This window comes from Phyllostomus hastatus, unplaced genomic scaffold (assembly GCF_019186645.2).
Source record: "Phyllostomus hastatus isolate PE091 unplaced genomic scaffold, TTU_PhHast_1.1 phas_contig_283, whole genome shotgun sequence".
NCBI classification, from domain to species: Eukaryota; Metazoa; Chordata; class Mammalia; order Chiroptera; family Phyllostomidae; genus Phyllostomus; species Phyllostomus hastatus.
This window is the reverse complement of record NW_025333833.1, coordinates 14,112,514-14,400,871: the sequence shown is the minus strand read 5'-3', so window position 1 is coordinate 14,400,871 and position 288,358 is coordinate 14,112,514. Positions and strand designations below refer to the sequence as shown.

At 40.6% G+C, this 288,358-nt stretch overlaps 1 protein-coding gene and 1 pseudogene across 3 annotated transcripts; both read left to right on the top strand.

Moving 5' to 3' along the window:
- The first annotated feature begins 67,185 nt into the window (after window positions 1-67,185).
- Window positions 67,186-216,934, top strand: KCNK2 (potassium two pore domain channel subfamily K member 2). 3 transcript variants are annotated; one of them, XM_045838554.1, is made up of 8 exons: window positions 126,746-126,847; window positions 129,791-130,101; window positions 144,474-144,591; window positions 168,589-168,749; window positions 171,093-171,279; window positions 183,064-183,203; window positions 214,748-215,099; window positions 215,614-216,934. In XM_045838554.1, coding segments are annotated over exons 1-7 (1,236 nt in total). In that variant the 5' UTR covers window positions 126,746-126,846; the 3' UTR covers window positions 215,066-215,099; window positions 215,614-216,934. The 3 variants fall into 3 exon arrangements, with proteins under 3 accessions (XP_045694511.1, XP_045694510.1, XP_045694509.1); XM_045838555.1 differs by lacking the exon at window positions 126,746-126,847 and adding an exon at window positions 67,186-67,446 and having other exon boundaries at window positions 214,748-216,934; XM_045838553.1 differs by having other exon boundaries at window positions 214,748-216,934.
- Window positions 216,935-232,016: 15,082 nt separating this feature from the next.
- Window positions 232,017-239,102, top strand: LOC123818310 (annotated as a pseudogene).
- Window positions 239,103-288,358: the final 49,256 nt, after the last annotated feature.

The following is a 288,358-nucleotide window of genomic DNA, read 5'->3' as shown; positions in this document are numbered from 1 at the left end:
ATTTTTACTTAAAAGAAGCATCTATCAGCTTTCTTTGGCATACCTGAGTTGCCAGCATCACTACTCTTGTGCTTTGGGGCCATTATTAAGTAAAATGAGGGGGACTTGAACACAAGCAGTGTGAAACCATGACCATCAGTCTGATGACCCAGGCAGCTACTAAGTGACGGGCAGGCAGGGAGGGCCTACAGGTCCGCGGGACAAAAGGATGATTCACAGCCTGGACAGGGCTGTGTGAGATTTCATCACGCTACTCAGAACGGGGCACAACTTAACACTTATGAGTTGTTTATTTCTGGAATTTTCCACTTAATATTTTCAGACTGCGGTTGCCCACCGGAAATGAAACCATGGATAAGGAGGGGCTGCTGTAGGTTCCTCTCTTCCTTCTCCAGGATGAACGTGTCCGGGGTTTGCAGTCAGTTCAAGGGCAGGATTTTTACCTTCCCTATGAGAACGTGGTAGCTACTGATTTTCTCACCAAGCATGTTTTCCTTTCCTCACTTGTGATCAGTGAACTCTTCTTTTCCGTGGAGACCTCCTTCATATGGCTGGGCTGAGTCTGACCACACTCTCTCACCACAGAGGTGGGCACGAGACCCAGGTCTGGCCGGGGTGCTCTGTGTAAGTAATTGGTGCGGGTGTGGGGATACATTCCAAGCCAGAACGCCACAGTCTTCCTCGGGCCTCTTTTGCTCGAGTTGTTAGGAAAGAGGCTTTTTATCCCCACTGGACTGCTAGCTCTAAGGGTGACGCGGGCTCGGAACTTCGTGGTCGTTCTTCACGCGCGTGAACGGAGCCTCTGGCAGCATAAAGCCAGCACCGACGGCAGCAGAGCCGAGAAATGAAGTGTCGGAAACACGATGGTCAACTTGAAACCTGTGGGCTCGGCCAGGCCCGAAGGCAACACTGTAGACATTCCAGTTGTTTGAGCCAACTGCATTTTCTTTTACTTAAAAGAGTTAGAGTTGGATTTCTGGCAGTTTCACACCCCCCATCCCGCCCCCACCAATTTTTATTCATCGTCTCCCTAAGCCTTGGTTTTTCTAATTTGTAAAATGGTGATGAGATTCACTGCACCGGAGAGTAAGATTTAAATGAAAACGATGTATTGTCAACTCCGCAGCCCATGTTCCATCCTCAGTACATGAGCTCAGCAGCAGAGGAGCGCTCAGATTCCCTCCACAACGAGGCCACTCACGGCGGTCCCTCTCTGCCTGGCTCCCCGCTGAGCGCCGTTGTTCTCGCCTTCTCCCGTCTTCATTTGATCCCGGAGCTGCCCGCTCCCTAGCGGATTGGCCAGGGAGCCTCCTCCTGCTCTTGGCGGGCAGCTGTTCTCAAGAAGTAAAGGTCTCTGTCCTGCTGTGCACTGGGATTGTGAAAGATCTCACCTAGAGAAGAGATCACACCCGCAAGAATTCCCAAGAAGACTGCACTGAAGGCACAGATGAGCTGACTTTGGTCCCGGTTCAGGAACATCTGGAGGAACAGCTGTGGACGACAGGAGCGTGTTTATCTCCTTTGTAAAGAGAAGGAGGGGAAAGGCAGCCGGACAAAATAGAGATCTGTTCCCATCGTCCAAACTTGGGATGGAAAATAATTGAGCAAAAACACAGCTTGTTTTTAAATCAAATAGCTTAAAGGGTAATGAGTTGAGAGGGAAGAAAGAGAACTGAAGTTTTTAAACCATTAGCCTTGCGCCTCCCACCTGCTGCTAATATTAGTTTCAGGGATCTATAAAATGTGTCTGCATCTGATCTTGAAGTGTCCTTCACCAGCAAAAGCTAAACCTCTTCCTTATTATTGGAAGGTTAACTCCCTTGGGATTTTATTTGGGAGATAGTATTGTTGATGTCATGAAAAAGTTCTTAAGATTTACTATACTTTCACAAGTCAGTATTTTTTTCTTTCTTTTGGTGAGATTGTAAAGACTGTACTATAAGGGTTTTTTTTTTTTAATTTCACGAATGAATTCAGTAGTTTGGGCTTCAACTGTACAAATTTATGATCATGGCTTTGAAAATAATTTTTTTTTAAAAAGTGCCTGGCTCATACTTCTCAAAACTAGGAAAAATAAAACTTAAGCATTTATGATACTTGGAAAAGAGCAGACTAGTTGCAATTTTATGGCCGAAACTGTAACTATAATAACCATGTATTTTTTTTCTTTGTAGCCAAGTTACTGAAGATATTGTTTCTTTCCTCATAGGCAGATGAAAACTTCAAGAAATTGAAGAATTAGAGCCTCATAATAAACTAGCCATGGAGGCACATTAGACTGGTTATCAAAACACAATTTCTAAACCTTTTTGAGGGAAACTCTAAAAAATCAATTCTAAAATGCTCATCAATGGTAGTAGAAGAGAGAAATTCAGGTTTATTTTTAAGAGGAAAAAAGAACCTTGCAAAAATATGGGTTCAGCTTTATAAGAAACAGTTTCTAGACAAACATAGATGAATGATGCAACAGCCACAGGGCACCCCTTTATGTAAATACTGAACTGTGGGACTCAAGAAAACAAATTCAAAGGAAAACATTATTAATCAGCTTGAGTTTTTTCCCCCTCTCAACATTCTAGAGAACAAACAGACCAACATCAAGGAGTGCTTTCAACAAGATCAACAAGCAGAGCATGGTTCAGAGTTGCCCTTGATAAAACTTTTCAGTTACTTAGAAACTTTCTCTTAGCTGGTCTTAATTTTGATGCATCACATGCATATGTGAAAACGGTCAAACATCAAAATACGATAACTTCCTAATTGTTTTCCCTTTACAATATGCCTTGCTGAACTTCTGGTTGACCCAGCATGTATTCTGTACTGTCTTATTAGCTAAAAGTTGGTACTAACCACATACCTGACCTGGAGAATACTTTAAATACCAACATTCTGAGTCCCTTACTGGAAGGTGTCCTTTGTAGAAAGCCACAATAAAGAGTCTTAGCTTGGGATCTTACACAAACTAAACATGCAAACTGAAGTGGAGATTTAAGATGTTCTTCTGAGTAATCTTGGTCTAAAACATTTTCACCTAAAATAGTCAGGAAATGAGCAAGAGGATGATTTTTGTTTCTTGATTTACAACTGTAATTTTCTCCACCGAATGCCAAAATCTGGGCAAATGTAGCTATTCTGAGTCATAGGACAGACTCCAGACACGTGTTAGATAAATGTTCAGTCACCCACATCTTACCCAGCAGAAGACAGGGCCATTGGCTCAGTTACTTTGTGGCCAATCATTTTCATATTCTTCTCTTTGGGTAGTTTTGCTTACACATGAGGAAGCTCATTGCAGGGTTAGGTAGGGACAACTTCTAGATGTGACAATAAAACATCTACATATTCCTAAGGAGCCGTATTAACCATGAGGTGAATGCATTCAGGTTATTGGATGGCTGATGGTGATTTGCAACTGTGTTTAAATGTCTCTGAATATGTGTCTTTGTTAGGGCTAAATGTTGTATTGGACTGTAATTGCCATGCCAATGATGCTCTTAACTTTATTCTTATCAATAAATAGTTTTAAGTGCATATAAGAAATTCACTGTATTGTAATATTGAAGTAAATAACTTCCCAAATATATTTAATGTGCATTTATGAAAGCCTAATCTGTATTGGAGAATATTTATCAGTAAAGATAGTTACATAAAGCCCTGGCTGGTGTAGCTCAGTGGATTGAGCGCGGGCTGGGAACCAAAGTGTCCCAGGTTCGATTCCCAGTCAGGGCACATGCCTGGGTTGCAGGCCATGACCCCCAGCAACAGCACAGTGATGTTTCTCTCTCTCTCTTTCTCTCTCCCTTCCCCTCTAAAAAATAAATAAATAAAATCTTTAAAAAAAAGAAGAAAAGAAAAATCTTAAAAAAAAAGATAGTTACATAAAATAATTTCTCAGTAAAACTATTACTTTTAGTAGATTAAAGATCGAACTAATAGGAAGATAAACAGATCAATCTAATTTGTAGATTAAAGAATTATATAACTTGATATTACTAAAAACTGATCATCTTAAATGTATGTGTATGTAGTCCCAACTTTAGAAAAAATAAGCATTCTAATTGCTTTAGTTTTATATTACTTTCATATTAAATCTGTACAACATTTAATAAGCAATCATTTATCTGCTATTAGGAATACCAATAATAAGCATTTTAAGCTATTTGAGAATTCATTACAAATAGGATTTTGTACACTGTTACAGAGTAATCTTTTGGCAAATGAGATTAGTTATTCATTTTTTACTTGTATCACAAACTAATAATTAGTGATTTTCCACAAATAGCCAGTTTTTCTAAAGTATGTTAGTAGATATGGTTCTGTGTATAGTTTAAAATATTGTGTAAATATTATAATAATAAAAAAGTTTAACCACTTTATTTACCTGAAATCTCTCTTCAACAAATCAAGCTATTTTCATATGAACTGCTTTCTTTTCCTTATCTATATGCTTACATTTTAAATAGTTTAATACATAACATGCATTTGCAAGGTATACACACGTGCTATCTGTACTTAAAGTGCACTGTTGTTATCTGAACATTGGCTGTTGTGTTTCAGCTTTGGTTTCGATGTAGGGCTTCCGATGATGCTTTCTGGGCATTTACATTCATAACCTTGGAAGTCAATGTGGGGGGTGGGGGTATTTAAAAAATTGAAAAATGCTGAAACCATATTCATTTTCATTACTTAACCCTAAATGTTAGGTTTTCTGACCATGAAGATGAAGTGTATGTGGTATGGGAAACAGAAAGTTGGATGGCAAAAAGGATTGTGATTCCTGATCTTACGAAAGAACGATAAATGAGTCTCACCCAGCCATGAAATTGTACCAATATTCCCCTTGCCCCGGCTGCTGTGAGACACACTGAAGGATGTTGTCATGCCAGTCGGCTGCTTCTTGACTTTTCTTTCTATGGGGAATCAAACAAAGAAAACCCTCAGTAGAGACATGCTCTGCTGTTAACTGTCCATGGGGCCTGAACATAAGCAATTATTAACACTTTCTTTCATCTCTATTAATAACATTTTTGAATATAGTAAGCACTGTACCAAATACTTTACTGATATTTTCACTTTAAGTTCTCCTAATGTGCCTACAAGTTAAATCCCACTTTGCTGATGAGGAAACTAAGATTCCCAGAGCTTTGAGAACTTGACCAAAGTCACCTTTTTATGGAGCAATGTTGTAGAGACGGGATTTGAACCCAGACAGACTGACTCCACAGCAGGCACATAAACCAGTAAAATGCCCTCCACCTAAGAATAAAAATTTTGGGAACGTTACGAATATTAAAAAATATCGCTGCCATTGTCCACGGATTTAAATGTCAATATCAAGACCATTAGTCTGGTGAGAGCATTTCTGAGCCCGTTCAGAGGTATCTCCTTGCTCTTAATATTATGATTTTGTGGATTTGATATACAATATATTGTGGAACTGCCTTGCATATAGGTTCTTGACATGGTCTTTCACCTTTTGCTCAAGGGATCGAGTTCCTCTGTCCTGGAGGGCCTTGGATATACTTGGGGGGAAAATACATAAGAAACATGGTTTACTTTTCTTTATGTACATGATCTAAAGATTTGTGAGATGGAAAAGGAGGTAGTACAGGTGCTCCTTTCTGTATGTGACTGCCCAGCCCCTATCGCCACATACTTAGCCTTTGCTACAAATGATGGAGATTGTATACTGGAGATTTCAGAGCCCATGTTATAGTGTATGAGGTGTCTAGAACCAGGAGTCTGGAGTGGCAGGGAGGGACATGTAGATCATTCCTCCCAGGGACAATTGATAACACTGAAATCATTGTATGTAGCTACTCTAGAGTCTAGAGCCATTTAAGGAAACATTTTAGCTGAGTCTGTTTTGGAGTCAGGAAAGAAGAAAACAGCAATTCACCTCTAATCACGGAGAATGCTGGAATTTGACTACAACCATTACTTTGCAGAGGCACAGTACAAAGTTTCCTCTCCATGAACAAGTTCTCTTTAACCAGGGACTAGATTTGGCAAGGTATGTTGGTATAGGCTGTGCCAATTGGGCTTCAAATGTTGTTATCTATATTGTGTTCCTTCCTTGCGATATTATTCCGGTAGTTTGTCTTTTGTGGTTATAAGACAGGTGCCATCCAGTTCCGTTAAGGTTATTGAACTCTCTGTAGACAACATAATCAACTGGAAAAGCTATCGGAATTATGAGTCAGCTGTCTTTCCCAAAGTGGAAGCCTTTTTTAGTGAAAGCGTGTTCAAGATGTGTTCATTAGACAGAAATGCAATAAAGTCAGCTAGAAATAAAACTCCAAATTTCTTCAAAACATCTCCATGATATTCTGCATTTATGCCTGGTTAATTTCCACTGCGATTAATCACTCTACTTGGTTCTGTTTACATAACTTTAAAATGTGTCTAACTAAAGGGATAATAATAATGACTCCAGAACCATCTGCCCATTTGTATCTCCAGCAGCAGAGAATGGCATGCCTTAGCATTTTAAGTTCTTTAATTACTGACTAATGAGAAAATCGCAGAACTAATATAGATTTTGCGGTGCAATTTATAGTCCCAAGAACACTGTACATAATCGTGGAGGATATCTTTAAGAAACTTCTTAAGAATGTGCACCCTGGGTGAAAGGAAAGCAGATAAAGGCATTAACCTCTTGTAGAGAGACTTCATTAGAAAAAAAACTCTAAGAATTTATGATTCATTAAAGATTTATTCAATATTTACAATGAACTGTCAATTTAATTTACTGTCTGGAGGAAATGGGACACTAGATTACATGATGAAAGATTAGAACCCAGTAAAAATTGTGATTAAAATAAATATTGTATTTGTTCTTAAGTAGTTATTACTTTAGATCAGTGATGGCAATATCAGTAAAACACAGTGATCAGCTCTTTCATGTAAAGAGCTGATATCACAAACTATCAGTGTGTCTAGTGTTTCGCAATAGTCTTGCATTAACTTGTCAACAATCTCTTCTTCATCGTGCGTAATGACCGGTAGCAGGCATGTGTGAAAGTACAGACAGGGAAGATAGTAAGTTCTCTTGCTGAAGTCTTCATCTTTAGATGGTTCTGGACCTGGGTTAGGTGGAGTTGGAAGCAAACAAAAAGGTAAACAAATTGTTTAATTTACCAGATATTCTAACTGAAAGAAAAAGTATATTTCTTTCTCTTTGTCTCTGTCTGTCTCTCTCTTTCCTTCCAATCATTGTCACTGAATAATTCATGTTTTGTTATAAGGAAAGATATGTAGTTATATCTTTGTGGATCGAATACTTATGTGTTCACTGTCAATATTGTATTTCTTTCTATATTCCTTTTAATTGGAACCTGAAGTGTTTGTTGGTTTAGCTATAGGAACCATGCTTTTACCTATAAGAAAGAAAAGGTTTGGTTGGGAGACTAGATGAAAGAAGGTGAAGGAATTAAACAAAACACATACATATATAAACACAAAAACACAGACAACAGAGTGGTGAGAACCAGAGGGACAGGGGTTAGAGGTAGGTGGGGGTGAGCGAAGGGGAAGATGCAGACGGAGGGAAACTTTGCTTGGGGCGATGGGCATGTGATGCAGTGTGCAGAGGGTGTTTTAGTGAGTTGTACACTGGACACCTGCATGGTTTTATGAACCAGTGTCATGCCAACAAATTCAATCAAAACAAGAAAAAGAAGAAAAGATGTTTCTCTTTCCTTAAGTATATATTTGAAAATTAAAATAAGTCTATTATATGCTGTAGGAAAAAATACATTGGATTGGAAATGGATGGTATGAACTTTAGTTTCAGGTCTCCTTGTAAGCAGCCGAAAATTAACAGAATGACAATGGGCAAATCGTTCACCCACTCTTGGTCCGTGTTCCCTTATTTGTAGAATCGAGGTGATTGGATCAGGTAACTGGTGGCTATTTCCCCTGCACTCATAGTTCCCCTAGTCTTCTTTTCATTCTGTGGACAACCTGAGTTCTTTTCCTGCCTCAGAGCCTTTGCATTTTTTATTCCTTCTGCCTGGATCCTTATTCCTTTCATCAGTTCTAAGACTGCCTCCTTCTCATCCTTCCCATCACACTTGGTTGCCTCTTTAAGAGGCCTTCCTGGAGCATCCTGTCTAATTTAGTTCCATCCCCTATAGTCTTTTTTTTAAGATTTTATTTATTTATTTTTAGAGAGGGAAGGGAGGGAGATAGAGAAAGAGAGAGAAACATCAATGTGCGGTTGCTGGGGGTCCTGGCCTGCAACCCAGGAATGTACCCTGACTGGGAATTGAACCTGCGACACTTAGGTTTGCAGCCCGCACTCAATCCACTGAGCTACGCCAGCCAGGGGCCCTATAGTCTTTATAGCAGCATTCATTACGCTTTTATAACACTAATTTCAACTTATAATTAATTATCTTTATAGACAGACTTCCTGAGGCTGATGCTGTTAGATGCCACCTAAGATCCATAACTACTCCTTCCTTATGGAGAAACTCTCGATGTTATTCAGAGTACCACTGTGTCAGGGGAGATCAAAGTACTCACTTCCCTAAGTTCTCTTGGCACTGAGAGCAGTGCCCTGATACAGGTCCAATACATCCTGGGCTGATGGTTTCTGGGGAAACGCTTCCTCACCAGGTATACCTATCCTACAGAGGAGGTTCTAGACCTCCTCTGTAGTTCCTACATGAAACGTAGATGTTATGTCTGGAGACAGCAATTTTGTAATCATGAATATGAGATCGATGAACTGAGGTTGATGGAACAGAAAAAGTCTGGGTCCTCAACAACAGCAATGCCAGAGCTATAGGCTGCACCAGGCTTGGATTAGCCAACTTGGAATCTTTCATTAAGCTTAAACCTCATAGGCATAAGCCCCTGATTTCTAGTTTTCTGTTATTTCACTGCGGCATTCTTCACACATTTCTCTCTTGAATGCAGCTGTATGAAAACAACAGACATGTCGGTCTTGTAGTCTCAGCATCTTATAAAATGCTTGATGTAGAGTAAGCCCTTAATAATTGTTAATTTAAGTCTAGAACTTGAAGCACAAAAACAAGTATAAAAAAAGTGCCCAGCACACCTTAGGGAAAAAATAATGTAAGCCTTAATGTCAATGCCTTTAAAAGATGAAGATTTATGTAAAGCAATAGGAAGGCCATTATGATTCCAACAGATAAATGGGCAAAATATACAAAGCATCATTCATTCGAGGCAATAAGATGAATAAATCATCTGTTGTCTTTAGCAAAAGCATTCTGGGATCAAATAAAGAAGAACTATGTTCTAATTAAGCATTTGAGTAAGTGTATTGGCATTGACTTAGGTAGAGACAGTAAGCAGGCAATCTGGATAATTCAGAATTCAGTCCTGACTTCAAACCGTCCTGACTCAAAATCACTTAACGTTGCATCAGAAAATGTTTCCTACAGTGGTGATTGGCTTTGATGTAAACATACCTATGAAATTGGAAAGTATAGAAAAAGTTGGAAGAAGGAGAGTGGCTAAGCAGAACAGCTGAATTGCTAACTCTGTGATGTATGAATGAAACAAATAATTATCTGAATGACTCTCTGTGGGATTCAATTTGGAAAGTAATCAGCGCAACTCTATTTCCTTCCTCTGAGTAGTCCTTTCCTGTTTTGTGTGAGATCTGGTTTAGCCTGAGACTGAAGTTACTGTGTTTCGTATTCTGTCACTTGAGCTCCTGTTTTTGTCTACACCAGTCCAATCAAAAGGCCTTGGTGGAACTGATAAATTCTGTCCATGACACAATTTCATAAAAGCCGCTGCCACTTGTTCCATGTCTGTGAGATACCCATCTTCTAGCATGGATCAGCTCGGATCATGGATTGGTTAATCTCACAGGAGTTCTGGAAGCTAGACATTGTTATTTCATATTATTTTTCACGTTTTGTCAGTAAGGAGTCGGAGGCTCAAAGAGTTAAGCTATGACTTGTGACAAGGCACTCCAGCCTCTCTGGTTCTAAAGACTATGATGTTAGCAACACACATCAAAATTTTTTTCCCTCCGTTTGAGACTTGGCTTGCCTGTGCAGATGTGGTTTCCACTTTTTATTGAAAACAAGCGTGAAGAAGAGTTATTACACATGTATGGCATTTGCAGATCTTAGTATCTGATTTAGGAAAGAATTGTAACAAAGCCACTCAATATTCCACCTACCTCTGGTAAAAGGAAGATTAGAAGATTGGAAAATTTGACGTGACTTTGATGTCTTAAATGCTAAACAGCGCTGCACAGGATGAAAATTCCTTGGAAGAAGACTGGGAGTATAACTACTTTTGCAGGTGTTTTAGAGCAAGAATCTGTTCACTTATTGGTTCCACATTTTTGAGGCGGACGTAAATAGGAAAATTTTTAATGTTTTCTTTTCCACGGAAGGAACATGAAAATGCCAGAGAGATAGAGGCAATTATTTTGATCGAGCATTATGTTACTCATTATGATGGCAAAATCAATTTATATTCACAGGATCATTTGTCAAAATCTTGGAAATATAGCACATTGATAATTGCATCAGAAGCAATTACATTTGGTTTCTTGATTAAAAAGAAAGAAAATGAGTATTACCCATTAATTAATAAAATTATGAATAGTCTCAATTCAAATATGCATTTATTTTCTTGATGAATACAAGGTGATTTGACGTTTGTAAAATTCTGTTGCAGTTTGGGTATGGAAGTGTAAACTTTCTCCGTGTTATGGGAAGATAAATTTAAAATTTATTTGTAACTCATTCAGCGAAAATGCATAGGTAAAAAATTTAGCTTTTTCAAGAGGGAAAATGCTGCTGTATCAGGACACATGAAATAGTGGGGAGAAGGGACCCAAGATAAAAATCCTTAATATAGTTTTGGAGTATAGCCTTGTATTTGGCTATAATCCAAATTATAAATGTGTTTACCACGTTGACAACTAAGGTCAAGATCTGAATGGTCCAACAGCTTGATCCAGACGTTTTGCGCAGTCTGCTGCTCGTTGAGACTTTTCCTCCGCATCTGAGTTGACACAGGGAAGCACTGACTATCCCGGGACTGCGTGGGGAGTCTGCTTCAAAATAAGGGTCGTTTCTTGTAAAACCATGGGTTGCTTTCCATTAAGCATGCGGGAGTTCTTTTAGAAACTTTTTGTGTGGGATGTAGTTCATTTTCATGACTGTATTTTTCCTCCACCACTTAGGACAACTCATTAGAAAATTCCATCAGATTTACTTGAAGTAACCAATGAAGCCTTTGAGACACAATAATTAAGATGCAAATTATACCACATTAAGAGTCACAGGAGAAATGAATTAAATTGCAAATATACAGCCTTTCAGAAATTAAAAAATATATTGTTTTACTGTCACAGATACTCAAAATCCATATGATTTTTCTTTTGTGCTTCATTTTAATTTTCTCCTTGCCTAGAAGCACCAAGACAGATGACCCTGCCTATCTTAAATGCATTACATAAGGATACTAATAGGATATTACACATAATAGTCACATTGACAAAAGACTTGATGAGGCAAATAACAATATACAAAAAAATGTGAATCCAGAGCAGAATAATTACATCAAAAAGTAAATAATTATCATTGCTATTTCCTTCTCAGACATGCCGACAGGGAAATAAAGGTCTGAGGGGTCATTCTGAGAACATTCCCAAACCGCCAGCATCTTGACTCAAGCCTGCAAATTCTGTGGTACGGTTAGGTTTTAAATGTTTTTTCCTGATGACTGGATAATGTTAGGGAGATATGAATATTGCCGATAAGATACCTGTAAAATAGTACTCAGTGCTCTCTGGGGGTTTTCTGTGTATAGTTGACTGCTCTCGGTGCCTAGCATGTCACCAAACCTCCCAGCAGCTCTGTGAGTGGACATGGTCATGTCTGTTGTACAGGAGAGGCACCAGCGAGCACGGTGACAGACCCAAGGCAGGGCCAGCGTCCAAGGGCAAAGATTTCACACTGGAGACCGTGTGTTCATCACTGGCCCGCTCTGAAGAGAGGTGACAGAAACATCATTGGCATTTTCTTGAGATGAAATATTAAAGTGTTAGAAAATTAGAGAGATAAATATAACTGTTTAGAAGTTGTTATCATGTTTACTTGTTGCTATTATTTTTTGAAATATGCAATATAAAATATGCAATAAAAATTTATGCCCTGGTGCCTTGTTTTCACACTGAGCTCAGGAAGCTTATTTTTCTTCCTTTTTTTTTTATTGTTGTTCAACTACAGTTGTCCCCATTTCCGCCCCACTGCTCCCCCTACCCCACCCACGTCCACCTCCCACACTCAATCCCCCCCCACTCATTGGCTTTGTCCATGGGTCCTTTAAATGTATCAAATGTATCATCTTATTATTTTAACCTCAGTTTTCTCAGTAAGAGACTGGAAGAAGCCACATGTGTCATCATAGTGTAAATGAAAACTATTGGGGTGGTTACACAGATACTGGTAGTAGATATTTGTGAGATAATTGAATTGGTTATCAAAATTATTTTGGAAAACAGTTACCTTCTACTGAACTATTCAGTATTAGATTTATTCCCTCCCTTCCATCCTTCCTTCCTTCCTTCCCTTTCCTTCCTTCTTTCCCTCTCTCCTTTCAGCTCTCATTATTTCATCATTAGCATTATCATCAGACCCACTGTCATCCTCCCTACCTTTCCCCAAAAGATCTGAGCCAATTGCTTGAGCATTATACTTCAGGATGAAGTCAGTTTTTCCCTTAAATAGTAATTAATAAAATTAACAAGTGATTATGAAGCATGTAGTTCATGCAAAACATTGTTTTAGATGCTTTGTCCTAGTACTTTGAAAATGTTCTAACTTTCAAGAGCCTGTGGTTTCTTGGGCTAATAAATCACACGCACAATTATAATCCAGGGACTACTGAGATAAGTCCTCTTAAAAATACAGAATTATATAGGAGTTCATAGTTATTGCCAGGTGGGAATTAAGGATAGAGAGGAGGGAAATCAAACGATGCTGATCAAAATGGGGGCTTTGGAATTGAGTTTTGGGGGAAGAATTAGTTTTCTGTGTTCATGGAACTCTATTATATAACAGCTTTGCCAAATCTTCTCCTAAGGATGGAATTTTTTTCCTGTGAAAACTACCATGCTAGACGATCTGTAGCACACAGCTGGAACCACAGCGCCACTGCTTAGTTGTCACCGTGTCATCCTGGCCAGGTGGCTATGCCTCTGTTTCTTCACCTGTGAAATGGGGACGGTGGTGATATGTGCCTCCTGGGGTCATTCTGATGATGAAGTGAATTAATATGGGCCAAGCAGTCTCAGCAATGCTGGCACTATGTAGAGGTTAGCTCCTAGGATTGTTATTTGAGCAGAGGCAGCAAATTCCAATCAGTGGCGTGCCTTAGGATGCATAGGTAGTAAGGCAAAGATCATTTGTATTTTTCACATTTCCATTGTGCTTTGTTTGTAGGGAAGTGTGTTTTCAGCTTGGACGTTCAATAATTGTTAGGCCTTATTGAATCATAAAGCGTATTTACGGGCCAGATAAAGAAAGATAATGTTTCTGAGGACTCGTGGGCATTAAATGTTCATTCCACTTTGCCTTAGACATCTTACATTTTGACAGGACTCTAAGAGCAAATACATTATCCCACAATGTTGCCCGTACAAAGTGGGTAAAGTACTAGAGATGAAACAGAAGAGAACCCGTTGAAAATTAATTGGCTCTTCAAGAGGATTAAAAAGTAATCATTTCCTTCCTCCTCGCACGTTCGCGTAGCAAGGAGACATTTCAGCTTGGTCTTTTTGGAGAACACAAACTCTTATCAACACTGTGCAACAATATGACTGATTTCTGTAGGAAACTTCTCATTAGCAGTTCGTTATTCATCACTGGGATCACTTAGCCCATACAATATCGTTGACCTGGTGAAAGAGAAAGTCCTTCATTCCCAGTCTCCTATTTCCACAGCTTGTTGATTTATTTTTATAAGGCTCCTCAGATTTTTATAGCAAAAAGCCACTTGAAAATAAATCTTGCCTAAATGCATTCAGGTGCATGCTAATTGATTTTCCTCCTTCTATGAAAATTTGCACAACAAGAGGAACAGCTGGAGACAGTTTATTAACTAATTGGAAATCTTGGGTTTGGGAGCTACTTGGAAAAGAACAGAAGGGAAAACTTGCATGATATGAAAGAAGATGCGTGTTCTTCCTGACAATGAGATAAAATATTATTCCATTTGCCCATTGACTACTTCCTCTACAAAGCTTCTGGCTCAGAAATAGACTGGAAATCAAATTAAATCTTGCACGACGCTCCAGCATGGTAAATGTATGTATCTTTTTGGTATTTGATATTTGCTGGCTGATACTGCCATATTATATATTTCAGAACTCTCTGTTTCGATGACAATCACTCACCTCAAAATAGTTTAAGCAAAAAAAAAAAGGTGGGGGAGGGGATTTATTTAACTGGTCCTGACTTCAGGCAGGGCAGGAACTCCAGTAATGTCGTTTGGGTTCTATCTTCCTCTGTCTTGTAATCCTCCTTCCTTTTGCAGCCCTGGTGCACTTTCTGCCTTGTTTTCTACATGGTAGGAAAGATTGCCCTCACTGCCCTCAGCTTAAAATCCTTGTGGCTTAATGTCTAAAAGGAAAAGGAAGCCCCTCTCACTTCAACACGTATCCGTTCTAAGAGAAGACCCTGCTTGACTGAGCTTGCTTATGGCAAAGGTCCTCCCTCTTGTGTCCGATACAAATCTTCCCAAACTCTAGCATATAAACCTCTCATACTTATCACTTGATGACCCGTTCAACTGCAGGTCCTAATTAAGCCCACTTTTACATTTGTTGTATGGATAACGTACTAACTCCCAAGGCCAAGATTTAATAAAACGTGATTTGTACCGAGAAAGGAGAGCGGTAATAATCAGTGGCATAAACAGAAATCAAGAAACTGCAGGAGGCTCTTATTTTAAAAAAATGCACAAAAAAATCAGATAATCAAGATACCTGGATGATAAATTCAAAGCTCATAGAAAACAGCAATGATTTTCTTTTTCATTTGGAATGAACTGAGAGGAAAATGGGGCATCTGAGATTCTTTACTCAGTTTGACTCAAATAATAATGATGGTAATTTTCATGATTAGAGTACATGCAATCCCATCACATTTTCAGAACAGTTTTGAGAGGGACCTTATTTGTAGTCCCCTCCCCTCAAACGCACCCAGGCTGCCTCGCTCCGGGCGAAGATCCTCCTGGTGCTGGGCTCCGGTCTGAGGACCAGCAAGCAGTGTGGCAGGTACAGGTCCTTAACTGACTCCTGTCTAGTGCGAGAAGCCAGGGAACTTCCGCTGGTTTAATATTGTGTTAAAAGTGGCTCTTCTTTTTTGGTTCCCAGGATCTGACCCAGCTCCACCTTTGACTTTGTTTTATTGGCTTTCAACGTCCGAGACGAGATATCCTGACTCTGGCACTGGGCATAAATGTGGGCCTGCGTGCTATGCTATTGGCTCTACTTGATACCATTTGCGTCTCCGGAGTTAGTGTCTGACAGTATCCAGAAAATAACTACTTGAGTCAGTTTCTTCTCAGCTGCTTCTTCTGGCTCCTTTTATTTAATTTTTTTTCACTAAAACATAAAATCTGTTTGTCCTGATATGGTCCCCCTTTGTGGGATTCAATATATCCTTGACTCATAATAATATTAGTGATTGTAGTAATAATGGTGAAAATGACCATGAAAGCTAAATTTTATTGAGTACTCTATTCCAGGCACTGTAATAAGTAATTTATATACATGAACATAATAATAAATTAATTTTCTTAATATCCTTAACTGTGTACTCTGATTCTCTTCATTTTACAGATGGGAAAATCAAGTCACAAAGAAATGAATTAATTTGCCCAAGTTCGCAGTGGCAGAAAATAATAGAGCCGGGACTTGAAGCCAGGTAGTTGGCTCTGGAGCTCCCTCATGCCAAGGAGAAAACTATGCTATGTGGTATTTCAATACAATGACAACAATGCTATTGCTTATTATGTATCCTACTGCCTTTCCATAACAGTGATGATGGTGATGGGGATGATGATGATGATAAACATAATACAGAACTTCCTGGTTTACGAAGTAACTGGTTCACTTTCAGGACAATGGCTCTCACTTAGAGCGTGGGCAAAGTTGGGAGGTTGGTGTGCTAGGCAGCAGAATCCACAGGCACGGGTAGATTCCACACGAACTAACGATCAGGGGTAATTATTTAGAGGACACATCGAGTGCTTTGTGGGAGAAAACTAGAGAAGAGGGCATAAGTTTGGTCTCTTCATTGGCAGACCATGCTCAACAAAAGAGTCGTTGGGTAAATCCACTCTTTTCCAGCAAACATTTGTTGTCATTCAAGTAGTTTATCAACATTTTTCCTTTGAGTCGTATAGAATATCTCCCCCGAGGGAAATTGTGATGTGCGCAATTTCCTAATTTTTTTTGCATGCCCGGTGCTCTGTGTTGATTACCATCTAGGGCCACTGTCCTGCTGGATCACCTCGTCATCCAGTTCCGTGCAGGCCCTTTCCCAGAACTGTTTAATCAGAATTTCCAGAGGTGGCTCCAGGCACAGCTGTATCCCAGAGCTGCCCAAATCAGGCAGATGTGCAGCCCTGGACTAAGAACCACCCAGTAGAATGTTAGAACTGGAAGGACTTTGGCAAAGTAAATGAGCTGCAACTTAGAGGTAAGTGACTTGCCATCCACAGTCACCTGCAGAGCTGGTGACAGGGTTCACTTCTTTTTTTTTCGGTGCTCTGTCTCTTGTTTGATGTGAATGGTATTTCTCAGAACAAGTCAGAGTAGATTCCTCTCATTACTTCTCCCTCTTTGCCTTGCTAAGTGGCCTGAGGATAGCAGTGCTGGCAACTGAACTGGCATCCATGTGGTTGTGAACAGCATGCCCCTCCCACCTGACTTCAGAAAAGATTCAGGCTCCCGTCCGAGGGCCGCTCAAGTACTGCTCATCCCGTGACTGTCCCGTTGCCCCTCTGCCCGTCCTTCCTCTATTCCAGTTTACCTCCTTCCAACGTGATTCCTCTTCCCCCATCATTTTTTGTTACATATCTCACCTTTTCAACATAAATTTAGACCCCAAGGTAGGAGAAAGTCTATCCTGAATTGTTTTCTCTAGTTCCGATAACCCCACGGCCTACTCGGAATCTCTATTGCTTGCACCGCCTTGCACACAGTAGTTCTCCTCAGAGATGGATCTTGCCAGTGAGTCTTTCTTTTCTTTTCCATCTGAATATAAATTAAAAAGAAAGTGAAGACATGACCTCTTAGATACTTTTTACTTCCACATACTAGGCACTGATAGAACACATTTGATAAAGACCTACCATGAGAGAGAAAGAGAGAACATGAGACTTGGGATGCATGATGCCTTTTAGCTATAAAATGAAGGGACCTGGTCTCTGACTTAACCCAAGGGACATTAAAAGCCCAAACCTTCCAAGACATGGTTGGCCCCAGATGTTAAGGGGCAGGTCATCCCTAGCATTTGTTAGTATCAGATGTATAAAGTTATATCCGTTAGTTATGTTTACTCTGGTATATAAGTACCATAAATCCTTGAAAGTAGTTTATCAAGATCCCAACGTTTAAGCAAGAAGGAAAAGAACCTCCTTCTGTGATTCAATATCACATTGGAAGAGAGTGAAGATGAGGTGGAAATGGATAAAAATTGATCACTTTACCCACGATTCCATATGAAGACATACATTAGCATGTAAGTCACTGAAGATATCCTTAAAGTCATATTATAAAAAAACAGTAAAAATAGACAGAGTAATTGTCCAATTGGAACCCACCAAAACATCCTTTGAAGAATGAAAACAAAACACAGTTTTAGTTAAATAAAAACTGGCAGAGTGTGTGTCCAGCAGACCGTCATTAAAAAGTACTTCGGGCAAAAGAAAAACATCTGACTTGCAACGGAGAGCAAAGAAGTTGGTGAGCGAATGGGTCACTCCAAAAGTACAGAACAACAGAATAATGTTCAATTTCCTGGGTTAAAAAGGATAGTATTAAAGTTGGGAACAATGTGGAAATAATTCAAGGATTCCTAGAGTCTATATTTTGATAAAATAAGTACGTGTTTTTAAGTTGTGGGAGTAATGCTGGAACAATAGAAAGATAGTGCATTACCCCTAAGCCACAGAAGGAAGAAAAAAAGTATTAAAAATTTGTTCAATTGAAAGAAGATGGAGAAGGGGGAGAGCGAAAAAACCAAATAGTTCAAATGTAAGCACAAAATAAAATTGTAGAACAAACTGCATATATCAGTCATCAGTATAAAGGTAAATGGAGTAACCTCCATTTAAGAGGGAAAAACTGTCAGGCTCTCTAAAAACATACAATTCACCTATTTGTAAGAGATACACCTAAACCTAAGGATACAGAAAAGTTGAAAGATCAGAAAAAGATCCACAGGCACATGTTATGACTTTCTCCTTAAAGCTACAGCAGGGACAAATGGGCATGTCACCCAGGCTCTGCCCCTCAGTGGCACCCAGGCCAGACTTGAACTCTGAAGCGAGTGACACAAGGCAGAAGGGCAATCAGTGTGTTGGTACTGGTGGTGGAAATGTTTGCAGTAACACCAAGTTCAGGAGCAGCAAGTTCACTGCGCGCCAGCACCAATCATTTCCTCCTCAGACCGGTTCTGCAAGTGTAACTTTGGATGTTTTTCCTGGAAGATTACCTGCAGCTAGGAATTCTGTGAGCTGCTCTCTATCCTTAAGCAAACAGACTCCCTCCCGCTGTTTCTTTTCACTCAAAGCCAGCTTCTATTACTTGCAGCTAAGCACCCTGACTGGTACAAAATGGGGACCCCTGTCGTTCTGATCTTTCCTGCAAGGCCAGGTCGGTTTCTGAATTCTCTCACTTTGCAATGATTTCTGCTCTCTCTCTCTTATGTTTCAGCAAAATGCACACGATCAGGACCTATGTCCAGAAATCTGTCAAATTTAGAAAGAAATGGAGGCCAGAAATACTTGTTTAATCTAAGGCAAACTTCCCTTTTCAGAAGTTCATGAAGATGATTTAAACAGATACTGCAGCTGAGGGGAGTTGGTAAATAAGATGAATTACTGTTGTATTTTAAAAGGAACATTCAATTTGTTTGGAGATTTTTTTTTTCTGAAATTGAGTCCTATTTTGTATCTCATCCCAGTATTAGTTTTTGTAAATAATTATTCATGGAACTTGAATGCTTGCCTCCCTGGGAGGTTGTAAGCATCTGAGAAGCAATGAAAACGCTTGTCTTGTTCACTCCAGTATTCCTGTGCTCAGCACGTATTATATGATCATAAAAACAGTCTAAGTTAAATGAATAAAAGTGAATGAATGGAATATAGTAAATGCAATTTTTTTTGAGTTTTCAAATAGATTTTTTAAAATTTTCTTTTCTTTTTTAAAAAATATTTATTTATTTTTAGAGGGGAAGGGAGGGAGAATGAGAGGGAGAGAAACATCAATGTTTGGTTGCCTCTCATATGCCCCACACTGGGGAACCTGGCCCGCAACCCAGGCATGTGCCCTGAATGGGTATCGAACCAGCGACCCTTGGGTTCCTAGGCCAGTGCTCAATCCACTAAGCCACACGAGCTGGAACTAAGTTTTATTTTTCAATTGCAGTTTATGTTCAGCGTTATTTTGTATGTTTCAGTTGCACAGCCTAGTGTTCCCCCCAGTATTTCCAGTCCCCACCTGGCAGCATATGTAGTCATTACAATATTATTGACTATATTCCCTGTGCTGTACTTTACACCCCTGGGACTATTTTGTAACTACGAAAGAATATCTTTCACTATATTATGGACAACCTCTCAATTTGTTTCCTTTTTTTTTCCCCCATGAAATGGCAAAGTTGAAGAACTGCTCACTCATTTAACATGTAGACACTTGTAGTACTAGTTATGATCAATACAAAAATATCTGAGAAATCAGTTAGTAAAATGATCATTTTAGTCTGAATGATTTTTAAATGTAAAAAACACTTTAAAGTATACCATATCTGACATGATTGATCGGGAGTGAAAAAGTACAAATTCTTTTTTCATATCTCCCAGCCAACAAAATGACTTTTGATTTACAGATGGGTTTAAAGGTCTCATTCAATGAGTAAAAAGGAAAAAAAAAAAGAAAAAGCTCACAGACATGGACAAGTGTGGTGATTGTGGGGAAGGGGGAGGGGAGTGGGAGGGGGTGGATGATGTGGTGTGGAATTGTGTGCCTGAAACCTGTATAATTTGTGAACCAGTGCCACCCCAGTAAATTCAATAAAAAGGAATAAAAAAGGTCTCATTCAAAATTCAATTGTTTCACATTTAAAAAAACAATTGCAAGCCCTTAAAATGTCTAGAGATTTCACATCTCAAATAGACCATCGCCCAGGAGTTTCTTTCAGAAAGTCCATTAAATCGTCCACATTGGATTAATCTCCAGAGCTTTCTTCTAGACATCTATCCAGTGGTATCTGCTCTAATAAACTTGCCTTTCCCTGAAAATCTTTCTTTTTCAGTCTTTAAATAAAATTACCACTTCTTCCCAGGACCTTTTTAATTAAACAGTTCATCTGCCTAGACAGTCCTTATTTCTTCCTCTTTTGGTGACTAGTTATTTAAAGTCTTTTACTCTGAATCTGCAATGGACTTCCACGATTGCCCTTGCCCTTTGCTGGCATTGAGCGAAGTGTAGGTGGGGTGGGGGTGATGGTGCGAGTAAGCGAGGTGGGACAACTTTGTTGAGCATCACTGTACAGGAGCTGCCTTATGTGTGGCCCCGAGAGATCTGGTTCCCACATTCTGCACTCCTTCTCCATCCCAATCCTCCTCTTTTATACTCCAGCCTCTACCTGAATAAATGGCCTTCAGCCCTTCATTCCCAGGGAGCCAAAGGCATCTGGGGCTTTCTCCATTTTTCCTGGTCTGTTATCATGGCATAAATTCTCTGTAGTAGCTTGCTAGGGCTGCTATAACAAACTACTAGGTGACTTAACCAACAGAAATCAATTTTCTCACAAGTTTGGAGGCTGATCCTAGAGCAAGGGGTTCACGAGGTTGACGGTATCTGAGGCTTTTCTCCCTGGGTTGTAGGTAGCATCTTCTCCCTGTTTCTTCCTGTAGTCTTCCCTCTGTGTTTGTCCACGTGCCAATCTCTCCTTATATGGACACCAGTCACATTGGATTAAGGCTCACCCTAATGGTTTTATTTAACCCGAATTACCTTTGTAAAGACCCTATCTCCAAATACTGTCACTTTCTGACATTCTGGGGGTTAGGGCTTCAACATATGAATTTTGGGGTAACACAGCTCAGCCCATCACCCTCTATATCTTTGGGCTTCAAGAGCCTGTTTGTGAGTTGTTAGAAAAATAAGAGCATTTCTTGTTTCTATTTCTTTGTCTTCATCCTGGAATAACCCTACTTTTCCTCGAGGAAATGATTGAGCAAAAGATTATGTATGAAGGAAAGGACACGGACTGCTATTTTAAGACAGCATTTCACTGCTTCTACACTTTGCCAGGAACAGTGCCGAGCAGTTGCCGGAGTTGCCGTCATAGGCGCTGACGGTGTCAGCTCGTGCAAGCAGATGCACACCTGCAGAGAGTTGAGGTCACGTGCGGGCTCTTCCTCCGCCATCCGTAGTTAACGATGGCACTGGGAGGCAGGGATGTCTGTCAAACCCAAGATCTAATTGTTAAGATGACTTTTAACTTAAATTGGGCAAAACTGTTGCAATGCATGTATATGCTATTAATAATTCATACTGCTTATAAGTTCATGGAAGAAGAATGTTGAAAGAGTAAACTGGTGGACTGCTCTGAAATTGGTGTAGTAACAACTACTGGAGGCCAAGGTGGGTTCCTCTCATTGCCGGAGAGTACTCAGTGAAGAATTAGTGAACTCAGGGTTCTGCCCTGTGGCTCTAAGACCTTCTATAGGGCTGCATGGGAGAGAAAGTCTCTCTCCTCCACTAATTGCAACAGAGCCCTGGCTTCTCAGGTCTCTAGGTTTTAGTCCCCTCTTGGGAGAGGATGATCAGTCACTCTGTACCCCAAAGTCACTTTGTGCCACTTGTTTATTGTATCCTTTGCAAAACAATAGCAAGAAATGACAGAACCAGTAGGTATATTAAGCTCCTGGGATTTCAGTGGATGCAGAAGCTTCTTTTTCCACAAAGGAATTTAAGGATTATTTTTCCACAAAGTAGCTTAAGGAATATTTTTCGACATTTAAGGGATATTTTTTTCCTCTTCAGAAAGGAAAATAACCAGTCTAATAATTCTGATGATTATAATCATAATGACAATGAAATGGTGGAAATTATTGCCATTGCTATGTTTGGGGCAGTGCATGTAATTCTATTAGTGAGCAAAAAAAAATGAACTTGACAAACCCATTGAAATGGAGTAAATCACAAAATTAATTAAATCTATTTGTCATTATCCTGACATATTTTATTTTTAGAGTTTATTTACATGAAAATACAAAGTAAGTTTATTTATAACACAGTAAGTTAGTGATGTGAACTCCAAGTCATATAATTTATATCTTTAGGCATAATTAAGAAAATGTCAGTGGCTGCTTCATTATCTTCTTAACAATTAAATTTTAACCGAGAGGTTGGAAAGAACACGTTAATGCAGTGATTATTTTCTAGACCAAAGGCTCCAGGGGGAGGACCATACAATGAGGGTGTGGAGAATCACGTGGGGCGAGGCGGGAAGAACACGGGAGGGACCTGAGCCGGGGAGTTCGGAACACAGTGTTCGAGACTATCAAGGAGAAGCCGAAGGTGTTGACTTCTGTAACAACACCAAATGGGAGGGGTTATAAGAAGAGTTTTATTCAGGAGTAACACATGTTCCCATCTCTAATATAGGTGAATTAGAGATGGATTTAACTGACATGTTTTGATTAGCTTTAAAGAATTTCTCCACATTTAGAGTTGTAAAATGCAGAGAGAGAGATCAATAAAGGAAGATCATTCTTTAATTCATTTACCCAATGTTGGTTGAGCGTCTTTACATAGAAGCTAGAGTATGGGCACTGGACGTGCCTCGGTGGATAAGAGAGAGAACCATTGGCCTTATTTATCTTCGAGTCTAGTAGACACTGTATCATTTTCCTGGGTACCCTAATGGAGAGCACAGAGGTCTTCGATTAGATGATTCCTTTTGAATTCTGAGAACGTATCTGGTTACGTCGAGGAGGGAATTTTCCCTGTTTTCTGAGGGCTGCTGCTAGTTTTGAAGTGGAGAAGAGAACGATTTTCTCTAATCCCACCAGGGCTGTGAGTAACGTTCCCATTCACCCTGCCTCAACATTTCAGAATGTTTTTAGCAAGAGCTTACGTCAGGCACAGAACATCAGACATAGGACAGATAGCTTGCTTTCTGTAGTGGTTGGGTAGAATGTTTTTTTCTTATGCACCTGAGGGGGCTGAAGACAAGGGGCAGAAGGCTGAGAAAGGGAAGAACGGAGAGGAAGAGGTGCCGAAGTCAAGAGACAGAGGTCAAGATCGATGGGAGAGAGACTATGTTGAGGCATGGGGGGCAGTGGGGGTGGATTGATGGGTGGGTGCACTTTGCGAAAAGCTGGGTGTTTGTTCTGAGTTTGCCTGTGATGTTTGACCCATGGTAAGATGCTGATGCTCTTTTTGAGTGACTGTCCAAATTCTCAGTCTCGAGAAGATGTCAAGTTGTCCATCCAATGTTTCTCCACTTGTCTTCACATGACCACTAATGTCCACTGCTGGGTCTCCTTGACACCCCCCCCCCCCGCTGCAGACTGGATGCAACTCGGGTCCTACAACCAAGGCTTCCACCTAGGGAGAATGAGTCTGCGTTCACCTTGTTTTTTTCTATTAAATGAAAATGTTCCTTTTCTCTTGTGACCAAACCTTGATTTGTAGTGGGCACCCCTTTTCTGTCTTCTCTCCCACGCATGTTCAGGAACAATTTGCTGGCATTCTGGGGCTTTCCAGCACTTAGAGTCTAAATGTGCACAGACATAAAGGAGGCAGGCACACAGTTACGAGTTGAGAGCTGATAGCATCTTTAAATATCTGCTTCCTTCTGTTTTGTCTTTTCCTGGATTCCACAAATCAGTGACATCATATGACATTTGTCTTTCTTGCTCTGACTTATTTTACTCAGCACCATACCTCTAGCTTCATCCACATTGTTGCAGATGGCAAGGTTTTATTCTTTTTTTATGGCTGAGTCATATTCCATGGTGTACAAGCAGAACAGAAACAGACTCATAGATACAGAGAACATTTTGACAGTTGTCAGATGGGAGTGGGGTTAAGGGACTGAGTGAGGAAGGGGAAGGGATTAAGAAGTATAAATTGGTAGTTACAGAATGATTACAGGATGTAAAGTACAGCACAGGGAATATCGTTAATAACATTGTAAGGGTATGTATGGCGTCAGATGGGTGTAAGATTTATCAAGGTGATCATTTTGTTATAAATGTCTAATAACTGGGTGGTACACCTGAAACTAATACAATGTTTTATGTCAACTGTAATAGAAAAGCAGCAATTATTTTAAAAATAATTAAATAAATTGGGGAAAAAATCTGCTTCCTCTGAGCCTGAAAAGTAGACAGACCTGAGCGTTCCACAGAGCATCGTGGGTTTGTCTGTGCTTTGAGGTGTGGCCAGAGCCATTTGTAGGGCTCATCACGCAGAGCAGCCTTTGCTCGTCAAGGGCGGCTTCCCAGTGACTCCTGCCACCTGCTCAGTGTGGTTAGTGCTGTCTCCCCGGGTTCTAGACAGCCCTGTCGCAGCAGCGCACCTTTAAGTCATTCCTTCGCCTGCCACGGTTTTGCTCAGACTGTTCAATCTTCCTGACATTCTCTTGTCAGAGCTGTTCTGTTGGGGAAGGAGGTTCTTTATCTCCTGCCTAGAATTCTAATAAAGGCAAAAGCGGTTAAAGAGCATCAGGGGAAGTCTTGTCACAGAATCTGGCACGGGTCTTGAGGTCTATAGTTAGTACCTTGGGTGGAAGTGTCGCAAGCGGTGTTTACCATTGAGTGTGTCCCATTTCAGCAGGCGTGGGGACTTGCCTGTGGAGGTGGCTTCTCTGCGAGGCTCTCACCAACCCTGGGTGCCTTCAGAAGGGCTTCTGCGTCTCAGTCCCCTGCTGGTTTGGTTCAGATGCTTCTCTCTGGATGTTCAGTTGGGACCAAGGCAGCTACTTGGCTTATTCAAGGAGGAGAGAGACTCCATTTCTATGGCTTCGACATCAAACTGTTTGGCCCCTCTTTTTCTGTCCCTTCTGGACAGCTCGTATTTCTTCCTTGTCAATCAGATTCCCTCGTCTGATCAGCAGATCTGCGTCCTACAGGGTTATACATTTTAACTGGGCACTTGAAAACTTTTTACAGGCAGGTATTGATTCTAATTTAGCTGCAAATAAGGCCTTCTTTGTTTCTTCTTCAAATTATTTTGATACTCGGTTGGTTAGAGAGTCATCCCTGTATGCCAAGTTTGCAGGTTTGACCCTCAGTCGGGGTCGGGACACACACAAGAATCAACCAATGGGAGCATAAATTAGTGGAACAACAAATTAATGTTTCTCTTTCTCTTAGAACAATCAATTTTTTTTAAAACAAAAGACAACTTGAAGAAAGGGGACGACTCCAGGTTTGGAATCTCACAGGACTGGAGATTCCAAGCAATGTAGACTTAGGATTAATTAATTTTCCAAAGACTCAGTTTCCTCATCTCAAAAATGGAGACTATTTTCTATCTCACAGGATTACTTTGAGGACTGAAAACACAATGGTTAGAAATCACTTGACGTGTCACAGGCATTAAGTTTCTTTCTTTGCACGTTTATAATGATTGCCACAATCCATCGTCCTTGAGCTGATCCTGCCATCTGGTTTCTGTGTACGTTGTGCCAAAGAAAATGGTGCTGAACTATATATAGAACAACTATGCCTCAACAGCGCTGTCTAGTCAAAAAGCGGTGAGACCTGTAAAGCAACCAGAATTTTCCCGTTCCTGTGCTTTTGCAGAACAAAGTGACAGAAATTGTCACAGCAGCTGAAATGAAAAGGGGGAATTTCACGGCATGCATGGAGGACTGATGTGCAGAGTGATCGCAATGACATGTATATTACTGTGCTGAGGTCACCAGTGAAATGTTTTCATATTGACGCTCAACACACCTAGACCTGTAATTACCAAAGAGATACGGTATGTATTGTTAGTTGTCATGTCTGAGTGATCCAGAAGATTGTGATGATCAGAAGATTCCAAATTCTTGAACTTCCAGTTGGTCAAAATTTGTTAAATAAATATCCAGTAAGCAACAGTCACCATTGCTTCATTTTAGCACCTGGAGATTGGTTGCCAGAGGTATATGCTGACCCTTTGATAATTCATATCAACATCATAATAGAAAACATGTAAAAGCTTCTAATTAGAGATTAATAGTTAATTACACCCAAGACCCCGTAAGAATTTTAGCCTCATTATACTTCAAACTATATAGTTTTCAATTTAAATATCAAAGATTTGCTTATAATTTATAGTAATCTACAGTTAACATATAAAGAACAGGGAGGTAATTGACGACAAGATGCATTGGTACATTATCATTTGTGATTCAGAAGAGAGTCAACTTATAATCACAAGTCTTACATTTTCTTAGATGGCAAGATGCTGTTGGGATAGGTGTATGCAGCTTCCCAAGGGATTGCCAACTTCATCAACAAGTGACCAAAGTTCTGACTCAAGAGCTGGCATATTTGGTAGTAATTAGGCTTGTATATGGAGTCTCACTGGAAAACATCCATTCCTGATACACTGTGATTTTTTATTAGACTGGTTCTAAGAGATAATACTTAATTATCTATGCTGCCACTGATTGATCTCAGTAAGTGTGATTCACTTATACATCTTATTCTTAATTGTCTACAGTCAAACACTGTGATATTAACTTTAGTAAATAAAATTGTCAGGTGACCTCGAAGTATATTTTGGCTGCCTGTTACTTGTGGAGTTTTTGTGTGTGTGAGTGTGTGTGCTTTTTGAAGTGCCTTGTGCTGTGTCTAGAAACAACGAAAGCTGGCTCCAATATTTGAAGACAGAGCTGGTCATGAGAAGTACTGATTTTCTGGCATAGGACTCAGACTTAGTAGAAATTCGACGAAGAGTAATTTCATTTCCTGCTTTTCTGCTTTTCCTGTTTTACCTCCATCGTTTGGTAGAGCTAAGAATGTCTGTGTATCAGGCCAAGGGAAAAAGAGGAAGGAGAAAATGACAAGGACTCTGTGTTCATTGAACAATCAATGTAAATAGTGCAATACCATCCAGCAATTACATATATTCCCAAAGCCAAATTTTGCCATGGAGATTCTACCAGCCTTTCACGTAAAAATACTTCTGCCATTTACCTTCAAATACTATGAACGCCATTTGGACCTAGCATGCCTTGGAAATGATTGGAGACAGAAAACATGGCAGTACCCAGATGTCTGAATTTATGGAGCCTGAACACAATTTATGACTTGTTTTCATGTCAAGATTAATGTAAAGGCAGGGATGTGGAAGTCACAGGCTCACTGTTCTTGGTATTAAAATGAGCTCTAGGGAAGTAGTCTAACCAAAGGTTTCAGACCTCTCACACTCTGTGGTTCTTAAACACCAGCTAGAGTCTTGTTTTTATTAGGGTCTCGTCTCCAATTCAGGTAGGCAATGAACCATCGGAAAAAGGTTCTTAATGAAAAAGCCAAATCTGAAAAGTCGCCATCTTGAAAAGTAACAAATTAAATCTGAGTTGAGCAACAGATAGCAAAAAATGTTCATGTTGATTTAACTTTAATTAGAGAATCATAATGTCATGATTTGGAAGTGAAATATATTTCTGTGGGATTTATAACAATGGGACGTTTTGAGCATTTCAGATAAATTGAAAAGAGCTTGGACATGAGTAATGAAAGTGATGAAGGAGCTGGAAGAACTGACTTACGGGAGAAGATGAGAAGAATTTAACATGGACAGCTTGGCTGAATGAAGAACGAATCCTTTGATTAATAACTATGCATTCTTGAAGTGCATAAGCACCAAGAAAAAAATCAGTACATGTTGGGCGTGGAAAACATGAATAATGGAATCAATTAAGCACAGTAAAATCAGCTGAATGCAAAATGTAAGATATCTATTTTTGGGTTTTTTTGGATATGCTCTTGAGGTACTTTCAATGTTAAATATTTCCTAGTAAAATGGATGAGTTCTTAATATTTTCAATCTTTTTTTAAACAAAAGAAGCAAAAGCTCCCAAGAGTTTTGAAAGGATATATTTTGTTTGTAGGGGCATAGTGGTTAGATTTTAACCAGAGTAGGCAGCCAAAGCCAACTACCATCTTCCACGCCGTCTCTTAAATCAAGTGTAATTGGTCCTAGAGCCATGGAAGGGGTTCCAGTTTTCCTCTGGGAAGTTTGTCTCAGACCTCTGAGGGGGGCAGAGGGAAACAATGGGCAAGACCTTGACACCCATTGGTTCAGGACAGCCTGAATGCACACTGTCACCTCTTCTAAGGTGTCTGGTTCTGTCCAGAAGTTGGGAATATCTGAGCGAAGTCAAGTTGAGTTAAAAAAACTTGAATGAAATGTGTCAACATGGCTATGCTAGGGGTTTGATTGCTGAGACAGAAGCTACAAATGCAGCTAAGGTGGGGGAAGAGTGAATTCAAGATTTTAGGCAGGCTGGCATGGTGGTTTAACATACCTACATAGATACCAGTCAACCCAACAAATCTTAAAATCTAGGTTGGCTACTTACTAAGTATCTCATCTCAGGTAGATGCTTTACCTTTACAAGTCTGTTTCCTCTTATGTGAAGCAGGGTGTCTCTAAGAGTTGTTGTGAGAATTATATCAAAGATTACATTTATATAGCTCAGCAGAGTGTCTGATTCATAATGTGTTCTGTAAGTCTTAGTACTTATTCTTGTTACTAGCCCTGCCATCTACCCTGACTATATCCTTCATTACTATGCCCACACCTCTCTTTCCAAAGATGGAAAGGATGTGTGATGGGCCATTCTAGGGGTAAATTGGGGACAGAAGAGACATCACCATTCTATTAGAAAGCATGGGGTATTTCACATCAATGTATTTTACGGTAAACCCTTTAGGGTTTAAACTAAAATCTGAATAGCTGGATATCTAAATTAGAATCAAAATTCAGTTTTATTATATTTCATTACAAATAATAATCACTTCACTTACTTCTCTTCTTTTCCCAAGTCTTAATTTGCTAGTTTGATTTGTATTCTGTTATGTTACTAATTTTTAAAATCCTAATTTATATTTTATTATGCTTTTGTGGGTTTCTGGTTTCATTGTAAGCTACCCGAATACTTTGTGTAAGATGAAAGAATATAAACAAATAAATGAAATGTACATTGTTGAAATACTTATAAAACAAAATTATATATCTATAGGTTAGGGATGATATACTCATGGCATTAAAGAATAGAGAAATTCATGTCAATGGAAAACAGCAAATTAATGATGTTGGTTCACCCTACGGGGAAGGAAGAGGAATTCAGGGAGGAGAGAGAATGCGGAGGGCTCTAGCTATCCTGGCAATGCTTGGAATGGGTAGGGAGAAATCAGTAGGATGTCGGCTTCTGTTCAATGACAAAATTTCCATTCTGAGTGATCCTGGGATAGCTGGCGTGAAGAATGACTACTAAGACGAGTGTGGCAGATCCAAAGGTGGTGAGAACTCTGAGGCACAGTTGGCTTCTGCATGTGTTGCTTGTGCTTCGATTCCCTGGGCTTCAGCCTGTACCTTCTGATGGTGCTAATGTTCTCACGCATGTGAATATTTTCTATGCTTATTATTTAATTTTCTGGGAACTCGTTGTACATACACGGGTTCTATTAACAGCTTTACCATCGAGGGTTTTTCACACCAAATGCTTTACAAGCACCATCTAATCCAATCACTGGTTAAATTTCTTTATTCCATCTCCCTAAAATCTTTGTGATTCTACAGTCACAATCAGAGCAGAATCAACTACATTGAAAGTCCACCTCCTCCGGGAAGGTTACTCCAACCAGGACGTCAGAAGCTGGGTTTGCAGGTTTGGGTTGAACTTTGCTGCCTGGGTCAGTTGCTGGGAGGGCGGGGCTCTGGGTTAGGAGAGCCTAGAAAAGGAGTACTCAGAAATGAGAGCCTGAAGTTGGAATGAAGGATCTTGGGTGGAGCAGATCTAGAAGAGGAAAAGGGACCACGAACACAGATGGGATCTCTTTGCCAGGCCTAGTTGGATACATGGGGGAGGAATTAAGTTTAGTAAGCAAGTAAACTTTAGAAGTCTGAGTCAGATAAGGATGTCCAATGAGGATAGAGAGCATCAGTTAAATGTTCATGGCCACAGATCTCGCTTCAAATGTAGGTCTCTCTTACATGAGAGCTTCTGTCCGTGACCTATATGTTATAAACTTACGCACGAATTTCAAAGCTACTTTTCAGGAGAGCAAATGTGTAAATTCCTTCACTTTTCTACTTTAACTTACTTTCTGCCTCTAGCCCCCACTGTTTCTGATGCGAACATTTTAATTTAGTCATTACCTGGAAAACAGTCATGTTCAAGTCTGTTGTCTGTCATTTCAGATTTGAGGTTATTCAAGCACAGCCTTCTTTTCCCTGGAGTTAATGCTATGCTCAGGAGGCTGTTATGCAAATGGTAAAGAGATATTTATTTATTTTAAAGATTGTATTTATTTATTTTTAGAGAGAGGAGAAGGGAGATAGAGAGGAAGAGAAACATCTGTGTGTGGTTGTCTCTTGTGTGCTCCCTACTGGGGACCTGGCCCAAAACCCAGGTATGTGCCCTTACCAGGAATTGAACTGGTGACCCTTTGGTTCATAGGCAGGTGCTCAATCTACTGAGCCACACCAACCAGAGCAAGAGATATTTATTTAATGATTTGGATCACAAGTGGCAAACACAAGACCCACAGGCCAAATCTGGCCTTCCACCTTGTTTCTACCCTTTGGTAGTGCTGAACTCTTGCTTAACTGTTAAGGGTAGTAACATTTATACAGTCCTAAAATGACATTTGGCCCTTCGAAGGCAACCTCGAGGCTGATGTGGCCCCTGGTGAAAATGAGTTTGACTCTCCTGTCTTGGATTCACCCTGGTAGCCTGCTGATGTCCATTCTTCTGACTCTCTGGCTTGTCTCTACCATAATAGTACCTGTCACATTTTAACAACATTCTTAGCTGAACCCCTACTGTGCAGGCTACTTGGTCATTTCTGCCTTAGCCCGCACTGCTGTAATTTCTCTGCAACCCACAGCTCTTTGTCGGCAACTGCTACCTCCAGCCTGGGGGACCACAAAAACCTTTGGGCCGAAGGCCTCCTGGGTTGCCCCTAGCCTTCTCTCTGTATTATCTGGGGTAGCCACACCAGACTGGCACAGCCAACTGCTCACCAAGGACATTACCTGAAAATTGAGGCCCGTGTTCTCCCATCTTTGCCTCCTATGGCTTCATTGGAGGGCTAAGGCATTCTGGCTCCCCATGGAGGCTGAAGAAAGGGGTTAAGACCCAGCCTCCCCACCTGCCCCATTAATGATGAACTCTCACGGTTTGTATCTGTTCTGTCTCTAATATCTTTTCTTCCCCAGCCCACGGCATTCTCTCTCTAGACTGATGCGTGGGTGGAGATCTGAATCAGGCTGACAACATCTACTTCCTAACCCTTCAGTCTGATTCGTGGCTCCGGAGTGTTTGCATTTGCTTGTGCAGTGGTTCCTTTTGAAACTTACTCTTAGAGCAAATTGGCCGCTGAACGCCCAGCCTAAGCCGGGGAGGGTCTGTTCTGTGTGGGGCAGGGGGCGGGGGCTGAGATGGAGCTGCACTCCAGTTCTTGCTCGCATATTGTCATCCAACTTCTGTAAAATAGTTACATCTTGTTAGAAGCATCCTTTTGAAGGGTGATTCCAAGGATTAATAATACTTTTATTTTTGTAGAACTTGCAGACATTGAAAAGTTGCCTAAATACTTGGGGCTTTTTCAGTTCAGTAAAAGTTACTCAATTTGCGATTCTGCTATTCCTTCAAGAACCTTGACATTTAAGACACATAAAAGGGAATAATTATGTAAGTTATAAAATTAACAAGTACTGCGACAGTTCCTTACCCCAGCCAAGTCTATCTTAGTGCAGGTGTTGGGAATTCAAGGGTAAAAAAAAATTGGCATTGACAAGGGATGCTGATTACGTGGGCTGGTGCAACCCTCACCGTCAATCATGCCTGCGTGCGCAAGGAAAAGACCTGTTAAAGCAATCTTTAAGCAATTGCCCAGACTCTTGTTCACATCAAAACGGTTTGCTCCTGGGTTCTTCTTTCCCGTCCACATCCAAGAAGAATGCAAATTCTACCTCACAAATACTATCCTAGCTTCTTCATCCCTATGATTACTTTCCTTACCATCTCTTGTCTAAAATATTGTGACAGCCTCTTGGCTTTTTCTGCTTTACCTAGCCCGTCCGTGCTCTGCTTACACACAGGTATTGATGATGTACAAACTTGATCTTTTCTCCCTCGTTTGGAAGCTAGGATGCCCATCACTGTTTACAGAAAAAAATACCAACCTTCGAGCAAGGTGTCCAATGCACTTGATGGTCTGCATGCACACATGCATTTTCTCACTCATTCAATAGAGTTTTGTTGACCGCATTATGGAAATGCAGGGGTACCTCCACACGCACTGGTAATTTGTTGTGGAACTTATGATGAGTGCCGAAGCCGACCAGTACTGAATGACGAAACAGGTTTTTTTTTGCTGGGTGGCAATGTGACTCATACCAATTCCAAACAAGTGCTGAGGGCTGATACAGTTTTTTCTCGACAACATGCAATGAGAACAGGGTTTGACGAGTTCTGAAGCCGAGCAGTACTGAGGTATGACTGTACATACAAACAAAATTTTCTACCAGGTAAGAGCGGAAGTGTGCGTGAGGAACAGGTAAAAAGAAGAAAAGCAAGGAGAGAAACCACTGCACAGGCTGTGATGGGCACAGGAAAGCTGGGGAAGGCTCATCTTCCACCACTGCTTACGTTCCTTCTCCAGCACACCTTTAGTTCAGCTGCTGCACGAGCGTGGTCTTCCACCTCCGCTCAGCTGAGTTTCTTGATAAGCAGATTCCTCTTCCTTACCTTTGACTTTCCAGAGTTGCCCGAAGCAGTACTTGGCGCTCTGCGGCACGCGGCGGCGCCCAGTGGCGCGTGGTGGAGTTAGGGCGTTGTTCTGAGGTTTGCCTGAAGTAAGCTCAGGTTTGGAACTTTATTTGCTGTTGAAGGGTGTTCATTTAAAGGACGATTATTTATGAAAAAGAATATATTTATTATTTCTCCTTGGTACACCCTTAGAGTTTTGCCTTGGTATTTTTTTCTGTTTGAACCATAGATAAAAGCCATGGATAATTTACTGTTTCTTACTGAACACCTAGATCTATACTCAGCATTTTCAAGAGTGGGATCCTGTTATTCACAGAAGGGAAAGCTTTCTGATAATAAGGACAGACTTGTGTTAATAGAGCAAACGCTGTGACAAAAGCACCGAGCAGCTGAGTGAGGAAGTCAGGCTGGGCATGGAAAACCTCACGGAGGAGGTGTGCATCTAGCCTGATTCTGAAAGAAGGGACAGGTGAAGATGGGTAGGAGCAAGGGGAAGGAACATTCCAGAGAAAGCAGTCTGTAGGTAAAGATGACCATAACGCATAGGGCATAAGATGTGGATTCACTAGACTATAGTGAAGAGAACATTTAGCATTTAAAAAGTGTTTGATGGGCTTGCTTATTTATTCATTTTTAGAAGATTTTACTTTGTGTTTATAAGGCACTTAGCAATTTCTTTATGGCTAAATGTTAAAGGGGCTAAAAAAGGCAAGAAGATTGAATCCAGATAGAACCCACTAGATAGAACATTACATTAATATTACATGCATAATATTCCTGTTTTTGAAACAGTTTTAGAATACAATGGTACAGTAGACCATGAATAAAATCTGCCCTAGTGCCCTCCCTACTTCTGGAATAATATTCCCTTTATTTTGGAAACATCTCCAATCTTCCCTTGTATTATGTGATCCTGGTGGAAGTTTTACATCATAGTACCCCACCTATCTGGGCATGCGGGTGGGCATGGGATGCAAGTGGAGCTAGTCCGTTCTGGGGCCTTTTCAGATCTGACCAAAGGCAGAAGAGTACTCCCTTTCAGCAATGAGTGAAGCTGAGCTATGATGTGAAGACCGGTATGCGGTCATGCTCTGGACCTCTAAACAAAGCCAGTCTGAACGAAGGAAGTTGCAACTCAAGAGAAGCTGACTTGAGACGTTGGTCAGCATCCTGGCAATGTTCTTGGCCCCACCCCATTTTCCTCAAAGTCCAGCCTTACCCTAGAGCAGTTGGCAGCTGATTCCTTGACCTCCAAACTCCCCTTTTGCCATGCAGGGTTAAGTTATGTCTCTAGAACTTGTACCAGAAGCTGATCTGGTGAGTTTAATGACTTTAGATCCACAGAATCATCAAAGGGGCTTTATGTTATTGTGAGGAGGTTCTTAGGAAGGCTCACCAATTTTTACTTTCCACTATCATCAATACTGTGATTTTTTTTAAAAGCCAAACTATTTTTATGGTAGTCTAGATTAGAACACCGCTACCTCAACTTCTAGGAAAAGAAGGTCATTAAGAGTCCTCTTCTCCCGTGAGGGCTAATGTCATGATCCCAGTTTTCTCAGTGCGGTGAGAAGGCATTAGAGTGTAGGAAGGAGAGTCTGTTTCCTGGCAACTGACAGTCCAATAGGCTCTTGTTGCTTTAGGTGCATCTGACGTTGTACTGAGAGATAAATGGGCCCCCGCAGTGGCCAGATTGTTTTCATGTTTTATCTGTTTTCTTTTGGAGAAGGTTGAGCTCTCTGCTTTGTTTTGTGATGTCTAGGGGGACTGTGTTCCTGTGGATTTTGGCAAGTTTGCTTGACCCTGGATTCCTCAAAGTGCACTGAAGACTCTTAAAAATACAAGAAACTTTTTTTTTGGAGGGGGGTGGTCCTTGATTGACTAAGGGTCCTCCATGGATTGTCAGAATGAACATATCATTACTTGAACATTTGGGAGCACAAACCAAACATTTAAAAAATCAGAAATAACCGCGTAAAAAATGAAAAGTGTCTTCTGACGATCTCTTTAAGACTCTTATTGCCATTGTCATCTTTGCATCAAGTGTTTATTTAGTAGAATCTAATGGAGAACATCTCGCCAGCACTAGGAGACACCAAGAAGAATATCATGTATTTCTCATCCTCAAGGAGGTTCTCCCTTGTAAAGAAGCGAGGGCACGTACTTCTATAACTAGAACATGCCCAGGCTATACCAAAAGAAAGAAGTTCACAGCAATAGTAAAAACAAATACCCAAACCAGCAATATTTCTCTGGCTCATCTATTGTGTATATCTTGGCCTACCGTTCCCTTCTGAAATTGTTCCCAGCTAGTTCAGGCCGCTCTGAGGGAGTGACTCAGTTTTGCTAACACACACAGAATTCTCGTCTGTTCGGCAGAGTCCATGAGTTCTCCATTGTGCGTCTCTGGGCGCGTGTCTTGGCCACCCCATGAGGCTGCCATAGTTCTCTCTCCTGTTTTTGGTTCTTCGGGATGTCCCTTGCCAGCACCGATCTGTGATGCTGTCTGCTCACCTGTCCACATGTAGGTCAGTCCAGCCTCCTAGTCGGGCTTCTAGGGCCTTCTTCCTTGTTCATCTCATGGATCTCTGCCTCCTCAAAAGGGAGACATACCCTCTGTCACTTGCTCCCTGGGCTAAAAAAGATACAGCATTTTGTGTGTTGGTGCCTTACAGAGATTTTAATAAAGCAGCGCTATTATTTGTTTACTTTATAAACTCTGTAAGTCTCAGGTATTTTGGTTAAGTTCTGCTTGAGTTAGTGGGCAGGGTAGCGATTGATGGGCTGGGGAGCTTTGGGAAAAGCATACTGCAGGTGGCACTCAAAACTACTTCTTCTCTCCCACATTGGCCTAATGGGCCTGGGTTACCTTGCTGACAAGAAATCACTTTCACAAGATGCTTCTTTGCTTTTTAGACATACAGCTTTCATGTTTTCTCATCCTCACTGTCCTTCTACATATGTATTTATTTATTTGATAAAAATATACTTGTACCTATAATGCGTCAGTCACTCTGCTGGGCCTTGGGGATATAATGGTTGATGAAACATTTCTGTTTCTGTCATCGTGCGTCTTGGCAGGAAGTATTACAGCTTAAAACTGTCTCAATATTCAGGAGTTAAACAGCTTATATTGGCTTCTAACCTCTGCTGCAGAGCAGATGAACAACAGAAGGTTGCATTTATTAAATGCCAAGGAGAGAAGCCCCAGAGGAGGTAAGAAGAGCAATGGATTATCAGAAAGGCTGGACTAAGCTTGTGAAAGAAATGGCAGTTGGGTTGAGGGAATGCGGGGACTAAATGAATGGAAATGAACAGGAATGGTGTTCCAGAAGGAATGCATACGGCGGGTCTAAGAAGAGGGGAGCAGCAGGGATTTGCACAGATGCATGCCAGGAGGAAGGCTCAGGACATGATGGAGTTACATTGGCCCGGATTCACGTGACAGTTGGCACACTTAGTATGGATGCTTGCGACCTTGGGTTAGTTCATTAGATTCTCTGAGCCTCAGTTTCTTAATCTGTAAAATGAGGATAGTAAGCCCTGCCTCATGGGTTTTCATAGGGGTTATAGGAACACAAAGTATATAAATGTAGGTAAAGCCCTAAGAATTATGTCTGGTAAGTGCTCAAAAACGGATGGGTCTGGCCAGTGTGGTTGAAGCAGGTGACGTGTGTAGCGGAAGAAAGGACTTGTTCTGATATTTGTTTTTTGGAGTTAACCCTGCTGTCGAGTGTGTGAAAACGACTGAGGGGCACTCTGCTTCATTACCCATAAGGGTTGAGAAAACATCAGATGGAAAACAAATAAAAGAAATGGCTTGTTTTCTCGTTCTTTTTCCAAACTCTTATCAGATGTGTCGAGCACTTGAATTACTCGGCCCGGTTCTGTCTGAGCGCAGGACACGTGCTGGACCCGCTGGGGCTTAGGGAAGGACGCCTATTCCCTCATTGCTTCTGCCTTGCCCTGAAAAGCTGGGAGAGACCCATAGATGCTCTGATCACATCGCTGTTATCTCAGAGGAACATCAAGTCGGGTTATTTACATTTAAAAAGCTATTTAATAAACAAGGCTCTTATGTTTCTCCATCCCTGCAGAAAAACACCAGCTTCTGAACACTTGGCTGTATTCGCTCCAATTTTGTCTTGCCCTTTATCTGTGGCAAAATAAACTCCACTGACTGATTTGACTTTTTAGTCCTACTGTTGGCTTCTAATCTGTTTCCTTTATAATTAGCTTAAACTCAGAATCAATTGCGGTGCCCTATGCACTGCGGCTTCAAAGCAAAGTTGCCATTTTACATGGAAAGGGCAACACAGATCAACGCTTGCAATTTTCTTTAATTTAGATTCCTGGCACATGAGGCTTGAAACAAGTCCTCGTGGAAACCTCATCTGAGTGGGTATGGTAGCCACAGTTAGGTAAAATTGACAGAAAAAATATGTCTGGCTCTGTTTAGTTCCCAGTGTTTCCTTGCTAGAAGAATGCAAATCCATCCCAGAAGATCTAAGAGAGAAAAGCAGTGAGTTTTCAGCGGGAGCGGGACATTGGATAATTACAGTGAAAACAACTAAAACCGGGAAGTGAGGGCATTTGGTAAACATGAAAGAATAAAAGCAGGAAGTAGGAAAACAGTTTGCAAAGAAGACAAGTGGTGAAGAATTAGTGAAAGAACAGCCAGCCCATATTGGGTGGTGATTTAAACAATTGTCTGGATTGAACAACGTGGAGGCAATGGAAACCAAAGGGCTGATTGCAGAGGGAAAAGCACATGGGATTATAATTTCATTCTGGGGGTTGCTTTTATTCTGAATTACTAGCAGATTGAGTAGCTCAGATCATGATTTAACTAAGCAAGGCATCCCTGAATTTGTATTCCCTGTTCTTTTTGTCCCTGACGTGGCTTCTTAGACTTTCTTCTCATCTGAAAGACCCGACACCATCGTATTGTAGTTAATACGTGTGGCGTGTCACTGTGAGAACCGGGAGGGCGTGGAGTGTGCTGTCTGTGACCTGACCGCGTGTCCCATGCCCAGCCAAGACTCGCACACTGTCGGTGCTCCCTGAAAGCTGTGACAGGAATGAACACAGGATTGCCCCTCTTGCTTGGCCAGACAGGTTTATCTGCCCATTTCTTTGAGCGTTCTTTAGACAGATAGTTTATTTTTTTAACTCCCTCTAAAGCGATGAATTACCTCTGACATGGAAGAAACGTTCAATAACAGAAACTACGAAGCCACAGGGCTGTGATTCCTAAAAGGGTTTCCCTGCTAACACCAAGCATCTCACGATGAAAGAACCCAAATCAGCCTGGCACCATCCCGACAGTGACTGACAGGCTGACAGGCTGTGGTTTGCCTGATAAATCGCAGAGGGCTGGGCGTGTTTGCCATACCTTGACAGTTTTAAGCTTCTCCTGACAGATGTCTGTCGAGCTGCAGCAAGAAGAAGGAGCCTCGGGGACGCCCGGTGCTGCTGCTTGCGCGCGTGGGTAGATGGGAAATTGGCCTCACTTTCCCCGCTCCGTGATCTCTGCTCCTGGCCGGAACCTGAGATACCAGTTCAATACCCCGATTCTGGACGTGTGACTGTCTGTCAGTTACAGAAATTTGATTGTCTTCATATACTAGTACACGGGGACAGCCTACTGAAAAGGGTATAGATCTGAGAATCAGAGAGACGCATTTGAGATGTGTGAAAGTCAGCAAGTATCAGTGAGTCCGTGATTCTGAATCAGTTGAGAAGTGGGCATGACCCTTGTCCCACAGACCTGTTGTGAGGATGGAAATAATGGGCCTGGGATTTATGAAATGGGGCCAGCTCTGGGCTGGATGTTTATGTCTCACCAAGTTCACGTGCTGAAACCTAACCCCCGGGGTGATGGCACTAGGGGGTGAAGCTTGTGGGCGGGGATGAGATCACGAGGCTGGAGCCCTCATGAATGGGATTAGTGCCATTATGGGGCTCAGAGAGCTCCCTCACCCCTTCTACCGCGTGAGGACTCAGCGGAAAGATGAGTCGTCTGTGACCAGGAAGCGGACCCTCCCCAGGGCACTGAATCTGGTGGCACCCGGATCTGGGACTTCCCAGCTTCTGAGACTGAGAAATAACGTTTGTTACTGAAACCACCCAGCCCTTGGTAGTTTTTGCTACAGCAGCCCAAATTAAGCAGTTCTTACCCGGGACAATTTTGTATTCTGCTCCCTCAGGGGACGTTTAGCAATGTCTGTCTGGAGACATTTTGGGTTGTCACAGCTGGGGGCAGGTGCTGCTGGCATCTAGAGGCTCGAGGCAAAGGGTGCTGCTTGATGTCTTAAAACGCACAGCACAGCCCTTTCCCTCCCCCGCTCGCATGTGCACCCAGGAATTCGTCTGCTCAACGTATCCACAGTGCTGAGGCTGAGAAACCCTGCTTGCTCAGCAGGAATGCCTCGCCCTGTGCAGAAGCTTACCAGCTCAGTTTCTAGAGGGGCTGCTGACTCACTCTACTTACATAACCCCTCACTCAGAAACCCACTAGCTGACTCTTGCTCCCCATTTCAAAAGCATTTAGGCTTTCACCTATTCAAGGTAGGTTCAGCTAATATGTCCTGCAAACAAATATGTTTTAGTGACTTAAGGAACCACCGTGTCCTTCAGATCTGAAGCCTGTGCCTCCTCCCACAGTCACACAAAGTCCCCCAGAATATTTCCCCGTGCCACCTCGCATCCTCGGTCATACTCGAGGTAACGACGTGTAGGGGGTCTGCTCTGGTGTGGGATCTGCTCCTGGCTTGCTGCGTTGGCAGAGTTGGCTCATCACTCTCAGTGTTCTGGCCATTAGGGCTAACCCGTGTCCCTTCCCAACACCCAGCGTCATTGTGTTGGAGTCCTAATCCCCAGCACCCCAGATTGTGACTGTGTTTGGAGCCAGGGTCTTAAAGGGGTAATTTAATTAAAGTAAGGTCACAAGGGTGAGCCCTACCCCTGTAGGACCATTGTCCTTACGAGAGGATATTAGGACACAGACAAGTAGACAGGGAAAACCAGCAGCATCAGGATCAGGAGGGCATTCATTAGAAATGCAGATTCTCAGGCCTCACCCAGACCTGCTGAATCAGAAACTCTAGGGGTGGGATATAGCAATTGATGTTCGTAGTTAGCAAGCCCTCCAGGGGCTTGTTAAATACTCAAGTGCGAGACTCCAGTTGCAATGTCTTCCATTCTCTGAGATTCCCTTTTCTGTCCTCTGCACGGTCACTTCTGCCCAGTCCCTTCCCAGAGTGTCACACGGCCCTTCATTAAAACACCCTTCACCTGCTTACTATGAGGAAGTCAACAGGACGTGTGCAGGTTCGATGGTGGAAAATTTAACTCTCCAATAGTCCTGCCGTCAAAATGAGAGCATTGACTACTTACTCCCTGGGGAATTATTCCACCTTCCCCCCTCCCCCGCCCCCCGAACAGGGCTGCGACATCCTTACCCCCAGCTGCAATGTTAAATGTCTTTTGGTTACCACCGGTTCTAAGTTGCTAATGTACAGAGTTGAAGAGCGAAGGGAGAAGGGAAGAGACCTTCTCAGTACTTCTAGATAAATAATAACATGAGTAACAAATTTGTAAAGTACTTTTCAGCGCACAAAGCTCTCTTTTATATACTGAGATGTTAGTTTCCTTATCTGTGGAGTGGGGATAATTGTATTTAATGAAGAGGACTTTTAATACAAGCCCTCGAGTTTGGGTTCCCAATTCCCAGGTGGGAAACTGATGTAGAGAAATCACATGATGCAAGTGGTCCATCCTGCAAAGAGATAACTGGGCCTGGTCCTTTCTGGTCCCATCCATGGAAAACTAAGACGCCATTTGCCATAGCGTGGATGGATCTAGGGGGCATTATGATAAGTAGAACAAGTCAGACAGAGAAAGATAAACACTGTATAATTTCACTTATATGTAGCTTCTGCAGAACAGTATGAATGAATACAGAAATACACTCATAAACACAGAGAACAGACTGATGATTGCCAGGGAGGAGGAAGTTAGGGGACTGGAAAAGAGAGGTGAAGAAATACAGATCAGCAGCTACAAAATAGTCTTGGGGATATAGATTACAGCATTGGGAATATAGTTAATAATATCGTAATAACTGTGCCTGGTGCCTGGTGGGTGCTGGAAATATCAGGGGGAACATTCTGTAAAGTATATGGTTATTTAACCACTATGCTATACACCTGAAACTCATACAAAACAATATTGAATGCAAACTGTAATTGAAAAATAACTTAAACATTTTGAAAAACCTAAGAGGAAATTCATTTGTTCCCACACATAGTTTTTCGCACTGAGCAGGCGTGGTCCAGCCATGCAGGCCTCAGCACATGCACTGATGGGTGCTTAGGAGACAAACGATGCTCCTTTCCCCTTCCGCTCTGGTCCATCGCCTCACTATAAGTGCCTGAAAGGTGCTGTCCAGAGAGCCCTGCTTTGAATCCCCTTCTGTAAATGTACAGAGGGGAGAAGGCAGGCTAATCAGGGCTAGAGCTGTTGAACAAAAATGCGTTGTGATGAAAGCAAACCACCAGTGGCACGGTGGTACTGCCAGCAGAGGGAGGGCATCAGAAGGCTGCTGATGCTTGCTGGAGGGCCCCTGCAGGTGAAGGGGGCGTCTCCTGTGACCGCTGGATGCCTGCACAGAGGAGCCTGAGGATCACCATGGAAAGACAAGCTCTGTCTGGAAGTTGCACAGTCCTTCTGTGTTTGCATGTTGAACATCATCTGACTCAAAAACTCTGGCTGGTGCTACAGCTCATTCACTGACAAATAATTATCAAAAAAGGACCAAGGTAGATTCATAGAAGAGACTACAGGAATCTGGAACACTCTGTTTAAGTCTTGATGTGGCAGCAGAATGAGAAAGAGTGTGCTTGCATGTGTGTGTATGTGTGTGTGCATGTGAGTGTCTGAGCATGTGTAACTGTGCATGTACGCATATGTGTTTTAACATGTCTTTTTTGCACTCTTTCAAATCCCCACTCATGTTTGGGGGAGACAATTATGAATGATGTGGAGGCATGTCAGGTTGTCTTTGAGAATACACGAATTTCTGGGAGCCGTGGAATTGACATGGGATTTTCTTAGGCTCTTTTAAGGAGAAATGAGTGCCAAGACTTAGGGTATAATTAGAATTTGTTAAAGTGTATTTTTGGCAACCACCTGCTTAAGCCCCCCACCCCGACCCCATCAAGGTGAGAGTTCGTTGTTTGCCATCCCTTCCTCTGCTGGTGTGACCGGGACATGCAGCCTCGTTCTGACCTCTGAAAACCGCCGCCCGGCCCTGTCGTGTTTGGTTCTGAAAGCAGGTTGTTGCCCTTTGCAGTCTGATGATCTAAGTAAGTCTCCATACAAACCACAATAATCATTTAAGAGTTAGCATTTACCGTTTCCTATGCAGTGGGCATTGTTCTACGTTTTTATAGATAGTATCTAATTGAAGCCCTACATTTGGAGGCAGACTGAACACCTGTATTTGTTTCTGTCCTTTTCTGTGAGTTCATTATGATGAGAGCAGAGAAATACGTTTTCTTAAAATGGGTAAAAATCAGAGATTGAAAACTGGCAAACCCAGGGCTGGATCTTGCTGGTGGACCTATTTTGATTAGCCTGAAGAGTGTTTAGAAAAACATTATTTTCCAAAATTGAAAAACTGGTTATTTTTTAAATAAATGTGTACCTATCTGGCCACTCTTTGAAAAATCAAAGTTTGTCAACTCTTGTACTTCCTGCTCACAGGTTGACAGTTGTCTGCGGATAAACAATGCTTGTCATTTTAGATGAATGAGTCTTCGACATCCTGCGACACGAAGTTGTCCTATTCCCCTTGCCCTGGTTGTCATTTGATTTGTAATTCCTTATAAAAAGATTGATAACAGCGAAGGAAGCAGGTCAATGAACGTGCAATTTGAACACATTTCTAGAAGACTAAAAATGACTAGGTGGTTTTGATTTGGAAGTCACAGCCTAAAATACTCACAGACTGAGCCGGCAGAACCCTGGGGAGGCTACGGAGCCTGAGTTCATGGGCAAACCTGGGGCCGGAAACCAAGGATGCACTTGATGGTCTGTGCTGGGGCAGCCACCCCTCCCCCATGCCATCACACCGTGTAGATGTCTTCACTCGGGTGAAAATGTGACCATGTTTTACGTTCGATCCTCAGGCTTTCTCCATCTTAGAGCTGGAAGTCTGCACACTTTTCCCAGCCTCTCTCTACGTCCCGCACCCCCGCAGTCCCCGGCAGCCACTTCTCCACTCTCTGTTTCTGTGAGTTTGACTCTTGTTTTCAGAGTCCATGTGTAAGTGATACCCGTGTGGACTTGTCTTTCTCCACCTGGCGTATTTCACTTGGCCTGAGAGCCTCCAGGTGCGTTCGTGTTGTCACAAATGGCAGGGCCACCTTCTTTCTCAGGGATGGATAGTATTTCATTATATAATGTATATGCACTGTGTATGTGTACTTATCTTACATCTTTACTTAACTTGTTTACCGATGGACGTTTCGGTTGTTTCTATGCCTTGGCTAGGAAGCTAACTCTGAAATGAATATGGGAGTGCAGCTATCGCTTCAATACCCTGCTTTTTATTCCCTTTGGATATGTACCCAGATGTGGAACTGCTGGGTCATACACTGAATCTATTTTTAATTCTTTGAGAAACTTCTACACTGTTTTCCACAGTGGCTGCACAAATTTACATTCCCACCAACAGTGCACACGGGTTTCCTTTCTTCCACATCCTCCCCAACACTTGTTATCTCTCATCTTTTTAATGATAGCCATTCCAGCAGGTGTGATATCTCACTGTGGTTTTTGTTTGCATTTCCCTGATGATCAGCGATGCACCTCTTCATGTACCTTTTGGCCATTTCTGTGTCTTTGAATAAATGTCTAGTCAGTTCCTCTGCCCATTTTTTAATTGAATTTTTTTTGTTATTGAGTTGAGGCAGTTCTTTATATATTGTGGCTTCAACCTGTTATTAGACATATTATGTGTAAATATTCTCTCCCATTCACTAGGTTGCCTTTTCATTTTGTTGGTGGTTTCCTTTGCTGCACAGAGGTTTGTAGTTCAATCTAGTCCCACTTGTTTATGTTTGCTTTTGTTGCCTTTGGTGTCAAATTCAAAAAATCATTGCCAAGACCAATGTCAAAGAGATCATCCTCTATTTTTTAAAGGAATTTTATGGTTTTTTTCCTTAGAAAATAAGTAAATGAACTATTTTAGGGAGGATTGCAGCACTGAGTGTGTGTATTGTGCTCCGGAGCAAAGTTCTCCTTGTTCGGGAACATGGGGCCAGAGCATCCAGGCCTGAGAACCGGCTCTGCCACCCCCACGCACCGTCACAGAACGTCAGGCCAGCTGTCTTCCTCCATTGAAAATATGAATCAACATCCAAAAATCACCACTCACTTTGAAAAGCTTGCAAAATGAAGAAAGGAATACCAAGATACACATGTATAAAACCTAGTCTGACAGTAAATAGATAATGCATGGCACACAAAAAAAGAAAGTAAAACAAAACAAAATGAAACCGATATGTATCGCCGGCAAGATCTAAGAATAGTGCATCATGAAATAAAAATGCAATGCCCTGTAAAAGGAAAATCTGAGACCAAGAAGGTTAACTTAAACATTAAATGTGTGACTCATAAAACATTTAAAATCAGTGTTAGTAGATAGATTTTTTAAAATTCACCCAGAAAGTAAAAGGTATTCGAGATATAGAAAACATAGTAAAAAGAAAAAAGATAAGAAGTATAGAGGATCAATATTGAACTTCAATATCTAATTCATAGGAATTCTGGAAAAATGGGACAAAAAAAAGTAAAGGGACAAAATGTTCAAAGAAATAGAAGACAGTTTCTCAGGACTCGGGATCCCGTGCATTTTTAGATTGAAAGGGGAAGAGGAAGGCCGTGTAGGAAGAAGACGCCTAAACGCATCAGGAAGGATAAGAGAAATGACAAAAAAGCTTTCAGAGAGGAACATGAAACATACATTAAAACAAATCTTTTTCACCAAGTCTCCGGGTTCTGAAGAATGATTTGAAATCTAGGATTTGATCACCTATACAAATGAGAAATCCAGTATGACAAATTAATAATCAGGTGTCCTTGGAAACATGTGAGAAGGTACTCGGAAAGTTTCTCTTCTCTCAAGTTCTCCACAAAAGGCAACCAGATAAATTAACTGAAAAAAAAACCTGAAAGTAGGAATGTAATTTAGTGGAACTAAACCAGGGGTCCAATGGAAATAACGTGTAATCCCATGATAGCAAGATTGGAGATTCTGACTCTCCAACCATCACCCAAAATACTAGCAGGCTATATTTTTTCTCTTTTGTGTGGGCAAGAGGAGGAGCTCGGAAGTGAGTGCCTCTTGATCTTTAGGAGTTCCTTAGTGCTGTGTTCACTGGGTTTTATACCATACACATTGTACCATCCTAACTCGTGCTCGTTTTGTGAATGTGTATACTAATTTATATTGCTTATTTTATATTTATCACGCAGTAATGTGGCTCTCTGTGTTATGTGATTGCAAGTTTTGGGTCTTTGTCATTGTGTTACTGTGTGCTTTACTGTGTATACCAGAAAGAAAAACATGCGGCATACCCAGAAAGCTAATAGCCCAATAGTCCAGGCAATCTATTCCGCCCTCCTCCTTAAAGATTTTTTACTTTGCTTAGTTCTCCCCCTCCAAGCCCGTGGCCACTCCTTACTCTCCTTTGCTTGTTCCGTCTTCCCACTGCATGCTTGGAACGGCTGGAGCACAGGGTCATTGGATAGCTGCTTTTTGTGATCTTTGCTCCCTGAGCAATTTCACTTAGTGAAATCATTTAAGGCTTTTAACATCATCCTAATACAGATCAATCCAAAATTAATATTTTCATCCCAGAATACTTCACTTTTCAGAAACTGGTAGCTCCGTTCAGCAAGGCTTTAAAACTTGCAGTCACCCTTTGACTCTTTTCTTCCACACCTCGCATCTAAGCCCCGGGCAAATTTTGTTGGCCTCACCGTCAAAAGAGCTGCAGGATCTGTTTATGAGCATCTCCACTGCAAGTCGGCCTCCAAGCCGCTATCACCTCCCGCCTGAATGATCAGAACTGCCTCCTCCTCAGGGTCATCCTGTTCCTGCCCTTGCTCCTGGTAGGCTTTTCACAAGACAGCTGCCAGAGGGATGGGTCCTTTTAAAATGCAAGCCAGAACATGCCTTCTTCTGCTAAAAACCCATCCCTGGCTTCCTAGTTCACATCGAAAAAAAGCCTAAACTATTTCAGCGGTCTAAAGACTGTATCCTCCTGAGCCCCAGCCTTCCACATTGCCTCTCTGATCTGCTCCTCTGTCTACGCATCCCAGCGGACTCCTGGCTTTTCTTTAAACATGCCAGGTCTGCTCCTGTGTTGGAGACCTTTTATTTCCTGTCTAGAATACTCTGTCCCTGGGAATCTCGCTTCCCTTTCTCCTCATGTTCTTGCTGAAATATCACCTTTTTGGTGAGTACTTGCAAGGTGCTCAATACATATCGATTGAATAAATGAATGAGTAAATAAATAGGCTCCAAGTGTAATGTTTGCAAGATAAATGGAATAGAGTCAAAGAAATAGATAAAACAAATAAGGGGATAAAAATACCAGAACTATGATTTAGAAGGCATCAGTTCCTCCACTCAACAACTAAATAACAATTATATATACACTCTTTGAAATGAACATTCTTATAAACAGTGTCACGTAACATGAAAAATTAGAATTGTGTTTAGTGATGAATTTTTAAACATTATTTTAAAAAACAGTGAAAATTGGAGTTAATTTTATACGGGTCAGGCTTTACTTGATTTCAAATTTTAAAAGCCACGCACGAGCTTTTAAGAGCCTCTTTTATGAACACTACTTTCACTTTCTGACACCGAGGGGGTGGAGTCTCCGGGGAAGAGCAGAGCCAGCACCACCTGGAACCTGGGAGAAATGCAAATTCTCAGGCCCCGCGCCCACCTCATCCACTGAGTTGGAAAGTCCTGGGGTGGGGCTCAGACCTTTGTGCTTTAATCGGTCCTCCAGGTGAGTCTGACGCCAGCTGAGGTTCGAGAGCGAGGACTCGAACCAAACCTGGCCCTCGCGAGGACGCCGCTTTCCCGCCCAGTGTGGAGGCCCTTTTCCAGTCCCATTTCTCGGATCACTGGCGTGGTGTGAGTGTGGGGTGTTGTTCTCCTTAGTCCTCCTTGGCTCCCGTAGGCCAGTTTTTCTCCCTCCTCTCACAACACACTCATGTACACATGAAAACACGCATGTGCACACGTGCACACATGAACATATGCATAAACACACACATCATCAGATCAGGCTTACTTCCCATTGCACCTTCTTATAGGTCATTATCCATTGGCTTCTGTCCCACACACGAATAAAAGGTACAATTTCCCCCATTTTAAAACAAAACAAATTTTAAAACTCTCTCTTGAGCTCCCTGTCCCTGTAAGTCATTGTCCCATTTCTCACCTTCCTTTTACAGCAGAACTCAAAATAATTCTCTGAAAAGTGTCCCTTTTTTATCCTTTGAACTCGATAAATTACGCTTTCACTGACACTGTTCTTACCAAGGTCACTTCCTTCGGCGAAATCCAAACAGCGATGTTCCGTTCTCACCTGACGTCACCCATCAGCAGCGTCGGACAATTTCTCCCCCTTGCCTCCTCGAAATACTTTCTTCCCTTGACTTCAGGTCACCACACTCTCCTGATTTTCTCCAACTCGGTCTTCTCATTCAGTATCTTCCCAGGTACCCGAGTGCTAAACTCTTTCCTGTCTATCGACACCCACTTCTGCATAATTTTATCCAGTGTCATGGCTTTCAATATCATTATATGCTGACGACTGACTCCCAAATTTCTGTCTCCAGACCCAACTGGGACCCCGAATTCTGGAGTTGAAACCTACAAATATTCCAATATCTCCTCATCATATCCATTTGGTTGATTAAATGAACACGTCCCAAACTGAGCTCCTATATATTTCCTCCCAGACCTACTTCCTTAGTCTTTGCTATTTCAGCTGATGGTAACCCCATTCTTCCAGTTGCTTAGGCCACACACCTTGAGTTGCCCTTGGCTTCTCCTTCTCTCTTATGCCCCATTCAAGATGACAGTGAACGCTCTCGGCTCTACTCTCAAAACATGTCCAGAATCTGACTGGCTACTGTCCCCTCCTCTGTTACCACCCTGGTTGAAGGCACCATCACATGGTGCAGTAACTGGTTCTACTCTTCTTTTGTTCCCGAGGGGTCCATCCTCAGCACAGCACAGGACTGGTCCTCTAACTGTAAGTCAGATCTCATCACTCATCTACTCAAATCCTTTTGGTGAAACTTTCTCTGACTCAGAGGGCAGAACAAAGCTCTTCCAGTGACGTAAGAGGTCCTGCATGAACAAGTCTCCATTGCCATTTTGATCTTAAATACCTGTTTGGTCTCTTCTTGCCACTATGTCCTCTGTTATTTTCTTAAACATTTCAGGGTCTCTCCAGCACTAGCTCCTTTCTTTGCCTGTTCTCCTCCAAATCTTTATCTCTCTCCCCCTCTTACTTTCTCCAAGTCACTAATCAAAGGTCATAATTCCAATGGTCCTTATTTTATTTTTTTCCTAACAGTTTCTCTTTCCTTTCCATTTTTCTCTCCTTATAACTTTGCACTATGTAGCACATGGTCTATCTTATTAGTGTTTGTGTTGTTCATTGTCTCTCTCCTATGCTAGAATGTAAAGGCTGTGAAAGGAGAAACTTGTGTCTGTTGCTCTACCTGGAACCCAGAGCAGTGCCCAGCACATGGTAGGCACATCATACGTATTTACAGAAAAATGAATGAATATAAACTTGAGCTCTTAATTTCAAAAAGTATTCATACTAACCCATAGGCCCAAGAGATAATACAATACTCTTGCATTTTTAATGGGAGAGAATGCACACATTTTGGGACACCTCAGTTGAGGACTAGAGCTGGGTCCTCTGTATAACCTACAATTGTCCCGGACCAGGACTTGGCGAGGCAAGTGGGGCACCGACTTCGAGGCCAGAAAAATGTAACTGGGGGTGTGCGCATCTAGTAATCAAGATAAATAATACTTCATCGGTATTCCAGATATATAATATTTTGACGTAATATTTTTAAAGCAAAGGATCTGTGATAAATCGCATATCAAGATTTTAATAAAGATAGGATTCGTCTTCTTGAGTTCCATCAGCCTGGGTCTCCACGGTGGCTGCCCTCCGTGCAGATTTTACCTTTTGGTGCCTAGTGACCGTTTGTTGAGTGAGTGAATGAAAGAAGGCCGGAAAATCTGTGCTGGAGGAAGAAAAACCTAGGTCTTCTGGGTCTTTCCTTGTTCCCTGGCCTTAACAACGAAAGCAACCAGCACGTACTCTGTGCCAGGTTCTGATCAAAGTGCTTCATGTATACTATATAATAACTTGCTGAAGGCTTTTCCAAACCCTATGACTGGTTGTTATTACCATCACCCCCATTTTACAGATGTGGAAATTAAGTTCCGGAAAAAAACAGGAAGACATGTGTGAATTTGTACACTAGTAAGTGGCAGAGTCAGGCTTGATAGTGGCTGTGTCGGATCTTCTGTGGAGGGGAATTCTCAGGACTCTGCAAGGCACCAGGAGACAGTCCAGGAAAAGGGAATCTAAGCAAATTCCTTGTACTATTATAGAGCAAGTTCACACGGACACCAAAATAAATCATGAAAACAGGAAAAAACAGATGTCACGATCCAAACACTAGGCTGGGGAAACTAATGTGGAATTGTTTTACAAAGCATGTCAAACATATGGAACAAGTTACAAAGCAGGGCCGTTATAGATTTACAAAAAAATACCATTGGCCTCAGGAACCAGGGTGTAGTATAAAAGGAAGAAAAATGAAGGCAAGAGAGACATTTTCTTATTATCTGCAGCAGGAAGGAGAGGCTGCTCTGATAGTTTTCTTATCATTATAAACCTTTTTGAAATGATCTTCCCCAGTGAGAAATTATTTATGGTACCCTTTTGAGTATGCAAGCAAGGCACTAAGCTCTAATGGTGTTGTGTAGAAAGGAGGGAATCACAGGTGGGGATCACTTGCTAGAGATTATTTGCAAGTCTATACATAGCGAAGGCCATTGACCTTTGCCTCACTAATTTGGAGTTCATATTATAAGGGCTCTGTTGAGGTTTATCACTGGAAAGTAGACTAGTCAGTTAATATGTGTAAACAAGTTTTCAGAAAATAACATGAGCACATTTCATCGAATATAATCTCTCCACCCTGTATAGAAGCATGCTTTCCCCTTGCATTGTGTGGAATAGCGGAGCTTTATTGCATGTTTCGAATGCCAGTCATCGCATACATAAAAGTCTTTAGGAAATACATTAAGGTGAACAAATGTGAGAGGGATTTCCTATTTGCAGTCTCTGTTTAATTTTTTTTAATTGCATAAGATGCGGGTAGTGACACAGGTTTGAACTGCAGGCCCTCAGATGAGAGTTTAGGTTTTCCCTCTGCTCTTCCCAGCCTTGGTCGGCAGAAGCAGATTTTACGTGGACGCTGGAGCCCTGGGCCTTCCCTTCTGAGCTCCTAAGCCGGCACCCTGGCAGCCCCGCCTATGTACTTAGGCTCAAGAAAGAAGGAAGGAAGGAAGGAAGGAAGGAAGGAAGGAAGGAAGGAAGAAAGAAGGAAAGAAAGAAGGAAGGAAGGAAGGAAGGAAGGAAGGAAGGAAGGAAAGAAGGAAGGAAGGAAGGGAGAGAGAGAGAGAAAGAAAGAAAGAAAGAAAGAAAGAAAGAAAGAAAGAAAGAAAGAAAAGAAAGAAAGAAAGAAAGGAAGGAAGGAAGAAAGAAAGAAAAAGAAAGAAAGGTATCCATTCTCAGGCTGCAAGTGGAAATTTATATTCTAATCTGTCTTCTTTTAAGATGTGTTGAAATAAAGTCAGATTTCCTTTCCCTGCCTTTCACTTTTATGTAAATTTCTGGGGCTCTTTGAAGTCCCAGAGGGGACTGACACCTGCTCCTTGTTTTTACAAGACCGTGTGAGCACTTGTCCATCTGCGCCGTCTCCCCCACGTGCTCCTGGGAAGTGGAAACTCAGTCTCGGTGCGTGTGAGGAATGAACCCTGTTCTAAATCACTAAAACCCCCAGTGGAAATAAATGAGGCATTTCAATGTAGCAATTTCAGACAAGGGACATAGGCCCAAAGTGGTATTTTTTTTTCACGTAAAGTGTAAACTAATGTTCTCGCTCTCGACAAGAAAATGGGGCCAGGGAATGCTGAGACCGGATCTCTCCGATGCGTCCTAAGTGAAGCGTAAGGCTGCGAGAGGAACGCCGGGGTTGATAACAGCGCTTCTGGTAGTCGCAAGCCGGCTGGGGGAATGGATGTGCACGGCGAACCTGCTAAAATCACTTCGTTATCCATTGGCTGTGTGACCTTGCACAAGACACTTCACTTTAATGGACTTTGGGTTTTGTTTCTGGTTTTCGCTGTAATTCATTTCCTCCCTATATGCAATTAATAAGTTCACATGTTCCATTTCATTCATTCATTTGTTCACTGGACAAATGTATTGATTGCTCACTTCTGTGCCAAGCTAATTACTTGGTGCCCATGATTCAGTGTCAGACGAGACCCGACTTAATTGCTAAACCTGTGGAATTTACAGTCGAGTAGGAAGAGGTATACGTTAATAACAAATTAGGAGAATACGAGGAAAATATATAAATGTAGTTACTTTAAAGAGGAGAAATGCTGTGAGCTATACAAACACTAAAAAGGGGGAATTGAACTAGTCCATCATGGGTATTAGATTTTGTGCAAGTTGAGGACAACTAAAATGTTTATAATCATCTTTTTGAAAAACTCAGAAATAGTTTTATTGAATCTCATAGAAAAAGACTTACATCCTGTTTCATAATATGAAGAAAAAAATTTAGTAGTTTCTATGAGATCTTGTAGGTAGAAACCTAACTTTGTTAGAAAAAGCTGAGCCTTTAAGACCTAAGTATGAATGGACCTCCTGTGTGTGAGAGGAAATGCAATGCGTTTGTGAGCAGGCTTGAAGGCATCAGATAAAGAGAGGCAGTGTGTGTGGTGTGGTGGGCAAGGCGGCACGCTGGGAGGCAGTGTGAGAAGTGCCCTTGTGGCGATTCCTTAAGCCTTAAAGATACTCAGCTCGCACAGTGCTTCAGTGGAAATCGGTGTACAGGTTGGACTTTGCAACGCCAGGCAGCAGGCCAAGAAACAGCTGCTTAAAGATGTAAACTATTAGGAATCTGCAGAAAGCAAGGCTGGGGGTCTTTGGACTCTCATAAATGACATTGGATTTTATGGCATTGGATTTAAAGTTAAGCTCAGTAAGATTATTGTGTTGTCCGGCAAACATGAACGTTATACCACACTTTAATTTATGTGCTGTATTACATAGAAGAGTACCAAAGAGAACATCGGCTCTGCTTCTTCGCTACTCAAATGGTATCTGATGTCTCTGGTGCCTGTATCTGAATCCTCTCAGCCTCACCTGCATGTGGGAGCTTCAACTCACCTTCTGACAATAACGTCTTCCTTCAGGTGGCACATTTCTTTCCGCAGCCACTGGTGGAAGCCTGCTCTCTTGTTGAGCATTTGTTTGTGCCTGGAAGTGAGGTGATTAACATCTCTGGAGGTGTCCTTTTTGAGTTGTGGGAACAGAGGAATAAATTCATCCCCAGCCGATCCTCAGGTAGACAGTTCTAAGACACATATATGTATACGTTTTGTAAGTTCTCCTATAAGAGCAAGCCCCAGTTGCCCATAGAAATGACCTTGAGTGTTAGCTTCTCCCTCTGCCTTGACTTTTCCCATTCCCTCTCCCCAGCTCCTTGGAATTACTCCTCAAGTGGGATACTTACATGCAACTCCTTGATGCAGGACCTGCTTTTCGGGAAACCCGAAAAGATGACGGATGGTAGAATCTGTGCATATTTGAAAAGAAGGAATATAGATGCAGCTATCTTTCCACTCCTAATTTGTCCAGCACTTTAGAATGATTATAGGATGATTAATTTTCATCCTTGAAATTATTCTGAGAGTAAAACTGATTACTATCCTCACTGTACAGATGGAGAAACTGAGGCTCGAAGTGAAGATGTGAAAAGTGACTTGTTCAATGTCATGCGCAAGTTGCCCACGTGGAACTGAAATTAGTCGTTCCAATCCATACGGCCTTCATGGAATACTTACTGTGTGTCAGGCCATGGGCTAGGCATGGAAACACGTGCTTGTCTTTCCCCTGGGCCCTCTCCATGTTGCAGGATCTCCTCCGTGGGGCTCTCCAGGCCTGACCCAGAAGGGAGGGGCACACAGAGCTCCGATGGCTCCGGCCTTAGGGAGGGCCGGTGGTTGGGACGTTCGGGCTGCTTTCTTCTTGCAGTTGCTTTTGCCCCAAGCGGCAGAGACCCAATCCCTCACCCCCCTCTTCAGGGTGGCTTGTCTCAGCCTTTGTCTCACTCTTCACCCTTGAGACACTCTCAGCAGCACGGCCCAGGACCGACAGTTCTAGACAGACTTCTCTCAAACAGATGGTCTTGGTGGCTTTTCTTCCCTAGTCTCTCTGCTTGGTCAGTACTGAAAGGTTGTGACTTAGGCTACGGGGTTTATCTGAAGGCTGCGTAGGCCATAGGTTGTTGCTCACTGCTCTGAAGTATGATGACACTTCGGCTGTAAGTGGGTATTAAATTGTTCTTCAGCCACAAATACTGATCAATCAAATACAAACGGTTTGATTGCTGAAAATGATCCATTCATCTGATGTAAAATTTAATGATACTGATCTGGATCAATAATGCTGAACTACCAGCCCACAAATTAATAGGCATGCCTTTATTTATACATGAGTGATCAATGTAAAAACAAAATCATTGAAAAACCATACATTGTTTTGCTGTCTGTGCGGTACAAGTATATTACAAATAGCATGAGAAGTTAACCTTATCGCCTCCCCGATATGACATACAATAGCACACATATGAAGAACTGCCAAGTGGACATTGTATTTGAAAACAAACCTCTGTTATTGGCAAAGACATTGAAGCAGAGCTTGGGTTTCAGGCCCCACAAAACTTAATCAAAAAATTATGTGAAGCTAAAAAATATTTGCAAATAAAAATCTTCAAGGTATTGATCTCATTTATATATAATTTGAAGAGTCTAAAACCTTACTTTCCTAAAGGATCAGTGTTCTTACTGATCATTTTTCAAAGTTTATGGCTGTTTTACAAAGTTCATATTTATTACTTCCTGTAAAGATTTTTTTCACTAGCAAAGAACAAAACAAAACCATAAAAATAAAACAAAAACTCTGGGGTTTATAAATTTTTTATATTGATATTTTATTTCATAATGTCACCATACAGTGCTTAAGGCTGGAGGATTTTATGTGGTATGGCATTTCATATGGAGTACTAAAGGGAAATAAAAGATAAATGATTATAGATGAATATATATTATATATTAAACTATATATAGAAATATTTATCTCTATATAAAACTACATATGTATAAATGTATATATGTACACACGTGTGTGTATATATATACAGTACAATATGCAAATAAAGTTATACAAACACATATACATAAACAGGTGTCTCACCTGGATTTCCTTGAAAATTGAGCTTGACACAAGGCTTAAGTGCTAATGCTTTACTGGGAAGAGAATCCCAGGGTAACTAGAGAATAGCAAGAAGCAGATGCAAGATGGCGTGTTACCATGCAGACCACAGCTTCACCAAGAGCCACAGAGACGCAGACGCTCCATCAGCCGTGCACCTGCTTGACCCTGTGTGCCATTGTTGGATGTCAGTGTGGCCAAACTCTGCATGTACACAGTGCGTTTAAGGAAAGAAGTGAGATGGCATTTATCCGCCAGTTCTCTTCCATTTTCTGCTTTATGTTGGTCGAACTTTGTCTTGTGGAAGTTGGCTGCACCCACACTTAAGAAGTTCTATCATCCAGTCCCCTTGATAGCTTTGGGGGAGCTGTGCCCCATGTGATGTGTGTTTCTGGAACTGAAGTCTGGGGACAGTGGGAGTAAACAGAGACTGTAGCTATGTTGCTTGTTTACCTTCTGATTTGAAGTCATGCCCCTGTGATAGACAGAGTGCATGAATGGCCCCAATTCCCCATGCTTCTCCATATCCACTTCCTTTGGCAGTAGATGCCCTATTAATACTAACCCTGGGCTTGCCTTGTATAATATCTTGCTTTGGCCAAAATGACCTTAACAATTTGACCTAAACAGAGGCTTTAAAATACACTTATACATTTCTACTTCCTCTCTTGCCTCTGATTACCCTGAAAATGTATTCAAGGTGGCCGAAGACCACACCTGGGCTAGCCTGTTGAGGGGATGTGAAAGTCATGTATAAGTGAGAACTCAAGGAGGAGAGCTCAGTTGTCCCAGCTAGGCTATCCTATACCAGTCTGCAGGCCGCTGACCCCAAAACTGTCAAAGAGCCCAGCCAAGATCAGCAGTCAACTACCCAACATGCAGCTGATACATGAATGAGCTCAGAAAAGACTCCAATCATCTGTTAACCTCTAAAATAGTTGCCACTAATAAATGCCTATTGTTTTAAGCCATTGAGTTTGGAGTAGGTGTGTTACATAGCAATGGCTGACATAAATGTCCCAGTTAGTGAGATTTTGGGTGAATTTATGATCTAGTCTTTTCATAGCAAGTCTACAGGAGAAATGAGCCAATAAGAAGAGCTTGAGCTATTAAACACTTAATAATATACCAAGAACATATTTTTATTATATTTTGAAGTTGCTCAGAAGAGAAAGAATAAAATATAACTGGAGGGTAGCTTTGGGGTAGGCTGTTTTTATTTGGGAGAATGTAAACACGTCTCATCTGCAAGTTGAACATATTCTGGGTACATTCGAACCCAGTGTTTGTTTTATACTGGCATTCCAGAGCCATTTCCACATAGGTAGGGCGATCTTGGGCTGGCAGACAATAACTATTTCCCAACAAACCATTGTGTCCACTGTTCCTTTGAGGTCGCTGTGCAGAAACATGAGTGGAAATAAGTGCATTGGGGACCTCAGAAGGTTTGGCAGTACGTTTGAGATGCTTATATGAGCCACACGAGTTAGGAATCTGGAATGGAAATCTCCTAAGAATAACCATTCTCATGAAATTTCCAATCCCTCTTGTTTTTGGCAGAATTTAAAATTCCGTGGAAGTGGCTCATGTCGCAAGACTTGTGTGTGGTGCTGGCCAGCACCAGGAAGACGAGCGGCCCGGGAAAGGAAAACCAAACCAATGTGGCTGCATGTTTTCACGCCTTTCAAAAGGTTTGGGTTTGGCTCGAACCAAGAAAGAGCACTTGGGGTTTTTATTTTTGTGCCAGCTCCTTCAAATACCATTCACCTGACTCATGCAGCTTTGAACAGCAGGAGGAAACAAGAAAGTGAATAATTTTTCAATATTGCTGATGTTCAAACGTGCTTTGAACTAAGCAGAATACAGAATATCGAATATACTCATACGATTTTTTCCTGGAAGGTGGAGTGGCAATGCGATTTATTCATCAGCCAATTTATGATGAGCCAGGCATATAGGTGACCCTAAGGTATACAAGACTCAGTTTCCCCCCTTAGATAGTTCACATGGTTGAGTAAGGTGGGCAAACCTAGACCAAATTATCTTGCTCTTCCTAAAAGTTCACTAGAATTTTAAAACCCTAGGATGCATACATAGTATCTGTTTTTGAGGATGATTTTGCCATCGCCCTCATCTTACTATTGCATGAGCTGACTCTACTGCTTGGGACTTCCTACCATCTGTTGTCTGCTTGGCGAATTCTAATTTCTACCCCAAATCTAGCTTAGGCATCAATTTTAATCTTGCCAGACATAATTAACTACTTCCTCATCTTTGCTACCTTTCTACTTTGTACATGTTGGTATTACTGCATTTAACATACAAAATTGTGTTCTTAACACGGTGCCTGGGGCGTCGTAGAAGTCTGATAAATGGGAATGGTTTGCACAATATACCACTGTATAAAGCTCCCTCTCTGAAACACACGAGCACTCCATCAACATTATCTCTGAACTCCACACTAATTAACCATTTGTCATTCCCAACGAGATTTTTGTCTCAGCAGTTTCCACCACTTCCATCTTCCAGGTCACTCTGTCAGCCTTCTCATAAACAAATATGAAAGGTCAGCAAATGCTCATGGTTAGTTCTTTTTTTTTTTTTTTAAGAATCAAGTGGCCTAATTCTATGTCACCATGTTCAAGGGATCGTAACTTCTGGACTCTAGCAGCCCTTACAGCACTGAATTACTCGACATGAAATACTATGGACTTGAAATACAGAAACTCTAATTTTCCACAAAGTTAAACCAGGATGGGAATAATCCGATTTAGCTATTTTTCAAGTCGCCAGTGGCTGGGTACTTCATCAGATTACAGCATGAGATAGTTCTAATGAAGCAAAGGTCGGGGGTTCACATTCTCTGCCTGGTCCAATTACTGTCATTATTTTTCACTTTCCCCTTCCACTTCCTCCAGTCTCAGGTCTTCCACCGTTGTGCGAAGGGATGTCCAGAAAAGGGAGCATGGGAAGGGTTCAGGGAAAACCCACCTTATTTCTGGAAAGACAACGGACAGTTTTTATGCAGTTGCCATGCGTGTTTGTGCCGGGGAGGGTCATTCTGGTATATGCACACATGCAAGTGTCTGTTCATCGACTCTCTTTTCCTTATGTGATTTGAAAAGCATGCGTTGTCTTAGTCAGACGGAGGGATTATGTTACTTGAATACGGGTATTTAATGTACATTATCACATTTATTATCATATCAAAACCAGATGTTTAAGATTTGGGCTAGAAATTCTATAACTCGGATTGGATTACCTCAGGGTCACCGTCCCAACTAATGCTCACTGCTCAATGGTATTTTGTTATGGCTTTAATAGAGCAATAATGTGTTTCCATAAGTCTTAGTCTGGTATTAGATGACATGTGGACTAATTTTGGTGGGTTGAGCAGACCCGTAGGGGGTTATACAAACCCGAGCAATTTGCTTCCCCAGCAATAAGAAAATATGAGAAGAATTATTGTTAATAGTCAAAGCATCTTTCTTGCTCTCTCTTCTTCCCTCCTCTCTTCTCTCTTTCATCCTTTGTCTTTATCTCTTTTATTTAAAATTAGTGTCATTTGTCCTCTCTCCAAATATCCCTCAAACTTCCTCCAGGAACAGCATCAACCTCTAATTGCTAACTTTCTTATCTCAGCAAAAGCTAATTGAAAACTTCCTCTCATGTGCCTTTCTTACGTTGCTTCTGTACTGATAAAATTAAAACAAGCAAGCTTAGAAAAACTGATAGCATTCTTGATTTAAGAAAATGATAATCAATGCAATCTAGATAAGGTTTTAAAAAAAGGAAATAAAAGCCTAGGTGGAAGCAAGCCAGCGATTCATCTGTTTGCATTAATAGGTTCCAGCAATGGTACCACAGGCACGGAAAGCCTGCTCGCCACTGCACTTAGCAGGCACATGAGCTTAAAAATAAACTTTGACAATGTAGATCTCTTTGTCCTTTCAGGAATGGAAAACATTATGTACTTCAAAGCATACTAAGCCCGATTTTAAAATGTAGTTGGGATCTCGTTCCTCTGGCAACTGGGAGGGTCTTCAGGCTCCACGCAGGACATGGATGCTTCATGTGTGATAGTACTTGACCCACAAACCAGGGAGAGTACATGACGCTGGCAGTTTGGATCTGCTCACTCGTAAGGAAGGAACTTTGTCTTTTAAGTTCTCGGGAATCACTGGGATATAGTTCATCCCTTCAGTCAGGGGAATTTCTTTCTGCACCCAACTGCTAGAGCAGTATTTGAGTAGCTTATTTCACTGGCATACAGCAGCGTTTGTTCCTTTTTTGAGTGCTTTTGGACAGGAAATCGATCTATAGGATAACATTCGCACAAAAAAGAAAACAGTATGGGACGATGGCTTGTTAGTACAAGTGACTCTGTTTTGGAAATTACAAACAAGAAGCCTTGGAGGAAGAACGGCTTTAAGGATCAAAAGCATGATGACTCCTGATGAAAATATCCCCAAATGATGAACCCACGAGCAAAAAGGAACTTCTACTGTGAGTATCTTAGCAATAATCCAGTATCTGATATGTTTTCACAGTTTCTGGAGTATGTGGAGTAGATTTCCAAACAAGTACTTGATGCAGGGAGCCTTCATTATAGACACGTCTATAATGAAACGCATGAGTCATTCCAACAGTGGGTTAGTTACTGAAATTTTTTGTATGACCTCACAACCCTGAAATGAACTGCATGAAAATGTAGGCACCTTTTATGCAATAGGCATGTTATATCAGGCTTTAATTGTGTGCTGCATTGCTCTAGCAGCGTGAAATGATCAACACGAGTATCTATAAATTCCATTACATTGGAATTCTGGTCATTTAAACTATGCTTACTTTGGTTTCATGTTATAGCTAATCCTGTGATTTTTTCCTACATAGATCGACACATATTATTTGTAATTTACTTAAAATATTTCCTCAGTGAATTGTATTTGTGTAGTAGAGAAGAGATGGTTTCGAACCTTGGAAGTGGGGAAAAATTGTGTGATAGTTTAAACTAAAACTTGGGAACTAAGATCTCTCTTTTTTACATTTCCATATTTATTCAGTGAGTCGTTTTGCTTAGATGGCTCTATATAAGACTTCTCAGTCCATGGGAATATTGTTGTGGTCTTAGAATGTAAATCAAGCTCATCAATAGCATAACCGTATGTAAATATTAAATATAGCCAAGTCCATCTTTAGTCCCTGGCATAAAGTATATACTAAATAGACAGTTTTTGAATGTTGAATATATGCTCGTGTTGGGTAATAGGACAAAGGTCCTGTTTGTATAGTGATCATTTCATTTCAGGACTTTACTTTGTAAACTTATCCATGAGTATGATTTAGTTCTGTCTTATAAAGTGCTGTATAATAATGAGGTAACGTTGTATTGCTGTTTTCAATAAGGAATTTTTTAAAAATTAAATTCTAATTGATTTCTATTCTTGGTTGTTTTGATTTTGCAATAGAAAGGAGGTTATCAAACATTGTTTATCAGAAGAGATATCAAAAAGTTTTTGGAACAATTCAGTATATAAAATGTCAGCTTATTTACAATTAGCACGTAAGTTCCAGGTGCTAGTTTGTGGTATTGGGACTTGGAATTCACAATTTTGGAGCCCCCTCTGCTGAGGATTGCTGGGTAAGCCAGGACACTGGCTAAGCCCTGAAATGTCAGGGGCATGAAAATAAGCTAAGAGGCGAGTGTATTAAGAGACTTGGAGTCAAACCAAGTATTTCTGGAGGAGAGAAGCAGAAAATATGGAGAAAGGCACGGAGTTGGAGAGAGCTGGAGAGGTAAGGTAAATTCATTAGAGATGTCATCTCTGTCTCCTACAGTATCGGATAGCACTGCTTTGATACTCTAAGGTTTTTTTTAGATCACTTGCTATAGATACTTGTTCAGCTGAACACATGTCTTTTTGCCACTACAAGTATGAAACACGAATGCTGTGCACGTGGTTTTATTGCATCTTCTTAGAAGAGTGGTGGGATCCTATGGATAGGAATAGACAGACGCTGTAACTAAGCAACAATTATCGCCAAGGTCAAATACTTTTGGATAATCATACATAACATTTGGATAAGCTTCAATTACCCTTTAACAGTTCAGTTCAGTCTCCTACTGAGAAGTATATTTTATATATCATTTATCTAGATAAATTATCTAGTTAGAATAACAACCATGTAATTAGAATAAAATATTCTACAGGAATCACTTGGAGGTTCTTTTCAAAATTAGATGGTTGGTTGATATTGTCTGCATGAACACTTTTTCTGGCTAAAATCATCTCGATTCATTATGCAGGATTCTGGGACCTCAATCAAGGAATGATGCAACATTAGTGAAGTCCTAAGGCTTTCTCTTTTTAAGGAAAGGGAAGGCATGTGATTATAATATAGAAGCCAAGAAAGTGATGTATGATAGAATGATTAATATTTTGAGGATTATCTTCAAAAGGAAAATGTGGGCTGAGACACCCCCCCAGCAGGATGTGGTTTCTGATGACAAATAATAACATGGATTTTTATGGCACGTTATAAATTTTTTCCTGGTTAGTTGTTTGACATCAGAGAAGTCTGTCAGAACTGTCCAAAGATCTGTCGTATCAAGAGGAATGAGCTTCCTACCACTGGTAGATGAGGAGGTTCATCACAGAGTGAAAAGCAAATATTTTGAATCAGACAAATGTATATTGGAATTACAGATCCCCCCCACTTATAATATGTGTGACCTTGAGCAAATTATTTAAACTCTAAGTGTCTGGCTCCCCACATATAAAATGAGGTTAAGAATTCTTCTGTTTTAGGATTATTATAGATTAAATGAGATCATTTATATCAATACCCTGGCCTGTAGCAAGCATGCTATGACTAGATAGCTAAACTACATGACCTTTCTAACCTTGTGGTTTTAGAATTCTAGCTATTTAAAATAAGCTCTGTCTTAGATTGTGCTAACAACTATCCAAAGATGTAACTCAATGGAAATATCTATTCTCACTGAGTGGGCTTCTAATATCAGAAAATCATAAAACAAAGCTACTACATGTGCAATAGAAGAATGAGTAAGGCAATAAAAATATATGAATCAGAAATAATGTATTTTTTAAAAGATTTTATTTATTTATTTTTAGAGAGAGGGGAAGGGAGCCAGAAAGAGAGAGAGAGAGAGAGAATCATCAATGTGTGGTTGCTTCTCACATGCCCCCTACTGGGAACCTGGCTTACAACCCAGGCATGTGCCCTGACTGGGAATCGAACCAGCCACCCTTCAGTTCGCAGGCCAGCACTCAATCTACAGAGCCACACCAGCCAGGGTGGAAATAATGAGTTCTTTAAAAAGATGCTTTAGATGTGTTAGGTGATGATATGAATTTGATGGACTATTCTACAGTCCTTGATGATTTAGGCAGTGGAAACACTGGAGTAGCTATTACTAATTAATTTTCCCTTTCATCCTGTGTCTGACCATCTTAAGAAACCCTCTGTAATCAGCAAAGACATTCTCAGCAGAAATGAATGGCTTTTTCAGAGTTTAATGACTGAAAATGTTCATCTTTAAGATATTTCCTGTGGCATCTTTCTATGGTGCCTGCAAAAGCTAAAATTTATGTGGGTGGAGTTTTTGATGATTTAATTTATTGTGTCCATTTGGTACAAGTACAAAGCACTTGGCAGAAGCACTGTTCTCAACTACTGCTTAAACTGGCTTAAGCACTGTTTATCCACCACAGACGGGAAATAACAGTCTAGCTATTAGACTTACTATATGGGGAGTTACCATGTATTTGGGGGGAATGTCAGCGGTGGCTATTAAAGAAAGTATTACCTCGTACATCTATAGTGGCATTTTCTTTTCAAACCATTTCCTCATCTATTATTTTATTTTTCTCACCCTTGAAGTAGAGATGGATACCACATTTCTTCATTTGCTGCATTCTATGGATAAGAAACCTCGAGTTTAAGCAGAATTGTGTAAGGAGGAAGTTGGATGTGAAGGGATGAGACTGTGGGTCTGCTGTGATTTGTCTGATTGCTTTATGGCCATCTCTGGTTTTTATCCAGAAATATATGGTTCACTGAGAAATACATGATTCTTCCAGTTCTTTCATGCTTTAGTAGGAGCCTCAGACTCCTACTTTGTATTGTACCATCATCCACAGTAGTCCAACCAATCAGGCAAAAAATAATATAGTATAATGAGCTTCAAGCTCAGTCAGGTGTGTGGAAAATCCTGAGTGCCTGGCATTTTCTGTCTTCTCTGCCGTCAGTATCTCCCAGGCACTTCAAGAGAGTAAAGGGGTTCGTATTTACTCAGTTAAATTGTTGTGTTTTACAAAAGAATCAAGGCTGCAGTTTGCTCTTGACCTCCTTCCTTGGTTGAATTTCCATGGATCTGTACAATTGTATTTTACGTATTTTATATTATTTATACAGTTCATGTAGACATACTATACCGCTGTATTGTATCATGTTATATTATCTGACAAACGAACCAAGGGACAACATCAGGGGAAACTCGGCCCCATGCGTCTTCAGAGGGCTGATAAACCAGGTCTTGTCAGCACAGATTTTTAGACTCAGGGCCTGGTTACACTTGTTGGTTTCGGTGGACCGGTCGGAAGTCTTCCTTCCGGTTTAGCGTGACTGAGGATTTAGGCCAGCAGGGGCCACGCTTTCCAGATCCAAGAGGAAAACGGAAAACTACCTAGTAGCAGGGCCCAACATCTCACACAAGTCATCCCTCGGTGATTTTGAAATCAAATATGTTATTTTCATATCAATAACTTTATTTATGACATTTTTAGCTTCTTTCCTAATTTTCTCTTCATTGAAAAGCTTATCATTGCTGCATGTTCTGTATAATGCTTCTGGTTGGCGGCATTTCATGCAAATGTAGGCTTACAGAGGGAGTGGAGGAATAGAGGGCTGGGTGCCTATTCCTTTGAATAGAATAAAACTCAGAGAAGGTCTTACTGTGCATGAGCGTTGCTCAGGCTGTCTTGGCCTTAGTCTTTCTTTCTCCTGTGAAAGAAACAGCCTCTAAGGTTACATTAAGTGCAGCCCAGCTACTAGAGATGTGATCGCGGGTCATTAAATAGTATAATGCAAAAGTCTTTGGTTTTCATTCTGCTGTTTTCGTTCTCTGGAGACCCGAGGTCAGAGGTTACGATGAACCAAACGGTCACGTGGAAAAGCAACCAGAAACTTGTAACAACTTCAGGTTTTAGAGTTCTGAGTAGTGTGGTCCTGACAAAGTGCTTACTTTTTTTGCCTTTATATTTTAAAGGTTCATTTTATGTTTGAAGAAAGGTATACAGGATTCCTACTTTTTCAGGGTGAGATGGTCCGCTAAAAGAACACAAATTTTTGTCATATATGCTTATTGAAAATATGTATATTAAGTAAAATTCACTAACTTTTGTGTCTTCAGTTTTGTGAACTTCCATCATGTATGGAGTCTTGTAACCACTACCACAGTCAACATACAGGACAGGTCCTTCAGCCCCAGATGGTCTCTCATGCTGCCCCTCTGTGGTCAAAACCTCCCCCATTCTGAACTGCGGGGACCACTTACCTGTTTTCCGTCTCTACAGTTTTGCCTCTTCTAAAACGCCACATAAGTGACACTTAGCAGGATGTGTTTGTGATTCATCCATGATGTCATGTCTATCAGTTGTGTGTTTCTTTTTATTGCTGGGCAGACTTTTATTTTACCAGAGTTCGTTGATTTATTCAGCAGTGAAGAACATTCAGGCTGCTTTCAGTTTGGAGTGATGAAGAACAATGAGGATGAAGTGCTCCAAACAGAGGTTTTTGTGTAGATGTAAGTTTTCATTTTTGTAGGGTGAGTGAATGCCTACCTACAAGTGGGATTCCAGGTCATGTGGTCAATGTACATCTAACTTTGTAAGAAGCAGCCATGCCGTTTTCCAGAGTGACTTAACCATTTTGTATCCCCACCAGCAATGTATGAGAGTTCTAGTTACTCTGTGTCCTTGTCAGCACTTGGTATTGTCAAATTTTAAAAAAAAATCTGAGCCATTCTAACATGTGTGTGAGGATATCTCACTGTGGTTTTAAATGCCACCTCTTCATGTACTAATTTTCTATATAAATATCTCATTTGGAGAAATGTCTGTTCAACTCATTTGTCTACTTTTTATTGGATATTTGTTTTCTTATTATTGCTTTTGAGAGTTCTTTTTCAATTATGGGTAAAAGTCCTTTGTTGGATTTGTTATTTAAAGGTATTTTACTGTAGTTTTCTTTCATTTTCTTAGCCATCTTTTATAGAGAGAGGGGTTTTAGTTATTATGAGGTACAATTGATTTATTTTTTCTCATAAGGGTCAAGTTCTTAGTGTTGTATCTAAAAATCCTCTTCCTCACCCAAACTCATGAGAATTTTCTTTTTTTTCAGAATATTTATAATTCTGTGTGCTATGTTTAGGTTTACTGTGTTAAATGGTTTTCATAAGGTATGAGGTGTGGGTTCAAGTATATGTATTTTTTGCATATGAATGCCTGATTGTTTCAGCACCATTTGTGGAAAAGACTATATTTTATTAATAAAATTGCCTTTGCACTTGCACTAAAAATCAGTTGACTATATTTTTTCAGATCCATTTCTAAATTCTCTGTGTTGTCTCATTAATTTATGTGTGTATAGTTTTACTAAAACTATGTTATCTTGATTAGTATAGCTAAAGAGTAAGTCATGACATCAGGTAGTGTGAGTCCTCTAAATTTGTTCTTCTCTCTCAAAGTTGTTTTCTGTGTCCTTTCCCTTTTCATATAAATTTGTGATCAGCTTGGTAGTATCTGCAAAAATCCTGCTGGGATTTTTATTGGAATAAGTGTTAAATCTCTAGAGCAATTTCAGGAGACCTGACATCATAATGATATTTGAGCTGTCCAGTCCACCTATTTAGCTCTTCTTTGATTTTTTTCAACACTGTTCCATAGTTTTTATCATATAGACTCTATACATTATTTGTTAGATTTATACCTAATCTTTAATTTTTGGAACTATTATCAACAATACTTGAAAAAGTTTGTTTCCAATTTTCGTTGCTTATATACAGATACATGTTAAATTGTTTGGTATACTACCATGTGTCTTGCAAATTTGCTAACCTCATTTCTTAGTTCTAGGAGCTTTTTCTGGAAATTATTTAGGTTTTTTATGTAGATCATGCAGTCTCTGAACAGAAACAGTTTGATGTCTTCCTTTCCAACATATGCGCTTTTTTTTTTTTTTTACATGTCTCATTGTGCTGACCAGGGCTTTCAGTACTATGTGAAATAGGAGTGGTAAGAGCAAACATTTTTTATTTGTTCCTGATTTTAGGGAGGAAAGATTTAATCTTCAGCATTAAATACGGTGTTAGCTACAGAGATTTTTGTAAATACGCGTTATCAGGTTAAGGAAGTTTCCTTCTAGTGTAAGTATTATAATTATATGATGTAGTTTTATGAGGGTTTTTATTATGAGTAGATTTTAATTTTTAAAACATCCCTTTTCTGCATCTGTTTATATAATCATGTGGCTTTTCTCCTATTGTATGTTAGTATGGTGGATCATACTGATTAAATTTTGAGTGTTAAACTAGCCTTACAGTTCTAGGATTAACCCCCTTGATTGTGAGGTATATTTTTAAAACGCACACCTCATTTCGTTAGATTACTGCTAACATTTGTTGCAGATTTTCACATATATGTACGCAAGTGGTATTGGGCTATAGTTTTCTTTTCTTGTACTGCCTTTCTGTTGCTTTGGTATTGAGTAAAACTGACCTCATAAAATGCCAAAAATTCTCCTTTCTGACTCAGAATGTACAGATGTTAACAAAATGTTATTTGAACAGAGAGGGATTCGTGATCAGGTTTGCCATAATGCTGTTCCATCTAGAGGGTGCTAATCTGAAGAACACATAGTTAATAAAAGCAAGTGGGACACCTAATTCACAAAATTCAGTGAGACTGTGTCAGAAAACTGTTTAACGTGATAATCCACGTGTGATGTAAGTTACGAAATCACACCCAGCCCGGATCACCTCTCACTCCCACCTTGCTGTCATGAGGTCATGTTTGTACACGGAGTCCATCTGGTCGTTTTCCCATAAGCCGATGAGACTCTGCTAGTGTTTCCATGCCTATCCTGAACAGTGTAATAGTTTTATTCCACAGAGAGATGAATTTTCCAGAGTGAGTGGAAACCTATATTTATCTCCCTGTTTTCTCGATGGGACAAATGTAGGCTGCTTTGATGGTATGATGATGCCAAATATAAGAACATCAGCTTAAGAAAGAGAGTTCTGAGCTCTGAAATGAGAGCGAGGAAGACTGGTATGGCAGACGTCAAACCTTTCAGTTCAGGAGCAGGGTGAGAAGTGTGAGAACAGCATAATGTGGTGCTTGTGGAAGTGAACTCTGCAGTTCGACTGCCTGGTTTTGAACTTGCCAGCTGGGTGACCTTCGGTGAGTTACTAAACTTCTCATTGGTCATTTTGAACAGAATTAGTTTAAAGTTCCTTTTCAATTTTCCTCTTATTTCTGGTTTCCCAAGTGTGAATTCTCTGTTTTGTTGGGCTCTAAGTCTTTGGTTTGTCTTCTGTAACATTCGACTCCTGAATGTTACATTCTTAGATTATTTGCTTTTCAAGGATGAACTTTCTGCAGTAGTCCTCTGTGTGAACCGGGCTGTGGTCGCCTCTCTGTGGAGTGATTTTCCACGCCTTCAGATCCTGTGCTGCAAAATTCAAGCTTTTCAGCTTGAGATTTTGAGCCGCATAAAATTCAGACCTACACACAAACCATAAGGCTCTGGACTCTTCGGCACGTAACTCGCATTCATTCATGACCAGGTGTGGGTGGTTTATTTCGGGGTGAGCCCATGGACAGTAGGCAGATATTTTCTCCTCTTCTTGAAAATCCCAGTGATGGGGGTTTGGGCTCCCAGCACCATTTGCCCTTGGGTGTTTGATTCTTTTTATTGATTCTTCTACATGAAATGATTAAAACTATTAACCCCCTTAATTTGTAGCATTTGCAGGTTTACTTTGGTTGGGGTAGGGTTGAATAAATTAAAACAAAGATATTTAATGCACTATGGCATCATCAGAAACTAGGTGAGATCTAAGGGGTAAAAAAGAAGAAAAAGAAGCGAAGAGAGATAAGCACTCTGGGTGGAAACGGGAATGCTGAGCAAACACGAAGGGGAGGGCTGCCCGGAGGCAGCTGCCAGCCCAGTGCTGGGGTCTCCAGACCGGTGTCCCTCGCAGCCGGAAGCTCCTCCATTAAGCCAAAGCCTGGGAAGGGAGCTACAGAGGCTTCAGGTCAGCAGTGCCCCTGGCCTCTCTGGAGAAGAGCTTCCCCAGGTCAGGGGCCTGGATCAAGTGTCGCCAAATGTGAGCATGCAATCCAAACTTAGCAAGTACCCAAGGAAATAGGCCACTTGACTCTGAGTCAATAGAAACAATAAACAGTGAATTAGACACTAAAGAACTGCAGGCATTGGAATGATATAATGCAGGATCTAAAATTCTACATGAAATGATTAAAACTATAAAACGAAATAAAATGAGTAAGGGTTAAAAATCTATTAAAGATGAATAGGCATATTTGTAAAAGAACCAGTACATTTTGGCAATGAAAAATATAATAATTGAAACACAGAAGTCAACTAACAGGTTTAAAATGGAAGAGGGGAATTAGAAGGTAAGTCTAAAACATTATTCTGAGCATGGAACACAGGAAGACTGTGGAAAATATGTGAAAAATATATGAAAAATACAAAGTTGTTAAGAGGCATGGTGGATACAGTAAAAACAAATGAACAAGTATTCAACTGAAGTTTAATTCTGAAAGAATGAAGGAAAGGCACCATCCAAATAAATACAGGTGAGACTTTTTAAAAATAGTAAGTGTCATACAACTGCAGACACATAACACATCAAGCAGGGTAACAAGAGGAAACCACAGCTGTATAGAGTACAGTAAACTGTAAAGTATCAAAGGCAAGTGGACCGTAAAAGCAGAGGAGGAGGACAGACTGCTTACAAAGGAATGATAATTAGATTAATAGCTAATCTCTATGTAAATACACTTGACAGCTTCAATGAAATGGTTGTCACAGTTCTAAAACTACACAAAGGAAATAAAATCTAAATATTGTAATTGCTATCAGATAATAGAAACTATTATACTTTGGTTCTGTGTACACATGCTACCAAAATCTTAAGGAAGGTAAACTATTCCGATAAAGTATAAAATTTTCCAAGTAATTTTATGAAATAAGATTACATTGATACCACAGCCGGCTGCACAGATTAAAAACAAAAATTCTGAATAATCCTTGCATTCTGGGAATAACCTGCTTATTCCCCTTTTTTGCTGGTGTAGACTCTTTGTTCATATTATCAAGAATTTTTAAGTTCTTTAATATAATTTACCATAGTTACATATCAAAAGAGAAATAAGTCATTATCCCAATAGGTTGAAAAGGCATTTCATAACAATTACATCCATTCTTAATTTATAAAACATAAACCCTTAATTAAATAAAAGGGGATCAATACTTCCTGAGTATTTAAAAATGTATCTCAAATGAAATGTTAATCTCCTGTGTGATCGGAAACACTAGATGCATCACCGCCATAGTTAGGAGTAAGACTGAGATGTCACAGTTATCTCTACAATTTGAGATTGATCTGCATGCATGTATTAGTATATTTAACATTGGTCTGGCTGTCACAGATAATGTAACTGGACAGAGGAAAGCAAGTAAACACATAAAATGGGAAGTAGGAAATAAAATTATTGTTATTTGAGTATGATATTTTGAGAGAACAAATTTACTCTAGCAAATTAAAAACCTCAATAAGTTAACTGTATCAAATTACTATATGATATCTGGCTTTCAAATTATACAGGGTGGGGCAAAAGTAGGTTTAACAATGTGAGCATGTGAAACAGAGAGTTTATTCTTATATTATTATTTATGGTATTATTTTTCATACAAACTACCGTTAAATCTAAATTTGTCCAATTATAACCTCAGTTAGAAGATATAATGAGAAAAATCTTTTGTAACACCAACATAAGGGGTAAAATCTTTAGAAAAAATGTTTAACAATGAACATGTACAATCTATGTAAAGAAAAATAGTGCTGAATAAGCAGGTAACATAAAAGAATAATTGATAAAATGAAAAAGAAAGTCATTTTGGGGGGTAAATATCAGGTCTTTCTAAATTAATTTATACATGTAATGCGCTCTCAATAGAAAGTAGTAACAAGATGTTTTAAAATATATTTTATTGATTATGTTATTACAGTTGTCCCATTACCCCCCCTTCATTCCCCTCCACCCTGCACACCCTCTCCCACCCACATTCCCCCCTTTAGTTCATGTCCATGTGTCATAAGTTCTTTAGCTTCTACATTTCCCATACTATTCTTGCCCTCCCCCTGTCTATTTTCTCCCTACCATCTATGCTACTTATTCTCTGTACCTTTTCCCCCTCTCTCCTCCTCCCACTCCCCTGTTGCTAACCCTCCATGCAATCTCCATTTCTGTGGTTCTCTTCCTGTTCTAGTTGTTTGCTTAGTTTCTTTTTGTTTTTGTTTTAGGTGTGGTTGTTAATTATGGCGACTTTGCTGTCGTTTTACTATACACGTTTTTCATCTTCTTTTTCTTAGATAAGTCCCTTTAACATTTCATATAATAAGGGCTTGGTGATGATGAACTCCTTTCACTTGACCTTATCTGAGAAGCACTTTATCTGCCCTTCCATTCTAAATGAAAGCTTTGCTGGATAGAGCAATCTGGGATGTAGGTCCTTGCCTTTCATGACTTGGAATACTTCTTTCCAGTCCCTTCTTGCCTATAAGGTCTCTTTTGAGAAATCAGCTGACAGTCTGATGGGAATTCCTTTGTAGGTTACTGTCTCCTTACCTGTTGATGCATCTAGGATTCTCTCCTTCATTTTTACCTTGGCTAATGTAATTATGATGTGCCTTGGTGTGTTTCTTCTTGGGTCCAACTTCTTTGGGACTCTCTGGGCTTCCTGCAGTTCCTGGAAGTCTACTCCCTTTGCCAGATTGGGGAAGTTCTCCTTTATTATTTGTTCAAATAAGTTTTCCACTGGTTGCTCTTCCTCTTCTCCTTCTGGTACCCCTATAATTCAGATGTTGGGACGTTCAAAGATGTCCTGGAGGTTCCTAAGCCTCTCCTCATTTTTTTGAATTCTTGTTTCTTCATTCTTTTCTGATTGTATTTTTTTTCCTTCCTTCTGGTCTACTCCATTGATGTGAGACCCAGCTTTCATTCCATCACTGTGCATTTTTCTTAATTTCACTTATTGTAGCCTTCACTTTTTCATTTAATTTGCGACCAAAATCAACCAATTCTGTGAGCATCCTGATCACTAGTGCTTTGAACTGTGCATCTGATAGGTTGGCTATCTCTCGGTTGCTTAAAAGCACTGATGGTGGGGCTTTCAAGTTTGTTTGAGCCATCTTTTTTTTTTTCTTTCACTCTGGTTGCACCTGTTACATATGAGGGGCGGAGCCTTAGGTGTTCACCAGGGAGGGGCACCCCAGTCACTGGGTTGTGACGTTGTATGTGGGGGCGGGGTCTGAGAGGGAACAATGGTGCTTGCTCTGCTCTCTGTCGGACCTCAGTTCCTTCCACTGATTTTCACAAGCCAACTGAGTCCCTCTGGTGCCAGTTCCCATGTGGGTGGGCTTGTGCACACTGTGGGACTCTCCAAGGAACTCTCCTGTGAGGCTGGGAGTCTCTCCCTGCACCTCAACCCCCACAGGTGTTTTCACTCAGTGTCCCGAGGTTCTATTTCCCAGTGCTGTGATCCTGGGTTGTGTACAGTGCCTTGCTTCACAATTCCCGCCTCGCTGGGTCTGCCGGTTGCCACTCCTCGGCTGGGGTCTGCCAGATGCTGCTTGAGCACTCAGGGTCCACCCGCTGCGGTCTTGCGCACCCCTGATGCCTATGCACCTGGTCCCAACACTCTCTGCTCTCTGTGTCCTGACCTGCGCCCAGCTGCCCGACTCTGCCCCTCCTACCAGTCTGGATGAACGGGTCTATTTTAACTTCTTGGTTCTCTGACTTCCATACAGTTCAATTTTCTGTCAGTTCTGGTTGTTATTCTGTTTCTAAATTGTTGTTGTCCCTATCTTGGTTGTGGGAGGAGGCACAGTGTGTCTACCTATACCTCCATCTTGGCTGAAAGTCCAGTAGAAACACGATTTTTTACAGCAAGAACACTTATTCTAAAATTCTTATGAAAAATCAAATGAGCCAGAGAAATTGTTTTTTAAATGTCAAAAAGTCATATAGAAACATATTTGAAAGCTATAATAATTAAAAGAGGAATAAATGTCTGAGTGGCCAGATAGGTGGTACAAACTATAAGGCTCAGAAATAGATCTAAACATATGTGAGAATCTAAATATATGATAGAAATGTTATTTCAAATCAGTGAGAAGAAAAGGAGAATTATAAATGTATTGTGTTGGCTGAGAAGCCACTTAAAAAAAGATTTATCACATCATCCCTTGTACCACATAAATTAAATTTAATTCACTACTAAATATTTAAACTAAAGAAATAAAATCCATGTTGGGAAGTTTTTCTAAGATAAATTAAAAGCCACACACCAAAAGAAAAGAATGGATAAATTTGATTACCTGAAAGAAAGTAGACAAGATAATTAACACTATCAAAATTCAAAAGAGCCCTGACTGGTGTGGCTCAGTTTGTTGGGCATCACCCTGCAAAGTGAGAAAGGTCACTAGTTTGATTCCCAGTCAGGACACATGCCTAGGTTGCAGGTTTGGTCCCAGGCTGGGGTGTATATGGATCAATGTTTCTCTGCCTCGCTTCTTCCCTTTCCCTCTCTCTAAATATAAGTAAATACAATCTTTTTAAAAAGTCAAAAGATATTTTCAAGTTATATCATGGACAAAGAGATTTTACATATGTCAAAAGCCTACAAACCATCATGAACCCACCTAACAACCAAGTAGAAAAAAGGCAAACACACACACACACACACACACACACACACACAGAAAAAAAGTAAGTGTAAAGTAACTATGAATGATTTGTAAACATAAGATGAAGTTTAATTTTACATGCAGTAAGATACAGGAAAAACATTTGGGAAATCATAAAGGAAAATACTTTGATATCTATGTTATCAAAGGTATGGGAGGAAAGACTCTCAAATTGCTGGTGGCAGTTAAAATTGATGCAAACCTGATGAAAAACACTTTGGAATGTATGTGAATATTGAAGATGTACATGATCTAGACCCAGCGGTTCTACTTCTAGCCCATTCTGAGATGTGCGGATGGATCACGTCCAATTCTAAGGGGATTCATTTAAAAGCAGTGCTTTTAAATAACACAACATTGGCAACAACATGAATGTCTATTATCACAGGTGTGCTGAAATCAGTTCTTGCGCATGCATTGCTGTGTATTTGTGGCGAAAAGAACAAAGCAATTCAATATATATTCCTGTGAATGTCTAGATCGGGGGTGTCCAAACTTTTGGCACCTCTGGGCCACACTGGAAGAAGAAGAGTTGTCTTGGGCCACACATTAAATACACTGTGACACATATTCACAAAAAAATCTCATAATGTTTAAGTAAGTTTATGATTTTGTGTCGGGCCGCATTCATAGCCATCCTGGGCCGCATGCGGCCTGTGGGGCGCAGGTTGGACACCCTCAGAGACAATACCACAATATAAGTTCCTCATTGAAGTACGATTGTCATAACTAAACCAAGTGGTGCATGGGTGCAGGAATTTTTTCCTATTTAATTCACTGTTGTACCTGTAACAATCTTGGTACATAGTAGAGCTTAAAATGCTCACTAAATGAATTAAATGGTTATATGGAGAGGAAAGCAAGATATGGAATGTATTGAGTTTGAGATACCAAAAAGGGAGTTGTCTGAAGGTGTTTATTAGATCATTGGAAATATGACTCTAGAGTTGGAGGTAAAAATTCAGAAGCATCAGTTAAATCCACAGATGTGCATGTAGAAGGGACAGGGGACTTATTCCTGGGTGGCGTCAGTTTGTAATGGGCAGACAGAGAAGGAGGGGCCAATAAGGGAGCAGAGCCATGGATGGTGATCTAGGTACAAACGGTATTTGGAGCCAGAAGAGGGGCTTTTGAGAGAATCAGCAGCTGTATCAAATGCCATAGTGATATAAAAATGAGAACAGCAAACAAGGCCAAAACGTGTCCTTTGGATTGGTAGTTAGGACCACAGGTTCGGCCCAGTGTTGGTAGCAGAAGGCTGACTGGTGAGGAATAGAGGTGATGAAGGAAAGACAAGTGAAAACTAAGAGTTATGCTAGTATTTTTGATGTTTGACCATGGCAGGAGGGTGGAGAGAGAGGATTTAATAGGAAAGTATATATGTTAGTCACAAGAAGATTGAGCTCAATTTGGTCTGGACCCAATGGTAAACTCTCACAATCAATGATTCAGGGATCCCTTCCAGAACAAAATGACCCCTAAGTTCACACTTTGGTGCACTTCTTTAAAAAATAAAGCACTTCAGTGCCTTTTGATATTTCTCAAAATCGCTTTGAAAAATGCATGGGTCTCAGTGTGGATCAAGAGATGTAGAAGATGAACATGGACCATCTTGTCATATCATAGTGAAGAAGCTCTCCAAACTTAATAGGGCCATGCCATTTGTTCAAGAAAATGGAACACATTTAAAAGGGTACTATTAACTAAAATTGGGACAATTTGAGTAAGATAATAACTGCAGTGGACTGAAATTCTTCAAGTGTTTCAATCCCTGAATTCATAATGATAAGAAAATAGTTACCTGGAGATTCAGGGAAGACCTCTGATAGCCACGGGTAAGCTGAAATTGAGGGCTAAGTAGGAAAGAGCTAGTGAAGACAATGGGGAGAGTATAACAGGTGCACAGCCGGAGGGTGGAACTCAGTCTTTTGTGGCTGCAAGACAGTGGGCGGGAGGGAGACAGGTTAAAATGAGGCTGGAGAAATACACAGGGCCAATCATTCAGGGCCATGTGGTCATGCTAAGGCCTTGATCTTTTATTCCAAATGCAATAGAAACTTCTTGAAAAGTTTTGTGCAGGCAAAGAATGTGATCATATTTGCCGTTTTAAAATATCACCCTGGCTGCTGCATGGCCAATGGATTGGAGGAGTCAAGAGCAAAATCAGAGAGAGAGAGAGAGAGAGAGTGAGTTAGGGGCTACTGCAAGTGAGAGATGAAACTGGTAGGTTCGAGAAGCACTTGTGGAATTCCATTCTCTGTCAACATGAAATAGACAACTAGAACAGGAACAGAATCACAGAAATGGAGACCACATGGAGCGTTATCAGTGGGTAGGGGGAGTGGGGGAATGGAGGGAAAGGTACAGGGAATAAGAAGCAGAAATGGTAGGTACAGAATAGACAGGGGGAGGTTAAGAATACTATAAGAAATGTAGAAGCCAAAGAATTTATATGTATGAACCATGGACATGAACTAACAGCAGGAGTGGGAGATGCGGCTGGGAGGGGGTGTACAGGGCAGAGGGGAATAAGGAGGGGGGAATGGGACAACTGTAATAGCATAATCAATAAAATATATATATATATAAAAGCAATCCAAGAAAAGCCTGTTGCTCTCTGGAGTATATATGTATAATCTTCTATGTCCTAGGTATCCGATAAAACAAGCCCTTTTGTCCTGTTCTACTATTATCAATAACTGGATGCAGCACAGTTGTCTCTGATGGAGGACAGACACCATGCAATTTTTATATTTATAATAAAAATTTAAGGGGCTCTTTTCTGTCTAGTAGAGCGCTATCACCTTGCTTTTAAACTCTTCTGAACAGATAAAATCACTTAGTGTTATAGTTTGTTTTTGCCTTTCCTGAAGTAATGTACAAACCTTTCAAAAAGTGGTTTGGAATCAGAGACTCTGTGTTTCTTACTAAATTCATATAAAGCAAAATAACTATTTCTATGTAAAAAGGAGCTGTTCTCTCCTCGAGAGACACATGTGAGCAGGCTATTCCTCAGCGGAGATGCCCAGTGGGCATCTCAGTGGTTAATGGCCAGTGCCCATTACTTGTTGCCTCTGTTCTGATGGGCCACTGCCGATGCACTCGTTTGTCAAACATTGAAAACTCACTCTGTGTATGTACATTACCATAACATTTCCAGTTGTCATTTGGAACACATTTTAATTAATTCACTCTTTGTATGGCTGGGCTTAAAGGTTGAGGGTAGGCAACACTCACACACTGCATACCATCCTTACCATCCATACCATCTGGGGGACAGGGAAGGAAGATTGTTAAAGAATAGGTTGTAGGTTGTCTTTCTTGAAGTCTCTGTTTTCCAATATGCTTGGTTATTCTCCATGGAAAACAAGACTTCAATGGATTTGCTTTTCATGCTTTTCTTCATTTTTTGACACAATATTATTGTTTTCTTTTTTAACGGAGACCCCAATTTCTTGCCCTATTGTAACTGGGAAAAAAAGAAGTCAGGAGGATTTTTTTTTCAACAGGAGCCGCTATAGATCTATGGGTCAACGGTCATGGTATCAGCTGTCCTTGGCTCTTTTGTTGCATGAGTTTGCATTTTCTGCCATTTCCATCAATTCTTTGGTAGTTTGTGGGGTACCCTGCAGAAGTGTGATGTTTGGTATATTTTCAATGAGGACATTCTTTAAGGATGGTTTTGGGTTGTGAACACCATTAATAATGTTTGAGACCAAATTTGTTGAAGAAGTGTATCAAGCTTTGAAATATTATTAATAATGAAAGAAAATTTGATGACAACGTTGTTTAGACCTCTTTCTTGAATGGCTTGTAAATTGGTTAAAACCTAGTCACCACCCTCACTTTGTTGCGGGGCTCAGAGGCCATCTCAGCAGTCAACTTCAAACACAGATGCCAAACACGTTTTCAATACCAATACCTTTAGATGTCGGTGGCTTTCCAGGACGATTATTGCATGATGTACTGATTCAGATGTGCGAATTGCAGAGAGTTTGCTTTATATTGTATTCTTTGTTCCTGCCATACTCACTCAAACACATAATTAGGATTAAAGAATCCTCAGTTAAAAGTCACATATAGGCTAGCACCTCTTAATTTCACTTTATGTCTCCTGGTCTGCCTAACCTCTAATCTTCTACTGTAAGCAATCACATTTCCATAGTGATGAGAGGACTTAATCATTTTATTTATTTATTTATTTATAAAATCCTCACTCAAGGGTGTATTTGTTGATTTTTAGAGAGAGGGAGAAACATCAGTGTGGGAGAGAAACATTGACCAGTTGCCTCCCATGGGCGCCCCACTGGAGACTGAACCTGTAACACAGGTGTGTGCCCTGACCTGGGGTGGGACCCACAGCCTTCTGGTGTACAGGTCAACACTCCAACTAACTGAGTCACCCAGCCAGGGCCATTTCAAGGATTTTAAATGACCCAGTTTTCTTTTTAATTACAGAAAGTATGCTTTTGTTAATAGATAATTGGATATTGGCTATTAAGAATACATTTTTAACTTTACAGTAACTGCCATGCATCTTTGGACAGACAGAAGTTATACTGTGGCATACATGTGAAATGCTTATGAGTCATCCTGTAAACCTCAATGTTTAAGAAATATGGTTTGATTTTTCTATTAAGTGAACTTAACTTTTATTTCAAGTTTCCTATTTTGCCTGAGAGCAGTTTAATCTTGATCAATCTGAGGTTTCTTCCATTGTTTCAGGGTCTGTTCAGTCAATTCAGGGTGTTCCCAAATCTCAGGTTTGCTTCTGGTTCTGGAGCTTTCTGTGGCTTATACCCTTGGTATGGATCTTTTGACACCTGCATTGGTAGCATTTGCTGTGTCCTCTCTGGTCACTGAGCCCTCACAGGTTGTATCCTCCTTGTCCTAAACGTCAGGCCTCTTCACGTCTGCTTGGCCATTTCCGAGCCCCTCTGAGGACACATCAGAAATGTGTGGCTGCTCCCTTGTGCATTCTGGGTCCACAGGGGATTCTCTGATGCTGTTTTAGTCCCCTTTTGTCTGGACACTGTACGCCGTCATTGCTACTCAAATACTACTGTGCCGAGCCGGGCATGGTGCATTTTAAAGAAATGCGTGCCTTACTGGGGTCTTCTGAAGCACATTCATGCCACAAAGACTGCCTGGGGATATGCACCTTTCCCTGCTGCACTTGGCCGGGGGTACGGGTCCCTTTGTAAGGACTTAGGAGCATCTAATCTCTTTTCCTCTCTCTCATTTTCTTCTCCTTTTCCAGCCCAGATAACCTTTATGTTCTTAAAACTGAAAAGAAAAAAAAACCTTAGATTTTATACATTACTATTTTTCTCAGTTTATGTTTATATAAGGCCTTTGGTTTTTGAAACTCCAAAGCCAGTGATTTACGTCTTTGTTCTTCTTTCCCTCCTGGAAGCCCTACGTCTGGAAGTGGCTTTTTCACTGGAGGTAGAGTCCCATGAATGAACATGAATTGCTAGGAATGAAGAGAAAGAGCTCAGTCATACGATATTCAAGAATGAATAGTTGGGTTGTTTTGTACATGGCTCTCCACAGCCTACAGAGTTTTAAATGGAAGGGAGTGACCCTAAAATGTGAGCCTTCCATTTTAATGCAGCGATTGCTACTGCGAAATAGCTGCGTAAACCCCTTTCAAACGGTCAATCATGCATTATATGAACTTTCTCTAAGGCTTAGTTTGTTGTTTGTTGTTGTATTTTTTTTACTGTACAGTTAGATTAGGAAGGAAATTTATTCTTGGAAATACATGGCTCTTTGGGCTCCAGCCAGGGCTCTCTTACAAAGATGTTCTTCTATGTGCTGCTCTTTGACAAGGAGAATTCCTGCTGTATTAGCTGAACCAGTCAGTTCAGTGACCTTTAATGAATTATCTTTTAATATATGCCCCCTGGCCATAAGTATATCACTTTTTTTATCTTCACTTGAGAACCGTTTAAAATTGCTTTGAGAGAGAAAGGTGGGGTGGAGAGAGAGAGAGAGAGAGAGAGAAATAGAGAGAGAGGGAGAGAGAATATGTTAGAGAGACAAGCATCGAATCAGTTGCCTCCTGTCTGCACCTGGATAAGGGATCGTATGTGCCTGGACTGGGGATCAAACCAACAACCTAGGTACAACCTAGGTATGTGCCCTGACTGGGAATTAAGCCCATAACCTTTCAGTTATGGATGATGTTCTAACCAACTGAGCCACACCATCCAAAGCCATAAGTATGAGGTCTGTCCGACATTATTGAATAAGATACAGGATACAAGGAACATTGTACATAGGACAATGATGCTTCAGTCCCCTTCAGAGTAGGTACATTGGGACCTCACCCAGTCCTCCCAGTCAGCATCAGCTGCCCTGTTGTATTTTCCTGAATCTCATTGTTGATCTGAAATCTCTTCCCTTTCAAAGGTGATTTTAATGTTGGGAAAACCAGAAGTCACAGGACGCCAAATCTGGGCTGTAGTGGGAGTGAGTCACCTGGGTGATTTGATGTTTCACTAAAAGACTCTTTATGAGATGTGATGCTTGAGTGGGCACATTGTCATGATAAATGCCAGACACCAGTTGCCCAGAGCTGTGGCCTTCTGAATCATTCGAATAGTTTCTAAGAAGGGATGTGCAAGCTTAACGCAAAATTTGATGCAGATTCGTTTCTCTATTCTCCCAGTCATTTTAAATGCAACAGCCACACAGTACACATACTCACTCAATGACGTCTACCACCCTGCTGACTAGTACAGTGAAGTCGTCATTGTTCACACATGTGTGTGCTCCAGTCCATTCTCCTTGGCTGCCAGGTTACACCAATGTCAATGTTGGGCAAACTGTTCTTGTTATATTAACAATGGCTGGACTTTTTTCCAGACGGACCTCATTCATCCGTCACTTGAGTATTAATTCATAGCTTGAATTCCATTATGGTGAAGCACTTTGAGAATGGAAAGATATAAGACAGCGTTTTAGGTTAAATGACGCCACCACAGTTACAGTCAATAGTGAGTCCCTAGTCAGTGACCTTGGCCGTGTTCCAGATTTGGCCTCTGAGGGTAAAAAGGGCCCATGTTCCTTCTTTACAGGTGAAGTCCATCAGCTGGCAAATGTGTTCTAATGAGCACCAAATGTCTAGATTTGTTTTGACATCCATTCTCCATGGTAATGGGAGTGGTTTGAAACCATTACAAATCCAACAGAGCAGGTTTCAGTCTGTGAGGCCGCTTTCCCGGTGAGGGACTTTAGACGGGAGACATTGCTGGCGTGTTGCAGAGGTTGTGCTTGCCCCTGGGTAGCTGGCCCTACATTATATGCGATGCTCTGTTTTCTTTGTTTTGTCTCCCACCCACTACACGCACTCCTGCTGCCTTTGGTGGTCTTGTCGTTAGGCCGCAGACGAGGGGAAGAGCCAGCTGCATACCAGCTCTACAGAGTTTCTTAGTCGGTGCCCAGAGTGGGCAGGAGAAAGGGCACGTGACCCCTTTGTGAATGGGGCATTGATCTGACTCTGGCAAAACTGCGGTGGCATGAGCCTGCTGAGGCGGGTACAGGGACCTGCTGGGGAGAGTGCTCCCGCAGGCACGGCCCTGGCCTGACACCCTGTGGGCTCATTCCCACCCTGTGGGATCAGAGGACAGGCCACGTGGACTAAAGCTACCTCTGGATGCGGCTAGTGCTTGGTCAAGGACTTTCAAGCTCAAGCCAAAGTCAGGGCCACATCAGGTGTCTATGCAGCATTCACGTCAGCTCCTTGCAGCCTTAGTTCACAGCTTTAAAAGGCCCAGTGGGACAGGTGCCTGGGGCACTTGCTCGGAAAAGAATGTGCTCCTAATCCTGGCATTCAAGGCTATATAAACCTATGCGACTTCAGGTGTGTTAATACTGCTTTCATATGCAAATGCCAGGTTTCTGAAGCAAACTACGTTTGGAAGATGACTTGTGGTTTTCTGTCCTAAGCTTTTTCTCGTGATATTCCTCTGACTTCTCAAAATCTTACCAATGCATTTTCTTCAAAAAGCTTTCCATGCCCTGAAATTCCCCCTGAAAAAAAATGTTACTCAAATATCAAAGAATCCTACATGAGAAAAAATATCAGTGATTTATAAATTTTTTATACTATTTAAGAGACTCAGTGATTTATATCTATCTATCTATCTATCTATCTATCTATCTATCTATCTACCTATGATTTACCAAATTGTTTCACTGGTGTCTTTATATTCATTCTCACCTACCAGAACTAATAAATTAACAGACTTCTATACTTTTCTTCTTGCTCAAACAAATATACATACCTACAGGAGTTTCTTTTCTTCACTGAAATAAAATCATGTTATACACATTATGTTGCTTAATGATATGTTCTGGACACAAATTGGTTAGGAGCCAATATGTCTAGTGGTTAAGAGCAAGGCTTTAGGGTTACAGTGCCTGAGTTCAAATCCAAGCCCTGGAGCTAAACAGTCCTGTAACTTCAGGAAAGTTACTTAACCACTTAGTTTTCTCATTAGTTACATGGGAATAATGCCAGTTTGAAACTCAGGGGGTTGTTGTGGAGGTTAAATAAATTAGTACATAACAAGTGCATGGAAAAGCACACTCAGTACACATAGTTACATATTGTCCATATGAGCCAGAAAATATGCATATACACACAAACTTAAAAGTTTATGTAAATGGGAGGATCATAATGTTTTCATTCCAGACTAGTATTTCTATTCTTGTTTCATCTTTCAGTCCCTACTTTCTCCTTCTTCCCACAGCTGCCTGTCCTACTCCAAACACTGGAAGTAGCATAAACATCAGCAAGTATAAACCCCCTTAGCTTGTGTAGCCTTATCTGTATTCTTCTGTAATGTCCCTGATGGCAATCAAACCAGATCTCACATGTAAACATATACATATAATATACACATGTGCACATATACACACACATGTGTACATGTTTGTCTTTGTTTGCTCCACAAAAGTAAAACTATATTATACATACATCACTTCTGGAGGGGAGCACCTTCCTTTTCTCACTAATTATTTTTGGAAATCCTTCCAGGTCAGCAGATATAAACAATAACATTTTGTTGTGTGGATTACCTGAATTATCTGAATAATACTGTGTTCTCTGGATTAAGATAATGCATCTCTTTGTGCACACATTTTTGTGTCAACTTGGAGTGCTGCAATGCAGATCTGGGCTCACATATTTTTATTTACTGATGGTTATATTTCTATGGGATATATGCCCAGGAGAGAGATTACTTGGTCAAAGATTTAGGTATTTTTAATCTTAATAAATGTTGCCATATTGCTTCCTAAGAGCTATATCCATTTACATTTCCACCAGCAATGCAGAAAACACTTTTTCCACATATCCCCAATGACAATATTTTCATTGTTTAAAATTATTGCCAGTCTGATAGGGTTAAGATGGTCTATTGTTAACAGTTTCCATTTCCCTATTAGTAAATTTAAAAAAATGTATTTGTTGGCTGTTTAGATTTGTTCATCTGTGAATTGCCTATTCATATCTGTTGCTTATTTGTCTGCTAGGCTGTTGTCTGTTCCTTGTCAATTTTAAAAGCTTTCTTCATCTAATTACAGCTTTTAAACTCTTATCTGTCATTTGTAGGACAAACATGTTTTCTCAGTCTATTATTTGTTTACTGTCTTTATTTATAATATCTTCTCCACACAGCAGTTCTTTATTAGCTTCTGTCTAGATCTGCCCCAGAAGTCCTAATAAAACATTAAAATTATTTTTATATATAACAATTTACCTGTGTTTTATATATGACATCAGATAGGGTTATTATTTTATAATTTTTTTCTGGATGAATACCCAGTTTGGGGAGTAATTTTGTGAAATATTTTTCTGCCATAAATTAAATTATACTGTGGTCAAAGGTTAGTATGATTAAGGTTCATAGATCTCATAGGTTCTACACCTTTCTTATTCAATTCAGTTTATATTGCTATTTTAAAGGCAATATTTTCTCCTTTCTTTTTCTGAAAATATATGCTATTAGAGAAGAGAAAAATCTATTGATGTGAGTCTGCTTACCTGGTGTCTAGCCATTCCATAAATTCTCTTATTGATACCCATAGTTTTTCTCTTTTTAAGTCTCTAAGATTTTTAAGTACATAATGATATCATCAGCAAGATAGAGACAGTTTTATCTCTTCATTTTTAATATTTATACAAAACACTTAATTTTCTTATCTCATTGTTTTCAGCAGATTTTCCAAACTAATTTTGAATAAATATAGCAATACCAAGATCTCTCCTTAATTCCTGAGTTTTACTGGATTCTTTCTATTATTTCGAAATTAAGATTACTTTCAACTTTTGGTTTTAGTAAATATTTTAATATTTACTAAATGAAATATTTAGTAAATATTTCAATGCTTACCTTTTCCTATCATAAAAAATTGTTATTGAGGTTGGCTGTTAATATTATCAAATGTCATGTCAACATCTATTAATGTGGTCACATTTGAGTTTTCCCTCAGTTTGATGAAACACTGGACTACAGTGACAGATTTTCTAATTCAAACCTCTTCTTGCACACCTAGAATAAACACTACTTAGTCAGTTTGGGGGTTTTGTTGATATGTAGTTAGGTTCTATTTACTAATATATTATTCAAAGCTTTTCATTGACCTTCCTGAGATTAATCTATTTCAATCAAGATTTGATATTTAATTTATGCTAGCTTTAGCTTTATATCATTTGTGAAGTTTTCCATATTTCCTGTGGTCTGGAATAGTATATATTTTATTCTTTAAAGGTCTGATGGACCTCAGCTATGAAAATATCCGATGAATCATATTTGCTTCCATTCAGTTTTATAGAAATTGGTCAGTAGAAGTTTCCTCTTCTTTTTCCTCAAAGTTTCCTTTTCCTCAATAAAGTTCCCATTTTGGTTAATACATTTTGTATTTCACTAAAAATGATCCCTTCCCACTAGCTTTTCAAATTTATTATTATAGATTTGTATATAATATGTCCTTGTAATTCTGTCAATTCTTTTTGCATTTGTGGTTTTCCATTTACTTAAGTTATCTTTAATTTCTGTTAATAATACTTTGCAATATTTCATGTATAGACCTTGAGAATTTTCATTAGATTTATCCCTCAGTATTTCAGATTTTTGATGGTTGTTTCCTTAATTTTATTTTCCAGTTGTTTGTTGCTAATATATAAGAATTCTACTGATTTGGTGTATTGACCTCATAATCGGCAACCTTCATAAATTTACTTATTTGTTCACATGTTTATGCCTTAAGATTAACTAAGTGGATAATCATGTAATCTGTGACTAGAGATGATCTGACTTCTTCCTTTGAATTTCTTATGCCTTTTATTTTTTCCTTGCCTTGCTGCACTTGATATGACTTCAACTCAATGTTGAATAGAAGTGGTGAGAATGGATATCATTACCTTATTTCTGATCTTAGGAGGACAGGGCCCTTGATGTTTTCATTAACTTTCTAGGACCTCTGTGATTTTATTTTGTAGCCAACTTTGCATCAGGTTGAGAAAATTACCTGTTATTCCCAAGTTACTGAGAGCCTTTTATTTTCATCATGAATGGGTATATAATTTTGTATAAAATCATAGAAATGATTTTTTTATATTTACCGTAATGTGATTTTGTTTTTCTTTTATTATCTTAATGTGAATTATACTGATTGGTTTTCAAATGGTTAGCTAATCTCTTGTTGCTAAGATCAACACCAATCTCTTGTGTTGGGCTGACATTTTTACATATTGCTGCATTATTAGTTTGATGTATTGACTTAATAGTTTTTATCAAGGATTTTGGGGTCTAAATTCATGAGAGATATTCCTTGGTAGTTGTTTCTTTTTGGTAATGCTCATGTTAGGTTTTGATATGAGTTATATTGACCTTGTAAAATGTGTTATAAAGTATTCCCTTTTTCATTAAATACTTGATAGAATTCACCAATAATGAATTGACCCAAGCCTAGGGCTTTCTTTGTGGGGAGTTTTAAAATTATGAATTTAGTTATTATCAGTTACTATTTATATATTGTTATTATAGTATTCTATTTTTTCTGTTTTCATAATTTGAGTCATTTAGGACATTTGTCAATTTCACCTAAGTTTATTAGTATCACATTTAAAAATATGATTGTATTGTCTTTTCAAAGTTTATAGAATCTATATTGATTTCTTTCATTTCTGTTATTGGTCATTTGCATTTTCTCTCCCTTCTTCTTGAGAGATAACCAAAGTGATAGAAGACAGTTTATATATGCTCAGTGAGGTAGCTGCTGGTGAGTTGTTGATCTTCTTCCAAGACATAAGATGACAGCTTGAAGCATCTTTCTTGTGTTCTTCTAACTTCGAAGGTAGAGAGAGTTCAGTCCACTCGTTTTCAAATCTTAGAAACCAGAGAGACACTGCATCTCACTGGGGACATCATGGAGGTACTCGCCCCTTCCAGGGGTCTAAGGATGTCTGAAGTCCAGCCTTCTCCAGCATCCACTTCATTCATTCTTTGCCCTGGGTCTCATCAATGTCCTCTGAGCTTCCGGCAGGCCCCCAAAGGAGCAAACTTACTGCTCATGTCCTCACGCCCCACTTCCAGTATATTTTACTTGCCAGCACCAGCAGCTGCGGGTCCTCTAGGGGACGGTGGTTGCTTAAGAGCTGGTGGTAGATGGAGCTGGTATGTGTGGAGGCGATCACCCCTTTCATTTTGGTGTCCAAGCTTTATTCTTTAAATTTAAATTTGTGAACATTGTCGAGAAGGCTCTCTCCATAGACTCTCCCATTTTTGCACTACAGACAAACTTCAGAATCACCTCTTATTTTTTGTCTCCGTATATCTCATTTTGTCCCCCCGAAATCTGAGGGCAGAGAAATGGAATCAATTGATTGTGCTCCTAAAACAGGGAGCTCTTCTCCTTTGTTCCTCGGTAAGTTTTAAGGAAATATTTGGTATTTACAATATCTAATCAAGAGACTTGGATACCTGACATTTTGTCTTTCTTCTTCATCACTGAAAACACTGAAAAATGTTTAATTCCAAGCACTTCTGCTTTCTGAATGCCACGTTGTTTGCTTCTATATCTCTTCTCTTTCTCTTCTGTCATAAGGTCATTTACATGAAAATGGTATCTTAAGATGGCTTATCAATATGTTATGATTACTTTCACCTGTGGCAGAAACTACTCTCCCATCTTTTATTGTTGCCATGGAAACAATTATGCTATCAAAGAAGAGAAGTAAGATTTCAACTAGGGTGGAAATTAGGTTGAATAGATAATGGAGAAGAAGTGAAAGGGTGCCTACTATTTATTCCTGAAGGAAAATCAGATATAAATTAGGTAGCAATTAGTCATTTTGTTTGAAGACTACTTAAAAGAATGTAAAATCAAATTTAGAGCCATTTGTATGAGTTTTGCCCAAACAATAAAGCCAAAAAGATTGTCATACTGCTTTGAATCTTTATCCACTGCCTTGGGTCACAGGCAAAAATGACCCTAACCTGAATAGACTCCTGTTTGACCAAGCTAACCCATAACTTAGGCTGTGATTCTTCCAGCATGACAGGGGCAATTTTATCGGTTCATAAAACTTCTCACTTAAAACCAAAATCAATCTTGAAAGATGAAGAGGATCTTGATCAGTTACCACCGAAGCCACTGAGCTGCACAGTAATTTCCTTGGAGTCTCCAGCTGGGAGACTCTTTTCGAATTTCCCAGTGAAACCTACCCAAGGTTATGTTTCCAGCATCTTCCAAACTAGAAATAAATAATTTTCAAATAAATCTTGGATGTTGAAGATAAGCTATTTCACAAATTGATAGAGGACCTCAATTTAAATGCAGATTTAAAGGTAAATTATAAGTTTTAACCTGGAATTGAAGCATAGTAGGGAAACTTGATGACTTCAAGATATTTTAGAAATTATTGTTAGAAACCAACACACAATTCTACTTCATGGATTGCTCTGGAACTTTTTAAGTTTTCTTTCCACAAGTTTTTTTTTTTTAAATTTTAGGCTATAAATAGTTTAGTACTTGGATTATTGCCATCACATACAATTTGCTTTCTAATAATTTTTTATTTATCCTCGGAAGAGCTCATCTACTCCGAGGTTCCCGAGGCTGGAGTGTTTTAGACAGAGGAAGAATGAGTGCTTTTTCTACCATTGTTTATTGGCTCCCAGGAAAACTGATTTTCTGCAGCACATTGCAATTAACCAGGGACCAAGCAATCTGGCCATGTCATTTTGCAGAACATTATGGGATGTCATTCCTTGGGTAAGTGTGGTATAATAGAAGGAGCTCTGAAATGAGTGTTTAATGTGGTCCAGCTCCTGTGCCTAGTACTTTACATTACAATACAGTGATGTGATGCTTTTGAGCCATATTATCTGGGGTTGAATCTGAACTCACGCACTGTTATGGAGTGTTGGGCAAGATAACTAACCTCCTATCCCTGCTCTTGCTCTCCTCTGTTAAGAAAACAGCTCTCCATTGACCTTAAAGTCTTGCTGCAAGGCACATGAGCAGTACTACGTAATATCTGCAATCAGCTTTAATTCTTAAAATAAACCCATAAAGAAAGAACTATTATTACACCCCTCTTACAAAGTGACAAAGCAGATGATTAGGTTACCTAGCTTGTCCAAGTTTCTCTGGGAAGATTAGAATCTGAACCTAGGCCTGTTAGACTTTAAACAAATTATTCTTTTTAATTCTACCAGATGTGGCTCTGCTTCTAAGCAGAACGGGATATTGGGAAAGACGGTTAACCCTTCAGGGCCTCCATTTACACATCTGTGTAAGTAACGGGGACCCTGGGCTTCATATAAAGAAAAGACTGACCCACTTAGTGGAAGTCTCTGCTTCTAAAGTGGGAAGTCACTGTCACTAGAAGTGAACTGGCATGACGTAATAGGCAGTCATTTGGCATTTTAGGTATGGCGTGTCTGCTTGCTAGCTGTCAGGTCTTGAGAAACCAGTGTTCTCGTGTCTAATTGGGATTCAGCCAGCCATCAATTTTCAGTGTCTGCCAACACTATACCAAGTGAGAATAATATTCACAGATATGCCAAGCCCTAAACTCTGGAGGGGAAATAAAACATTTGATACCTAACTGCTGATTGCACAGCCGCAGTCTACGTCCGCGGACAAGGAGGGACTGTCTTCTGTGCTGACAGGTCTGCAATCCCCTGTGACTTAGAGCTGGCCGAGCAAAGCAGGTATGGACAGGTCTGGGACCTCTGACCCTGGGCTGGTCTTCCTTTTCTACTTTTGCATTTGTATGTTTTACTCCTTTCCTCTTTGTCTGTCATTTCATTTCTAGCTGGACTTAAAAAAACACTGTTAGATGTTCAGGAAAACACTTGAGAAGGCTCCTGTAGAAGCTAGAGTCTTATAAGATGGATTAGTGATGGAGTCAAAATGGGCCTGATGATCTGTGGGCACAGGAAGGGCACATTCTCGTCCAAAATATAACCCTGGACATCCGCAGACGTAGACTGGGCGGACCAAGGGAGCATTGAGCTAATTTGCCTACAAATAATAGCAAGAGAGTAGAAAGTACAAATACATTCTATTTACATTACATTTGAAAGTTTCTGTCAGTGACAGTGTTGCTTGACAATTGCCCAAAATGCTAAAATTAGAATCACCTTTATTTCTCCTTTCTTTTATCAAATCCTCTCAGCTTGATTTCACTCTATTCTCTCATGAACTCGTGCCTGGGCCTGACATTTTCTATACGGACTCACCTCCAGAAAACAATTTCCCCAAACAAACATCTGTTTCTCATCTCATTTACTTTTTGTAAATTCGTAAGTCTCCCACTTAACCAATGGACAAAATGCAAACTCATCTTTCCATGCTGGGCTTTCTCCTCGAATCTAATCTAATCTCTTACTATATAACAAATGTTTCCTAAGCACCCAGCATGTATCACGTACTCTCCTAGGTGCCCAGGAACATATGGTAAAGCAGTGTGTGCCCTCATGGGGCCAATATAACCACTATTGGCATGTCCATTTTAATGGTAGATGAACCACAGAAATTTTTCAAATCCCACAGTCAGTATTTGTAATAGCCACCATAACAAACAAAATACAGTAATAAGTGTTGATGGAGGTGTGGAGAAATTGGAATCCTTGTGCATGAGGACGTGGGCGAGAATGTAAGTATGGCAGCTGTAGCATGGAAGTTGCTCAAAAATTAAACATGGAATCAGCACAGGATCCAGCAATTCCACCCTTGGGTATATACCCCCAAAATGGAAAGGAGGGACTTGAACAGATATCTGCATAGCCATGTTCATAGCAGCGTTGTTCACAACAGCCAAAAGGAAAGCAACGCGAGTGTCCATCGGTGGATGAATGACAAGCCAAGTATGGTATGCACATACGATGGAATGTTACTCAGCCTTTAAGAGGAAAGAAATCCTGAAACATGCTACCAGATGGAGGAATCTTGAAAACATGATGCTAAGTGAAATAACTAGTCACTACAATACAAATACACTTTGGTTCTAGGTACACGAGGTTTAAGAGTGCTCCCACACAGAGACATAGAGTGCAATGGTGGTGTCTGGGGGCCGGGGAGGGAAGGGCGTGGGGCGTTGGTGTTAGTGGGTGTAGAATTTCAGTCTGGGAGATGGGAAAATTGTGGAGATGACTTGAAGGAGGTGATGGCTGTACAACAGTCTGAATGTACTTAGTACCACAGCACGGTACACTTAAAATGGTTAAAATGGTAAATTTTATATTATGTATATTTTACCACAATAATAAATGACATAAAATAAATATTGAGTGATGAACAGCAAGTTAGACAGATGCTTCCTTACTAATGTTGAGATAGCAAGGTAGATGGCAATCTCAAGAAATCCACGGATGAGGTCAAAACATATTAATATGATGAAAAACATAGATGTATAATAAGAATTATCAAAATGGGTAGAGAATAAGAGGATAAGACCAAGACAATACCAGAAGAAAATTTTGCTGGGTTGAGAGAGAATACATGTTTGCAAAACATATAGGTTCTTTAGTACAATAAATTAATGGAGAAAAACACATAGTGCAGTTTTTCCCAATGTACACTTAAGAAAACTCTAGTTCTATATAATAATCTGAGAAGGAAGAAAGGGGTGATTACATATTAACAAATTTTGTAAATACTGTAAACATTATCCTCTTCATGACTTATAAAACTCATTAGTTTCTTCCTACAGTGAAGAAAACTGTTAATTTTCATGTAACCTAGCATTTCCCTGATTTATTTGAACAAAATACCTATTAATATCCCAAAACACACTTTGGAAAGAATGCTATAAATGAGAGTACTTGATATTTTTTAGCTGGCAAACCTAGGTTTGAATGCCACTTTTCTGAGTCTCAATTTTCTAAATTAGAAAGTGGGGACAATGATAATATGCATTTCATAAGGTAGAATACTGGAAGTTAAGGTTGCTTGGCAAAGTAACTAATTCATCCACTCAATTAATGGATTAAGTTGTATACTGAAAGAGAAGGATTACAAAAGGACACAATTTGATGGGGAGATATAAAAATTGGGCTGTAATTGGGGATCCTCATTGGCCATACTGTTCTTTACAACTAGATACCTGGGAGTTACCTAGTTTGTGTTTGTGTGTGTGCATGTGTGTGTGTTGATGGTGAGTTGGCAAGGATTTATTAACAGATGAACGGAGTTAGAGACAAATATGTGATTAGCTGAACTATGATGTAGTAACTACTCCCAAGAAAATAAATCTTTGTGGTCTCATATAAAACTCAATAATGGCCTGGGGGAGTAATTTGTCTGGGTCCCTGTACTGCTGATTACATTCCCGTATAAGATGCTGGAGGGATCTAATCTCTTCTGAATGTGACAATTCTCCTTTGCAAAGGATTCAAAGAGAACTGTAATCTTCCTCGCTGTCGTTCATCAAAGGATGACCTTTGAGTGATGCTTGAGATAAGAATTTTTAAGAATTCTGCATATCTTGGACTTTTCCTAAATGCAGATCAAATAACCCAACACATACATATAACCTTTGCTCAATTTGATAGATGGCATCTGAAATTCTGCCCTTGAATTACTATCTGAAAGTCCTTTCCTTCAATCTACAGGTAATTTGTCCTTGAACAATTTTTGTTAATATAAATGCCCTTGAATCATTATCCAAAGTGATCTCACCTATACATAAACTTTTCTGACCTGTTGTTCCTGGTTTGGCCACATGAACAAACCCATGACTTCTGAGTGCTGACGTGTGTTCTGTGAATATGTCCCTTGACGCTAATGACAGTGCAGTTGATCTGTAGTAATTACCTTGAAGCACTCACCATTGGCAAAACACAAACCTCCATTATGTTGTAAAAGCAGCTCCAGGATGTAACAAGTAGAATTCTACAGCTTTCTGTGTGGATGTAACAAGTAGAATTCTACAGTTTTCTGTGTGATGGATTATATATATTCATAGTTCAAATAGTCATGGAAAATTCTAGTGTAGGGAGAACTGGCTACCATACAGGAGTGATTAACAAATATTTAGATCATAAGTTATACTCAGACTTATAAATTCTAGGTCATAGCCAGGAAAATAGAGCCTAATGCAATTGTCCCTGGGGTGAATAGAAATCTCTATTAACTAATGGATTTGATTTGGAAAATGTGTTTGAGAAATATAACAGCAATGTGTTTTATAGAGATGGCCCTTGGCAAAAAAAGAATCATCTAAGAAAAATCCTTAAAAGATTATATTTCTTAATTTCTCTATATTTCTTTATATATGTGTATATGTATGTGTATATGTATATGTGTGTATATGTATATGTACATACACATACATGTGTATATATCTCTCTGTATAATATTTTCCAGGTATTGTAGATATGGATGGGAACTATGTTGGACTAGGGTCAAATCTGATCTTAGTATATAAAAATATGGAACTTAGGGAGACTGCATTTTCTGATACAGAATACTCAGCCTGATGTTTGTACTTTCAGTTTTGAAAGATCACAGGCAAATAACTACACAGCAGTTAAAAGCAGCTGAGCTTGCAATAAATAGGTACAGGTTTTGTTGAATTAGTCCCAGATTCATAGGCTCAGATCCTTTTTATCAGCCTTTTAAAGCCTATACTCTTTTATATAAACAAAATATTACATCCTTTTACATTACATAAACATGTCAAGTATATATAAATGATATGACAAAAATTAAGGTGATGGTAGGGGAAATTTTGTATCATAGGATGTGTTTCTGGACTTTACCGTATGATACAAATTTGACCCTTGACTCTGCTTGTCAATAGGCTTTTTTACCCAAGAAACTATTGAAATTTGAGCAGAGTGTGGGTCTGTGTCAATATTAACCTTGTAGCAAAAGAGAAACTAATGTCTATCTCTCTAGTGATTTTCTAGCAGTTACCTGAGATGATCAAGTTAAACTCGACTTCAAAACTTCTTAGATAGGGCCTGAGAAAGATTAAAAATGGCTAAGAATGTGGTTCCTTATATGACTGGAAATGGGAAATTTCAACACCATGACAGGAAAATAGTGAATGAGTTCACTTTACTGAAAGATTAAATATAATTTAATGTTCTCCTTGAAAAGATCTTTCTCAGAATATAGACAGCTATATTGGCATCGATTCCTGCAGTAATAGTTGGAATTAATATTAATAAAAAGAATACCCAATTCAACCCTTACCATATGGCTATTGTGCTGAGCACTTTGCATTAATTTTGAAAGCTACAGAACTTTGATTTCTTTGGGTTTTCTCATTTGATTCTCAAAGCAACTGAATGAAGCAGTCCAGATTATTACCTTCATTTTAGGGGTGGGTTTAATGAGGTATAGGAACTGAGACATAGAGAAATTAAGTAACCCACCCACGATCACATGTCTAGCAGATGTCGGAACCTGGACTTGAACCTGGAGCTCTTTGATTCCTGAGACCCTGACCTTGCTCATCACTTCACGATGTACATAATCAATACTATGAAGCAAAAACATGATGTTGGCTCCCTCTGTTAATGCATTAAACTTCAAATACCTCTGGAAAATTTCCTAAACTCTTTGGAAATTTATTTTACTTTTTTACATCTGGAGAAATCACACTTTTCCCCTTTCCTCTAACAATGCACAAATTACAGCTTTTATACCACCCATCTGCTGAAACTCATTTTCCTTTCATCTTCACACAGTGAGATATCTTAGTACAGATACATTCTTCATCCGTATCGACAGAGGAACTCTGTGAACAGGGGTCAGATCTGTATCAAGGAAAGCGAATGAGCTGGTGTTTCACACACTGTGCGGGAGGAGGACACTATCTGCAGATAAAAATGCAGAGAATTCTCCCCAGCATGTTTTCTTCGTGAATTTTATCAAAAATATTGATTATACCTCCAGAATCTCAGTGAATATTCCAATAACACTTTTTCCAATTCAGTATTTACTTGAAATGATTTTAGCAAACCTTATAAAATACTGCTGGGCTTTCACTGGGCTCTCTGACTTGAGAAAACAGTACATACCCTTCCATACCAGACACCAATGCATGAATAGCTGAGCCTAATTATTCTGCAATAGCCACATCATTGCTACCCGCAAAATATGGTGCTGCTTGTTTTTTGGTAGATTGTGGATTTGGTAGCAACTCTAAGTTATCAATTTAATACTTAACCTAGAGTTGAAAAAAAAAAACATTCTGCAAAGTCCTTTGCATTTCCCCTCTGATCTCAGTGTGGGTAATATGCACACTGCAGCAGTCTTCACAAAGATCTCCACTGGTGTGAGGACTTTGTTTTTTTTTTAAACATGCTTAGTGATTAAAAGGGAAGTGTCATATAATACGGCCATAGCCTGTGTGGTTTCCCGAACATTTTTCTAACCCTGGATGGTCTTATGTGGTGCAGAGAATCACGCTTTAGAACAAAACAAACAGTAACAACAGATAAAACAAAAATCCTTCAAATTCTTGGTTTTTAAAAAGGCTTAGATAATTTTGGATTCAAATTTTACTCAAGTCAAAGGGGACACTAGTGTTTTAGACAGATAATACACCAGAATAAAGCGTATTCCTTTTTTTAATTTTTGGGTTATTGTTGTTGTTGTTGTTGTTGTTGTTGTTAGTGCTGTGACAACTACTGAGCCCTCAGCCGAGAGGGTACGGGAGGCTGAAATCTCCTTGGCTGGTTTGCCAGACCCCCTGCTCTGGTCTTACTGTGTCAGCCTGGAGGAATCCCTCCACGCGCAGAGACGCATCCGTTTTGTGTGTATCCATAGGTTGTGCCTCTTTGCTGAGTAGTATCCCGCAGGACTGGGAACCTCGGTGTGGCCGTTCGCCCACTAAAAAGAGCTCCAGGGTTGTTTCCACTGCTTGGCTATATGAATAACGCTTCTGTGAACATCAGGTACAGATTTTTGAGCGCATATAAATTTCCATCTCTCAGTTGCTGAAGAGCACACTTGCTGAGTCATAGGATAATTACATGTTTTATTTTATAACAAACTGCCTCGCTGTTTTCTAGCATGGCGGTACCATTTTACATTCCCATCTGCAATATGTGAGTGATCCGGTTTTTCAGCTTCCTTGCCAGCATTTGCTGTTGTCTTCAAGTTTTCTTCTAGCTGTTCTGATAGGTACATAGTGACATCTCATTGGGTGACTGTGGTTCAAATGTGATTTTTCCTAACAGCTAACAGTGAATCATATTTGCATGTGCTTGTTTGCCATCCGTAGCTCCTGTTCCCTAAAATGTCTCTCCATGCCTTTTGCCCATCTTCAAATTGCAGTTTAAAAAAATAAACTGTTGCTTTCAGAGATGGAAGTGTTAGCAAATGATGTCAGAAAGGTAATAGTGGACCAGATCACGTGGGGTCTTGCACTTGAATGAAAGGCCTTTTGCTTTAACTGTCGGTTAAATTAAAAAAAACAAAATGAAACTTCAGATTGTTTTGGATAGACTCAGTACTATAAAAGTTATTCACTATTTTACAGTAAAGAATATGTTCACCTTCAAACAGAAAACATTATTACTTATGAAGTTCAGCTATTTGTTCATTCATCAAATACTTATTAAGTATGTACTGCATTCCAGGCAAATTCTCTGGGTCACGGGCCATGTAAGCTGTAAGAATAACGGACAAGGGACTCCGTGTTATGGAGCTGACATTACAGTAGGTCCAACAAGAAAAAAAAAGGAATTTACATTCCTTCAAATAGAGATGATGGGTGTGAGTGCAATAAAAATTAGTACAGGCGTAATGGCATATAATACTTGGGGGAGAGGTGAGTTATTTACAGAGGATGGTCTGGGAAGAACTTGCTGAGAAATGATGTCTGGACAAAGCTTGAACACTGCAAGAGACTCATGATTCCAAGGGCAGCGCATGCATATCCTGAAGCGGGGAAACCTGGCGTGTTGGAAAAGGGCATCCGAGCCGGTGAAACTAGAGAGCTGCGAATAGGGCGGAGCGCAGGGCACGGGGCGGGGTGGTGATTGGTGAGCAGTTCCCAGGGGAGTGAGAAGCCACGGGAAGGCTTTGAGAAGAGTGATGAGGTAATCTGGGTGAGGTTTTTAAAGCAGGGTGCTGGCCACAGGGAGGAAAATGGACTGAAGGGACGCAGTGATGAGCTATTGCAGCGTCCTAGTGAGTGGTGGGGACTCAGATCTGGGTCAGGTGGGTGGGGGTTTGGGAAGAGACATTTAGATTCAGGAAAAACTTTGGAATTTCCACTTTTAGGACTTGCTGGTAGTCATTTGTTCTAAAGTGGGAGTGATTTTTCACCCCCAGGGGACATTTTTGGTTGTCATGAGCGGCATGCACTCGCACCACGTAGAGGACAGGGGATGCACCTAACCACCCGACAGTGGGGAGGGCAGCACCCCACGGCGAGAGTTTTCTCACCCCAGATGCCAAAGGGGCCAAGGCTGAGAAACTCTGGATTAGATGTTGTGGGACGGAATCTCTGATAATTCCTAGGTTTTGGACATGAGCAATGAATGGGTTTATTAGCCATCAATTTTGTGATGCCGGAAGCAACAGCACCCAGGCCAACCTAAGAAATTTTTGAAAGGTCTCAGAGGTGTTTTCGGCATCATCCCTCCACCAAGAACACACACGTCATCACATAAGTACACAATGTGCTATATTTCGTTCATGAGTTTGCATCACGACTGTCATGTAGAATTAAGCGGTATGCTGCAGACTTCAGGCAATGGTAGGCATTTCTCTGAGTTTTTGCCATGGCGGTAGATTCCTCTCTTTCTTTTCCATAAATGGAAATTACATTATAGTTGTCTGGGTAGATGCGGAGGTGAGCACAGGGCTCCTTGTTTCCCCAAACCCAAAGGGATGTGAGCTTCCCATGGCTTCGTTTGCAGGGTTTTTTGGTGTTTGGATTTCTGGGTTCAGCCATTTAACGATGACTTTGAGGCTCCCACCTATAAGCAGCAGGCAAGATGAACAAATCCGTGGAGAGACATGAGAAACCAAACTCCTCCCAGGCAGGAGGATGCTACTTGTCTCTGGGAAATTCTCCTTGGATAATTATGATATAGCTTTCCCTAATATTCTGGGTGACAGGTAGGGAGGTAAAGGTTTGAGGTCCTACAGTGTATGAGGACATGAGGTTAAACACTGGAAAATTTGCCGAATGAGCAATGAATACGTGAGTGAATGATGAAAAATGAATAAAAATGAACAAATACAGGTGGAGAAGGATAAAATGGACAAGGCCAATTAGAACAGCTTGTGGAAGATGTTAAATGTATGTTTTTAAAATAGAAAATTCACCTGTGAAAGTTCTGTTTCATGCTTTGGAACTCAAATCACAATTGTAAGTGGAAATTCTAGGAAATGGAAAAATGGAAAAATAAGTGAACACTCCCTCTCTCCTGTGTTGTCTTTCTGGCTTACAACTCTGTAAAGACAGTGTCTGATAGATATTTGTGGAATGTTTTTGAAATCTGCACTCAGATTTCAACACCCCTCCTTTTTTAAGCTACTCTTAAAAGGTGTCTTTTCTCAAAAAATTAAAACGGCCCTCCACCTTAAGAGAATGATAGCAGAGACACCATAAAGTCTATACTTTTTGAGCTGCAACTATGTGGGGTTTTTTTTAGCTTTGCTATTTCTGTTAGTTTAATTTTGTGATTAAAGGCATCTATGGTTGCTGAGATTTTCTTTAATTCAGAGTGGTCATTGTCACACTCCTTGGAGGAGAGGAATAGGATAGTTAGGAAACTGTTAAAGGGGGTGTTGAATCTTTTTCTCCAAATCAGAAAGGCTCTCTACGCAGCTCCTTTTAAATGTTAGCTCTGCCAAGCCCTGGTTGGCATAGCTCAGTGGATTGAGCGCGGGCTGCTAAGCAAAGTGTCACAGGTTCAATTCCCAGTCAGGGTACATGTCTGGGTTGCAGGCCATGGCCCCCAGCAACCGCACATTGATGTTTCTCTCTCTCTCTCTCTCTCTCTCTCTCTTTCTCCCTCCCTTCCCTCTCTAAAAATAAATAAATAAATAAAATCTTTAAAAAAAGAGATTTAAAAAAATGTTAGCTCTGCCGGCCACAGCCCCAACCCGGGCTGAAAAGCTTTTGAGAGGCCCCATAGGCTGCTTTGTTTCTGGTACCACCCTTCCACCAGGAACACCTACTTCATCACGGGAGTGCAGAAGGTGCAATATTCTGTCCAGGGTGACTTCGCTTCCCCAGGCGCGCACCAAGGGCGTGTTGGACACGGTTGATTCTCCTGTGGGCTCCACGGCTCCCCTGCCCCTGTTCCCAGATTAGCCAGGGACAGGAAGGCACCAACCGTGAGTTGCTGTCTACAAGCAAAAGCCTGCAAGTTCTGTGTCAAGGACCCTGGTGTGTCTTTCTATAAATAGAAACTGATATGCCAAGTGTTAATGCAAAGTGGAGACCAGGGAACTATTAACTGATTGGGCACACTTTTCAGGTTCTGAGAGGATTTTTTTGTCTTTTCCCACACAAACCAATCAAGTCTCGCTCAGAAGGACTATTCTTGGTGCACGTGTATTTTAAACCATTTTTTCATTTTTCCTAGTGTCTTCTTTCCACGAGGCTGGTTTTTACTTGTCTTTACTGAGTACTGTAAATGTTCATAAAACCACATCTTTAGGTCACTAATTTGAACGCTGAGCACACAGTTCAAGCATTAGATCACTAATTTGAATAATAAACATAGAATTAAAATTCCAAGGTAATTGAGTTGGATGAATTGCTTATATAATAAGCATATTACAGGCATATCATAATTTACCATTAAACCTAAAATACATCAGAATTCTGAGAGTGTGGCCATGAATAATTAGTTCACATTATGTTAAGAAATGCCCACGGTCCCTCATCTCTTCAAGTATATTACCAGTATTTGCAAGTAAACAGCAGAGCAAGACCTAAGCTTTATCAGTGTCTGGGGTCTTCCTATCACCTTCGGATACATGTTTTATGTTTCCCAATCACTATCTGTGATTAGAAATCCTCACTGCATGCTCAGAATGTCTTCCCATTTCAGAGGGAAAAAGACGCATATCAGTTCCTCAAGCTAGTGAGTGAATATTGATTGTGCTGCTCTAAATAACAAGCTACAATGAGGCATTCCCAAGGATCTGCTTCTGCAGTCACAGCTGTATTCTCGGGAGCCTGGGTGGTCCAGCAGAGGAAAGGGACGTGCTTACTGTTTGAAGAGCTTTGATTTTATTACGAGGAAGTGAACTAGGCCCCAGAATGCCCTCTGCAGTCTTTCGTGTCTTCTTCTGGGTCTTACTTTCTCCACCTTGAATAAAGAAAGACAAGACTTCTAGCCTTTCTTCTCCCCAAACATCCCTCCCATCCTCCATTTATTACAGCTTAAGCCCTTTCCTTTCTGGTTGGATTTCTCTATGTGGTCGGAATGTTCATTTGGCCCTATTGCAGAAACCCTTGTCACCTGCCATTGATCTTCTGGTCTGCCTGAGCGATGGCTATAGCCCGTTTACAAGGAAATCAGCATTCGGTCATCATATACTGCTGTGTCCTTGTAGGACTCCTATTAGCAAATTACTGGGAATTTCTCTTATATACAATGGTTTATGGGTTGCAAACCCTAATAAAACATTTGAAGTTTAAGACTACCTCAAAGCTCAATCACTCTGTGTCTGATTTCTTAAAATGTGTCATATTACCTGAAGAGCAAAAGCCATGGAAAACCAAGAGCATAAGGGTATCTAGAATACCTTGTTGCCTAGCAACTACATTTATTATTAGTGTTTATCAAAAGCGCTGACTGTAGATGAAGTTCCGACATAATGACTTTCTGAAAGTTTCTTCAGAAAAAAAGAAACAGGTTAAAACCATAACATCTTAGCTGCCTAAATGTTTTAATGTGTAAAACCTTTGTAAACAAGTGGTGTTCACATTACATTTGTAAGGCAGGGTGGGCCTTAACATCTCACTCAGGCTGTGGAGACAGCAGGACTGGACCCCAACTCCTGGATCTTTTTTTCTGTCCCTGAGACTCATCAGTAGACCAGGAATAGTGTTAGTAATTAGCAAAAATGTATGTTGTAAGAAAAAAAATGGCTCATTACTTGTCGAGCTCAAAGCGAGTGATATACGTTTATTACCTGTCTCTCTCGCCCCTTTTTAGATTTACGCACTGCTGCTCATTGGCGAACTTGCCCTTGGCCCTTCTCCAGCTGTCTTTATTATGCATTTGAATTACTCAATTGCCAAATTAAGCCTGTGCTTGCAGCAATAGCAAACCAGAGGTATAAACATTTGTGGGGAGGGAATGAAATTGAGCTTTGTATATTGAAGCTTAGAAGTATAATGGGATAATCATACTTTTTTGAACATGTTTGTTCTTACCTTTTGGCTCAGTGTTATTTTCCTTCTGAATTATACATGGTGGGTAATTCCCGGTTGGGGGCGTGACAGGGTTTCTGCAAGTGCAGAAGGACTGGACTGGAGGTCAGAGCAGAGGGACTGGCCTCTGCCAATGGCACGGCTCTGGGTGTGAGAGCCAAGGCAGGACCCACTAGGGCGATTAGGAGAAAGGGGTGGTTCTTGCCTTGGTTTGTATTGACATGTTAGGGTTTTGTGGAATAGAAGCTGCACTCACCTGCTTTGAAGTCTTGACTCTGTCACTGAAGTTCTTTCAGCTCTAATAGCCTATGGCTTCTAATTTCTATTTGCAATAGTATCAGATTTTGTGTTAGATTAGTAACAGCAAGTAGGGAAGAGGAACTATGCAAGGCAGTCTGACCAAAGTAGAGAAGGAAGGAGAAGAGACAGAAGAAAAGCAGATGGATAGGCCGGGAGAAGGAGGCCAGGGGATGACAAGAGGAAAGGGGGTGGGTGGGGGGAGAGAGAGAGAGAGAGAGAGAGAGAGAGAGGGGAGAGAGGAGAGGAGAGAATACAAAGAAAAAGAAGAGGGAGGAAGGAGGAAGGCAACTGGGAAGGGGAGGAGAGGGGGAAGGAAGAGGAGAAGAAGGAAGAGGAGAGGAAGAGGAGAGGAAGAGGAGGAGGAGCAGAGAGAAAGGGCAGTGAGTGTGAAAGGGGGAGAAAGGAGCCAGCGAACACTGGAGAACAGGCTGAGGACACACACAGACTTCAGAGTCAGAGAAACCTGTTTTCGCCCTTGGCTCCCCGCCCTTCCAGCCCTTTAATCTCGGGCAAACTGCTTCCCTCTCCAAGCCCCAGGGTACCTTCCAAGGGGCTAGTCTTTCCCAGGGAGGCTGCAAGAAGTAATTCAGAGCATAAAGGTGTGCTGGTTTAAGAGTAATGATTATAATATGATAATAATGATCAAGGGCAAAATTAACAAGTTAAAAAAGTAAAAAAAAAAATTGAAGAGATGAAGAAGAAGCCTGAGGAATGGGAAAGTAGGATATGAGGAATAAAAAGGGGAAAAAACTGAACATGAACAAGATTAATTTTGTTTCAAATGCCAGGTGGACCTAATTTAGAACTTTGTCCCCAACCCTCTTCAAGGAGTTCCATCTTTCTCTTCCCCAGGGCAGCACCCCCATGCAATATACTGTCCATGTACCTAGTCACTGGCTGGCAGAGGTGCTCACTCCTCACTTTTGTGTCCTTCTAGGAGGGACACAGTTGCATCTCACCCTTGTGCCTTTTGGTACCAGGAGCTGAGACTGAATTAATGACAGGAACCAGGACTGCATATGTGCTCACTCTAAACCCCACGTATCTTTCCAGAACATGCCAAAAGCAGAGTATTCTTGATTTCTCTCTCCTTCACCCATCATTAAGTCTTGTTAATTTTACCTCCAAACTATGCACTAAAGTCCACTTTCTTTAAACTACAGTCTCACCAGCCCAAGCCACCATTGACGATCACCAAGATTTCTGTAATAACCTTTGCTTCCACTTTTGCCTCCTTCAATCTTTCTCCAAAGATAAACTCATCCACCCTCTCTGCCCCATTAAAACAGTCCAATGGCTTCCCTTAGCACTAGCATAAAATCCGAACTCTTTCTCCTGGTTTCCAAGGCCCTATGCAATTATCTCCACTGACCTTTCCAATTCCATTCTGCTTTTCTCCATGCCATTTACCCTCAGGCCACATTGAAGATGGGTTTTTCTCCCTGTTTCTTTTGTCACCGGGTTTTGTTTTTTTCCCCTTTAGGGCCTTTTGGTGGCTACTTCTTTTATTTCTTATCTCCCTATGTCAGACTCCTTGTCATTTCCGATTTTTGCTTAAAAGTCACTCTCTGGGCAGCGTTAGCAGGCACTCCCTGTAAAAGTCATCCAGTCTTCTGGATCCCATTGCCCCAGTCTTTTTCCCCACCCAAGCACATTGTCACCTTCATCATTCTGGTGTGTGCACGTGGGTGTATGCACATATGGATAGGCATGTGTGCATGTCTCCTTGTCCCCAGAATTTCAGCTCTAAGATAGCAGAGGCCTTGCCTGCCTCATTGCCAGAGTCTTCTTCCCAGTGTCAAGAGTGTGTACTGTATATAATAGACACTCAGTAAGTAATCTGTTAAATAAATGATTTAGCCCCTGAATACAGTATTTAAATCCTTGCCAGTATTTAAAATTTTTTACAGTGTGGTGATTTCGGGGGGAAGGAGTAAGGGGTATAAAGGGAGTAAGTGGTAACAGAAAATAAATATGATAAAAAAATTCTTTATAGGTAATCAGCATTTTATTCAAGCCACTAATTCAGAAAGACTTTTCATCCCTCTCCTCATTTGATAAGTTAATGAATAAAATATACTGTTAGTGATAAAAATAACAAAATAGTATTTAGAAAAATATGTATATATACATACATATATATATGGACATTCAATGTACAGCTCATATATTACAACTTTCAAAACAGAATCTTGCTGCAAACGAGCGATGTTAAAGGCAGAGACTGTTGAAGGGGAAAGGATTTTCTAAACATCTAACAGTTTAAAATGCCAAACCTGGCCAGACCAGATCACAGAATCTTACACACAGGCAATCTGTGATAGACAAAAGGGGGAAATAAAGAAGAGTCCGTCAACTGTAGCCCTAGAGAAGCAGAAGAAAGAGAGAAGGGAGGTAAGGGAGGTAGAAAGTCAGAAATGCATCCTTTACTCCCTGCTCTGTCTGAACCCCAGGGCTGCAGAGGGGTGCGTTACAGGAGCCTAGGGAACACCCACGCAGGCGCCTCTGGCCCCGCTCCCCCTTTGTGATGACATCCTCCCACAGGGGGGTGCTCATGCAACATAGAGAGTTGGGCTTGGGGCCTCCAACACAACTGACAAGACAAACCAACTCGGTCACAGGCCTTGGAATTCTGCAACCTAGACAGATATATATATATACAGAGAGTGTATCTGGATTCAGTACGCAGCCTGGCTTCAGCATTCCTGTTGTCTGGGTTCTGAAGAGGGAGGCAGCAGGCCTGCCCCGGGGGCCTGCAGACTTGGCAAGACTCAGGAGGGCTGCAGGCCAGCCAGCATGAGCCGAGGTGAGGCTGAGTAAGCAGGCAGGCCCGGCCCCAGTGGAAAAGAGACTCTAGGTGTATATGGGCCAGAGGGGTCAAGAGTCGATACCAGCAGCATGCTGTGGAAGAGACCAGCCTGATGATTCTTCAGGGGCAGCAGCTAATTCACAGCAAAGGGGTAGCCTGGCCTCCTCAGGGGCCTTCCTCCTGATACCAAGAGATGATGTCAACGTTTTCCTGTGTCCTACACACCAACTCTGAAAGAAGCCAGGAGGAGTCTGAAAGACAGAGCAAACATCCCCAAAAGACCAGGTAACACCTAGATGCCTAGTAAATGTATAAACTATTTGGCTCAGATGGCTCTTAAACTTACTCGAACTCCTATTTCTTTCTTCCTTCCTCTCTTCCTTCTCTCTGTCCTTTTCTGTTCTCTCCCTCCCTCTCTCCCTTTCTTTTTTTCTCTCTTACTTTTTCTCACGCTGTGTAGCAGGTAAAATATTTGACGAAGATCAGAGAATAGTGTTAGAGAAAAATATGAATCTATATATTCTCTACCTACCTGAGTATGGTGTGAGGCACTGTTGTAATGCATTCCACAGTGCTGAACTGAAACTCCTTCCTCATTCGGATGCCTTAGGTGTTCACTGAATACAAAATACCTTCTCCAAAATATGAGAGACTAACAATGTTAGCACAGAATCCAATTTCTTAACTTTATCAATGTTTGCATGGCTATGAACATATGAAAGAACAAATTTAGGAAGATGCTTAGCTATTTAAGTATTCAGTTTAAGAGTATATGATTATACAACTGGAAGACTGTATACATGTATTTTAATTTCTATATAGGTTTTCTGATTACAGAAGACATGTATATTAGAGTAAGTTGAATTATGTACAACCAAATATTAATAGAGATAAATCTAATACAAAATCATTAGCATGCAGTATATTCTTTATTTAACTTTCTTTTTTTAAGTTGATGTTATAGTAGCTAATTTGTACAGCATGCTATGTACTATGCTCAATTTCTAAGCACTTTAGATATTTATTTAATCATGTTGAGAACATTTCTCTCTGCCATTAAAATATCTTCAAAAATTGTTTTAAGGTATATGTAATATTTAACAATACATAAGTATTATGGTTTATTCGACCACAGATCTAATGATGGAAAATACACTTATTAGAGCTTTTTTCTGTTAGAAATAGTCTGTTTATACATAAGATCTTATGCATATTACCTCATCGGTCAAAATATGGTAACTTTTTAACCAGCTTACATGAGACTGAAAGTTTGGTTTTATGGATTCGTCTGTCACCATCTGCTACCACCTTCAAACGAGATGGCCTCTGCTTATCCCTAGAATGTTGTGAAGCATCCGCTGTGGGCTTCCACATCAAAGAAATGAGATTTGGCAGACTTTAAAATTTGAAATTAGTTATAAATATGACCTTTCCAGCATTTATGTTGTTTATTTTCCAAATTAAGTTTCAACATTCTTATGAAAAGATCTTTTATATATTTTTTTAAATTCAGATATATGATATCACATGTTTCAATGTTTGAAAGTTAAAGAAATATCTCCAAAGAATGAGTATTTTCTCTTTTTCTTTTTTGGTGTGAAATTTTTATGATTCAAAAATGACTCATGCAGCTTTAAAAAATTATGATAGTATGTCAAATATGCAAGCAGTCTTGTGGATTAAAAATTAATCAATTCACAAAGTGCTAACTCTTGGGGACTTTTGTAAAAATATTTTGAGTTAATTTGGATAGCTGAACGGATTTAAAAGGGAGGTGAATTTCTTTAAAAAAATATCCAAGAAGTCCTTTTTTTCTCTGATTTAAAAAAAAAAATGGTTGTCCTATAATTAGTTTTAACTATTGAGGTTAAACCTGAGACACCAACTCAGGCTGTTTCCTTGGAAACAGATTATTTAGGAAGCAGTCAAGGAGTAGGTGAGATAAAGGAGAAATTATGAGTATTTGCTTTATTTTTAAAGGGAAATGATCTTGAAGTTTTAGGAGATTAAATTAAACACTAAGTTTTAATTCTAAAATTATAAATTCTAAGGCAGTTGGAGGTAATTTGACACTATAATAATAGATGCTAACAATCTTCAAGATAATATTATGATTTTAATGGTAATACCCTCCCTGCTCTAGCCAATACATGGTTTCCATTCAAACTACCCAGGTCTTTGACAGAGTTCATTGTCTAAGCCTGTTCAGAAGGCCGGAAGTTACTCTCGGAGAATCAATACATTATGCTGGAAGCCAAAGACACAGATAGGATTGTGGACTTTAGAGGGAAGAGATGAGTCCTGGGCAATAAACAAAGAGAACGAATAGTGGTTTGAATAGCTATAACCTTTTTTTTTAAATACCACTTCAGACCAGTTTAAACATCTTGAGATATAAACATGAGACGTGATCAGCTCATGAGCCAGGTTTGTTGAATAGTGTGGATCATAACTTAGTCATCCTACAACATTTACATGTAGGTAGAACATACTGGGGAAAACGACGATGGTATTAAGCTTCAAAAAGGGCAATTTGAAGGAGGTAGATAGAGCCCACATAGAAGCCCTCAGCCAGAAATACATCACAAAATCTTTAAGCCAGTGTTCATAATACGTAATTAGTTGTGGGACGGGCTGATCCCACACCCAGCGCTGTTGAGTGATTGTTGGTTAGGGAGTTGTTCCAGTGAGGTCACAGGAAGCTTGTTTAAATCAAAGGCCTATTTTAAATTCCTTTGGCATTTTAAAGCAAATTTGGAGGATCCTAAAAGCATTTACTCACTCTTTAAAAGTTTATTACAACATTCACTATGTCTTGGGCACTGGTCAGAAATTTTGGGATATAAGAAGTAGAAGATATAGACCCTGATTTCAAAGGAGGATGAACACACCAGAAAACCAATGATTGTAACAGAATCAGATAAGACTTTTAAAAGGTATGCCAACAAATTGGATAAACTAGAAGAAATGGATGAATTCCTAGAAACATACACCTAGGAAGACAGAATCATGAAGAAATAGAAAACCTGAACTGATTAATTACTAGTAAGAAGATTGTATCAGTCGTCAAAAACCTCCCAATAAACAAAAGATGAGTTTGGTGCTCGAAGCCGGGAGGAGTTCAGCAGGGTCCCTGAGAGAGAAGAAAAGACAGAGAAGGTAACACTACGTCCTGGGAGGGGTTCTGGGACACGAGTGGAGGTCAGCCAGACGGATTGGGGTCAAGGAGCAGGAAGATCTTACGCAACGGACTGAAGCATTGGAGGCCGTGGCTGGTTTGGGGGAACGTAGCGGTAACACAGCCGGCAATGAGGGTCATAATGTGTGGCGGCGAGATAGAACAGGAGACTGAAGAAATATGCCGCTGAAGAGCTTTTATTTCTTGCCAGTCGCTGAATTCCATCCCGAAGGCTGTGGGAAGCCACTGGGAGTTTCTCAGTGAAATGGTATTCTGACCACAGCAGGGAGAAGAGACGGAAAAGACACATGGTGGAGGCAAGGACGCCGACCTGGAGACTGTTGCAGCAACTCAGGTGAAGAATGATGAGGCCCACAGGTTCATCCCGCTTAACCAGTTCTTGCCCACGTGTCCATGCACGCCGGCGTTTGGGATTTTCTATTCACCACGTCATAGCACTTGAAGCTACTTTTTCTGCCTCTTCACAGAGTGGCTGTGCTGATAATAATAACTCTTCTCTATGGAACTCCTACCGTGTGACAGACACTCCCAGACCCTTTACGTGTTACCACGTATGTCATATGCGTAACACCCTGGTGAGAAAAGTACTATTATGGTCTTTGTTTTAGGGAGAAAAAAAAGAAACAGGATGATCACAAAGCAGATACGTGGCAGAAACTTGATTCAGAGTCTGTTTTGACCAATTTGCCATATTCTTTTTTCCATTACTGTCTTTTTGTTATTGATTTAAGACAGAGAGAGGGGGAAAGAGGGGGGGAGGGCGAGAGGGAGACTCGATTGTTGTTCATTTATTTATGCATTCATTGGTTGATTCTTGTATGTGGCCTCAGCAGAGATGTATCCCACACCCTTGATGTATCATGACGACACTCCAACCAACTGAGTTACTCAGCCAGGGCCTCATTACTGTCTTTAGTAACATAACTCTGAGTAATTTCTCTCCTTTGTTCTGATTACTGGCCCCAGCTCCATTTTCATCATGTTTTGGCTTAATGAGCTTTCTGTCACCCACACTCAACAGTGTTCAAGTTCCTGTCCCTGGACTCCATCCTCAGCCGAAGTCAGAGCTTCCAGTTAAGACTCAATAGCCTCAGCAATGGAATGGAAAAGAAAGGGTGATTTTTAAAACTATTTATGAATTGGAATTTGTTGACTAAATGCATGTATTGGGTTAGAGAGAGAACAGGTACAAGGATGTTATAGCACAGTTATTGGTTAAGTCAATAGTCAATGTTTATTATTATGATTAAAAAGATCATTTACTAGGGCCCATATAAGGAAACGTGAATATATTCTCTTTCTAGCACTCCTTATCTTTTCTCTGAGGTTAATAATACCTTATTTTTACTTGCTTAGTTTCCTATGTATCTATCACTATGTTGTTCCTCTGGCAGAAGTATAAATCTTTTCTCAGCGCATCACCCATGAGGGAATCTGTCAAGTTTTGATTTTTTTTATTTGAGGACACTTCTTTAGCCTATCTTACAGTGGCTCTGAATCACAGCCTTTGCTCTCTAACTCTGTCTGATGTCTGAAGTTCTGGGGCTCCTTTATAAACTTTCTGGGAATTGTTTTTGCTTCACTTTTATACTCTGTACCCTATTTCCTCCCATTTCTTGTTCTATTTCTTAGCTCTGTTGGAGCAGATCACCCCCACAACTGCTGAGAAAGAGTTCATGGATACTGAGCAGAATCCACTTTGTGCCCACATATTAATAATGGACATGTGTTCTGATGACAGTCCTCTGACCTGATGGGAAGTCTTGTGCTATGCTCACTGGCTTTTAAGTGTTTTGCATGGCACCTCAGCATAGGAGGTAAATATTTTGAGAATTTGCATGTTTGACAATAATTATTATATACTGGCATATGATTAGTTTAGCTAGGTATCAAATTTTCATTTGGACATCATCTTCAATCAGACATTTGAAGTTATTGCTGAGTTATCTTCAAATTATGGTATTAATATTTATAAGTCCAATGTCATTCTGAATTTTGATTTGCTGTATGTGACCAATTTTTTCTTTTTTGGAATTGTGTAGGTTTTATTTTTTTTCATTATTCTGGCAGTTTCTTAGCTTTTTTAACTTATTGAGTTGTACACTCTGTGAGCTTTTACAGCTTGATGAATTTTGGGTTTTAGTTCTGGACATTTTTCTTTTTTTTTTTTAAAGACGTATTTATTTATTTATTTTTTATTTTTTAGAGAGGGTAGGGAGGGAGATAGAGAGAGAGAGAGAGAAACATCAATGTGCGGTTGCTGGGGGTTATGGCCTGCAACCCAGGAATGTACCCTGGCTGGGAATCGAACCTGGGACACTTGGACATTTTTCTTGTATTATTTCTTGAAAATATTTTCTGTTAAAATTTTGTGCATTCTCTTTTTCTGGAATTAGTATTTACACACTAGTACTCCTGAACTAACCCTCTATCTTATATTTTCTTTCCTATTTTCTATTGTTTTTATATTTTGTTACACTTTCTGAGGAACATCCTCAAATGTATCTTCTTAAATTTCTCTGCAATTTTTCCTTCTGTTACCAGAAAAATTTGATTTCCAAGAGTTTGTTTTTGTTCTCTGAATGTTTCCTTTTATAACCTCCTGTTCTTATTTTGTGAAAATCTTCTTTTTTATTATTAACTTATGTGACTAAACTTTCACATAAAAAGATAGGTTTATTTCTTTTTTTCCAGCCTTGCTGAGGTGTAAATGATAAACAAAAACTGTATATATTTGAATATATACTATGATGGCTTTATATATGTATGTATTTGAAATAATTACCACCATCAAGCTCATTAAACACATTAATCACCTCACCTAGTTACTTCTTTTATCTCTCAGAATAAAAGTTATGGTTTCTCTGAAAATTTCTTTTGGTCTCCGGATTGTCTCTGTTTGCTTGATTTTTGGTTTCCTGTTGTTCCAGTCTTTGTTGTGTTAGAGGATTCCCTCTTATGTTTGGTAGTCCCTGGTGGTCCACTGATACGAGAATAGCAATGTGTGTGTATGGTGGGGAGATCTTGTGCAGTGGCGGGTTTCTCAGTGGCAGCCTCCCAATCGGGGTCAGGCAGATGGTGAGCTACAGACTTTTTCTCTTGGGCCGTCAGCTTCTCCGCAGAGGAATTCCCTACTCCTCGTCCTAGAACAGTGGCCTGTACCTGCTGCCAGCATTCGGGGAGCCAAGTAAGGGAAGGGGGAGTTTCTGGAAATTATTGGGTTGGCCAAAAAGTCCATATGTTTTTTCCATAGAATAAAAGACACATTTTTTTGTTTTCACCAATAACTTTATTGATTTGGATATTTTGGGTATGTCAGCTATCTCCCGCATGGTATAATGTTGATTGTTCTCAATGTCTTGATCTGATTGCCACCCAATCAAGTCTACCTGACTGTGGAACATCATCCAGTGGGAAAGCTCCAGTACGGCACTTCCCAAACCACTTTGGACACGTTTGATCAGCCACAACACCTTTTCCACACACTGCACAAATCGTTGTTTGCATTGCAGTTGCAATTTTACCTTTCTTAAAACAATAAATCACAGTATGGTGAAAATGTTGGGTATTTTCTTCTATCTTCAATATTAAAATGGCTACACAAAAACTCACTAACTTTGATAAGTTTTTTAAAAATGCACGCTGATATGACAGCTGTCACAATACAATCTGACAAAATTGTTTCAAATGAAATTAAAGACAACTAAGCACTACTAGAACCATCTTATGGAAAAAAACCCGAACTTTTTGGCCAACTCAATACTTTACAAATAGACAGAGTCTTCTTATATTTTATCTGTATTTCCTCCACTTTGTTGGGATTAGTGAGATTTTCTTCATGAACAATTATTTGGACAATTCCTATAAACTATGGCTCTAAAACCATCCTTGCAAATGATTAAATCACTTTATCAACCTGCCATAAAGGATGAAAACTTACTGTTAAACTCTGTGAAGAAAGCTTTCTTTTAATACTCCTCTGTCGCTGGAAGGAAGTACCTGCCATGAATTCACATACCATATTAGCTAGTCATCTCTCCCGCAGGCCCCACTGGAAGACTGGCATGCAGAGGAGGCCACTTCTGAGTGGGAGGAGGGTAGAGGAAGTGCGCGCGATAGACTAGCCTTCATTTCCCCGTTGGAGTTTCACCACAGAGGGTCCTGGGACGCAGTAGGAACCTGGGGTGTAGGTTTCCAGATGGAAATGGAGAATGAACACACAGAAACACAGCAGCAAAATTCTCCCTTCACAATATTTTCAAAGGAAAACTCGAATTATCAGCTGGAGATATCTGGAAAGGTAAGAGCTTTAAAGGTGGCCAGAGTAGCCAGAGGCCAGTAGAATGTATCTTGGAAGGTCTTGTGCAGAAATCTTCTTGAGTAGAGTTCTGACATATGAAAAGTAACATGCTGTGGGGAGTGATGGGGCTGAGAAAAAAAATCACTGTTATCTATCAGGTTATTAGCATTTCTTGTTGTAATCTAAGAAAGCCATTAGGTTCACATGTGCTTCTGCAAAGGGAATCAGTGGAATGAGGTTCTACATGAATCATTCAAGCTAAAACACCAGCTTTACCTGAAATAGCTGAAATATTCTGATGTGAGACAAAAGTATGTCAATTTTGCATTTTAAGAAGCTTTTGTGCTGTGGATAATTGCCTCAGTGGTGTGTGTGTGTGTGTGTGTGTGTGTGTGTGTGTGAGAGTGCGTGCGCGTGCGCACATTTAATATGCATACAACCAAAGAAAATATAGAAGTGGGTTTCACATGGTTCAGAAAATTCAGAAACTGACCAGGTCCTAGATGTGGGATGTTTGGCTGAATCACCTTGGTGAGGAAGCTGCAGAGTCCAATGTTTAGAACAATCTTTGCTTCCCTGGGTAATTCCAACAAGCCTGGACTTGCTCCGTACTTTCTAGGGAGTGTGTGGTTTGGACACCCAGCTGCTGCGTACAGGGATGCAGTGTACTCAGAAAGCCAGGGCTTGCTGCAGGTACCGCTGGACACTGGGTCAAGGAAGAAGGGGACCAAGCTACTGCTGAGTCCAGCCTTCCAGGGGCTGGGATCGGAGGCCGCTCTTTGTTTTTCAAAACATCAGGGCCAAGCTTCAGCCTCATTGAAGGGAGGGTCATTTCATATTCAAGTATCCAGGCTGAAATCCTTCTCTAGTAATTATATTACTTATATTTATAATTGACTGCATCTTCCAATAGAAAGGTTCTAACTTCCTCTTCCTGCTATGCCTTTCTGCTATATATCCTTTTTATTTATTGTTCTTGTGAGTTGTATAGTGTTGTGGTACAGTGTTTAAATACCAGCTGTGCTTTATCAAGCAGATTGGGTTATTATTTGATTGGAGGAAACTTTAAAAATTAAAGGTGGTAAGTAATTATAAATTTGCACGTATTGCAATATAGCACTTATTTACAATAGCTTTAAATTGGGGAATTAGACATTATATTATTAAGGCTTAGCTTTCTTCCCCATACATATTTATCTGAATACTTTAAGCAAGGATTTTAAAAATTATGTATAAACAGGACTTTGAAAAGGGAAAAAATTTTAAAGGTACTCCTAATTTGATGAAACCGTAAGATAAATCCTCATACAAAGCCAGGGTCTGTTGTCTATTTTACTCGTTTTCAAAGTGTGGATTTTATACATGGGTATCCTCAACTACACATTCCTGTGAACTGGAAGTTACAGGCAAACTTACGTGTTCTTTAAATTTTTCCAAAAGACTTTTTATTGGTCCTTAGCCTTAGCTATGTTTTTAGAAAAACAGATATAAAGCAAGAAATTGACTCATGTATCAAATTCATAAATTGAGATATATGAAATACATTCAGTGGAACATTGAGGACCTCAGAACCAAAGTTCTTTCCTTAGAAATAGTCATCTGGCTGCTGACTAGAACTGAGTAATGACTTACTGTTTGGGGGTCACATTAAGTGAGAAATTAGGTGCCCAGGAGCCAAATGATGAAAGGGGCTTTTTCTAGACAAATAATTTTGCATGTAATTAACCAGCAAGTGTCTTCTTCTAAGCCACTACTTTGTTTTCACAAATACTACACAGCTTTATTTGATGGGAAAATTTGGATGACTTGCATTAGTAACCCATGTACGGAGGTGGTCTGGCTCTTAAAAAGTGATCAATCTTTAGAAGAAAAGTTGAGAAGAAAGATGTCTCTTCTGAAATTTCAAAGGAGAAATTGCCACCTTCTTTTCTTTCTGTGTCAAATGCTCTAAACTGAGTGTGAATTTGGTGACTACTGGATTGTTGATTGTTTTTTGGCCTGGGGCCAGTGTGGGCCAGTATATACAGATAATGCCTTGTTTTTTTCCCTTTTTAAAAAGATTTTATTTATTTATTTTTAGAGAGAGGGGAAGGGAGGAAGGGAGGGAGAGAAACATCAATGTGTGGCTGCCCCAATGTGCCCCCTACTGGGGACATGACCCACAACTCAGGCATGTGCCAGTGTGTCCTGAGTGGGAATCGAACCAGCCACCCTTTGGTTCACAGGCCGGGGCTCAATCCACTGAGCCACACCAGTCAGGGCCTGTCTGTCATTTTTAAACCCTGGCTCTTAACTCAGGACTTTCCCCCTGAAACAGCAGTCTGTAGAAAGTGCTATCTGACAAGGCAATAAGGCATGAAAGACACTGCTTACTCTTCTCTGTGTGTTATGTTCATAGGACCTTCTTTCATTTCATTACTTACGTCCAAGCTTTAGGTTTCGCCCGATAAAGAGTTTTACTCTAAATTTGATCAGGAAAAATGGATCATTCTGAAAAAGCTCTGCATATCTCAATGCAGGGAAATCAGGACAACATAAATTTTGAATAAAAAAAGGCCATTTGAAAAGAATTCATATAATATGATATCATTCGTGTAAGTTTTTAAATGCTTTATATTTTTATGGCTACATACATCCACTGGACATACACATTCAGCTTCATGACAAGGATGGACACCTACTCCAAGAGAAGGGCGATTTTCAGGGCGGGGAGAAAGAAGAGAGGAACGGGGTGGACTGGGTGAACTGGAACTGTGGTTGAAATCTGCTTTTCCCCAACAATGGAGAAACATGTGTCTAAACCAAATATGGCAAAATGTCGGTACTTTTAAAACTCTGGGTTTAGGCTATTTTCTGTTCTTTTGGGCTGTTTAATAATTAAACATTTACAAAATTTATGTTAAGAAAAGCCTCTGAGGCTGCTGAAATACTTGAGGTCATTTCAACAAGCCTGTGTTAAGAAACTTCAGTGTAATAGACACTGGGGACACAAGCATGAAGGTGACATGGTCCCTACCCTCAGGGAGTCCAGCAGGAGGGAGAGAGATGCCACACACGTCCACAGCGAAGTGTGGTGGCCACAGTCATGTTGCACACGGTGGTGTCCGAACGCAGTGATTGACTCTACGGTGACTCTGCTAGACGACGTTGAAGAAACCTAGACCAGATCAATGACAAAAAGTCGTGATGAATGAAGTGAAAAAATGACTTACTTTCTTATTTATTTTCAGATGCATCATTAACAAATTATTCACAGAGAGATAGCCTCAGAATGTAACTGGCAAATGTGCCCATGTAATTTATTTAAATAAATAATTACTATGTACCTTAGCAGATGTTTCCTTTGTGGTCCCTTCCAAGGCTGTCTTTATGACCTTTTTTTTTCATAGAAATATTGTCTTCCCAGATAGATAATCAAATCTTTATAGAGAAGGCTTTCTGGTTTTCATGTTTCTACTGCCCAACCTCTGGAGTTTTTAGTGTATTCCCTTATAAACAATAGGGATGGTTCATATTTTTAAAAAGATTTTAAAAAGAGTGGGGAAGGGAAGGAGAAAGAGAGGGAAACATCGATGCAAGACAGAAACATCAATCGTTTGCTTGCCTCTTGTATGTGCCCCAACCAGAGGTGAACCTGCAACCCAGGCGTGTGCCCCGAATGGAAATTGAACCAGTAACCTTTTGCTTTGCACGATGACACCCAACCAATTGAGCCACACTAGTCAGTGTGAGGATTCGATTTTTATTGATGGTCTGCTATGTAGTATGGGATCATAGTAAAGAGATACTTACTCCCAAACTCAGTATTAGGGGCCAAGGGCAACAGGGAGACACCTGGAGTTAAGATCTCCACTGTCTTGAAATGTATGTACAGTATACAAAGACTGTGGTGCCATGGATGAAAACGGGTCAGATGACATCCATCGTTTCAGGCCAAGGAATCACTGCAGTTAACTACTAAGAAGGTTGGCAAGGCACACTGGGGTCTGAACAATACACTATTCGCTCCCCTTCTTGAGAAAATATTAACGGAAAGCACTGAAGTTTTTTTCTACCCAACTTTCCTCCAAAGAAAAACCACCAGCAAACATAGCCTTCCCCTGTTGGGGTAGATACAAAAACAGGGAGAAAATCCAGTTTATTCTATTCATAGCTGTACTTGGCCAGTAATAATGCTAACAGATTCTCATCAATAATTGTTAGAAATAGAACAATAAATATTTGACATCTCAGTTTTAATTAAAATGAGCATGATGTGCTACTGGGGTGATAGTAATGAGAGAGATCTTTGATAAACCAGCAAAGAGGGGACAGGTAGAATATCTGAGCCACAGGAATAAATACACATGACACCTGTTGGCTCAGTAAAAAACTCATTTTCTGGGGCCCTTACTGTGTTTATACATTATCTGCATACACTGGTCTCCACAGCAACCATTGACTTGGGGTTACAAAAGTTTTACTCGAATCAAAAATATGTTTATGTGAAAGAAGAGTTTTATGTGTGTACAGAAAACAACATTGTTTACAATAAAAGGGGGGAGAAACAAACAAACCCAGGAGCATTTAAATCAATCAAGGTCGCTTAGGAGGTAGAAAGTAAAGTCTACACAATCCAAGGGACAGTGTCGGACAGTAACAGTCCAGGGCACTGGGGCCACCCTGAGATCCAAGTATGTACACAGCAGAGAAAGTGGCAACAAGGACAGACCTTTATGTTCCTCTCTGGGCTCCTGCTGTAGCCTTGTGAACCCACCTGTTGTCCCCCTTTTTAACCTAACTGGATGCCACTTAGCATCCTTTGTTGGTGACATCCAGGTAAGGACTTTTCCTACGTCAGGGACTATGGGAAAGGCTCCCTGTTCTAGAAAGAAGTTGTTGGATCTACAGAGTCCTTTTCTTTCTAGAACAGAAAGGTGTAGGGGGCTCCACCTGCAGGACCACCCCCCCCACCCCGGCTGCCACAGATGAGAATAAGTCTACCAAGACATGATCTGCTTGGGGAGGAAAGGTGGCTGATCTCTCACAGGAGAAGGACCAAGAGCCTTTTCCTCAGTGGGCTTTTATTGGATTCATTTGCACAAGAATACAGATAAAGCTCATTAATCATTGCTAGGCAGTAAGGATCAAACAATAGATAACAAAGAACTCTGAGGGCCTATTTTGAGTCAGGGTCAGATAGCTAAAGAGCTGTAAAACTTTGAAGAACAAACTTACTTCTTGCTTGGACCCTTATCATTTAGTTGAGAGCATTCTAAACAAAGCAGGTTTCACAAGATTTTACAAATTCTTTCTTAGGCCTGATTGCCCGGGGAACCTGCCCTTTCCAGCATAGGGCTGCACCACCCTCTGTCATTGTCCCAGGCTTAGGTGGAGCAAGGGAAGTAAGGCAGCCAAGAGATTAGGGGATTTCTCACAGACAATGAGGACACAGGCTTTGTTAAAGCCAAGGGGCGAGAGTCCATCAGCCCCTTTTGCTGTAGCCCCAAAAGTCCTTCCTTGGGGGCCTCCCACGTGATCGTGCCTGTCTTAGATTGTTCCCCCCTTGGGGAATCTTACCCATCATCGGCTAACTGACCAAGCATTAGGGGCCAGTTATGGATGAAGTAAAATGAGCAGAAGCGATGCTCCTGCCAGGGAGATAAGCTTTTGCCTCCTTGGTGGCTTATGGTCCAAGGTCACAGCCTTAGCCATGGTGGGGGTTACAGCTTCTGAAACCAGGCAGGACCGTTCCCAACAGAAAGGCTGGGAGTTGACTTTTTTTTTTTTTTTTGCAGCCTCAATGACCTGATTCCTCCCTGGGTCCCAATTTCTGGTTTGGTTCCTAAAAATCAGCTTCCATGTTTGCTGGGCTAAACCCTAGAAGATAATAGGTTTTTTGTTTTTGTTTCACTTCTTATCTCAGACCCCACTTCCTTTCCTCTGTCTCTGTGATTTTTTTGCCACCAATGAGAATAATAGTATTAATAGGGACTAATAATTATTGAGTTCTTACTATATTTCACACACTTTTCTGAACAGGTTTTAAGTGTTTCCTCTTTGAGGTGTCATTAACAAGTTGAGGTTCATATATTTTTTATCCCTATTTCACAGATGAGGAAACAAGAAAACCTAGTAAGTGGCTGCACCTAGACTTGAATCTAGACAGCTCACAACCTTCACCTGTGGCCACGCTGACGTTCATGATAACAGAACGACCTGGGGTAGTGCAGGGCCTGGGAGAAATACAGTGACTTTTCGTGTCCCCAAAACACATTGGTGTGAGTTAAATGATTTCTGATGACAAATGTCTGAGTTACCGTGACATCTTTCTGTGACTGTCCTAAAAGCTAGTGACTTTGTGCGTGTTGTGATAGTGGTGGCCTCTTATTCACACTCATCTAACAGGCATTTGAATACCTACTATGTCTTCTAAGAAATCAAAAAGAATTCAGGTGGAATACCCCCACCCTCAGTGAGCTTTTAATATAGAAGGGGAAGCCACACAAATACACACAAGTGTAAAAAGTGCTACTAGTGTGCATCAGGACACAAAGCAATTGTAATCAAATTTATCGGAGGTAAACAACAGGAAAGGTTCCACAGAGGAGCATTGCCAGGATATAGGATCAGGTAACTATCCTGATCAAATTACGTTAGTTGTCCAATTCTGTTTTTTTTTTTTTAACTTCTAAAGAATGAAGAAGCAGATTTCATAGGACCTTGGGGCCAAGCTTAGCTTTTCTCATATCTTGTTTCTAATTTAAATGATAGTTTCAGGGATTATGTGGTACCGAAGCTTCTATGCCGGTTTTAATTGTTTTCCCAGTGGGCGCTTTGACACTTCATAGATGTATTTGCATAATTGGCTATGTCAGTCCTGATGTGAGGCTCACATGTCTATGATTCTCAAGGTCTGAGAGAAGCTTGTAGACATCGTGACATTTTGAGTTAACATTTTGCCCTCTGTAATTACCTAATTATGTACATTCATTATCTCATGGACGGCTTTGTGGTGATGATGGATGAGAAAGTCTATATTTTCAGTGGCTGTTTAGGAAAGGTCTCAAGTGCCCTCTGTAACCGTGGAGAACACAGGCAGTGTAAGTGAGTCCATCAGACTTGCAGTGCGGCGCGCAGAAATTTGGGTGGTGAAGGGCTGCGCCTAATGCAATTAGTGCAGCGCAGCACCTGGAGCTCCAGGGCGGGCGAGCTGAGGCAGGAAGAGAGTCCCATGTGTGATCGAGCAGGGAAGGTAAGTACTCATGGAACAGGGCAGCAGGTGAGGCGTAGGGTGAAGAGTGTGAGACCAACATGTGGAAGTGTGCGGTGCATCCTGCCTTTATTTCAAATATTTTGAACTTTTGTTTAGCATGGATTTTTTGGCATTAATAGTAATTTTAAAATATTGTATTAAAATATTTATCTTGATTACTGTGTTTTGACACCCCCATAAATTTTGCTCTAAACTGAGTGCTTCACTTTTGACTTTCTGCTGGGCGGGGGGTTGCGTAATTGCACTGGAACTGAGATGTTTCCAAACTTATTATCGCCCAGTAAATGGAGTTATTGTAGATGTGACATTGTGACATTGTGTTGTAGATGTGACCTCACAAGTCACTTCTGATGCTACCTTAACCCAGACGCTGCTGTCTCGGGTCTTGGGGACCATGTTCAGCCTGCAGACATGTATTATTGCCACCAACATGGTTTAGTTTCGAAAACTGAGTTGCCTTCATTTTGAAATGGAAAGGTGCCTTCTAAAACACTTTGGATATTTGACTTCTTATGAAAATTTGGACCTATGCTTTTTCATAGCAGTAATTAACTAGAGCTGACTACACCATCTCCTCAATTTCACCAGGCCCATTTCGTATGTATATGTTACTGCCCGGTGCTGTAAGCATTGAGATTCTGAGCCCTGATTAACTGCAGGATTCTTTCAATAATACCTTTTAAATATAAGCTTTCATTCATTTAAGAAATGTTGATTTTTGTGCCTAATGTGTAAGACGTGGCTAAAGAGCAAGATGACATGTTACCTTTCCTCTTGCAACTTATTTTAATCTCTTAGGTAATGCTGTACGTTGTATTATATCCTCAAAAAAAGGTATATTAAAGTCCTAATCCCCATACCTTAAAATATGGCGTTATTGGGTCTTTACAGAGGTAATCCAGTTAAAAAGAGGTCAATGGAGTGAGCCCTAAGCCAGTAAGGCTGGTGTTTTTCAAAGAGGGGGAAAAAGGGCCTCAGAGACAGACACGGACAGAGGGGAAACCATGTGAAGACACACAGGCAGATGACGGCCGTGGGACTGGAGCGATGCATCTATTATCCAAGGAATGCCAAGGACTGCCGGCCCACACCGGAAGCCAGAAGCCACGAGGAAGGATTCTCCCTGGAGCTGCCTGAGGGAGCACGGCCCTGCTGATAGGCAGCTCCAGGACTTTTGGCCTCCGGAGCCGAAACCATAAATTTCAGGTGCTTTTAGCCATCCAAGAGCTTGGCATTTCATTACAGCAGCCCTAACAGGGCTAGACTAAATAACAATCTGAACCAGTTGTTTCATAATCATGCCCAAAATCATGAAGGCTGAGTACAGAGTGCGGGGAGAGTGTGTGCTGGTGTGATGGCTGATCTTGCAAGGAAGTTGGGAGGTTTGGGGGACTTTTCAGATGAACACGTGCTGTAGCTGAGGTCTGTAAGATGAGTAGGCGTTGCTTTCTAGTCCTGAGAGAAGCAGGAACAGCCCAGACCAGAAAGACTGGTATGTGCCGAGACTCTAAGGAGAGACAGAGCAAGGTGTATTCAAGAACTGCAAACCAGCTGGTGGCTGACTCGCACGTGGGAAATGGTGGAGCCTGGTGAAGGGGGCTCTGTTCAGCAGGGTGTATTGACTGACTTGGGAGAAGTGATTTAACGTCTCTGAGAATAATGATCATACTTACCTCACAGGGCTGTCTTGAGGATGGAATGAGATAGTAACTGAAAGGGGCTTACAAGAATGGCTGGCATATACGGCTCCAAAGATGTTACCTATCGTTAGGATACCTGTTTGTGTTACCATCAGTATCACCAAGGCAAGGACAAACAGGGCCCCAAGCTTCCCTTACCGTATTGGCCTCTGTCCTGAAGGCCACGGGAATACGTACTTTTAATCAGGACTTTAACTTAACCACATTTTATTTTTAAAAGCTCCATCTAGCCGCAGGGTGGAGAATGGACTGGAGATCAGTGGAGAGGAGGGCCACAGGAGAAAGTTCCTGGGGACAGGTATTGGTAGTGGCAGTCCTGCCTCGGTCACTTTGTGGAATTTGAAGAGATCACAGAACCATCTTAACAAATTTTGAAATCCCACACGATCCTGCTTTCTTCCGTGTTTTAGGGTTTTCTTCTAGAATAGCTATGCCCTGGGTGACGCATGGATTTTTACTCAATTCTTCCATAAACGTAGCAGATGGCCCTGGGCAGGGCTTGCCAGTGCTCATGTGATCAGAGACACAGAACAGATACCAGGGAACACCGCATTAGCGCGTGGCGAGACAAAGGCTTCTGGTTATTGAACACATCCAAACACGTCTCTAGGAGATTCTAAGCACTCGTATCCTCTATTTGCTTTCTTCTTGCCTCTATGTCTTGTGACTTCATTTTAGAAAAGAAATGGAGTTGATTTGCTTTTTATAAAGACACATTCATTGCTATCAAAATTTGTGGTCTCAGGTGAAGGCAAAAGGATGGGCTGTCCAATGTTCACGATGAATACACGTTTTAAATAAAGAACTGGATGTGCCGAAAATTCATTAGGTAATGAAAGCAATCAAGAAAAATGGAAAACGCTCTCGTTCTCTCCGGATGTATGATCGATTTTAGTACAAAGTATCTTATTTAATATGATTGGTTTGCCTAATATTGGCAGACTTAAAAAATCACCTAATGAATCCATCGTCAGTGGAGGATTCACCTGTGATGCCAGGGGTGGAAAATGTTAAAGTGTAGAAACATATCAGCAAAACGTTCATTTCCGAGTGACTGTTTATGACACTCAGCTTTGCAAAGGGAGAGGCAGTCCAGGGCAGAATTTCTCTGTAAACTAAGGAAATGCTAATGTTTTCTGAATTTATTATAACAGAGTGCCATTTTATAAGGGTTTCTCTTTTTTACAATGCCCTTATTCATTATCTTATTCCCTGCTGAACAAAATTCTACATGAATATTAACTTATTTTTTAATAAACCCTCTTGTGTGCTCTGATGAAAGCACTCATATTTATATGCAAAAGATGGTGTTTTGACTTACATGAATTTTCAGAACTAAAAAGACATCACATGGGACTAAGAAATAGCATTATAAAAGAGATTCTTGTTTACATTTTAAAATCTTATCTTCATATTTTTTCTGCATATGTGTTTAAAGTGAGCAATATACAAAACCATTAAAAAAGATGTTGCTGAATGTTATATATGTTAGGGTGATTTTAATTTTTTTTCCACCAAATGAACTGCCTGATTATGATGACTGTTGCACAGGTTCATGCAAAAACTTTTTGCATGTGTCAAGGTGAGGTACTTTCATCAAAATTCTTCTCAGCAACTCAATGATGCTTAACTAACTTAAACAAGATTGTCCTACAGTCATTCTTTCCTTATTTAAACTCCACGATTACAGAAATTTGGGGTACCTTCTTGCTACTGTACACCCCCAAGTGCTAGAAAAGTGCCTTCCTGGTTCATAGAAGGTCCCTAACACATGCTAGTTGAATGAGTGAGGAAATATACGGGTAGTTCTCATACCATAAGTGACTTCGTGCACGTAGGTGGTACTGTGCCAGGGGGAGACCTTTTGAATTGTGCACCCTTGAGACTGAGAATGAATGCCAATGTGTGCCAGTGGTGGCCACGGTTTGCCAAATGAGTTGGCAGGGGACCTGAGTTGCCCAGTAGCCCAGTTTCTCACCAGTGCCAGCTGGCTTCTGTACTGTGAGCTGTCAGAGCACAAGGAACCCAAACCCTATTTTTCATCTAGGATTCTTAAAGTGTACTTCCTGAACCACAGCATCAGCATCTCTCGGGAACTTGGTACTCATGTCTGTTCTCAGGCCTCAGCAAGAGGTCAGGGGCAGAGCATAGAGTTTCTTTTCCCAGAAACTCTGGCATAAATTCCATTGGTTGAGTGGTTCCTAAGCCCATGCCCAAACCAACTGGGAGACGGAGGAATCATGCCTGTGTTGGCTGAGACCCAGGACACACGCCGCCCCCACAGTCAGGGGTGAGCCCCACGAGCCGTGAGACGGGAAGGTCAGTGCCCTTCGAGGGACATCAGGTAAGCATTTCACTGAAGTGCTGCCTGTACTGTCTCCCCCGAGTTTGCGGTCAACTGGAACCTATTGGAAAATGCCCGCCCTCACCCTCACCATCCACCTCCACACCCACTGGGTCACAGAGCCTTGTGGGCCTCCTGCCATCTCTTGGACATCCAAGACGCTGTGCATCTCTGGGCTAAAGCAGTAATGTCTAAAGTCACTGCTCCCACGCTTCCATTTTTGTTCACCTCTGTTTGATCTCCACTTGGAAACCCAAGTGATTTTTTAAAAAATGCCATCTGATGAGGTTAGTCCTCTGCTGAAAATTCATCCAAGTCCCATCAATTAAAATCCAGGTGCCACATGACCTGGTCTTTGCCCGCCTCTCCAGCCTGATCCGTGTCCACCCCCAATCCTCACTCTCTGAGTTCCTCGAATTCTCTAGGCTTCTTCCTGCCACAGGCTTTCCACACACTGTCCCTTCCTCCCAGGAAGCTCTTTCCTTTCGTTGTGCTTCCTCCCTCCCCCACTCCACCCCACCACACCCCACCTTGGCCCATCCACAGGGTCCCACTTTAGTGTCACTTCCGTAGCCGGGTCTCCCCTGACCCTCCAACATTAGATTCTATCACAGCACCCTGTACGTCCCCTATATTGCAGGTATCTGAGTTTTAATTTTGTATCTATTTAGCATCTTCCATCTTAATGAAGGCAGAAACCTTGTTATAGTCACAGAGCTCCTGTTTGGTGCCTAGCAGGCATTCAAAAATATTGAATGAATGTGATTTATTCTTCCTCATCTTAGACCTGGGCAATTGTGTTATCCAGAAGATTAAATAAATGGCAAGATTCATTATTGAGTTAGAATTTGTTGGGGTCTTGCTTGGCCAAAAGCCCCCTGGTTCACGGGATTAAGTCAAGCACAGGAGAGAATAAAGTTCTTTCGAGGACCTACGATGTGAAACATATATATGTTGTTGCACTTTAATTCTTACAACAACCTCTTGTGAGTTCAGTGCATTACCTCTCTTTTGTAGCTGAGGACACTAATGGCCAGAGAGCTAAAGGGACTCCTTCAAACTCACGTGGTGAGGATACCAAAGAAGTCACTTCGATGCCCAAATCCCAGGTCTGATTGGAATTATGGGAAAGACAGTGGCATGCTCATTTTCATAAACTATGGAATTCTGGGTAGGCCAAAGTCAGAAATCCAAAGGAACATAAAGGTGCAGTCCTGCAGATTTCGTGCTGCTAGATGGAGCAGAACAACAGGTGTGCAGGCACTGGAATGAGGGCGGTGCAGCATTTCGGGGAGCTAAATCTCTTAACTACGTATTTCAGGTTTTCCTATCCATTCAAATAAAATTCCGGGGTGTCCAGTGTCCTGCAGTATAAAAGAAATCAAGTCTACCCAGTCTTCCTGTTACACTGTGATGGGATGTACGTGCATTGGGTAACACAGGCACAAAATGAAGCAGGACAGACCATCCTGTTTCCTTGTTTCTCCAGTTGCAATGATATGCAAACTAGTCTACTACTCTCTCTTCAAAGAGTTGGGTAAATATGAGTTTGGCACAAGAAGGCTCTTAAAGGGGTGGGAGCGTTTACTCGAGGGGGCTGTGAGGGGGGTGCAGTGGCAAGCAGAGCTAGATGAATGTGGGGACTGGCTTCTTGGCCCTTTCAAATTGTTCGTGAGGTGGAGGCTGGCGTGGTGGAATGATTCCCGCTAATGTGACAGTTTGAAATTTGTTTTTGTTTTTAAACTCTTGTTTCAATGCCTCTGTAAAGTAAGTCCACCCGTCCCCCCCCACACACTCCATACATGCGTGCTTAATGTGAGAATAATGCAAAAAGGGACCTAGGAAGACAACTGTGACCTCATGAATTGATGAAGATAAGGAGGGAGCATGGCATTTCAGCCTTTGGGACAGGTGGGGAGTCCTACATCTCATGAGTTCGGGGAAAGGGAAGCACCGTACAGGCATTTTTAAACCATGAGTAAGTCCCCCACCGCAGGAAGCATTCACCAGTGTGACAGAGGACCAGTGCTTGGCAAGACATGGTTACATTTGCAAAACACCCAGAGGGAACAAAGAAGAATCACCAAGTTGTTGAACAAAAGGAAAAATACATATAAAAAAAAGAAGAAACCCCAAAACAGAATACCCAGAGTGTTTGGGATCATTTCCTCTAGAGAACGAAAAGCCGGTGACAGGGTAGAAAATGATTCTGAGGGTGGTGAACTCATCTCATGTCCTGTACATGTAGGATGCTCTGGTTCCAGACACCTGCAGTGAATGAGGTCAGCACTTGCACCTTCATTGAGGTGTCCATCAAACACCTAGTTAGTGCCAGTCCCTGGTTCCCGTGGATACTGTGGGGAACATAGAGGTGTGGTTGATGCCCTCCCTGAGCTTGCAGTCTAGTTTAAAAAAGCACAACATAAAGTGACAAGTGCAGTCAATGTGACAAGACAATGTGACAAGTGCCAGTTGCCCCAGAAAGCAAATAGTCAGGATTTTGCAGAAAATTCCAGACCCCTGGGAACCTGGAAGATAATACTGGTGATGTTGGTTTTATGCGTTAGCTAGACTGGGCTACTGTAGCTGGTTACCTAGTCAAACACTTATCTAGGAGTTGCTGGGAGAGTGTTCTTGAAGATGTGGCTAACTAATCAGTTGACTTCAAGGAAAGATTACACTGGATGATGTAAGAAGGCTTCATAGAATCAGCTGAAGGTCTCATGAGCAAAACCTGACGTTTCCCAGAAAAGAAATTCAAGATAAGTATCAACTTGACTGGGTTTGCAGCCTGCCAGAACTGCCCTCGGGATTTCAGATGGACTGGCCGGCCCACACAGTCCTGTGAGTCAATCCCTCAAAACAAACCTTTCACACGTACACATGCTCTCTGTTGGTCTGTTTGTCTGGAGAACTCTCCTGATGCAGTGTCTTAGTCGTGTCAAGTTGGGGCAAGGTCGGGGAAGGTGTGTGGGGAAGTGAAAGCACCCAGGCAGGCCTGGGGTGAAAGAGAAGGGACCAGAAAGCACATTGTATGTGACCTGGAGAGTCTGAAAGGGTTTTACATCTGGGAAATGAGAGGGTCAGATTCACATTTTAGAAAGGACATCCGATTCTACTATTACTGAGCGCAGAAGTCAGGAAAAACATATTTCCATTCCAGCAGGAAGGAATTCCTAACAAGGAAGACATTTTTAATAGGAGAAGGAGGTGCTGAATCTCTTCCGGAATTTTCAAAATAATTTGACATTTCAACTCGTCGATGACCACAGTCTTGCGAAAGGGTGGCCGCGTTCTTTTTACAATCACGAGTCTTTCTGCTCTACCTGACCTCCTTTGTGGCTTGTAGCCTTCACGAGTTTCTCACGTCTGCAGTCGACAGCTTTCCCTAGGAAGCTCTCCTTGTAACTAGGGAAAGATTCCAACCTGGCCCAGCAGCCTTTCTGGAAGGCGGTGGAGGTGGGAGGGTGGCGGTCCGCTGGGGATTCCCGCTGCCAAAGTGGAAAGGAAGAGCGAATTCACAAACGGACAGGGGTTCCGCTGCCTCCCGAGTGTGGGGAGAGGACACGCCTACGACCGCGGCAGCCTCAACTCTGCCTCCTGCCCGACCTCTGCAGGGTCGGTTCCCGCGCGCGTCCCCGCCAGTTCCGCGGCCCCCCGCGCGGCAGCCCAAGAGTCTGGGCGGGGGCCGTACTTGCCAAGCTGGGATCTGGAAGGAGAGGTGTGGGGGGAGCGCCCAGTCAGACCGAGAAGTCCGAGGTGTCCCACCCCGCTGCTCTGCGGAGAACATTTGCAACCCCAGTCCCCAGCACAGGGATCTTGCTCTGAGACCCTCACCGATTTTTCTTCCATTCCCTCTGCATCTCTCGGTGAATTCGCCCTGGCTCCCGGTGCGTTCCCCGTCCTTCTCGTTCGGAACGTTCTGCCCAGAGCCCCTTGCCCAGGTCAAGCACCCTCAGAGAAGGGGGGAGGGCTGCTGGTGACTTGATAACCGCGGCGCAGACAGGAGGGAGAAGCCGGCACCCTCACTGCCGCCCCTACTGCAGGAGTCTCCGGGCGCCAAAGGGGCACTTCTCTGCACAACCCTGGGGGGCCAACGGGAGGGGAAGATGCTTACGCGCAGGGGTTCGGGGACCCCAGCCGCAGAGCTGGGTCTACACCACTCACCCCGACTGGGAAGGAGAGGGTTGGAGCCCAGCGTGCCGGGGAATGAGAGCGAGGATCTGGGGAGGGGGCAGGGTTAGTGGAAGGGGCCGAGAGAAGAGGCAGCAGGTGAGTCCGAGGGCTGCGTCCCCGGGCGGGGAGGCGGGCGGAGGGGGGGACTGGGAAGGGAGCAGCAGGCAGGGGCGACGCAGACGAGGGCTGGGCTAGGAGGGGTGCGGCGGGGCGAGCCCAGGCGGCGAGAGAGCGAGTGGGGAAGCGGCGAAGGGGAGGGAGTTCCGAAAGGAGGGAAAGGAAGCGGGGAGCGGCGAGAGGAGCGAGCCTGGAAGGGAGAGCCGCAGAGCGCGGCCGAGCCCGTGCCGGAGCTCGCGCGGGGCACGGAGGGCTCGGCCGGGGGAGACACACAAAGACATGCGAAGAGGGGCTGAGCGAGGCTCGCGCACAAAGACGCCGGGGTGCAGGGCCGCTCGGGCTGCACTGACCGCCCCCGAGCCACGCCGGGGCCCGGCCAGCGCCGAGCCCGGGGCGGAGCGCTCCCCGGCGGCAGCAGCGGCGGCGGCGGCGGCTGCGGGCTGGCGCGGGACCCGGGTCGCCCGCGCTCTCGGGGTGACCCGGGCCCGGCCGCAGGCGCTCGCGGGGGCGGCGGCGCCGGAGCCCAACTTGGCCTCGGCCTCGCCCTCTGCCCAGCCCGCCGGTGTCCCCTCCTTCCCGCGATTTCGTTTCTTCTCACGCTCCCCCCACCCCCTCCCGCGTCCAGCCCCGCTCTCCCCACCTTGTAAAACAAAGCCGGGGAAAATGCCTGCCCGTGCAGCTCGGAGCGCGCAGCCCGTCTCTGAATAAGAAGTGAGTACAATGGCGTGTTTGTAAAAGGTTCGAGTCCGTCTTTTTCAAAAACATTTTGAATGCTGCATGCCTCATGCTTCCCAGCGCCTCGCGGGAGAGACCCGGCTATAGAGCAGGAGGTGAGACCTCGGGGACCCCTTCCGTCTCCCGCCCCGCGCTTCCCCGCCCCGGCCAGTCTGGGTGGGCTGCAAATGCCCCGTCGGCTGCGAGCGGACGTCTTCCACCTTCGTTTCCCGTCCGAGGTGCTGGGTCTTAATCTGGGGTTGGAGGCAAACCTATCCCCCATCCTCGATCCTCTCCTGGCTGCTTCTCCCTCCAACCCCTCCCTTCCCGCTGGTACCTGGGGGGTTTGCGTCTGTCTTGGGAATGGGTTTGAGACACCTTGGGGGTAGTTTCCGAAGGAGGAGGAAGGCCAACCCTTGGGATAGCTGACTGGCAGGACGCGTGGTGACCCTGGTCACACTTGTTGCCCGTTGCCTGGTGGGACAGGCAGTGGTGCTGAAAAAAGCTCGTTTCTCCTGGTACTGAGTCGCCCATTGAACCCGGGAGCGGAGCGAAGAAGACACACCTGGGTGAGGATGGGAGACCTGGACTAAGAGGTGCCGGGGCAGAGCGGGAAGGCAGTGATGGTGCCCAGTGTGTGTGGAGGGGGCCGGGCTCGGATTCCCTGCGCTGAGGAGCTGCTCTTCCCGATCCTACACCAAAGCGACTGGAGACGGAAACCCAGAGGGTTCCCCATATTAGACCGAGAAGAAACGCTGTTATTTTATTTCGGTGTCCATTCTGTCTGGTGAACGTGCATTATATGTACTAATGTTCATTTAAAATAGGGGAATAGCTTAACATAATTAAACCCCATCAGGAAATGTATTAGCTTAAGACACCCACAATCTTTAAAAAAATATATCTGTCCCTCCTTTTCCAAAAGCACATAGTGATAAGGTCTCAGTTTGGCGGTGAGATTTACAGCTGGGATTCGGGGAACATCCAGGTAAACAGCTTGGGGTTTTCCAGTTCTACAGACTGGAAACCACTAATATGAAAACCCAGAAGTAAGGAAGAACAGGGATCTGGAGAAAAAGGCTTGGGAAGCTTTCTTCAGAGAGAGATTGAGCTTCTGTGTGATTTTGTTATTTGTATTTCAAAAATAGCCTAATTTTGGATGATGACCTTTATTTTTCATCAGACTCATCAAGCGGCTCGGAGGTTGGCTGGGGTGGCTGGACAGCAGATGACAGTGATTTTTAGCTATTATCAGCTTTTCTATTTAAAAAGTTTTTCTTAAAAAAATTAAACTACTGAACACAGATGCAGTGCTAATTTTGAGTGAAGCTGCCTCCACAGACGTTAGCTGTTCAAGGTGTCTCCTGGTTCAGGGCTTTATTTGGGGCAGGAGAGTGTTGTGTCTGGAGGGAAACGTGCACATACCTGCGGTGAAGAGGTGGGACCACAGGACATCTCTGTCATGTGCGTGCGTGGGGATTCACGCACATACAGGTACCGTCCCCTCATCAGAGCTCTGACTTCGTCTCTTCAGAAGCACCGTTTAGAGATTTGCCATCATTTTACGATACTGCTTAGGTCTGGTGCTTCACGTAGCTTGGTTTGCAAAGCCTTTTTTTTTTTTTTGTGATGGGTAACTGAAGATTTATTTGATGAACTCAAACTGTGGTAGTCCTACATTTAACTCTGGTAGTCAGGAGGGCAATGTATGTAGCCATGTGAAAGTTGACACTCGATTTCCTTCTTCTCCTCAAGTAATTTCAGGTTCCTGTAGGGTATTTGGGTGCTAGTCCATAGCGATGTCCACATACTTACCCAAAAGTGTCTTTTAGATTAGGTTATCATTTTATTAAACCCATATTATATACACTAATTTTACTTATAACAATCATGGACATGTAATTGATTATCCTAGCTGTGTCGGTGGCTTACATCCCTTGTTTTTGGGCCATTCTATTACCCCCTTTGGTTTAATGTTGCTGTTCCAGTCAAATGTATTGTAATAGATGACTTATTTTCCCCTCAGCAAGTGGAAATCTAGTACCTCTTGTATTTGCTAAAAAGGAATCCATTAATGGTATTTTTGAACAGCTGAGATAAATAATAAATGAATTTAGAGTCACCTCAGAGTATATGGGAATTTGTAAGAGAACACATAGACTCACTCTAATGGAGCAATTAGCTTTGTACAGAGCATGTAGGGTCCAAGGTGTGAGGCAAGATTTTAATTTTTTTTTCTTGATAATGTTCACTGTGGAAATGGAAGAAACGGGTCACGTCTTGTCTGCACCAAGGGTTTTGCCACAATGGGTAGCAATGCTTTTATTTTTATAAACATGTCAGAGATCGAATAGCAAAGTCTAGAGAATGCTTAATCATGAGCCCACTGTTGAGGGGAAGCAAAAAGAAATCATTGGGCTATTGTGGTTTATTTATTATCATGTATTACCAGAAAATTACTAACGTTTTACTTTGAGCAATAAGACTTGAGTCGCGAATTCACTTATAATACAGTTCCTTTATTATAATGACTTTGTGGTATAAAGTGTTAAGTACTTGAGAAGAAGACCGATGGATGAGCCTTCTTCTTCATGAATTTTCAAATATCTACTTTCGTATCAACTCTTAGGAAGTCACTGAGTTTTTGTTGCCTAGCATGGCAAACAGATGTAAATTTTGGAATTAGTTAGGAAGAGCTCAGTCACGCTTTGATTTTTTTTTAAGTTTCTTGGTCCACCTCCTGTTGTTTTCTGCCCTCCCATGTGGATCCCCAATAGCAGCAGAGAGCTACGACCCCGCCCCTTTTCCTTGAACCGATATATACAAGCTTCCACCAGGGGAACAGGGTTCAGTCGACAACCTTGGCTGATCCCTTTAAACAAGCCCACCCACTACCCCTCTGTCTCCTCCAACCTAACCCTCATTCTCTGTTGTTGTCAGTGGCGGCACCTGACTTGCTGGATCCAAAATCTGCCGCTCAGAACTCCAAACCGAGGCTCTCGTTTTCCACGAAACCCACAGTGCTTGCTTCTCGAGTGGAGAGTGACACGACCATTAATGTTATGAAATGGAAGACGGTCTCGACGATTTTCCTGGTGGTCGTCCTCTATCTGATCATCGGGGCCACCGTGTTCAAGGCGCTGGAGCAGCCTCACGAGAGTGCACAGAGAACCACCATTGTGATCCAGAAGCAGACGTTCATTTCCCAGCACGCCTGCGTCAATTCGACTGAGCTGGACGAGCTCATCCAGGTAATGGCACAGACCAGGTGTTCTTCCGTCTCCTCTGCGGGGGAAGACAGAGAAAGCGCTGGAGGAGACAGCTCAGGGGGCAAAGCTGTCCTGATGTGCCTGCGCGGGCCCTAGTCCACCTTCCTCCTTTCTAGGCTACTTCCCCCCAGTTTGTCTCCTCTCTACCCTTCTCTCCTGTTTTCCCACCTCCACCGTCTTTTCTTCTCCTTTTCCCTTCTCTCTCCTTCCCATTGTTCCTCCTCATCCCCTTCTGTTCTTGCTCTTCTCTATTTCTGTCCCGGCGTCTCCCTGCTTTCTTTCCCTCTGCCCTGCTTTGGAACGGCCAGTGGACGCCCATGGACATGGGGGTGAGCTTGCTGGAGGCCCTGCTGGTTAAATGACCTTGGCTGACTGAGATGCTTTGCTGTGGCAAAGGAGAGGAAAACATAAGGCAGTCCAAGTGGGTTAATCGTGGCACTGACCATGGTGAGATATGAAAGATGAGTCTGTGGTGTGACCCTCTTGCCATGGGCACCCCTCATGGCCCATCTTCACTCAAGCCAAAGGGTAACTCTGATAACTGCCTTTGCTAGGTGTCTAGGAGGGTAATTAGTCGTTGCTTCTCCAGACCCCAACGAAAAGCGATTTATTACTGCACAAAAAAACCCAGAGTTTTTTAATAAAAACTAACTTAGTTTTAATTTATTTGATAATAACAGGTTAGTATCCTTATGGAAAAACACTTTTGTTTTAAAATTTAATCCCAAAATGACTTAAATATTTCAGTTAGCCTCCTTGGAGATAGCTATATTTTTGTTGTAGATTTTTGCGTAAAACGTAAGTCAAGCCTGGTGGGGAAGAAAGCCCTAGAACTTTTTTGTAACAAGAGATCTGCCTGGTTGTTGAAAACATTCTTCCTCACCTTATAGTTGGTTTTACATCATTCAGATGAGTTGAAATAATAGGTTGAGGGAAGAAATCATTATTGCTTTTAATCTAGCTTTTTGCTCTAAGACCTTTCCTCTTTTATTTACTCTTGCCATTAACTCCCAACTTCTACCTCTGCCCTTCAGAGCCCTCTGCATTTAAGAATACCCAAGTTCAAGTTTTATTGAAAATTAGATGGGGCTCAGCTAATATTCTCTGACCCTCGTTTAGCTCCTACTACGTTCAGATACTTCTGCGTCTCACTTATTTGACTTAAATTTTGAAAAGGGTCTTCATAGACTTATGTACTGAATTCTGTACTATTTTTAGATGATAGATAACATTTTCGGTAGTGACAGTGAACCTGACAACTAATATCATTGTCCCATCCATCTCATTGCTTGTTCCTACATGAGATCGCTATTATTTCACTCTCTTTGTGCCTCATACTCCTAAGAGGCATGACAAATCTCTGGGTTTTAGAGCTACAGGTTGTCTTGGAGGCAGCAAGGAGGAGAGGTAAAGCCTACATGTTGGGATCAGGTAGATGTATTTTAAACTCCACTTGAGTACTTTTCTAGAAGTGCCATCTTAAACAAGCAATTTTGTTCCTTAAGCTTTAAAAGATCTGTCTGGGCGCTGGCCAGTTGTGGCTCAGCTGGTTGGACATTGTCTGCAAAGCAAAAGGCCGCTGGTTCGATTCCTGGTCAGGACCATGTCTGGGTCAAAGGTCTGGTCCAGGATGGGGCGCAAACAAGGCAACCGATCAATGTTTTCCTCTCACACTGATGTTTCTCTCTCTCCCTTCCCTTGGTCTAAAACTAAATAAATAAAATCTTTAAAAAAATAAATGATTTATCTGGACTAAGGAAAGAACGTCTATCAAATAGGGTTGCCATGAAGAGATCATCCAAGTAAAGCATTTAAGCGCATGAAAAGCATTGAGTTTGTTCGCTTTCGTCTTCTTTTTATCCCCTACCTCCACCTCATCCCCTTTTTTGGGGTTGAAGCATCTGATTCTTACCATCTGAAGTGAGGTGTGTTTGGTCTTGGACAGGCGAAAAAAGCCTGGAATTAGGACGATGCTGGAGGAAACTCTGTGTGAATTTGTAAATGGTCCCACTGTTCAGCACCACCCAGGTGTACTGAGAATTATGAAAATGAATTGAAGGTCATGGCAGGTGGAGACAATCTGGAGGCGGAGGCGGATCATTTTTGCTACATTGTTTTTGGAATGGCAACAAACAGAGCTCAATATATGACCTAATTTTATCCTTCCTCTGCACATAGGCAATCCACTTTAGCTTTATTAATATTCACGGCCGGTTGAGTATTTTTGCTTTTTAAAAATTTTAAGTATTTTTGTGCTCGTTCAGTATTTTTCAATGAAGAGGTTGCCTCTTATTTGTTGTCATATGACTCACCTTTATAACCCGATGGCTCTAATAAATTACTTTTTTCTCTTTGAATAGAATTTCTTCTGATAAAAGAAATCTTTGTAATGTCATGGCTTCAAGGACCCAGAGCGGCATTGAAATAGGGAGGAAGGCAAGTGAGCCAGTAATCAAATATTGGAATTACATTTCATTCATTATGGTTCTCATAAATTTCAAAGTGTTTTCCGAGTTTATCTCCCCATTTAATCATCCTTTAAAACTTCATTAATACATATATTATTATAACGTTGTTTCTGGAGATTTATTCTCTTTCTTTGATTGAGCCATGCTTCCCTGTTCCTTTGTGTGCCTTGTAACTCTGTGTTGGGATGGATCCGTGTGAAAAAACGGCCACCTCCCTCAGTCTTTTGACACCGACTTATGTATGGGGAGAGACGTTCACCAACCATCCCAGCTTGAGATGCCTCTCAAACCTTTGCTGTGGATTATCTTCTCTGAACTTGGGCATGCAAATTAGATGGATTGGCCAGTTTCTTTTTTTCTGGAGCTTGAATCTCTTGCTACCTCTGGTGTCTGTCAGGAGTACTGCAGATTTCTGGAGCTATTGGGAGCCACTCAGGTCTCTTTTATTCTCAGTGGTCCCCAAATTTCTAAGGTATGCTGCATCCCATCAGCACTCTGAATCGGGCAAGACACAAACCATTCCCTTGGGTAGCTCCTCCCAAAGCAGGAATGTTTGACATGGCTCCACTCTCTTCTTGCCGCACGATGGAGAGGTTGCCAAGCTGTGTTGGTCTCTGTCTCTGTGCATGGGTCCTCTGGAGCAGAGGGAGGCTGCCCAGCTCACTTTGGTCCTCGGTGTCCCCCAGGAACCTAGAGTGTCCTGGCTTCTATCAGAGCTCTGAGATAGGTAAGACAGAATCCAGTCACCTGGGCAGCACCCCCAAATCCCAGAACATTAGATGCACATTCTAACCATTTCCCTTTCTAGGAAGAGGCCAGGGACTGGGAGTTTTCTTCCGATCGTGGTGCTGATCTGAAAGATGACACAGGGCTCGCGGGCTTCTAGTGTGCGGTGATCGTATAGTGGTCAGTGCTCTGCGTTGTGAGAGATAACACAGGCGTGACCTGGAGATATAGTGGGTTTAGTTCCAGATCTCCATAATAAAGCTCACATTACAATAAAGCAAGTCACACAAATTTTTTGGTTTCCCAGTGCATGTAATAGTTATATTCACACTATACTGTAGTCTATTAAGCATACAATAACATCATGTATCAAACCAATGTAAATGCCTTAATTAAAAAATACTTTATTGTTAAAAAATGCAAACCATCGTCTGGGCCCTCAGTGAGTCATAGTCGTTTTGCTGGTGGAGGGTCTTGCCTTGATGTTGGTGGTGCGACTGACCAGGGCAGTGATTTGTGAAGGTCATCACATCAAATGACCCTTTCTTTCATGGCTGTGCTCTCTGTGGCATGCGGTGCTGTTTGATGGCATTTTACCCACAGTGGAACCTCTTTCAGTATTGGAGTCGATCTTCTCAGACCCTGCTGCTGTTTCTTCAGCTAAGTTCATGTAGTATTCTCAGTCCTTCATTGTCATTTCAACAGTCTCAACAGCATCTTCCCCGTGAGGAGGGTCCATCTCAAGAAGCCACTGATTTTGCTCATCCCTAAGAAACTCATCATTCAGGTTTGATCATGAGACCAGCAACTCAGACACACCTTGAGGCCCCACTTGTACTTCTCATTCTCTTGCTATTTCCACCACGTCTGCAGTTACTTCCTCCAACAAAGTCTTGAACCTCTCAAAGTCACCTGAGAGGGCTGCAATGCACTTCTTCCAAATTCCTGTTAATGCTGAGAGTATGACCTCTTCCCATGAACCACAAATGAATGGTCTTAGTGGCATCTACAAAGGTGAATTCTTTTCAGAAGCTTTCAGTTTATTTTGCTGATTCATCAGAGGAATCCCTATCTATGGCAGCAATAACCTTAGGAAATGTAGTTCTTAAATACTCACACTTGAATATTGGAATTACTCTTTGATCCATGGGCTGCAGAGTAGACACTGGGTTAGCATGAACGAAAACAACGTTCATCTTATTGAGCCTCCCCATCACAACCCTGAGCTGCCCAGGTACATTGTCCATGAGCAGTGTAATATTTTGAAAGGAATCTTTTCTTTTTTGAGTAGTAGGTCTCAAGGGTGGGCTTAAAATATTCTGTAAACCATGTTGTCAACAGATGTGCTATAATCGAGGCTTTGTTGTTCCATTTATAGAGCACAGGCAGAAGAGATTTAGCATAATTCTTCAGGGCCCTGGGATTTTCAGAATGGCAAATGAGCACTGGCTTCCACTTACACTCACCAGCTGCATTAGCTCCTCACGAGAGAGTCAGCAGGTTCTTTGAAGCTTTGAAGCCAGCCATTGGCTTCTTTTCTCTAGTTATGAAAGTCCTAGATGGCATCTTCTTCAAATAGAAGGCTGTTTTGTCTACGTTGAAAATCTGTTGTTGAATGTGGCCACCTTCTGGAATTATCTTAGCAGGATCTTCTGGCTCATTCGCTGTGGCCTCTGCATCAGCATTTCTGCTTCACCTTGGACTTCTGTGTTGTAGAGACGGCTTCTTTCCTTAAACCTCAGAACCAGCCTCTGCCAGCTTCAGACTTTTCTCCTGCAGTTCCCTCTCCTCTTCATAGACTTGAGCTGAGTTAGGGACTTGCTCTGCATTTGGCTTTGGCTAAAGGGAATGTTGTGGCTGGTATGATGCTCTATTCAGACCACCCAGACTTTCCCCATGTCAACAATAAGGTTGTTTCACTTTCTTATCACTCATGTGTTCACTGGAGTAGCACTTTCAATTTCCTTCCAGAATTTTCCTTCGCATTCACAACCTGGTTCATTGGCACAATGGGCCTGGATTTTGGCCAGTCTTGTCTTTCAACATGCACTCCTCACTGAGCTCACTGATTTCTAGCTTTTCACTTCAAGTGAGAAATGTGTGACTCTCCCTTTCACTTGAACACTCAGGGCCTGGCGGGATTACTGACTGCCTAATTTTAATGCTGTTGTGTCTCATGGAACGGGGAGACCCAAGGAGAGAGAGAGAGATGGGAAGTCCTGTAGCTGGAGCAGTCAGAGCAGAGGCAACATTTATTCATCATTGTTCATTGTCTTATGTGGGCGCAGTTGGTGGCACCCCAAAACAGTTACACTGGTACTAACAACAATCACGGACCACAGAACACCATTGACAAATATAATAATGATGAAAAAGTCTGAAATAGCGTAAGAATAGTGTAGAGTACATGACACAGAGGTACTAAGCAAGCAAATGCTGCTGAAAAAATGTTGCCAGTAGACTTGGTCAACACAGAATTGCCACAAAACTTCAATTTGTGAGAAATGCAGTATCTGCAAAGTGCAGTAAAGTGAAGTGCAGTGAAACTCCACTCCCATACGTGGTCAGCTCTGGGCAGACAAGTGCGTGTCTGGGGGAAGGCATTCCAGGAGAGAGGAGAGTGAGAGCAGAGGTCCAGAAGCAGGCCCATTCTTGGCAGAGAGGCCACATGGGCAGAAGGAATGAATGAAGGGGGAATTTACATAAAAAAGGCTAGAGAAGTAACAGGGGCTTAGACCCTGCAGGGGTGTCCAACCCACGGCCTGTGGACGGCATGTGGCCCAGGATGGCTATGAACGTGGTCCAACACAAAATCGGAAATTTGCTTGAAACCTTTTTTTTGCTCATCAGTTTTCATCAGTGTGTGTGTATTTAATGTGTGGCCCAAGACAACTCTTCTTCTTCCAGGGTGGCCCAGAGACACCAAAAGGTTGGACACCCCTGCGAGGGCATTGTAAATCAGTGCCAGGGATCTTAGATTTTACTCAGAGTTAGTCACAAGAACGTGGACAGGCCTTGGGCAGAGCAGGCACATGATCTGGCTTTGAACTCTAAAGCATCGCTGTGGCTGTCCCGTGAGGGGGAGAATGCTGGGGGGCAGAGTCGGGGAGCCACTGTAAGAATCCGGTGCGGGGGAGACGGTGGTGGTCTGGATGAGGATGGAAGCCGTGGATGTGATGAGACGTGATCAAATTGGGGAATTTCAAAAATAAACTCGACAGGATTTGATGTGAAATGTGAGAAAAAGAAGTCAAGGATGATTCATAGGTTCGGGGCTTGAAGAACTGGCAAGAGGAAGCCGCCAGTTAATGAGATGGAAAAACCTGGATAGAGCAGGTTTTAGCGAGGAGCCAGAGTTTGGTTTGGCGAATGATGGGTTTGCATGGCCTTTCGGACGCCCAAGCAGGGGAGTGGTCCAGGGTGAAGAATACCTTTGGGACTTACCAAAATGTTAGTGATGTGTAAAGCCTTGAGACTAAATGAAATCGCCCAGTGTAGGAGTGTGGGCAGGTGGAGAGGAGCACACCCAGGGCCTCAGTGGCGAGGGCAATGAGACAGTGGTCAGGGAGATGGGAGGAAAGCAGACCGCATGGAGGTCTCTGAGCCGAGTGGGGACCCGTTACAAAGTGGGAGGGACTAGCTATGTCAAATGCTACCACCAAGTCTTACTGCTCTCTTCACCGTGATCTGTAACATGCAACTGGTACTCTAGCCTGTACATTCATGGTAGTGAACGTATGTGTACTTGGCAATCACTGAGCACAAAACACAACACAAGTGATTTCTGAGCCGTTAGCATCATACGAAACACATAGCCTGCATGCGATGCACTCAGAAAAGGCAAGTCCTGGGACCATTTGGGACACGTTATACACACATGGATAAAATAAATAGGATGTCCACCCAGCTTCAAACTTATGAATGGATTCTTTTTAAAAATGCAGTTATAAACTGATGTATTGCTTAGAAACTTTAACGTGTTTTCACACAGAAATAAAGTGTAGAGGATGGCTACGCGTAGGCCTCAAGCTAGGCAATGGAAGATTTCACGTAGCTAAACTGTAACACCAAGACCTGAGAGTGGAACAATAAAATTTAAAATATATTGTTTTCATTATTTTCACTTATTTGGAACCAGTGATCCATGTAGCCTCTCTATGCATCAGCTTTTGTGGAAGACTAAATGATATGTATCTTATTTTTGTTATATTGATAATGGTCACAGGGTTATTTTTATTTCTTTCTATTTAAATTTTTTTTATTTATTGATTTGAGAGAGAAAGAGAGAGATCAATTTGTTGTCCCACTTTATTTATGCATTCATTGGTTGGTTCTCGTGTGTGCCTGACCGAGGGTCGAACCCCCAAGCTTGGCGCGTCAGGACGATGCTCTCACCAGCTGAGCTACCCAGCCAGGGCCTCTCAGGGTTATTTTTATCAGGTGGTGAAACACCTCAGCCTTTCAGTGCTGGTTCCAAATAGTTATTCAAGGAGAGGTAGCTGTTGAGAGGACACCCAACAGATGCACAGTAGGTGATTAAAAATGAAACAGCGAGTGAAGTTCAAATGCAGTCACCTCCTGATGCCACCAGTCTTCTCCCTTGATGCATCCTCTGGATCCTCAGGACACTCCATGCTGCTTTTACTGTGACTTTTCATTCCCGTCCCTCTCTGCCCAGATTAAACATAGCCGGCTGGTTCCACCAGCAGGAACACATTCTTGCTTTGAGGGCAGGAGAAGTGAAGATCAACTTGATACTTCTTGGCCAGACATGAGACCCATCCTCCCCCCACAATCGCTCTAGCAGTGGCATCTTCCTAGGCTGCTGTGCTCTGAATGCTCTCGGGGCTGATATTCTTGTGTGAATGAGGATGAACAATGCGGCGTCTGTCAGTGACTGATGGAGAAAACATGGGGAAGATGCCAGGCTCGTTTCGGGGCTGATGGTTGTGGTGTGACACTCTGAAGTCAGCCCGAGAGGTGCCTGAGGGAAGAGTTTAATTGCATTTTTGTGCGGTAACTATTGGACAGTTGTCAAATGGTAGCTCCATCATTCCAGTTGGCTTGAAAAAAAGGCATAAGAAATTCTGTAACATGCCTGTTTCTCAACAAAATCGATGTCAACTAATGCAGTATTTTCACTCACTGGTGAGTGTATGGGTGTAGAATTGAGAAAGATGGAAGGCTAAGAAGCTAAGACAGGAAGAGTCTGAGTCATTTCATTTTAGGAAGTAACTCATATACTATTTTTGCTCTCTCGATTCGGTGACATTGAACCCAAAAGAAATATAAACATGGTAACCAGTTTTGCAAGACTTCCGTTTCTCTGCATAATGCTAGCAAGTCATTAGTTAACTTAATCTGCAGGGTGTAAGGAAATTTTACCTGGAACCTGAAAGCCCAGACCTTTCCTGCAGGCCTATTTACTGGCAATGAGTCAACTCAGTGAAACTGAGAAATACACACATTTTACAGGGTCTGAACAGGAACCATCTATCAGAATACCATTGGAGTATTTTAGTATTGTGATATTTGGCCTTTATTGATGACTAGTTCAGGTTGTGGGGAGTTTGATTTACTGCAATACAAATTGGGGTAACTTCTTTTTGTTCATTGGGCGTGTGTGCAAAGAGCATGATTTCTCCTCTAAATATGTAACTAAAAGAGCATGATCTCTTAGTTTCATATTTAGGAAGGGCAGGAAAAAAATCATTTGTTTTTAAAACTTATTTTTAAAACCTATAAAACCTGTTTACACTTGTATCTGTCGTGGAACTATAGGCTTAAGTGTACTGGAAAATCAAATAAGCAGAGATCAGCGTCATTCTATGGAAAAAGCCAACAGAATCTCCAAATTTGGGAATTCTATGGATGCACGTAATTGACAGAGTAAAACTGCCCTTGTTCTGTTTTGGGCTATTTATTTAATCAGTTTAGAATGTCAAGTTTTAGAAACAGTGCATGAATAAATGCTGGTTAGTGTGGTAGGCCTTAGGCAAAACAGTATGAAAATTTTGTCTTCGACGCTCTGTCTCCTTGATCTCAGGCTCCTACCCACACAAATCCTATTTTAAGGGTGATCTCCTTTAAAAGAACTTCCTAGATAGAGTGACTGTAACTTGTATTAAGTTCCCACGTTATTCTTATAGAACTGTTTCTTCTTTGTTATCTAAGCAATCTCCGTCTCTTTCTATATGCCCTTTTGCTTCTTTTCGACTTCTCACTCAACCTGCTCTCTCCGTGTTTTTCCTCACTTGGATTAACCTTGTCCCCTTACTGGTGCTGGGATGGAAGGGGAGGAAAGATAGAAGTTGGTATTCTGAGACAATATTAATATGCTGCACAGTGACACGGAATCTGGGAAAATGTGTGACGACACACGCAGTTGTGGAAGTGCAAGTTTCAGTGTGCCGGCTTCACGTGTATGTTTGTGGCTCCTTCCGTGTTGCAGGGACTCGGGGGTCTTGACCACGTTCTAGCCTTTCTGCACCACAGTTTCACCTCACACAGGACTCGAAGAATAACAGAATTTCAGTGTTTCGAGTGGAGTCCTTGCCATCTATCTCTTTAATAACTTAGAAAATGAACTTGGAAACTGCCATACACATTCATTCAGCGATGGAGAAGGGGTGATGTAAACTACGTCACATGTAGCTCCTCAGTGGATGTTGACATCCATGAAGTGAGACATTGATGACTCCAAAACGCCTTGGAACATGCTTATATCATATGAAAACATCTGAAGGCAGATTTGATGATTATAACTTTTAACAAAACTAAAAATCGAATGCCTGTATGTTGCAAAAATCTGTTTTACAGAGCGTGACTTTTTATTCTTATTTTCCCCAATGTCCAGTACCATGTGTATTACTCTTCTGATGATAAGCATTGTCCCAAGTAGACATAACCAGGGCCCACGCCGACGCCGCACCCAGCAGCGCGCCTCTGCTTCTGGCCCTGTCGACGACCTCCCCCCACAACAAACCCTCTGTTGTTCCCAGTTTGGATTTTAAGCTTTTGTTTCTACTAAAAGAAGTCAATTTACACTTTCAAAAGCGCAAGTAAAAAAGGTGCACACTTCATTCGTCTGTATAAAAATAGCTTTGACATGCAATGGTGTGATCTCCAAATAGCTGGAAAGACACGGGGAGGGGAGCGAGATGTTTGCTTTTCAAGTCCGGTGTACAGACACTGCTTCTCGCAGGAAATACTCTCCTTCTTCAGTTATAAGAATTGCCTTTTGTTTTTTCAAAGGGTGCTTTATAAGAATTTCTGATTAATGTGTGGTTAAACTTAGGTCATCCATTACTTGGGAGCACATTCAAGGACTTTGAAAGTCTTTTCAAGAAATTATGAAATAAGTTCTGATTCAAATTGTTTCCAACAAAAACAATAGATTAAAAACATTATTGCATATTGCCTGACTCACTGAAAAGATATACTCTGGGGTAACCTTGAAAACTTGCTTCTTTACCAGAATCTAAATATAGCATGATTTAATCACCTGGATTCTGTTTGAAATATGCAAATTTACCAATTCATCTTTTTTCCACAAGAAATGAGAAACATATATTTTAGAAAGAAAAAGTTATTGATGTTAGATTTAGAAAAATCTCACCTTTGTCAATATTTATTATAGTCCATTTAATTATGTGATGTAATTGTGGGATTTTTTATTTTTGAATTTGTGTACACTCCTCTATTTCTCCTAGACCAAAAAAAAAAAGCAAAACAATAAACAAATGTCATTTCCATATAATTATAGAATTTCTGAAAATTCAGTTACATGGAATGTGTCTCAAGTTCATTTATCCAATTGAAGGCTAGAATGTATACTAGTATGGCAGATTTGATATCAAAAGATGAACATACAAAATTACTTCTATAAAATGTAACCATCATAAATATTAGATAATATCCTTTGATTTGTCAGATATATACAAAGTTGGGCACAACTTGAATATCAAATAAGGATTCAACCATTAGCCCATGGTTTCCCAGAATAGCATTCTTAGACATATAGGGTTTTACTTAAACTAACAAATATATATTCTTCACAATAAAACTATAAAACCATCATAGATTGGTTTGCTATAAAGTTTGCTGCTTATTGGAATTAGCTTTAATGCTACAGTAATAAATATCACACTGCAAATAAATGTAGCATGTTTAACACACTATTCATGAAAACATAAGTACCATTCTTTTGCATGTTAATATGAAGTTGTCATTTTGTAGGCCAGTAAGTGCTTGGGTATTGGCAATATTGTATGGTTCAATGCAGTATTATCATTAGCTGAGAGATGCACTAGAGTATTCTCGTGGAATAATGTGCTAACATGGTGTGACCTGCAAGAAGTTGTTTGCTCCCTTGCTGGGTTATCAGTGGTCCCAGAAATATTATCCCATGCATTGGACTCATGGGAATATTTTAATGATTGTCAGTAATTGCCTTGCATTCCAAGGCTGTGCTAATTTCATATGATTATAAACAAGAGTCTTATCAATGTTTGGTGTTAAAGCTGGTTGTAGTTCCAGAAGTCCAGATGACATTCTTATAATTCAAGAATGCACAAATTCATAGTAGAATGCTGTGAACTTTGATTCTAAAGCCATCATTGTCATGGAAACTAACTCGTAATTTTGTGAGTAATTACCTTTATCATCTCTATGAGTATAAGCCTCTTAGTGCTCTAGTTCCTAAGTATTGACTTATACTCTTGACTAAAATAATATATTCAATTTTCTTTCCTTATGCACATTCTATTATTGACTATAAACTAACTGAAGAGCAAAATTGAGTGTGAATCCAAACAGTATTTCTATTGTAGATTTCTACTTCTTTAATCCTTCAGATAATAATAATAATGTGTTAGAATTAAGTGCATAGGACCCAACATTCACTTCACCCTATTCTAAAAAATTCAAGTTATTCATCAGTTGTCAACATGACTTGATTGTTTACAGAAGTCACCTTTAATGGGAAAGTGAATTGTTATTACTGACGAAGTGACTGTTATGAAGGGCATATACAGAAACAGTTCTCATGAAGGTATTGTTAAATGATCTGTGGGCCTGAATTGATGTTGACATTGCAGACTCTCAGATCTATGACAGTGCACTTGCCAAGGCCATTCAATTTCCTGTGGTTGTTGACCAAGAGAACTTGTACACAAACATAAAATAAATGCACAAGAATATTCCAGCAAAAGGACCTCATGGTGGACTCATTCGCCTAGTGATTTGACATATTCCCAGTGCCATCTCCAGCTTCTGTTGCAATAATCACAGCTCTGTGATAACGATTTACAACCCACACATTGCAGACATAACTGTTTATAAGTCTCCATTTGCTTCTTTTGCGTTTACATAATTTGTGGATCTTATCCACATGTCTGGGGAATGTTGCACCTCATCATTGACAAGCAAAAGAACAGGCTAAAAAGTGGTGGTGCTGGTCAGAAAGTCTAGATTGAGTCAGTTGTTGGAGGAATTAGCTTGCTTCCAGTCAATAAAAAAAGTAATTTTACTTAATGGGGTGAAGTCTAAAGATGTGCCTTGTCTTTTCTCATCTATATCTCCCATGTTTTTACTTCTCTTGCTTCCCCATTGCCTAACATGAAAAGCAACTGATCATTTTTTTAAATAAATGAATGGGTTGAAGAAATGTCTGTGACTCATAAAAATATACTTTGGATGCAGTTATCATCTATCTAAACCCCTCCGTCTCCTTCCTTGATCTTGACTGGAAGCATCAGTTTTTCCTGGGAGTTACAAGTTAGAATGTGTGTATTCTTATCTTAAGATGTATCCAAAGACATTTTAAGATTTTTAAGTTTTCCTGGCTGGTGTGGCTCAGTGGATTGAGTGCCAGCCTGTGAACCAAAGGGTCGCTGGTTCAATTCCCAGTCAGGGCACACGCCTGGGTTTCAGTCCTGGTCCACGACTGAGGACATGCAAGAGTCAACCACACATTGATGTTCCTCTCTCTCTTTTTCTCCCTCCCTTCTAATCTCTGTTAGAATAAATAAATAAAATCTTTAAAAAATTTTTAAGTTTTAATTATCTGTCTTTTTAATTTATTTGTGCTCATAATTATTTAATTAAATAATTTTTCCATTTGACAGTAACTTCTTAAGTGGTGCCTCTATTATTCGCATGGTACAGTTTTTGTCCTTCACCAGTAAACCATGTGATCTTAAACAACTCACTTTACCTCTTTGATCTTTAGTTTCTTTGCCTATCCAAAGAAGTGTCTTCCCATTTTTACACCTGCAAATTAAGTGATAAGGATTTCTAAAACTCTCTTTGCAAATTAAATGTCTTATTCGGACTATCTCTGTCTCGTTTTCCCTGCACATTTTCTCCCAACAGATTCTCCTCTACTTCCTGTTCTTTGGAGCGCCCCGCCCCCACCCCCCAACCCCTGATGATTGAGGAGGGATTACAATGTCTTCCTCTTTCTGTCCCTGGGGGCTACTCAAGGCAGCATCCAGAGCCTAGTGTCCCTTTGTGAACATTGCTGACTGATTGTCACCTGTGGTCTTTGGTGATCCTCATGATCATAGAATTTGAAAAAATCTGTATGCATTCTAAGAATCTAGGTATAAATGGACCGACTTAAGTTTGATAGTAAATTGTTGTTGCCTTTTTTTTTCTTACATCTTAGCCTGTTTTGTTGGACTTTACTGATAATGCACTCTCTGCAGTTACTCACAGGCCAGGCTTGGCTACATATGTTTAACATGCAAAGTGATTAGGACTTTGGAAATACTTGTGGGGTTTTTTCTTTGGTAAAAGTATTGGTTATTTAAATTACAGTTTGCCATCTGATATTTTAATTCTGTGTTTACTAAAAATACATTGCTACATTTAGTCATGAATGCAAATAAATCACTACATGTGTTAACGGATGACAATATCAATGCATATTGATACAACATGATAAGCTTCCTGCAGATCCAGTCATTTAATATCAAATATAATTCAATTAATACAGTCTTTAGCGTAAAGTTGTAATCTATATTGTATACTTTAAATGGGAAATGATACCTTACAATGGAATCTGTTTGTCTAATGAGTCATCTGGGGTGGCATATCTGCTGTTTGATGCCTTTGTGTGATTCATGTGTACTGATGAATTTCTTTTTAAACTTGCAGCAAATAGTGGCAGCAATAAATGCAGGGATTATACCATTAGGAAACACCTCCAATCAAATCAGTCACTGGGACTTGGGAAGTTCCTTCTTCTTTGCTGGCACTGTTATTACAACTATAGGTAGGAGACAACTTATTTTGTTTTTTTAATTTTGGTACAGCTTGTGAGCTAAAATTCATTTGTTTGCTTTTTTTGTTTTTACAGTCAGTCAACATGGCCTATGTATGGTAGAACACTAGATTTTAGTAAATTGATTTTGGGAAGAGGGTTTAGAGGTCTGAACAAAGGAACGATGAAGATAAAGGAGTTATTGTTTCTGAATAGTGAGCTGAGTTTACAATGCATCTGAAACTCCAGAGCAGTGCAGTTGCCCTTTGACTAATGGATAGGAACTTCATGAAACGGTTTAAATTATAATTGGGGGGTCAAGTAGTTTTGAATTTTCCCGCATCTCTGATTCTTTGTCTGTAGAAAGAAAGGATCGGAGTCCAATTTTGATGTCTTTTTTTCATTGTTTGGTATCAACTTTTTCAACTTATAAATTTTAACTCTACAGTATTTCCCAGATTATTCCCATTCTTCCATGCCTGTCCATGATAATTACTTCAGGGCTTTCTTTTTATACATTATGTGTTTTCAATAGCATATGTATACTAAAAAAATTAACACTGAACTATGGGGATTACAAAAGAATTAAAGTTTAAAAGCCTTGCTCTTTTGCCTTTTAATCATGTTGTTTGTTATAGTGTTAAAAGGGTGCACAGTGGTGCGCAGTCTCTTTGGGGGCCTGAGCATGCGTACACTCAGCACCTTCTGGGCAGCAGAACGGGTACACGTGGGTGACTTCTCTTCTGTTGGTCACTCAGTGCCCAAGGAATACCCAGAGGATATCAGTGCAGACCCCGTAGATCAGCCACATTTGCCATGCTGTGGGGACCAGGACGAGTTCTAGCTGTCTCGTTTAATGGAAAGAGGTCAGGTTCAAGCATAGTTTTTAAGAGAGGGAAGGAAATTGGCTCGTCACAGTTATGAAGGAATTTTAAGAATGATTGAGCAAAACCGAGTTCTGCCCTTCCCTATATGCTCGTGAGGAGATGTCCTCTCTGAAACCTGATCTATGATTTTGGGGTATGAATTAAGAGTCTAAAAATTTTGATTTTATTCTTTGATGCCAGGGACAAATGACAACTGAAGTGTAAAAGGTTTTCATATCGGGACTTTATATCGAAGTCCTAAATAAGAAAACATGGGCAATTTATGGATGAACTCTTGCTTAAGATTTTCCTCAGAGGAATTTGTAGTGACCTGTCATTATGCGAATCCACTGTAATACCTTGTGCTGGATCACTTGTCGGTGAAATAAATACCTTAGCACGTTGATTTTTGCCTTCGTTACGAGGTCAAGGAGCTGTGTTTACTCTTACATTTTCATTAGCTAGGTCAAAAAGTTGTGTGGCTGTGAAAATCTGGAAGAAGGGCGACCTTGATTTCTAACCATAATGACAGGTTAACTTTGGAACTTAGACATCGTGGCCATTTCTACTATGGAAATGACTGTTTATCGTGGAAGCTACTTAGAGTCTGGAAGGAAAAAAAGTGCACAGGCTGAGTGAGAATGGTTTGTTTCTGCCCAATGAAAACTCAAAAGGCCAAGTTAGAACTCATCATGACCACCACTAAATTATTGCACAAGAGACTTAGTCATTATACAGACTTATTGTTGCATTGCATGTTTATAAACAGTCTCATTTTTCGAATCCCAAGTTCAGTGAGTTTTGCAGACGTATCCTTTCAACACATGAAAAAATAAACCATTATTACCAGCCTTACCTCAAATTATAGCCATTAAGCACAGTAACTGATTATTTAGGTTGGTTAGGTAGCTGCCCAACAGCCCAGATTGCCTACTGTTCTATCTCGGGCTTTAGTCTTAGGTGGATTAAGTTATTCTAGGTCATCCAAATTTATTTCCCAATCTTTTACTCCTAGGTCAAGGCTACCTCCTCTGACCTTGGACTAGATTATGGTCTAGGGCTGGGTAAACATTTTGACCTCTTTCATAGGTGTGCATTTGATATCCAAATCATTATTCAATAAAACTTATAGCGTAATTACTAATACTGCTAATGATAATACTTGTGTGAGCCTTGAAGCAGTTTTTAGCAATCATAGGAACTGTAACCTCTAGCATTACCTGCATTGTCTTAGTTATTTAAAAAGGAGGACTTGAGACAGTTTGGGAGAATAAACTGCAGTGGGTTTTCTAAGGTGCCTGGTACAGGCGGTGCTTCATGGAGCTGCACTGGCTGCAGTTACCCCAGGTCTTTGTATTCAGTGTTATTGATTTGCCTAAGAAGCCAAAGTGACCCTTGCTGTTCAATGGAAATATGGCCAAGAGAAGTTCAACTACACAAAATGGAATATTAACATTTAAGGACTAATTTTAGAGAGTCTCTTCATACGCCTACACACACTTTCCAAAATCATACCCTTGCATACCCTTCACAAATTCCATTCCACGGTTGTACAGACTAAAGTTCATTTTCGACTCTTCTCTCTCATACTTCACTTTCAGTCAATTCTGTCGGCTCTGCCTTTAAAGGTGATCCATAATGTCACTGCTGCTCACCATTCAAACTGCCACCATTTTGGTCCAAGACAGCATCATCTCAATGTCAGCATCCTTGTAGGAAGGAACCTCTGCTCAGAACCTTCTGTGGTTTCCAACTCAGTTGGAGCAAAACCCATCCTTCATTGCCTCTCTCACCATAGAGACATGTTCCCTGAGGTTAAGGGATTTTTAAGGGTTTGAATCTTTTCTGTATTCCCAGTGTCTGACAGAGTGGGTGCTTAGTAATTATTTTTTGGAGTTAAAAACAAATAGGCATTCTAAACAGTATGAACTGTGGCTTATTAGAAATGACATAATGCTAAAATGTTGTCTAGTATACTAAAGTCCTAGCTCTTTCAATAGGCTTCGTTACTAACTTTTTTTGTTTGTTCATTTGTTGATTCCACAAATAAAAAAACTATCCCTCTACTACTGTGATGATGAAAGATAAATTACTTGAGCTTACACTGTACACAGACAGGCCAAAGGACCAGTGGGCCAAAAAGCATGTACCATGCAGTGTCAGTTATACTGAAGAGCATTTAATGGGAATGGATAGGAGTGATGCCTTACATAGATATTGGGGTAGGTAGGTGGGTAAGAGAGGAGCAAGGAATACTTCCCTGTCCTTAGTAAATGTCCCAATTGAGACTAGAAAGGCAATAAGGAACTTTCCAGGTGAATGAATAAAGGTGGAAAAGGAACCGTTGAGGCATTGGGAGTTCATGTGGTTAAGATCAGGGGTCAGAGACAATATGTTCCATTCGGGAATTGCAGGTTACCTAGAGCTACTGTTTGTTGTTGAAGGGTTCCTGCCCCAGGCCAGGTAAATCAGTGAGTCCGTGTCAGTACCTGCTGTTGGATCAGTGCTACTTCTACCGCTGCCAGGGGTGGAAAGAGGAAAGGACCCGGTCCCTGCCTGCAGTCCACTTAGTGAGATAAAATTTACATGTATGAAGTAGTTGAAGAATAACAGAAACAGGTATAATCCCACGTTATATGGAACCATGGACTGAGGGCCATGAGAACCGAGACCAAGGAAAGACCACGTGGGCTGGAACTGGGAGGAAAGGCTTAATGAGAGAAGTTGAATGTGAACTGTGCTTTGAAGAAAAAGTTTTGGTTTCGATTGATGAAGGGGAAAGAGCCTCCCAGTCTGTGACCTGGCTAACCAAAAATGCAAAGAGAGGAATGAACTTGATTTATGTTGACGATAAAAAAAGTAAGTATTTGAGTATGCCAGAGGAATTGTTTAAAGGAATAGTGGAAATATTATTGACTGACTCTGATGGGAAGGGTACAGTTGAATATAATTTGAGTTTTGTGAATTTTGGGATCACTCTAAGACAGAACATGCATTTTTTTTTCTTTTTTGGCAAGTGAAGGGACAGGGTAAAAGTGACATTAAAAGGTCTATCTGTCAGGAAGGGGCTTCACGGAGACTGACAACTAAGAGGCAATTAGGAGGCATTTCAGTGACCCATGGAAGGAGCACGAGAGTACTGACTGCAGTGATTGGAGCTGCTGTGAATGAGAAGAGTAAGACACAGAGTGCAGATAATTAGATGCAGGGATCATCCGGCCTTGGTGACGACTACCGTGGAGAGAGAAGAGCCGAAGTGTTGACTATTGAGTTGTGTATTTAGACAGAAAACTTGCAATTCATAGAGAGAAGTAGTCAGTCCTGTGAAGAAAAAGAAGGAAAAAAATGACCAAAATTTTATGTTGTATTATATGTGGAAGTTTCATTTTAGGAGCTCTTCACCTCAGTTTTTATTTGTATGTTTTTGAATTCAGACAGATTAGGAATACAGGTGGGCAGGCTACCTCTTGGGGCTCACATTGAGGTTGAAGAGACTAACAGTTATTGTAATCAACAATCAATTATTGTAATCAATTATTATCATCAATAATTGATTGTTATTGTTTAATTATTGACACATTAAAAACACATGACCATTATCAATGGCCATACATACTACACAAGAAGTTCATGTGCAGCGATAGTGAGCAGACTGTGGGGCTGGGTAGGTGGTGGGAGGTGTTCTAGAGGAGACTGATTCAAGACCTCTGAGCAGGTGACATTGAAGCTGAAACCTGGAGAATGGAAAGAAAGCAACTAGGTGAAGAAGAGTGCGTGCCAAACAAGTTCAGGCAAAGGGGTCAGCAATGGCAAAGACCCAGGAAAGGGCAGATCTGGGCATGTTCAAGGAATATGGGTGGGTCCATGTGGCGGAGCCTAGAAGAAGCAAGGTTGGCAAGATTACTGTATTTTACCATTTATAGTGCTCACTTTTCTAGCTCAAGTTTTTGAGGGAGAAATAAGGATGTGTGTTATACAGGGGTATAATGATTACATACCTTAGGTATAATGGGCATAATAGTCCCGTGTGTAATGCACACAAAAATGTTAGTGCTCGTTATACACAGCAAAGTGTGGTAACAACAGCCAGAGCATGCAAGACCTGGTAGGTCAAGGCAACACTCCTAATTCAGGGGGAAGTCATGAAGGGTGAAAGCAGCAGGGAGGAGCATGACGTGACCCTGGATGCCATGCAGAGGGCAAAGGGGAAGCAGGGAGGCTGGGGAGATTATTGCATTCATCTGTGGGCAAGAAGATGCTCACTCGGACTAAGGAGATGATGGTGAGGAGGGCGAGAAGTGGACAGATACGTGATTAAAAGCAAAGAGCTTCCTGATGGACATATACTTACCTTTGAGAAGACTGCCGTAGGGGCATGAGTATTTTAAACTTCGTTATTTTAAAGCTAATAGGAAATTGCTCATGCTGTAGGAGAGACTGTTGACAAAATGATGTAATGGACAACTGTATCCCATTCTGAGGTCAATTTAAAGATTGGAATAAAATGTAAGATGATTTTATTACCCGAAAGCATTAACTATAATAAAATTTCCCCCAGTGGAAAGTCAATTGGAAGCCAGGGCTGAGGACTGCCCAAGCCGGTCACTCAATCATCCTGATCTCTGGGTGTCAGAATAATGCACAACCACAAGGGCACCGCCAAGGTCTACGGCAGCTTCATGGCCCGCAAGCATCACGTTAAGTCTTACGGAAAGTGGTTCCTTGGAGTAGCCGTTCTCATCGTTACAAAGGACTCTTGTTTTCCACTTCTTGAGTACAGAGATTGAATTCAGTTATGCAGTTTCTGTGTTTAGTTTTTCTGTATGTTGAACCAGCCACGAGGACTTTTAATTTGCCCTCGCCTAGGTTGAGTTGCTAATGTCATGACAATTGTCTCAGATTTCCTAGGAACCCATATTTTGCCTATGTAGGAAAATGCTTAATGATTAGAAAAATAAAATAAAATTAAAAAAAACAGGAAAAAATTAAAGGTTTGGAGTAAGTTGAGCAAATAGTTGCATATTTTTATTTAGATGTTTTTCTTCTTTTTAGAACAGGCCCATTTTGGTCTATTTTAAGCTGTGAAGCCTGATACGTGTCTTCAGCAGGGAGTCTGGGACCCTGCTGTTGGATGCGATATTAAACTGCAACCTAAAGGCTGAGGGAAACGTTGTGAGACTATTTTTGGTTCAATTTTGTGGTCTCCAGGAGCCACTGTCTGAGCTGGGAACTGAATACACTTGAAGCAGTGGCGTAGAATTGGCCAGTAAGTGTTTTCCCAGAGGATGATGTCATTGCAGTTTTGGTGGTTGGGTGTTATCTTATTATTTTAGTACACCCATAATTCCGTGGCATTTCTCTAGTCTCTTGGCTGTTCTCAGAAAACTGCATATTGGATTTTAGAAACCCATGTTAAAGAAAAGTCAAGGTTCTTGAAGGCAGCCTGAAGGGCAAATAATCTTGCAAGGTGACTTCCAGCCCTGACCCTACAACCTCCTTGCATTTTTTCTTGTGCCAGTTTGTTAAAGTGTATGCTGATTTTTCCAAAATATATAACTCTGGTGTTGGGCAGTTGAAATGAAGACATTGTTTTAGGTTTTTGATGTTCTGTTTCTCTTCTCATCCACTTAAATTAATGGCAATAATACCTATCTCGGGCTATTAACAACATATGTTCCTGCCGTTCAAAATCTTCATGTAGGTTTATTTATTTTCTGAATTACAATGCATTTCTCAGAGAATATGTCTTAGGAATGACAGTTAAGTTTCCAGAATTCAGAATTAAATTTGGTAGGCAGTATAGCTGAAATAGTGCACTCACAGTGTTGTTAACTCCAAAGCAGTCATGGCACAGATTAGCCGTCTTCTGTTTGTATTACATATGTTTGTGACATCAGTGACAAAGAGGTTCAATCCAGAGCACCTAGTAGTCAGCACCCTAGACTCTTGTGGTTATTGGAAGGATTAGAGATGTAATCCTTTCAAGAGTGAAAAAGCTGTTTTAATTTTTTTTTGTAGGAGAACCCAGAGCAAGAGAATACAGATCTGTCAGCAGCTGGAAGCCCCAGTGGGAGAGGGCTGGCTGTGGTATCAGCATACTAGTCATTCATATCTTGGGTGTGTTCAAGTCAGGAATTGCTTGTATTCCGAAACAGAAGACATTTTACCATATTTCTGCATACTTTTGAAAAGTTTGCTGTAACATCTGTCAAATTTTGTGATCAAAAAAATTACCCCCAAACTGGAAGCAAAGAATTATCATGAATTTCATGCCCTGAATAAATACAGAAACTGTTTTTTTCCTGTCTTTCCCTCCCTTCTTAACCACTAAAATCCAGCGCTGTTTGTCATAAAATATAGACTTTATAGAACATCTGACTGACCATCGGCTATGCAGGTATGGCTCTGGATGTGATTAAAACTAAGTGAGATGATTATCAGAAAAATACCTTTTGTAACTGTCTCGAGTGTTTCATTTGATAGGGAAGGAATGTAATAACATTTGTGTAGGCCTGTCTGCTTCAAGCTAGTAATTATGCTACATATTTCTGAACTTTTCTAAAAAAATAATTTAGACTTATGCAATCTGACTCTTGGAAAATTGGCACTGTTATTTACATGGTACTGTAAATATAGCATGACATTTACAGAAGAAGTATCTGTGCTGAATGGGGGTCATGGGTGCGTGTTGCGGTTTGCGTGCACATCAGCTACAGTGTAGACATGACTGATTCCAAATGGAAAGGAATTCCGTGCAGCCAACTCTTGATTCCGATGTCCCATCGGGGGAAATACAGGGTGAGGCAAAAGTAGGTTTACAGTGGTTTGTATGGAAGAGAAAACAATAATTAATATAAGAATGCAAGAATAAACTCTGTTTCACCTTCCCAAACTGTAAACCCACGTTTGCCCTACCCCGTATTGACAATATGAACAATCGAAAGGCTCAGGTCATCCAGAAATGCTCATTAATTGCGAATCTTAAATTTCTTCTCCTTCCCAATTTTTTGTGGGCTAGTTGAGTGTTACACCTGTCCTCTCTGTGCTTTGGTTTCCTTAGTGAAGATGCTAAGCAGCAAGCAAAGGAAAAAGAAAAGAAGGGGTATAAAGTAAGTCATAATCTGCCTCAATAGCTTGTGTTTGAAAAGGACACGTGTATTAGTAGGTAATTCCAGTGGTGCTTGCAGGGACCTTAATGGACACTATACTGTAACTTAATTTGATGCATGAAAAGTAAGTGTAGACATGACGTCCTAATAAATATCACTCTACAGTTAAATAATGTGTTGTAAGTTTTCATGCAGACACTTGGCCTAGTATTACTTACATAGTACAGCTTAGCTCTCCCTGTTGTTTTGGAAGGAGGGACACAGGTGAAGGGATGTCAGATTTCATTTCAGAAGATTTAAGTGTAGTTTTGTCTTGGCTGTGAGTGAGGGTTGTCGCCTGGGCAGATCACAGTTCCCTTACCCTTAATGTTGTCACTTGTCAAACGGGGCAGGTGTTTCTCACAACCAGAGTTGATGTGAAGGTTAGAGAAAATTCTAGACGTGAAAATAGTTCGTACACTGAACGACAGTATCCTAACTTAGAGTAAGCTGGTTTTATTATTGATTTTTATTTTATAAAAATGAGACAATATTGTCTTTGGCACATCTGTTGATATTACCAATATCAGCAAAGAAATAAATACATTCTTTCTTAGAGCTTTGAATACCCTCCTTTAAGGTTATTTGATATTCAAACCAATTTGGCTCCTACTGTATTATTGAAGGTGATTGTGTTCTGGAACTACCTTCCTATATATAGAGTGGTCACATCAGGGAAATTATCTCAAGCTAGAAATAAATTTGTAAAATTATAATCTGAGCTTTTGTTGCAGAGATTTTGCTGTTCTTGCTGGTATTATTTAGGGATTCCATGGGCACTTAGGGTATTTTAGTCACCATCACTTACTAAGGCCAAAATGATGATGATAAAAACATTCAAACCATTTAGGAAAATAAATTAAAAGAATTTATTTGTGATGTAGGGACAAAATAACCCAGGGGTCAGCAAACTGTGGCCTGAGGGTGTGACCCAGCCTGCCACCTGTCGGGTCCTCGTGAGAGCACAGCCACCCCCATTTCCTTCTGCTTTGTCTCTGGCTGCCTTCCTGCGAGGAAGGCAGAGCTGAGCGGTTCCAACAGAGGCTACGTGGCCTGCAAAGCTGAAAATATTTACTACCTGGCCCTTCACAGGAAAAGTTTGCCAGCCAGGGCCTATAGAAAAGAGGGCAAGGTCAAGAAAAACAATGAAATTCATAAACAGAAGACCTGGATTGGGGTCTTGATTCTAATATATAGTCACTGTGTGACTTTGACTACATCATCGAGCTACTTTTCTGAGTTGTGAATAGTCTAAATAACTTCTTAATTGGTGACTAATAATAAATGAGCTTGCTATCTTATAAGACTTTATGAAAATGCAAAGGACAATATATTTAATAATGTTTAATGAACTACTATGTACATAATGTTCATCTTTTTTAAAAAGGAATAAGCTGTATTTCTCCCTTCCTCTTCCTTGTTCTGTAAAGGTTGAAATAAGCTTTGTGACTTCATTTCTGTAAACCCCGGGAAGGTGTATGGATAAGCTTTAATGGATCATAAACAGGTCTTCTGGAGAAAGGGCCTACAGTGTGCATCAGATTGTCAAAGGAGTTCTTCATTCTCCCAGGGGTTTAAAACTGTTGGCTGGAGTGATTCTGCTTTTCAGAGTGATGAAAAATGTAATGTGTGTGGCACTTCACAAATGAAGAGAAAGGGTCACATTAGAAACCTAGCAGCAATATGTTCATGTCTTTTAAGCAGATTAAATCATGACTTAGAGGACTGAGGATGGAGCTCAAAAGAAAACCATGTGAAACTATGTTTCTTAAAAATAAAAAAAAATCTTATTCTATTGCTGAGCTGCATGATATTATAGTGTCAAATGTTCTCAGTTCTGCCAGGCTCCTGCAGACTGTAAACTACAACGTGATGAGAAATGTTATAGTTTAGAACACTGAAGTCCAGTCTCTATCCATGACATTCTGGGCTTAACAAATTCAGACTTTTTGGGAAGACATCCAAGGAAATGCAGTGTAAGTGCCAGAGAAAGAAGTCAAACATATTCCTTTGGGGACAAATTCGGGGGTCGAAATTGTGGATTTCTGATCATGGGAAGGAGGCTGTTATGATAAAGGCATTTTTAATTATGGGTAATGACAGGAAGAAAAAAGTAGCGTGGACCTGATTGTAAATCACACTTAAACTCTTGGTCTTCCTACAATGTCTCCTGGTTCAGTTTTATAAATATTTGCTGGAAGTCTGAAGGTGTGCAATGCTAATTGCCAAGTTCATGGAGACTCTAGGAAAAATATATAAATCAAGGCAACTTTAGATAGGTGTTTTGCCTGTCAATGTAGAAAATAAATCATATTCTTTTATAGGGCAATAGTGGGCATGCAAATAGTGAGGAATTGATGATATGGTTACTTAAAATCCAATGCTGTCTAATTTTACTTAAAGACATAATAAGGAGTACATTTACATAAATAAACAAACACATGAGAAACAAATAAGCAGTATAAAAATATACAGTGACCAGTGAGCCCCCTGCAGCTGACTCCCAGTCTCCCCTTTTCCATCATTTTCCATGCAGGGTCAACCACCGTTACTGCTTCTTGTTATTACTCTAGAAATCATGTGTGTACAAGGCCTGCCCAGAAGGTATCTGGCCATATAATATGAAAAATGGAGACTTTTATTGAAGAAGGTACAAGATGCAAGAAACATTGTGCATGGGACAGTGATGCCTCAGTTCCTTTCAGAGTAGGCACCTTGGGACCTCGCACAGTTCTCCCAGTTGCCATCAGCTGCCCTGTTGTATTTCCCTGAATCTCATCAACAATCTGAAAACTCTTCCCTTTCAAAGGTGATTCTAATTTTGGGAAAAGCCAGAAGTCACAGGGCACCAAACCTGGGCTGTAGGGGGACTGAGTCACCTGGGTGATTTGATGTTTTGCCAAAAAAGTCTGCACAGGGCCTGATGCCTGAGCATGCGTGTTGTTGTCATGAAGCTGTCAATCACCACTTGCCCATACGTAGCTGCAGCCTTCTGAATCATCTGAATCTTTTCTCTTGATGGAAACTGTTCTGTTGATGGAGGAATGCTCATGCTTAACGCATAATGTGATGCAGATTCATTGCTCTACTCACTCAGTCATTTTGAAGTCAGTGGCCACACAGCACACATGCTCACCTAATGGTGTCTACTGCCCCACGGACTAGTGCAGTGAAGTCATCATTGGTCATGCATGTGCACTCCAGTCCCCTCTCCTTAGCTGTCAGGTTACATTGATGTCACGCAAACCATTCTTGGTATATTAACAATGGTTGGGCTTTTTCTGGACAGACCTTGCTTATATGTATGTAGGTGTAATTAATACATACATGGTCCTTATACAAGTGAAAGCTTCCCTACTTTACTGTCTCCACATAATAATATATTTTGAAATTTTTATCACTTCCTGAAGATTTACTTCATTGTTTTAGCAGCCGTATATTATTAAAAAATGTTATATCTTTATCCTTTTTGATGATCATTAGTTGTCACTATCATGCTGCATTGGATATTTAAATGGTATATAACATATCTAATAAATATACTTTATTTTCTTTTATCTAGTACCACTTTTTGATAGTCCTTTTTCACTATGCTTGTTTTCTAAAAAATTAGGATTGTTCTATCAAATTTCATCTATCAAAAATTTATAATGTGTAGGTAGGTTTTTTTATATATGGCAATATGTGATTAATAGAAAAGTGCAGAAATATATAAAAAAGGAAAATAACTAGATATGACCATGTTTTCTTACAGTAATTTTCCTATATATGCTTGGTGTCGTTGCTCTCATAGCATGACTACTGATGTTTAGAGATATTTAGCATGCTAATCCCCTGACCCTTATGGATGTGATAAATGTGAGCTTGTTGGCATAGATATTTGTCATTGAATGGCTTATTAGTTTTTCAAATTAAAAAGATAAAAATAAAATTCAGACCTCTTAATATGAACTTCAAATATACAGAAAGTCATTACTGAATATACTTGTCATTTATAGTGGCTACTAGTTACAGCATGCTGCTCTGCTTTTGTGAAGGAAAACAAGTTTTGCTCACTTGTTCTCTAAACAGCATGATTCGGTCATTTAAACTGTTGCACCATCCAGTGTGGGATCCCGAATGTGTCACTCGAACTGTGAGAAAAAGAATGCAGCAGGCCATGTAAATACCTTCTTGTCGATATTATGAGCATTTATCTTGCGAAAATTGTCTTCAGCCAATGTTTTCAATGCAAGTGGAATAAATATTTACATATTTGCCAATGGCTTTCCTTTGCTTGCACAGTGATCAGGGCTAAGAGTCTCAGATCACAGCTTTTTCTTGCCACAACTATAGATATTTCTCCATTTTTCTTTTGTCATTTGCTGTTACACAAGAGGTGTTTGATACTGGCCTAATTTTTCTTCTTTTATTGGTAACCTGTTTTCCTTAACTGCCCCCCCTACTTTTATAGATTAGAGGTTTTCTTTTAATCTTGCACTGGTTTCATTTATTTTGTTTTAGGAACACTGACAATTTTTATGTTGTTTCTCTGTTCTCCTTTCTTTATTTATCATTTACCTCTTAAAATTTTTTCTACCTTTATTCTTTTCTGTAATTCTGGAAAATCTTTTATATTCTGTAAGCTGCAGCACTGATTAAACTTTCTGCTATTTCAGTTCTTCTGCCTCATTATCTAGAATACAGATTGCAGTTTTGCAATTGGACAGGTAGCTTCCTTCCACTATTATCATACCCATCTCTTTTTCTTTACTTAATTTTGTCTTTAGATTCTAGCAAATTCATTTTTTGTTGGTTTTAGGCTCCAAATTATGGATATGATGTTTAATTCTCTCTTGTGGTTTGCAAACATTTTCCTGGGTCCTGCAGTAATACCATTTTCAGAGACATGCTCTTCCTAATCACCTAATCTTTTGCTGAGCAGATATTTACTGAGTTACTATTGAGTAGTTTCTAGGTGGTTGGAGTACATCAAATCAATAGACCAGAAAACCAATGGGAGACTAAATAAGGAAGTGAGTTATATAGTATGTAATGTGTTAATTATACTATAGCTTTAGGGGGAAAAATAGACCAGAATAATAGGCTGGGAGTGGGAGTTGGGAGTCTAAACAATGTTTTCTTTTCCTGTGTTCTACATTACTTTTTCCATTTGGGATTTGTTTTCTTTCTTTCTTTCTTTTTTAAGATTTTACTTATTTATTTTTTAGAGAGGGGAAGGGAGGGAGAAAGAGAGGGAGAGAAACATCAATGTGTGGTTGCCTCTCACATGGCCCCCACTGGGGACCTGGCCTGCAACCCAGGCATGTGCCCTGACTGGGAATTGAACCTGCGATGCTTTGGTTCGCAGCCCGCGCTCAATCCACTGAGTTACTCCAGCCAGGGGGATTCATTTTTCTAATCTGCGGACATAGAGTACATAGAGTAGGGATGGGGGCTACAAATTCTTTCTACTTAATCCAGTATAGACAGGCTGGAGAGCAAACAATGTATACTCAGTATGTTCCAGGTACTATTGTAAGGGCTTTATGTATGTCAAAAATGTTCATCCTTGTAACACCTCTGTAAGGTAGTTCCTATCTTTACTCCCATTTGGGGATAAGTAAATAAAGGTATTGAGAAATTAAATAATGGACCTATGTTATAAAGTGAGTATACAGCATCAACAGGGTTGTAAAACCACAGATCCTTGCTGCAATGTTGGCACTTGTGACCTCTGACCTGTATTGCAACATGTACTGAGAAGAGCAAGGTATATGTTTTATACCATAAATTTTAAGTGAACTGATGATATCTATTCACCTTGCTCTCCTAATGGTTAGAGACTTAGTACTAAGACTCTACCTTTCTAGGTGAAGGGACTATATCATCATTACCTTTGGAAAATTTATAAGTAATTTGTAAATATCAAATTACACAAAGTATATCTGTCTTTATGCTATGTGAGGAAACCTGAAATGATATTGAGGCTACTTGGCTTTACTCTTCTGGTATTGAGAATATAGTTTTTAAACACATAAAGGTACATTGTTAGTTTTTTTTTACAAAGTTATATCTTATAAAAAATAAGATACGCCAATAAATTAGTTTGGAGATATTTAATTTGTCAAAATCAAACAGCGTAGGGGAATCTAATATCAGGCTAGAGATGAATCTGAAAGATGCTAATGGATGTTGAATTGAAACTGAGTTTAACTGATGACTCTTAATGGTTGTGGTGACCCGGCCTCAGCTGCCATCACTCAAGCTCAGCACCTGGATAGTTATGTGTCTTTCCGGTGGGCTGGCTGCCCACTGCCTCCCTCCTCCCGTCTCGCACTGACAGCAGTGGCTGCGTTTTGAATTACTGCCCGAAAGCAACAGCCAGGGCCAGCATAGTTCCTTACACTGTAATTTCAAGTTCAATTGTATTAAATATAGACACTCAACAATTGAAAACTTTACATTTTATCTCTTCGACCTATGCTACCTAATTATCATCAATACTTCAATTTTCTTGGCCTTAGTTTTTTATATTTGTGTAATGATGGAGTTAGGATTCGATTGGCCATTTCAACTTTCACATTTGAGGATTTAGTTTTAAAAATTCAGATGCCCTTTTCCCCTTATTTGTGGTACTTTGTATTGTGAATACAGAAAAATGACAGGTCGTCTCAGGCAAGATACTGTTTAGCAATCCGATGAGAGATGTCAGAGTGGTTGCTCCAAAATAGCAGGCTTTGCTGTGATCCTGTTATTACGTTCGGCACTGCTCAGGCGGAGTGCAGTGTTTGGTGTGTGGCCAGCGCCTGCCTGGCTGTGACAGTGAAGGGTGAGCTGCAGTGACCGAGAGCACTCGCATTCTGGATGGTTTGATTGGTAATAGCTGTATTCGTTCCTGTGAAATCTGCAAAGTTAAGAGCATGAAAAAGGATGTTGGCTCAACCCTTCCTTACTTTAATCATGTTTCTTGGGGGGGAAAGTAGCAGCAGCAGCAGCACCACTGTCTTTACCAGCATTATTTTCATCAACAGTGGACTCTTACTCTGAGCATCAGTGGCACGACCTGAGCCATGCTTTATTTATGGTGAAGAAAGTCACGTTAAGTAGCTAATACTCACCATGTGCCGAGCACTAGACTAATTCCTTTATGTGTGTCATTTCACCATAATCCTGATGATGTTTTACAAATGGGGAAACTGAGGCACCAATAGATTTTTTTTTTAAGTAATTTTCTCAGTGGTAGAATGGCAAAGCTAGGATTCAAACCCAGATGTTTGGGCTTAAGAGCCTACAGTTTTAACAACTTTGCTGTGTTGCTCTCACTGTACTTGAAAATAAACTTGAATGAGTCTGTTTTCAATTGAGGAAAAATATTACAAATCAAAGATAGCATAGCTTTCTTGACAATTCAGATTAATATCCACTAAGATTTGGCTTTCTAAAGTGAGAAAAAAACTATAATTTGTATTTATTATATCTATTATGTTACTTTTAGGGTAATTTGATGATAGATGTCTTGCATAGTTTTATCACTTTACTGCTCATAGTGTGAAATAAAAAATATTCAGTGACACTGTTAAAGAACAGCAGGGCAAATTTTCTTCAGGACTATCGTGAAAGGTCAGGGATACTGCAATGGAATTTTGTTAGAGGGGAGAGGGATTGGGCCCAACTCTTCAACAAGGCAAAGTGGAAATTTATAACCAAGGAGCATGAAGCAGAGTCAGTCGATTGCAAATTGTAAGGGAAACATTAGGGGTAAGGGAGGATTTGGGCTAAAATGACCTAATAGGATTCTTGCTGAAGGCCCATCAGGATGATCAGATATCACCTGGGTGGTGGCGGCATATGAGAAACCTCATCAAATATCAAGAGTGATCAAATATTGAGGATGGGGGTTTCTGGCTAAACTGATCTAGCAGGATTCTTGCTAGAATTAGACTTCGCAAGGAAAACCAAGCCTTAGTGAAAAAGAGAGCTCAGGACAGCCCAAACAAAATTTGGTCAAGGAGAAAACTTTGCCGAAAAATAGTATAGTTTCATTTATTGCTTTTATGGTTTATTGTTTGGTACCAAGTACGATCAGAAATACAACATCAAATCGTACTGAAGTTCCTATAGGAAAATCCTTCTAAAATATGATTTCCAGGTGCTGCATTATCACAGAAGCTCAGATTCCAGACTTACAATCTTTGTCAATATGTGGGGAAGTGTCAGTTATCTTGGGGTAAGAGGAGAATCAGTTAGCAAGAGGCAGCTAAATAGCACGTGAATTTACAGCCATTTCTACATGGATTGTTTCATTACAGCTTGAACAGATCTGTTTATTGTTTATTGGCTTGAGCTTCAGATAAGATAGTTGGCCAACATTTACTGGGCATGTTTTATTAAAATTTAACATCTTTGAACACTTGCAGTCAAATACAGAGAAATGCAGTGTTCTCACAGTAAATAGCCTGTGGGGCCTGAGAAGGATCATGAGATGAGCTGTCACTTCTTCTACGTCCGGTCCACTGTAGGTAGGCTGTTGTCAACCAGTGGAATGGTGGGTGACCGTCTGGTGTTATTTAAATTCACAGTTACCCCTGCTCCCCTCTCATGACCCCTCTCCCTCCTCCCCACCCCCACACTTACCAAGCACATGTTAGCACAGGTGAAGAGGGGATAGGGTGCAAACCAACGGATTGAAGAAAGAGCTGGGGAAGGTAGGAAACAATACGCAGATCGATTATTATTGCTGTTCGTTGGCACAATTCCTTGGCAAGGGAATTCCACTTCAGCGGCAGTTATGTCTTGTTAGCACAAGTGTTTGGTGGAAACTCATTCAATACACAACTTAAGGAACATGATTTCTCAAATTTGCAAATTTACAACTGTGATGTAGGATTTTATTATGTAAGTTGCAACCAAAGGCAGCAAGGGAGCCATCTCGTGAAATACTGTTTCTACTGCAGGCACAAGGCTTCTGGGCCAAGAGGGAGTCTGGCTGTTAAAGTGGAAACTACATGTCAAAACAGTCCTTTGATTTAGTTATTTTAATTGAGACCATTATTTTGATGCACCTCTATATCCCTTCCCAGTGTGACTAGGTGAAACAGCTGGCATGGCCAGGCATGGTCCAGACCCTGTGGTTATATAATTGAGAAAAACATTCGAGTTTGAGGAACACTCTCTATAGCCTGGATCCCAAATGCTCGCTTTTGAAATCCCAGCCTTAACATTCAGTAGGTTTAATCTCGAACACAGTACTTCACTTTAGTAAACCTCAGCTTCCCCATTCAGGCGGTGGGAACAATTAGTTGTACCCCAGTCTCACAGGGTTGGGAACATTAAATGAAGTATGCACACGAAGGGATTAGCACCACATCTGGCATGTGGGGGCTGGGGAAGGGGCGGGCTTCTATGGAAAAAGTGCTCCACAGAGGAAGTCTTTATAAGACAGTCCGTGAGGCATTACAGGAAAAGGCCATTCAAGGAGAGTGGCCAGACGAAGTGCGTTGCCACTACAGTTACCTGCGAGGCACTCGCCTGAGTTGCTGTAGGGAGGGACGTGAAACAAGGTAGTCTGAGTGTTTTTTAAAGGAAACGTGCTATTCAGAAGTCAACTGAAAATATCACCCATGTGCAGAAGAGATTCCAAAGGATGATGAGACAGCCCAGGGAGGGACATCTTCCTGCAGCTAACACCCCTAGTTCGGTGGGAGCCTCGATGCACACGCTGTTTGCGAGCGTGTTAGGTCCAAGCTCTGAAACTTCATCCGTTCCTCCTGACAACCTCCCCACTTTGGAGGAGAGACTGCCAGAGCTTTTTCCTACTGCCCTGTCCTTTTATTGGCCTGATCGTGGTTCCCATTGTTCTGGAACACATTTTAGTTAATACTTTGTATTTCTAGTGTTTTAGCCAAACATTGCTGAACTTGCTTATTCAGCCTCCTCACTCTCCTGTCCATCTTGCTATTAATAGTGTAGCCAGTTTTCTACTTTGGGGTGTGTGTGTGTGTGTGTGTGTGTGTGTGTGTGTATGTGTTTTGTAGTTAATAGTTCATTAAATTTTCTGGCATTTTTTTCTCATTTTCTGTGCCTGCTTCTACTTCTCCCATGCTATGTTTTCCTTCTGAGCTCTCTTTTCTTCCCGAAATATGTAGGTTCTCCAGCACACCTACCTAGATAGTTATTTTAGTGACGTCTTCCTGGGTGGTAAGGTTTCCTGCACCTTGTGCATCTGAAAACTGCTCAAATAGGACCTTCATTCTTTTTTGATAGTTAAGCAAAAAGTAAAATTTCAGGATAATGGTTGTGTTTCATTAGTATGTTAAGATATTACTCCACTAAATTCCAATGACTATTATTGCTCATGTGTTGTTCTTTGTGAGAAATCCTTTTTCTCCTTCTATCGGCTAGCTTTTTAGATTTTGTTTTCATTTCTATGTTCCTCAGTTTCTCTGTAATATGCCTAAGTGTGGATTTATATTTATTTATCATGTTCAAAACTGAGTGCACATTCAATATGGGAATCCACAAGTCTTCAGTTCTTGAAAGTTCTTGGCTAACAACATATTAAATATTATTTCCTTGCAAGTCACTCCATGTACTTCTTCCAGAACTTGTATTATTGGCTGTCGGGGTCTCTCAGTCCTCTGTGTCTCTGTGTCCTGAGTACTCCTTTATGTTTTCACTTTAAATCCCTTTTCCTTTCTTTGTCGTGTTCCATGTGAATTTTTCAGGATTGCCTTCAAATTCACTGGTTCTTTTCTCACCTACATCAGTCTGCTTCATCTGTTGTATTTCTTTAAAAATAGTTAATATGCTTGATTTCTAAGATTTTTTATTTTTTCACTTTTTTAGCTACTCATTCATAATTTCATACCTTTTTATTGCAAATTTTAATATAAATTTTGTGTTTTTTAACATCTCTGGATATTCCACTGTACTTCTTTCAAAACTTAGTTCAGAGTGTTCCATAAAATTTTCATTTGGAATAAATTCCTGTTTCAGGTGCTGATTATATTTATGTTTTTAGCTGTTGCTGTAGTTGTGGACTTTTGTGTAGAGGCTCACGTTTAGTAGGATAGTTTATATTCTACTCTCTTTTTCATTTCCTTTTACTCCTCACTGTTCATTTACACTTGAGTCCTTGCTGAATTTCTTGATAAGGTACATTAGTACAGTTGTCCAGGAGTAGAGTTATTCCAAGGTTCTTCTTGGGTCTGTTCTACCTTCAGAGCTTCAATGCTGCATTTTGAGAGCAGTTCTGCTTTCTCCATAGTGTTAGCATTTGAATGGACCTAACTTGGCCACTTTTATAAGGCATTTCATTTTACTGATTTTTGAGAGAGAAGAGAAGAAGGAGAATGGGGGGCAAGGTGGGGAGAGAGAGAGAGAGAGAGGCTACTGTTATACAAAAGAATTGCTAATTACAGGTGAGCCTGACATTTTTCAGTGGAACTGAACTCATTTGTGAAAATTGGCCATTTGACAGGCTTTCAGTAAATATCCCAAGGATACTCAACCAATAAGGTATTTTGGGTTTATCAATTTATCATTGTGAATCTTTGAAGTTTTCCAGCAATGGGTACATTCTGCAATGACAATCTAAGGTTAAATAGTTGTGGTGAAAGACGAAATTAGGACCAATCACAAGTCAAAGATGACGAAGTCAGGCCGCTTCAAGAGGAAGCCCGGGAGGACCAGTTAGGGATGTTCGGTTCTCTCTACACTGTTTCAGTAAGAACGTCTGGCCTTTCCACAGTGTCTGTGCTCTTCATCCCCCACACAGCATCGTTATGTTTCTGTGTGGTCATGTTTATCTCTCGTTGTCCTTACGGTTCTGCCCTGGGAGTTACCCTTATAGAAGTACTCTCCTGTCTTAGTAACATTTTTATGAACATATTTTTAAAAATACTTGATAATTTAATCCATCTGATAATATTCAGTGTGTAATGTGAAGTGGGGGCTTGATTTATTTCCAAGTAGCTTGCTACTTGCCCCATTACTATTTATTGAATAATGAATTTCTAAATGGATTTGAAATATCATATTATCAAATATTCAATTCATTTACATGCTGGGAACTTTTCCAGTGTTTCTACTGTTTTTGTGTTTGAATTTGCCACAAAATTTTAATTAAAACTATAGATAGCAACGTTTTAATTTGGAAGTAAACTTTATATTAGTTTTCTTTTTAAATATTTATTGGCTACTATTGTTCATTTTATTCTAGATGAGTTTTAGAATCATTTTATTAAGTTGTAAAATTTAAAAAACTAAATTGTTTTGATTGCAAAGTACTGTTTATTAATTAATGGAAGAGCTATTTTAATTTTTTATGAGTTCCCCCACAGAAACATATTCATGTGTATGTTTTTCGTTATCCTTATCGTCTTCCTAAAGCATTGCAAGGTTTATGTCAGGAAATATTTATTGGTTGTCAATTATAGTAAGTAGCAAGCTACTTGGACATAAATATGTGTATATCTCTATATAACATAAGTCAAATAGACATTAAAACTGTTGCAAATGTTAAAAGATAAACTGAGGCATATTAAAAATTGTTAAGAGTACATTTGAGCAAAACCAGATTTGAGTTGAACTGTGTCAAACCAGACGTATTCAGAAGGGATCGACTCACAGGAGCTACGGAAAGACTTTCATAGAGAAGAAGTGGAGACAAAGCAAAGACATTCTCTGATTGGCTGTAGCTTAAGGGGTTGCCTTCTGTGGGAAAGCCTCATTGGCTCTTTGTGATTGCTTGTCCATAGGTTCTGGTTTCTTAACCTTGGAGCATTTACTAGCTTGCCGTAGCTTTGGGTTTGCTTCAGTCTAATGGCTTCCTTGTTTAATTACTTTGACACAAATAATTAAATAACTACAAATATTTACAGTGCTTGAAGGAGAGCACTATTTATCTGTAGTATTAATAAATTATGTCAAAAAAAATGAACTGTCCTCTTGAGACTGTTCGGATGGAATGGCATAGATGAGCCTTCTGCTAAGTAGTCTTCTTGCAATGGCATTGCAGCAGCTGTGTCTAAAAGGCTCTTCCCTGGAGGCAACGTGAAGGAGAGATGATAGCTGTTCTGTGTGATGTGCGCATGTAGATGCCAAGAGTTGGCTTACAGGCATTGGCTTGGCTTCCATCCAAGTGAATGGCATGGCCTCACATTTGACTCTATTTTATGCTGCAATATATTGGTAAATAGTAGGTGGTAGAGGGAAGAAAAGCCCTCAATTGTGGTGCCTGTTCATTTCTTCAGTGTAAAATATATTCTTCTATAGCTGGTTTCAAGCTATGAATGTGAAGTCAGCTAACTTGCAAAATTCCTTAAAATTTAACAATTGAAATTCAAGCCAGTTCTGGGGCACCCTTGAACCCCTCCCTTTATGCCCCCCTCCACCGCCACCAGCCTCTAGTCTCTGCTCTAACTCACCTCCTCCCGGGCCGTGCCCCAGCCTTCCTCAATCTGGCCTATGCCCTCCAGCTCTTTGGAAACTCTCTCGCTATGCAGATGCGATGTCATAAACTAATAGCTACCTTCTCAAGGAGGAACATTTTGAGTGGGAACAATATTCATTTAGGAGTTAAAAGAAACCAGAATATTATTCCTTTTTCTTTCCTTCTTGCTCTAAGAGTCTGTCATACCTGGAGGCAACGAAGATGCTGCCAACTGGCCAGGGAAAAGGGCCAGAAAGTCCAGACAGCCTCAGAGATTAATATTTTAAAAGTTTGACAAACTGTGGCTTAGCCACCAGATACCTTTCATCTGAGGCCCATAAATCCATTAATAGCATCAAGGCGTTTCACTAGTGCCTGTTCACTGGTTGGAACACGCGGCAACTCTGGGGAGGGTAGTCTACTCTTTCTTCATACAGGGAAGAGAGGGGAAGAGAACAGAGACACTGTCACCTCCCCCCACAAAAGCCACTTGATTCTGTCACCCAGGGAAGTGTGTGGCGACCTGTAGGCATCAGAATGCTTCTGGGTCCCTCTGTGTGAGTGGGCTGGGGAGAGGTGACTGAGGGCGGAATGACGGTCCTGGGGCACAGGTTCAGCCACGGAGCTCAGCATGATGATGGCGAGAGAACTGCTTGGACAGTGAAGCAGAAGGCACTCGGGGAAGAAGCATCAGGCTCCCTCATCCCTGCTCCCTTCTGTCTTCCTCCTGCTGACTTTGTTACAGAGATAAATAAAAATGCAGTGTGGAGAGGATGCCGGAAGGGATGGTCTCAATTTTTTTGATCAATGAAAGGTAGATGTTATATCTACAACTCTCTTTGGATTTGGGTCCATTTTATGGGTGATGTAAACAGACTTCCTAGGGAAGTTCTCTGCCAGCTTATCTGAAGCTGCTCCAGTAGCCTCTGGGCTGAATCTGAGCCAGTAAGGATGAAAACTTGGAGTTCTTGTTCCTTATGCCTCCTTAACTTGCATGATGTAGATCAAATGGAGCCCTCGACAGCTATGCTTTTATACTTTAAACAATAGAACCTATTTATAGTGATGCCACAGTCAACATTAAAAAATGTTGTTTCTGTATGTTTGATCCTGATCCTTCTGGGAGGTAGGTTACTTCTTATGGATGTAACTGAAGATATTTGTCCTCTTGTGCAGAGAGAAAAAGGGATGGAATAGGGTAACTCAGACGCCTGCCCTACCTCATGCCGTGTAGTTATTTATCTGGAGAGGCAATAAAGAACAGTGTCGGATCTTAGCAGGACTCTCTGGAAAAATCAGACAACTCAGGTCAAAACAGTCCACCCTGCTGAGTTGACAAGGACTTACTGTTTGTGATGCTTCGCTTACTGATGTTGGAACACAGGACGGGGTTGAAGTTGTTAGGTTCTATTCTTGGACAAGGGACAGAGATGATGCTCCGTCCCAAACGCATTTCAGCCACAGCACTAACCAATGTAGCACTGGACTGTGCTTACAAGGATGAACACATGGCCAGGAGTTTGCAAACACTTGAGGAAATTCACCCAATGATAAAAAGCATAGGACTTCTCTCAAGGAATTGAGTTAATATATAGTACAAGACCAAAAAAAAATCCCACAAAGAAATGAATATAATTATTATATTCATGGAACAAAAGCAGGCTAATAAAAAAAGGCAAAGTTCTTGAAATTTAGTTACATTAAGAGAAACCCTCAATTGATAGCAATAAACACCAAACGGACTGAGTAGAAGGAAGGGGAAGAAGAAAACATTATGGGGAGAAACTGTATGGTTAACACAACCAAATCCTAGCCCATTAAAGCAATGCATTCTCTTCAGTAGATGGCAATGAAAGCCTTATTGCCAACAGGATTGTCAGTATAGAGAGACAGAAGTACATTTAATGGAAATATTTGCTTTATTGCCGTGCTGCCCCCTCAGTTTCCATTATCTAGTTTCATTGGAACAATTGCTATACCTTATAGATGATTGAAATGTTTGCTTATGAGTATTTTATATTAATATATATATTATAAAATATAATATAAATGTATTATATATTATATAATATATCATATATTTTATGATATTTTATATTATATTTTATCATATATTTTATATATGATATATTATATAATATAAAATATATAAAATATAAAAATTTATATTTTAGTATAAAGCACTCATAAGCAAACATTTCAATCATCTATTGTAGCATAGATGGTAGGTAGAAAATAGAAAGAGGGAGGGTAAGAATAGTATGGGAAATGTAGAAGCCAAAGAACAACCCATGAATGACCCATGGACAAGAACTAAAGGGGGGGAATGTGGGTGGGAGGGGCTGTGCAGGGTAGAAGGGAGTGAAGGGGGGAAATGGGACAACTGTAATAGCATAATCAATAAAACATATTATAAAAATATATATTAAAATTTATGTAAAACAAAGAGATTCTTAACTAGTTGAAATTTATGACTGATATAATATTTAGGAGTTTTTGAATCAACCCTGAAGTCATGTGTTTTAAACTACTACTCTTATAAACAACTGAATTCTTTTTTTTTTGTTGTTAATGTATTTAGGGTTTGGAAACATCTCACCTCGCACAGAAGGGGGCAAAATATTCTGTATCATCTATGCCTTACTGGGAATTCCGCTCTTCGGCTTTTTGTTGGCTGGAGTTGGAGACCAACTAGGGACCATATTTGGAAAAGGGATTGCAAAAGTGGAAGATACGTTTATTGTAAGTATGATAGCCTTTTAGTTACCTGTACTTATTGTTTAATCTGTTAAAATATTACACTCTTTCTATTAGCTTCTAAATGTGCAGTTAGACATTCATTACTGGATTTTCCATAACGATTTCTAGGTACTCCTATTAGCACTGTGTAGTTATTTTTATACTTACCTGAGTGAATAAATGGATCCATGCGAAAATCCCTAAAATATGCATAAAAAGTAGGAATCTGACAGTCACAAGTTCAGACTTTTCAGCTATATTGTCTCCTACCTCTGTTCTCCGTTTTGTCATTTATTTAATGTGAATAATGATACAGATGATGAGGTATTACTGTAAAAGTCAGAGGTACTCATAAGCAAATATAGGTTAAAGCTTAACATAGCTAGTAAAAACTGACAGCATCTCATTATTTAAAAGTTACTTCGGTACCCTTGGTTACTGTAAACTTAAATAGCCCGTCTGTGAAGAACAGAGTAATATACAGCAAACACAATGAAGGTGATTATATAACTTAATTCAGTAATGTCATTGATAGAAATTTATCTAAGGGATGTAATTCAGTAGAACCTACAGTAATCTAGATGAGGATGTTCATAGCCATAGATTCAATAGAAAAAAATAAATAAAATGAAAATGCTTCCATTAGAATTTGGGATGTAATTCAGTAGAACCTACAGTAATCTAGATGAGGATGTTCATAGCCATAGATTCAATAGAAAAAAATAAATAAAATGAAAATGCTTCCATTAGAATTTGGAGTAAAAGATGATAATAGTATCATCATAATTATAAACTTCTATTCTTGAAAATAATTATGGATCCAGGAAATGATTGTGTTAGGAATGGGGTTACATATGGTTTATTACTACTGTTACCACTATTACAAATACATTTTATTTATTATTCAATAATGTTTTATAATTTCACAAACTTTTTGACAAAACATTTTACTCTATGGATGAAATAAGACTATTGAATATTGTTTTTTAGTTTAAACTATAGCTCCAGTTTTTAGCATGACTTATGTTTCATATTTAAGTTCAAAGTTCACTCTCAAGTATTTAGAATGAAGGAGGTATAGTTGTTCCAGAACAGAAGTTTAATCCTTTTTATGGCATTATACTTCTCTTATATTGATATTAAAAATACTTTGCATTTATATTAATTGAGAAGTGGGGTTAGTGGCATAAACTTGGTAGTACTGAATTGTTCATTTGTTCAACAGAGTTTTGGGTGCCTACGGGATGCTGGGTAGTATTTTTGGTGCTGCCCCTACATCGCTGTATAAAACAAATCCTGCGCCCTATTAGTGAATAGAGTCCAGCAGACGTGATTCAGCATTTAGTACTAAACACTTCTAAGAACTTTACAAATGAGATTTCTTTTACTCTCAGATATGTGATATGGATGGTGGGCTAAGAAAACTTTATTTTCACTGTCCATTCTGTGGTTTCATAGATCTTTATTTCTAGAAAATTTTCAGCCTCCAAAGTTCAGTCATTCTTCTACGGTGCAGGGCTGTGACCTATGCTTTTCGCAGTAGATGGGACAGACTTAGAGATGAAAAATGTGTGGTGGTTAATCTCAAAAGGAGATCTGGAGGTAAACTGCCTTCATTATGAACTTGATCTAACGTCACACGGTGGAGGTTCCTGTTAAGAGAAAGAGGTGAAAGAAGTTGGGCAATCTGATGACAGCTGCAGCTGAGGGCGGTTGGAGACTGATCCTCGCTAACGTATCACCGTTGCCATGTTCAGTTTTGTGGTTGAAGGTCATAGAGCAGAGACACAGTGCATCTGGGTCACATGGCAATCAACTCTGAACTTTAAGTCCATTACTGTTACGCTTGAATCAATTGAATAATGAATGGAAAATGTGATAGGAGTGGGGGAAGTAATTTTATCAATTATCAGTAGTCAATATTTAATTCATGGTTCAGTTTTTTCCCTTTTTCATATATTTCTAGATTGTGTTTATGCAGCAATCAGTTGTATGCCTGTGGAATAGAAATATTTTAGGAGTAGTTCAGGGAACCAAAAGAATTATGTAAACCTAGAATTGTATTCTCAGAGCCAATGTAATTTTACTTTTGAGACTATTTTCCCCGTTGTAAAGCTATGTAAGAGAAAAGTGGCATCGTTATTAGCATTGAGTGCTTTGAGCTATTTATGTTATACCCAATTTTGTCTTTACTTATAAAGACAATAAAAAAATCAAGAAAATGAAGAAAACAACCTTTGCACTTGCTAATTTGCTGATAACACGGTATATAGGTTAGTTTTGTGCATGCACCGATAATCCATTAATCTCAGTCAATTCCTCTTTCCTTCTCTCTCTCTTCCCTAGAAGTGGAACGTTAGTCAGACCAAGATTCGCATCATCTCAACCATCATCTTTATACTGTTCGGCTGCGTGCTCTTCGTTGCTCTGCCCGCGATCATATTCAAGCACATAGAAGGCTGGAGTGCCCTGGACGCCATTTATTTTGTGGTTATCACTTTAACAACCATTGGATTTGGCGACTACGTTGCAGGTGAGTTTCTCCTGGCACCAACACTGCTGTCCTAACCCTTGGACCTTAGACTTCACTTGGGTTTGCAGTACAGCAGAGGGACTGTGTTAGTTTCCTAAGGTTGCCATAACCAAGTACCACAAACTGGGTGGCTTTAAACAAAAGACATCCATTATCTCGTGGAAGTTCAAGATCAAGGTGCCAGCAGCAGCTTGACCCCTCTGAGACTCGGGCAGAATCCTTCCCGATCTCTGTCCAGCTCCTGGTTGGAGGCCATCAGTCCTCACTGATCCGTGGCTTTCAGCCGCATCACTCCCATCGCTGCTTTTGTCAGCCTGTGGCTTTCTCCCTGTGTCCACATTTGCCTCTTCTTAGGAGGATAGCAATCATATTTTTTAAAAAAAGGAATACCAGTCTACAGGATTAAAAGTCCACTTTTGCCGAGGATGAGTTCATCATAACTAACACATCTACAAGGACTTCATTTTCAAATTAAGTCGCATTCCAAAGTCACGGGGGCTAGCACTTCAATGTATGTATGTTTTTGGAAGACACAATTCAATCTGTAATAGTGACAGAGCTAAAAAAAAAAAGTCATTCTATAACAGTGGAGGTAAGCAGATGGGTGCAGTTGAACATTTATTGTTTATTCTATGAAAGAAATTTGGTTGCTGGCTGTTCAGAATTTTACATTCCTAGCCTATTTTCAGAAACCTAACATCAGTCCCTTATTTTTTTAGCACTACAAGAATTTCAGTTTAAATCTTTGCTCTTTTTTCTTAGACCGTTTTATGTCTTAGTTTGAAAAAACACATGTACACTTTAGAAGATGCTCTTAGCTACTAAAAACTTCTTTTCTCTAAGATATTTATCTTTTTAAATTTTCAATTCTTTATTGAAAGAATTGAGGACAATATTTTTGGCTTTAGCTCCAGTGTCCACATTCTTTATTCATTTTTAAAATTGTATCCCTTCTGTATGTTCTTTCAACTGCTATTTGATTTATTGTTATAGTTCTCAGGACTGAACATTTCTATCATTTCAACCCTCTTTTCCCCCTGTTATATTATTTAATTATTATTGTTCCGACTTCAGTTTTAAATAGATTATAATCGTGTTAAAAGTAATGTAGTCATGTACTAACATGGGTTATTTTGACCACCTCCTGAAAAACTAAGCCATTCTTTTAGTTTGGAATATTAGAAAAACATGCCAAATATTATAGTAGGAATGTGCCATTAAATTTTCCAGAGTAAACCCACCAGCCGAATTTAATTTTAGAAGAGTTTTATACTTTCTGATTATTTACAGTTCCTTCTTCACCCAAACTTCTTACTTAAATATTTTCAGAAAGAGAATATATTTTGTAGTTCTATGAAATCTCAGAGAAAGCTGACAGTGCGCATGTTTTTATTGATTGGTTAGTAAATGTAATTTGGCAAGGCCTTCCTTTCTGGGGAATATATAATATCCTTGAAGGTAAGCATGTTTTCCTGAGTGGAACTTTGCTTTGGTCAGAAATGCTGTGCGCACCTCTGGGTGCTGGCTGGAGGGCCTGGGGCGGGGCGTGGGGTGGGGGAGGCACACGCTCTGCTGGAGATCTTTTGGCTTTCTAATTAGCAGTATGTGGAGAGGAGAATCTCAGATGTTTGCATGTCCGCGTTAAGAGATTCTGTCCTAAAACACCCATTTTTCTACTTCTCATCAAAGCTGTATAATTGGCTTAAGTAGAAGTGGAAAGTGTATTAATACAGGAGAAAGTGAGACACAGTGCTGGTAAGAAAACTTATACTTGTGGTATGTTAATCTTAGCCTCTTGTACCATTTTATAAACATAATTAACAACATCTCATAAAAACTAGCTTTAGGTATTAAGAAACTAGTTTTTAGGTTTAAAAACTAGGTATTAGGTGATACAGCTTTTATTTTTAGGCCGACATCATTGTATTGCTTGTAATATTTTTCAAATTTTTAATGCTTATTTTTATAGCAGTGCAAAGTTTTATTTATTTTTCAGATTTATTAAGATATGATTGATAAATAAAATTGTAAGATATTCAAAGTGTACATTTTGGTATTTTATAACATCTAGTTAATTAAAACATCCATCACCTCACATATATATCCCCCCCTCTTTTTGGGGGGACAAGAACCTTGAAGTTCTACTCTCTCAGCAAATTTTAATGATATAATACAATGTATTTGTTATTTTCAACAATTGGCAGATGGTATCAGTCCAGAGGCCCACATGGTCTGAGACTCAAAAAAACCCCCAAATTATAAAAATAACTGAAGTGGGTAGAATCCTAAAATAATGTCGCACATTTGTGACCACAGTATAAACTGGCTTAGAAGAAAAGGGACAAATATTTTTACTTTATGGTTTTGTAGAAGATGAAAAACAATTTTTTTCAACTTACCTTAGGAGCTCAACACTCTGAAACTGACTAAATCATGTGGGTTTCATTAGTATCCAGTCTGCACTGCCCGCAGAGAGACATTCAATGAAAACATCTCATGTGTCTCAGTGACCTGCAATTTAGAGTCGGGGCAGAGTATCGAGGGGGGGCGGTAACAAAGTGACATTCACATGGCATTGAGTTTAGTGTAACACACGTCTTTTTTATTACTAGGGTTTTAGTTTTTGTAGACCTCTTTGAATTCGTTATTTTAATTTTACAGAGGAAATAATGAAAAATGGCAGAAGTACACTTGGCTAATAATTAGCGAAGTCATTTGCTATGACGGAAGTGACACACGGCTGAGAAATGTGAATGAGAGAAGAGGCAGATCGACATTAGTTTGGTTGACTTATCCTAGCTCCTTCACTCATGTATTTTGTAGCTGTTTTGGTCTTTGTGAGACTGTGGACCACTGCTCCTGGTATTGCAGTCTTTCCAGCGGAGCCCTGTTCTCAGGGCGTGGTTTGGCAGGAGAATATGGATGAGGCAACAGGCGTCTGGGGAAGGCTGGGTAGGAAATGTGTGCCCTTTGCAAAAGTCTTCAGAAAAACAAAAATTAGGAGTACTTTTTTAAAGATCTTGGGAAAGAATTGCCTTATACGGTTCATCCTAAAAATAGTCTTTGCTTCTGGGTGTTTTGTGACTATAACGTAAAATTAGCCATTGAGTTAAGGCAAGCACCGCACCTGGGAAATACGCATTGTTGACTGTTTTAGAACCTTCTGTCTTGCTAGTAGATGTCCCTACAGATAGTGTTTCCACTTCACTGTGATATTTTTGCTGGGGAAAAACAAGGGGCATTGCTGTGCCTTAAACCTACTCATCTTTCCATTGGTCTATAAATATCCAAACAGAGCAAAGTTGCACCTCTCATAGCGCATACTCACTGGCTGGCGTCATTCTCAAGCCAGCACACCCCGCCCCGACAAGGATTAGGGTTCGATCACACTGCTGTACGGAACTTCTTGGAAGACACATTCAAGAACTGCAGTCTTCAAACTGCGGTGTTATTAAGGGAAAAGAAGTACGTTTTGGAAAGTGATGTATAAATGTTTAGGATACAGGTTGTAGCCTTGGTGTGACTATCAGGACCATCTCATAAGCAGCAAGTGAAAACGTGGTATTTTAGACCAGAACTCTGGGACAGGGAGCTCATCCTTGGGAAGGAGCAAGAAAATCCATGCAGCAAGACTGTCTACCGTGGGAAGGAAACAGGACAATCCCTATTCCTGCGTGTTCTTCAACCTCATTCCTTACCTGTCACAACATACATGATATAAATGAGCATGAAATAGATTTTTAATTTATAAATAAATATATTTAAATTTGCACAAGCAGAACCTTTTCATTGTTGGCGATAATGAGTCAAAAGCATTTAGGGACCGCTAGTCAGGACACAACGACCTAGCATTTGGGTTCTCTGTGCAGGTGACCAAGCAGAAGAACCCAACATTTAGTGATTCTTCTATAGGACAAGCTCTCCCGGCAAATTTTAATTTTATATTTACAGGTATGCAAGGGATGAGTTTTAGTGGCTGGTTGGCTACCTTAGTGGTTGGTGTTGGCTCTGTCCCGCTGGCCCAGTGTTCTGGAGTTCAGCGTTCTAGGGCCACAAAGGATGTGGGGGCCCCAGAGCCTCTCCAGCGCTTTTATTTTACGTGTGACTAAACGTAGCCCTATTGTCCAGAGTACTGCCTGTGGCGTTTCCCTTCCTAAAAGGTGAGAAGTTACTAAATTATGATTACCTTAAGGACTGAGGGCTAGGTATATGGAATTGTGGGAAAAATTGAATTCTACTTATTCAGGCTTGCTTTTTCAACTCTCCCAAGTCCATGATTCAAAAAAAATAGTTGGTGAATCCTCGAAATTGGAGAAAAGGCAAATTAATTGCCTAACAACACAATTTAAAATATTTGCAAAGCTAGTATCCTCTTTAATATATAGTGTGAGGGTTAGAACAGATGAATTTCCACAAACTGTTTAGAAGCTGCCCAATGAAATGCTTAGAGATACTTTGCATAAACCAGGTTAGTTCACGCGAGATAATATGAATGAGTGAAAGTCAGATACAAACATATAGTTTTGCAAAGAAGTGAGTTCCTATTACCTACTTTACAAATAAAAAACAAATGTTTATAGCCAAAAATATAAATGTTCTAAGAAATCTTCGTGGTTGATATTATGCAAACACATTTTTCATCTGAACATAAATGTATTTAGTTATCCAAATATATGTTCTTGGGATTTTGATCAATGAGACTTAGTATATTTAGTTGAATAATGAATTTTTCTTCATCTCACATGTAGTTATTGAATGCTTACTGGATAAGTCAGGCTTTATGTTTAGTTCCTTATGTTCTTCTGTATAGAAAATGTAATTGGGGTTCTTCCCAGGTCAGATTCTTCTTCTGGTGCATTTATCTTTTCTAAATTTTTACAAATTTTCGAAGTTGTAGAGCCCATCTGTATCACATTTTTTGACTTGAAAAATATATTTGTATATCTCATATTAAGAATTGAGTTTTCTTGGAATTATGTTTTCAAAGTCATTACTGGAAATGCAGTTTTTATTGAGCACATTATTGCTTTCCCTTATGACTGCAACACGACTCATGGGGCAGAGTGCTCTGAGTTTCCTTGATTAATGGAAGGGGATTTTATCGTGAAAACATATAAATCTGTTGAAAAGCCATGGAGTTTTTCATTTTGTTTGTTTAAAACAGTTTGTTCTAGTAGAGGCCCTGCAGGAAAGAGTTTCTGATGTTGCCCCAAACCTTTGTAACTATGTCAGAAGCCAGTTATTAAAACTGCTTTTATGGAGCTGATCACTGAATGAAAATCTGCCAGGAATTCAACAGATACCAAGGGAAGAACCCAATGAAGAGTGAGGTCTACTTGAGATCAGTCAGTACTACCGTCGCCACCACAAGGGCTCAGAAAAATTGCTTTGCTTGGAAAGAGAGGGTTGTGGGACTGCTAGGAAGATGTATTACATCATTCATGCATGCATTCATTCATTTGTTCAGATATTTGGTGAGCACATATTGTATATTCCATACTGTGCTTAGCACTTAGTGATAATGATTGCCTGTTCTTATGGGACAGAATGTTCGAAATCCAGGAACATGACCTACCAGTCCCGGTAGCTCCTCTGTGTGTGTACAGAAAATTCTGCAAGGAGTCTGGTACACAGCTGATTCAGCCAGTGACTCTCAGAGAACTCACAAGAGAGCTGATGGCTAGCTGCATGATTAATCAAATAGTTATTGACCCAAAAGGCCCAAAAGTCCTAGAGACTGTGGACAAACCAAGAAGTTATGTAACTTCTAGGATTCAGAATGGATACAGAGAAGCACTGTAGAGACATAGGCTGAAAAAGAAGAGACGGAAATCATTCAGTGATTAATAGTTATGGCTTAGGGAGGCTGGCAGTAAATTGTACTGTTTAATGAAAAAGACTCCAAATTGCTCTATATTGATACTTAAAGGTAATTTCTAGGGATAACAATTGTGTACATCTCATATACTGTACATTTCTATCCTCACCAAGGAGGAGTGAGTGAGGCAATGTGTTGATTTTTCTTTCTTTATGATCATGAGATGTGCTAAAGGTAGTTTCCCTAATTTTAGACCAAGTACGTAACAGGTAGTGGACAACATCTTGAAAGCTGAAATTGAAATTCCCTAAACACAGATTCAAATGCTGAAGAGGTTTACCCTTTTTGGCCTTGTGTTTTTGGACTCAATAGCATGTGAGAAGCCTGGCCTAGTGGGTGAACTATTGTTGAAGACTGAAGTCATATTTCCATTTGTGCAAAATAAAACAGAACTTACAACATTGCCAAAAGAGCCTCTTAATCCTTGAAACATGGAGAAAACCTTCAATTTTAACTTCATTCAGTTAAAATTGCTTTACTATAAAAAAGGGAAAATATACTAAAGCAGAACATTTTTCTTTCTCCGGTCATATTAAGGCAGTATTACTTTGACTAATAAAAGTAAGTCAAACAAACCAAAAAAATTGAAATCCATATTTGATATCTAAGCTAAAATAGTTACAGACCAGTGCATGAAATTGTCCTCATTTTCTTTAGAGCACAGTTACAGCTACATCTACATTTTATTAATACATATATCACTTCAGAAATTCAGAGGAGGTGCATAGAGTTGATAACAGCCCAGAATGGCTAGAAGATTCCCATGACAGATCTACTTTAAAAATATTATTGAATTTATTGGAGTGACATTGGTTAATAACATTGCATAAGTTTCAGGTGTACAGTCCTATAACACATCACCTTTATATTGTCTTGTGTCTCCACCACCCCAGGTTGTCGTGTCTTCTTCCATCCTATTTTTATTTCTTTTTTCTTTCTAAGTATTCTGTGATTCAGGAGCATCACAGGGAAAGAAAATTAAATTTAAGGGGAGAAGTACATTGTATACTCAGGTTTTTTGGAGAAAAATAGAGCCAACTTCTAGTTGTTGGAATTATAACAGCAACAAGGTAAGGAGGCTTTTGATGAAATAATACTTATCTTCAGACTCACCTGGTTTCTAGGTAAGACCCTGGGAGGGAAGAGGCACACCTTGTTTGAGTTAGTGTTTCCAGCACTTGCTAGGTGTCTACCATTCATTGGATAAATGATGGGGTCATAGGTGATGGGCGCGGCCAGGCCAATGAAAAAAGCCTGTGACATGGAGCCAGGTAAGCCTGGGTTTGAGTTCTGGCTCTGCTGCCTCCTTGCCTGTGACACCTGACATGTTATTTTACCTATTGTAACTGTGACTTCTCTACTGAAAAGTGGATATACTTACTTACTGTTGAGATTTCAAGGAGCCAGTACCAACCTATGTTTCTCTTCTGAGTTCTGAACGCACTGTGAGAGTGATGGCAGTTGAATTATCAGCTTAATTACTGAGACAGACAGCTAGAGAGATATGGCTTAAGTCCATGTGCAATGGTCTTGCTAGTCGTCCTGCCCCAAGTGGAAATGACAGGAGTGGGAATGCAGCTTCCCTCAGAAGTTTAGGGAACCCATCTGGGGAGGGAGAGAAAGTGTTCCCAAGCAACCATGCCAGCCTGAACCTTTCCTGGGCTAAATGTTTTAGTACCTACAGTTTAATCTGCTAGATTAGATTAGGCTCTGGCTGATTTCCTCATTTAAGCACCAGGAAGAAGTCCAAAGAGAAATGGCACTATTTATTTATTTGTTTGTTAATTAATTAATTAATTAATTTATTTTTAAAGTATATTTTATTGATTATGCTATTACAGTTGTCCCAGTGTTTTTCAACTTTTTATCCCCCTCTGCCCTTTACCCCCCACCATCCAGCATTCCACCACCCCCCCTTAGTTTATGTCCATGGGTTGTATATGTAAATTCTTTGGCTTCTCCACTTCCCATACTATTTTTAACCTCCCCCTGTCTATTTTGTGCCTACCTATTATGCTTCTTATTCCCTCCATTCTCCCCCTCCCCACTGACAATCCTCCATGTGATCTCCATTTCTGCGATTCTGTCCTTGATCTAGTTGTTTGCTTAGTATTGTTTTTTAGGTTCAGTTGTTGATAGTTATGAGTTTGTTGTCATTTTGCTATTCATAGTTTTTGATCTTCTTCTATGTCTTAGATAAGTCCCTTGAATATTTCATATAATTAGGGCTTGATGACGATGAAGTCCTTTAACTTGACCTTATCTGGGAAGCACTTTACCTGCCCTTCCATTCTAAATGGTAGCTTTGCTGGATAGTGTAATCTTGGATGTAGGTCCTTGCCTTGCATGACTTCGAACACTTCTTTCCATCCCCTTCTTGCCTGTAAAGTTTCTTTTGAGAAATCAGCTGATTGTCTCATTAAAGAGAAGGAGAGAATCTTAAAAGCATCAAGAGGAAAGGAGACAGTTACATGAGAAATGGCACTATTTAAAAGAGGCTGTTGCATATCATTTGAGAGTCAGGAACAGACTTATTCTAACTACTTGGAAAAGTTTATAAGATTCCTGAAACCTTTGTCTTTCCACCCCTTTTTGCTATTTTTATTGCTTTCCTGTAATGATCAGCCAGAAAGCTCTTAAAATGGAAAAGATCTGTGTGCATATTTTTAGTGGCAACAAAGAAAATAGCAATGAAGTAACTATTCCTACCAAGTGGGTGAGGAACCCACGAGTGGGCAGTGGGCAGTGGGCAGTAGTGTCCTGCAGCCTGTGTGTCAGGAGTCTGTGGAAGGAGAAAAGAAATGATGGAGTTGGCAGAGTGGATCTGGGGGTGGGGGCAGCATATGGGGAGTGAAGCCAGGGCAGAAAAACAACCATGGGTTCTTAATAAGCAAGAGAACCACAGACAGGTTTCCTGTGTGCAGCCAGATTAAATTAACACTTACAACAGCCAAGACAATTTTTGAATGTTTTCTAATTTAGAAACAAAACCAAGAGCTCTTTCAGCAAGTTATTTTAACATTACAGATTATTTATTTTTGGTTAGATTCTTGGATCAAGTGAATTAAATATGGTTGAAGTTATTCATAAATCTTAGCTATCAGAAAGTGAAGAGGGCCCTGGCTGGTGTGGCTCAGTGGGTTGAACGCTGACCTGAGAATTGAAGGGTCACTGGTTCAATTCCTGGTCAGGGCACATGCCTGGGTTGTGGACCAGGTCCCCAATGGTGGGTACTCGAGAGGCAACCACACATTGATGTCTCTCTCCCTCTCTTTCTCCCTCCCTTTCTCCCTCCCTTCCCCTCTCTAAAAATAAATAAGTAAAATCTTTTTAAAAAGTTTTTACTTTTAAAGAGGATTTGTGAGTTGTTTGGTAATGTTCACATGTATACTGGTTTTTCCTAGGTCTTTTGACTGCTGGTATTTCACCTTAAGAGTAGCAGTTAAGGATGGGAAAACATTGCCCCCCAACCGTGGCTTAGAACCCACTGAAACTGGTGGGGTAGACATTTTACCCCAATATAAACCTTTTAGTGATGGAGCTAATTTACTCTTTTCAGACTGTGACATCTTCTTTATGAGAGAAGACATAGAAAGTCATCTTGAGCGTGAACTAACTTCTAAAATCAACATCTTGGTGAATTTCAGGTTAAATGAGTCATAAGTCTTTGGACGAAGATTTTCTGCTTTAAAAAGAGAAAGCACTTGGAAAAAATGTCAGTTTGGTTTTATTAAAATGGAAGTATTTGAAAAATAGGCTTCACTAGTGAGCCTATCATATAACAAGTTTCTGCACACATTTCTGTAGTCCCTTCTGTGAGTCTGCAGAGCTGCGGTCCCCACGGGCCAAGTCTTAACCATCGTCAGAAGCATTAGCCTCCATAATCCTTCCCCAGAATGATATATATTGTTAAACAACGCACAAGGTGGAAATAAATATTTTCACAATAGTTTGAAGGCAATGTCATTTACTTTGAAACTGTATTCTTAAAACTACTTCTCCCAGATGAAAGCTGAAGTTAGCATTATTTGCCTGATAGAAAAAAAGGGTCTCTTTTTACTCTGACCCTTTAAGACTTGACAGTGTCATGGCAGGCAGCTCGCAGTCTAATTTATATAGAGTAACGGTACAGTCAAACTTTTATATTTGATTTTAACGCATAGTGACTACTTACTAGCTGTGTTCCTGGTTGTATGGCTTCATTTTTTGACAGTCGAGTACACCCCTGGCTCCTGTGGAAATATCCCAGTCTCTGTGCTATCGATCCTAAAATCTTTATCGTCTTCTCTGCCCTGCTAACGTTAGCTGGGTATTGAAGGATTTCCCTGGGTGTCTGCACCTGTGTGTGCCTCCAGCACGCCAAACCTATCATGTCCCAGTTTTAAGTACCTTTGTCTTTTCTGGCTGCTCTTCCTTCCCCTGTGTTTCCTCTTCAGTGGCTGGCACCATCTCCCCAGTGAGGGCCTCTGGTCATCCTAGAGCCTTCCTTTCACTCACCACACCGACTCACTGGCCGTTAATGCCTGATGCTTCTGCCCCTAAAATGCTTCTTTTTTTTTTTTTCCGTTCCAGCCCTAACTCAGGCACAATAATTTTTTTGCTGGTTCAGAACAAAAGTTGCTAATGGGCTTCTCTGTTGGTCCTTCCTTTCTGCCACTAGATCTTTCTGTGCGTATAGTCAAACTTGAGTATAGGTCTTACCTGTCTATCCACTTTCACCTACTCCCCATCGCTGCAGGAGCTGCTCCTTACCACCTGACACAACTCCCTTCTTCTGTTCTTCTCTCCTACCCCTCTGCTCCCGGGCACGCGTCCATACATAGCTTTAGCTACTACTAAAAACCTTCCGATATACCACACATGTCCATCTAAACTTTTTCTCTTTTGATCCTCATCACTTAAGGCTCATTTTCCTGTCTTCACACCCTCCCCCTTCTGGAGGTATTGTAAACATTCTTTCGTCTGTGTCCTCTCCTAGCACAATTTTATTCTCTTTCACTGTCCCTGGGTATACCCCATTATGGTTAATTGTCTATGTGAGGCTTTCTCGGGCTACATTATGAATTTCTCAAGAGAAAGCCTTGTTTCCATCTCTTGTTTAAAAAAAAGTCCCTGTTCAGTGTTTGGGATTTAATAATCGCCCTATCAATATGTGCTGAAGGGGGGATGTGCTGAAATGTGTGCACGTTCTCATGGGTGCAGTTACTGTGCCTATGGGGAAGTAAAGATTAGAATAAAGCAAAAAGTTCCTTGGCCAGTGTTTTCCTTGAAAGCAAGGGGTTTAAATTTATGGCAGACATGGGAATTACTCTGAAAAGTCAGAGAATAGTGAATGGCAGTATCACCTGCAAATTACTGTTTAAACAAGACCCACTGTGGCATTGTCTCTGGCATTTGTTATCAATTTATTGTATTGATGATTTTTTAAATAAGAGCCACTCTCTGTCCAGGGTGGCATTGAATTGATTGGTTAGCACGTATTAACTGGTTACTATGACTTGGTTGGCAGTAAGGTGAAATTTACTCAACGAAATGCATACTCAAAAAACGTGTCATCTCCTTGTTAAAACAGAGGTGGAAAGAGAACTTTAGTAAAGTACTAGATGTCATGATAAGACACATTGTAAGAAAGAAAAGAGAAACATGGAGCAAGAGAAAATCACGATGGCCTGGAGAATTAATGAAATGCCTTATTGAGGAAAACTTATTCCACTGGCTCTTGAAAAATAAATAAGGAATACATGAGGGAGAAGGAGAAATTCCGTACAAAGAGAGTAACGTGGTCGACGGACGGATGATCGCTGTTCTGCCAGCCAAAACTCAGCTGGGGATTTTAGCAAACGTCTCTACTGTTACCGTTTACGAATTGGAGGCTATTTCATTCCACGTTGTTTTCTATCTCACAGGCGGATCGGACATCGAATATCTAGACCTCTATAAGCCTGTCGTGTGGTTCTGGATCCTCGTGGGGCTCGCTTACTTCGCCGCCGTCCTGAGCATGATCGGGGACTGGCTCCGAGTGATCTCGAAAAAGACGAAGGAAGAGGTGAGAACTCAGAAGCTTGCACAAAACACTTCTATTTCGCTAATATAATAAAAATGAAAAAAAACACCTTTTTTTACATTTATTTAAAAAAATATTTGTTTCACATAAATTTGTTGTACAAGGCTATCCTATAAGTTATCATTCATTCCCTTACAAATACTAAACACTTCAATGTTCCAGATGCTACCTAGGTGCTTAGGGTGATTTGTAATAAAAGAGGTGTAATTAAAAATTTTTCATTACATCTTTTTTGTTTTCCTTTTTTCCTTAAAGGAACAAAGTAAATTTTATTCCATAAAGGAAAGTACAATAGGAAATATTTGTGTCAACATATTTGTAGCATGAAAAAGTGAATATATTATATAATATTAATTTTTTCCTATTTTAGTCACTTTATTTCCTTTTTTGTTGTATCTGTATAAATAATATAAACGTGTTCTAGTCCCAATGTGCACACACACATATGTGCCCCAGAGCTGTGTGCGTTGGCCAATTTCTTTATATATGAATTTCAGCTGCTCAAAAAGAGATCCTTTTACCTATTTTGAACAACTGTATATATAGAAATGAACATTAGAATTTTGGCTCATGACATTTTGGAAAATTTAAATCCAATTTAGAAATTGTATAGTTTGAGACAGAGAAAGAGAGAAAAATCGTGGTTATTTTTGCTACAATGTATTTTCAATGTACTTTTAAGAATCTTAAGATGCTAAGGGAAAGAAGAGATTGTAAATAGGAACTATTTTTGATGACATAGCTAAGAAGAGAACTTCTCAAACATCTAGCCATAAATTGGCTTCCTTTGAAATGGTTTCTAAAAAACACACACTTGCATTTTTAGAAAAAATAAAACAACTGCGCAGAATATATGTCTTATAGTTAAGAAAAGCGTTATTTTGTGAAATATATTGCACACATATTATAAACATACTATACATTATATGCATGCATGCATATGTACATACTAATATTGTGGATGGATCACAGTTAGAAAGCCACTAAGGAATGTATAGAATGGGGAAATTTTATCTTTATTATGTTGGTATATTTAATTAAATATTAAAGAATATTTAATTAAAGTTTTAAAAGCTGTATGTTAGAAACCAGTGCTTCTGGGAATGGGACTCTCTGGTGCAAAGCATTAGCGCACTTTTCTGGAGTAATGCGATAACCATCTGTACAAGTGCTCGGGCTGCCATCACAAGACCCCGCAGACTATGCAGCACAAACAACAGAAATGTGTTTTCTCCCAGTTGAGGAGGCTGGGGGGCCAGCAGCGATGGGGTCTGGGAGGTCTCTCCTCAGCTTGCAGATGTTGCCTTCTTTCTGTGTCCTCATGTGGCCTTTCCTGTGTGCACGCGCAAGGACAGAGAGAGCTCTGGTGGCTTTCCTCCTCCTCTGAGGACACCACGCGGTTGGACCAGAGCCACACCCTTCTGACCTCATTTAACCTTAACCGCCTGCCTTAAGGCCTTATCTCCAGACACAATCACGTTGAGGGTCAGGGCTTCAACATATGGATTTGTGGAGAATACAGCTCAGGCCATAGCACCATTCTTTGAAATAAACTTAAACATCTACATTGATTGGTTTATTTAATAGGAAAAACAGGTTTGTGTGTCTCCTGAGGACTGATCTTCATGATTCTCAACCAAAAGTATGAGATGTATCATTGTGTTTTCATGCTTTCAAATGCTGAAAAGTAGTAAACTATTTTCTTTTTGGGCTTCTGCCTAGCCTTGGGAGTAACGTGTTCTTTCTGGTGACCACATCTGTAGGAAGCTCATGTGAGTGAAGGCCATGAGCAAGTTCATGTGAACCCTCTGGAGCTGCAGCTGCTGCAGACAGCCGAGCCAGTTGAAGTGGAGCTGTCACTCTGAGCAGATGTGTGCTTTCTAATTGAAGATGCAGTTTAGGGAAGTGACAAAATCAGGTCACACATTCAATGGAAAACGTGAAGAAAGGAAGGGAAAGATCACCTATAATTTATCTATAGATAGATAATCAGGATCAAAGTCTTTACAGATGAAATGCTACTAGAATTTCTACAGCACTGGAAAAAAGATTAGATCATTCTCATTTTGGAATAGCTGACGAAAAGGCCCAATGAAATAAACACCAACTAAATTCATTCTAGTTGGCGTCTTTACCTGGGTGAGCCAGGCCAGGGGAAGGTTCAGTATATATTCTTTACCGTCTAAGTCATTCCAGATACTCCAGCTTGCAAACACTTCCTAAGTGTTCAGAAGCAACAAGGTTATTTCTAGTTTTCAGTTTTGATGGATGAAAATGCTAAACAATTTCGATAACTTGGAATCTGCCCCATTAAAAAATGTGACTAGTACAGAATATAAAAAACACAAACTAATATATAGCATCAGCTTTCCAGTGGAAAGCACTAAAACCCATGCTTTCCTTGAATAAAAAGATTTTGACAAATAATAAACTCCAATCTTACATATTTTTAAACAAATAATCTTATAACAATTCATATGGTTCTATTACATTTTAAAAACAGATATGATATATTGCTTAATTAGAAACATATCGCTCTAATCATATGTGGTCCTATTTCTGTTATGTTAAAATATATTCTATTTCTGACGAACACTAATTTTAATGAAAGTACTATGTTTAGGATTAAAGAGAAATAGCTTTTAATGGACATGCTGAAATAAAACATGTTGGTATGGCTAATCCGTCTGGACTATTTAAAGAGGAGATGGTTAGTTGGCACAACCCTGCATGATTTCAGAAATGTCACATATGATTATAGTTGATGTGCATTCCTCAAGGAAAATAGAATGACCTCAGTCATTTTTCCATGGAGGCCTACAACTTTCTGTAAAAGTGTTTGTCTCATTATTTTTAAAGCTGTAATGGAGAGTAGGTCCATGTGTCACACTAAAAACTGATACGATTATCTTTTTCTATGAAGCCGTACACCCTCTTCTGAAGGACCAAGGTTTTCATTTAGAAAATAAAGATTATTTAGGTATTCTAGATAATACAAGAATATATCTGAGGCAGGTGTAATAAAAATAAGATGTGATCACAACATTCAGAAGGTAAATTCCTAAGCAAGCAGGGAACAGTGCATCCTGCGTATGTGCAAACCTGGATCAGTTTGCTACTGCTTACATTCCTCGAGTGGGAAAGGCCTGGATTTTCGTCTAGTTCTTGTAGTTTTGTAGATGTACCACAGAGTTTGGAATGTTCCTGTCCATCTGTGAGGCGGACACCACCGCTGCCCCTACCACAGCATGGCCGCGTGGTGGTGCTACAGTTGGCCACAGCGAGCGGATGGCCATGCATCAGTCCTTAACCAGTATCGTTTCCTTAGTCTGGAGGCGTCCACACAAATGCAGATGCTCTCTAGGAGATAGACCTCGCATCACATTAGGGAAACTCCCTTTGGCTGGGAAGCTCTAGTGCCAAGAAGCCTTGAAAGACTGTTTCTAGAACTTCTTATTTGGCCCCAGCATCATGAAGAGCCTGAGAATATGGAGGGATGTAGTTTTCTTCTGCTGGTTACCTGGTGAGAGAGCCTTTGGTCTTCTCCAAAGGTCATGCCTTTCCATGACAAAGCTAGTGCTGGGAGGCTCTTGATCTTGTCTGGCGATGGGCAATCATGGAACAGTCGCAGCCTGGGCCCTGGAAAGTCTGTAGTACAGTGCTTTATCATTGTGTCTTATGGGAGAAGTGCTTTACATAGGAATGGCTTTAGATGCCATTTGAAATAAGACTTTATTCTGAGAACCTTAAGGAGCCATTGAAGGGTTTCAAGTCGGGGGAATGAATGATCTTGTCCACAGCAAGGAAGGTGGCTTAGTTGGGAGAAATTATTGCCTAGAATAGGGGTCTATTATCTTGTTACAGTGGGACAGAGCTGAAGGCAGAGATTTCAGAATTGTTTGGGGGATAGAAAGGATAGGGTCTGGTAACCCAGTAGGTGTGGGCAGTCCAAAGAAAGCGGGGATGACATTTGTGATTCTTGCTTTGGGTGGTATTATAAAACCCAGGAAAATGAGGGGTCCTGAGTAGGTGGGAGGAGGATTGAAAGTGTCATTTTGGACATGTTTTCATTGATAGATGTGTGGCTAATTCAAGTGTGGATGACTGGGTATGCCAGCCTGGAAGGTTGGGAGGATGGGAGCTAGGGAGCCGGTTGGAGGGCGGGGGGGCCCTGGGTGACCGTGACGTACGTGGCAATGGGAGCTGCGACTACAGACCAGTTCACCGAATGAAGGTTTGTAAAGTAAGTCGGCAAAAGAGCTAAAAATGGATCCCAGAGCAACACCTTCATTTAAGAGGGTGAATGTAGAGACTATAAAAGTCTGTTTAGCAAATAACATAGTCAAATAGATTGATTCATGATTGATTCATGTTGGAAGGTCAAAGGAGTTGAGGTCTTGAAGAAAAGACGGTTACAGTAATGGATCTGAATGACCAGGGGGGAAGAAATGGAACCCAAGGAAAGGCCGACACAACAACATAAAATGGAGAAACAGTGCAATTAGAATTTCCAATGAGGTCGCGCTCCAGGGATGCCACTTCCGCAGAAACAAATGTAAAGTTGCCGCCCTGGAATTGTGCGGAGGAGTGGGCACATCCGAAGGTACTTCTCTGGGCAGGCACGTCAAGCACAGTCCCCAAGGGCAGCACTGATGGTATATTTTTTGGAATGGGAGCTCTTGGAGCACAGATAATGGAAAACTGTGAACAGTGCCTCCTGGAGTGGTGCAGTGTAGCAGCCCCGATCCTGGGCACTGTGGGCATGCATACGTGGTAAATGTGGATGGTGGGCAGCAGGGCTGGAGGCGTGAGCTGTGGAGGGACAGTGTCAAAGCAGCAGGAAAGGGAGAAGTCTGGAGGCATGGAGACCAGTTAGGGGATTATTTAAAGGGGTTAATTCATTCCGAAGTCATTCACTTACTCATTCATTAGGAAGATACTAAGGACTCTGTGATGAGCACCCTGTCAGGCTCTGGGAGCAGCTGCTCACCTGTGGCAGCTGAGGCCGATCTCTGTATTAGAAGGGTTGCATGGCTGGTGCATTTCCTTACTGGTCTTTACAGTGTTTGCTCTTACTTTTAGAGATGGAAAAAGGAGTTTTGAATAAGAAGGTACTTAGTCTTTGACAGGTTCAAATGGCCTGCTTGTACTTTTTCCTTTTCCCTCCCTCCCATCTTCAGAGAGCACGTCAGACTTTGTGGTCATTGCTATGATTGCTGACGTACTCGGGAGAGGGAGAATTACTGTGTAGCTCCAATTTTTTTCTTGGTATTTTTGTTGTTCTCTTGTTGAGAAACTAAAGCGACTAGGAACGATTGTTGGGCACAATATACAATGATCCTAAGACTTCACAGGTTTGTATTTTAAGTCACATAAAATAAAATAGAGGCAAGCAGTGTCACGATGGGCTATTAAAAATAGGGCATGTGTACAGGTCTCTGTTTTCTGTCCCACTGCACTCTGGGGAACAGATCAGAGTAATCGGACTCTGAAGTTCCTCTCCTGGTCTGTATTTGGTTCTACCTACTCATGCCAAGGAGGAAATTCCCTCTCTTTCCAGTCCCATACTTGGCTCAGAAAGTTATTACTTATTTAGTAAATGGGCCATTGGAAAGGAAAATAAAAATAAAAACAAATAATATAAAATAATAATATAAGACTTGAAATAAATTATGCTTTGAGGACACAACAGTAACTCTCGTGTGTGAGTAGTGTCTAATTTCCAAGTGCATTTTGTGAACCATCAGATCTGTAGAACCAAGACCCCCGACTATGTGCCTGTGTCATCTTAGTGATATGTTGGATACCATGAACCTTGGAGGGTCCAATATTAGGGAGTTTTTTTCCAAGTCAAAATATATGCCAAAAATAGGATTTGAGAGTGGTAGAAGTAGAAATGCTTTTCTTCTGGAATATACTTTATGTCTTTAAAAAATATTAAATATGATAATGATGTGAAGTCCCCAGCTGCCCCATAATGGCTAATAAGGACACTGTAGCACAGGGAGGTAAGTCAGGTGATTTGCTTCAGGTCACACAGCTCTTCAGTGGGTGAGGGGTGGAATCAGTAATCATCCCAGTGGGATTTGCTCCTGGGTCCAGCCTTCTAGCCTTTTTTGCTATGCTGCATTCCAAGAGCTCAAGAAGTTGGTTATGTGTTTTTGTTATTGTCCTTCTTTTCTTCTTTTCATTTTACACATAAGTAATGTCAACACATTAGAAGTAAGTACCCACATCTAACTCATCTAGTTGGGTTACTATGTAGCTACAAAGAAGAGCTTTATGAATAGTTTGGTCCCTAATTGTGTTCCCATATAGATCAGTGCATCTTAAAACATACAATTTTAACATTCTTCTAAATGAATCGAATTAGTTTCTATGATCTCTGGAAAAAATGCCTGGGCTTTGGAGCCCATACAATTGAGATTTAATTCTATCTTAACTATTTACTAGCTCTGAAAACTTCACCAGAAAATACCTAATCAGAGGGGATTCTGAGTCTCCATTTTCTTTTAAAATGAGAGTTAGCCTCCTTTATGAGATCGCTTGGAGATTCAGTGGGTACAGTGTGGGATGTGCTAAATGCTTACTAAATGCTTGTTCTTTTCTTCATGGGTTTCGGAAGAAATTAGTATCAAATATTTTCCCACATCAAATAATCCTGTAACGTTCTAAGATTATCACGTCTACATCATTATATATTCTACATGACCATCAAATGCTGAGAATGCTTACATGTCTGAACATCTTGTTGAAATAGTAAGTAAATGCAAACCAGAAGGTAAGGGAACATTAAGGTATATTGTTGCTGGAAGTTAATAGCAAACCCTGAATTCAGAATAGCCTGCAAAAAAAGTAGGTATAGGACTTGTAAATATGTTGCATGGTCTGTGCACTTGAAAACTAATTCCTACATTAAATGCTTTTCTTAGATCCACCCATTACTATCATCTTAGTTCTTTTCTAGAATGGGAGCCATACGTTTCCTCGTGTCCTGATGTGACTGCGTAGAATCCACTTGTATTTTCCTTTTGTGAAACGAAGGAAGAGCGTTTCAGTTGTTGCTTTAAAAATAAACACAGGCAGGAAGATTCCTTCTTTTTTTTCATTTTTAGATTTGAGGTTGAACTCTTACTGTTTCTCAATTGTATCTTCTTTTTGCTTCAAGTATTTCACAGAATGCATTCTGGTAGTGACAATTCAGAGTCATTTTTTCTATTCATTTGTTCATAATAGGAAAGTAAGTTAATAGTTTTTGCCTCAAAACACTTTGTAAGTAATTTCATTTTCTTTAGCTGCAGAGCACATTATAGGGATTTAATGCATCAAGATATAATGCTATCCATCTCTTTTGACTGTTTGGAGACTGCCATCTGCTCTGAGAATTTGTATGAGGGGAAGCAGCCGCTATGAACTTTGCTTTTAACATTGTTTTTGGATTTTCTGCATCAAACCAATGTATTTTGCTTGCTGTATTTAGAGCTAAAATCAATCACGTTCTACAAAAAAATAAAACCTATGTTTGGTGAGAACACAAGCCAGGGGCCAACAAAATGATTTTATGTTTAGTTTCTCTTCATAGACGGCTCTTTCTAAAAGAATATTTGTTTGTGTTTGGTTTGACCTGATAATAGGGTGGGAAGGGGGCATTGAAGTTTAGTGATGGATTATTTGATCACCTTTTACAACGGAGTGCATTATTTCTTTTGTGTTCAGTGGGTGGGATCCTACTTGTAGTAACGGAACTTAGTTCTTCCTGCCCGAAACTGATTTGAACCAAAGAACAGCTTGCAATGAACAATCTGTCTCTATGTGCACACACATACACACACGCAGATATAAAATCTCCTCTTTGTGAACAAAGGTGAACTCTTGTTCTTCTTTATGAAATATTCCAATTTCTCTCCCCTCCGAGGCACATGTTAGCACTGCACTTCTCTTCCCCCCTGTGGTTGGTGAGCCGTATGAATAGTTCTGGTCAATGAACTGTGGACATAACTGTGTGAGAAAATGGGAAGGAGATTGAATGGTGCCTGTGAGACCCTCAGGAGCGTATTTGCCTCAGGCACAATGACCACAGGAGGGCACGGTGCCATGTCAGCCTGGGTCCTGAGTAGCCACAATGCTCAGGGCACCTGCTGACGTGTCAGGGGCATGTAGCATGAGAGAGAAATGAACTTGTCCTTGAAAGCACTAAAGTTAAGGGGCTGTTTGTCCTAGATTTTAATCTCTCCTATCCGCACTAATCCAGTAAAACTCTATAATATTTTTGTTGCTTTATTTCAAGGAAAGAGTTTAAATAACCATCATTATGATCGCCATCATCATTTGGGAGATTTAAACTTTATGCACTATGCTAATATTTGGTGAATTTAATTTTAGTTCAGTTTGCAAATCTCTGATAGACTTAGATATATTATTTAAAATGTGTTATCTGTATTTATCTTATTTAAGATTTGCTAGTGGTTTTATTTAAATAGAAACATCAGGTAAGAGTTGGAGTGAAGTAGAGAAACCTGCTTTTTAAGGAACCTGTGGGTGGATTTTAAGTTGTGTGGAGACCAGTCACCCCTGCTCCTGTGAAAAGGCGGTCTCAGATGTTGAATAATATTGAATCTGTTTTATCTGCGAGTGTTCCAAAAGAAAGGATCTTGAACTGATGTTCTTTCATGAAACCAATAAATAAAACCAAAGTAATCATAGATATAAAAGAGCAGCATATCTTTATATAATGTTTTGAAATTTATTAGGTTGAACCATATGAAATCGTTTATATTCAACTATTTTTGACTTTAAGAAGAATCACAATTCCATATGGTTCAACCTAATATTTTAAGGAACTGTATTTATAAGCCAGTTTCCACAAATATAACTTTCCTACTATAATCTATACATTAGAGTATGATCTGTATACTAGGCCACATCACATTTGGCTAGACATTTCTGGTATCCTTTCTTTAGTCATTGCTTGGCTAAGAACTTTTCAAAATTCTGTTTTGCTTATGTATAAACTGATGATCTCATCTCCACTCAAACACAAATTTGTTGTACTTGGGTGTTCCAGAAATCTATCTCTGCTACCCTTGTCACTCTAGACTGTAGTTCGGATCCCTTCTCACTTGGCCGTGTCGTAACTGCTTCTGACACCGAAGCTCCCTCGGGGGCCACTGCGCTCCGGTCGGGAATATGCATTCCCCATGCTCTTCCCCGTAGCCCAGCTAAGGGGTGGCTGAACCAATACATATCTTAATGAAAGGCTTGAGGGTAATGTAAAGGAGTTACAGACAGAAAAGGAAAACTTCATGCTACGTAATCACACAATATTGTTCCTCGAGTCCATCAGTCGTCTTCTCAAAGGGGCCCCTCTTGGCCATCTTGCTCTGCAATCCCTGGCTTGGTGGCATATGGCAGGGGTCTGCTTATCACTCAGGGACCCAACCAATGGAAGGCCATGTTGACACAATAATAATACACTGTATAACATGTGTGCGTATTACGTATAACATATGCAAATATACTCCTCCCCAAAATGGAAATAGGCATTTAAATTATTAAACATGATACTGGATATTTCAATCTGAAGCAATTTAATATGGATGGCCTCCTCAGGTAAGTTTGTTCCCAGGAACAGTGGATAGGTACTTGACTTACGTGTCTGTGATTAAACAAACAAGCAGACGTACAAACAAACACAAATAAACAAACCCGCTCTCCAAAGTAGTCAGCTTTGTAACGAAGGACGCCCAGCTACAACAATACACTCTGCCTCTAGCATATGTGGCTGCTCGTGACCCATGAAATATCTTTTTTCCCACCTTTAGAAGTAAGCAAGACAAAACAAAACGCTTCTCACATCTAGCTGTTTATGCTTGCCATGCATCATTGTTTTTCACCACTCTGGTTTTACTCTTTTCATAATCCCTCTGCAGCAACAAGCACTTAGGTATCTTTTGAGCACAATGTTTATATGAAACATTGCCCCAAAGTTTAGTGGAAAAAATCAACCATATTGGGAAATCTTACTATAGAAAGAAACTTAGTTCCCAAACTGGAAACTATGTATATGAATGTGATGATATTTTTCATGTGATTTCTCACTAATACCAAGGTTTGCTGTGTGTTGATGGACTCTTCAATTTCTTGGCGCTATTCTGAGGAGATAAGACATTTCTTTTAGTGAGGGTATTTTTATGCCATCCGATCTTTGTATATATATGCACATATATATACATTCATCTTTATACATAAATGTGAGTGTATCTACATAGATACACTCATCTTTATGCATAAATATATAATATATAGACACGTATACATGCATACTCACCTTTATTCCTATTTGAGGCATTTCTGCCACGCTTTGAGAGGCTGTTGTATAGACTTAGCTTAAATATAAATTCAGTTTAAGGCCTACTGTTTTGGGTTCAATACATATTTCAGAATTAGCAATAAAGGCTGCAAGGACATGTATATGTATATGCATATGTATATGTACATGCATATGTATATGTATATGTAAGCAGGGCAAGATAAAAATTGATTTCCTATTTTGAAGCCATGTGCATTGCAACATGCAAACTTTGTCATAAGTGTGAATTAACCAAAAGGCAGTAAGTATAGTCTAAGTTTCGGATTAGAAGAAATAAGAATTTCATCGAGTCGTGTTTCTGGTATGCATGATGGGGATTGTTAGTGCCACTTGCAAAAGGTTCTCAGTGCAAGTGACTTCAGTCCATCACTGATTGGTTTGTTCATCAGACATGTTTTGACTGTGATGGTATTTCAGACATTTTACTAGGCATTGGGAATAAAGGTATAGAAAAGTCACTGCATTTGCCCTAGAGGAGAAATTTATAGGCAACCATGTACTAATAATTACTACGGGGTAGGTGCCACAATAGAGACATAAAGGAGGTACATCTGGTGCCTTGGTGCACAGAAATGGAATTACTAAATATAATTGGATGAACTGGGGGAAACTACCTAGAGAAGGGGATATCCCTGACTTTCTTTCCCATTTTACATTTAATCCGATAGCATTGATCTGAAAAAATATTCAGTCCTATGGCATCAATCTTCAGTGTATCCAGAATCCACCCGCTTCTCACCTGCTCATCATCCCTTTCTGTGCCACCATTAGCTCTCCCCTGGATTATTTAAAAGCCTCCTAACATGTCTCCTGCTTTCTCCTTTGCTTGATATAAAGTCTGAGCTCAACTAAGATGCCAGAAGAATCCTTTGCAACAAGTCATATGATATCATTTTTCTGCTTAGCAGCTTCCTGATGTCTTTCCATTATTTTCAGAGTAAAAATTAAAGTCTTTGAAATAGCATTAAGGGTTCCACATGATCTAGCCTCCCTTACCCTAATTTCTGCTCTTACTATTCTTTGTCTTCGCTCACTCCCCTCCAACCTCACTACCCCTCAGCGTTCCTCCCACAGCAGGCCCGCCCTGCCCCAGTGCCTTTGCACTGACTGTTCCCTCCTTCAGGGATGCTTTTTCCCAGATACCTGCCTAGCTCCATTGCTAATGTCTCCAAGTCTTTTCAACAACATGAATGTCAGAGGTTTTAATATTTTTAAGTACATACAGCATATTAATTTCATGAGTACAACAGAATGATTCCATATTTGTATATATTATGAAACAATCACCACAGTAAGTCTAGTTCAGGTACATCTGTCAGTATACATAGTTACAGCATTTTTTCTTGTGATGAATATTTTTAAGATACACTCTCTTAGGAACTTATAAATATGCAGTACTGCCCTGACCGGTATGGCTCAGCTGAGTGGGTATTGTCTCACAAAGTGGAAAGGTCGCAGTTTCAATTCCAGGTCAGGGCACATGCCTGGGATGCAGGTTTGGTCCCTGGTCCAAATGCAATTGATGATGTTTCTCTCCTTCTCTTTCTCCCTCTCTTCCCCTCTCTCTAAAAATAAATAAGTAAAATCTTTAAAATAAATAAGTAAGTAAATAAGTGAGCAGTACAGTACTATTAAGCATAGTCGCCATGCCGTACACTATATCCCTTGACTTACTGACCTTATAATTGCAGGTTTGTTCCTTTTGACTCCCTTCACCCACCCATTTTACCTCCCCGACCCCCCCACCTCTGGTAACCATCGATCCATTTTCTGTATCTATGAGCTGGCTTCCTTCCCTCCTTCCTTTCTTCTTTCTTATTCCATGTATAAGTGAGACTACCCAGTATTCATCTTTCTCTGACTTATTTCACTTAGCTTAATGTCCTCAAGGTCCATCCATGTTGTGTCATGCTTCCGTTTGACTGGAATAAAAATGTTCCTGGCTTTGGGATGCTATGTAGTTTCAGGCCTATGAAAAGTGAACATGTTTTAGATAGTTTGATATCCCGGAGAGACAGCAGTTTGCTTATCCTACACAGGGCCAGTGGGAAAGCTCACAGGCTTCTAGCGGTTCTGGTCGTGCAGTGGGGCAGCGGGGCATCATCAACAGTCTGGGAAGGACTTATGGAAACCGACCAAGTCAGAGCACTCTTCTCATTTCAGACAAGCAGATGCAACCTTACAAAAAAGTTCCCCCAGTTTTATCAGCATTGTAAGCTATGGAATTACTGGAAGTGATGGTTATATAGTCATATGCTGTGGCTGGATCTCGTAAAACAGTACTTCCTTAACACAAATAGAGGAAGTGTTAGAAATATAATTTGAAGTTGCCTCTAGAACCCCTACCTTGCCGAATAAACGGTGGGTTCTCCTGATTAGAAGCAGTATAAGATGAAAGCATGTAACTCAGAAGTGGTGTTTCAGAAGTTCTTGGGAAATGCGCAAGTTCTAGAATTTAATATTTGGTAAATATCCTGTGATTAATCCATTTCTCCTGTTATCTTTGTGAATCTTTGCAAGCATCCTCATTTAACACTCCCAGTTGGGTCAGAAAAAGGTTTAGACGTATATATCTCATCATTGCCCCTCTGAACCAGTGTACTAATAAAAATACGTTTCATTTGTCCACATGGGGCACCCGTGAATAGTATGATAGTCTCACGTTTTTTAAAGCGCTCAGACAGCTGGGTATTTCATTCCACATAGTGGTCATCTAGGTGGCGTGTCTCCTATTAGACAGCCTAGCAGTTCGAAGAGATTTTTAAACTAGTGAAAAATGAATTGGTTATGGTAATTGACAGTTTTTTTCTCATTCCCTGGAATTTTCCACCTTCTGTTATTCAGAATGTAGGAGCAGCCAACTTTTACATCTGAAGGAAAATAAGATAAGGAGGGTAGTGAGAGGGGAACTTGGGAATATTAAAGCCTTTGAGAGCTTTGTGATGAGCCCTGAGGGTGTTATAATCAGACCTAGGCGAAAGTCCGGCTCACACCCCACTCTGAGCCCTGGTTTAATGTGAGCGATAATGAAGCTGGGTTTGCAATCATCATCAAATCAAAAATAATAAGGAACACCGGCAAGATACACGTAGAGGTGTTAGGAGTTGTCATTTCTTCTCTCTGCCTTTTCTCACCTTCCTGAATATTCCTTACCCCTTCAGTACTCATCATAGCGCAGGCTTCATAAAATAACCAAACCGAGGTATAATAGAAACCCATTATAATACAGCTGTCTGTTAAATGGATATAGACAAAAATAGATCAAATCATGTTCTCTAAAGCATAAAGTGCTATCATAGGTGCTATACATGAAAGCCAGCCTGCTGGAGGAAATTAGCAGTGGAAGGAAGGGGTCCCGTTTCATTGTCTCTCTGGGTAGCGTTCTTTACCCTTTCTGTGGTCTGAGCAGATGCTCTGGACCGCTCGGACTGCTGAGCAGAGGAGTGGAGGCGTGCATGCCCATCACGCTGCCTTTCCAGACACTGTTCAGAAGCATTTGTTGAAGGGCTATTAAAACATTGGTCTTTCACTTGCCTCTCCCAATGGACACTTGCTGTGTTTTACCCTTACCCTCAGAGGAGTTGTTTTTCCCTAATTCCAAATCTGTAATCAGTGGGCTCAGCTGGGGAGACAAGTCCACGCATTTCTGATATTGTATGTATGACACCCTCGTACTCTTCTCGGGTGAGAGCTGGCCTGCCCTGCTGTTACTTTCTCAATATTTTCAGTCCCTCCTTTTATCTCCTGTCTTTTCTTTCTGTTTCTTTGGCAGCCTCATTACAGTGTGGCCAAGTTAGTTGAAATACAGCGGCACGCTGGGAAGACTGAGCAAGTCTCAGTGCTGTAGAACGTGGCAGTGGTTTCCCAGGTTTGGGAACAGTGGCCATGAATACTCGCTTCTGGGCAGTGGGGCCGGTGCATTATTAGGCCCTCTCTGCTGCCTTGACTTGTTGAAATTGAGCGGGGGGGAAACTTTTGGTTTTGCATTCTTTTCCAAAGTGCGTGGTCACTTTTGCTTTTTTTTTTTCCTTAAAATTTTCTATGCTTTCATAAAAGAATAAAAGCATAATTCTCTATGGTCCAATTTAAAGGTGGAGCAAAGGAAGGGCATTCAATGGACCAGGCCATCTAATAGAAATAGAATCCAAAACACAACTGCATGACACATATGTAACTTTAATTTTTCTTTTTTATTCTTTTTTCTTTCTTTTTAAACTTTCGTTCAAGTACAGTTGCCTCCATTTTCCCTCCACCACTCCCTTACCCCAGCCATCCCCACCTCCCACTGTCAATCCTGTCCCCCTTTGGCTTTGTCCATGTGTCCTTTATCCATGTTATTAGCCTCATGAAAGAAGTAAAAGAAACAGGTGAAATTAATTTTAATAATATCTTTTACTTAACCTAATATATCTAAACTACTATCATTCTGAATAATATAAAATTTGTAGTTGAGATAGTCTATATTGCTTTGATAGTAAAATTTCAATATCTGGTATATATTTTATATCCACAAAACATCGTAAATCAGACTGGCCACGTCTGAAGTCTCCAATAGCCAGAATGGCAGTGGCCACTGAAGTGGACAGCGCAGCTGAAGACTAATAGCGTAACACAGATCATAGTCTGTGTTATGGAATAGGGGCTAAGAATCTCTGGCAGTAATGTGTTCAAAAACAAAGCTGCTGCTTCTGTGCTAAGATTGAACTTGGCCTCCCAGAATTTTATTGTCCTTAATCGATAGCATTTTAAAGAGTTCAAAAATAGAAGCATAAAAGGCTAATTGCAAAGGCAGTGAAGTGTATGTGCAGATTAATATTACGTGCTGCTTGCCCTATCTGAAGTAGTTCTTGGAGAAGATCTTTGCACGTTATATTGCTGTTGCTCCTCCCTGCATTTCATCTTTGTCAAAGTGAACAGCTATATGTGGATTGTCAAGTATTTCAGAGGATTTCTGTAAATGTTGACCACCCACGCCCAAGCAACTCTACATGGGAGAGTTAACTCTGTGAGAGAAACTTCTGAGAGCAACTTCCCCTTTAAAAAAGAAGTTGGAAATAGAATTTTCCTGGATCTGCTTAGACCATATTGAATCTTTTCCCCCACATTTCACTTGCAAAGTTTAAATATGGTATTTTTAAGTGGACAGAGCATGTATTCAGAGCAAATGCACGAGCCTCTGAAAATAATGTCAACAAGGAACAATGAAATGAAGACTTGTTTTTTCTCACACCTGTGGTAGTCACGTCTCAACCTCCCCTTCTGCAGAACCCCCAGCTGCTCGTCTGCAGCTGGCCCTGGCACCGACTCTGGTAATGCACCTGACCACAGCCTGGGGCAGCCCCAGGTTCCCAAGGCACTTTTTCCTTCGACTTTCGTAGACAAAAGGAGTAGTATCTGGCACCTCCTGCAGTAGACTTTCCACTCGGCTTACATTTCAAGAGCACAAACTGGATTGAACAACTTTAAATTTGAAAATAATCACCTTTAGTTTGGCTAATGAACTCAATATTTATGCATCAATATGTGCGATTTAAATATGTCGATAAATTTAGGGTAAATAATTAAAAGAAAAAGCAGTGAATTTCTTATTCACTGTAAAATTACTACTCTGTAAACTTTTGTGGGGAGATAATTTGAGATTTTTGTGATTTTCCTTTCACCATAGAACTCTCAGTTTAAATTATACTTATTCACATCAGTACAGACTCACCGATTGATGCTGTAATCAATGGCTTATAATCTGTTGAAATCATCATTTATTTTGATCTTTAAGTTGTCCCACCGTTGGCCCTGGGAGAGTCTTCAAGCTGTCTTCTGGGTCTTCTGCCTGTCTTCAAAATTTGGGGGGCAGTTTGTTTTTGTTTTTTCTTTTAACTTTCTGGCACAAGCAGATGTTTGGGCTCAACTTAAACACTTTCTCTGCCCTCTCCCTGGAATCACTCATTTCTCCAAGGTGTCATGGTTTCTTTTAGAGGATGGTGGTATTTACAAATGAAGACGTGGGTGCTGGTCACCAAGTAGACAGAGCTAAGGCATGTATTTTGTATTTATGCAAATACATATTTCCATCGATATTTACTTCATATCTATCTACCTTGAAAACCGTGGGTTCATACTGACATCTCTAATTCCAATCTGGCACATAAATTCCTTCTAGTTTTCTGCAGTTTTATGTTTGTCATTCTTTTCTCTTACAGAGACTGCTGTTAATCTCATTATACACATGTATATATATTCCTCTTCCGTTTCATTTTTAAAAATTATGTATTGGTTTCAGGTATACAGTTTAGTGGTTAGACAATCATATACTTCACAAAGTGTTCCCCTCAATATTTCCAGTGCCCCGATTGACACCATACATAATTATCACAATATTATTGACTACATGTGTATTAACATGATCTATAATGCTTTCAAATTTTTAGAAGATATTTAAAATCACGATATTAATATTATGATTTTATTATAATATTAATATTCACATTAGTATTATTTTCTTGACATTGTTTTTATTGAAACTGTTGTGCCTAATCTTTATACAATTATGTTAATATGCATAGTGTTAAGAAGTAGAGAGACTGCTAACTAAAAAAAGCAGTTTAGATTAAGGAGACCTTATGAATATTACATATACTTTTGTGAAAACCAAAGAAAAACGTCATGTACTGTTCTGTCAAGATAATGTGGCACTTAGTAATTACTTTAGTTTTTCTTATTTTAAACCTGGTCGGTAAAGAGAATAATTTGAATTGTTCTTTTTAACAGTAAGGTTAAACAGTGCAATGAAATGGCAATACTTCAGAAAATGAATTAATGGTAATTATCAGGAATTATAGTCTAGGCAACCTCAGAAAGTAGAATGCAAAGTGGGCCTCAAATTATTTTTACAGATGTAATGTTTCCAGCTCATCTACCTGCTTTGAATATTTAACTTTTCTCAAGTCATTAAGGCATAAAAGCATCTGAGAAAAGCAAGTTAAAACCCCGCTGTCAAAGGGACAGGAGCCAGCATTGGCCAAGGGGAGAAAAACCCCTTTGGTTCCATTCCTGGTGAAGAAAGTGACTTAGCAGCCATGAAATCCCAAATGCTCCGCTTTGCTTCAGGTTCTCTTGAGAGTGTCCCTCAGGGAAAGGACTTGCTACCTGTGTTATTCTGCCCACGTCAAAAACAGTGATGAGATATGCACAGAAATAGAGGATTTTTTTTTTAAATTAAAGCTCACCTGGCTGGCGTAGCTCAGTGGATTGAGCACAGGCTGCGAACCAAAGTGTCACAGGTCCAATTCCCAGTCAGGGTACACGCCTGGGTTGCAGGCCATGACCCCCAGCAACCGCATATTGATGTTTCTCTCTCTCTCTCTCTCTCTCTCCCTCCCTTCCCTCTCTAAAAAATAAATAAATAAAATCTTTAAAAAAATAAAGCTCTTCTAAGTACCTATCAAAGTACAATAGCCCCCCCTTATCCATGGAAGATACTCTCTAAGACTTCCCTCCAGGTGGATGCCTGAAAGCACAGTTGGTACTGAGCCCTGTGTATGCTGTTTCTTTCCTGTGTGTGCATACCTAAGATGAAGTTGAAACTGCTCGTGCGCTTCGGGGCCATTATTAAGTAGAACAAAGGTGACCTGAACACACGCACTGTGATACCGCTGAGTTGATCCGAGAACCAAGGCGCACAGTTGATCCGAGAACCAAGGCGGCTGCTGAGTGCCTAATGGGTGGAAAGCGTCTGCAGTGTGGAGACGCTGCACGTCTCTCGTGGGTCAGCGGGAGTTTTCACCGTGCTACTCAGAATGGCACCCGATTGCATATTTATGAGTTGTTTCTTTCTGGAATTTTCCATTTAATGTTTTCAGACCATAGTTAGCTGTGGATGCTGAAACTAAGGAGGCTGAAGCCGCAGACAAGTGGGGACTACTGTAACTAGCCAGTAATTGGGAAAAACCTCACAGAGTTTCAGATAGAATTCCTCACCCAGTTAGGACTCTGTGAGAGGGACTGGCTTACCTAGAGTGAGTGATTATTATTCATAGTTAATGGAGAACTACATGAGAAAGAAAATGAGAGTCAATTAGAATAGAAACTATAGATAAGGCAGGGCAAGATCAGTAGGGAGAAAAGGACTATTCAAGATTGTGGGATTGCCAGAAAAAATGGCCTTGTACCTCAGTGAGAATGAGAAGGGAGTGATTCCAGGGACATGATCAGCGAAGGTGCTTTGAGAGAAAGAAAGTTTGAAATTGCTGTCTTGCCACAGAGGACAGGCAGAGTAGTGGTTGCAAAATTTCCAAGTCAGGCAACAAATTTGCACTGCAAAGTAGCTGTCGGCAAGTAAACGGAAAATTATTGCTGGGACAGTCATCTCTGGAAATGGACAATTTCGAATATTAGCAAATTGTGATTATTATTCATCTATTAATGATCAAACGACAAGTTACCACTAAGTTAGAATTACTCTGAATTTGAGGGATTTCACAGGTGCGTCCAGATAAACTAGGCAGCAGATTTAAAAATGGTATAGTGTTCAACCCTTTGGTGAGTGAGGGTTACATTTTGTAGAAAACAGAATCCATGCAACAGCATGATTTCACAGTGTACAGCCTCTCACGTATTAGCTAATACTCAACAGTGTCATTTCAGGTAATCCCAGCTGGTGGGGAGACGGCGACTTTCACCGTGTGGAACAGGCACTTTTAGATGACATGCACCTTGGAATTTATTCTTTTATCAGAAGTCAGGGTTGGATTATGTCTTCCTGTCGTGGAAGTGTGTCTTGGAAGCAGACCAGAGGGGCATAGAAAATACAAGGAAATACTGCTCCTCACAAATTAGTTTTCCTCTCTTGGCAAAATATGCTGTTGGCATTAGGTAGAGTCCTTCCGAGAAGAATAATCTTAGAAATGCGGTTGATAAAGACCAAGCATTTAACAGACCTGCATTATTTAAACATTTTTCAAACAGAGGACACTGAAAATTGTCTGTAGGCCATGTTACCTTTTCTGTTACTAAGATGACTCCAATGAAGATGGACTTTAGGTAGAAACAAGGAGACTTTCAGAAGTGAAGTCATAAACAAATGGAAAATCAGGGCAGGGAACTACCTGTCGTCGCACCTCAGTGTAAAGTAGAATGAATTACACTTTAGCAAATTAGAGGTGATTCAGAAGTATCGACTCAAACCTTCTCAATCATGTTTTCAGAATTTTTCAATTGAGGTTTAATTACATACAAGCTTGATTTATTTCTGGGGCACAATATAATGATTCTATATTGGTATGTTCTGCAAAACGATCGCCCCAATAAGTCAACATCTGTCAGCATGTTTTTCCTTGTTACATCCTTTTTTTCCTTGTTACATCCTTTTTTTCTTGTGATGAGAACTTTTAAGATCTACTCTCTTAGCAACTTTCAAATAGGTAATATAGTGTTATTAATGATAGTTGCCCTAGTGTATATTATATCCCTACGAGTTATTTATTTAATAATTGGAAGTTTGTATCTTTTGACTCCCTGGACTGCCTTAATCTATTGCGCTTACTTCTTCTTAATCCCCTGTCTCTGGTAACCAACTATCTGTTCTCTGTATCTGTGAGCTTTTTAAATTTTTTTTAGATTCCACATATAAATGAGATCATATGGTATTTGTCTTTTTGTATCTGACTTAGTTCACTTAATGTCATCATGGTCATCCATGTTGTTGCAAACAAGATTTTATTCTTTTTATGGCTGACTAATATTCCATTTTTTGGCACGTGTGTGTGTGTGTGTGTGTGTGTATAACATTTTCTTTATGCTTTCATCCATTAGTGGACACATAGATTGTTTCTGTATCTTGGCTATCGTAAATAATATGGCAATGAAAATGAGGGAGCATATATATTTTTGAGTTGAGTTTTTAATTTTTGGATAAATACCCAGAAAAGGAATTGCCAGGTCCTATGGTAGCTCCATTTTTCATTATTTGAGGAACTTCCTTACTGTTTTCCGTAGTGGCTGCACCAATTTAAATTCCCACCAGCAGTGCACAAGGGTTCTCTGTTCTTCACATCTTTGCCAACATTTATTATTATTTTTTATAATAGCCATCCTAGCAAGTGTGAGATGACATCTCATTGTGGTTTTGATTTGCATTTCCCTGAAGTTTAGTGATGTTGAGCACCTTTTCATGTGCTTATTGGCCATCTGTATGTTTTGGCAAAATGTCTATTCAGATTCTCTGCTCATTTTTACTTTGGATTCTTTGTTTTCCTTTTTCTTTCTGTCTTTTCCTTTTTTGCTATTGAGTTGTGTGGGTTCTTTATATGTTTTGGATATGAACCACTTACCAGATATGTGATTTGCAAATATTTCCTCCCATTACTCAGGTTGCATTTTCATTTTGTTGACTCACAGTTCTTTTTTATTTTCCTTATATCATTAAAAATTGAAGACTCTTTCAAGGTATTATTTTTTTTACTTTGATATCTGGATAAGAGAGACTCTCATTGGAAATTGAGGTCTAATTCTGATATGCATGTTGAGCAAATAAATAGCATTCCATAGAGAACTCTGCTCTCATAAGGTCGATTCAGGGCTGGGTGGGCTACCCACTGAATCTGCACAGATAATGTTACAACATCAGCAAGGGGAGATTCAAAAGGAAAAGAAAAAATGTTCAAGAATGTCTGCAACTCAAGAAAAGTCAACACTAAGCCCAGGGTTTGGCACATAATAGATATTTAGTAGATGATTTTTGAAATCCAAATTTTACCTTTTTACATATTTGTACTTTTAATATCCTTGCCTATATGCATTCATTATTTTATGTAGTTTTATCAGAATAAAAATATAATTTTATTTTCTTTATCACATTACTTATCACAATCATAATAGTATAAAATGGTTTCTATAGTTCATTGACTCCTCTAAACACTGGTTTTTTAAATGACATTTATTAATCTCAATATTATGCCATTAAAAATGTGATTCAGCGAATATCTTCCTATATTTATCTTTCTTTTTCCCTTGATGGAAATTCTTGCCCAGGATACATTTCTAGCAATTATTTACTTTTTTCAAAGGGTAGGCACATTTTAGTGATTTTTAACATTGGTTTCTGCATTGCCTTCTCTTTAGCTGCACAGCTGACACTGATGTAGAATGTATGCTAATGTCAGCCACGTGTGAGGCCCTGAGAGGGTTTTCACGGGAAGAGGGCTGTGTCAGTCAACAGACCCAAGCTTCTTCCTGGCCAATCAGAAAGTACGCAGGAATCTAGGTTGTTCCCATTACCACGCTGAGTACTTTTATCAGGAGAAAAACCAAATAGGCTGCACAGTCTCTTGTTATTAGGCTTACCATCTAGTAAACTCATTCAGTTCCTCTTACTGAAAGTACTGCCGCAGATGCTCAGAGGTGAGTAGGTGGGAAGGAAGGGTAAACTTGGTAGGAAATAGGACAGTGACCCTCACCTTTAAGAAATATGCCAAGTTGTTGGTTGACTGGAGTCAGTGGAGGGATAAGTAAGTGCTCCCTCTGTGTACAAAAGAGCTTCCTGTAAACTTCATATGTTGCAAGTTTCTAGAATAATGAACTATTATCTTTCTTAGGGCATCCTATCAACTTTACATAATTTAGGAAAATTGCCCTAAAAGAATCAGTATATGGAAAGCACTTGTTTTTAAATTATCTTGCTATCGTTTCCAGGGCCTTTTGTATTATTTGAGATATCTAAAGAACCTGAGGACTTGTAGGGTTTGAAACCACTATTGGGCAGGCAAATATTGTGCCTCTGTAATCATGAGACTTTGCTACTTTGAAAAGCTATCAGATGCTTAATAAGTGTTCATAGTTGCTGAGAAATATGTTAGTGATTCTTCTAAAGTGAAAGTGTTAGTGCTTCTCTAAAGGTTGCATTCCACAAGGATGGTGAAGCTCAGGTCCTGGGTAGCCTCGTCAAGCACTGTCCTGCAGAGTGGGGAGAATGGTGGAACAGAGTAGGGGGCTGGTGAGGAGAAGGGAATGAGAAGGAAATTTGGTTTGCGAGATCTGTACAATGGATATGATATTCCTCATTTTGAGGATCAAATATTAGTAGCATCATAGTCTTCTGAAAATGATGAGGAAGGTCTACAAAGACTAAACTGTTTGAAGACCCTACTTCAAATATTTACTATGAATTAACCCGGCTGTATCTGCCTCCTGAGAGGAACCGAATCATTCCATCAGAATCAACTAGAAAGCAGATGCTTTGTACTAAAGCATAAATCCAAAACACTTTTGATTTGTCTGCCATTCATTCATTCATTCATTCGTTCCACAAATACTTACTGAATTTCCACTATATACACCCTTTCAGTTTGTGGAAATACTGAATAGGATATGGAGGACGTACCCTCTCTTCTGCCATGAAACCAGGAAAGCAATAAAACTAGTAGCTGGAAAAATTGTGCTAGGGAAGTATATGCTGCAGTAGATGCAAATAACAAAAGACCCTGATACAGTCTAGGGGGTCAAGGAATGGCTTCAAAAGGATGTCTAGTTTACCACGAGTAGGAAATACACTAGACAAAGACTGGGAAACAGTGTTCTAGATGAAGAGAATAATAAGTAATGAGTGAACAAAGACAAACGAAAGAGTGGCATTCAATAAGAACTAAGAAGTGTTCAGGATGGCCCCCACAAGTAGGCTTTGAGGGAAGTAGCAGTTAGAACTGGGGCTGAACCAGTAGGTAGACTCTAGCACATAGGAGCCCTTTAAAGAGTTTGGACTTTGTGCTAAATGAGATGGGAGTCTGTTGAACAGCTTTATGCAAGAAAACTACTCGAGTGATTTGCTTCTGTTATGAGGAATACCACCTGCTATGTGGAGAACACGTTTGATGGAAATGGACTTGATTACGTCAGCAGCACTGGTGAGGAGGCTGCTGCTGTGATACAGATGAGACCCAATGGTGGACAAGACCACAGTGGTGACCATGGGAATGGAGGGAAGTGAAGGGATTGAGAGAAGAGGCAAATCAGCTAGATGCGGGGTTGATTTGATGTAGGATTGAGTGAAAGGAAGAATAAAGGATTATATTGAATTTCAACTTGGAAAAGTTAGTGGTTAATGGTTCTATTAACTATGACAAGAAATAAAGAACAAACAGGTTTGAGAAGTTAAATGTTTTAATTTGGAGATATCCTGACTTTGAGATGCCTGGAAGTCATCTAAAGTGAAGGTGCTTAATGAGCAGTCCGTTACACAGATACTGAATGCAGTAGAGAGATTAGATCTAGACTACGGATTTGGGAGTCATCAGCAAGTAGATGGTAATTGAAACAATTTGAAGATATGATCATCCAGGGAAAGTGAGGAACAAAGGTAGTTAAGAGGAGAGGAAAAAGAAATAAGCTCACAAAGTTGATTGAGGAGAATTAACCTGATTGGTAAAAGAACACCATGAGAGTGTGCTGATTGGGGAACTAAGAGCAGAGCCTGATTGGGAAGGAGGGTGTAGTCAGGGACAGATGCATTTGCCGCTGTCAAGGTCAGCAGGCATAAGGACAGAGAATGGTCCACTGAATGCTATGGCATGGACGAGAGCAGCTCCGGTGGAGTTCTGAGGGCAAGTGACTGCAGCGCTCCATTGTCTTCCTTTCAGGTCACCTGGGTTCTGAGAGCCATGTGAGAGTCAACTATACACAGAATCCAGGGGGAGAGCTCCACTTTGAGTCAAGGGTATGAGTGGCGGGAACATACACTGTCATCCTTTAAGGAGCTATTCTTGCTCAGTTTGGGTCCTCAGCGAAGTGGTGTGGATTGATTAGTTTTAGGGAGATGAGATACCTTTAAGTTATTGAAAGATTTTTTAAAATGAAAATCCAATTAAAATGCTTTACTGCACAAAGATGAAATTCCAAAATTTCTTTGAAAAAAAAAAACAGAGCACCTTCAGAGTTTGAACATAGCATTTTATCATCGTTAAGAGATATGAGTTTGTGCTCAAGGACACTGTGTTACCTGGCCAAGAATGAATACATCACTAGTCGATAAGGTCAGGATTTCTTTTAAGAATAAGGAATTTTTCTTTATGTTGGTGGCCTTGGTTTGGTTTTTAAAGGATCTCCTTTCTTTTTCTTCTTATTTTTAAGTTTTGAGTTTGGGCACTATGTTCCTGAAATCCAGTACCATGAAGAGTAGTGGGAAGATAATAAGGGCACCGTTGAGAGGGAGCGGACACCATCAGCGGTTTGGATGAGCAGCCCTGGTGCATACAGTTGTGTGTCCATTTTCATTTTTCCCAGGGTCTTAGGGAAATTGCTGTAGTTATCCTCAGCCTAATATAATCTGCTAGAGGATGCATTTCCATATCGTGTGAATATTCCTTGTACTCACCAAAAGATGTTTTGTCCTTGGAATTAATAAGATTTCGCTGGTGAGACAGAACTCTCTGTGGGAGTTAGACCTCCCGGTTTGAATCCAGGCTCCACTATATTTATATTGTGTGTTGTAAGATTTTGAAGTTCTTTTTCTTTTCTTTTTTTAATCTTTTTTAAAATTTTATTTTAATCATTGTTCAAGTACAGTTTTCTGTCCTTTACTCCCATCCCAGCCCACCCACCCAGCTCTCCCCACCTCTCTCCCCACCTCCCTCCCATTTCCACCTCCCCTAGTTTTTGTCCATGTGTCCTTTATATTTGTTCCTGTAAACCCTTCCCCTTTCCCCCTGAAATTCCCCTGAAATTCCCTCCCCTCCCCTCTCTGGTCATTGTCAGCCTGTTCTCTGTTTCAGTGTCTTAGCTTCAGTTTCTTCTTCTTTGAAATGGGGGACAAAATAGAATTTCCCCACAGAGTTGTTACGACAATTAAATAAGTTAAGATTTTTTAAAAGAGCAATGCCCAGCACATAGCAGGCACTATATATGAGGTCTGTCCAGAAGGTATCCAGCCATGTAATTTGAAAAATAGAGACATTTATTGAAGAAGATATAAGATACAAGGAACATTGTACATAGGACAATGACACCTCAGTTTTCTTCAAAGTAGGCACGTTGGGACCTTGCACAGTTCTCCCAATTGCCATCAGCTGCCCTGCCACATTTTCCTGAATCTCATGGATGATCTGAAATCTCTTCCCTTTGAAAGGTGATTTTAGTTTTGGGAAAAGCCAGGGTTTGTGGGGGTGCCAAATCTGGGCTGTAAGGGGCCTGAGTCACCTGGGTGATTTGATGTTTCACCAAAAAACAGCATGAGACATGATGTATGAGTGGGCATGTTGTTGTGATGAAACTCAATCGTTAGTTGCCTGTGGTTGTGGCCTTCTGAACCATCTGAATAGTTTCCATGGAAGAATATTCAAACTTAATGCAAAATGTGATGCAGATTCATTGCTCTGCTCGGTCATTTTGAATGTGATGGCCACACAGTACACATGCTCACTCAATGGTGTCTACCACCCCCACTGACTAGTACAGTGAAGTCATCATTGTTCATGCATGAGCATTCCAGTCCACTCTCCTTGGCTGCAGGTTATGTTGATATTTTGCAAACCATTCTTGTTATATTAACAGTGACTTGACTTTTTCCAGATAGAACGTGTTGTATACATACAAAACTTTACACTATCTCATGACATAGACCTGTTTGTTTGTTTGTTCTTACATATGTATTTTTAAATATTAAATAGTCCACCTGGCCATTGGGACAAATGCATTCATGCACTAGTTAGAATCATCTTGTGTGCCATCTACTATGCCCAGCACATTTTGCAAAATCATCCTCATTTGACAGAGCCCTGTTTTAAAAACTAGAGTCCTTTTTATTCTGAGTGAATGTTTATTGAGTTATATGTTAAACTCATTATATTTTACAGTATTATTCCAGTTGTATAACAGTGTAATATAAACATAAACCATCTTTCACCTTGGCCTGCCTTTGTCTGATAAAATGCATCACCTGCTGCATAACTCAAGGGTTAGGCAATCCACTGCATTTCTGGTACGACATGCAGAGACCTCAGGCCACGCTGCCACTGGAGTCTTAGAACCTGTGCATTACATTCCAGGGCAAAGTGTCCCCTTTTTGAAATTTTGTATCACTTATTCCATATCTGGCATTCACCTCTAAGCTCTTAAAGTATCTTGGCAAGCCATATCACCATCACCAATCTCATTATCATAATTAGTAATGTATAGTTTCTTACACTTTAATGCACACACACACATCACTTGTTTCTTCTGCAAAATAATTTATTATCATCTTTATTTCATACATAGATAAGGAATCCAAAGCTCAAAAAAGGTACAATGCTCGCCTGTGGTCACCCAGAATGTGAGTGATTAGAGCTGGAACTGGAGGCTCTCATGCCCCCTCCCCACCTTCGCTAAGCTTCTCCCACCCCAGTTTCTGACTTTTTCAGCTACAACCCTCATGACTTGCAGAGCTTAACTTTCCACTCTTGGTGATGCTGGAGAAATCAGGGGGAAAGAAACATGTCCCCCAAAGTGGATGAGAATACCTGACGCTTCCAGAGATTGAGTGCAATTAAAGATAAGAAATTAAAGAAGTTCATGGACTCAGACAAGTCTGAGCTTCCCTTGCACTCAGCCTTTTCCTAATTTGCAGGAATCACTCATTTGTAGAAGCACTTGGCTCTGCAGGAAGTTTTGTGTGTGTGTCGTTAGCGTGATGTAAGGGATCATGGTGACTTTGTGACAACTTGCTTCTTCGGAAAATTCAGATCAAGTCTAAGGAAGGGTTTTATTCTTTGCCCAATTTACCATGACCACTTACATTGCAGATTGCAATTAATAAAATATTTAAAGAATTTTCTGGGCAGGTGTCAATAATCAGATGCTCATTTTTGTGAAAACACAGAGGTCACCAGAGTGTCCAGAAAGAGGAAACACCAGGGCTACCAAAAACCCTGAGTACAATGGGAATTAGAGGGAAATTTCAGTGTCCTCCAAATCTGAAAATATTCACCTTTTGAACCAGAATTCCTGCTTCTAGAGGTTCTTGGACACATTAGCAAAGATATGGATGCAAGAATATTCACTAAAGTTTTATTACCAATAGCAAAAAAATAAAAACCCCAAAAACATAACCCAGTAAGAACAACAACAAAAACGACCCCAAAGTCCATCAATCATAGCACGCCATATCCATCCTGTGGAATGCTGGCAGCTGACAAGGCTGTGAGGTAGAGTGATGGGTACTCACAGGGAAAAAAGACTAAAATTGGTTGTGGGGGAGCCATTTGCAAAATGATGTGTTTATTGTAAGGCTATTTTTGCAAAAATATTAACAATAACCAAATGGAGGAGGAAGGAACTAAGGTTAGTATATAAAGAAGAAAACCAATTGGTCGTCTGTGCCACATTATTGCTAATTGGACCATTGAGGTGTGAGATTCCAGAGAACACACATCATCAGCGATATGTTTCTTCATTTAACAGATGTTTTGTTAGAAGTCTGCTGCATACCAGGTATATTCTAGATGCTGGGGAGACACATAGATCTTTAATTCTAGTTAGAGGAGATAGAAAACCTGCAGTTAAGTAGATTAACATTTGCATTTTGGATAAGCAAATCCATTACTATGAATACTAAGAAGACATTTTTAAGGTAAAAAAAAAAACAACAACAACAGGAGACCATTACCAAAGAAAAGGGAGGCAAAGCCAGGAGACATCAGTGGCCTTTCTGGTCATGGCAGTGAAAGACTGGTGACCAGAATAAAACCACCAGGGTCGAGCTCATCATCGGCCCGCCCACTCTCACAGTGCCCAAGACTGGAGCCATGGTGTGGGGCCGACTCAGACGGGTGTCTTCTGGGTCAGTGCTGATTATTTAGGTCATCACTTGTATGTGGGAGGAGATGGAATATACTAGCTGGTTCTTGTACTTTTCACAGACACCGACTTAAACAAAAGATATAGAATCTTTCCTGTTCCCTTTATTTTATTGCCCTCACTACTAGGAAAACCTCATATTAGAAAAAAAAAGTATGTTGACCTTTGTTCTTTTTACATTTAGAAATATCTGACTTCTCAAATAAAATAGGTCAATTCCTTTATCATAAAATCATTGGTAAGGTGAAAAGAAAGGTCAGTGGGATTTTTAACTTTTTCATTAGTAATTATCATTTTATCGTGAAGTGCAAATTTCACACCATTCAGGATCATCTGCTTGTGTAAACTAGAATTTAATAACGTTTGCAAATAACTTTTGTTCATGACCATGTCAGTCAGGTTTTCTGTCTGTACTTGAGCACAGTCTTTAAGAAGACTGCAATTATAAGTCTTTAAAATTAAATTGAAACTGGTAAAGATGCAACCGAATCCCTAAATCTGTACATAAAAATATGATTCAAAACTTCATAGATAGTGTTCATTTATTAATAGTGCACTTCAGCAAGTTTCTACTGAGGTACCGCTCTGAACCAGACACACCGATGAATATGGTACAGACTCTGAACTCCAGAACTTGTAATCTAAACAGAAAGACAGGGTGGTAAACAGGAAAACAACACAAATGGTTGTGGTGGGAATTATTTACAAATGTTTATGGGATGATAAGGTGTGTCTTACCACTGATTAATACAGCCTATGCTTCTCTAACCAGAGAGTCCCTGAAAAGCAGAATGAAACATTCAATAATCTCTCCCATACCTGAGTACAGTGGGGCAGGGTCCCTTACCGGAGCAGTGAGAAGCTGCAGGCTCAATTGCTATACATTTATATTTTTGATATTTGATATTTTTATTATTTTTTATTTTATTAAATTTATTCAGGTGGCATTCGTTCCTAGGGTCATATGGGTTTTCAGTGTTCATTTCTATGATACGTGATCTATGTATTTCATTATATGCTCAACACCCAAAGTCAAGTCATCATCCATCACCATGTATGTGCCCCCCTTGACCCTTTACTATCCTTCCCCATCCCCTTCCCTCTGGTAGCCACCATGCTCTGTCTGTCTGTGTGAAATTGCTGTCACTTAGTCCCTCTTTCTCTGCGGGTTTCCTTGCAGTTGCCTCAGTGATTAAGGAATGCTCAATTTTGCCAATTACATGTGCCAGGAAGTTTGCGCTTTTCCAGCTTTGCTTTTTCACCATCAGATGCAGATACCAAGCAGTTATTTCTTGTTAGGAGAATACAAGTAGAAAATAAAAGACCTCTTTACAATAAACAAGGAGATCAGGTGTGTGTGTGTGTGATCATGAATGGATGAGGAAGAGCTGATCTGCAATGTGCTACTTTCCAAAGATGTTTGAACAGTTTCCGTCATGTTGTGCACACACACTCATCTATGATTATCCACGTGTATGTATGCACACATGTTGACATTTATGTACCTGGATATCCCCTTTCATAATTTAAATCTTCAGCGTAAATATTTAGAAACTGACTTAGTCTGATCAGGCTGCTGTAGCCAAGTACCACAGATGGGCAGCTTATAAAGAGCAAACATTTATCTCTCACGGTTTTGGAGGCTGGAAGTCCAGGATCACAGAACCAGCATGAGCAAATGGATAGAGTCTTTTAGCTGTGTCCTCCAACAGTGGAAGGAGCTAGGGAACTCCCTGGAGCTTCTTTCCTACGGGCACTAATCCCATTTATGAGGGCTCCACCCTCTGAATTAATCACCTCTCTGAGGCCCCACCTCCTAATACCATCACCTTTGGGGTTTGAATTTCATCATAGGAATTTCAGCATAGGGTTAGGGTACTAAATTCAGGCTGCAGCAGAAACCATCAGTTATATTCCTCATATCAAAGTTTAAAAACAAAAATCAACAGAGATTAAAACAACAAAATGGAAACAGAGCTATAGTTATTGACTTAAAAAATGAGTTCAGCCCTGGCTGGTGTGGCTCCGTGGATCGAGTGCCAACCTGTGTACCAAAAGATTTCGGGTTTGATTCCCAGTCAGGGAACATGCCTGGGTTGCAGGCCAGGTCCCCAGTAGGGGGCATGTGAGAGGCAAGCAGACATTGATTTTTCTCTCCCTCTCTTTCTCCCTCCCTTCCCCTCTCTCTAAAAATAAATAAATAAAATCTTTATTTTTTTTTCAATGAGTGCAGTGGGGTTCCCTAGGCCAAAAGCAGAAAGGCCAGCCGCAGAGGGATGGGAGACTGTTCCGTAGTCGGGGATGCTCCTAGCAGCCAATCTAGAGGATTGAAGCTTCATTGGTTAAGGAAAGGATTATTACATTTTCCAGGAGGTTAGTCATTGTTCTATTTAAGTCACAAAAGTACAGACATAAGTTTATAGAGGTCAGAGGAAACATTATGCACATGCTTAAGCCTTGGCAGTATTTTTTTTTCTTTAATCCTTAAAAGGCAAGCTCACAACGGTAACTGCAGAGGCTCTTACCAGAGGTGAAGTCCTTTAGCCCAGCCATCCTGCCAGGTGTGTGCTGTGCAGATGCCTGTTCTATACACAGCCTAGGAAATGAGAGCTCAGGCAGGCCAGGTGCCTAACTTCACCAGTTCCTCAAGTGTGTGCTGAAAAACGATTCCTTGGACTCACTTGTTCTCTAGAATGGGCCTCAAAATGGACTTGCGGGTTCTCGTTTGCTTCCCCTAAAGGCAAAACTGATATCTTCTGGTGTTTATTCAGTAAACAGAGGTTTCCTAAGTGAGCGCTATGGGGCTGGATACAAAGTTCCTGCGCACACCACTCCTGGTCTCTAACACCCGGATTTGCATCCCATGCAAGCAGCTTCCGTGCTGTCCAAACCAACTGGGCCACCTGGGGTGCCAGTCTGGGCTTTTGTTCTGCCCTGCTGCTTCTACTGTCCTGTGTGTATTCAAGACTTCTCAAAATTGCAGGTGAAAAAAAATTCACCCAAAGTTTTAGAAGGTGAGAGAATGCTTTTCTTTTTACAGCTTCAGAAGTTTCAATGACAGGATTCATGCACAAAAAAACAAGCACATTTTGTACCTCTCATGTAATTTGATTGAAAGAGTATATGCTCACAGGTTCCTTTTTAGAGCTGTATCTATGTAAAGTGCCACTCTGCTCTGCACATCTAGCCTTATCACACCAACTCTCAGACCTCCAGTACGACGACAGGCTGGTCTTCTTTTCAAACCCCACCAAAGCCAATAATGATCAGAAGGTGAAGTGCACATGTTGACCGTCCTATCGGTTTCTCTTTTTGCCTTGTCTCTGCCTGTGTGCTCCAGGTGGGAGAGTTCAGAGCCCACGCTGCTGAGTGGACAGCCAACGTCACGGCCGAGTTCAAGGAAACCCGGAGGCGGCTGAGTGTGGAGATTTATGACAAGTTCCAGCGCGCCACCTCCATTAAGCGGAAGCTCTCCGCGGAACTGGCTGGGAACCACAACCAGGAGCTGACACCTTGTAGGAGGACCCTGTCCGTGAACCACCTGGCCACCGAGAGGGATGTCTTGCCTCCTTTACTGAAAACTGAAAGTATCTATTTGAACGGATTGACGCCACACTGTGCAGGCGAGGAAATTGCTGTTATTGAGAATATTAAATAGCCTTCTCTTTGAAGAGCCTTAGGCGTAGCCATAGGTGAGGACTTCTATATGCTCTTTAAGACTGTTGCTGGTAGCATTTTTAAAATTGTGCATGAACTCCAAAGGGGGGGGGGAAAGAGATACACCCATCATCATGGCCATCTACCATCGAGAGGATTTGGAATTCTGAGCCAGCACTATCTTTTTGATGATGCTTGTGGAGCAGTCCACTTCCTGTGACCAGTGGAATAAAACAAGCAATGTCTGATGCCTTTTTGTGCCCAGACTGTTCTCCTCCCTTTTCCCTGACGTGCCATAAGGCTTCAGAGTGAATGATAATTGTTCCTGGTAATCATGTAGCTTCGAGGGATCAGTCCTTAACCTTTCAGGGTCTACCTAACTGAGCCTAGATATGGACAACTTACGGAAGACAACATTTCTGTTTGTAAATGGCAAGGGATTCTTACGCAGCCTTTCACCTAAGAAATTTTCTGTCAGTGCCTTATCTTAAGAAGAAACAGAACCTCTCTAGCTAATGTGTGGTTTCTCCTTCCCCGCCCCACCCGTAGGCTCACCTGCAGTCCTTTACCCCGGGACTCCCATTTGAATACCCTACCTTGCTGGAAACAGCGTGTAAGTGACTGAAGTGATGATTCCCGAAGAAGGAGTAGATGCCAAGTTAGATGGACATTGAAGCAACACTCAGAAACCCTAGCGTAAAAGGCACTGCAGAGGAAGGAGGTGCCCAGATGGCCCCTCTGAGTATTTATTTGACTCAGGTACCAGCGGTACATACACACAGTGTAATTATTACCTGGCCGGTAAAAATGGCTGCTCCCAGTCTCTTTTTCCCTGGCAGTATTTGGAATTTACCATTTATTAATAACTATATATTTTTAAAGGTGGAAGAAGAAAATCCATATATATATGCATATGTATATATATATACATATATATATATGATCAGACAGAAGAGAACTGTAAAAAATGGATATTACTAGAGGCAACTTAAGACAATTGGTGTGAATTACCATTCTGATAAAAAGAAGATAGCAAACCAGTGTGTTACAAGCATTTGCTAATAAACATTATACTGCCAGCATTGATTTGCTTTTTGTTGTATGAAAGGCTTATATGATTTTCTTTCCTTGGATGACATTTGCCAGATGGGGGGAGGAGAGGCAGCAGGCAGGGCCGGGCATGGGCCTGGCCCTCCGTGGGTGTCCCTCTGGAGTCGTGATTGGGTTGAAACTGGGACCACTGTGACTTTGCCTAAGGAAAATGCGGGCTGTAGGCATAACTCGGACATTAGAGAAAAAGCTGTTATAGCACAATTTACATCTTGAGAGGTTTTGTTTTGTTTTGTTTTTTAATAGAAAAGGCCGATAATCCTTTTTAGTTTAATTTGATAGCCTGTAACTCTTTGGATGTTTCCAAAATTCAGAAGAAATTCAGTAAAGGCACCTAATAGATTGCTACTCTTTCTTTTATTTTCATACTTAGATCTGCTGTACATTGTATATATAATTTTGAAAATGCAGAAAGAAAATGATTTCCCTGAATATAATTATAAGACATTTCTTTTACTATTGGGGGGTATCTAAATAAGTGGCATTCATATTAGAGTCTTAATAAAAAGCCCGGGATCTTAAAATAAAAACAACTTAATAGATGCTTATTTTCCAAAAGTTAAATTTAAGCTACAATTGTACATATTCAATTAACTTGTTAAAGGTACTTTTATAAACTGAAAAAAATTCTAACTGAAATTTTAGAAGGTCAGGCTCTTTTAGAAAGAAAGCTACATCCATTTCCTCAATAACTGTTCTGGAAGTTCGTATGGTGGATTGCACCATGTATAAACTGTGAATTGTACTGACAAATAAAGTTTGTAATGAAAGTCAGCATTCTCTGAGTCTCCTGCTTGCTGCTGAGAACTTAGGTCTGATTCTGACGAAGTAGAACGCCGGGATGTCTCTGTCCATGCTGAGTTATGCTGTGGCTCCTTCATTCAAAATTTCCAATAAATATTTTGGATGCAGTATTACTGCCCTTGTTAAATGTGTACATAATGTTTTTTTCTGATGGCTGTTCATTCAAAGTCAATATCGTGACATTTCATTTTTGCAATATTTTAAATAGCATATACATTCAAGATCGTTTTTATTAAATTATGATGTAGCAGTATCTTATTTTATCACTGTTAGATCTTGTCTTGACACTGAAATCATCTGAGTGCTGAGTACAGGCACCTGGTGAGTGCTTTTTGTAAGGAAAAAACTAATATCCCGGTAGCGTTGAGGTCCAAAGGAAGTAGCTGCCAACCCATTTTCTAGACCTCATCTGCCAAATATTTGGATGACATACCTTGTTGGTATCTCCCATGAATTTATTTATTCATTCCCAAGCAACTCAATGCTCAGCAAATATCCTAAAAATGGTCCTCAACATCATCCTTTGGATTGGGGAAATCTAAAACAAGCGTGCACATTATATCAGTTTTGTTTTCTCAAGCTTTATTTTGTTTACTTCTTGTAGAGGACACTGATAATGATTTTTACATAGAGTTCTCTAGTGTGCTTGTTTCTTTTCCTTTTCTTTTTTTTTATTGGCTCAGTTTTAAGACTGACTAGTTTTGCTCTGAAGGATATTTGGGGGAAAAGTTATGTACTGGAACCAGCAAAGATCAGGAACTCTCTGATCTGAAACCTTAGACATGAATTCTGGACAAGGTCCCCTGTCCACCTTACAACAAATGTCAAAGTGATTATTTTGGAGTTTTTTTCCATTTATTACATAAATCTATACTTTGCCACATAACTCATGTCACACAATCTACTTTTCAATATTGTTTTACTCTTGCAATACAGGAAGGAGCGAAACTTCTAAAGCCAAGAAGAAAGGGAATCATTTATGTCTTGGCCCTCAAACACACTGGGGAAGCAGAGTGTAGGACTTCATTTCTCATATTTTAAGGAAAATGGGACATATAAAAAAGACCGACTCCCTCCTTAGATTGTGTAAAAAAAGTATAGAATTCTTTGATTCTTCAGGTTAAGTGTCCAAACAAAGGAAGGGAAATTTTAGATGAAATACCAAAACAAACAACAAACTTAGACATTCCGAAGACACGAGATAGATATTTACGCCTAAGAACTGGAGGCCTCGATCAACTTTTCCTTTTGTTTTCCTTTTTAAACAACTGTTTGCTGTTCTAAGTAAAATCAAAACTTATTTGTGGTTTGCATTCCTTATTAAAGTGTCAATATTAATTTGCTTACATGTAAAGTAAAAAATGTCTCTATTTGAATACTCATAAGTCCATTAAAATGAATACCTGATTTTGGCTTCGGCATGGTTTACTTAAATGTCCTTTTACAGTGAAACTCCCTGGCCCGGCACAGGCGCGGGTGTTGGTTCCGAGATGGCAAGGAGTGAAAGGTCTCCTTTTGACAGGAAGTCTTGAGAGTGACTTACCGCGGTCGTCTTACTAAGGGGAAGCTTTGTCAGCGCCACGTGCCTTCTTCTTCCCACTCCCTCTTGAAGGTTTAGACAGCCTTTTTTCCACACGTGACACCTCCCCACCGGATCTCAATGACCCCTTCCTAAAAGACAGGGATTAATTGGTTTCAATGGCCAGGAATTTTGACTCTGCTGTTTGTTTGACATAATACCACGTGCTCGCTAAGCCCAAATTCTTACTATTTCTATTATTCATAAAGCAAGTTATTATTTTCCAGTATTAACATTATAAAGTATGTTCACTGTGTTATGTATTTTTCAATTTACAATTGCTTTTTTTCTTTTTTTTTACTTTTCTCCTGTCATTCCTTTCCAAAGCATGTCTTCTGTGCATTCACCAAAAACTCATTGCTCTTTCTCTGTTGCATTCTTAGGCTTGGATTCCCTCTGAGCCCCACATCCATCCAGCTGGCTCCCATTAGGTATCTCCATGTCTCAAAGGCGCCTCAACACATCCAAGACCTGTATAATATATCCCTAGACCTGGCCCTCCTTTGACGTCCCTTATTTCAGCAAATGACACCACCCTCCATCAGGTTGAGCAAGTCATCCCTCAGGTTTTCTTCCTTCCTTCAAGTCCACACCCACCTATCACCGAGCCCTCTCGCCCTGCATCCTGAATGTCTGGCATGTGCACACAGCCACTGTGTTAATCCAAGCCTCCACCACACCTCACCCTCTGCTCTGACTGCTTTTGTATTGTTCTCTGCTTCTGTCATTGATGATAGAGTGGTCTTTTTTTTTTTAGATTTTATTTATTTATTTTTAGAGAGGGAAGGGAGGGAGAAAGAGAGAGAGAGAGAAACATCAATGTGCGGTTGCTGGAGGCCATGGCCTACAACCCAGGCATGTGCCCTGACTGGGAATCGAACCTGTGACACTCTGGTTCGCAGCCTGTGCTCAATCCACTGAGCTACGCCAGCCAGGGCTGAAAGAGTGGTCTTTTTAATGTGCAGATCTGATTGTGTTACCCTCCAGTTTATATCCACTAATTGTCTTTCATTTCTTAGGAGTAAGACTACAGTCTTCCACGTGGCCTTCTTTCCATCTCCCTTATGCCATCCTTCCCAGGCTCATCTTGCATTACTCCCTGATGCTCTGTGGTCCAGCCTCGCTGGATTTCTCTCTTGGAGCACAGAGTTATGCTGTTGCTGTTCTCTTTGCCCGGAATACTTGCTTTCCTTTCGCTCCTCAGCTTTTTTCACCTAACAAACTTCTACGAATCCTTCACAACCCAGCTCAAGTATCAGTTTCTCTGATGATAAGTGTCCCCTGATATCAATTCAGCTACCTTCCTAATATACTTTATAAAACCCTGTTTCCCTAAGTCCATGATTAGATATTCATCACTCTTCTTATTTGATTATTACCTGTCTTTCCCACTAGAAAGTAATTCATTGGTTTTAACTTACAATGTTATAGTTCCAGATACTAGCAAAGTACATATAGTAGATGCTCAAAAAGTACATGATGGACAGATGAATGCAGATGAAAACAGAGATTTGACTGTTGTAACCATCTGAAGGATCCTTGTATATAAATATCCCAAATTTTCTCCATTCCACAAACATTTATCTGTCCTCTTCTACTGGCTTAGTGGTAAATGGGATGTAAACAGCAAATATTTCTCCTGTTAGCTGACTAGCTAGTACTAGTTACTCATTGTGTATGAAAAAGGCAAAGCCAATTTTTTAACTAGGCAGACTTGCAGTTTACTTGGCATTATTAAACATTCTTACTCCTTATGAGTAAGGGTTTCATTATTTTTACTTCCAAATTTTGTCTCACAATAGATACTATCAAAGCTTTTCAATTACAACCTAATCTTGAAAATTTGTTTAGAAATTAATTGCAAAACATATTTACTAATAGTAGTAAATGGATGCCTTTCATGAGTAGAAAGCAAAATGTGCATTATCCTTGCCAAATAAAATTTAGCTTTTTCATGCTTAAACAAATTTGTAAGCAGTCTGGGAAGAAATCCATTATTAGGCACATTTTGAACTGTATCCAACAGAGAATGTTAGTCACTTACATGGTATAATTTTGAAATTAACTCAGAATAAACACTGATTTTCATTCAGTTGATGCCTGACTTTGTAGATAGTATCCCTTTTTACATGATTCCATTAATGCAGAGTAACATGTAAACAGTTTTTATCCTACTATCTCCTTTGTTTTAAAAACATTTTAGACTTTTTTTATTTTTATTTTTTATTTTAATTGTTCAAATACAGTTTTCTGCCTTTTACAGACTTTTAAATATTACTGCGTTAGACTGTATGTTTCTGTATTTTTATTTTAAAAACATGTAATGAGCGTCAGGAAGTGGCAATGCCTGGTCCAGACTCAAATTTTATAATAATGCCCAAGTATTTCAGAGTTGAAGAGAGAACAGCATCAGGATCCTGCCAAGACATCTAACTAACCCACCTTGTGTCTCAGGTGCAGCAATTCGGAGTTCACATGCGCACTGAGAAAGCCGACTCCGACAAGGCCAAGGTCTGGATATACACAAGTAGATTAGCCAAGTGTATGAATCTCTTCAACGGTTACATTGTATGTGCAAACAAACGGTTGACCAAGTCAACACTTTTCAAGGGCCTTTGATGTGCCAATCACTGGAAATACGACGCCAAACAAATGTCTGCTGTCTAGGAGACGGCAGGCACGGGTAGGACAATGACAGGCAGCGTGGAGGGAGCGATGCCTGCCTGTACAGAGGGGCCCTGGACAAAAGGCGCTTTCTTGCTTTTTTTTGTGGACAGGAGGGGCCAGGGCTGGAGGACAGGGGGAAGGGCAAGCAGTGGAAAGCAGCTGAGTCAGGGTGGGGAAAAGTGCTTTATGGAGGCCTCAGTAAGGAAGCCCCCAGGAGGAGGCGCCTGTGTCTAAGTTCTTGCCTGCAACACCATCCAGAAAATTCCAGTATGTTGACTCTGGGAAGGGTGGCTTTTCCCATGACACTAGTTTCCCTCATGAACTGGCCTATGGTTGGGCCGGAAGGATCACACATAGGATCTTGGCCAGGAGTAATCTCAAACTTGAGAATCGGGAGTAATGTGGGCAGATCTGTGCTTGCAGACTGATCACGCTGGCACCAACCACTGAATGCGTAAATGGCTGGAATGAAAAATCGGTGGTTCTCTCTCTCTCCCTTCCTCTCTCAAAATTAAAAACCTCACTGTCAGAGTGATCACTCTGGCAAAAGTGTGGAGTAGATGCAGAAGGGAAAGATGAGATGCATGTCAAAAAGAGGGCCTGCAAAGTTCCCAAGAAAGGGATTATGGTGGGAACCACACCAGGGGCGCTAGGTGGGCGCTGGGTGGGTGCTGGCGCCATCAGCTAGGTGAGGGGCATAAGCTCCAGGAAAAAGGGAGAAGGTTTGAGGGGGAGACTGATGTTTTGAATTTAAGGCACCTGTTGTTCCCCCCACCCCCAAGTGAAAACTTCCACGGGCAGTTAGAACACTCAGATGAGCTCAGGCCATGAATCCCGTGCAGGGAACAGAACGGAACGTGGGAATCACTGACATTACAAGTCTGCACGTTAACAACGAGAAGGTGAAGTCTCCACAGGCAATGTGGAAGTGATATTCTAAAGGCTAACCCAGTTTTAGATGATACATGTAGGTTAGGTGTGTTTCATTGCAAGTCAAAAAATCCTTCCCACGTGAGTTCAATGGAAAGGGCCTCAGAACCCTTTCAACCTGAGCCTTGGTCAAGCGTGCCTTCTGGGCTGGTCCTACAGTGATAACACTGTGTACATTTTCTTTGCGGCAAACACTTTTCATCCTCAGAGCGTATTTACCGTTTGTACCTGTTTTTAGCCCTGCCTACACTGCTTCATTTGGATCTAGTAATTTCCCCGTGTGTTGGAGGACATCTTCTCTTCTTGGAAAACACATAACTAACGCATGCATTCAAATAGGGAAACACCAATGAAATGCACATGGCCGCTCTGGTGGGCACTGTCGGCGCCTGACCTGGATCCCAGTTCACTGGGCTGCAGACCGCCCCCCGACCGCTCTGAGTGCTGTACACTAACAGCTCCCAGCTGCCGCCTTTGCTGGAAAACAGCCTTCTACAGGTCAGAAGTCACCCTCTGGAGGTTACCCAGCCCCAGCCCCAGCCCCACCCCAATGTGGGCAACTGGCACCCAAAAATTCAGATGGGGATAAAAAAAGGCAGGTGTGTTTCTCAAAGGTACTGCAACTTACACCCCAAATATCTCTGTGGGGTCAGGCTGAGGCTAGATGCCAGCTGAGACCACATCCCTGTGCGTCCTCTGCCCGGCGGCAGACCCTCCTCCCGCACTCCCTTTCCCCTGAGTGCCCACCTGCAAACATCGCAGGCACCCGAGGTGCTGACTCAGGTTCTATTTTGAAGGCAACTGTAGACATTATATATTAGAGTAGAAGGTCAGGTCGATGGTGGAGAGAAATAAAAGAAAAGTAAGTGTACACACACACACACACACACACACACACACAGAGGTGATGACTGAGCCATTTATACGACTCCTAGTTTCCAGGCAGCCAAAGTGAGAAGTGAAACCTTTTCACTTCGGCTCCAAAACATGTTCAAACCAAGGCGATGAAACCAATGAAGGAGGAGAGGTAGGTAAGTTGCCTGCAGTTCCTTCTGAATGTATTGGACTCAATTCAAGTGCTAAAAAGGGAGCCCATGTGATTAGATAAAGTGGAATTAAAGCCACTTTTGACACTGTGGACTGAAATTCTTATTGTCCATCTGTGGGCAACCATCCAAGCCAGGGGAAGTGGTCAGATAGCAAGCAGTGCCAAGTGCTGTGCTCGTCACAAGTCCGCATTGGCGAGGTCTCTGTGATTCGGAGGTGGACAGCCTAAGAACCAGCCTTTCTGAAAACCCTTTTATACTGAAGTTCTTGTAACTCCTCTGTGAGTCTTTCTTCGCTGGGTTCTCCGAAGAAGCTACCCACAACAGGATCGCATCCCTTGAAAGGGTCTTATTCTCATCTAAGTAGCAATTGCCTGCAGTAAAACAAAGCTGAATTGCCATGGAGTAATGAAAAAGTACATGTCCTATAAATTTGTGAATGCCTTCCACGTGGCAAAGCTGAATTATAAAGGCTCAGCATTTGCAGTTTGGAAATTTCTTATAGTTGGCAATGAGACATGACCCACATCGCAATGAGGGACTCTAACGTTCATGAATTATTTTGGCAACCACTTCTTGGCAAAAAAAAAAATCTACTTAATCAGATCTTGATAACTTCCTGCCAGTTAGGCGTAGCAGCGTCCTCTGCACACTGCAGGAAATGCACCAAAGACCAAAGGTTTGGAATGCTTTTCACTTCGGTGCATTCCTTCGTCTAGTGCGCCCGGGCTTTTCCAGACTTCTCTAAATTGACTGCTCTGAAATCGTTGCATGACCAAGCCAGTCTGATCTCTTGTTAATGAAGAATCAAAGCCCTGGATCAGTCTTTCCCAACATATTTAGTGAAACACTACCCTTCAAGATTCTTTGGAAAAAGAAGAATGTTTCATGGCAAAAAACAAAGTGGATATACTTACCACACAGTACATCCAACTGCCTTAAAGGTACACAACTGACACTTACAAGCTATAGGCTTTGAGAAGTCCTGCAGTAAAGAATCCGTATGTGTTAACCACCCCTACCTAACAACCGAAAACAGACATTTGTTACCTCACAAAGTTTCTAAAGACAAGGAACCAGGAAATGACTCAGCTGGGTGATCTGGCCCAGGGTCTTCGCAGTCAAGCTGTTGGCCGGGGCTGCAGTTCCACGAGGGTTTGACTAGGGCAGGAGGGTCTATTTCAAAGATTTGTCCCTCACAAGGCTGTTGGCCGGTGGCCGCAGTCTTCAGCACATACTCCTGCCTCCCAGCAGCACCCCTGAGGGCCCTAGTCACATGGCGGCTGGCTTCCCAAAGAATGGGTGATCGCAGAGACAGAGAAAGCAGGAAGCCACAGTGCTGTTTTTGATCATAGTCTGAACCCCACAAATGGTTTGGCCCATCACTTTCTTTACTTGACCACACAAGCTTCAACCATAATACCTGTGGCCATAGCTAATAATCCTGGAGAATGGAACTTAATTGGGGAAATGCTATGTTATATTCTTTATTTTCACTCAAGGAAATGTAGACAATGAAAAAAATACAGATTACGTATATAAATTGGTAACTTGACCAAGTATCATCTTTGTTTTTTAATCCCAAATTTTCAAATATATCTTTCACATTTTTAGAGAAAATAATTATACAGATACTTTTTTTAAAATTCTGATCATTCCTCACATACACACTCATTCTATGTAGAGTGTGTTATGGGTGGAGGCACTTTTATGGCTAAACAACCTTCTGGACCACAGTACTGCCCCAGCTTAGATGGAGAATGGTAACAGCTGCGGGAAGGACAAGGTGATGGTCATGGCCTCTGGCAGCACCCCCCTGGGCCACTGAGGACTTTGTAAGGCTACGAACCTACAAAAATGGGAGCGGAATGTGCTCTGTGCCCAGATCTGTTAGACGCCAGTACTCATGATTAAACCAACTGAACCTCATTACATATTTAAGAAAATCATCTTTGGTTGCAGGTAGAAGTTTAACCTTTTCACAGTGTGACCTAATAAAATAATTTTGCAATAGACCTTCTCAGATAGTTCATAACCCATTACACAGACTTTAAAAATCTAAATCTCAAAAGAGAAAGGAAAACTGGCCATTCAAGGTACAGGCACAATATTATCAGTTCTCCACATAAGTGAAATGAATTTCACCTTGCTCAGTATTTAAGTATGCCTTTATTACATGCCATTGCATATACTTTATCATCAGGAAATATTTCATATGAATAATATTTCTAATAAGATCTGTAATTCCTTTTTGTCCGGTGTAAAAAACAAGTGGTGTGTCAATGGTCCTCTGAGAGCAGAAGAAGAAATTCATAAGAGATTATGAAACAGTAGTGATGGGGAACAGCATGGCTGTGAGGTAGCCCTGGGGTGAGGTAGCTCTGGGTCAAGGCAGCCCTAGAACAAGGCCCCTCTCCTGCTAGACAGCTCTGTTCCCTGCTGAGGTCTTTGAAGTGCTAGCCCAGGAAACACAGTCTTCAAGTCTTTCATGGAAAGACAAAGTGTGCTCCTTGAATTAGAGGAGAGCTAACTTTTATAGAGAGAAGTTGCCGCCCCTGGCCCCTGATTGGGTTGTCCTCAGGCAAATGACGACTCCAAATCCTTGTAGTTTGATTGGTTTAAGAAGCATTGTCCTGACTGGTCAATCTGAAGCTGCTCTGATTGGTGGGTGACAATGCTTAATGGGGGTAGGGATACAGCTGCATGGTTCTGATTGGATGGGGAAGTCTCAGTCTTATTGGTTGAAATACAGTTTTGGAAACTTCTTTGTAAGGGCTTGTTCAGACAAAGGATCACAGCACAGGCAGGCAGGCAGGCAGCACAGGGGGCAGGCAGCTTAGTTCAGGCTTCTCCCTGAAGCGCAGTTTATGTGAGAGGCTTCTGTCTAGGAATGGCTGCTAGTCTCTGGTTGTTAACTTGAGCCCAGTTAGCTACCAGGAGCCCTTCTTGGTATGTCTCTTCTTTCTGGGGATTGACAGTTATGAAGTATGAATGGGGAGAGAGCAGGAGTATTCAAGAACACCTACTGACTACAGTGCTAGTCCTATAGCTATAAAAGGAAGGAAGAAAAGACTGGGCAAGAAGAATCTCAAACGACAATAGATTTTTAAAAAGTTCTGCCCAGTCTGATGAGGAATCCTCAGGCATAGTTTGCCATTAAAGAAATTCTACCTCAGGCAGAAATAACCTTGCTCTAATACACCCACCATGTTCAGATACTGGCTGGGAACAGTCTGGCAGGGGTGTGAAGGGAACCCAAGATGTTGCAGTTACAGGCAATCAGCTCTGTGCCCTGCTGCAGTTTCTATGAAGGGATATCCAAGCAGGGCACATCCTGGCCGTAGTCCATCTTTCCATACCTGTTTGGAGAGTTCCTCCTCCGTGGTACCTGTGGGCTTCTCTTCCTGAGAGGAAGCTGTTGCAGAGCCAAACACTTAGCACTGGGAATTTCAGTAGAGAAAGATTGGCTATTTTTTAAAAAGGTTTTTTGTTTTTTGTTTAAAGATTTTATTTATTTATTTATTTTTAGAGAGGGAAGGGAGGGAGAAAGAGAGAGAGAGAGAAACATCAATGCGCGGTTGCTGGGGGCCGTGGCCTGCAACCCAGGCATGTGCCCTGACTGGGAATTGAACCTGCACTACTTTGGTTCACAGCCCATGCTCAATCCACTGAGCTACGCCAGCCAGGGAAAGATTGGTTATTTTATTATGAACGGCACCATGCAGGAGAAGAGGAAGCTAATGCTCAAAGCCTGAACGTCCCATCCAGGGTTCTGGGACAGTTTTTAAGTGTGTGACGAGAACAAGGTATGCAGAAGTGCTTGTGGGGCAAGCCTTAATTGTAGAACCTTGAAGCTTGGTCATTTATGATAAAAGGGCATCAACACAGGATCTTCCTGGAAAATGGACTGTGCTTCTGAAAGGGTTCAGTGTTCAAGTTCTGATTATGTACTAGTCCTTTGGTTCTGTGGTGGGGGAGCAAGGCTTTGATTTTGGAAGCAACTAGAGATCAGAGTTCTCTCCTCTGCGCATGCTTCTGCTGCATGACTTACAGTTTTGATCTATTGTCCCTGAAAAGCAATTCAGTATCTCATCTAATAGGATAGGACCATTTTCAGCCTTTTCTGTGCATATAAAACTTATAAGAGAGGGAACCTATAGCCCTCATTTCTGCAGCTGGTCTTGAGTTTGCAATTGGTACTTGTTTTTTTTTTAACCTACTATTCATATTAGATTCCCCTCACCCTCAGCAGGTGGTGGTGGCTTACCTGAGGTGTGACCCAAACTTTTATTTTCGAAGGCTCTGAGTGCTGGGTAATTATGTCCATCTCAGGCTGGGTTGTTGCTCCTGTCCCTTTGGAGTCACAGTTGGGTGAGTGAGCACCAAGGGACAGAAATGTGAACTGCATTGGTTTCACACACAGTCCTCTCCACCTCCATTGCATAAAAATGTCCTATATTCTCTTGCTAATTAGGGTTACTTACTTCTACCGAGATATGCTGCTTCTCACCTACTGAACACTGGACAGAAGGAGGTTGGACTGCCTGGCAGCAGCCAAAGCTTGTCTTTCCACGGGACCCTTACTGTGTACCTTACAAGGGCATGCCTGCTCTGGGGACCCAAATATGCAACCTTGCAAAGCTCAGATAGAGGAAGCAGAAAGTTTCTCAGTGAATCACTGCAAATGATTCCATCCCTTGATTTCCGGGCTCTTGTATCCTTGGGGTGAGGACACAGCAAGATATAGAGGTCTTGATTTATACTGCATCCTGAAAAACAGCACCTCATCCTTGAAGACTGTTGCTTCCAAGCTGGTGCTTGAGCTGTGGAGCTTTCACTGTTTTTCCCAACTTATTGTGGAGGGGAGCCATGATCACTGCTGAGCCCTTGACCCAGACCCAGCTAGATCTGGGCTGGAATGGAGATGCCCTCCTCTACATTCCCGCAGAGACTATCCACCCGCCCACCCCCTGTCCCAGGCATGCTAGTTCCTGGACAAGGCCCTGGGCAAGCATGTAAGACATCTTCCCTTTATCTGGGCTGGGTCATGTCCTAGTACCCCTATCCATCCTGCTCTATATAATTCTTTAGTGTCTGCCATGCAGTATGGAGAATATCCATGTTGTCTTTTTTAAAAGATTTTATTTATTTACTTATTTACTTACTTATTTATTTTTAGGGAGGGGAAGGGAGAAAAAGGGAGAGAAACATCAATGTGTGGTTTTCTCTTGTATGCCCTTTACTGGGTACCTGGTTGGCAACCCAGGCATATGCCCTACTGAGAATTGAACAAGCGACCCTTTGGTTTGCAGGCTCGCACTCAATCCACTGAGCCACACCAGCCAGGAATCCATGTTGTCCTATTGATGCCCAGGATGTGCCTCGTATGTAAGTCCCCTTAATAAACTCTAGTAATTGATAGACTGGAGTGGCCAGCCTCTTTCTTCAGTCTTTACTTGCCCTCCAGGTGCGGAAGTAGATGTTCAGGGCTTTTCCTGTCATAACACTTAGGAAGCCAGCTATTTCTGAATGGTGTGGTATGTTATACAAATGGATTTTGTGGTCATGGTTATGGGCTCCCTCCTGCCCCTGCTCCTCTGTGAAGCAGGCCCCTTGGTCAGGTGTTATATCATGTGGTGCTCCATGCCTGTGGATTGGGCATTCCATAAGCCCTTGGATTGTGGTAAATTATGAGATCTTATGAGCAGGAAAGGTAAATCTATACCTGTAGTAGTTATCAGTCCCCGTGAGGATAAACTGCTGGCCCTTCCAGGGTGGGAGGGGCTCAATGTAATCGACCTGCCAGCAAGCAGTCAATTGGTCTTTTTGATGAATGGTGCCATGTCAGAGGTCAGTGTTGGTCTCCATTGCTGGCAGGTTAGGCATTCAGCAGCAGAAGCCAGACTGGCTTTTAAAAGTGGAAGGTCCCAGAACAATGGCAGAAATGGTCTGGTCGTCATATCCCTAGTGTGTTCAGCTGTCGGCTGGGAGCAGCTCGGCAGAAGTCAGGCCTGGGGTGAACTATGTGGTGGGTCCAAACAGCGTGCACCCTGGAAGCTGTCAATCAGCTCCACGTTGCACAGCAGGTCTTCTTGAAGGAGGATCTGAGTGGGGCACCCACACGGCTGCCGCAGGTACTTCACCCCACCTGCCCTATGGGGACGGGGGAGAGTGGACGGGAAGACAGGCACCACTAAAGGTATCAGAGGCTTCCTTGTTACTTGGTTTTGTCCAGGTCTCTAATGACTGATTAAATCAAATATAGTTAATATGGCTACCTGTGCTCTGATTCCTAGAGAAACCCAGAACTCTCCCACTTCCGTTCCGACCTGGCCACAGGCCCAATCTCATACAGACTCGTATCTTGCCATTAATGACCGAAAGTACATTTGTGACAAAGGGGATATATTGGCATGACCGATGGAAAAAAGTGATGAGGACATTTTAAAAATGATTCGTGGCTACATCATTGACACCCTGGGTCCGTGTTTCTTTGACTTTCATTCTATTTACAAATTGTCATGGAATATTAATTATGGTTTCAGTGAAAAAGAGACATTGTACCATAGGCAAGAAATCATAACTACACCGCACCATGGAAATACAAGTAGAAATAATGTCTCTTATTTTTTAAAATATTAGGCCTGAAAGAAAACATGCATCTTTTCATTACTTACTGTTTTTTAAAGGGTATCTGGATGAAAATTTCTAGGTTGTTATTTGCACAGTTTTGCTTCTGCTGCTAAGAATCATTTCTGCAGGTAAACAATTGTACTCAATCTTGTTGCCCAGTTGCAAAAAAAGGAATAATTTACCTTTCAGATCCCAAAAGGACTTCATTATTATATAAGAAAAAAAACTAAACAAGTCGGGACGACCCAGAGGCAGGGAAGGTTCTGGAATAGCCCAAGGGTGGTGATGACCACAAACATCATGTATCATGGACCTTCCTTTACCCTTTAAATGAGTCTATACGCCCAATGACTCCAACTAAATTAGATGCAATCATCTCAGATGAGTTTGTACAATTACAGCCTGTCCAATTACATCTATTGAGAAGCCATATTTCTTCCTTTGATCAATTAAAGTCAGTAAAGGGAGACTTTAATTAGTGCCAGCCCTCTGAGAATGGAGAATATGAAGATTGATACAGCCTGGAATATTAGTGGTTTCAGAAGTCTCATTTGCCCCCAGATGTATTTCCCACTGGTTTCCTAAAGGAACTGTGTGTCTCTTAAAAACCCCAGAAGTAAATTTATTTTCAAAAGAGACATAAATGTTACCCCAGTGTTTACATATTCTTCTCACTTCTGGGATAGTAGCCCAAGGAAATAATTTCAAGGAGGAAAAAAACTTTGTAAACACTGAGATGTTTTAAACATGTCAGTTACGTGACCAGACTCCCCAGTCATCGTCAGGTCACAGGGACGGGAGGGGTCCCGTCACTAGTAAGACCTTAACATTCTGGGGTCTTCTCCTCACCTTCCGGTGAATGCTGCTCCCGGAGGTGTCTCCCATGAGCCCACAAACGAGTGTCCTGGTGAGACTTCTCTTTGCTTCGTGTCTCTCACGAGGCACTGCCACCTGTCATTAAATGTCACTGTGGCAGGGTAGTAAGAAGCTAGGAAGATTCCTGGACAAGCAGAATGGGGAAACTGAGATGAGAAAATTAAACAAGGCAAAACACTCTGAACAACATGCAACCAGCTGGTGAATCACAGGACCTTATCTTCCCCAACCATGACATTTGAGAGCAAATGGTTTATACCTCTTCCCCCTAACCAGGGAATACACAGCTTAAATCACCCTAGTCTGGGACATAGAGAACACAGACCAAATTAATGCCATTTGTGCCAGCTAAACCCAAGGACAGATGAAGTCAGAGTGACAAATAACAAAAACCCCATTAGGGTCAGACAGACCCCAAATAAAGGTAAAACAGCAAAACTGACCAAAGCATAATCCCCAACCCACCTCCCATATGCTCATTTGGATGCATCACCAGATTAAAAAATGCACCTGGAAAGCTGATAAATATTCTTCTGAAACCTTCCCCCTCGATTCTCACCCAAAGAAGAGAGATAAAAACCCTCAGGACAAAGACCCCATGTGGGCTCGCTCTAGAGCGTGCCCCTGCCCCTTCCTGGGCACCAAATTTTTACTTTTTCCTAAGCCCTGAGGGTCCTATCGACAAGATCCTGTCTCCACGGCCCCCCTTTCCTCTGATGCCCCAGTGAGCTACACACAGCCACGTCTTGGCTCATGTCTTTCCTGTAATGTCTCCAGGGAGCCGAAGCAGAGCCCTGCCTAGGTTCTCTCCTGTTGCTTCTTCTAGCCTAAGTCCTTCCTTGTTTCACGGCCCTGAGCTGTAATAAACGTACTCTCACAATCACTGGGACTCGTGCTGTTGACTTCCCCCATGAAGTCAAGAACCCACACATCACCACTGGCCCCAGGCAGACCTGCTCTGGGCAGCTCCCCGTCCGCTAATCCTGCTCACCACAGTCACTCTCACAGAACACTCCACATCTGTGGAGTGGCATCTGTGACTCCTCTGTTGCTCAAGCTGTGCCACTGTTGGAGGCACCATGGGGAATAGCCCCCAAAGCAATGTTGCTTCAAGACTTCAATACTTTACTGAGAAATTGAATCGTTAAAAACTATGTTATTTTTTACCTGCAGCCCTTTGCCTCCCGTGTACAGAAATGAGCCCACGTGGCTGGGTTGGGTACAGATTTTGAGTGACAGCCACCAACCTGAACTGAAAGCAGTATTTCTTTCTGATCTTGGCATTTTGTTGCTTCGCTAACGTCTTCATGCCGCACTTGTCTTCCAGGCGCCCACCAGCCAGGCTTCCGCTGGGCACGGAGCACCGGCTAGCGACAGGAGACCAGGCACGTCTGGATTTCAGGTGAGGCTCAAGATTGGATTGTCACCACAGTTCTATTACCAAACCACTGGAAATAAAGCCTATTCTTAGTAGACTACAAGAAAAAATATTCAGTCAAATATGATGTAAATATTATAAATATTAAAACATTAAAAGTCTGTAATCGAAAGTTAAATATTTAAAAAATCATTATTTAGAAAGCACATATCATATACCCAGAATTTGTAGTAATAAGCATATATGAAAAAAAACAAGCCCTATAAAAACATATACAGAGTGTTGTGCTTATATGCTTACATAAAATAATACATTAGAGTCAAGAGAAATAATGTATTTCTCCAAAACTGTTGTGGAGAGAAACATATATAATAACCCACTAACACTTGAAAAGTTCATTAAAGAATTCAGTAGGACCCCGAGGGAAAGGGAGAGCAGACAACGATTCCGTCAGAGCCGGAGAGTAATTCCAGTCCAGAGAACGGGGCTGGCCCAGGCGGGAGACCACGGCGGGTGGGCCCTGGGGCAGCGCGAGCCTCGTCTTGTGGGGAGAACAACGGGGAAGATGATTCGATCTCAGAGAGGGTGCCGAGGGTACATTGATTCCTTTTCGGTTACGCTTTGGGCTGACCCAGATTTCAGTATTTGCTTCCTCCTGGAGCGTATCGAATGGCCAGGGGCCTTATTCAGAAGCAAAAGCAAACTTTTAAAATATCATTGATTTTTCTCGTGCTTGCTTTAACTCACTTAAACTCGCAGAGCTTCTCAGTGCTTAACTCGTCTCCCTGTAAATCCCCGTATGTTCGTTACAGCTGAACAGCACATGGCAAGGATATGCCCTTATATTAATAAATGACTTTAAAGCAACCACAAAGGCTCAGCTCAAGTCACTCAATGTTTAGATAAGAGTAGGAGGCAAATCCCCAACAGCACAGCTGATGAACTGAAAGAGCTCATCTTTGCTTATAGAGTTCCAGAGTTACAAGGCTTTCTTAAATCTTCCTGAAATTTTAGGGAGAAACCTAAGGCTGATCCAAACATGTCGAGTGGAAAAGTTGATAAGCTAAAAATAACCGCAGTGATTAAATATTTGTGACTCTACCTTAAAGCTTTATCAGCTTCAGAGTCAACCTTAAAAGCTTAGAATACTTAGTCATGACCCCTCAGATCTTGTCCAAAGAATAGAGTAAAAATTGGTGGTGTTTCCTGTGTATAGGGCATTGGCCACTGCAATTAAGAAATGTTTTATATCAGTATTTGAGGGGTAAAAGAGAAAAGAAAATCTTAGACAATATTGGTTTACTGACATATGTCCTATGGTGCTCTGTGATAGGAATATCTTCTAATCTTCTCACTGAGAGCATATTTTTCTTTACTTGGCAGTTCATATATAATTGATATAATACATATTTTCTTAGGGTGTTGAATTATAGCTCCTTGAAGACAGGTACTGTAGTTCCTTGCAGATGAGTGCTTTGTTTTGCTTTGTTCATCCATAGCACATGGTGGCCTTAGCTTTTTACATATGGGGTGTATGTTTGGGGGGAGCAGGCAGGAAGAGAGGGAGGCCGGTGGGTGGAGGAAGTAGACGAGGGAAGAAGGAGCCAATGTAGCAGACGTGACAATTGGTGTGGCACGGGAAGATTTTCTCACAAGTCCTTAATTTTTGTTATGATCGAGAATCTTCGGAAGGGGTCTGCTCCAGAGTAGGTTGTCCCCCAAATGCCTGTTGGGTTGAATGTTTTCTCCAGAAGTCCAGTTTACAAATGAGCCTCATATTCCACAGGTCAGGTTCCTTGGTAAGCCATAGCCTGGGTATCTACGGGTAGTCTTGCCTCTCCATACCGAGGATTGCACCCTCATCATTGAGGAGCCACCATCATGAGAGTAATAACCAATGAACGCTAAAGATGCACCAGGAGAACCACATACCGAGGTCAGGCCTGCAGACGCCACAGCAGCTGGTTGTCCCGCTTGGCGAGGCCATATCCCAGGCAGGCTTCCTGCTGAGTCACGGTGCTCCTGTGCTGAGCCAAAGGCTCAGTGAGTTCCAGCAGTGCATTTTCTGCACACAGGCCTCCGGGCAGCCACCCACGGGGAAATACCCAGCTCCTTTCTGCGGCCCAGACTCCTGCTCTTTTAGCAGATCGGATGTAGGTCTGATGTTGGAGGGGGGCTCTGGCTCTCCCAGACATCTTAGGACCACTCACCACAAACCACGTGGTGAAGCTTTCCTGCTACTTCCTTCATCCTGCCCTAGGCCAAGAAGGAACCCAGTTGTCAACCTCAGCCTTAAACTCTAAGACCATCCTTTCCTTTCCCCCAGGTTCATCTCATCACCGGTCACCAGCCTGGGTACTAACAGAACAGCCACATGTGGTAGCGGGAAGGATGTGCGTTTGGGAAGCAGGAAAAGAGCATCTCCCTCCTCCTATAAACTGGACGTCACCCTCAACCCAAAGTCCCCCCAGAGAAACCCACTCTGGCAACAGCTATGCGGAAGAGGTGCAACCTCTTCCAGTTTTCAAATATATTAGAAACCAGAATGGGTAGATCCTTGAGTTTCTGGGAAAACATGACCAAGCTCTTTCCTCAAATTAAAAGGCTACTGAAGTAACACCTAAATTATAAAGCAAGTTCTTCTCTGCTACATTGTTGTCCAAACTCTTTATTTCATGCAAGTAATGGTATATCCACAGTGACTCAATAAACCTTATACAGCCTTTGACTAGTGAGTATTTCTGAACACCAGTTTGAAGAGGCTTCTGACCGAGGGCGTATCCTGACTGCTTGAGGGATTCAAACACATTAGCTCATCATCACAATGTCAGGGCACAGAATGGATGGTAGAATATGTTCTGGCTCCCTGTGCATGATAAACCAAGCACCAGGCCTTTTAATTGGCCAGAGATAATCTGTTACGTTATGTGGATCTAGTCAAAAGGTAATCAAGCCTATCATTTCCTGAACCAGAATATGTATATTAGGACTAAAATACTGATCTTCAAACAATATTCCTTAAACTGAATCAAAATAAGCACTCTCTGAAAAAAATCACTATTTGTTTTAATTTAGGAATTTGCCTACTGATAACCTTGGTTGAAAATTGTCCCATTAGATATTTAGCATTAAAAAAAACAACAGGCACTTAGATTGAACTTGAGAAGAATTATTCATGGTGGAACGGAAGTGTCCTAGTCTTGGTTCTTCTGTTCCTAATCCTGCTGATACCCAAAGATCACCCCGCTGGGGGATAATTTTACTGACTCTTCCAAGTTGGGGACCCAAAACAACGTCCTTCTGCCCAGAGCTGTTCTCACCTAGAGCGAGACTGAGTTCGGTAAAGCGGAACGTTTATCCTTTGATCAAGGATTGGAGAGGTGTGGGCTCACACTCCAGTAGCAGCTTCTTCCTGCTGGGGGTGGGGAGCCTTCTGTATTTATATCCTGTGTGTCGAGTGATCCACACCACAGGATAGGCACACGTAGTTATCCTTGTGTTGCACTCAGCCCTTTTGCACACGGTCCTTCTTGCACACGATCGCCCTTGGTCCTTGCCGTTGTCACCTTGTGCTTTGTGGTCCGGAATTCTTTTCAGTTCCTGTAAGCAACCATAGCTTGTGAAATAGTTCACGCATTGAGAGATGTCAGCGTCCTTTGGATGATAGCCTGGTGACAATGACAAGCAAGGCGAGCCTCACTTTCCCCATATCGCAAATACATGGCTGCCACTGAATAACCACTCTAACATAAAAATTTCTGACACCATCGTGCCTTCAAGGTCAAGTGCCTTCTTTTGTCATCTCCTGACCCATTAAAATCTATCTATTACAATGAGAAATAGAAATGGAAATGGAAAAAGACTAAGGACCGACCGATTCAGCCATTCAGAGATGAAAAGTAACCCGGACTCATACCCCCAGTGGGAGGAATGAGAGCTCCATTTATCCTGATGTGAGAAGAATTCGGTTACTTTCATTCTCAACCTCATTTCAGGCTGCCGAGCTGCATTCAAGGCTGTGAGAGGAAAACGCAGGGCACGCTGGTCATTAATATTGGGAACAAAAGGTGTCATGACACTTGTTCTATTGTGAGTGGCATTCCATTCAGCGGAGATTGTAAACATGTTTGGCACGTCTTGGTTGTCACTTTCCTGCAGGAGATCTTTAGAAAGCATGCTGGCGTGCTTCCAGGTAGAATATTTGTCCCTCTCATTTCCCATACAGTAGCTATTTATCGGTCTCCAAGGCAATTCTCACCCCGTCTCAGAAGTAGATTAGAAATCTAGAGTCAAGGAAGACTGATCACCTGTGCGTCAGGGCATAAATATGAGCGAACACAAAACAGATGAGAGACATTAACATGTGCTAAATAGTAGTGGGATGACGAGTTAGCTATTCATTATCAAAATAGAATTTCTCCCAGGGTGTACATCTTACAGCTACATGTTGTTTAACCTCTGCGGTGAGTCATTTGCTTGGCTTACAGCAGTGCTGTGCGAGTTGCTTGAATTTTGAAATCTTGCATTTCCAGCAGAGACCAGTGTCAGCAACTCCACAGAAGCGAGCTAACGTCTTTGTAGAAAATGCATTTGGATTGTCATTTTCCCAGTGTTTTAACTTATATTCTATATTCAAATTATATTCCAAAAATATGGAGGAAGCTCACAGTAAAAGACACATGTAATAAAAAAAAAATAAGATTATAACCAAGACCCAAATCCACATGGAAAGAATGTTCACACCAAGCTTCAGAAATATACAATCTTACTCCCTTGACTGGATGTAGAAATCTCTGAATTGCTGCCTGAAGGGGCTGAAATGTGTTTAATTCGACTGCTTCCTTCTGTATCCAGCAGGAGGCAGTAAGCTTTATTGGGCACTTATTATATTGTAGGCACTGTTAGGGATTTTATAAATATTGACATTTAATTATTCCAAGAATCCAAGAAATTGGATCTCATTGCTCTTCTTTTACAAGGAATAAAAAACTATGTCTCTCAGTTACACTAAATAATTTATTCAAGATAATACATGAAATAAACGTGAGGACTGATATTCTATCCCGAGTGTCCGTGGACTATAAAATGCATGCTCCTTTCACTACTGCCATAAGATACAGAGGTAGAGCACTGGTCAAGATGAGAATCAACTTGATGTCCTACTCCTAGGCTAGTAAGAATTATACTTCTCAGTTTTTATTCCTCATGAAAGACGCATATGTCATTGATAGATTTATCCGAAATTTACACTCTTAAGTATACAATCTTTAAGAAGAGACAGTGAATGAAGCATTAATGAGATATTTTTTAAGGTCCGATCCTTCCCTCGTTCTGTTAAGATGTCGGTTTTCCTGGTTTTGGTCACTGGCCCAGCCATAGGGACGTTCCTCCCCCAGCTGTCAGTTTTTGATAACACAGGGCCTCTGCCAGGAATCCATGCAGACTAGCTGCATGCGCACGGAGGTCCATTTCAGTCGGTGGAACAAGGAGAAACCTTGAAATCAAGTAATTGAAACGTGTTTGCCACAAACCTTCTCTTTCCCTCGAGAGAGGATTGATTTCTTAAGAAATTGATAAATCTGTTGAAATCTAGCCCTGGCTGGCATAGCTCAGTGGATTGAGAGTGGGCTGTGAACCAAAGTGTCACAAGTTCAATTCCCAGCCAGGGTACATGCCTGTGTTGCAGGCCATAACCCCCAGCAACCGCACATTGATGTTTCTCTCTCTCCCTCTCTCTCTCTATCTCCCTTCCTTCCCTCTCCAAAAATAAATAAATGAAATCTTTTTTAAAAATAAGAAAATCTGTTGAAATCTGGCTGAAAAACTAGCCAGAAAATACACACCAGACTTTTGAGGGCTGGTTAATTTACTGAACTCACACACACAACACTAAAGAAGTCGAATTTTCTGTGCACCCTGACCAGGTCATGGAAACCCTGATGAAATAACCCAGCCCTCTCAATGTGCCCCTAGCATTCAGAGGACCATCCCTGTCCACGCTGAGTCGACTTGCGCCTCCTTGACCCAAAGTGGAGGAGCCAGGGAACAACAGCTGTAGTTCCCTTTTGGCTCTGCTCTGGGGTCATTGTTGTGCCTAGGAAGCTGCAGATACTACACTTAGGGTCCAATGTCCACATACAAAATAGCTCCAAAATGTAACTACTGCAGCGCTGGGCCATCTGTTCAGTCTCAGCTAAGTGTTGCACTGAGAAGACATTTATAGCCAAATGTCCAGAATGAATCGTGAGATAATATTTACTCCAGCCCTGGATAAAAAGGCACAGAGAGGGATTTCATGTCAGGTCAGCAGCAAATCTACTCACATCCACCACCTTCCTAAAAGGCCTTTATTTAAATCACAGTATGCTTATTACTCCCGGTGCCCTGAATTTTTGTTCTCTCTTCCAACTATCCTGACTTATCTCAATATGGTTCTACCTCTCTCTCTGCTTCTCTTGTTTTCCTTGTATGGTTCCCCACCCTTCTTAATAGAATTCAGCATGGACTTTCTAAGGTTTCATATTAGCAGAGGTCCAGTCAAGAGACCAAAAACACAAGAGCAAAGGAACCTTAATACAAATCTGTATGTAGGAACACAGTTGACAACTGAGAAAATGAAAGGGTGCTTCTGCACCCGACTCCGTCTGGCTCCGCAGCCTGTTTCTGTTCAGTGTCCCGTCCACGTGCTTTGCCAGTGACGACACCGTGAGTCTGACTTCCAGCGTATGGGTTGAATGGACTGCAGCCGTTCCCATTGCTGCAATTGGTCATCTAGTCTACAAGAGATTTTATCTTAAAGGTCATTGCAACCAATCTATGGTTAACCTTCACATTCAGAAAGACAACCCCAAGATCACGCATGCCTTTGACATGGAGGATTTGGGAGGTAACAACTGTGTACAGCCATTGTTGGAGGTCCAAAAAGTTCCCATTCCGTGCTGGAGCTCACACCAAACACAACAAAGAGACTGGAGACAACGTGGGACCTCTGATCATTCAGAGAACAGAAACTTAAAAACGAAACAGTTTTCATGCTACAAACCAACTTATCCAGATTATTGAACTACAATGACAACCACTTCTGTCTAATTCACCTTCTCTGGGTTCTAGGTGTGGTATATTGCAAACTGTAGCTTTCATAGTGATGGCCTTTGTCTTACTTTGAACCATCCTGGTGCACATTTGTTTAAACAAAAAAACAAACAAACAAAAAAATAAATAAATACCCCAAAAACAACAACAAAAAAGGGGGTGGGGGGAGTGAAACCAACTTCATAGCCTGTGGGCTATTTTGTTTTTGTAAAGTTTCTTTACATCCAGTGTAATTATAATGGGATGTAGTTGTGTGTTGAAGTTAACAAATTATTCTCAAAATCATGTTAAAAAGGAAAACGAAAGTGTAAAAAGAGAACTTTACAATATCATAGAGCTGGCAACCACAAGGAGTCACTACCACCCCCAGCATTGACACGGAAAAAGATGATGGTGAAATTCTTAAAACTTAGAAACCAAAGAAGGATTTTCATGTAGCTCAAACCCTGACCTCTGAGTGGGAGGTGCTGCCTGGCAGGTGAAGTTTCTGAGGGGAAAGCGTGAGTGAGCTACTTCTGCAGGCCTAAAAAACCTGCAGACTCAGTTCAGCTACTGCTCTATGAAGAAATCCCTGCTCTGGGATAAAGAAGTCATCCTGGGGTGACTCTCACAGAAATGACAAGCAGATAAATAGCCCACAGGAAGGCAACAGGATAGAGCAACTCTCTTCCACTCTTCATCCAGGTTTAGAATCTACCTTGGCGCCCTCTATCGGCAGAGCTTAACGTAGAGCCAGATGACAAAGCAGAAAAGTGTTTGGAGACCCATGCCCAGCATCGCAGCAGCAGGCTGAGAGAGGGTGGGTTTGGGGTTGATGGGCAGTGACACAGTAACTGGTACAGCCCACTCTCTGCTGCTTAGCAGCCACCCTCTACACACATTTTCACGTTCATATGTATAAATATGCCCTTTCTGCCAGAGACAACACAAACATCTTTCTTACAATTGAGACATTATCATCCCTGCCCCAAAATGAAAAGATACAAAGTTTAATAGCTAGTGGGGGCTAACCATTTGGGGGCTTCACATATTGCTTCTTGAAATGAGTCACAGTTCCATTCAAATATTTTGTGCTTCCTTCCTCTAATAGCCATTCCCTATTTCCATTGATTCAGCTCAGCTGGTCAAAGCTCTATCCCTGGTTAAGGGATACAGATTCGTTCCCAAAGGATCTGAATCCTTAGTGAGTTTGTCTTTCGTTGTTGCAGTAGTTTTCCATTAACTTTTATGATTGCACATAAAAGTACCAAGAAGTGTTCCAAGAATTTTCTCAGCCCTGGACATAATCCTTTCTGCTTCATTTGTATAAATTCGACCTGATCTCATCATAGAAATTTGCATCCGTCACCCCAGCTAGTAGACAAAAGTCCATTTTCTTGTGCTGATTCGGTGGCACAGGCAGCCTAAGTTGGCCAGATGACAGTCTCACTTCCCAGTTTAGTGGAACCATTGTTGTTCCTCTGGTGGAAGAATATCTTGCTTAAGAACCAAATTTCTAAATCATCAGTGATCAAAGTTACAGGATTAGAATAAAAAATTCTGTGAGTGGCTTACTCCGTGGAACAATGGGAGGAGGTGCTCCAACTTCCATTCCTGGGTTCCCAGATCTGTGGGTGGGAGAAATGGCACCATAAAGTGAGTCTGATACAAATCACATAACGTGCCCTGTAAAACAGAACCCCATCCCTTTCAAAGCAGTGTCTTCTAATTGATGCCGTTGCCGAGGCTTTCGTATGCTATTCCTACTTCATGTCAAGCCAGTGCTTCAGGATGATAGGGAGTGTTGCACAATCAATTCATCCAGTAGGTATGACTTCACTGCTACCTTTTTGCTATAAAATGAGTTCTTTCTTTCTTTCTTTCTTTCTTTTTATAGAAATGTTGCATGAAATACCATGACAAATAAAAAACAATTTTAAAAAATCCTTCTGTAAGTCCATGAATACTGGCTGTAGGAAATTCCTGTGCAGCAAAGAAAAATCCATGTCCAGAATATGTGTGTGTTCCAGTGAGGACAGATCTGTAGCCAGTGAGGGCAGATCTGTGGGAGGGAATCCAACAGCATGAGTCTGCCAGCAGGGAGCTGGGTAGTCTCTCTGGGGAATGATGCTTTAACTATACCGTGTATTGGTTTCCTCTGTTGGCAGATTAGGCATCCTCTTAGAGAACAGAGTCATCACAGAGCTTTACAAAGTTGTGGGTACTTTTCATATGTACATGTTCTCAATAGCTTAGCAAAGAGATTGTCTTCTGGGCTCTCTTGGGGGGTGTAGTTGGGGTACTGATGTACAGTTTGCATGTGATGTGGTTCTCTGACCGTGACTTGAGCTGAAAGTTTAAAGACTTGTGATGATCATTTCCATTCTGCAAGCACACCGATGTGCTCACGAAAATCCATCTCATGGCTGTCCTTGTTCCCATAACAGTGAAGTGCAGTAACAACTTGAGTCCCCAGTTCCCAAAGCACTTGCTTCAGTAAATACTTCACACAGTCCATTGTAGGCAGTAACTTGATTAACCGTAATGAGACTGCGTGCCATGGGCTATCAGAATCCCATTTCTCACTGGCAAGGAGCTCAATACTGCATTCAAGCTCAAGAACATGACCAGCTAATCCCAAAATAACTTTGAGAATCTGATCCCTAAATTGACCCCTAGAAACAATTTCTAGGTAAGTTAGTGCTCATTCAGGAGACGGACACAACACTACCTACTGGAAGCAAGAAAATTACATACAAAGAAGTGTTAACCAGTTACAGACTTCTTACACAGGTAAAGCAAAGCATGACTATATAACCCTAAAATATCGAGGGTATCAATTATAGAAAGCAGCTACCACCCCTGGGGCTGAGGTAACAAAGGGAAGAGGTTGGTATTGTTAAGACTTAGATTGGGACTCTAAGGAGCGAAAGTGCAGATTGTAGAGAAGGTGCTGCTTAGCCAGCCAGTGCTGGTGCATCTGAGCTCCAAGAAAGGGCCCTGTGGGCAAGGGGCCCAGGTCTCTGGAGAGGGGGCATCCATTTTTTCTTGCTAGCATTTCTGGGAGGAGGACAGGATGAAGCTAATTCTGCAAGTGAAAGCAAATCTAGAAGGGATTTCAGCTGCTGCTATGGGGGAGAAAAGGCTGCTGCTATGGCGGCGTGAAGGAACAGTTTTGAAGGGATGGATGTTCAGAGTGACTGCCCTCGGGAAGAGTAGAGTGTGGTTTGTTCCTCCTGCAGCCTTGCAATCCCCCCTGAATGCCCCTTGTTCGTAGAGCCTCATCGGGAGCAGATGGCAGAGCCAATGAGATTTGCAGAGCCCAGCCCTGGCGTCACAAAGCAGAGTACAGAAGGGTGAGTATGGGGCTGGGGACAATGACTGAATACCTGGCACTTCTTCCGGCTCTGCTCTTGTCCTCATTTGCCTTCTGAATCCAAAGCAGGAATCTGTTTAGAAGGTAGATGATATTCTATCTTCAGCTAATTCAATAAAATCGTGTTCCCTGTTCCAGAGGCATTTGGCGCTATGGCAACTTGTTCCTCTTCTCCTGGCCTTTGTGCTTTCACTGTCCCCTGGTTTTTCCACAATTTTTCTGACTGTTCTCTCTCAGTCTCATGCACAGGCTTTTTTGGCTTCACCATTCCCCCACCCCTCAAACCTGCCCTTCCTCTTATATTTGCCATTTCAACAAGTACCTTTAATTTATACATAGTCATCCAAGCTAGAAACTACAGAGTCACTTTCCTATTTTATCCAGCCTTTTAACCTGATGGATACAAAACCTGAATGTTCTACTGACTCTCTAATCATCTCTCACATATCTTACCTCGCTTCATTCTGCCCCTCACTGGCCCTCATCACTACTCATCAGCTCCCTCCTAACTGACTTCCCTGACTGTACTCTAGGCCCTTCTCACCCATCACCCACACTTCCCCGCCTAAACTTCCTCCGTGGATTCTGCCACGACGGCTCACCGGTGGTCACCCAGCATTGGGCTAGAATCACCAGGGGGACTTTCAAAAACACGGACGCCTGACCCTGCCACTAGAGACTTCATTGTAACTGGTGTGGATAAGTGCCCAGTCTTTTCTATTCTGTAGACATCCCCCAGTTGATTCGAATGTTCAGCCACATTGGTGAGTCATGGCTTGAGCCTTCATATCCAGTACTTCCTATACGCTGCTTCATTTCTATTTCTCTAACCACATCTGCAGATTTGTCTCCCAAATCATCATGTGCTCCCGTCTTCCCGAACCACTTGTTTTCTTGTCTCAGATGTCCTCCTTACCCTTCCTTATGAATTCCTCGTCATCCTGTAAGGCTCCACATAGGCACCATTCTGGGAAACGACTGTCCCTGGCCACTAGAACTGTGTAACACACAGCTAAGAGCATAGGTTTGGAAGTCTGAAAGTTTTCGCCTCAACTCTACCATTTATAAAATCTATCTGGCCTTGGGAAAGTTGCTTTGCCTACCTAAGCTTCAAATCTTCCTCTGTAAAATGGTGGTAATATCTGGCCCAGAGGGTGGGCGCACCAAGTAAATAATGTGTTTGCACTGCCTAGCAGCATAGTACCTGGCAGTAGACACCACCTAATAATCACCAGTAGCAGACACCTTATACGATCTATATTTGTTCCCCATCAGTTGTGAGCACAGCATTGTCAGGGACTATGTCTTTCATTTTTGTGTCACAATCCTTAATACAGCACCTTACACATCATGGGTACTAAATAAAATGCCTATTAATGAATAAAAATATGATTCCTGATCTTGATATCTCAGAGTCTATTAAGATTGATAGTCAGAAAGCCAATCTTTCTCTGTGAATTTTAGTTTATCCTTTTATCTGACTTCCATGTGGTAAGTGATACAGCAGAATTTTTTTTCTTAATTCAGAAATTAGAATTGTTCACCTATCTCAGTTCCCATTTTTAGACAATATATGCATTTTTTTCAATAATATTTATTAGGTACCACATGCATCAGGCATTGCCCTAGGTACTGAGGAGAGATTTGTGAACCTCTATTTTGATTCTTTACATATTTAGAGGTATATAAGTTGTGGAAGGAAGGAAGGGAGGGAGGGAGGGAGGGAGGAAAGAAGGAAGAGAGAGAAGGAAGGAGGGATAGAGGTAGGGGGAAAAGAAAGACCTCTGAGTTAGCTGCTTTCTCCATGAACTCTCCTCCACCATCTCTACTTTTACAAATTTCTTTTCTCTTTAAGGTGTTTTTTAAATGAGTCTATACAATCTCTTAAGACCTATGTCAAATGCCACCTTTGCACAAGACTCTGGTGATCCTCCATTTGGAATTAATAATTTCCCAGTGAATATCTGATCACTGCATTTTATGACTATTTCATACCCACCACCTTCACATGCTGTTGGAGACAACTGGTCTACCTCCAACTCTCCCAGCAGACTGCATATTCTTTGAGGCAGGGGTGACACCATGTATCTTTATATCCTTTATAATATAAAGCATAGCTCAATACAAAACAGTTATCCAACAACTTTTTTTAGCTGAAATGTTACCTATTATCCATGAGTTATTGGATTTTTTAACTCTCTTTTTTATGCTCCCTCATTAGAATATTTTTACCACAATCAACAGGATTATCAGCACCATCATCATTATTGTCATATGAGCATAAATGTCTTTTATGATTAAAGAATTAAAAAAATAGTTGAAAAAGTGAATTTCTTTCTTAAAACTTAATGGGAAAAAAACACAACCACAAAATCACTATCTTTAAAACTTTTGCAGTGAAGGTAGAAAAAACACCACATATTTCTGAAACCTCAATTTCCTGTGAGTCATCCTTGGGGAAATACAATATGAAAAGAATCAGCACAGATTCCAGATGGGAAGGTTCCTTGAAATACCCTCAGAGTTGTTTGAGGATGTCTTCTGAATTATTTGTGATTTATTAGTTTATATCAGATCTGGACAAGAAATGTGTGATTCAGCCTGGACTTTCCCTCTCCAAGTCCACTTATCTCAAGTGTTCACTGTCAACTTGCCTAAAGGAAAAGGATTTTTCTGAGTTTACAGAATTCAGTAACAATACTGAGAACCTTCTTTGAGTCACTTTTTAAAGTCACTTGCTTCAATAGCAATAGCAATGTTCTGTGAATTAATTATATGCTTCTCAAAAGAAGCAATACATTATGGAGATGAAGAGTACAGAATCTGGAGTTAAATGTCCTGTGTTTGAATGCTAAGTCCACTGTTAAGAGTTATGTGACCATGAACAGGTTACATAAACTTTTTGTGTCTCAGCTTCCCAATCTGACTTTACCTCTTAATATGTACTTACATCATTTGATTAATTAACACGTATCAATTTTAGAATAGAACAGAGTTGCACTCAATAACTTTTAGAATCATTATTATCAAAATTATTAAAATTTTTATCTTTCCAACCTCACCCCATACATATTCTCTCTCCCTCCCTTTCTCCTTCCCTTTCTTATTTATTTCCTTCCTTCTTTCCTTCCTTTTTTCTTCCTTCTTCATTTATTGAGGAATTATGTTTTCCAAGTATTCTCTATGTGCTATGTGACTGCAAACAGTCAACCCTCCTTTCATGAGGAGGAGCCTTTGTTTATGAAAAGGAATCTGACCATAAACAAACAGATCGATAGCATAGTGCTAGAGGGCAAAGACTGATAAGTACTATGACAAAAGGAAAAGCAATCATGTGCCCCTTTCAAGTATAAAGAGGAAGCAATGATATATGGAAATTTGAACTGAATAAGTAGCTAGTTGTTTCAGATTTCATACTATATAACATGTGTTTGCTGTTTCAGACTTATGCCAAGAAAGCACTCATCTAAACTCTTTTCCCAAATACAAACTTGTCAATTTGTGTTTATCTCTTGGGTATCTGGAAGTCAAGATTGTCCTAAAGAAGACAAGAAGAAAGGGGACCTGGAGACTTGATCCATGCTGCAGGACCTGCAGGAAATCTACAAAGCCTAGAAAGCAACGATGGGGGCTGGGGGGCAGTTCAATTTCTGGTCAACATTAGAGTAGCCCTGCTTAAGTAATAGTAGTAATGGTCGCATTTTATGAATTATGAAACTGAGACTTTGGGAAATCACTTACCTTAGTTTCATAATTTGTAAGATGGGAATTGAAAACCTTCCTCATGGAGTTGTTGTAGAGATCAAAGCTACTCTCTAAAAGTGAAGAGTGAGTGATTCAAATGCCTGATGGCCACACTCCAAAATCCATGGCATCTCTACCAAGCAGCCCTCCTAATTCCTGCAGGTCCACTAACGTCTGCATCAAGGACATCTTGCTGTACCAGTGAGACTGCTTAGGCAGGGGGTGGGGAGCGCTGTTTGAAGATACAGAGCCTATCAGGACAAGAAAAGTCCCTCAATCTATAGGAACTAAAGTGCCTGGCATCAAAGTCAGACAAAGACTGGGGCAAGAGTTAAGAGATTTAGAACATGGGTTTAGGATGATAGCTTATTCAGAAGCCCAGTTATTAGAAATGAATTACAGGTTGATATGAGATTAACAGCAAATTTTACCTCCTAATTCACCAGAAAATCTATTGGTCTTCATATTTCCCATAGGGGAGTGGAGCCACTGGTTATGCTTAAGGTATAGTTAAGACATGTAGAGGTAAAATAACAGATAGTTATGATGATGTTTTAAAAATATGTATGTCATTGAAACACCATTATTGTTGGATATGAGTAAGTATTCATAATCCTTAATACTTAGGATTCCTGATCTTAATTTTTAAATAACAATGGACACCATGTGTTATTAGGTGGGAAGTTCCACAGGAAGACACTGTCTAGTAGAAAGCACGAAGGTCTTGAAATTGAAGTCTGAGTCTTGATTTTAATTCCCAATCTGTGAGACTTTATAGTAGCCATTTAATTTCTTTCAGATTGCACAGCTACAAAATTGGCACCAATCTTGTTCTATATAGTTTATAAAATTGTTACTAAGATAATAACATGAATCAACATTAAAGAGTATGAAATATTGATATAATACAAAAGGTGATATTTTTTGTGTTTCTGTACAGTTACAGGTAAAAAAAATTAAAAGCAGGTTCTCTACATTAGTACATTTAATATTGGGAGCTGTCATCATTTGGGGAAATTGTGGTAATTCTTTGGCCAGGATTTCAACTCATAAAAATAAATAGTTTCTCAAGTGCATCTGTTTATAACTTTGAAATTGTGTGTTGGCTCTACTCAAATTTAAAAAGCCAACATCTTCAACCTCTGTTATTAAAACATTTTAGCTTAGCTATATGTTGGGGGAAGGCCACCTCTGTCAGAACAGTGACAAAAGCTGCTTACATAGGTGACGCCTAACCACTGAGTATTGAAATCTCCTCTGACTCTTCCTCGGACAGTAATCTGGACTGATGGCTTCAGAGGTGGTCCTAACTGCAGATGGAAACTATCAAGAGTCCTTTGCAACAGCAGAACAGAAGGCAGCTGTATTATGCAGCGGGCCATCGTCTACTCAGGGGAGAAGCAGGAAAGATTAAGAATGTGGTAGACAGAATCTTATTTTTACATGGGTTCATTTATGCAACATCATGAAAGTTACTTTCTTCTGTCTTCTCACCTATCATTGTGAATATGCTTATTTTTTACTTAAAAAGGATTACAATGGAAAGAGATATTTCCTTCTTTGATATCATTGCCTTGGAGACACTGGATTTAAATTGGACCTATCAGGAATGAGAAAAGGATTAGGTAGAGAGTTTTAATGCTCTAAATGTTCTTCATGCGTTCAGTGAAGGTGCTACAGGATCATGATAACTTCTTCATTAATGATGGTGACCCCTCCCTAACAGTGAGAAATTCACCACTGTTCTATGAGGCAGGAGAAATAGCTCAGGGGTTCTCATGGACTGGGGTGGCATCACCCCCTTGGTAAGAGCCTATTGAAATTTTAGGAGTAGACCTACCAAGAAGGCAGTTATTTCTACAACATGAACCTTAAAATCCCGTTCCAGAACATGATAACAGAAGTCCAGGTTGCTGGTCCATGTTGCTACAACAGCCTGTGAAACACAGCCTTCCGTCTCTCCTTGACTTCAAGTATCAATGTATTTATGGAAATCATCTATGTCCAGCAGCTCATAGCATCATCACACATGTCCACAGAAACATTAGAAGTGCCCACAAGAGGATTCTTTCCCTGATCAAAATTGCACCCAAATTAAAACCAGGGCTATAGTTTTCTCTCAGCAAAAATTAACTTTGCAACTGTGTTGTCCAGATGTACAATGTCTGTGACAGTTTGTTTATGGATTGTACACAAGTACAGCCTTGGAAAACAGAGAAGCTGTTGTTTTGGCAGTTGACTGTCAATACACTTGGGGTGGTTGTTTTTGGGACCTTTACTGGAAATCTGAACATCTTACTGACTCAGAGAATGACTTTGTTTTGTTCTCTGCCAATCAGTGTCCTCCTAAGCCCTCAGAATCTTCTAGACAACCTAGTTTCCCACCCATTGTGTTCTATTGAGATATAGCTGTAGTTCAGGGAAGTACGTATGGCATTTCAATTATATACTCCAAGAATGGCATGTCCAAGTTAAATAGTTATGATTCTGGACATTGTTTTGGATGTCAATGATTCTCTTGCAGAAGAAAAGAGAAAAAAATGCATGTTTCCCTCCGTTTTCCCACTGCTGATGAGTTTGGACACTGCACCAGAAGTCATTTAGAGTCATCTTGTTTTTTTCTAAAGATTATATCTGCAATGATATACAATAAAAATGAACAATCAGAACACGTCTTCCTAATGTCCAAAGTTCGACTACAATTAGTCTTTTTTTAAAAAAATCAAATCGAGTGTGTTTCATTTGCAGGAAAATTCCAAGAATTATTCATCAAGATGGTTTCGTTCATCTCAAAGTTTCAGTTAAAATGCTTGGCCCGCCATGACAAAATGCCAGCGATTGGGTGGCTTCATGAACAAAAACTTGTTGTCTGACAGTTCTCGAGGCCGGAAGGCCAAGAGCGAGGTGCTGGCATAGTCACTCTCTGGTGGGACCTCTCTTTCCAGCTCATAGACAGTTGTCTCCTTGCTGTGTGCTCACAGGTCAGGAAGAAAGAGGAAGGGCGACACTTGTCTACACTTATAACGAGCTGAATCTCCTCACGAAGGCTCTGACCTCATGAATTTCTTTAATCCTAATTATCCCCCAAAGTCTCCATCTCCAAACACCACCACCTAGGGGAGGGGGCCTTCAATGCGTGAATTTATGGGAAGACAGTCCCGTCCACAGCAGCCCAGTTTGTCGTATAAACCACCCCGCACCCCTCTGAAGGTGCAGAACTGCCCAGACTCTTTCAATTGTTTTGTTAGTGGTGTGAGATTTTCAACATAAAATTGATTTTACCTCAGTTTAATTTAAACAACATAAAGTAAGTAGCCTCCATCCTTGTGGAACTCAGAGACTACTAAGGCAGTAAATACACATACAATAACAGTGTAAGAGCTATTAGCAGGCTCAAAATAGGCAAGGACTCAAAAAACAAAACATACAAATATTTCTACTTCAAAAAAGTTGAGTCATATCTTAAAGAAAGCCAAATCATTTGAGTGCGTGAGAATTCAAATCTTCATCTGATGAGCTAATTCACATTAGAAGATTGGACGGTGTGTGGGCAGGATTTAGCTCTGCAGTAAGTAAGCATATTTATAAATTATTAGGCTTATGCTCAGAACGGCACATGGGATGGTTCAAACAAGCCACTGTGGTAGGCCTATGTGTAGTTACCACTTTAGGAGCATGGCACTCGTGTACAGGCTATAAGGAGACTGACCCTGTGTTGCAATCTTTAAAAATCACCACGCAGCTCCTCAGGGACCTATTCGAGCTGGGAAGTCCACACAGACAGAGTATGCGTTAGCTGCGCCATATAGACCCATCTGCGTGGGCCAGCCCTTGGATTTTCCTTGAAGCCAGTCTGCCAGATCCCAGCTGCTACCAGTAGAGTCTGTTCAATTCTTTGGCTTTGTGCCAAGAGGTAGTTAAGGATCTGAGACCAGGGGCAATTCCCAAGAGATTCAGATGCATCATTCTCCATAGCTCAGAAGGTGCCTAAGCCTACCTACACTTGTGAAAGTAAGTGCTCAGGCTTTAGGCAATTCACATGTGCATCGCAGAGGTTGATAATGACTTCGAAACAAGCTCTCTCAGTGCTCTACACACGCTGTTGATTCTGTTCCCCTTTGGAAATGTGCATCTTAGTCCAGGTTCTGTCATTTATCTGTGGATCACACCTGAAAATCACCCATCATTCTGACCCTCACTTATTCATTCATTCATAGTAATAGAATGTTTGAGATTTGTCAGTTTCTGAACAAAACACTGGAGAGAATGTAATTTCATCTCACACAATAGTCACTATTTTAAAAAAGCATTCTAGCTATGTGAGTATAAATTTAAATGTTTTATTTCAATTGAATTAACTGGTAATTTATCTAAGAGCAGTTTAAGTTTTTTATTAGTATGCCCTTGACTCCTCCCCAGTATATTGGATAACCACTTTTTCCATGATTGTCAATCTGTTGTCATTGTTATATTTACAAATAACATATAGAATGAAATAAACCTTGGGGTATTCTGTAAGCAAGGATGTGTCCTCAGTCCTTGAACTTGTATTTGCTTATAAGTAAGTCATTAGCAAGGAAAAGCATATCTGTCCTGGCCCTGGCCACGTAGCTCAGTTGCATAGAGTGTTGTCCCAATATGCCAGGGTTGTGGGTTCAATCCCTGGTCAGGGCACTTAAAATATATATATATTTTTTAAAATATATATCTCCTTAGGACAGTGATTCTCAAAATGTGGGCCCTGAACCAACAGTATCAGCATCATCTAAGAATTTATTGGAAATGCAAAAATCTTACTCCCTATGCATATCACACCTCCTAAGTCAGAAACTTTGGGAGTGAACACCATTATAATAATCTATATTTTTACAAGCCTTCCAGGTTATTCTGATACACGCTAAAGTTGGAAAGCCACTTTGCTAGAATATAAGCTTCGTGAGGACTGAGGCCATGTCCCTTTTGCTCACCACTGAACCCTCAGCAACTAGAATCGTGCTTACTTGTATGAAATACTCAATTAACAGTCACTGAATAAATGAATGAATAAATGAATACTTTTATCAATGCATTGGAGAAAGAATTATGAAGACTGGCTCATAATTAGCATAGAAAAAAGGAGGGTTAACAAATATACTGGATGACAGTATTTGAATCCAAGATGATCTCAAAGAATTGTTTGATAGATTCAGCAAGAATGCATAGATAACAGGGACAAACATCAATTCGTACATTTGGATTAAAAAAATAAATGTTCCTGCAACAATACGTGCTAGGAATGTATCATTTGGACATAATATGTAAAAAAAAGAATTTGAATTTAATTTAAAATGCATTTCTTATGAGTCAGTAGGGGGTTTGTTTGCTGGAAAATGCTAATGTAATCTCAAACCGCATTATAGGGAGTGTGATATTCCATGTTGAACAAGGATGGCTCCAATCCTTTCTTCGCTAGTCAGATGTCATTGAACTGTTGAGCTCATTCGAAGAGAAAGGTATACACGCAAAGCATTAAAAGAGGAGCAACTGGATTTGTCTATTTATTTGTCTAAAAAGAAACAAAATGAAATAACTGGGATAAGGCCCTGGGGCTACCAAGATTCACGATACAGCCACTGATTCTAAGGCGCTCACAGATGCCAGAAGCTTCGGGCGTCCCCAGCGGTAGCGCACTGACACGGCCGTCCCCGAGAGAGTTCTCACGCGGAGTGAGCACAAGGAGAAACACTTGCTCAGCATGCTCTGTGGGGCTGAAAAAAAGTGTTCTTTTCAGGCACAGTTTTTAAAATTTCCCACTTAGGGAAGAGAAGACAAAGGAATGGCGATCATAAAATGTTTGAAGTGCCTGGCTGGTGTAGCTCAGTGGATTGAGCATGGGCTGCGAACCAAAGTGTCACAGGTTCAATTCCCAGTCGGGGCACATGCCTGGGTTGCAGGCCATGACCCCCAGCAACCGCACATTGATGTTTCTCTCTCTCTCTGTCTTTCTCCCTTCCTTCCCTCTTTAAAAATAAATAAATAAAATCTTTAAAAAATGTTTGAAGTGTTATCATAAGGAGGAAAATTGGGCCTTTATCTTTAAAAGTCCAGAGCAGTAGACAGAATCAGTGGCTATAACCCAGGAGACAGAAAGTTTGATATAAAAAAAGAACTTTCTAAAAGTGAAACCTGCTGAAGGCTGGAAGGAAATTCTTGGAAAAGAGGGAACATAAGCTAGGGACTACTCTAAAGAATGCTTTGCTTTGGAAGAGGGTTGCATTACATAAATTCTATGATCTCTTTTTACTCTGAAGTTTTATGTAATTTCTGTGATTCTGGTTAAGCTAGAGAAAAAAACAAATTTGTTTGGGATTAACTTTAAAGGCAAATTTCTTGACCACTCAATCCCTTGACAGTGGTCCCTATAGGCCAAACCCACGGTCCGAGGACAAAGGGTCATATGACAGCCTCTCGGCTGGAGAGTGGAGCTTGAATACAGAACAAAACTTCATTGTGAAGTTTTGATTGAGATATTTTGGTTGAGATATTTCCTAAGTTCCTTTCAATCTATAAGAACCTTTTCTATCTAGTACTTTTTTCCCTTTTATCTTTTTGTGAAAGAGAATGTATTTTTCTCCTTTCAAGTTTCCCATGCCTTAGATTTTCTGATTGCATCCTCATGGGTGTCATTTTACATGTGTCTCTTTCTCCATTTCCTTAAATTGTTGGATCGGTGAAGCAGTTTAAACAATGTTAGGTATCATTTTACAGTATTTTATGCAGAACTACTTCACAGGTGGTTTCTGCTACATTAGGAGGTACATAATGTCTGGATGTCTCTCTTTTTGTGATGTTAGTAAGCATGGTTGATCATTTTGTAAGTGTAAATTCTTATACAATGTATTATTCCTGAGATTGTTAGAACCTCCCAGCACCTAAATTCCTCTCAAGCAGCACAAGTTCAACACTCCCCTATTTATGTCTTATGACATATATTTTCCTCCTAAAACATTTAATGAGTAGTTAAGGATAAGTATATTTTAAATAATCTAGAAAGAATTTGGTTGTTTGAATGAATGCGCAGTAACTATAATGTTTATTTACCTTTAAATATGTTGTTCCCTTAATGTTTTCTGTATCATCAACTTTAAAATTATTTATCCTTTTCAATGAACTTTTTTCCTCCAATTTGAAACCCACTTTTTTCACTGACATTATAGAGGATGAACGTTCTTATTTACATTATTTTATAATGATCGAGGGATCCTTCTGGATTTTCTAGACCGTAGATACATTCAGTCCTCACTTTCAAAATAAGTTATTATTTCACATTCAATAGTTTGCTTTCTCATATAATTTTGTGAAAAACCTTAAGCATGACTTTAACGTAAAAGTGTTATAATTTATCTATTCATAATAAAAGAATTATAAGGATGTGACTTACTCCCACGCTCAACATTTTTCTTTGACCACCAATATACTTGTATGTTGGGCTTATGTGAAGGCAAATGCTACTTCTTTATACCTCCCTGCATTTTTAAAAATTCCCTTCTTTTATCTGAATTTCAAAAGGGCACATACTCTTAGGTCCCTCTGCTACTCATGGATGCCAACACCGTCTCGCTCCGCTCTTTTCTTTCGTCATATTCCAATCCAAAGGGAAGTGCTGGTAAGAAAAGCACGGGCTAGCGTGATAAGCGCTGAAAAAAATAAAGCTGTTGTTTCTTAATCATTTGAGCAGTGGCCAAGGTTTCTGAAATTAAAGAAACAATAAATCAAACAAATAAACTCCAGAAAATATTTAAATTTGGAAGCAATTTCTTGTTTAAAAAATGAATGTAGTTTGCTCTATTTTTAAATTGATCTTTCTCCATAACCAGTCTCCATTTTTATAGTAAAAAGAGCGGGGTGGGGAATGAGTAACCAGGCTATGCAGTGACCTTTCCAAAGGTCTGCTCATCTCCTGGAACCTTTTTAATTTGTCGGTTTACTTTGTTGCCGTTGTTGTTCCATGAGGTGTGAGAGAAGTTCTCTCTGAAGAAGTCAGGCAAATTAAAGATAATAAATTATTATGTCAGACAGAGAGCCCAAATAAGAAACACCATCAGTAGAAGGGCCAGATGGTCTGGATAATGGCGTTGTATATGCCCAAAGAAAACCACAGCTGTTTATAAAGGCATCTGCTGACAAATGTTCATTTTGAATGGAAACCTTCTCCAATGAACCAATGAGGATATTTAATTGAAGTTTAATATGAAAGCAGCAGAAATTTAATAATAGAACAGAACTTTGAAGAACTATCAGTCTTCTGCTCAGCACGCACCCTAGTTCTTTGAATGAATTTTTATTGTATACTAGTGGAAGCTAATCATAACCAAATGTTGGAGTGTGTATTCCATGTACTTGGTCTCAGCATCATGTGGTAAGGAATTTTCCACACAAAACCTTCACTACTCCTATGCATGTGTGTGAGTGGACAGGATATCTATGGGAATTAGCAGGTGTCCCAGTTACATCCTGATTCACAAGGAATAACTTATACCCGTAGGAAGCCGTCCATGTTAGCCTTCCCCCTAAAATCATAAAATACCCTCCTCTGCTTCAATGAAGCAGAACCACATGTTGCTTCTTAGAATTTACAAAATTCTTCAAGACCTAGGGCTGTAATGATTTAAAAAAGAAGGGCCCTGTTCCCATAAATGCCAGCTTTTTCCTGCACACAGACAAAACAGACCTGCCAGCTCTCCGCAGCGACCAGGCAGTTCTAGAGCTGGGGCTCCTTTGCTGCAGTCCCTACATGACTAGCCTGGCAAATGCCAGAAGATATTTGTAGCACTGGATGTGCTACAAATGAAATTGGTGCAATGAATACACAAGATATTTTCCTTCGAACAACTGTCCAAAGAAGGGAATACTACATTTTTTAAAAATAGCACAATAATGTGATTTCCAGAAAAATGAATATTTATATAATAGAAAGCAATTTAATGAGTTACCGCTTCTCTGCTTAGACTATATGCTGCTTTGTGATGAGTTTTTTGTTGTGGCTGCTGCTGTTATCCTTGTTGCTCAATTATAGCATAAGCTCCTCTGTGTTTGCTGGTCTTCCACGTTACATGCATCACTAATCCCTTACCTCAAAAATGTTCCCATCGATTTTCTTCTTGATGAAGATATTCTTGCCATGAGCTTCAACCAACTGGTGATAATTTTATGGAAACGTTTTCATATTTAAATGCTGAATAATTGCACACACATGGCCTGGAGACCATGCCTCTAAGCCAGCTGCCATTTTTTAATCAAGGGTTCTCTAAGTCACAAGTGGTTACCACTGATTCCCTCAACAGGGTGTATTTGTCTGGATAACATTAAATCACTAACAAATATCTGTAGAATGTTGAAGGGCTTTGGTAATAGACTTTGTAAACGTAAATTTTAAATAAACTTAAGTTTTAATAAAGTCAGATGCAAATTCTAAACTACCTTTGCTGAATCTCCTTGGGGTTATTCACATTTAACTTCTCAGTGTCCCTTGAGCTGGATAAACTCTCTTGATTCAATTCTTAAGCCTCTTCTCTATAGCACTCACAGAAGCTGAAACATCTTGCTTCCCTACTCATTTGTTAGTTAAATGAAATTGTTCCTTATTTTTCTTCTTCAGGCGACTCAAAAGTAGTATCCTTCACTTCGCCATGGAATCAATCTTTCTTCTGCTCTTCAGGGTGTCTTGGCTGTGAGATCCAGGTCTAGAAAGCCAGCTTCAGTCACAGGAAGCCTTCATGTAATGTTTACTCTCGCAGGTAACCTAATTGGTTTGTACACAAAAGGCATTCAAGGCATTTTAGAGCAATGTATGTGGACTCCCGCCTAACGACTCTCAGAGTATCTGGGGAAGCTGTGAATGTGGAAGCCACTGGCAGAGTTAAAGCTGGGAGCATCAACCAATAACAAAGCAGATTATTGTCACAATAATTCACAGATGATCTTATTGTTCCTAGAGTCTTACAAGTGCAATAACCACAGTCCTGACTCTTCTTCAGACTTTTGGAATTCTCAGTTCCACCTGGAACTCATTTTCTCAAGGAAGTTACTTGGGCATGTTTGCTCCTTTGATAACTACTGGAGACCAAAACACATTCTAACTGGAAAAGAGAAAATTTATTTTTGAGTCATCTGGCTGTTTTGTCAGCATGATGCCAAACATCTGGATATTTGGGATGCCTCCAGATGATTGACTGAATTTTTCATTTTCAACCAACATGGTTTCTGGCATCATGGAAAAAGAGCATCAGGCATTGTTTACGCAGTGGCCTCAAGCCCATTTCTGAAGAGTAAGCTCGTGCCTACCCACAGAAGCCGCCCTGACTGATAGGAGGAGGCATCTGCTATTAGTTACTTCTTTGTTCTGTATCCTCAGAGTGTAGGGGCGGGGGACAGGTGGTTGACTGATAACAAAAGGTGAAATCGGAGATAAAAATAGAGCCTAGGTCTTGAAAGGCCTTCAAAACTAACTTAAAGCAGTAGAAAACCATGAACTGCTTATAAGCAGGGAACTGATGAGCTTATATTAATCTTAGAAACAATCATTCTGGTCACAGGTTACCAACTGGATTAGAGTCAGTGTAACTGGAGGTGGTAAAGAGTCTGTAAAATGTCTACTGAGGTGATCCAGGTGAGAAATCAGTGGTGACCCAGATTACAGTACGGACAGAGGTGATTGGGAGACAGTGAAGGTTATTGAACAGGAGTGGGAATGATCAGGAAAATTAACATGACAGGGTGATATAGGAGAGAGAAGAAAGTAAAGAGATGAGAAGCTGGAATGGCAGATTATGTGAGAACTCAGGGCCTGAACAAAGGTAATGGCTTTGGGAATGGAGAAGGAAATGGATATGAGAGAGGTGGAAAGATAGGAATGTCTAGGATTCAACAGGATCTTTGCATGAAGAGTAAGAATGAAAGTATATTCTAAGACTAGTGAAGTTTCAAGACATGCTGACTAAGAAGACTACACTGACAAAAGAAAAGGAAGTCAGGAAGTTCAGCTTTGATGAAGAAGAAGTGTTTCCCTTAAGATGTTGGTGATACCCAGAAACAGCTCAGTGGAGACAGCTGTTTTAGAGTGCAGATCTGGAGCTTAGGTGTGAGGTTGGAGCCAGGTATGTAGATTTGAAACCAGAGGAGTGAATGAAATTACCAAAGAGAGAAGAGGATAGACCTGTTGTTATATCATAGAAGAGAGAAGATGGGACAAATCTTCTACGGAGAAGGTGGGGGTGGAAAAGGAGTAATCAATCCTCAAGAATGAGAGGCTCAGTAAAATCCAAGAGGCCAGGGTCTCACAAGGTATGTGGCTTGACTCTTGTGCCTGTTCACCTCTACCACTTACATTTCCTAGGCATAGGACACTTCAGAACTTTCCTACTTACCTGAGCTGCCAGTTTCATAAAGATAAAGGATGCTCTTGGACTGTGATGAAAGAATTTCTTTCAAACAACAGACTGTCTCTGGCTCCAGAAAAGTAATTATTTTGACAATTAATTGCATTATGGTCATAGTTTCTGTGTGTCTCTTTCTTGCTGTGATTTGTGTTGCATGGGAGAGTAATCTGCTTTACTGATTACCCTCTATCTATCTTCTCTGATCCATCATCTACCTCCATCCTTTTTGAGTCTTTACCCCAGGCACTTGATCCATACATTGATCTGATTGTTCCTCTCTGGACAGCCTAGCTGCCTACATATCTGAGCTAAGAGATGCCGCCTCTTGGGGCCATGAGCACAGCAGTAGACTCATTGCTTGTGCCTCTATGCAAATCAGAAATTACCCCTTATTTCTGACCCTCTACTGACTTCTGGTGGCCATCGGTTCCAACACTCCATTTATAATGCAGAATTGACATTTTTAGTTTGAATATATTTAGTCCAGATACCAAGGGGGGGTGGACGGTGAGGGAGAAAAGTTTGGGAAGGGAATGAGTAAATCAAACACTGCAGAGGTTGAGAAGGATGATAAAGGATTATTGCATTGGGTAATGAATAATGGATATTTAAAAACATTAGAGTACTGATAGAGAAGAAAGACTATAGTAAATAAAAAAGAATGAGTTTCTAATTTATAGAAATTAAGTCTATGTAAGCAAGTATTAATACCTACCACTTACTATTGAAGTATTAAACATTAAATCCCACTTATTTATGGTGGGTTCTATCCAGCATTGTACTTAATAACTTTTGTAAAAGATTCATATTAGAAATTTCAACTGGAGTCTCTGTGTCTCCCCCCACCCCGCTCTGTTGCTCTGTTCTGGTAGGCAGTGCACGGCCAGTGCTGAGAGTGCAATTTGTACTCTCAGCAAGAAGATTTTCTTGTTTAGTTTTTTTAAGCTATTTCATTGCTTCTCACAACTCACTACTTTTTAGAAAGTGATCTCTGTTGGTATCAAATCCTCTCCAGCTGGTCCTGCCAGGCCTTTATTTGAGGCACCAACACAGATGAAAATCAAATACAGCTCTGGGGAAAGTAAAATGAGTTTACAGCAGTCTGTATTCAATAAACAAGGAGCAAGGCTCGCATTTCCCTGCCCTCTTACAGCACTAACAATATTACTGCAAACGCAAAAAGGACAAGCTTGAGAACAAATTCTCCCTTCTGCACTGGTGTCCCACATTCCACTGGCATTCTGGAATGTGGAAACGTGGTGTGAGGGCAAAATCCAACTCAACTGGCAATGAGAAAGTCTCTGACCCAGAACTCTTGAAATCTTCATGGGAGATTCTTTGCAACTTCTGGCTGCCTTTGGGTATCTCCAAAGACAAGAGTGCTTTGAAAATATCCAAGTGTTGGACACCATCTCTGTGTAATAGTCTGGAATGAGAAACACGAGACTAGCTCCCGTCCTATCAGTCAGCCAGGCCCTCGGATTCATAAAAACAGAGGATCTTTGCATGAGTGTGTTTTAGAGGATGGTGCAAGCAGCTTTGCAAGGTCTGTTGGTCATTTATAGCAGACACTGTTGTCAGCCCTTCATCCTATTCACCTTTCTTCCTTGAGGACAGAGCCCTGGTTTTGGTCTAGGGTCTACCACCTCCCCACAGGACTCAGTAGACAGTGACCGTGCCCTGACTCCAGAAGTAAGCAAATCCTGGTTGGTATAAACCAGGTGGACCTTCTCTTCTTGCTAGTGATGACCTTATAAGAGAGCATACGACCCAGGTCTAGCCAATGAGATATAAAGGGAAGTCTTTGGGGGACTTCTGAGATATATTTTCAAGCTTCTTTTTTTTAACCTCTGGGCATTTTTGGATCTAGAGGCAACACATCTTCCAGCCACCGGGAAAGCTGATCTGAGGGCAAGTCTGGTAAATACCCCAGTGGAGGGTTGAAGGACCCTACGTCCCCGACCAGCTCTGTGAGCTAGAGAATCCAGTAATGTCAGACCCCACCTTCCCCGATGACGGCTGGGGACACGGATCCCTTCAGTTCTTATTTAGTGAATCATACCTCGTCTATTTTAAGATTGTAAACAATTCATTTTAACTGGGATCCGCCCTTCAACATACATTATTGATGGGAGACAAGTAACCATGGTGTAGATTGTAGAGTCTAATATTTCATAATATTCAAGAGAGAAATAATGACTCAGAAGAGCTTTACTGTTATATGTGAAGGAACCACAAGAGCCATGTCCTGAATATCAGTCTGTTAAAAACCACCTCAAATAATAGCAATTTTAGTATTACTGTTACTATTATATTTCAGGTGCTATGCTAGCGGTATCACATATGATCTCATTTGTGACTTTTGTTAATATTATAAGGTAAGTATCAATAACTCCTAATTTTCAGATCAGGGTCACAGACACTAGGCAATTTCTAAAAAGGCACATGGTGAATTTAATTATCGTAATAACTTTTATTTTGTGCTTATTACATTTTAAGGACTTCCTAAGCACTTTATACATACAGTATTTACTCATTAGTTATTACGTCAACTCAGAATAAAATATTTTCGTGTTCCATGTTTTGTCACTGTGGAAGCTGAAGTTCAGAAAATGGAAGCAAATTTCCCGAGGCCCCCTCAGTCGTAGGTGGCAGCGTGAGACTACAGAGTTTGCACACCTACTGCCCCCCTGCGCCCTGGAGCCGGGATTCACAATGACAGCCTCTCTGTTTGCCTAAATTCTAATGTTTTTCCCTCTAGTTTGGGTAAGGATGTCAAAATATATTTTGGCTGTCTGCTCTGTTTGAGACACCTAGAATGAAAACTAAAAAAAAACTAAGCTAAACAATTTTGATCACATGAATGACATGGCAAACACTCTGGTGTGGGCAAGGCGAAACAGACAACTTGCTCCCTCTTTGATCCCAGAGAGCTTCGGTCGTCCCAGAGAACAAAAGGAATCATGGCTTAAACAATAAGCCGGTGACAAGGCACACATGGGAAGAGAGCCCAAGTCCTTCCATTGCAAGCCAACCAGAACGAAGCAGGTGAAATCTTGTCCCACTGTTGTAGTTGATGGAGGAATTTAATGTAACCATTCAAACAGAGAAAATTACTAGAAGTGTGGAAGGATCGAATACATATTCAAAAAGGAATGTACAGGACATGGAGTAAAGAATGAGTTGTTATAATCCTATTCACTTTGTCCTGCTAGAGCCCTTATTGATTGCTAAATTGAAAAATGTGTAATTGAGTTTTCATCCTTTTTGTTGTTGTCATTCAGGGAACGTTTACTATTAGGCTGACTCTGTTAGGCTCTGCTGAGTTCTAGGGGTAGAGCCCCCAGTATCTTCCCATCACACAGACACATAATCCAAGTCCTTACGCGGGTCTACCAGATCTCCCCACTGCTGTCCCACTGACCGTCACCTTTGCCCCGCTCGTTCTGCTGCAGCCACGGCTTCCTCTGGAAGAGGCTGGACAAGTTTCTGACCCAGAGCATCTGCTCTGCCCTCTCCCCCTTCCTCCCCGCTGACCACACTTCTCCCAGATGTTTGCACGCCTGCCTCACTCCCTCACTCGATTCAGGTGTGTGCTGAGACGTCCCCCATGTCATTACTCTCGCACTCTATTCTGAGTCACATTACTGATGGTGTGTGTATCTGTTCATTTGTTTTGCATTGCCTCGCCTGCTCCTGCTTGATTTTTAAAGGGGCTTTGTTTGATTTGTGGCTGTATGCTTAGTGCGTGCTATAGCGACTGACACATAGTTCGTCCTCAATAAATATATTTTGAAAAAAGAAAAGGTGACACATAGATACAGTAGGAGGCGGTTGATGCATACACTGGCCCACAGTGTCCACGTCATTATGGATGAAAATGAGACGTTCACACGGACCACCGAGTCCGGTGGAGGAAAAGGGACAGCATGGCTTTTCTCTAAAGGGGAGCAAAAGCCTCAGCCCTTGTTCCAGTGAGCTTTAATTGTCTTACTGGGCACATTACAAGAAGGTCCTCATTAACTATGCACAGACTAGCTGTGGGTGGTTACCTTTTACAGAAAACAGAGGAGCCAATGCTGCTAATCACATCACAGAAGAGGGATATTTGCAAATGAAAAGGCAAAAGTGGTTGAACGGGTTACACTCATCCTTAAAAGGTTTAGCATGAATTTTAGGAAGTTACTTTGCAGTAAATGTCCTCAATTCAGGGTGAGGGAGTTTTGGCAAAAAGCAAGACTCAGCAGCCTAGGCATATTGCAGGCTTGATTCCCCACAGGAAAACCTATCCGTGGGCGTGGGTCCTGTGCATCTCTGAGTGGGAGCTGGACCCACGCCACACAGAACGGCCTCCTACAGCAGTATCTCTAAGATACAATTAAACTTCTCCAGTGGCTTAGAGCTCAGCACTACAATATAGTATAAGCCAAAGAGTTTAACAGTGTTATGCTCTAAGTAAACAGTCATCTATTATATAGTCAGTTAAGTATAAACCCCAAATTGTTGCCTTTTTCATTTCTATACCCTACCTCAGGTTAATAATAAAATATTAAATAATATCAAGATAATGTTACTATTATAATAATATTAATAATAACATTAAATAATGAAAAATTTAAACTCAGCTGCTGCTGAAGTTTTTAAAATCTGCTGGTGTTCTCTTGATTATTGACATGGACATAGTTAACCTTATTTTGATAGTGCTGGTAAATTAGGTCTTCCCTTGTAACACAAACACTTGTAACACAATGATTAGTACAGGACAGCGGCACTAGCAAAACTCTAGAGGAAGTAAGAAGGATGTTGTTCTTGATTCCACGTCACACCTAAAATCAACTTAAATGAACTTCGCAACAGCCTTCACCTTTGGAAATGTGTGTCGCATGAGCAACTTCTACCCAAGTAAACCCAGTACAGCCCATTTCTGTGCTGAGCACGCGGCTGCCCTGAAAACTGGTGCCACAACCAGATGTCTGACTCTGGAGAAAGGGCATTCCACATCGTCATCGAGAACACTTCTTGGCAAATCCAAGCCAATGGTACAGGACGCATATGTGTCTCTATGGTCGATAATGCAGAAACCACATTGGCTATTTATAGGAAGCCTCAGAAAATTGGATGTATTTATAGAAATGACTATAGAACAGGCAGTTATTTTTAACACGAAAGAGCTGAAGTTGTTTAGTGCAGATGCATACATTGTCGCACCAGTGAAATGATTGATTATGGCAGCATCCACACTTGCAGACACTCTCTGATAGCTTCCCCATCAAGGACTTACTGTACGTAGCAAAAGATCAGGGACTTGTTCAAAAAGATTTAATAAGCACAGATCTTGTCTCTGAAAAAAGCATATGCTCTCAAAGAAAAATGAGAGACTCACACTTGGAGAAATCAAATATGCCTGAGAAATTCACCACGCCCCTCTGATGGCCATCAGCACGCAGCCTAGAACCTTGGGCAAGTCTTTGCTCTTTGGGTTGTATGGGCTACAGTGATGGATATGACTGAATTCTTCAGTGAGAGCCCATTGTGTCCTCTGTTCTACAAAGCGACTATGTTCTTGCATCCTAATTGCTTACAACTTATGTGAAGGTTGAGCTATAGATGTTATTTGAAAAAGGCATTTCTCAATTCAAGGCGTTACATCATTAAGCATTCAACTGACGTCCCTCCTCCTTACTCCCACAGATATGTATAAGGAAATACAAAGTGATGAGAATTCAAAGGAGGCAAAGGTGATTGTAGATAGAAAACATCTGCCTCCTTAAGCAATGCAGATTTTGAACTGGGCCCCCAAGGCTGTGTAGGATGTGAAGAATACAGAGAAGGAAATCCCCTGGTGGAGGGAGATGGGAGGAACAAGTGATATATTTTTGTGACAGTGTGGCAGGGTCCAACCTGAAGGAGCTGGTAGGAGCAGGGCTATGAAAAATTCTAGCCAAAAGGAAAAACAGATGATCTCATATATTTGTTCACACTATGGCCCTGTAACCTAGAACAGTGTCTGACATGCAGCAGAAATTCCGTAAACATCTCCTGGAGAAAAAACAAACTAACAAGCAAACCTAGGTGGAACTGACCGTGATATTACTACTGAAAAGGGGATCCCAAAGTTCCTAAACACTAAACCAAGGTTAAGGAGAAGGAGGTAGATTTCAGAGCTCTGTGGACAAGGCATTCTCCTGTACTGAGCTCTGACACACACATAGATTGGAAGGTGTCACTCCTGTCCTTACAACTAGAAAAAAGTTAAACTAAAACCAATGCCTTTTCTTGGGCCCATCAGAGAACAGAGGTCATAGGGTTTCAAACTGCCACTCCGAAATCTGCAGAGACAGGAGAATACAGAGAATCACTGCTGATATCAGTTTATCTGGACCTAAAACTGCAGGAGCCATAAACTGGTAGAAACACCTGAATGGTAATGTTGCCAAATTGTTAGAGGCTGAGAATGACAATTTAGTGTGAGAACAAAAAATTCCTGGGGGTCATCGTCTCAGGGAGGACCCACATCTTCATGGGTTTCACATCCAGGAATACTACCAGTTTCTCATGGTGAAGAACTGAAAAAATAAAAACATAGAAACCCCCTAGTGTTCCTGGCAGGTGGAGGAGAAAATCACCCATATTTGAAATATGCCCAGGCCATCTTCCATAATCAAGAGCTGCTGCACAGGGGAAAAGACTTTACAAGAACCTTATCCCACCTGCGAGAAGGGCAATAACCCCAATCCGTAATCCTCTGGCCTTCCTGTCTCTGCTCAGGTGAGGCAGAGAGGAGAGCTTCTGAAGGAACAGGCCAGGGCCGCAGGCCCACAGGAAGACTGAGGTTGAATCTCAAGATTCTAGACCGGGACACTTACCCTTCTCCACACTGTACCCGCATCAATAGAGCCACAGTGGATTGTGGGTAGAGGAGCAGCAAGACATCACCTCTCTTTCCACGTGTCTATGCCTCTGTTTCTGTTTTGCTCATCAGTTTATTTCATTCAAGTGAGATCATATGGTATTTGTCTTTCTCTGACTGGCTTATTTCACTTAGCATAATAATCTTCAGACAGAGGAGGAGGAGAAGCGGGGGATTGGATAAAAGAAAGTGAACAGGTTAGTCACAGAACACGTGCAAAATCCACAGACACAGACAACAGTGTGGTGACAGCCAGAGGACAAGGGGTTGGGGGATGGGAGGAGGTGGGCAAAGCTGGGGGAGGGGAATGGGGACATCTGTAATGGTGTCAGCAATAAAAATAAAAATGAAGAGGAGGCATCACCTCTTTTAAAGACAGAGTTCCTGGAGAAGCCCAAAGAAAACAGGGGAAATAAAAATAAGGGCACAAAAGCAATTTGAAGTCTCAGAAACCTACAGGGACAGCAAAAATGAAATAGCTCAACTTCCAGATTAACATAAAACCTCACATTAAAGGACTGTTTGTTTCAGTTCCTGTTACCTGATCAACCATGTCCAGCCTTTAGTAAAAAATTATGAAGCATGCTAAAAGGCAAATAAAGCATAATATGAAGAGACAAAGGAAGAAGCAGAACCAGAATCAGACAGATAATAAAAGCTGCAGCAGGCTATAAAGGCCAAGACTGTGAACTGCCTCCACTGTGGCCCATCCAGGGAGCTAAAGGTCTTGTAATAAGAAGCAGATCAAACTGAAAGTGCCAGGTGGGCAAAAAAGTGGAAAGGCTTGACTACAAGAGGAGCAACAGGCAGTAGGAACGGCAGAGGTGCGTGAATTAAATAGTTCTGATAGAAAGGCAGCACGTAGAGGGATGGGTGAGCTAATTAGGCTTTCACTGGATTTTACAAATATACTGTGAACTAAAGTGATGGCAAGGACCTAAAGGTGACTGAAGTCCCTTTGCAGTGTGGAGATGATTGTCTTCATAATGACCTGAGTACCAGGAGGGGAGAGAGTATGTAGAGTGTGCACAAGAAGTGAGCATAGCATCGGGACTACCCGGGAGTTCTCAAGTACAAATCCAAGGACCGTCCCTCTGCTCAGCCTGCCATGCTTATTAACTGTCATTATTTATTGAAAACCCATTATATTCCTGGTGAAATTCTAGGCACCTTGAGAATTCCCATAGCATGAAAAAGGCTGCCTAATCTTTGCCTTCTATGAGGTCACATACTGATGAAAACATTTCCTTTTGATTAGGAGCCAGTTGCTAAAGTTGTATGTTTGAACACATGGATGTCTTTTTTACCAGAAAAGCACAAAAGCAGAGGCTGAGGAACACTTTTAGAAGCGCATTATCTAGCTTTCCAGAAACATCTGGAATTTGAGTTTCTGTTTTCATTATTCTGGAAAGCAATAAGCCTCCTCCTGACATTCACCTCCAGGTGACCTTATTGTAACATTGTTTCAAAAGAGACCCAGATTTGTCTATAGAAGTGACATTTAAGGCATTGCCTGAATCACCTCATGATCCACATAGTCCAGAAGCACTTTGCCTGGGGAAAAGGGAGTGACTGTTAGGATGTAATTACGTTAATTAGACGACATTTGGTCCATGCCAACAGTTCCTTGATGTTCGGTTCTGTTCAAAGCATTCATGGAGTCGTTTGGTTCACAGTTAATATAAATCTTGCTTTCCTGCAAAATTCAAACCCTGACCATGTACCCAACCCCACGTGCATTACTAGCTAGCCTGCCGAGGCAAAAGGGGTTATTATTGGCAAGCACCACAACACAGTTTTTAAACCAATAAAACATGATAATATTTTTTATGTATCAATCCCGCAAACCCAAAGCATAAACAAATGTGATGGGCTGCTTGAATCCAGGGATGTTTTCTAAGCATGAATGTTTTTGATAGCACAACCCCAGGTGTTTTCAATATCTTGAAAACCATTGCTTCATCATTTTGTCCATTTTTTTAGGTGGAGAGTAAATCTAATACTTATTACCCTGTCTTGACCAGAAGTTGAGACCGAGAAGTTGAACTCCAAATTCCTCTTAATATCCTTTCCCAGTAGAGAAATCTTCTCCCAACTGTCCTCCTCTGGAAAAAACAATATTTTAAGGACTGATTCTCAAGTTCATGCCCATCCTTGTCTGGACACATTCTGCCACCTTTCCTTGGCTCTAACCTATGAGACACTGATTGGCCTCAGTGATGGGACTATTCTGGAAGACAACCAATCCTTACATCAATACAACTCTAAGACATTGCCAATCCATGTCAGTAAGAACCCAGGGAGCATGCATGAAAGTGGATTCCAATGGTGTTAAGCCAATGCATATATAACATAAAACTTGACTGGGGCAAATTCATCATCATATGTCCATTCTACAAGGTATTTGGAATTATTTTGTGACCAGGGAGTGAGCTAATCATTTGTTGGTTTCAAGAATCAAATATGAACTCAATCAGGGCTTGCCTTTGTTGAGGTAAGACTATCAGAATTTCCCTTGCACACTAGAGAGAGGAAAAATCCAAAGGTTCAGGAAATAGGAATATATTAGGATAATACGTAAGTGGGCCTGGAGAACAGAGCATGGTTTAAGAAATACATTTGTGAGAGAGGCGTTAGGATCTTTGAAGCACACTCCGGAAGCTGTCCTCTGAAGACTAGAAATGGCAGAGAAGGATGCTACTTTGCACTCGGTGTATTGATTTCAGGGGGACTAATAACCTCTCAGATTGGTGACGGACACTTACCAAAGCAAAGAAGGCGAAATCAGTGTTATGAGCTACAAGAACAAAATTAAAATCAAAGTGTTTTAATCCACTCAGGTTTAGTAAACTAAGAGTTGCCAGTACCCAAGGGACTTCCACCAGGAAACAGTCACACTTCCAATATCTATTTGAAGCTAAGAACACCTTCTGGCCATTCCGAGCTCCTTACGAAGGTGAGCTCATAGTCAGAGAAGGAGTCAGTGGTCAGAGTTTGATCCCATTTACTGGGAGAAATTACAGTGCTGCTGCATAATGACGATAAGGAAGACTATGTTTAGAACCCAAAGAATTCAACAGCTTTCCTCTTATTACTCCCTTATCCAGTAGTCTGTTCAATTAAAAAAAACTCAGAAATCCAATAAAAACAAACACCCAAGCCCTCAGAAATGAGTGAACCACCCACTGGCCGAGGGGCTGGCAGAAGACAAGGGGAACATAGGATGGGTGGAGGAAGCAGGCAACAATAATTATCACCTTAGTCCTCATGCTCATGTCCAGGTAGACGGGCATAAGCTTTATCAACTATATTTCATTACTTGATTGTATTTCCTTTCTCTTCCTTTTTCCCCTTATGGCTCCTGATCTGAGCAATGCTATCAGCAATTAACATTTAGGTGTCAGCTAGAATTAAGACTTGACTAATGCAACCCTTTATTTTTATGGCAGATGGTAGAGCCTTTTGCTTTTCTTGTGCTGGAGATATGAATTTTTCATTTAGATGAAGAACAAGAGCAGAGGTCGATGAGATAAACATAGATAGATGATAGACAGATGATAGACAGATAGATGGATGGGTAGATGAATGAATAGACCGACGAACAGATGATAGATAGATAACTTTTGTCTATATATATCTACATCTATATGCCATTTTCTTGTTCACATCCATTCTTTAACCCCTTTCACTCTATTTTCTGACCCTGCAGACTCAACCACATGACCTACATGAGTAGATTTTGTGACACCAGACTCCCAGTTGACTTTGGCCAACTGGACACTCTAGCAGAAGGTTGAACGGAGATGGAAGAGTCAAGTTAGAACTCATATCCTATAGGACTTGACAAGCTGACTGTGTCCTTTGACACAGGCCATTACTCTTAGAGTGGCTGACTTTACATGATGACTCTTTCCTTCTGGTCCCCAGTAACTACACCTGACACTCCCTTGTCCCTGCAGGAATGGTGAAGGCTTAGCTGCCTCTAAGCTCCGTGCTACTTACTGCATTATCCTTTACCGGTTCCCCTAAACCCACCTTTGTAAATATCTCTTGTGAATGCATTCTCTTTTAATTATCCTATTTTTGAGTGTGGTATCTGTTTCCTGCTAGAATCGAACTGATACAACTTCTTTTCCTCCTAATGAATTCTCCTTTTCTTGAGAAGCTAAAAGCCAAAAGGAAAGAAAGAAATGAGTCCTAATGCGGACAGAGGACTGAAATATTCAGCAGGACTAACATCCGCCTAGACTTTTTAATAACTGAGAGTAGAAATGTACGAAATCAATCTAAGAGGTCATTAATGAAGTTATTAAATTAAACTTAATTAATTAAAGACATAAATGAAAGTCAGCAAAGATGAGTTAAACTATTTCATTTTGTGGAAAAAGAATTAAAGCCACTTCCTATTTGTTGCCTCTCAACAAGTACCTGATTATACCGGGTGCCTCAGTCACTGTGTAAAGTCATTTTCAAAGAGGTACAATCTTAATGTAAAGAAAAAGGAATTCCAAAAGTCTTGGCATCTCTCAAAGAAGATGAAAAATATCCAACTTATAAAGCATAGTGACATTTTTCAAAAAACGTCTTGCTCCTCCCACAATTCCTGAACCCTTTGCCAAGCAAGTCACAGATGCTTTGCATCCTTTCTGCATGGTAAAATTCCCCCAAATTCTTCCCAGTTCTTTACCCACAACTTTCCTGTTTTTTTGTCCTTCTTCCCAATTTTTCAATACATACACACAAATTAAATATTTCTGGATTTTTAAAGATTTGTTTTCTCTGCTTTATTAATTTCCCACATGCTCTCCAAGAGAAAGAATGCCCTCACTCGAGAGGGACGGGGGCGGGGGAGGCAGGGGAGGAAGGTGGAGAGAGGGCTTCGGGTCTGATCTGATCTAGCAAGCAAACAAGGATAAGTACTACCGTGTTCCTTCTTTTTGTGTCCATTCTCTCTTTTCTGCATTACCAAAACAAAACAAAAACCACAAAAAGCAAAGAAAAACAAAGCAAAACAAAACTGAGAAATTGTCTGACAAAACAAAACTTACCTAAAGAGTAAGGGAGACTAAAACGGAAATGATCCGTTTTCAGTTTCATGGCAGGTGGTTAGAGGACAGCGTGGGAGGTGTCCCTCCTTATAGTACATCTTCCCTTCTCGAGAGGCTTAGCACAGCCCCCCAGGAAGTGGTCTGAGCCCAGTGAATCTCAGCGATGTTTCTTAGACCCAGGAAGAACAGACATGATTTCAATCATTTTGCTGTCTCCGAAAGTGAAGATTTGGAACATAAAAGTTGGAATTTGAAAAATCCTTTCACGGAAAGGTTGATTATAAAAGGCTTGTACTGTTTCCGGTACCACATTAGTTGACATGACAGTTGTCTGATTGAATAATGAATGGATTTTCTAACACACTTGACTTTTATCCAGTCAGCGCATACAGCTGTGGATGAAAAGGCTCGTGAACCCCATGCATATAATCCTGTGTTTTACATGGCAGATCCTGCCACAGGGCCTTCTGCTATTTTGACCTCCTAGACTGCCATTTTGGGGTTAATGGAGCATGCCTGTCACTTCTAGATTACCCTGTATGCACTGTATAAAGTGTCTTATGTGTATGGCCGCTCTCTTGGGTGTGACTCTATTAGATGAATTTTAAAACTCTTTTAAAGGTTTTTATTGCATTTTGTTCCACTGAAAACCAAAATAACTACTTGTGGCTTACTCAGAGTAGTCCCTGAGGGATATTATTTCCCTTTTATAGGATTCCTGGTTTTTGGGTGCCAGGTTAGTCCATCAACCACTGTTCTCCCAGCAGCCCTTGCTCCGCTATGTTGTTAGAAGGCATGTTTCAAGGTACTTGCAATTTCAAAGAGGCAATAAAGATTTCTTTGTGGCCTCCAGTTATCTCCATAACCTCAGTCCTGACTTGCATTTAGAAACTACGATGGTCCCTAGTAAATACTGCAGAAAATTGTAAGCTGAATTCAGCATTTCCTTTTCTCATACAGGTCATCTCTGCAATCTGCAGTGAGGTCTCCAAGGAAGTCTTTCCAGTACCATTAAGAAGAACAGGACATGCAAACATTAGACCACAATGGAAAGAGCCTTGTGGTAAATATCTTTCCACTAAACTTCAAAAAGATAAAGGCACTTTCATTAAAACAGCCTTGAAACTACCCCAGCTCCTTTGTATCAGTCTGTAAAGAGGGTTTAGTGAGCTCTCCTGCAGAAGGGTATACAATGTTACCCAAGCACTTGGAACGTTCCTAGAAATAAATCTGGTTTCCAGCTTACAGAATGGCTACCAGTCTGATGGTTTACAGTAGTAGATAAAATAATGTATGGATCTTGGATTCTTTCCCCCTCCTTAGAATTGATTTATCTTTACCTTGGTAGAATAGCTAGCTTGTGCTACATAGCAAGCCTCCCTAAAAAGTAAGGACAAGACTATCTACTATGGCCATGCCAAGTTCTGCAAATGAACAATTGGGATTGGGCTCAGCTCCGCAATTCTGCTGATTTAAGTCACTCAACGTGTTTGCATTTGGGTGTCACCTTCTGGTTAGGCTAGAGGCTGGCTAATTGTTGGCTGGGGCATGTGCCATCTGTCCCACATGGTCTCTTGATCTCCAGAAGGCTGGTCTGGGTATATATTCACATGGTGGCAGAGTTCAAGAGCAGCAAGGCCCTGTTTGGCAAGTCTCTCCTTGTGTCACATTTTCCACTGCCCCATTGGCTGAAACAAGTCACGTGAGTCATTGCGGAGGGGTACTGTCAAAGGACATGTTATGAGGACTAGTGAAAAAGTTGAGGCCATTGTACAATCAATTTGCCACACTATTTTTTTCCTTCTGTCTCCTAGAATAACTTATCCTGGACAATACATTGCCCTTACACAACATTTTTCTCAATGTCACAACGTAAGGAGTCAATGATCCAACCAAAATACCTTCTGCTTTATGACATGTTGCCCTATCACTCTTGAACTCTCTCTCAGGAAGTAAATCAGAGCCACCAGCTTCTCACAAGATCCCAGACATTTAAGCGACTCTACTAGAGCCGATACTAATCATGCCAAAAAGAAAACATTTTCTCAAATAAATATTTTGATGCCTGCAATTGCCAACAAATCACAAACAAAAACGCATCAGGCTGATGGTACCTCTGTCCCTCCCTGTTCTCCTTCCTCCTCAGCTAAACTTCTCATCACCCACTGAAGTTACCTGCTATTTGGATCAAAGCAAACCCAGAGGAATTTGGCACGGAGTGAATGAATATGGGAAATCGTCTGCCACCCACACTCTCCAACCAGGGAGTTGCCAAGAAAAAAAACTGGCTTTTCAAATGTATTGTTGTCGAGTTTGGAGCCGTGCTCAGTGGTAGTAATACAACACCCACCCCCACCACCCCGTCCTATCCCAAATCCCAAAGAAGACAGCAGAAAAAGCTATTCTCCTGGTTACCTTACATAACCCCAAATTACTACTCATACACATAAAAATGGTCATTTTAAAACGTTACTTCAATGTCTAGAATTAAATCTAATGGATACACTTGGTATAATTTTATGTCTTCTGAGAGCCACTCAGGACCTTTCTGCACTGAAAATGAATTATTCCTTCATAGGAAATGTCCACTATGTAAGACAGTGGGGGATTGTAAGCCCAAGAGAGGAAAGTTGTGATTAATGTTTTTAAAGGACCTCTCTGGCTGCTGTGTTGAGAATGACAGGAAGTGCAAGAGTGGAAACTAGAAGAGTGAGGAAACTATCGTAAGAATCAAGGCAAGAGGTGATGGTAGCTTAGCCAAGGAAAGAGCAGTGGAGGTGGAGAACCGTGGGCATATTTTGCAGATAGATTCAAATCACAGACAAATTAATGTACTGACTCAGAGGAGAAGCCAGATAGGATAAGTATAAAAACTTACTTACATACAAGCATGTATATAAATACATATGAGAATTTACATAAATAGAGAGATCATCATTAAGTAGATGGTAATAAAGATATATTAGTGGATAAAATACTTTAGAGAGGGATTTTAGTTACAGAAAATTAGTCAATTCTGAACTCAGGAAAATATCAAAATCTGGTCATTCCTTTCTTTCTTAAATTCTCTCTTCCTTAATTTTTTTAATTATTATTTTTCTTCTCCCTATTTTTGGATCATTTTTTGCTCTTCTTTAAGGCATCTGCTTTATTAGCATATTTATTACCCTCTGTCCTACACATAACACACGTGCATGCATACATGCACTCACACACCAAACATGCCCTAGAGATAGTCTTGTGTACTTTTGCTCTGTTCATTTTTAATTATTTTGAAAATCTCCTCCACATGTGTAGCTGTCTTATAAGAGGATCTGATAGACTTCTTGGGACACGGCTCCAAACTGGACATGTTCACAGGGTTCCAATTCCTTGCTGGTGGTCCAGTGCTACAGCCTGCACCGCACCTGCAGCATGGGCCCGAGTCCCACTTGGCCGTGGGTAATACTGCTCCTCCCTCTGTGGTCCAGTGAACCTCACATCTTGCCGCAAACTTGAGCATCTAGGTATTATTATTTCCAGGCAACTAATGCTGGCTCTTTTCACATGATGTTAGAAGATCACACTTCCACCCATTGATGCCTGCCCGGAGAGGGTGGCTCCACCTCCACAGACGGTGAGACCTTGGTCCTGTGCTACACGGTGGGCATCCATCCAGTATGGCCTCCCTTTGACTTTGAACCATTGTCCCTGTCCCTGGACTACCATTATGGCTCCCCATCTGTTTCTCTTCTGGTTTTATTTATTTGTTGCCAAGACCTTTTCTCAAATGCAAAGATTCCATTTTCTTATTTTTGAACATTGCTTTTTTTAAAACCATGAAGGAGGTTTCAGTATATGTTCAGCTAGCCATCATATCACTTCAATTCAACTTTACCAGATGTAATTTCCATACAATAAACTGCATCCCTTAAATTGTACAGTCAGGTAAGTTTTGATTGACCTATGTATGTGCCCATGAAATCACTGCCACGGTCAAAATATGTATCGACCTCACTCACATACAAGGCTTCTCAAGGCCCTTTGCAGTCAGTTCTTCCTGTTTTGACCCCTTTCTAGGCAACCACTGATCTGGTTTTTGTTTTTAGTTAAAATTCCCTTAAATTTTATATAAATAAAATCATGCACTATGTACTCTTTTGTGTCTTGTTATTGTGCTTTCCCTTCCTTTTCACTGCTATGTAGTGTTCATATTTTGTTTATCCATTGATGGACATTTAAGTCATTTCTGTTTGCAGTCTCTTATGAATGAAGCTGTAATGAACACTCATGTATGCCTCTTCATGTGAACATACACCATTACAGTTCTTGAGTAAATAATTAAGAGTGGAATGGCTGATTTGTATGGTAGGTGTATGTTTCATTCTTACATACATTTATGCTAAATTGTCTTCTAAAATGCTTGTATGATTTTATATTCCCACCAGCAACATATGAAAGTTCCAGCTGATCAGCACTCTCATCTTGGTACTGTCTGCTTTTTTAATTTTACTTATTCTAATAAGTAAGTGGTATCTCATTATGCTTTTAATTTGCATTTTTATGACTAGTGAGGCTGAGAAACATTGTTCTTTTTTACTAAGTGATTTATGTAATCTAGATCTTTTGTGTTTCCAAGTAAATTTTGGTAATGACTTATCAATTTAAAAAATCCTGCTGGGTTTTTTTTTAATTTTCCTAAATTAGTAGATAAATTTGAGGAAAATTGTCATTTTTTAAAATTATTTTATTGTTGTTCAGTTACAGTTGTCTGTGTTTTCCCCCACCACTCTCCCCGACCCCAGCCAAACCCACCCACCTCCCTCCCTTGCTTCCACCCTCCCCCTTGGTTTTGTCCACGTGTCCTCTATAGTAGTTCCTGAAAACCCTTCCCCCCATTATCCCCTCCCACCTCATATTAAATGCATGGATATATGTACAATACCAGAAGACAAATACAGTGTAGGTAAACATAGATATCTCTCCTAATTAGCAAGAACAGCAGGATAAACAATGAAAAGGAGGATGAATGAGTTTCTGTCATTATTCCCAGGAAGAGCATTTCATTCATTTCAGGGAAAGACTTTCATAAAGGCTGTTTAACTACTTTAGAAGCAAAACATACACATACTGGAAGCACTAGAGACTTTTTAAAATGAATTTACTGCCAAAAAACAAACAGATCTATGCTAAAGGAGTACTAGAAGTTAAGATGAATTTGTTCAAGTGTAATTAATCTTTCTGGTTATTTCCTTGCATAACAATGAGCTCATTTCTCTGTCAAAGCTTTAGTTGAAAGTAGGACTGAGTTAACGCTTTAGGACTCCTTAGTCTAGTTGTTCCAAAAGATTTACTATCATTAGAAGAGATGGTGTTTATACACTTCTCTGTTGCCTTACTTTTCACATTTTCATGCAGTAAAAGAAGTAAACTACTGATACACACCACAGCATGGATGAATATGAAAATCATGAAGCTCTGGGAAAGAATTCAATCAAAAAGGACTTCATCCTACATGATTTGATTTGTAGAAAATTCTAGAAAAGACAAAACTATAATGGTAGAAAGTAAGTGTGTGATTACTGGAAGACTGGGGGATTGGAGAAAATTGACTGAAAAATTTGGGGGTGATAGATGTATTTTATATCATGATAATGGTGGTGATTAGACAGCTGCACACATTTGTTAGTAACCATCAACTTATATGTTTGTGATTGGTAAATGAAACACCCAGGAAACTGAAAATATGTCAGAAACAAAAAAAAATCAACTTCAAATTGTTTCAAAAACAAATATCCTATCAGCTGGCAATAAAATTCTTATTAAAATAAAGATAAAATAGTTTAAAAAACCTCTTTAAACAATCAAAGGTTAATCTGAAAGTATTATATACTCTCTATACTTGATTGAGATTGCTGCAGTGTTGGAATCTCAAAAGAATGTTAAGCATTTTATTTATTGTATAAAAAAATAAGAAATCTAACCCTTGAGAAATTAAGATTATGTCTATATGTTAAACTAGCCTCTTTTAACATTTTGACCAAATCAATTAGTACATTTTGCATATCAATCAATCAATCAAATTTGCATGAATTTTAAAATGATTCAAGCAACCCACTCTTTGTTATAGATACAGTGTACTTACCATTTAGTTGTAGCTCCTCAGTCTTCACACAAATGGAGGCAGATGACTCAAGTCGTTAAATTTATAAAAGTTGGTTCATGAGCCATTCTTCCGTACCACTGTTCAAAAAATGTATCTACTTCATTTTTCTGACTGTGTGAAAGACTGTTACATCTTTTCTTGTGGAAAATCCTTAAATACTATAAACTTCACAACAATGCAATCATTTTCCCCCACTTTGTTATGTTAGCTCACAGTTCCATAGACATGATTTATTTGAAGCAAAATAGGTTATTATAATGTGCACAAATTATTCAGGTTATGCCATATGTTCAAACAGTTTCAGAAATGAAACTTATTTTTCAGTTTGAATTGTGCTAGCAAGCAAACCAACGATATAGCAAATGCAATTATTTAACAAATATTACAGTTTGCTTGTCATCATTTTTTTTTAACCTCCAAGTGTTCAGTTACCTCAAATAGTTATTTTTGAAACATGAATCAAAAGAGTGTGACTAAGTATACCTACTGAGCTAATCTGATTAGTTATTAGGCCAGATATAAACCGCAATTAGGTAAAACGATAATTTTAGATTGTCCATTCAGTGCCAAATGTGGAATGACAAAAAAAGTCCCTACTTTTAATTTCTTGCTTAAATAGCAAAGAAAGTGTTAAAATTAAATAAGAATAGTTAGTTTAAAAAGCCTACTAGAAACATAAAACAATGAGCTCAAATGTTATAAAACCAAGATAAAATTGCAAAATGAACAACAGGAAATATAAATATAATATGAAAAATAAGAATTAGAATAGCAAAGAATGATGATGTAAGATAGAAATGTTAAGTAATGTAAGGTATTAAATATACAGGATAAATAGCAAGGAAATTGCATTATCAGTATAATCTGGCCAGACATGTAGAAGAAGAATTATATAGTATCTAAGAATAAATGATTTATAAAATTTATGACTATAGAACAAGGCAAAAATAAACTAAAATATTTTATTTTTGTGAAGAGGTAATTTAAAGGACTTTCCAAAGCAGAATAAGCAAAGCAAGAAAGTCAAGTGGATGCAACCTGTTCCCATGGCCTGAGGTGGAAGCGAGTAAGAGGAAAGTTTTCTGTTCAATTTCAAAAGTGTCATCGGGATTTCTCACAAATGATTCCTGAGAATGAAAATCCCCTGCAGACAGCTCCATCATAGAGACGAGCCCTAATCCTCTCATTCATGAGTTTGAACTTGTAGATGTATTTTTATCTAAAGACAAGACAATCTCCAAACAGCGTCATGCAAGGGGCACACCCAGGGAGACGGTTTGCATTGTTTTTCTCATCAAACAGGTAGCCTGCTTCACAATAAATGCACACTAAAAACAATTTTTATGTAACCATAAACCATCTACGTTGCAAATACACAATGCACTATACCCTAAAGCCATGCATAGCTCAAATCTTTTAGACTCATGGCTCTTAAAAACAAAGATACAACCCTATTCCTTATCAAGATTAATACTATTTCCAAGTGTGCATTTTTAAAACAATGCAACAGAAATGGTTATAGCTGTTCTTATTTTCAGACATCATACTGTATGTTTTCCTCAACAGCTAAAGTTGATTTTATAATACGCTTCTAATTGTAATTGATTGCTAAATATTATAACATAATAACATAACAGGCACACAATAAAAACAATTATGGTGATTGACTTTACTGCCAAGATTTAGTAATTTCCTGTTATCTTGATGAGCCTGTTATTTCCAACTGTGTGATTGCACCAAGAAGACAGTGGGGTTGATTTTTTTTAAATAGAGCTCTGTTCTTTTCTTTATAAAAATAAAATATCTTGTTTTCGTTATTTCCAACAGGACAAAATATTTTATACTTCTGCAGTATTTTGTTCTCTCCTACACTCATGAGAAAGCGACATCTCTCTAAACCAAGTGAGTCGTCCAGCAACAGGTTTGTGAGCATTCGGTCAAAAATTGGTTAAGCTTCAGAACTGACTTGGGGACGATGTGGGCCCAGCCAGCTTCGCTTTATTGTGCATGGTTGACGTTAGTAACTGGCCACTGGTTTAACTCAAATAAACATAAGGGACTTATTACTGGATAGAACTGAACCTGTTTGGGAATTTGTATCTGTCCTTGTTTGTAAATGATTTCCTTTGCCAGCATTTCTTTTCGTAAATTGTTAACTAGCACATTTTGTAACTGTCTTCTTGCATTGACCGTTCGATGTTCATCAGTTTTACTGAGAGAGACAGCTCCCAAACCCAGGAAGATCTGGCTGCTCTTAGGACAAATTGAGACTAATTTTAGAGATGTAATGAAGATGTTAAGTATTTTTGTTCTCTGATATTTCATCACTGCTAGCTCAAGTCTATTAAAAACAAATATCTTAAAAACAAACAAACTTTTATTAGCATATTTTTAAAATCCCATTTCTAACACAGGGAGGCCTTGGGTATATATAGAGCTACATCTTTCTTCCTTTCCCACTACTGGTTTGTTTTGGTTCCAGGTCACATTTTCTATAGCAGTTTACCTGCAATTATCACTGAGAAAAAAGGAGGGAGGGAAAGAAGGAAGGAAGGAAGGGAGGGAGGGAGGAAGGAAGGTTGGTTTCTAAATTGCCATCATACTCATCCCATTTTATGATGAATTCAGCTGCTACTTGGGTAAACAACTGTTTTCTTAAATATTTGTCACAGAATAGTAAAGCAGCAAGTTTTCTTAATGATAACAGTACCTCAGTTGCCAGGTAAGGCATATGATTCCAACAGAACACCTAGAAAACAATGAGGCAGATTAAAAAAAAATGTGCTATCAATATATTATTTGAGCCCCTTCTTCATAACTTTGCCTTTATGGAGAGAGAGAAAGCATGATAAATAGGTCCATTTAGAGTAAATAGCACGGCCTTTGTTTGGGATCCTGGGTCCCCTCTTTCCAGGTATTTTGCTCCTTCATGTACCCATAAGACACTAATGGAAAAATTCAAGTACTATCTTCAGAACAAATATGAATATGTGTTTTCAGTGAGTCTGTTTTCTGGGGGCTTTCTTGTCATCTAGGAAGAAACAGAGTCCTAACATTCTAGTGCTGGAGCACCCTTTTAAAATGACATAGCCCAGATCTCTGATTTTTACAGGGTTTACAGTGAGACCCAGAGCTCACTTGGAGACTTGCCTGGGGGCTAGTTAGTCACTAAGAGTCACAGGTCACAAGCGTCCCTCTTCAGCTCAGGGCCCCTCCACTCTCCTCTCACCCTGGCTCCATACAGTTCTGTCCACTGGTCCCCTTCTCCCCCAACAAGGTCTGTAACAAGGTAGGATGCTGCAACTCAGAATCCCCTGGAGAAGATGATCCTGATTCCTGACACTACCCTACAGAGCAGATTCCGATGCGCCAAGCAAGCAACCTTTGAGGGTTGGAGCTACTTCCCTGCAGAGGCCCGTATCTGAGAAACAATGGCTCTTGATCAGTCTTGTTGAAAGCAGACAGGACTTTTTCAGTTAAGGCTGGGGGGGAATCTTGGTAGGGGGAGCAAATAAAATCATGTGGGAGGAAAGAGAGGAAAAGCTGGTTCTGATGACAGACAGCCCCTAAACAACATTCAGAATAATTTCCTCCTAAACAAAAGGAACACGTTCCACAAATGCAGGTGGAAATGTGATTTTTGGAGCTGTTGATAATGGTCCTGTCTCTGACATGTGTTCATTCTGAAAGAGCCGGGGCCTCTGGCGCTTATTTTGCAGACAGTATGTGGGATCAGTGAGGAGATTCAGGGCTGGTAGTGGTAGGCACAGTGTCTTCCCCAGTTGAAAACCATTCTGGTGCTTTGAAAAGGGCAGGAAAATCAGGCCTGACTGGGAAGGGTGGCTGTGAGATGACATCATCTCAACTGCAGCACCTCGGTCAGGAACAGTACCAGTGAGTGCCAGTATCATGTGCAAGGAATGAGGGAGCTCTGTGTGGCTCAGAGAGTTTCTTGTATTTTTGCAAATGACTAAGCAATGCCTGCAATTTACTCAAGGTTGTATTCATCCTTAATACAATTTGGGAGAAATGTCTTTGCAGTTACACTGTCTCTTCAGCCTGATCTCTTGCTGTCCCAAACATATGCTGTTCCAGCGACAGTACTCCACTAGCCACCTTTGCATGCAACGTGCCTTGGTGCCTTTGCACATGAAATGTCTCTCCCTAGAAAAATAGTGTCCTTCTTCTTCCCTATTTCATGCTCCTGACTCATCAAAAAACAGCTTCACGGGGTGTCTCTGCCAGTGGGACTTTTCCTCACTAAATCTTTCCTATCCCAAATAGGTACTTGCTATGATGCCTCCTGATGTGCTTGTATTTGGATTATATGGCATTGTTTTCGATCTGTAAATACTCTGTTTTATAAAATGTTTGAATTATTGCTATGGAGTTCCAAAAACTCATGGGAGTTTTTTCTTATTTGCTCTCCACTTGTGCTGAAGAACGCAGTGCATTGCCCAGCACGCAGTGGATGGCCACTGCTGGTGTTTACTGACTGCTTCCAAAGGAGACCAGTCCAATTCTCTGCCATGACTCCTTTTTGCACCAGTCAGTTCACTGCGAGGTGTGTTGATGGACCGTGTTAAGAAAGAGGACAAACTAAGAAGAAAAAAAAGCCAATATTTTTGATCTGATTAATTTTTCAAAAGTAAATCATAATTTTCATAAATATGTTGACCATAAGAGAGGATTAAATATTACCTACCTCCACTGAATTTAGAGAGGAGATGGGTGCTATACTATTTTACACCACAGTACACTATACTATATTGTACTATACCATACTACACTACATTATGCTACACTATTCTATACTATACTACATTATACTATACTGTACTACGCTATTCAATATCCTACTGTACTGTTCTATACTGTGCTATTCTATAGTACTCTATGCTATTTTATACTATACTACACTATTCTATATGACTTTATGCTATACTATACTATATTACACTATTCTACAGTATTTTACACTATACTATGCTATTTTATATTACACCATGCTGTGCTATACTATGCTTCCTATAACATATTACATACTTTATATCGTACTACACTAGACGGTACATGAGAAAACGTGCCCCTTGAGGGCCTTAGAGCATTTGTCTGGTGTCCTCTGAATTGACCTTCAACCTTCCCAGGCTGCAGACCTGGAGGGCAGAAATGGAGACTGAACTCTCCTTCTGTGCTAGGCCTTTGGCAAGAGATACCTTGACTTTTCATTCTCAATGAAACTTCGTTTTTAGAAAGCATCCCCAACTCTCTAACCTGTAGGTAATAGGCAAGAAAAGTCAATTGAAGAACTTTTTTAAGTGACCTGCTGTTCTTCTGGTCCCACTAAAATGACAGAGTCCCTGTTGTTAAAATCTCTGTATAGTTATTCTTCCGGGGCTTTTGCTTTTTTTGGCCCGGTTACTGCCAGCCAGCATTTTGACTAATGCTTACACGGACCCTTCTGGACTCGGGTAGTTAATTCTACAATAATACTACACTACAGGACTCTTTATTTGAAATCTTTGTGACAATATTAGGAGAACTCGTTCACACCATGGGTAAACATAAAAATCTACTAAAAACTGAAGTTCGTTATAGTCATCATTCCTGTTTTAGAGTCAATCATTCATTATTCATACCTCATTTAACAAATATGCTTGAAGTACTCACAATTGCTTGAAGCATTTGGAGGAGGACAAGGACAAACAAGCTATGATCCTCCAACTCAAGGAGCTTAGAACCTTTTTGAAAGACAAATAAACAGATCGTGTGTTCCAGTGTCTCCAGGAACTCATCTCCTTGTGGTAGAACTCGCACCATGGAGATTAAGTCAGTCTGTCTCGCCTCTTCACCACAGGTGAGCGACATTGACAATGGAGGGGTCCGGCTGGGAAGTAAGATGGAAAGTACATAACATTCAAAATTACCCACGAGGGACAATGGATGGGCCCTGATGGAAAGCACCCTGCCATCGTCTTGTCAGGTCCAACACACTCATTCTCCTCCAGCTGAGAGCGCCAGAGGAAGCAGGATCCATGGTGCATGAAAGGGAATCGTATCTTGAAAGTATGCAATCACTCCCAGCTTGGAAAAGGCTCGCACTAAGAGTCAGTACCCGGGACAGAGAACTCCATCTGAAGACAGATCATGCTTTCTGTCTCAGGCTTACTTCACAGTTTTTGCTCTTGGAGCCGAATGGAGAACTGAAATTCCACATTATTTATTTATTTTTTAATTAGTTGAATTCTCAGCTACAACATGGTGTGACCCCACTATCTCTTTGTCACCGCGTTTACTTATTTCAGTCCTCTGGCTGTGTCCATAGGTTGGTTTGTCTCTCTCTCTCTCTCTCTCTCTCTCTTTTTCTCCCTTGCCCCCACCCCATACTCTGCATGGGCTTGCCGTTCATTCTGGGGTCCAAATATTGAGCTGCACAAACTCTATGCCATCTTTAGAGTCCAGCTTGCTTCGGCTCTTGCTACGTCTGTTGTAGCTGTAGCTCTTCACCTTGGCTTTAATTCTGCAAATATTAACTGCGCATCTTTGTTTTGTGCATTGTGCAAAACCACAAATCAAAATACAAGAACATTTGCAGTCCAGAGGCACTGTTTTCATGATAATTACTTTTTCCTTGCTTACTTTTACCTCTAAACTTTTCACAATTACATCGTACTACATTATTCTGAGCTCAGCTCGCCCTCATGCCGCAAAGCTGCCACACTCATTCATGACACTGAATTGACACTTTCTAACACAGGTCCAGGTCACAAGATTCCTGTCAGACATCTTCCTCCTGTTTCATCATAAGGAGCCAACCACATGGCAGAAGAGTCAGCGATCTCCTTACTTTCTTCCTCTCTAGTCATGTCATCCTTTTTGACTGCTGGTGCCAAGTTGCCCAGTTTGACTTGCTTTGGCAGTGAGGTTGCCCTGCTCTCTGCCTTGTCTTCTGCATGATGGGAGTGACTTGTTCCCACAGATTGCAGTGGAGAAGGACTAGCTTCCCAGCTGGGAACTACTATCTTTGTGGTGTATTTTAAAACCTCGAATTTCAGAATGCTTAATTTGCCTCATCTCTATTTCAAAGCTTCCCCCCGCCCTGTAGCTAAAGTACAATACGACTCTTCTTCCAAAGATGCCTGTTCGCATTTAGTTGCAATAGTTCCAGAAAATCTCTGTTTTAAAAAACAATCTGTTGACTATTTAACATTTTCTTGCCTACGGCATGTAAGTAATTGAAGTATAATTTAAAGTGTTGCCACTTCTAAGAAATCTCTTTCTGGAAACTCATTTTCCCTGAAAGAGCTAACGGAGCATTTGAAACCACACCAGCCAGTCTGAGTGGACCGAGTCTGATTCTCTCTGAAATAGACTCTTTAAAATTTTTTTAAATAAATGTATTGGAGAAAGGTTTTATTAACCAGCGTCACTGGTTAATAAAATTATACAGGTTTTAAGTATACAATTCTATAATGCATCATTTATAGATTGCATTGTGTGTCCACAACCCAAAGTCAAGTCCCTACCATGACCGTTTATTCCCCTCTATACCCTGTTCTACCTCTTCGGTTCTGGGTGATCGGAGACAGGCAACCTGAGTGACTCCTGCTGAAGCCTCACCGAGGAAACACCATCATTCTTGACCAATGAACAAAATGAAAAATCTGATTTAAAAAAAAAGCATCAGATATTCAGAAACCACCACTGAGAGATTTTTCTCGAGGTACCTACGTAGGTCAAACAGATGATTCAAAGGATACACAGGATGTTAAGGGTTACACCACAAGACTTTTGTCTGTTTTCTCACTGCTCTACCTCAACACCTAAAATAGTGCCTGGCACATAGTGAGCACTCATGAATTATGTGAGAAATGAATGAAAATGCTTTCTTCAGCAAAGCTGAAGGCAATGCACGCCCAAAGTGAGCAAAGGTGATCTGTGAAGGGCATTTTGGATTGGATACGGGAATGCAGTGATTGTTCTTAGTGTGAAAATCCTGTCTGAGCTAAGGGCGTCAAAGGAGGAAAATGGTAGAGAAGAAGGTAGAGAAGAAGCTTGTTATTGTGAAGAAAGGTAGAGGTAGCTTTGGGAGGTAGAAGAAAGGTAGAGGTAGCTTTGGAAGAAGGTAGAGAATGGTAGAGAAGAAGGTAGAGAAGAAGCTTGTTATTGTGAAGGAAGGAGGAGGTAGCTTTGGGGAGGACTTCTCCACGAAGTGGCACAGAATTAACTGTCCCCTGGTAGCCTGTCCACATGCTCAAAAACTTTTAGTGTCACGGTTTGGTGAGGAAAAAATAATAGGTTTTGTAAAATCAAGAGAGAAATTCAGTCTTCTTGCGATTAAGACAGGCCAATTTCTACCCTCCCCCTTGAAGAAGGAGTTGCTATTCTCTCATTCCAAACCCTCATGTTTTTGCTTCTTTTTCTGTCCTACTCTGGTAGCGCTCAGCCCTGGCGGCCCATCAGAGTCATCTGTGGAGCTTCAGAAAAAATGTCCTGATGCTCCAGGCCCGTTCCCACTGCATTGCGATTTATTTTGGGGCGGGGGTGGGGGGGAGGTCCACGCATTGGAATTTCTCAAATCTCCCCAGTTGATTCGAAAGTGTTCAGGGGGCTGAGGAATTTTGCCCTGCCCCATGTTTTGACTGAGATAAATCCTTTCTCACAGACAGTATATAATAATATCCTTACGTGAACATTCTTATGGATCCATGTGTCCTTTCCCCTTTTCCCCTCTGCTTTCCCCTTTCCCCTAGGCATTCTGTAGCTGTCTCCAGGAATGCACCATCTGATTCTGGACTTTCCTTCATGACCACTCTGACTTTTCCCAAAGCATTGAAAAACAGCCATTTCAAAAGAACTCTAAAAAGTGACTTGCACACATCAATACACACAATGTAGATGTCCAATTTTATTCTATTTTGATTCAGAAAATGACTATCTTAAGAAAGAAAAAAATGTCAACAACAAGAGGTCCTTTAACAATAAACACCACTGAGATCACTCAGTGGGAATGTTAACAAACCTAGAAGAGGAGACATGTCATAGCTTTATCTCCAAACATCTTTTTTCTATTTCTTTTTTTTTAAAGAAATTCGCTCTGCACAGTAAAAAAACAAAAAAGGTTCTAAAGCCAAAGCAGGGTAGGGGCCTAGTTTAATGACCAGTAGGCAGAAATGTAGTTCTATAGAAAAATTGTTTTCTTTTATACAAATAATTTAACCTCTCTACAGCTTGCCTTTCATATCTATAAAATAAAGAATATGGAATATTTCAGCCTTAATAGTCCATAAAATGTGATGGATAATTGGTACTGTGATAGAATTCTTTGTTTTTCCAAAGCAGATGAAGAGTTAAATAGGAGTCTTCAAAGCCTAAGTATATCTAGACTGGCTGCTCTGGCTAAAGTAAATCTAACTTGTGCATTCTCCTTGGAACTCTGCAGCTGACTGTGGGGTGACACCTTTGGAAGAAAGTTCTTGATCTTAGGCTCCCTAGTCTTCAGTTGTCACTCAAAGTATCCATTTAACAGGTGCACACTGATGAGGTGTCAACTAACTTTTCCTTCATGTTTTGGAGCAATGTGTGTTCTGATACAGTTATGACAAATTTGGGGATATATCGCCATACGGAATTTTTTGGACAAAACTATTTTCCAGCAATACCTTATTTAAAGTATATCTAAAATTAAAGTCTAAGGAACTAAAGTAGGAGGGGAAAAAAGAGGAAGCTGGCAAAATTTCTGGGACTTGACCTGAGACAGAATTATTAATAGGTATTATTCAGAGAGAGAACCATCCAAAAGCACATTGGAAATTGAACAATATAAAAACCCAAAGTCTGGCAGCAGGATTCTTACCATTTTCAAGATACAGCAAATGCTTTTATGACATGAGATAGTTCCACAGTCCAGGACTCAGCAGTGAAACTGTTCTTTATCTGTGTGGGTTTTTTTTTAAGTAAGCATTAGCCATATGTGTAAGAGGAGAATGTTAATAGGAAAAACCTGAAGAATCAGGTCCTCTGTCATGAAGTGGGTGGAGGTGTGGAGTTGATGAGGGCTTATTTGGTAAACTGAGTGCAGTGCAATGAAGACTGAATCCTTTGCACCAAGGTGCTTGGCCAGCACACAGTAGCCATAGGAATCTGTCCTGATGAGTGAATGCACTCACAGTTGTAAATGTGGTCGTGGTAAAAAGCCTTCCACCACTAGTAAATTCTGTTTGAATGTGTTTTTCCTATAAATGGCCAAAGAAGAAAGGAGATAAAATAAAAAGCTGGCAAGCTGAAATAACTATGCACCATTTAAAAATATCATTTATTATTGGTCATTCATAAACTCCAGTCTCAAGTTTAACTCTTTATTCAACCTCTTCACTTGGATGCCTAGTAGGCATCTCATGATTGACGTGTCCTAAAACTCAGCTACCAGTCTCCCCTCATGACTTTTTATTCCCGCCTCCTCCGTTTCAGTTCATGGCAATCACATCCTTCTGAGTGATCAGGGTGAACCCTTGCAGTCATTCTCTTTCTCACCCTGCATTCCATCATATACCTTCTGCCACCTCCACTAACAGCAGAATCTGAGCTATGCTAATCTCTCACCAGATTATTGCAAGAGCTCTTTAACTGTTCTTTCTTCTTCTGCCTTGCCCCTCTCCTTACTATAACATATTCTCAACACAGCACCAGAGTGATTCTATTAATCTGTAGGTCAGATAACTTCCTCCCTGCTGTCCCAGGACTTTAAATGGCTCCATGGCACCTGGAAATCGAAGCCCTTATGCTGACTCACAGGGCCCCTACAAGTCTAGAATCATGCCACCTCTCCGATCACATCCCTTCCAACAGTTCTCTCAGCTGTAGCCACACTGGCCCCTGGAGTTCCTCGAACACGTTAACCAGGCTCCGCATCCACTGTTGCCTCCGCCAGTAAGCCCTGCATGCTGCCTGCGTGCCTCATTGCCCTCACTTCTTTCAGGTGTTCTACAGTCACCCTCCCAGAAAGACCTTCCCTGACCATCATCTAAAAAATGATGTACATACCAATGAGAGAGGTCCCTAACCCCCTTTTTACAGTTTTGTTTTCTCCATAGCCTTTATCACATGATGAACTATATATGTGTGTAGGTACACACGTGCGCGTTTATCTCTGCTTCTTTTTTTACCTTTAACTCTGCCTTTGACACCTCTCTACTTCTGGCTTATCTCAGGTTACTTTTTTCCCTAGTGTGCTTCAATAATATCCAGGCATAAGGGGTGAGGTCACCCAGAAGATGCCTTGCCCTTCTCCCAGAAGATGTAGGAGATACAGATTCCCTCTTGAAACCTCTGGGCAGTCAATCATCTCACAGTACAATTTTTCATCCGGCTATCAATTGTGACCCCCAGGGCAGAGCATTTCCTCCTCTCGAACACAGCACCAAACTATCTGATTCCTTCACATTCCTTCCATCTGCTACTTCTCCCTACTAACTGTAATAGGGAATATATATACTGGGTGGGGCAAAGGAGGCTTACAGTTGCTGGCATGGAAAATCTATAATATACTAATTAATAAATAATAATATAGGAATAAACTCTGTTTTGCATACTTCCATCTGTAAGCCTACTTTTGTTCCACCCTGTTGGGGTATGTGTGTATATCTTTTTAAACATTACCAGTAACATTTGTTTATTATCATGAAAGCCGATACCTTTCTATCACTAAAATTGCCATTCATGTTCTGTAAAGGACTGAAATGATACAGTAAAAAAAAAAAGCTATGAACATTAGCCCAAGAGATCAGCAGAAATGGTTGTAAACAACTAGCTAAATATAACAACGCTTTTCTAAAAAAAAAATAGCCAATGAAAATCCCTCATGGAGAAATGTCTAATGTTATTAGTTCAATTCCAATGCTGACATTTGGATATATGTAATTATTTTCTCTCTTACTTTAATAACATTGTTCCAGCTGTCTTCTATAAATTATATTATGTAAATGTACTATTGATGAATATAATAAATCCCAATCATATTTCAACATATTAATATTAAGCTTATTATGTTGTACTACAGATATGACAAGTTAATTTTTAGGTCTAATTCTTACTTATGTTTATAATCAAAATAAGTTTCCATTTACATGAAGTCATAAATTCTCAATTATAGTTTCACATATCATTAATTATCTAATTTTTATTGATTTTCCTTTAGTTTAATAAGTTTATATACTATGTGATTTTCAATACAGAGTAATTAAGAAAAGTAATTTTATTGATCAGAAGAACTCAATATTCAAGGTAAAGCATATGCCATTTTTCAGTACTTGATAGAGCATCTTGAATAAAACATTAAAGTTTTAAATTATAATAAAGTTTTAAATTACAATTCCAAGTCAATTTAATTTTCAAAGACTATTAAATAAGACATACTTTTTAAATGTCTAGTGTTTAGACTATTTTAATGATAAAACTATGTGGATGTGTTCCTGTATTGAACATTAAATTTGTGTTCAGAGCTGCCTCGTTGTAGAACTCCAGAATTTTAAAGGGTTCTTGACTAATTAGGGATAGATGAG

Coding starts and splice junctions, on each gene's coding strand:
- KCNK2 (XM_045838554.1), top strand. Junction 171,280..183,063: donor ATTTGGCGACTACGTTGCAG/GTGAGTTTCTCC, acceptor TCTATCTCACAG/GCGGATCGGACATCGAATAT. Junction 183,204..214,747: donor CGAAAAAGACGAAGGAAGAG/GTGAGAACTCAG, acceptor TGTGTGCTCCAG/GTGGGAGAGTTCAGAGCCCA.